This window comes from Onychostoma macrolepis, chromosome 10, assembly GCF_012432095.1.
Source record: "Onychostoma macrolepis isolate SWU-2019 chromosome 10, ASM1243209v1, whole genome shotgun sequence".
Classification (NCBI taxonomy): domain Eukaryota; kingdom Metazoa; phylum Chordata; class Actinopteri; order Cypriniformes; family Cyprinidae; genus Onychostoma; species Onychostoma macrolepis.
Genome location: NC_081164.1, coordinates 5,537,218 through 5,822,102, shown reverse-complemented (window position 1 = coordinate 5,822,102; position 284,885 = coordinate 5,537,218). Strand labels below are relative to the sequence as shown.

The 284,885-nt window shown below is 37.2% G+C and overlaps 11 protein-coding genes across 32 annotated transcripts in view; 6 read left to right on the top strand and 5 right to left on the bottom strand.

The window, feature by feature from the left end:
* exd3 (exonuclease 3'-5' domain containing 3) overlaps nucleotides 1–2,644 on the bottom strand; it is a 53,300-nt gene extending 50,656 nt beyond the window's left edge. For 2 of the 3 annotated variants that reach the window (XM_058789012.1, XM_058789013.1), the window contains exon 1: nucleotides 2,404–2,644. The gene's annotated coding sequence lies outside the window, so the exon portion shown is untranslated. The remainder of the gene's footprint in view (nucleotides 1–2,403) is intronic. The other variant, XM_058789011.1, reaches the window with a different exon arrangement.
* A 1,184-nt stretch (nucleotides 2,645–3,828) lies between these two features.
* cdc37l1 (cell division cycle 37-like 1) lies at nucleotides 3,829–15,292 on the top strand. Its single transcript, XM_058789017.1, has 8 exons — nucleotides 3,829–4,100; nucleotides 6,252–6,521; nucleotides 10,515–10,611; nucleotides 10,697–10,812; nucleotides 10,903–11,025; nucleotides 12,038–12,211; nucleotides 12,680–12,751; nucleotides 13,993–15,292. The coding sequence occupies exons 1-8, from the start codon at nucleotides 4,023–4,025 to the stop codon at nucleotides 14,104–14,106; spliced, it is 1,044 nt and encodes a 347-aa protein (XP_058645000.1). The 5' UTR covers nucleotides 3,829–4,022; the 3' UTR covers nucleotides 14,107–15,292.
* A 2,628-nt stretch (nucleotides 15,293–17,920) lies between these two features.
* Nucleotides 17,921–30,450, bottom strand: ak3 (adenylate kinase 3). The gene is made up of 5 exons (XM_058789018.1): nucleotides 30,107–30,450; nucleotides 27,157–27,276; nucleotides 26,901–27,073; nucleotides 22,266–22,384; nucleotides 17,921–18,985 (listed from the first exon to the last, which is right to left on the bottom strand). The coding sequence occupies exons 1-5, from the start codon at nucleotides 30,252–30,254 to the stop codon at nucleotides 18,868–18,870; spliced, it is 678 nt and encodes a 225-aa protein (XP_058645001.1). The 5' UTR covers nucleotides 30,255–30,450; the 3' UTR covers nucleotides 17,921–18,867.
* An 11,343-nt stretch (nucleotides 30,451–41,793) lies between these two features.
* On the top strand, nucleotides 41,794–75,990 carry ugcg (UDP-glucose ceramide glucosyltransferase). The gene is made up of 9 exons (XM_058789571.1): nucleotides 41,794–42,057; nucleotides 49,990–50,131; nucleotides 64,319–64,421; nucleotides 65,936–66,037; nucleotides 66,185–66,297; nucleotides 66,861–67,039; nucleotides 68,314–68,400; nucleotides 68,728–68,914; nucleotides 69,471–75,990. The coding sequence occupies exons 1-9, from the start codon at nucleotides 41,960–41,962 to the stop codon at nucleotides 69,639–69,641; spliced, it is 1,182 nt and encodes a 393-aa protein (XP_058645554.1). The 5' UTR covers nucleotides 41,794–41,959; the 3' UTR covers nucleotides 69,642–75,990.
* A 16,662-nt stretch (nucleotides 75,991–92,652) lies between these two features.
* ptbp3 (polypyrimidine tract binding protein 3) lies at nucleotides 92,653–161,698 on the bottom strand. Of its 10 annotated transcripts, XM_058790238.1 has the most exons (15): nucleotides 161,445–161,637; nucleotides 144,782–144,818; nucleotides 129,642–129,717; nucleotides 117,628–117,797; nucleotides 115,929–116,075; nucleotides 114,850–115,017; nucleotides 114,067–114,177; nucleotides 111,015–111,189; nucleotides 106,425–106,499; nucleotides 104,366–104,505; nucleotides 102,893–102,926; nucleotides 102,395–102,487; nucleotides 100,675–100,891; nucleotides 100,206–100,283; nucleotides 92,653–99,245 (listed from the first exon to the last, which is right to left on the bottom strand). In XM_058790238.1, the coding sequence occupies exons 3-15, from the start codon at nucleotides 129,664–129,666 to the stop codon at nucleotides 99,113–99,115; spliced, it is 1,566 nt and encodes a 521-aa protein (XP_058646221.1). In that variant the 5' UTR covers nucleotides 129,667–129,717; nucleotides 144,782–144,818; nucleotides 161,445–161,637; the 3' UTR covers nucleotides 92,653–99,112. The 10 variants fall into 10 exon arrangements, with proteins under 10 accessions (XP_058646221.1, XP_058646223.1, XP_058646219.1 ...); XM_058790240.1 differs by lacking the exons at nucleotides 144,782–144,818; nucleotides 161,445–161,637 and adding an exon at nucleotides 161,676–161,694; XM_058790236.1 differs by lacking the exon at nucleotides 144,782–144,818 and having other exon boundaries at nucleotides 161,441–161,637.
* Nucleotides 161,699–163,549: 1,851 nt separating this feature from the next.
* Nucleotides 163,550–171,895, top strand: LOC131547695 (hydroxysteroid dehydrogenase-like protein 2). Of its 3 annotated transcripts, none has more exons than XM_058788286.1 (11): nucleotides 163,552–163,735; nucleotides 164,733–164,962; nucleotides 167,212–167,310; nucleotides 167,393–167,507; nucleotides 167,621–167,724; nucleotides 167,849–167,947; nucleotides 169,249–169,443; nucleotides 169,649–169,720; nucleotides 169,817–169,951; nucleotides 171,173–171,301; nucleotides 171,397–171,895. In XM_058788286.1, exons 1-11 carry the CDS (start codon nucleotides 163,719–163,721, stop codon nucleotides 171,507–171,509), a joined length of 1,308 nt encoding a protein of 435 aa, XP_058644269.1. In that variant the 5' UTR covers nucleotides 163,552–163,718; the 3' UTR covers nucleotides 171,510–171,895. The 3 variants fall into 3 exon arrangements, with proteins under 3 accessions (XP_058644272.1, XP_058644269.1, XP_058644270.1); XM_058788287.1 differs by having other exon boundaries at nucleotides 163,555–163,735; nucleotides 164,733–164,896; XM_058788289.1 differs by lacking the exon at nucleotides 171,397–171,895 and having other exon boundaries at nucleotides 163,550–163,735; nucleotides 169,806–169,951.
* A 7,863-nt stretch (nucleotides 171,896–179,758) lies between these two features.
* hsdl2 (hydroxysteroid dehydrogenase like 2) lies at nucleotides 179,759–187,632 on the top strand. Its single transcript, XM_058789263.1, has 11 exons — nucleotides 179,759–179,951; nucleotides 180,728–180,891; nucleotides 182,880–182,978; nucleotides 183,065–183,179; nucleotides 183,332–183,435; nucleotides 183,560–183,658; nucleotides 185,453–185,647; nucleotides 185,854–185,925; nucleotides 186,038–186,184; nucleotides 187,155–187,283; nucleotides 187,382–187,632. Exons 1-11 carry the CDS (start codon nucleotides 179,935–179,937, stop codon nucleotides 187,492–187,494), a joined length of 1,254 nt encoding a protein of 417 aa, XP_058645246.1. The 5' UTR covers nucleotides 179,759–179,934; the 3' UTR covers nucleotides 187,495–187,632.
* Nucleotides 187,633–187,783: 151 nt separating this feature from the next.
* On the top strand, nucleotides 187,784–205,506 carry LOC131548164 (uncharacterized protein KIAA1958). 6 transcript variants are annotated; one of them, XM_058789261.1, is made up of 6 exons: nucleotides 187,784–188,503; nucleotides 191,109–192,141; nucleotides 196,062–196,109; nucleotides 196,872–196,994; nucleotides 197,125–197,442; nucleotides 198,442–200,819. In XM_058789261.1, exons 1-6 carry the CDS (start codon nucleotides 188,498–188,500, stop codon nucleotides 198,624–198,626), a joined length of 1,713 nt encoding a protein of 570 aa, XP_058645244.1. In that variant the 5' UTR covers nucleotides 187,784–188,497; the 3' UTR covers nucleotides 198,627–200,819. The 6 variants fall into 6 exon arrangements, with proteins under 6 accessions (XP_058645244.1, XP_058645243.1, XP_058645245.1 ...); XM_058789260.1 differs by lacking the exons at nucleotides 196,062–196,109; nucleotides 196,872–196,994; nucleotides 197,125–197,442; nucleotides 198,442–200,819 and adding exons at nucleotides 200,852–201,031; nucleotides 201,166–201,372; nucleotides 201,569–202,467; XM_058789262.1 differs by lacking the exon at nucleotides 196,062–196,109.
* A 309-nt stretch (nucleotides 205,507–205,815) lies between these two features.
* On the bottom strand, nucleotides 205,816–206,982 carry inip (ints3 and nabp interacting protein). Of its 2 annotated transcripts, none has more exons than XM_058789695.1 (4): nucleotides 206,804–206,982; nucleotides 206,432–206,528; nucleotides 206,153–206,243; nucleotides 205,816–206,075 (listed from the first exon to the last, which is right to left on the bottom strand). In XM_058789695.1, the coding sequence occupies exons 1-4, from the start codon at nucleotides 206,826–206,828 to the stop codon at nucleotides 205,980–205,982; spliced, it is 309 nt and encodes a 102-aa protein (XP_058645678.1). In that variant the 5' UTR covers nucleotides 206,829–206,982; the 3' UTR covers nucleotides 205,816–205,979. The 2 variants fall into 2 exon arrangements, with proteins under 2 accessions (XP_058645678.1, XP_058645677.1); XM_058789694.1 differs by having other exon boundaries at nucleotides 206,432–206,531; nucleotides 206,804–206,975.
* A 3,761-nt stretch (nucleotides 206,983–210,743) lies between these two features.
* Nucleotides 210,744–230,054, bottom strand: lin54 (lin-54 DREAM MuvB core complex component). Of its 3 annotated transcripts, none has more exons than XM_058789146.1 (14): nucleotides 229,807–230,054; nucleotides 226,181–226,895; nucleotides 225,170–225,287; nucleotides 224,931–225,064; nucleotides 224,637–224,792; nucleotides 224,284–224,485; nucleotides 221,614–221,684; nucleotides 220,534–220,731; nucleotides 220,359–220,450; nucleotides 216,089–216,160; nucleotides 215,235–215,337; nucleotides 214,808–214,945; nucleotides 214,500–214,702; nucleotides 210,744–211,323 (listed from the first exon to the last, which is right to left on the bottom strand). In XM_058789146.1, the coding sequence occupies exons 2-14, from the start codon at nucleotides 226,868–226,870 to the stop codon at nucleotides 211,125–211,127; spliced, it is 2,376 nt and encodes a 791-aa protein (XP_058645129.1). In that variant the 5' UTR covers nucleotides 226,871–226,895; nucleotides 229,807–230,054; the 3' UTR covers nucleotides 210,744–211,124. The 3 variants fall into 3 exon arrangements, with proteins under 3 accessions (XP_058645129.1, XP_058645128.1, XP_058645131.1); XM_058789145.1 differs by having other exon boundaries at nucleotides 229,829–230,054; XM_058789148.1 differs by lacking the exon at nucleotides 229,807–230,054 and adding an exon at nucleotides 228,423–228,885.
* Nucleotides 230,055–231,111: 1,057 nt separating this feature from the next.
* Nucleotides 231,112–240,218, top strand: cops4 (COP9 constitutive photomorphogenic homolog subunit 4 (Arabidopsis)). Its single transcript, XM_058789149.1, has 10 exons — nucleotides 231,112–231,269; nucleotides 231,919–231,998; nucleotides 232,133–232,284; nucleotides 232,362–232,465; nucleotides 232,579–232,732; nucleotides 233,383–233,533; nucleotides 236,223–236,393; nucleotides 236,481–236,596; nucleotides 239,728–239,812; nucleotides 239,897–240,218. Exons 1-10 carry the CDS (start codon nucleotides 231,196–231,198, stop codon nucleotides 240,028–240,030), a joined length of 1,221 nt encoding a protein of 406 aa, XP_058645132.1. The 5' UTR covers nucleotides 231,112–231,195; the 3' UTR covers nucleotides 240,031–240,218.
* The last annotated feature ends 44,667 nt before the right edge of the window (nucleotides 240,219–284,885 follow it).

Here is a 284,885-nt window from a genome sequence, read left to right as displayed (position 1 = left end):
CACTGACTGGACTGTGTGCCTCTCCTCTCTTCCTCCAGACTCTGGGACCCTGATTTCCAAATGAAATGCAAAATTTACTTTCATCAGAGAACATAACTTTGGACCACTCAGCAGCAGTCCAGTCCTTTTTGTCTTTAGTCCAGGCGAGACGCTTCTGACGCTGTCTGTTGTTCAAGGGTGCGGTTATCCCTATTGCTTGAACACTTTTTTCTACCACATCTTTTCCTTCCCTTCGGCTCTCTATTAATGTGCTTGGACACAGAGCTCTGTGAACAGCCAGCCTCTTTTGCAATGACCTTTTGTGTCTTGCCCTCCTTGTGCAACATGTCAATGGTTGTCTTTTGGACAACTGTCAAGTCAGCAGTCTTCCCCATGATTGTGTAGCCTACAGAACTAGACTGAGAGACCATTTAAAGGCCTTTGCAGGTGTTTTGAGTTAATTAGCTGATTAAAGTGTGGCACCAGGTGTCTTCAATATTGAACCTTTTCATAATATTCAAATTTTCTGAGATACTGAATTTGGGATTTTCCTTAGTTGTCAGTTATAATCATCAAAATTAAAAGAAATAAACATTTGAAATATATCAGTCTGTGTGTAATGAATGAATATAATATACAAGTTTCACTTTTTGAATGGAATTAGTGAAATAAATCAACTTTTTGATGATATTCTAATTATATGACCAGCACCTGTACATATACATACACACACACACATATACATATATATATATATATATATATATATGTGTGTGTGTGTGTGTGTGTGTGACATTTCAGAAATTATTCTAATATTCTGATTTGGTTCTAAACTGTTATCAACTATTATTGGTACTCAAATATAAATAATGTTTCTCATTATTACACATGCTGCTTAATATTTTTGTGGTAACAGTGATACATTCTTTGTTGAAAACAATGTTCAATTAAATTTATTTGAAATAGAAAATTTCCGTAATGTTATAAATGTCTTTACTGTCATTAAATATTGACTTACTGATCAATATAATATATAATGTATACTTACTTTAAAAAATAAATAAATAAAAATAAATTATATATATATATATATATATATATATATATACATATATATATATATATATATATATATATTATTATTATTATTATTTAATACACATTTTACTGAACCCCAAACCAGTTCCCGCCCCCAAAGCAAAAGCATTTTTTAACATTGATAATAATTATACAAAATGTTTCTTGAGCAGCAAATCAGCATATTAGAATGATTTCTGAAGGATCATGTGACACTGAAGACTGGAGTAATGATGCTGAAAATTCAGCTTTGATCACAGAAATAAGTTACATTTTAAAATATATTCAAATAGAAAATACTTATTTTAAACTGCAATCATTTTTCACAATATTACTGTTTTTAAAGCATTTTTGATCAAATAAATGCAGCCTTGGTGTGCAAAAATTGGTGTGCAATTATATATAAAAAAAAACTTTATTATTTTCCACCCATGAAAATGTCAAAATAGCATGCATATATATATATATATATATATATATATATACACACACACACACACACACATTTCTTTAGTATAATAAATATTCCTGTTTTCCCCCCTTTAATGATAAATGTTGTTTTACATTACTGTGAGGGGTTTTATCCAAATGAGCTTGTTTTTCGTGACAGGACACAGAACTCGTGCCTGTCTGTGGGTGTAACTTTAGCAGCGGGACGCTTCGCTCGTTTGATTAAGCTTTTGTTGTTCAGAGAGTGCGTGAAAGACGCAGACAATAGAGGCACGCGACCAGCTGCATCAGGACGCGCTCAGCTCCTGTTAAACTGATCAAACCGACTCACACCGCCGGGATTTACACTGATATCTCTTTACATAATGACCAAATGTATTGCTTGATGTACGGTATCAATGCCATTAAACGGCAGTTCCAACCAGTGATCTATATAACTCACATTTTCAATAAATACATATTTTGTATGAGGTTTTACTTTAGAGATTTAACTAGGAGCTATAGTGCAAAGCCCAGCCTTGGAAGGATAGGTTGAAAACTAAACTTAAATGACTGGGTAAGAATAAAATTACTAATTATATCTGAAGTAACGTTACTCTTTTACTTTCACGTGAACTTTAAAACGTCGCCCAAAAAGACGTAATATCTAAATGTTGAAACGAGCACAGTCAATATAATCTAAAAAGACATTTGTTCACGTTTTTCTTTCACGTTGCAACTCGGCAGCATCACAAAATATGAATATCAGCAGTGGCTAATGTCACCGTGCTAGCATAAAAACATGTGTGTGCTTTTCCACGAGACATCAGCAAGTTGACAACTTCTGGTGTTAAAAACAAAACGATTGTATTTTCATGTTTTGACTGAGTCAGTGTAAATTACGACTATTCGACTTACCTAATTAACGTTGCTGTCAGCCAACGAGGAAAATGTATGGATAAATCTTTCCATATATCCGAGCGGAACCATTAAATTCGGGGAATGTTTATTAAAGACATCTGACGCTGCGACACGCGAATATTCTCGCGAGTTCGCTGGAAATACTTTAAATTTAGTGCAGAGGCAACCCAGCTTTAGTGACAAAACGGCTGTCAGCATGCCATAATTATGCGACCTAAAATTAAATATGCGACAGTAATAGTTTTATTTTTAAAGGACACAACGAGTCTTAAATGACAAATCAGTATCAGAACGGAGTTGGGGCGCCATCTACTGACGAGTAAACGATATGAACACCCATTTCATAAAGCAGTCATATATATCAACACATTTCAAAAAATTATTTTCAAGAAACCACAGTCTGGTTTAGATGTAAAATTTGATTTCGTTATCCAAAAAAAAAAAAAGCATCTAAAACTAAATTTGTCAAGTAACACATTTAAAAATATATGCTACTGATTTTCTTTGAATGTACTGTAATCATAATAATCAAATGCTACATCCTTAAACTACAATGCAAAATTATATTTGATTTATGTGCAGTAGTAAATTCTAAAGTAGATTTTACATTTTAACTTTACTTAACTTTAGTTAATTTTCTTACCTTTATTTATTTATTAAATCCTGAAATGTTATAAAATATAATAATATTAAGTCTTAAAATGTTATAATAATATAATAATTATAATAATAATAAGAGTCTTCTTCTTTCTCTTCTTCTTATTAATGTATACAGATAGTGTGGTCTGTTATTAAAAAACTTTTTAAATATGTTTTTGCTGTGTAAAATCTAGTCTATAATTTAAATTGCACATGTATTATTTATCATGTATTATATGACTCATTAGTATAAATTATAATTTTTTTAAATTATGTTCAGCATTGTTAACATTTTCCCAATATTTTTACATAATGTCTCTTCAAAAGAGACCTGTTTCCAAATTTACATTATGAAGATTTGATGAAGACAGGGGTTTATGGATCTAAATGAACAGATTTATTTATTTTTTCATCAGCCTCTTGTTGAAGAGTGATACTTCATCTAGATATAATTCATGCATAGTTCTGTAGGACAAAAAAATAAATAAAAATAAAATAGTATTTATTTCTTAAACTAATTATTTAAAAATAAAGAATTAGTTTTATATATGTTTTTGTTATATTTTCGCAACCACATACAAAAACATAACAACAAAAAATATATATTTATTTGTTTGTTTGTTTTTGTTCCAAATGTTTATTGCTCCAAATATGTTCCAAAATGGCCACTGAATAAATCCGTGAACAAATATAATTTAATATAAAAATATGGCATTTGTAAATAAATAAATATTGTTCAATTTTAAATGATCTATCACGTGATTAGCGTCTAACATCACGTGACGAGCGAGTGAGTCAGAGCACGGAAGTTGTCATAAGGAGCTAAAAAGAGCTGCAGAGAGGGCTGTTGATGTTATAACCTGAAAATAACTCTCTCTTCTCGCTTACATACTCGAGAACTGCGAGTGTTTCTCGGACCGTGAGCGATATAAAGAGCAGGAGACGTCCGCGGTTTTAGGGCAGAGTTTAGCGGCGAGATGGAGTGGTTTGGACGCGGCGTGTTTCAACCTGAACCGGACCGAAAGGAAAACATGCCCCGCGCACACCCACACGAGGTACTCACAAAGTTCACTACTGCTTTATTCACATCCCAATGCCTTGTGCTTGCGCTTTAAATCAGTATGAGGTTGTGTTTAAACTTGAAACCGTGCGGAAATGTGCTGTAAAGGCGTCGTTAACTGGAGAACTTACTCAACCGCAGGATGAGTAAGAGAAAGCCTGCATCTTAAAGTGAACTGCCTACCTAGACAACATCTTTGGGCATCACAATCAAACGGCTCCACGGTGCCCAAAGTGCTGTTTAAGGTGGACAGACCGTCATCGAGGGGTATAATGTGGGTCTTTGATATGAGATCATGACCCTGTGTTTACTGTCTGATGTTGACAAGCTTGTTCTGACAACTGAGGATAATGAGTGCTTTATTATTAGATCCATGTTAATTCCACACTTATGTTTTTATCTGTGTGTGTAGTAACTGCATTGCTTCAGAGTAAGTCAGCAACTGCATACTCTCGAGATCAAAAAATCTCAATAAATCAAGCTATTTTTTTTTATACATTAGAATGTCCTGTTTAAGTAGATTTTTTTTCTGAGCAAAACTGTCAACAGTATATATACGTTGTTCTAATTTTTTTAGTACTGAAATGTAGGCTAATCCTGTCAGTCGTATTTAGGACAAGAATCATTAAAGATGTCATTAAAAGGATCACAGTGAACACCCCAAAAACTAATTAATTGTCTTTTAAATCTTTACCAATCTACGCGCCACTACGTGAGTTTTACCCATTTGACAGCAATTAGTTTTTAATATAATTTAGTATGATCGCTTTTTCTTTTATGTTTTAATAAGTGCAGGTCAGAAGAAGGATGTGGTTTAATTTTACATAAATACATCTATTACACTGAATGACGATGGAACATTAGTTCACACATATTTTGACATTTTATTTTCACAGTTATTTGAAACATTAAAGTGGATACTTTATTTACATTTAATATACTTTCTAAATATTAAAAAAATCACTTTTGTAGATGTATTGTGCTTCAATAACTGTGTGTGTATATATATAAATGGTATGTTTTAAACATGTATTTAATAAAAACAATAAAGTAACTCTAGCAGCACCATAATATTTTGTATGCTGTTAGATCCAGAAGGATTACTATGGTCTCATGAGACCAGATTATGGATTCCCAGAGGTCTATATTTTGTAAATATATGCCTTGAAAAAGGTTAAATGAGTGCTTTGGCTACAATTGGTAGTTTTGGAGTGGATAAAGACCATGCAATTCACTTCAGCACGTTGCATCATACTGTATGAGATGAGCTCAATTTTTCCTAGCTTTTGAGACACTTGCTCCTGCTTTTTTCCAAGCAAAGAAAATCATCGAAATCTTAAAGTGAAGGCCTGATTATTTCAAGGTCCTTGTCACAAGTCCATTGTTTTTTAATTTCTGTTACTTTTTTCTGTCTTTTCACACTTAAAACTTTGATTTGGCATACCTCTTGTACCATTGCCCTCTTTTGTGCTAAGAAATAAGTCCCAAGTGCTTTCTTTGTTGTCTGCATAAGTCTGAGTATGATTCAGTTATATAACACTCCTCCTTAAAAGTTTCTAGTTCAACATACTTACCTGTTCATCAAAAATAGCCTTTCACTTGCACCAGAAAATGTTTTTAGTAACTTTCAGGAAGGTGCACTTTTGCAACACAACATTTTATCACTTTGATAGGAATTTTATTTTACTGTATATTTTTGACATCCTTCTTTGGTAACTGATCGAGCCAGCTTACTAACATCACTACTTCTGTCAAGATTCTTATTGAAGACATACTACTGATACATAAAATGTATTATTTATTGTTATATGCCATTTAAATATAAATTTGATCCTGCAGTCTCTATTCAAATATATAAAAAGTCTCATATGCTCACTAAAGCTGCATTTATTTGATCACAATATTACCGTTTAATATATATAACAATTTAAAATAACTTTTCTATTTGAATATTTTAAAATGTAATTTTCATTTTTTTAAATTCCTTATATATTTATAAGCTGGATTTGTAATGTCACTGTCATTAAAGACTGAATCTGGTTACAAAACCAGAGCAATGTTCTTTATAAACACATGAATCTTCCCTGCAGCCTGTAATGATTTGTTTGAGGCTCTGTGACCGTTATCTCTCTCTGTCCCGTCACAGCCCAGTGCGGAGAGCATGGCGTCTCTGTGCCTGAGTCAGCAGCACTGTGTGAAGGCCTCGATCGCGTCGCAGTGGCAGCTGGCCGAGGCACAGGACCAGCTCTGCGGTTTGGAGCTTCACAGCTCCGAGTCAGTGGAGCAGGAGCACGCCCGAGCCTTGGCCTCCTCCACGGAGCTCTCACAGATCGAACAGGAGTGGAGACATAAAGAGACGATGCTGGGACGGAGCCCCACTCTGTGCCCGGAGGCCAGCCGAGATGTGTTTGACAAGGTATCTCATATCAGCACTCTAGAAAAGTCTTTGTGTTCATCTTATACTTATCAGAGCATTGTTGGATACAGACCACTGTGACTGTGATCTCAGCACTGAGCTCTGAGTCTAAATATAAAACACACAGCAGCATTTCCCCTTTAGAGGCCTGTGATGTTTTGGAACAGGGCTAACAGCTAATATATGAATAAAATGAATATCTTATGTTTGTTACTTTCTTTTGAACAGCTAAATATACACTACCATTCAAAAGTTTGGGGTCAGTAAGTATTACTTTTCATTCAGCGCACAAATATTAAATTGATCAGTAAATTGATCATGTCAGTAGAGACACTTACAGTGTTACTATGTATATGTATGTATGTGAAATAAATGCTGTTCTTTTGAGCTTTTTAATCTTCAAAGAATTCTGAAAAAAAGTATCATTGTTTACACACATCTGTTTTCAACATTGATGATAATAAAAACATTAATAATTGAGCGCCAATAATAATTAAGCATTAAATTAACTTTTTGAAGGATCATGTGGCACTGAAGACTGGGGTAATGATACTGAAAACTCAGCTTTGATCACAGGAATAAATTGCATTTTAAAATACAGGTGCTGGTCATATAATTAGAATATCATCAAAAAGTTGATTTATTTCACTAATTCCATTCAAAAAGTGAAACTTGTATATTATATTCATTCATTACACACAGACTGATATATTTAAAATTTAAATTTAATATTTCTTTTAATTTTGATGATTAGAGCTTACAGCTCATGAAAGTCAAAAATCAGTATCTCAAAATATTAGAATATTTACATTTGAGTTTGAATAAATGACCATCCCTACAGTATAAATTCTGGGTATCTCTTGTTCTTTGAAACCACAATAATGGGGAAGACTGCTGACTTGGCAATGATCCAGAAGATGAACATTGACACCCTCCACAAAGAGGGTAAGTCACAGAAGGTCATTACTGAAAGGTGTGGCTGTTTACAGAGTGCTGTATCAAAGCATATTAAATGCAAAGTTGACTGGAAGGAAGAATTTGGGTAGGAAAAGGTGCACAAGCAACAGGGATGACCGCAAGCTTGAGAATACAGTCAAGCAAAGCCGATTCAAACACTTGTGAGAGCTTCACAAGGAGAGAACTGAAGCTGGAGTCAGTGCATCAAGAGTCACCATGCTCAGACGTCTTCAGGAAAAGGGCTACCAAGCCACTTCTGAACCAGAGACAACGTCAGAAGCATCTTAACTGGGCTGTGGAGAAAAGAACTGGACTGTTGCTCAGTGGTCCAAAGTCCTCTTTTCAGATGAAAGTAAATTTTACATTTCATTTGGAAATCAAGGTCCCAGAGTCTGGAGGAAGAGTGGAGAGGCACAGAATCCATGTTGCTTGAAGTCCAGTGTGAAGTTTCCACAGTCAGTGATGATTTGGGCTGCCATGTCATCTGCTGGTGTTGGTCCACTGTGTTTTCTGAAGTCCACAGTCAACACAGCCATCTACCAGGAAGTTTTAGAGCACTTCATGCTTCCTTCTGTTGACAAGCTTTATGGAGATGCTGATTTCATTTTCCAGCACGCCTGACCTGAACCCCATAGAGAATCTATGGGGTATTGTGAAGAGGAAGATGAGCGACACCAGAACCAACAATGCAGATGAGCTGAAGGCCACTATCAGAGCAACCTGGGCTCTCATAACACCTGAGCAGCGCCACAGACTGATCGACTCCATTGCTGCAGTAATTCAGGCAAAAGGAGCCCCAACTAAGTACTGAGTGCTCATACTTTTCATTTTCATACTTTTCAGTTGGCCAAGATTTCAAAAAATCCTTTCTTTGTATTGGTCTTAAGTAATATTCTAATATTTTGAGATACTGATTTTTGACTTTCATGAGCTGTAAGCTCTAATCATCAAAATTAAAAGAAATAAACATTTGAAATATATCAGTCTGTGTGTAATGAATGAATATAATATACAAGTTTCCCTTTTTGAATGGAATTAGTGAAATAAATCAACTTTTTGATGATATTCTAATTATATGACCAGCACCTGTATATTCAAATAGAAAACTGTTGTTTTAAATTGTAGTAATATTTCACAATATTACTGGTTTTTTCTGTATTTTTGATCAAATAAATGCATTACAGAGACGTCTTTCAAAAACAGTAAAAAAAAAATACAAAAAAATCTAATAGACTTTTTATGTATAGACTTCCACTCAGATATTAGTTGAAAACTGAATGTTTTTAATAGTAAGGTTTTTTGCAAACCAAACACTTGCATTATGCTGACTATCCTGGCCATACTTTTCCCTATAATGAATGCGAATTAATAAGTCAGGATATTCTTCAAAAACAGCTTGAAATGACATTCCTGAACTGTTTATTCAACAAAAGTGTTAGTTCCTTCATTGTCAGTGAATAATAAGATTACACAAAATAAATATTGTATAACATAACTACATAAGTGCTGTTTTCAGCAATTTTGTGTGAATCTCATTAGTCAACCTAGTTTATATACTTCAGTACTTTAAGAATGACTGTTACGGTGTTGTTGTACCAGCAGTTATATAGACTCTTTTGTGGCCCATTTGTGAAATTACCACTATAAATCTGTTTTTATAATGAAAAACTTTTCTTTCTTTTTTTTTACATTTGAATAATTCTTTTTTTTTTTTTGTCCTGTTTCATTAATAGGTAGAAGCAGGATGAAATGTGGACTTCAAACCCACTTTCATTTTTAAAATTTAGATTATATGGTCTTTGAACTTTTGCTCTAGTTCATTTGATATAGTTTATATTAGTTACATATTTTTCTGCTTGCAGTGTCTTTGTACATATTTATGTTTCCCAACTAAACTAAAAGTGTGTTTGAGATATTGGAAAGAGGCTAAATATATTTAACAACAGTATTTTGGAGACAAATCTTAACACTAAATGGGACAGATCTGCATTGACATCTGTCAGTTAATACCAGACCACAGTTAGTGTTACAATGTGCACTTTTAAAGGGATAGTTCACTCAAAAATGAAAATTCTGTTATTAATTATTCACCCTCATGTCGTTCCAAACCCGTAAGAACTTTGTTCATCTTCAGAACACAAATTAAGATATTTTTGATGAATTCTGAGAGTTCTCTGACTCTCCATAGACAACAATGTAATTAACACGATCAAGGCTCAGAAACGTAGCAAGTAGATCATTAAAATAATTCATGTGACATCAGTGGTTCAACCGTAATTTTACAAAGCTACGAGAATACTTTTTGTGCACAGAAAACACAAATAACAACTTTATTCAACAATTCATCTCCTCCGCGTCACCCTATAGCGCCATTATGGAGAATATCACATACGTAAACAACGTATGCTGTTCTGTGTCAGCCGCAACGTACGCAGATACGCTGTTTATGTCGTTTATGCTTTGATCTGAACGTAAACAATGTATCCGCGTGCATACGTTGTTTACGTATGTGGTACTCTCCAAAATGGCACTATAGGGTGATGCAGAGGAGACGAATTGTTGAATAAAGTCGTTATTTTTATTTTCTTTGCGTGCAAAATGTATTCTCATAGCTTCGTAAAATTACGGTTAAACCCCTGATGTCACATGGACTATTTTAACGATGTCTTTGCTACGTTTCTGAGCCTTGATCGTGTTAGGATCCTTGCTGGGTTAGAAAGCTCTCGGATTTCATCAAAAATATCTTAATTTGTGTTCTGAAGATGAACGAAGGCTTACGGGTTGGGAGTGACATGAGGGTGAGTAACTAATGACAAAATATATAGGTGTAATTATATAGGGAATGTTGTTGTTGTTGTTGTTGTTGTTTATTATTATTATTATTATTATTGTTAATATTATTATTACTATTATTTTATTTTATTATTATATTGTTATTATTGAATGAATGTTATTGTCCTTGAACAAAATCTGAATTTAACACACACAAGTGTTCACGTGAAGATTGCTGATGCCCCTTTCCTCGTTGTTTCCTAGAGTATCATAAACCGTTCACGGTCTTGGCCTAACGAGTCCGATCACGATAAGAACTTAAGCTTCGTCCAGCGTAATGAAGAACTCTTGAAACATTTTGGTAAGCCATGGAGCTTGATTTGTGTGTTTATTAATGGAGATTGTTAATCTGAATAGAGGTTGTCATCTCTGTTCTGATTGGACAGGTATGTTGAGGAGGTGGGATGACAGTCAGCGCTTTCTAGCAGAGTACCACCATCTCATCTGTGAAGAAACGGCCAATTACCTGATCCTGTGGTGCTTCCGCCTACAGGCAGAGCAGGTGAGTGCATACAAGCTGCACTGTTTCTGCAGTATGTACTGCGTGACTTCATGACCTACTACTGATCCTGATTGTCTGGATCTTCTGCAGAAAGAGGCATTAATGGAGCAGGTGGCTCATCAGGCAGTCGTCATGCAGTTTATTCTGGAAATGGCCCGCAACACTCAGCAAGACCCACGAGGCTGTTTCCGTCAGTTCTTTCAGAAAGCCAAAGTAAGACTCTCATCTGCAGACATCACTTTCAACCTCTGCTGCGCTTTTCCCAGTGGTGTTTTGGATAATACATTACACATCTCTTACTGTACATGACTTATTTAGCCAGAGAGGTGCAACAATAAAGTCCTCAAGGTTATTCGCAAGAATACACTACTGGTTAAAGGTTTGGAATAATTAAGAGCTTTTTATGTTTTTGAAGGAATGCTCACCATTGCTGCATTTATTTGATCAAAAATACAATAAAAATAGTAATATTATGAAATATTACAATTCAAAATAACCGTTTTCTATTGTGATGTATTTTAAAATATAATTTATTCCTGTGATTAAAAGCTGAATTTTCAGCATCATTACTCCAGTCTTCAGTGTCACATGATCCTTCAGAAATCATTGCTGCTCATTTATTATCAGTTGTTATTGGTGCTCAGTTATTAATAATAGTTTCTTATTATAAATGTTGAAAACTGTTATTACTGCATAATATTTTTGGAAGCCATTTTAAAGATTCTTTGATAAATATTGAAATAGAAATATTTTGTAACATTATTAATGTGAATATAATGAAAATAAATGTATTATTTGTTTTTTGTTTTTTTAAGAAGAAAAACGTACCACTATTACTATTTTACTATTCAACTTTTGAATGTTAGTTTGTTGCAATTTCCACAGAAATATTAAGCAGCACAACTGTTTTCAACACTGATAACCATAAATGTTTCTTGAGCAGTAAATCAGCATATTAGAATGATTTCTGAAGGATCATGTGACTGAAGACTGGAGTAATGATGCTGAAAATTCAGCTTTGATCACAGTAATAAATTACATTTTAATGCATTATAGTCAGTCTTGAGTGAGTGTGAATGTTATGCAATAATGTCAGTGACCACTAGAGAGAGACAAAGCAGTATAGACACGGATGAACTTCATATTCACACATTCATCCAAACCTCATTCATATTTGCACTGAATGCATTTTGAATCTTGTTTGCTTTGCTTCTTTTTTTTTAAGGCAGGGCAGGAGGGATACTTGGACGTCTTCCACACAGAACTCAACGACTTTAAGCAGAGAGTTAAAGAGTATACCATGAAATCAAAAGGAGAAACCCCAAAGGATACCGTGCACCAAAACACACTGCCAGGCTGTCGCCTCGACCCCAAGGAGGTTTTGGAGTCTTTGCCACCGGTAGGAAAGATTATTGAATCTCTCAGTTTTATGTGCTTTAATCAAGTCATTTATTTTTCTTCCCTGACACAAAATATTCTGCATGAAGCAACCAAAGCAACATAATATATTTTAAAATGTAATTTATTCAGTGTCACATGATCCTTCAGAAATCATTCTAATATGCTGATTTTCTGCTCAAGAAACATTTCAGAAATTATTGTTAAAGCTTAAAACAGTTGTGCTGCCTCTTTTTTTTTTTTTTTTTTTTTTTTTTTTTTTTGGAAGCTGAAAAGCATTTTTATTCTTTAATTAAAAATTCGTTTATTTGAAATAGAATTTATATTATGACTATGAAAATGTCTTTACTGTCACTTTTGATCAATTTAACGTGTCCTTGCTGAATAAAAGTATACATTTATTTTCAACTGTTCAACACTAGTGTAGCTAGTAACAAAATCTAAAATGAGTCAAATGTTGAATTTGCAGGAGCTGAAAACATGCATCCAGATGCAGGATATGCAGATTCTTCAGAACGTGCTGAGCAGCATGAACCCGCAGGTAACGCTACAGCTTTATGCTGTAAAACATCACCATTCTCAATCAGGTTCTGGTTTGTCTTTTTTTATTATTATTATTATTATTAATTTTGAATAATAAATGGTTCTTGGTTCCCAACCCTTCAAATCAGGTGCAGTGTTACACCTTTAGGAAGCTTGTAACCAAAACATGATGGTGTGTTTCAGGGTCATTTAGGGGTTAAGCACATTTTTTTAGGTTCTTCAACACTTCCTCCTCCACTTTCACTTGTCACCACAGAGAGCACATGCTCTGAACCTGACACAGACAAGCTGAATGACAGCCAAAGGACACAAGAAGAATTGCATAACGGCTTTAATCTGCAACAGCATTGCATTCATCAGAATCCAGGCTGACCTATAATCCCTCTTCCTGCCCTGCAGATCTGCATGTGCAGATTATAATACAAATATGTAATTTATTCACTGTCATGTTGTTCTAAACCTGTATAACTCAAGAGCGCAAATTGAGATGTTTTGTAGAATGTTCATGCTGCTCCTTTCCATATTATGAAAGTAAATGGGGACCAGGGACTTTCAAGCTCCAAAGTGACACAAAGGCACCATAAATGTAGACCAAACAACTCCTTACAGTACCATTAAAAGCTTAAGGGTCAGAAAAATTTTATACTTATTTGCATTAAAGTCACTGCAAAATCACAAAATTATAATAATCAGAAATGTTTCTTGAGCAGCAAATCAGCATATTAAAAGGATTTCTGAAGGATCATGTGACACTGAAAATTCAGCTTTGCATCACAAAAATAAATTACATTTTAAAATATATAAAATTGAAGTGTTGTTAAATTATAACAACACTTCACAATGTTACTGTCTGCATTTTTGAGAACATTTTTTGATAACAGACTTCTTTCAAAAACATTTTAAAATCTAATATGATAGATTTGTATGAAAACCTAAAAATTATTTGCTAAAACTTGAAATGTGATTTCGGTCACCATTGACTTTCATTGTATGGAAAGGAGCAGCATAACAGTTCTTCAAAGTTTCTTATGTTTTGCATGCAAGAAAGAAACTCATACAGGTTTAGACCAACTCGAATGAGTAAATGGTAACAGAATTTACATTTTTGGATGAACTATAAGCATTTTTGATCATTATACTGTTCAATATACAGCTCACTTCCTGTTCCTCATACTGATCTCTCTTCTGCATGTGTCTTTTCTTGTTATTTATTAATATCCTCTTTCTCGCTCATAACAGGTGGCAGAATACCACGTGAAGCGTTGCTTGGAGGCAGGGCTTTGGACGAATATACCACGAGCCTCCAAAGAAGAAAGTTCAGAAACGGACGAGTGGAGAATGATGGAGACCTAGCAGTGGAAACTATCAGGCCCTGACCAAACGTTCAGTAGGAAAACAGCTTTGGGTTGCAGGACAAGAAGAACAAGGGCTGTGCTCAGAGACTTTTGTTTTATATCTGTGCCTGGATGCGTGCTGCACTTTATATTTGTTTAAAAGAGAAAGTATTTTAAAAGAGATAGGGAACTGTATTTTGAGGCACTTATATTTTTGTGCACATTTTGTTACATTTCTGTTGCTAACTTTTTCTTCCGTTTTAGCATTTTGAGAAAAGTTTAGGAAGGCGGTACGCTCAGGAGTGCAAAGGAAAACCTCATAGTTTAAATCAAGCTTTTTTCTCATGTTCTTTTTGTTCTCCGCCGTAGAATTGTAATCTACAATGTCCACTGAACATTCAAACTCCAGTTGCTATCTGGGAACTGTTTCATCATGTGTCATCTGTGCATGGACACGGCAGATAACAGTCGGCTTCCTGCAGATAGACAAACGACACTAAGGCGAAGCAGGACCTCCCACTTTGCTATCTTCACGATGGAAATGAGACCTTTGCAAAAAGTTCAAGTAGTACGACATGAAAACCAGCAATATAATATTGTTACCTTCAGTTATAATGAAAGAGATTCATGTTCACTATCAAAATGTAAACTGGATGCTAAAGACACTGGGGCTGTTGAGTTTGATATGTCAAATGTGACAAATTGGGATAGTTCACCCAAAAACAAAAATCGTCATTTCTCAATCTTATGTTGTTCCAAACCTGTCTGACTTGATGTTGAACACAAAAAAGTTTTATTCATACGTTGACGGTCAATGGCATCCAATCAGAGTTGTTTTGGACCCCATTGACTTTCTTTCATTATATGGTCAAAAATATTCTTGCATTTTCCATGTTTGGAACAACATGAGGGCGAGTAAATGATGACAGTTTTCATTTTTGGGTGAACTATCCCAACAAATAAGACCTTCAGAGATGCCATTTTGCCTCGCCATCAAACTGACTTGCATTGATTGCAGCAATTGTATTGAAACACCGCCGATGCTGTTTGCTTTTTGCATCCAGCTAGTTTGCATTTCTTGTGCTGCACAAAAAGCATATACAGCAAACCACGATTTGTGTAATAGTAAATGATGGCTGTGATGACATTGTGCAAGTCTTTACAATCAGATCAAAATACTCAATTAAATCTTTAGACCACCAGTATTGCTGACTGATTGAAATCTTTAATTTTGCCATTTATTTTTATTAAAATAATGTCTAAGCATTTTATAAATGTGTTGGCTAGCTCTCTGTGTGAGGGATTCACCTCGGACTACATGCAGGAAATAAACTGGCCTAAAACGTGCGGTTTTAGAAGGAGGGGCTTTTTTGGTTGAAAGCAGCGAGGATCAAATGTACGATATGTTCTTTTGCAGCACATCCACTCAACAAAAGGAACATAAGGCACCCGTCATAAAGTGTGTATATATACAGTGGGGAAAATAATTATTTGATCCCCTGCTGATTTTTTAAGTTTGCCCACTTAAATTTTTTTATGGTAGGTTTATTTTAACTGATAGAGACAAAAAATCCAGAAAAAAGCAGCGTACAAATGTTAAAAAAAAAGATTTACATTTTAGTAAGTCAAATAAGTATTTGATCCCCTACCAACCAGCAGGAATTTTGGCTCCCACAGATTGGTTATGTGCACGTGGAACACAGATTAGTCCAGTCACTTTAAGAAGATACTCCTAATTTCAGCTCGCTGTGTGTATAAAAGACACCTGTCCATAGAATCTGTATCTTCTATTCCAATCTCTCCACTACCATGGGCAAGACCAAAGAGCTGTCAAAGGACATCAGGGACAAGATTGTAGACCTGCACAAGGAAATCAGCATCTCCATAAAGCTTGTCATCAGATGGAAGCATACAGTGCTCCAAAAACTCCTGGTAGACGGCTGCATTGACTTTGGACTTGATAAAACACAATGGATCAACACCAGCAGACGTCACGGCTCCCCAAATCATCACTGACTTCAGAAACTTCACACTGGACTTCAAGCAGCTTGGATTCTGTGCCTCTCCAGTCTTCCTCCAGACTCCAGACCTTGATTTCCAAATGAAATGCAAAATTTACTTTCATCTGAAAAGAGGACTTTGGACCACTGAGCAACAGTCCAGTTCTTTTTCTCCACAGCCCAGTTAAGATGCTTCTGACGATGTTTCTGGTTCAGAAGTGGCTTGGTAGCCCTTTTCCTGAAGACGTCTGAGCGTGGTGACTCTTGATGCACTGACTCCAGCTTCAGTTCTCTCCTTGTGAAGCTCTCACAAGTGTTTGAATCAGCTTTGCTTGACTGTATTCTCAAGCTTGCGGTCATCCCTGTTGCTTGTGCACCTTTTCCTACCCAAATTCTTCCTTCCAGTCAACTTTGCATTTAATATGCTTTGATACAGCACTCTGTAAACAGCCACACCTTTCAGTAATGACCTTCTGTGACTTACCCTCTTTGTGGAGGGTGTCAATGATGGTCTTCTGGATCATTGTCATGTCAGCAGTCTTCCCTATTATTGTGTCTCATTTAATGAAACTCAAATGTAAATATTCTTATATTTTGAGATACTGGATACTTTCATGAGCTGCAAGCTCTAATCATCAAAATTAAAACATGTAATGAATCCAGAATATATGAAAGTTTCAAGTTACAAAAAAAGAACTTTTTCACAATATTCTAATTTTTTTAGGTGCACCTGTATGTATATGTGTGTGTGTGTGTGTGTGTGTGTGTGTGTATGTATGTATGTGTATATGTATGTATGTGTATGTATATGTATTAGGGGTGGCACGGTACACAGATGTCACGGTTCGGTACGTACCTCGGTTCGGGGGTCACAGTTCGATACGATTTCGGTACAACGGGGAAAAAAAAGAAATCTACTATGCTCTGTTTCTTTTCATTTATTTTGAACAGACAGTAGTGCAAATTACTATTTTTTTTTTATTTTTTCATCTAGATTTGAAAATACTAAATATTACGTTATATATATATATATATATATATATATATATATATATATATATATATATATAAAATCTGTTTTGTTTTCATTGTGAGTGTACACAAATCAAAGCAGACCTTTATAAGGTGATTATTAATAAGACAACAAGTGTTTAAAGTTGATTCTGCTGGTATAAGGAAACAGTTGCAGTGATCGCGGCGGAGCGCACACACACACACACATCTGTTCCAGCATTGCTAACTTGACAGCACAGTTGGTACTTTATCAAAATAAAATACAGTGAGCCAAACATCAGCGCGCGCCTCTGTGTCACCGTTGGATCGCAACTTAAGTACAAAGGCTATCATTTACATAATAAATAATAGTTTAGCAGTCAGATACGTTACATCGCAACTATGTAAATATTATGGCATATTTGGATTTGTGTCAAATGAGAGAGGTATGATACACGAGCACAAAGCTACATTTAGCAAACAGTTGAGTGCGCAAGCCTTTAAAGTATACTCCCTTGTCAGTCTATGTGAGAGACGCGTTCAGAATCAGCACATGGTCACTGTCTCGGGGCTTTGTTTTCAAGTGCGCATGTCATGGCATTCGCTGTTTTCTGCTGGCGGTTATCAAACAGCGCTGCATTACTGCGGGCGCCCCCTTCTGGATTGGGGGGTGATTTACCTGTATTCGTCGTAAGGCCTCATGCACCGATCCGAGATGTCCGTACCGTGACGGTTCGGTATGAATACATGTACCGTGCTACCCCTTATATGTATGTGTGTGTATATATATATATATACATACAACTGTTCGTATGATTCACTACCAAAAGAAAAATTAAAAAGATTTAAGCCTCACTGTTTATTGCAGTTGTTCCTGAAATGCCACACTTTGCAGTATACTTAATTTTTCCATTATTCAATAGCAGGTTTTCAATCACTACAAATTTAGTGATTCGCGAACTGTGCCATAAAATTAGATGAATAAACACTTTGCACTTCATTTGTGTTCTAGGGCTTCATAACCACACAATAGTGATTTATCAATACAAAAAGGACTTATAAAACAACTTCAACAATCAATTTTATAAATTGATCACATTATAGATTTTCTTTCCCTTTATTATTTAAACTTTTCTTAATTAAAAATACATTATTTTGTATATGCAAAAAATATTAACATTCATATGCTCTACAATAGAAAAATCACCACACAGTCATCCGACTCATAATTAGACAGTGCTTTTGCTAATTAAGGCCACAGTGGTTCGTACAAAAATGACAGAACATTCAAAAATCAGGTCTGAGTTGTAATTTTGCTCTGCATTCATTTGTGAAATGTTTAAATTAATACATCTCTAGTATGCACAAATTTTAATAATATTATTAAAATGTCATTATGGACAATAAACAGGAATGTTTTGGAGCTTCTGTGTCCACACTTTGCAGCCACTTCAATTAAAAGAAAAAAAAAATCTTATGGTTTGGCACTTCTTCGAAGCGGAAAGAATTATTAACTTTAAAGTCAACTATTAATCTTAGCATGCCTACGTCTAACTCTCTAAGCTGGGTTTATTTCCTTAAGATGACAGTGCTAGAATTCAGTAATAGACTAGTTTGACCATAAATATCTAGTTTGGCACTAACTTTCTCACAAAGGCATAAAACCAGATGAAGACACCAAAGGCTTGGACAAATACAGTAGACTGCTTAAGGTCACAGAGGCGCATTGTGCTCGAGTCCAACAGTGTACTTCAGCTGTGGTGAAAGTCCTCAAGGTTGTTGTGCAATCACGCTTTTCCCATAGCCTGCTGGTTTCCTGGGATTTTCCTGGTCAGGAAGGCATGAACGTGAGGCCATATCTTGTTGGTTTCAGTTCCTGAGAAGGTCTCCAACACTCCTTTACTCCTGTTCGAGTACAAAGAGAGAATATCATATGTAATGACCTAAATGCATCATTATTCACATTAAATGACACCATCAGTCCAGCTTAAAGAAATCATTCTACCTCATCATCCCAAATGAGTTTTTTCCTTTGACCGGACATTGGAGAACCAGTGACAATTGATGTAACACAAGATTAGACCCCTAGACAGGGGTTTATGAGTTGATGAAACGATAAGTTTTCAGTGTTTCAAGCCTCTCGGTTCACAGCTGCACCGCTGCAAACTCAAACATGTATTTTGGATTGCAACATGCGCTAGGTTCAGTTTATTTACACATTTGCATAATTTACAACATTTTTGTGGGCAGTAGTTTACAGCATTTCTGTAATATTCCACCTAAATAAAAGCTCCAGGAATTGATACGTTAAAAGTGTTTGGTTGTTTGAAATAATGTTTGAAAGAATTTAAGACATAAATACAAAGTTCTGGCATGAAACTCTAGATGGCGCAGTCCGATAGCTCTAACTCAGTATGACATAATGACATTATCATCACATATCACAGCTGATTGGTTCTCTCCTGTATCGGTAGCCAATGAGCTCGCTGTTCAACATTTAAATACTTAGCTGATGTTTGTGGTAGCAGTTTGCAGCGCACCCCAGAAACCCTCCACCTTCCCCAGCTCCACCTGTATAGATCTACTACGAGGTGATTCATGTATGCAAGGGGGTTTATTTCATATGTGTTATATGTGCAGCAGCAGCAGCATTTCTTACATGCTCACAGCAGCATGTTGTGGATATATTGGCAGTAGCAAGTCTCGGCACTTTCTCTGCCGCATAGCAGATCTATTCCGCCAAGATCAGACACATTAACATCGTCATGTACATTACCATGCAAATCACTCAGAGAGTTGTCATGACAGAAATATATTAGGATTGTAACTTGTAAATAAAATTTAAATTGTGTTATCAAATAGTTATTTTTTATGCTACAGTATAATTGTATTTTACAACAGTAATACAGAGTTAAACCTTAGTAATAGTAGTAGAAGTATGTTTTAACTTATGTTTTAACTAATTATACAATTATTATCATTATTACTATTTTATTCAGTTTGATTGAAAGTATCACAGCTAAAAAGAGGTCCAAGTCTAAAACATTATATATTTTATATATACAGGTGCATCTCAATAAATTAGAATGCCGTGGAAAAGTTAATTTATTTCAGTAATTCAACTCAAATTGTGAAACTTGTGTATTAAATAAATTCAGTGCACACAGACTGAAGTAGTTTAAGTATTTGGTTCTTTTAATTGAGATGATTTTGGCTCACATTTAACAAAAACCCACCAATTCACTATCTCAACAAATCAGAATACTTCATAAGACCAATAAAAAAAAAAACATTTTTCGTGAATTGTTGGCCTTCTGGAAAGTATGTTCATTTACTGTATATGTACTCAATACTTGGTAGGGGCTCCTTTTGCTTTAATTACTGCCTCAATTCGGCGTGGCATGGAGGTGATCAGTTTGTGGCACTGCTGAGGTGGTATGGAAGCCCAGGTTTCTTTGACAGTGGCATTCAGCTCATCTGCATTTTTTGGTCTCTTGTTTCTCATTTTCCTCTTGACAAGGTTCAGGTCTGGTGAGTTTGCTGGCCAGTCAAGCACACCAACACCATGGTCATTTAACCAACTTTTGGTGCTTTTGGCAGTGTGGGCAGGTGCCAAGTCCTGCTGGAAAATGAAATCAGCATCTTTAAAAAGCTGGTCAGCAGAAGGAAGCATGAAGTGCTCCAAAATTTATTGGTAAACGGGTGCAGTGACTTTGGTTTTCAAAAAACACAATGGACCAACACCAGCAGATGACATTGCACCCCAAATCATCACAGACTGTGGAAACTTAACACTGGACTTCAAGCAACTTGGGCTATGAGCTTCTCCACCCTTCCTCCAGACTCTAGGACCTTGGTTTCCAAATGAAATACAAAACTTGCTCTCATCTGAAAAGAGGACTTTGGACCACTGGGCAACAGTCCAGTTCTTCTTCTCCTTAGCCCAGGTAAGACATCTCTGACGTTGTCTGTGGTTCAGGAGTGGCTTAACAAGAGGAATACGACAATTGTAGCCAAATTCCTTGACACGTCTGTGTGTGGTGGCTCTTGATGCCTTGACCCCAGCCTCAGTCCATTCTTGAATCGATTTTGCTTGACAATCCTCATAAAGCTGCGGTTCTCTCGGTTGGTTGTGCATATTTTTCTTCCACACTTTTTCCTTCCACTCTACTTTCTGTTAACATGCTTGGATACAGCACTCTGTGAACAGCCAGCTTCTTTGGCAATGAATGTTTGTGGCTTACCCTCCTTGTGAAGGGTGTCAATGATTGTCTTCTGGACAGCTGTCAGATCAGCAGTCTTCCCCATGATTGTGTAGCCTAGTGAACCAAACTGAGAGACCATTTTGAAGGCTCAGGAAACCTTTGCAGGTGTTTTGAGTTGATTAGCTGATTGGCATGTCACCATATTCTAATTTGTTGAGATAGTGAATTGGTGGGTTTTTGTTAAATGTAAGCCAAAATCATCACAATTAAAAGAATCAAAGACTTAAACTACTTCAGTCTGTGTGCAATGAATTTATTTAATACACGAGTTTCACAATTTGAGTTGAATTACTGAAATAAATGAACTTTTCCACAACATTCTAATTTCTTGAGATGCACCTGTATATTCTCTGACATGTCGTTAAATTATTGAAATGTTAACTTAAAATCCCAAAATCTTCATAAATATTTTACGTCTAAGGGTTTCAGCTGATGTATTGCCATCAAACCTGATGCACATATTTAGATGCTCCATAATTTAATGTGCAAAAAAGCAAATGAGATTTGAGGAAGATTTTCTTAAAAAAAAATAATAATAATAATTTTGGTCTCTTCCTTGCATAATCGCTTTCATATGGCTAATAATATTGTGTAGAAGATGTCTGGACTACGTTTATGTTACTTCCGTGGCTCTTTTGTCCTTTTTAGAGCTCATCAGCCTCACTTTCATTGTATGGAAAAGAGCAGCATTAACATTATGCTAAATATCTTCTTTTTGCTTCCACATAAGAAAGAAATTCTTCCAGATCTAGAATCATACGAGTGTGAAAGGATGACAGAACATGGGTGAACTTTTCCTTTATTAATCCCTTAAACATTTTCATCTGTGTGTGTTATTGAATTCTTTCATTCAACATAAATCATGAAGAAAACACACGTGTGTAAAACAGCTCTAAAGTGCTGTGGTTCCTGTACAGTACCTGTAGTACTCTAGAACTGGTTGCGTCTGTCTCTCATAGTCCTTGAGTCTCCTGGACACAGTTTCAGGACTGTCATCGTCTCTCTGGACCAGCGGTTCTCCTGTGACATCATCAAGACCCTGCGCACAACACAGACCACATCACTGCAGGCCTCCACCACAAAGAGCCCACTTTCAAATGTGCCATAATCACCCAATTAAAGCTACTGTATCTCAAAAATTCATGCATTGAAAGTGTCAACAATCTTTGGCAGTCACTGATAAGTCCCAGAGCTGAACGGAGGTGACCTTCAGGCACACAGTTTTGTGTTGACATAAGCTTGAGCTGTATTTGAGCAACACTGACAAACACAGTTTCACACTGGGCTTGTGCTGTATTAGTTTAACACATGCTCAACTGCAGTCTTGAGCTTCATCGTTCAAAATGATTGCAAAGTGGACCAAAATGTAACAAGCAGGAAAGAGTTTTGTGTCACAAAAACCAAACTCACTGGCTTCGTGGCAGTAGACAAAACATCTTGAGTATAAACAGCTATTCTTTGTTCAGTTTTACTTTCTATTAAACTCTCTATTCTTAGAGAAGTTAAAGGGATAGTTCACCCAAAAATGAATATTAGCCAAAGATTTACTCACCCTCAGGTCATCCTAGGCATGTCTGACATTCCTCTTTCAGATGAACACATTCGGAGTTATATTCAACATTGTCCTGTCTGTTGCAATCTGTATAATTGCAGTGAATGGTGCCCCTGTTTCTGAATCCGAAAAAAAAGTATTCATCCATCGCAAAACTACTCCACACGGCTCCGGGGTGTTAATAAAGGACTTCTGAAGCGAAACGATGTGTTAGTATAAGAAAAATTTTGATTCTTAAAACTTTATAAACAGTTTAGTCCAGCTTCCGGTCTCTTGAGCAGGCGTGGTCCCGACAAGGCGGTTGAGAGTATGACGTAGGCGCCACGAAATGCGCAATGTAAGCTCCAGGGAGAAGCGCGTAGTCTCGCGAGAGTAAGCTCCTGGGAGAGAGTGACGAACACGGAAGCACAGAGGAGAAAGGAAAACAAGACACCTGTCACTAACTATTAAAACGAAGATTCAAGTGAAAAATGTCGGAGTATTTCGATATAAGGCAAGAGGAGACTGAGATTTTTGCGCGTTTCTCCCCGGAGCTTACGTTGGCATTTCGCTGCGCTTACGTCATACTCTCAACCGCCTTGTCAGGACCGCACCTGCTCAAGAGACCGGAAGCTGGACTAAACGGTTTATAAAGTTTTAAGAATCCACATTTTTCTTAAACTAACACATCGTTTCGCTTCAGAAGTCCTTTATTAACACCCCGGAGCCGTGTGGAGTAGTTTTGCGATGGATGGGTACTTTTTTTTCGGATTCAGAAACAGGGGCACCATTCACTGCAATTATACAGATTGCAACAGACAGGACAATGTTGAATATAACTCCGAATGTGTTCATCTGAAAGAGGAATGTCAGACACGCCTAGGATGACCTGAGGGTGAGTAAATCTTTGGCTAATTTTCATTTTTGGGTGAACTATCCCTTTAAACTATCTTTTAAAGTACAGCACAAACTACTTAAGCAACATTTTTCTGGCCTTGTGATTAATTTTTTTCTTTGACAGTGTTTGATAAATGGACAGGAACTCCATGACTTCCTCTGCCTGCTCCAGTTTTATTGCATGGACGAGAGCAAAGTTCCTTGAATAAATTCCTTTGTAAACAGAAGTGCTCATATCTGTCTTGAGCGCCAGGTTGTGAAATAGCATGACCTACTTTCACCACAGGAACTCTTTGGACTCCTTACAAGTTTAACACAGAGATTTTACCTAGGGTTCAATGCTTATTTTTTACTTTTTACAGCGCTAATGATTATTATTATTATTTTATACTTTTATTTTATTATACAGTATTTAAAGAAAGACTGTTTTAGTGTGTGTGTGTGTGTGTGTGTGTGTATATATATATATATATATATATATATATATATACAGGTGCTGGTCATATAATTAGAATATCATCAAAAAGTTGATTTATTTCACTAATTCCATTCAAAAAGTGAAACTTGTATATTATATTCATTCATTACACACAGACTGATATATTTCAAATGTTTATTTCTTTTAATTTTGATGATTAGAGCTTACAGCTCATGAAAGTCAAAAATCAGTATCTCAAAATATTAGAATATTTACATTTGAGTTTGAATAAATGACCATCCCTACAGTATAAATTCTGGGTATCTCTTGTTTTTTGAAACCACAATAATGGGGAAGACTGCTGACTTGGCAATGATCCAGAAGACGAACATTGACACCCTCCACAAAGAGGGTAAGTCACAGAAGGTCATTACTGAAAGGTGTGGCTGTTTACAGAGTGCTGTATCAAAGCATATTAAATGCAAAGCTGACTGGAAGGAAGAATTTGGGTAGGAAAAGGTGCACAAGCAACAGGGATGACTGCAAGCTTGAGAATACAGTCAAGCAAAGCCGATTCAAACACTTGTGAGAGCTTCACAAGGAGAGAACTGAAGCTGGAGTCAGTGCATCAAGAGTCACCACGCTCAGAGGTCTTCAGGAAAAGGGCTACCAAGCCACTTCTGAACCAGAGACAACGCCAGAAGCATCTTAACTGGGCTGTGGAGAAAAGAACTGGACTGTTGCTCAGTGGTCCAAAGTCCTCTTTTCAGATGAAAGTAAATTTTACATTTCATTTGGAAATCAAGGTCCCAGAGTCTGAAGGAAGAGTGGAGAGGCACAGAATCCATGTTGCTTGAAGTCCAGTGTGAAGTTTCCACAGTCAGTGATGATTTGGGCTGCCATGTCATCTGCTGGTGTTGGTCCACTGTGTTTTCTGAAGTCCACAGTCAACGCAGCCATCTACCAGGAAGTTTTAGAGCACTTCATGCTTCCTTCTGTTGACAAGCTTTATGGAGATGCTGATTTCATTTTCCAGCAGGACTTGGCACCTGCACACACTGCCAAAGGTACCAAAAGCTGGTTCAATGACCATAGTGTTACTGTGCTTGATTGGCCAGCAAACTCGCCTGACCTGAACCCCATAGAGAATCTGTGGGGTATTGTGAAGAGGAAGATGAGAGACACCAGACCCAACAATGCAGATGAGCTGAAGGCCACTATCAGAGCAACCTGGGCTCTCATAACACCTGAGCAGTGCCACAGACTGATCGACTCCATGCCACGCCGCATTGCTGCAGTAATTCAGGCAAAAGGAGCCCCAACTAAGTATTGAGTGCTGTACATGCTCATACTTTTCATTTGGCCAAGATTTCTAAAAATCCTTTCTTTGTATTGGTCTTAAGTAATATTCTAATATTTTGAGATACTGATTTTTGACTTTCATGAGCTGTAAGCTCTAATCATCAAAATTAAAAGAAATAAACATTTGAAATATATCAGTCTGTGTGTAATGAATGAATATAATATACAAGTTTCACTTTTTGAATGGAATTAGTGAAATAAATCAACTTTTTGATGATATTCTAATTATATGACCAGCACCTGTATATAGTAGCCTATATTTCTATATTATATATAAAGTACTTGAAAGTTTCAAAGTAGACCCATTAAAATCTGTATTTGCAAATACAAATACAATATAGACTTTCTATTGAAATAAAAGTCCAATTAAGTGTCCTTAAAGAGTGTTTCTTCACACACTAATAATGTCAAATTACTAGTGTGTAATGTTATAATTATTTTTTATTTAAAAAAATAATAATTAAAACATTAAAACAAATTATTTATTTTAAAGTACATTTTAGATCATTATGTTTTAATAATTTTTTGTTGTTCTTTAAAGAAGTGCGTTTATTTTGATGTGTTGACTAACATACTAAATCACATTTAAAGTACTTGATTATAATTTCAACTGTTGTGTGTTATTTGATATTATATGTAAAGTTAATCTATTTTAAGTGTATGAAAATGCAACTTGATAAAAGACATTAAAGTATATTTTAGTTTTCCATATGCTTGTCAGTACATTCAGCAGTTCACTTTAACCATATTTTAAAGACAAGTAATAATGAAATTAGATATAAAGATGTACTTAAGTTCATTTTAAGTTTGATTAACCTGCAATTAAGTGTCCAAAAACATTACACTCTTTACAAAAGAATATTTAAGTTCATACTTTTAAAGTATATTATTTGCATAACAAGTGCTCTTGATAAAAAAAAAAAAAAAAGTGTCCTTCTTTTTCACATTTTTTAGGCATTCTGGGTGAATTCACTCCATTTCAGCACAAAAACCAATTACTAATAACTAAACAATATCTACTTAAACAATCCAGTTTAACCAGGCCAAGGTTAACATTAGTCTTTTTAGTAAAAACACACAAAACGTACCTCTTTTACGAAACTCAACACTATTTACCTGATGCTTTTAACACTGCACTATTATTGCCAGCAGAAAATACGCATTTTGAATTTTAAGAAATATGTTTTCATGGAGAATGGATTTTTGCATTTTTGCACTGTGGCGTTTTCGTATGAACAGGAGTGTTCGACTCCCTGTTTCCATTGTTTAATTATCTACAGTTTCCTGAAGTGATGTTAAACGTGATTGAGGAAATGATATAGAATATAAAAGGATCAGAGGACTCACTGGTTTCTTAGGCGGGTTGAAGTCTATATTATAGACCCTGCCGCTGGGAAAGTGCACCCAGCGAGAGGTCAGGCGCTCTCGGATCGTCTGGAAAGGCACGTCCAGGTTTATAACAGAGTTCACATCACACACGCTGTCCAGGGCTTCGGCCTGAGCCACAGTACGAGGAAACCCTGTCGGGACGATATGAAGAGGACCACGATTAAACTGCACAATTCATCAGTAACATGGCTCAGGTGAGCGGGGTGAGAGTTACCGTCCAGAAGCCAGCTGGTCTGCTCCAGACCCCTCAGACTGGACAGGATGAGGCGGGAGATGACATCATCGGGAACCAGCTGACCCTGATCGATACACGACTTCATCAGGAGACCCAAATCTGCGCAGGTGCATATAAGAGATCATCAGTTGTTCAGTAATGTCAGAAGAAATACAGACACTGGTTCGAATATGAAGGCTGTCAGGTTTAACATCCGTGGCTAGAGAATCATATGACCTTTAGCTTAGCTATTAACTATTAAAACTCCAAAATGAAATGAAGAGTAACCACTACAGTGAGCTTGTAGTAACAGATATATGAACTTCAAGTGGCTCTACACATTGTAATAACTCATTAATAATCGTCCTGTGACCCATTGTAAGTGCTGGTAAGTGCTAAATATTTTATAATACCAAGATTTGGAGTCAGTAAATTTAATTTAATTTAATTTTTTAATTAATACTTTTATTCAGGTGTTGAATATTCAGCCTTGGCATCAAAAGAATATATTACATATTATATTGCATAAAATATAATTACATAAACAATTACATTATTAAGATATTACATTATTAAAATAAACCATGGTTATTTTAAATTACAATATTTTTTCACAGTATTACTGTTTTACTATATTTAAAAACATTAAAAAGTCTTACTACTCATTACTAGTGCTATCAAGCGATTAATCGCTATTAGTCGCATCCAAAATAAAAGTTTTTGCTTGCATATGTGTGCACTGTGTATATTTATTGTGTATATATAAAGGCACACACATGCATGTACATATTTAAGAAATATAAGTTGTTTATATTTTAAATATATTTATATATAATATACATTATATGAATATAAATATATAGATCTAAATATATGTAAATATTTTCAAAATATATACAGTACATGCATGTGTGTGTCTTTATATATACATAATAAATGTACACAGTACACACACACATATGTGACCCTGGACCACAAAACCAGTCTTAAGTCGCTGGGGTATATTTGTAGCAATTTGTAGGGTCAAAATGATTGATTTTTCTTTCATGCCAAAAATCATCAGGATATTAAGTACAGATCATGGTCCATGAAGATATTTTATAAATTTCTTACCGTAAATGTATCAAAACTTAATTTTTGATTAGTAATATGCATTGCTAAGAACTTCATTTGGACAAATTTAAAGGCGATTTTCTCAATATTTTGATTTTTTTGCACCCTCAGATTCCAGATTTTCAAATAGTTGTATCTCGACCAAATATTGTCTGATCCTAACAAACCATACATCAATGGAAAGCTTATTTATTCAGCTTTCATATCATGTATAAATCTCAATTTCGAAAAATGTACACTTAAGACTGGTTTTGTGGTCCAGGGTCACATATATTATGTAAACAAAAACTTTTATTAACTTTTGATTAATTGCGATTAATTGTTTGACAGCACTACTCATTACTAAAATGTTTATAGTAGTAGTTATGAGTATATAGGTTTTTCTACCATAACAATATTTCATTTATTTCACAGCTCACTTAAATAGTTCTGCAATTGACCATATCATGTTTTAAAGTACAGATAATTAATATGAGCTCATAAAATCTGCATGTAGCCTATACAAATTATTTTAAAAAATACTTTTGGATTAAGCAATTCTTGAAATATAAAATCACCTGCTGAAAATGTACTTAGTTCAATCAAAAATGAATATTCTGTCATCATTTACTCACCCTCTCTGTGGAACACAAGAAGATATTTCGAGAAATGTCTCAATGTTTTTTGTCCATACAATGGAAGTCAATGGTAAACAAAATTGTTTGTTCACCAGCATTCTTCAAAACATCTTTGTTTGTGTTGCACAGAAGTCATGCAGGTTTTGACGACATGAGGGCAACTAAACTCTAGACCTTTTTGGGGTGAACTGTCCCTTTAAGGTCTTACTATATCTGGCTAAATTCTTATGCAGCCTATATGGTTCATTTGTTTATGATGTATCTGGGTTAGTCTGACCGTGGTAGAACTGCACACACACCAGAAGACTGGTGATGCTACATACATCCCCCACTGCCACACAACTCCCAGACACACACACACACACACACACACTCACAGCATCTGGCATCCATTTGTGCTTACTTCTACAAGAACATAATTTACAGAGCTCAGATTAGGGAAGAAACCTGCACTAGTGTGCACAGTGCAACCTTGCAAACCTCTGAATTGTGGAGCAAATTTTTAATGCACTGCAGGCTTGGGCTTCAGTGTGATTTGCAGCCAGATCATTTGTAGTAAAGTCTAGACATGTTTAGTATGCAAGGCACATTCTTTGAAGAGAGACATCGCCTTTAAAAGCGAAAAGCTCTATTAAAGTACAAATATTTGAAAATACCAGACAGTCTACGCATAAAAAGAGTAATACCACAAACAGAAACCCATAGCTCGACTTTAATGGTTTCTCCAGACAGTGTTTACATCAACACCAGCACCAGAAGAAGAGAGTGCTCGGTGTCACACAAGGCGGGCGTGGAACTGTTTCATCGTTAACTCTTTCGTGCATTTCAGCGCAGATACAAAACAAAAATATGCGAAAAGCGGTGTCTGCAAACCTAGTGACCCTGTCTATAACTCTATCCAAACGCTGATATCTTTGAGCATCATTTGAAAAGCGCCATGTTTCGAAACTGCTGTCTAGATAGGTAGCGCACTACGTTTTGAGACACAACCTGAAGTTAAGACTCAGTTCTGCTGCTAAGTAACCTGTAATTATAGCCTTTATCCTGGTTTTAGGCATAAAACCGAAGCTGAAGTTTTGCAGCCATTTTTTTCCCGCTGCGTTTAACCCTTAAGTAAGTTGAACTGCGTTCGCAGCGAACGGAAAAAGCTTCGGTTATTTAATCGTTTATGTAAATAAAACCTGAGATAGTGCGAGAGGACAGAGCTGGAGCTGTCTTACCTGTCTTGGCCTCGATCTTGGCCCGCAGCATGTCTCCACTGGAGAGATGCTTCAGCGCGAAACTCTGCGCTATCCGGCCGGACACGGTCCCCTTCCCTGAGCCCGGGGCCCCCATGATCACCGCGCGGAACACAGTCTGCAGACCCATGCTCCTGTTATCTGAAAACCTTTAGTGGCTATTTGTGAATGTGGAGTCAAATAAATATCTCCTCTTCACTGCATCCCTCCGGCAGCTGCAGTCCTGTGAAGTCTAGGTTATGGGAATTGACTGTAGGGATGTGGAGCACTCTCGGGAGTCGAAACGACAAATACGCAACTCCAGTTTTATTCCCAGATTAAGCCCTTCCTTTTCTGATGCACGCGCCTCACATTACAGGAAGTGCTTTAAAGCTCAAGTGGGCGTGTGAGGACACTTACAGTAGTGCACACTACAATATTGATATCTCTTAGAGAGGTTTTCAACCTTTGAAGTTGAAAAACTAGATTTTCTGCTTAAAGTATAACTTTAATTGAAAACTTACATTATTATACAATGCTTGCAATAGTTAACTCTTACTTTTTTTCTTTAATACATTTTTAGAGCACTCAGGCCCTTAAATTTTAGAAAATAAATAATAGCCTAATTTAATATTTTATTTAAAAATGTATTTTTAAAATGTAGTAGCTAATTTATTAAATAATAATTTAATAAAATATGTATAGAGTTCATATTACCAGAGTTATTAGTGAAACTAAAACTATTAAACACATTGTATTTAATTGAATAAAAATGAAATGAAATAAAGCTGACATTTTTAGAAAATAATTTGATCGTTTATTCAAATTGATTATTAAATATGATGATTAGATAATACAATATAATCATATTACAATATAAAATAATATTAAATTAATATTAAAATATAAAATAATATTTTATAACAAAACATTTTATTTATTTGAATTAACATTAATTGAAATAAAGCTGAAATAAAATAAAATATGAAAAACATTGGAAAATTAGAAATGTTACCTTGGTAACTAACTGAACATTTTTTGAACAGTTGAAGCATTAAGATTGCTGGAAACTGGAAATAAATCAAAACTAAAACTGATACAAAAAATGAAACCTATATAGTAAGATTTAAAAAGAACAAAAACTAATAAAAATGACAAAAGCATATAACAAAATTACAAATAAAAAGTTAAAACTGCAAAAATGTAATATTTAATTGAATATATCAATAAAACTAATAGTATATAAATAGGCTAACAGTTTATATTGCATAAGTAAATGCTGAGAAATACAAATGAAGCCGTACTTAGGCCTAATGTGTATTGGATCTGCTTGTAAATACTGTTTTTTGGTATTATTACTTTATTGAAATTAATGGTAATGTGTGTAAGTGAACCTAATGTGAAAAACAGAACCGCACAGAATGCTGCTCAGTTATGTAATGTAGTTATGTAACATGTAAGTTGGTACAAACAGGTCTGTCTAATAGGCTTTGGAGATGGAAGCGTTATCTCAGCTCGATTAAATCATCACCAAATGTCATGGGCTGTTTAGTTTCTTCTGAGTGATCTGACTGATGTGTGTCTTTTCATGTGATTTGTGCAGATGTTCCCATCCCAATCACAGGGGAGCCCGTTCACATCCAACACTTGACTGAATCATCGCTTATCAGCTGACAAATGATCGACAGGAGGGGGTCTTTGATAAGATAAAGGAGATAAGAATGGAGTTTTGTTCTCTCCTGAAGATCTGTAGAACAATAGCTCCTTCAACATAATGAGACAAAGACAGTATTTGGAAACCCATGTAGATGTTAATGATCAGTGGTGTTTAAGGATGTAGGATAGGACAATGATGTGATTATGTTGTTTGTTAAGTGAACAGATGAAACTAGATATATATAAGTCGTGATTCACACTTCCAGTTTGAATTTAGAATTTGTATTTATTAAATAAATTATTGGTTATGCCTTCCTGTGTGGTTATGCTGTGGAAACGGCGCCCCTTTGTGACCAAAATAGCACAGTAAACAGCAAAAGTGGCTAATAGTGTAATCCTCTCTAAAATCATTTAAATATTATATATTACAGAATCTCTGTTGCGATTTGGTTTGCCTAAAATATTGTATATGATATTTTAGATCAATGTTTTATAATATAGCCTACTTTATAACAGCGTTTTATTGTTTTAGATATTTTTCCGAATATCCGCACGATTTCAAATGTGATGTTGACTTTATAACAGTTTAATAAAAAGCAAGTTAATATTGTGTTTTAGATACGTTTTGAATGAATCAAGTAAACGAATAATTCAATAAAGACACTTCTGAATGAATCAGCAGTTTGAACGAATAACTCGCTTATTAATTGACCTATTAATAACTTTTAATGATCTTTTATGGGACAATTTATACACTGCATTTAGGCAGTTTGTCCACAAGGCGGCTTCCTCTGATCTAATTTGAACTCAACATTGGAAAAGAAACATTATAATGTACCGTCAAGATGATGCCTTTAAGGCTAATGATTAACATAACTCATAAGGTCTGTCTTATAATAAAGCTTATGAACATCTGACTTGTACATCTAACATTTAACTGTTTAAAGTAAGCTGACATTAGGCTCTAATATTTTACACCAATAGGCCTGTTTTATAACACCATGAAACAAAGTTGTTGTTGCTTTTGTTGTTAGGCCTAATGTTTCTTTATGAAGTTTGACATGCTGAATACGAAAAGCACATTACTTTTTGTGTTTACCTTATACAAGCTAATCTGTTATCACTTATAAAAATTAGGCTGCATGGAACATGCATAACAACCGTTAACATAAACTTCAGAGATAAACATATAGAAGATTTTAGTTTCATGACAATGTTTCATAATTAATGATAGAAGTTCCAAAATTTACCTGACCTAAATATTTTCCAAAATATTGATGTGAAATAGTAGTAGCACCACAGAATTACAGAAGAACCATAAAAAATTTAGTGAATCAAATTTTTGTTGTATTGTGTAATATTATATATATATATATATATATATATATATATATATGTGTGTGTGTGTGTGTGTGTGTGTGTGACCCTGGACCACAATACCAGTATTAAGTGTAAATTTTTCAAAATTGAATTGTATACATCATCCGAAAGCTGAATAAATCATCTTTCCATTGATGTATGGTTTGTTAGGATCGGACAATATTTGGCTGAGATACAACTATTTGAAAATCTGGAATCTGAGGGTGCAAAAAAATCAAAATATTGAGAAAATCGCCTTTAAAGTTGTTCAAATGAAGTTCTTAGCAATGCATATTACTGATCAGAAATGAAGTTTTGATATATTTTCAGTAGGAAATTTACAAAATATCTTCATGGAACATGATCTTTACTTAATGTCCTAATGATTTTTGGCATAAAAGAAAAATCAATAATTTTGACCCATACAATGTATTTTTGGCTATTGCTACAAATATACCCCAACGACTTAAGACTGCTTTTGTGGTCCAGGGTCACATATGTGTGTGTGTGTGTGCGCGAGTTTTTGTGACAAATGAGGACATAAATTTGTATAATGACAAGGGTATGACAGGTATTACAAGGAAAAAGTGACTTTTCAGGACATTACCCTATGTCCCCACTTTTCAAAACGCTTATAAATCACACAGAACGGAGTGTATTGAAAATCTGAAATAGCAGAAAGTTTCCTGTAAGGGGTAGGTTTAGGTGTAGGGTTGGTGTAGGGCAATAGCACATACAGTTTGTACGGTATAAACCCATTACGCCTATGGGATGTCCCCACTTTTCACAAAAACAGACGTGTGTGTGTGCGCGCGTTTTTGTGACATATGAGGGCACAAATTTGTATAATGACATGGGTATGACACAGGTATTACAAGGGGAAGGTGTCTTATGAGGACATTGCCCCATGTCCCTATTTTTCAAAAGGCTTATAAATCATACAGAATGAGTTTTTTTGAGAAAGTAAAAATGTACAAAGTTTCCTGTAAGGGGTAGGTTTAGGTGTGTACAGTGTAAAAACCATTACGCCTATTGAATGTCCCCACAATTCACAAAACAAACGTGTGTGTGTGTTTGTGTTTGTGTGTGTAGCCTACTTGTTTAGGCTGCATTGTGGGGACCAACCTGCGGTCCCCACGAGGGAAACAAATATTTAAAATAGTAACAGTGCAAACAGGTTTTCTGTTTAGGGTTAGGGTTGGGTTAGCGGATAGAAAATATTGTTTGGTCAGTATAAAAGTAACAGAAGTCTATGGAAAATCCCCACAATTCACAGAAACAAACATGCGCGTGTGTGTGTGTGAGCCTACTTGTTTATGCTACATTGTGGGGACCAACCTGCGGCTTATAAACCATACAAAATGAGTCTTTTTGAAAATCTAAAAATGCACAGTTTTCTGTGAGGGGTAGGTTTAGGTGTAGGGTTGATGTAGCTATTGTAGGGCGATAAGAAAATATCGTTTGTACAGTAGCCTATAAAAGCATTATGCCTAGAGTCCCCATAAACCATAAAAACCAAACCAATGTGTGTGTGAGGAGAATATATACACTGCATCTCCACAGTTCATCCACAAGGTGGCCAACTCTAATCTAATTTGATCTGAGCGCTCAACCTGGAAAAGATTGACATTATTAGGCTATTTCCCGTCACCAGGATGATCGGTCATAAATCATAAGGCTAATGGTTAACGTAACTTCATAAGGCTAAACTTTAAGGCTGCTAAACAGAAGGCGGATGTTGTTCATCCCTCACAAGGCGTGTCTTATTATAAGGCTTATGAACATTATGAACATGGACGTAATAAGACTGATCACGTGCTTCAGAATCAACACTCGGTTGGAATTTACATAGCTATTGATCTACCAAAAATGATTCGAATTAGAAGACTCAAAATAATTTTGAATCTAACATTTAAAATCATTGCGGTGTATCGATCTTTTTATTATTATTATTCCAGATTTTTATTTTATTTTAATTGATAATAATTTAGGGATGACATCATCTTCAGACTGAAACTTGGCTGTGATGCCAATCAATTGTTCTGCTATTGTGCAGTTTCCGCCTTTTGTTTTTAACACTTGCCCAGCTCTTATGTCCTGGTAATGATGTAATCACAACCCTTATCCTTTACTAGTGTCCATGACAGCATGTTTCCACTGACTCAGCTTGATGAAACTGATTCATACTCAGCTCTTATTATCAACTCCGCACCTAATGCCGTGAGAAGGTGAGCAAGAAATACATGTGGATGTAGGCCTACATGACAGGTAGGAATGAAAAACATTCCTGGGAGGATTCAAACAGGTCTGATAGAATGTTTCGCAGAAAACCAACTTCCTCTTTGTTCTGTTCACGTGGAATTCAGAGAAAGATAATCAAGCCTCAGGTTTAGGTGACGAGCAAACATATTCAAGTACATTCCAGAGGTTTTCATTTCACCAATGAGATAAAGCTAGTCAGCAAAGATCCAGGAAGTTCTGTTCCTTAAAGAAAAGAGCAGTGGATTACTGAGCGCTAACTGTTTTGTGTTGCAATGGTGTTATTATCTATTGTTCGGTTTGTGTGTCACTTCATGATATTGTATTGATTTATTTCATTTTTGAAATCAATTTTTGTGGGGGATAGCAAAAAGCAGATGAAAACGATGCTGTGAGGGATAAACTTTCAGTCTTTACAATGGCATGGGCTTTATAAAAGTCCTAGATCTTATAATTTTACAACTCACAACTGTTTTCTGGTGTTTTTGTCTACTGAATATTTTCAGAAAGATTATTTTTTAGCTGAACAAATGGTATGCTGTTAAACAACATTACAATGAACACACTTTACTTCTGTCCCTCACAGCCTTATTCCTGTCAAAAATTAAACACGGTGCTAACCTGACTAAAGTCTGTTGGCCTAATTAGCCAAGCACCCCTACAAATTAATAAAAGAATGCATATTATACAAACGCTTCATGTTTAATGGTTTAGCACTTTTTTTTCACTTTTAAGAAAAAATTAGCAATTGGCTTGTAAAAGCGGTGTTTTGTTTTTTGCTTTTAATGAATCAGTTGAGTGAATAATTCAGCGACTCACTCATTTTCGCCACCTACTGGTGTAACCTGTTGTATAATGATGTGTAATTTATTATTTTTTTTAATTCAGTTTCATTACACAAAAGCATAAGGCAAACATAGGGCAATGTTGTATATCTATAATAAAGGTTAATTGTTCACTACTTAAATAAATCATCAGTTACAGCTTTAATTTTTTATTGTCATGAAACATTTCCAGAGAGAGCCAGAGTGATGCAGCAACTGTGACATATTTTTTGTGTCTTCACACTGTACTCATTCACTACAGCTAGTCTTGGTTCATAACGAACTATTTGTGAACTAGTCGTGTTTAGTAAAATGTCATTGCAACTACAAGTTGCCAATCTATTCTAGATGTTTTTTGTTGTTGTCTATTTTACTTCTAAAGCTCAGAGAAACTAAAAGCCCCATTATCTTATCCATAAACTGGTTGGTTCCCAAGCAAGCGTCCTACTTCCTAAAGCTCGTATATTATAAGTATTTTGTGTTTCTCTATTGCCTGCTTTTCTTTCAAAACCAAGAACAGAAACCGCCTCCAAACCTTTGCAAACATCTGTGAAATCGCCAAAGCCGCCCTACAAAGTCTCATCTTTTCTATGAACACGAAAGGCCCAGGAAGTGATGTGGGACAGCTCACATGTCCTCCTCCAGCACACCCAGCTGCTTCTCTCATGCGTCAAATACATGTACCATGACGGTCTACCAACAGTGCAGAGAATCATTCAGACCACAGGCTATCTGTTTACTGAATAGATCAATCAGAAGATTGTGAGAGCATAGCACATAACAGATGACTTTGCAATGCACGACTTCTGAGATGATAATTTGACAATTCAATTAATTCAGATTACAGAAATCATGATTATCAGCTATATTCATCATAATAGTTTCATAGCATATTTATTTTTTTATTCAGCTTACATAAAGCTATTTTTAACAGTTTTATTAAATTAAAGTTCCAAAAAGACTCTACATACAAATTACTTATATACTATAAATTATAATCTAAATTAGTCTCTAACTATACTGAAACTAATTTAGTGTACTGTTTATTGTACACTTTTCAAAATTAGAAGCAAACACTTTTGAATTACAAAAAAAATACACAGTAAATAATAGCCTAAATAAAACAAATACAATGCAAGAAAATATATATATATTATATTAAATCATTAAAAATATTTAAATATTAAAAAAATAATAATAATATATATATATATATATATATATATATACAGTATCTCACCCTATATATATACACCCCTCACATTTTTGTAAATATTTTATTATATCTTTTCATGTGACAACACTGAAGAAATGACACTTTGCTACAATGTAAAGTAGTGAGTGTACAGCTTGTATAACAGTGTAAATTTGCTGTCCCCTCAAAATAACTCAACACACAGCCATTAATGTCTAAACCGCTGGCCAAAAAAGTGAGTACACACCTAAGTGAAAATGTCTAAATTGGGCCCAATTAGCCATTTTCTCTCCCCGGTGTCATGTGACTTGTTAGTGTCACAAGGTCTCAGGTGTGAATGGGGAGCAGGTGTGTTAAATTTGGTGTTATCGCTCTCACTGTCTCATACTGGTCACTGGAAGTTCAACATGGCACCTCATGGCAAAGAACTCTCTGAGGATCTGAAAAAAAGAAGTGTTGCTCTACATAAAGATGGCGTAGGCTATAAGAAGATTGCCAAGACCCTGAAACTGAGCTGCAGCACGGTGGCCAAGACCATACAGAGGTTTAACAGGACAGGTTCCACTCAGAACAGGCCTCGCCATGGTCGACCAAAGAAGTTGAGTGCACGTGCTCAGCGTTATATCCAGAGGTTGTGTTTGGGAAATAGACGTATGAGTGCTGCCAGCATTGCTGCAGAGGTTGAAGGGTTGGGGGGTCAGCCTGTCAGTGTTCAGACCATACACCGCACACTGCATCAAATTGGTCTGCATGACTGTGGTCCCAGAAGGAAGCCTCTTCTAAAGATGATGCACAAGAAAGCCCGCAAACAGTTTGCTGAAGACAAGCAGACTTAGGACATGGATTACTGGAACAATGTCCTGTGGTCTGATGAGACCAAGATAAACTTATTTGGTTCAGATGGTGTCAAGCGTGTGTGGCGGCAAACAGGTGAGGAGTACAAAGACAAGTGTGTCTTGCCTACAGTCAAGCATGGTGGTGGGAGTGTCATGGTCATGGTTGAGTGTCACCCAACATGTACTGAAAAGTCAATCCAAAGAAGCTCGTGATTTCTATCACAGATCTACATGTGCTGGTCACGCGGTACATCTCTTTGGCCATTAATCTTGATTACTTGCCTCAGATTTGATGATCTCCTTCCTGCGTTGGAATTATCAATAAGTGTTCTTTTGTTTTAATGCTGTGGGCTGTTTTGTGAAAGAGGCTTGCTGCTTAGGCTTTCTTCAGACTACTTGGAGTTAGGAATCTGATTTATGACGTCCTGTTGCAGCCTTGGGGCCCCTCTGGAATTTCGGCTCCTCATGTTTCGATGTTCTGATCGAATCTTAAATTTGTCTGACTCGTTCTGATCCTACACTTGCCTACAGTCAAGCATGGTGGTGGGAGTGTCATGGTCTGGGGCTGCATGAGTGCTGCCGGCACTGGGGAGCTACAGTTCATTGAGGGAACCAGGAATGCCAACATGTACTGTGACATACTGAAGCAGAGCATGATCCCCTCCCTTCGGAGACTGGGCCGCAGGGCAGTATTCCAACATGATAACGACCCCAAACACACCTCCAAGACGACCACTGCCTTGCTAAAGAAGCTGAGGGTAATGGTGATGGACTGGCCAAGCATGTCTCCAGACCTAAACCCTATTGAGCATCTGTGGGGCATCCTCAAATGGAAGGTGGAGGAGCGCAAGGTCTCTAACATCCACCAGCTCCGTGATGTCGTCTTGGAGGAGTGGAAGAGGACTCCAGTGGCAACCTGTGAAGCTCTGGTGAACTCCCTGCCCAAGAGGGTTAAGGCAATGTTGGAAAATAACGGTTGCCACACAAAATATTGACACTTTGGGCCCAATTTGGACATTTTCACTTAGGGGTGTACTCACTTTTGTGATCAGCGGTTTAGACATTAATGGCTGTGTGTTGAGTTATTTTGAGGGGACAACAAATTTACACTGTTATACAAGCTGTACACTCACTACTTAACATTGTAGCAAAGTGTCATTTTTTCAGTGTTGTCACACAAAAAGTTATAATAAAATGTTTACAAAAATGTGAGGGGTGTACTCACTTTTGTGAGATACTGTAGGTTTGTTGCCTTTATATATTAGAAGGGGATTAAGGGTATCAAGATATTTGGGGCTCATCAGAAATATTAAAAAAATACTGATGTAGTTAACTTGCTGCCACATGAAAAGATATAATAAAATATTTACAAAAATGTGAGGGGTGTACTCGCTTCTGTGAGATACTGTATATGTCAGTGTACACTGTGTGTGATTCATATAAATGTAATTTTGTACAGTATTTTGTTGTATCAGCTCATTTGCCTTGGATGCTTTGCATGATGGGACATGCGGATATGTTTGCAAGTACAGATTCCTGGTTACAAGTCAAGCATTCACTGTAATTGATGAAGAATTTAGGAAAGTATCCAAGTCCCTGGGAATCTCCCTAAACTTCTTGGAATTAGGTTGAAATTCCGAAATAAATAATAACAATTCCTGTCAATCAGCCTGTTTACTGGTTACGTATTGTTAAAAGTTGTCCAAATGTATTCAAATACTAAAAAAATACATCAGAAGTATGAGAAATAAAGCCATAAGGTTGCAATTGCAGAAATGAACACGTGCATGATTTGTAAACAACATCAAAGCTGCAATAGTAATGTGTTTAGAAGACATTGACAGTGGCTGGTTTCCTGTTGTGTGGTCACTGCAGGCCTCTCAGCTGTAGAGGCCCATGATGGTCAGAGGCCCCGGGACACTGGCCCCATTGACCCGATCCATAATCCATCCTCACACGTAAATGCTGATATAAGCTCTCCAAAGTCCATACACAAGAGATCACAGAGATTTTTAAGAGCCGGTCAGAACAATGATTGACACACAAAGCACTAGTCGCTCCTCTGACAGGTTTAAGCTGACATATAGGGCGATTTAATGTGCGTTATTTTTGTTTAAAAAAAATAATAATTACAAAAAAAAATCACCATCAGCACATTTAATTTTCGCTGTATTGCATGAAAGTGCCTCAGTGCAGTTAATAATAACTTTTAATTAAAAAATTTAACAATTCAAAGTTCAAAACAGCTTATTTAAAATAAATAAATAAATAAAATGAAATAATAAAATAAAATAGCAAAACTTCAGATATCTCCATAGATTCTCCAGTTTAAGAATTGCAACTATTTGTTTTACACATTTTCTGAAAATGTATATTTAAATATGCAAATAAGGCATTATCTAATTAGTTATATTTTGCTTTAATTTCCAGAATAGAAATCTGAACATTGGACAAAGCCAGGTTCACAATTCTTGTTTCATTTTAGATTTCGTCTCTCCAGAAAATATTGTAAACAGGAAACCAAACTAAAAACAATAAAAAATACCATTAAAACAATAATAATGTTACTTTATGTAACATTATTGGTATTCTTGGTATACTAAAATAACTAAAACTGAATATACTGAATATATATAAAACCAGTCATAAGGTGCACAGGTATATTTGTAGCAATAGCCAACAATACATTGTATGGGTCAAAATTATAGATTTTTTTATGCCAAAAATCATTAGGATATTAAGAGATATTTAGTAAATTTCCTACTGTAAATATATAAAAACTTGATTAGTAATATGCAACTTTGATTAGTAATATGCATTGCTAAGGACTTTGTTTGGACAACTTTAATAGATATTTAGATTTCTTTGCCCCCCCAAATTGCAGATTTTCAAATAGTTGTATCTCAGCCAAATATTGTCCTATTGTCCTAACAAACCACATCGATGGAAAGCTTTCAGATTATGTATAAATCTCAGTTAAAAAAAAATTGACTCATGACTGGTTTTGTGGTCCAGGGCCACATATAGGCCTACATACATACATACATACATACACATACATTGTATGTATATGTATATATATATATTTATATATATTCACTATCTTTTTTGAAATAAAATGTCTAAAATCAGGTGAAATTACGTATGAACAAACCTCTCTGTAAATCCCTTCAGAATATCGATATGGAAAAAATGTAAAGTTTGGAGTAAGTGCAACTTACTGAAGTGGAGATTTCTGGCTCAGTGAAGGACAAAAAAAAAACATTTTTCCCTTTAAAAACATAGGCTAATTAAAATCTGCAGAAGCAAATAGATAAAGAGTAATAAAATAAAAAGTTAAAAGTGTATTTTGGATGTTTTCTTGGCAACAAACGACACGTTATGGAAATCCAGCTAAATGTTTTTTTTTTTTTTTTTTTTTTGGTATGTACAGTCGACTTAAAAAAAAATAATAATGTAAATACTGTAACTGTTCATTTGGCGCAATCCTGCAGACTCCACCCACCTCGACCGCAGCCCCACCCATGAACGCGTCACACTTCTGCTATGCGCTGATTCCCGCAGAGTCCCGCCTGCTCAGCGCAGTCATCTGAGAGCGTGTATGAGAGATTGTGTGTGTGTATGTATGTGTGAGTGTGTGTGAGAGAGAGAGAGAGAGAGAGAGAGAGAGAGCTCCAGCATTAGGGCCGAACACTGAGGTGTCATCGCATCCGGACACAGGACAGCCATGGCCCTGCTCGATCTAGCCCTGCAAGGCTTCTCCATCTTCGGCTTTCTCTTGTTCATCGTGCTCTGGCTCATGCACCTCGTGTCCATCATCTACGTGTAAGTGAATGCGGCATCATTGATTTGAGAGAGACCATCAAACGCTTCCCTTATTTTTAGCGACGCTGATCGCGGGCTTGCAGTGTAGGCAGATTCGTTGATTGTAACGGGAGCGTTGTAGTGTGTCGCGGCGCGGCGCGTCGCTGCGTTCAGTGCAGATGGATGTCTGGCTAACAGGGGTTTCCTCTTCGGCTCGTCGCGGTTTAACTGCTACCGCGTGAAAACATATTTACATCTATTAAAATGTTCATTTTGTTAGCACAGCTGGCGCGGGATACATTCATATTAGTAATATGTCAATCATACACACATTAGCCTCCGGCTAGTATATTAATGTCGTTTCTAATCGCTAGCGATGGTAGTTAGCATAGCTAACGTTACTGCGCACTGTTCGTGTTATTTTATTCGTTACTTTAAGAAGTCTAATGGGTTTTTAAATCACTCGGGTGGTTCATTTCTCAGGGGGCTTTTATTAATTGTCTGTGGTGGGAGTCAAAGCTACTTCAATTAGCTTCTTCAACAACCGGCTTTCAGGGTTTAAATGGAATATGTTTATATATTATAATGGGTTTGTTTGGGTAAGTCATGTTTACAAAGCCTGTCGTTCACAAACGCGTTTGTTTACCATTGATAGAACCTACAGTTTTCAATGAAGATAACGAATGCTGTTCATTATTTATAACGTATCATCTCCAGTGTATTACCTGGTATCGTATCTATTCTGTCAGGTTGGCATACATATTTTAGCATCTTTCAGTAATCGGTTAAAAAAAAAAAATATATATATATATATTATGTATATATATGTATGTATATATGTGTGTGTGTGTGTGTGTATATATGTAATATGTGTATTTTTGTATGCATATGTGTGTAAATATATGTAATATGTATATGTTTGTATGCATATTTATGTACATATATGTATGTATATGTATAAATGTGTGTGTGTATGTGTGTATATATATATATATATATGATAAATTCAGTCAAGTGTGTATTATCTCCTGACTGGTAGTGTATATCATATGATACTCAGGCTTTAATGAACTGAACTTTAACTAGGGAACTGCGGGTCGGGAGTTTCCTCCACCTGCAACAATGTGTCATGTGAGTTGTCTTGGTTTCTATCACGCTCTGATTCTACTGAAGAATACACTGAGTCAGACTGATCCTAGAGGCTCTTCTTGTTCGTGTCTGTCTTACAGGATTGTTTTTGGGCATTTGCAAACTCCCAAATGATGTGTTCGTATTCACCCGCTAATGCAAAAACGGCCAGGGTTCAGGACAAGGTCACTGCGGGTCATACGACTCATTCAAACGAGTCTCAAGACGTCAGCTTCCATTGTATACGCATTATCATGCGTTACAAAATACTTATGACATACTGTAATATTTTTATTTCCAATATACTCATGAGCTTTTGTGTTGCTGTTCATTTTTTGCCTTTGAACAAGCTCCAGGTTTTTAGATCTAGTTTTAAAACAAGTCGGTTCTTAGAACCCCAACCATCCTAGCAAGTTTTTAAGTCATCATGCACTCATAACTGAGCATGTGGTAATGAAGAGCCATTGCAGAAATTTGACTGAAAATCCACTTTTTATATAGATTCTGCTCTGAAAAGACGACCATGATGAGTTTTTTTTTATTCGTGTCCGTTATTTCTTATGCTTCATTATGGTCTGGCTTTGACTACACAATGGCACGCGGCTGGTCATGCTACTGGTGCTGTCCACCACCGTGAGTCATTCGTGAGGTCACTCACACCGATCTGTTGTGAAACAGGAATGAAAGCACTGCATTTCATGACCAAGATGTACCCTGTGGTCAACTGCTTTCTTTGTAACAGATAGTAGTTCACTACTATCTTGAGCGGCGTTATGTTGCCCCTCGAGCCCTGATGATATCTTTTTGTGAGTGGACAATGATCTGTTATTAGTGTTTTCCTTCATATGTTTAGAGTCAAAGGTATTTTAAAGGAGACCTATTATGCCCCTTTTTACAATATGTAATATAAGTCTCAGGTGTCCCCAGGATGTGTCTGGGTAGTTTCAGCTCAACATACCCCACAGATCATTTATTACATCATTTTTAAAATGCCTATTTTGAGTGGAAGCAGAAACACATTGTTTTCCCTGCCATCTTTTCCTGAGTAGGACTGTGCCTTTACAACTCGTACCTAATAGTGTTGTCAAAAGCACTGACCGCGATACCAGTCGGTACTGTAATTTTAAAAACGTCCATTTCCCGCTAACATTTGAGCGCTGATTAGGCCTGTGCAAATAATCAAATGCGATGATAATTCTAAAACTATTCAGAAAACTGACAAGCTATGCAATATCGCGCTCATTATTGGCGATATATCGCCTGCAATTATGAACGCGATATTGCGCAGCTTGTCAGTGATCTACAGCTCTGTGTAGTAAATGCCGCTCCACCTGAAAGCACATGTTGGAGATTTACCGCTAATCACGGAACCGGCTTTACTGACGAGATGCGCATGATCATCGCATTCGATTATTTGTACAGCCCTAGCGCTGATCCACTGATAAACGCAGCTTTCAAACGCTCCTGTGTGCTTCCATGTAAGAAGAGCATGAAATGATGATTATTGTAACCAATCACAGTATTATCTGTTGAGCGCGTGAACACTGTGGCCAATCAGCGGTGTTTAAGAATCCGCTCAACAGCGTTCAAATGTTAGCGGGAAATAGATGTTTTTAAAATCGTAGTACCAACTGGTATCGTGGTCGGTGCTTCTGACAACAATAGTACCTAAGATACTCTGCCTAAAAACATCTGTAGTTTTGATTATCATGTCTATCGTGCTAAAATCATGCGTTTTAAACTTTTGATGCACGGTTTTCTGAGCGCACACATCCGAAGCACGTGCACAGAAAGCGGCCGACACATGACATGTGAGTACTAAACTAAGTTCTCTTTCATGTCTTATTGCGCTTAAACCGTCAAATACACACAAGTTTGTTAAAAACACATGAGTTACAAAAACAGTCGGTTATGTCTGTGAAGATAAACAGCTGGGGAAAAAAATTGCATGTTTATGTTAGATCTGTGTGGCAGCAGCGTAATATACAGTAAATAAATCAATAAATCCACCGCTCTCTCATCTCCTCTGAGGCTGGGACTCTGAATGGTTTTCTGCGCTCATCAGTGCAGCCAAAGACAAAACAGTTAGCATGCTTTGCTTGAACTTTCACCATGGTGTTAGAAGAACTGCTACACCATTGTTGTTTGCGAAAACAATGACGGTGCAGTGGGTGGAAACTTGCAGATTAAGTGGCGGTAATATTATAATAAGATCCTCATTCTGCATCAAGGGGGGAGTGAAATCTGACGCGCTCGTTTTTTCACAAGCTTGCAGAGAAAGGCTTACCAAAAAATAAAAATAAATAAATTTTTCATGTTTTCTGGGTTGGTAGAAGCACCGGGGACCCAATTAAAGCACTTAAACACAGAAGAAAGTCAGATTTTGATGATATGTCACCTTTAATGGATTTGCTTTTAAAATCATGAGGAGCATATTTGCAACCCTTTTTTCACACCCGAAACATCCACAGAAAGTTAATTAAATGGAGTCTTTTATATGACGTTTTTTATATTGTTCATCTGGTTGGGTAATTCTTCAACGGCAGCGTCGGAGAGACGTTAAGGTGAAGAAATACAGGTTCGGTGTTGTAACAGAGTTTCTTAGAGTACACCTAGTTTCAGTGGTCAGGTGTGGAGATGGTGTGAAGCCTGTCCTGTGAGAACCTCGCCCGAGTCCTTCCTCACCTTCTTGTGTTTTCTGGTTCCTCAGCTCTGATGTTACTCCTGTGGTATGTGATGTTTGACTCAGTGTGATAGGATCTGTTTAGTAAAATTTCTTTATGTAATCCTTTCCTCTTTGCATAAAGTTGGGAAGTTGCGTATGTCTTCATGGCTTCATGTAGGATTGCCACAAAGGGAAAGTACTGGTAGTTCAGAGTTTTACCAAAGTTTTTTAACCTGATTTTCACTTATTGGTTCACAACAGCCAGATATGAGTCTTTTTTTTTTTTTTTTGAAGTAGAGGTACTACCGCATTAGAGAACGTTTGGATGAAATTTTGCAGGCAGAATGTCCATTGTCTGTTGTCAGTAGTGATGTATGAAGCACAGACAAATCTTTTACGAAATTGGCATGGGGAAATCTATTGCCCTAATGCAAATTACCCTATTATTGTGTGCTCCTATTAAAATAACTGGATTTTGTCCACAAAAATGAGTCAGAATACAGGAAATGTGCCTGCACCTTAAATCTCAGGAATTTGTTTTGTCATTGTATCGTTCACTATAAAAATAGTAGGTAAAAACGTCTTGATGATAAGATTTTTTTTTTTCCCTGCTTGTAGTTTAGATTTGTTCTTTCAAGTATTGCGCCATTTTCACTAACACGTGACCACAAAAAAAAAAAAAATCATATATATTTTTTTACATTTATTTTATGTATACAAAAATATATTAAACATGCATCTTTTTTTTTCTTCACAAAATCAGTCAAGGCTTGTACAGCTATAATGTCTTGAAATGTACATATAAATGTTGTGGCATAGATATTTCATAGTTTCATACAGTGACGCAAGATCATCAGGTGATCTTAAGATCCCTGCCTCTCCTCAAGCAGCACGAGTTTGTAAGTATCCTTCATATCTGTAGAACAAACAATGTAGGTCCATCTACTTATTTACCTAATACTTAGATTTGTTCAAATGTGAGTATGAGCAATAGTAATGGTTATATGACTTTGCAAACACTAATATTAAACCAAACTGAAGAAGTATAACGGATGCATACTGAGCACTAGCATATGGCATTTATTACGTGCCTCCCACGTACAAATCTCCCTTTTATATCTTGGAAATAATGCTTTGTTTATAAAGTTGTGTTTCCGCCTTGGGGCATCCGTGTGCCATGAGTAATCAAAGGGAAATGAATTTCCAATGGTTCATTAAAATGTAGTCATTGCTATTCTAGGAATTTGGTCTTTAGTGGAAGTTTTGAGCACTGGGTAATGACGTTGCTTCCCATTGCGCTAATGGTATGAGGCGGTGAGATGAGGCCATGTTGCCCCCCATATTTAATAGAGCGTGAGAGAGCCAGACACCTCCAGCAGGAGCGGCTCTCACATGAACTGATGAAGAGCTGCTCCCAGAGCTTTCAGAAATTCCTTCACTGACTCATGTGCGGAGCTGAGTAAACATTACACACGCGTGAATGAGAGGCCTTTCCTTTACTAACAGATATCACTTTGTAGCTATGTCATCAAAAAAGGGCTAGTCAGTTTTTGTATTATTGATGGTAAAAAAATGAAAATTACAGAGAGAGGAGTGTGGGATGTGATCAGGAAATGTGGGTAATTAACATTTAGGTAAGGTGGCCAATGTAATGCGTGTGTGAGTATATGATTGATACTGATTGTTGTTTAAGGGTTTGGTAACCGGTATGCAGAACAAATTTTATAATCATTGTTTTATTTCTTGTATTTTTAAAATATAACGATAACAATATTAATATAATAGAATATTAAAAAAACATTATGAAAATAATAATAATAGAAACAACAGCACCAATAATTAATTATAAAAGTAATTGATTAAAAATAATAAAAATAATAATAATATTGCCCTTATATTTATGCAAAATTGTGAATTTTCATCTTTGTTTTGAGCCATCTGTAACTTTTAAACCATTTTTCTACTTTTTACATTTGCATATGATTGTTACAGATTGTTGGCAGTCGCATGGTAAATTAAAAAATTGGTGGTAAATTACCCTGCACTTATTCACCATGATAAAATAATTAATAATGACTGTATGAATATCCGCACAAAACAAATGACTTAAATAATTATGTAATAATCATAAAATAATTATTTGGTTGTTTCCCATACATTGATTTATTTGTGGCAGCCCGCCACAATATCAAAACTGACCGCCACAAATAGATTTTTTCAAAAAGCTTTGACTTCATTGAATAAACGAGCACTACACGTTTCAAAATTGAAACCCGGTGCGGGTGTTTTTATATCACTGCATTTATAGCAGTTTAACTCTCATTTTTTCTTCTTTCTTAACGCTCAGTCTTTGCTTGAAATGTTGTTTGACGTTCACAAGAAAGTGGCAACAGTCATGTTTTGGCAGTCATGATAGACAAACCTATCTCTCAGAATCAAACACTCTCAGACAGCTAAATCTTTCTTCCAGCTTTTAATGGCTATTGCTGTCTTGGAAGCTTCTGTGCTTGTTCTGTAGAGTGCTGGCAAGTGTGTCAGGAAAGACTCCAGACCCTTCAGACAGGAACAGATAGGAAGTGCACAAGCGGAGTTCCTGAGAAGAGGAAGGTGCCGGAAGTGCTGATCAAATTGCTCCAATTTTTAAATGCCTCTATAAACACTGACGCGGTTAACTCTGCATTACATGAGCATTCTGCCATCAAAACAAGACCTGAACGTGAACAGTTCTCAGAAATAGTCTGAATATAAGAGGGTTTTTAAAGAGTTTTGTGACATCCAGGAAATGTTCTTTGATTTATGTCCTGAAACTGAGCCAAAGAGCTTCTCGTAACAAATATCTGAGTTCAGTGGACTTATAGGAACAATAAATATAATAAAAGACAGTCGCCTGACCCTATAGACTTTGAGCACCGTGAGACTTCCTTCTTTAATCAAAGTATGACAAGTGTGTGAAACTGACGAAAACCTTTAATACTGAAACTGCAGTTAACATGGGAAACTAAACCAGTTGGATTACCTGCCTTGTTGCAGTACATAGGTGACCTGTCAGCTGCCAGTCAGACTGCAAACAAACAGTTGATCACTGTTTGAAATAATACACCGTCCCACTGCATGCTTATGTGCTGCAGCCTTCATTTGGTTACTGCAGGTTGCTTGCAAATAGAGTAAGTAGGATTTGACTCTATGTCTGCCACATAGACCTTCCTGTTGTAGTTTTTAACTGCATCAGTGTTTCTCTCTGTAAATGATTTTAAAGATTAATTCTGATCATAATCGAACAGGATTTTTTTTAGAAGTATTTGCTACCGCCAAAATAGGCCATATTTTAGCTTCACAGGATCTCAAAAAACCTCCCTAAAATTCACCATCCTGCACAAAGCAAGCAACATAACATCCTGTTTGCATGAATATACACTCAGAGTTTTACCCTGTGCACACCTGATGGATTTTTGAAATGCTTTTATGAAAGTAACGCATTACAATATTGCGTCACTCTCTAAAAAAGTAACTAATTGCATTACTTAGTTACTTTTTCTTATTTGGGCTGGGCTCATTTTTCTCTCTTCAGCAATAAAAAAAAAAAAAAAAAGAAAGAGAAATGTTATGTTAATCTAAAGTCATTTTTGTTCATTCATATGCACTGTAAAAAATTTAAAGTTGAGAAAACTTAAGTTTAAGGCAACCAGCTTCAGCAGATTTTTCAACTCAATTTTGTAGGAGATTTTTGAGTTTTCTCAACTTTTTGTTGTATTAACTGAATACAACCAGTTGAGAAAACTCAAAAATCTGCTGAAGCTGGTTGCCTTAAACTTTTATGTTTTCTCAACTTTAGATTTTTTTACAGTGTGGTTTAATTGGATCATCGAAGGTCAGCAACAAAGACACTGATTAATAATAAAATGGGATAAAATGCAAAAAGGATATTTGTGTTATTTAACATTTAATTATTGCTGGTCAATAAATGGGAAAACAAAGTAACTTGCATTACTTATTTAAAAAAGAAAGTCAGAAATTTTCTTGTAAATTACAAAGTAATGTGTTACTTTGCTAGTTACTTGAAAAAGGTAATCTGATTATTTAACTGGCGTTACTTGTAATGTGTTACCCCAACATTGAAATGCATAATGTCATCTAAAAACATTTCTTCTCTCTCTTTTCAGCCGTCTGCATCTCAACAAGAAGACCACAGAAAAGGTGCCATACAGCAAACTGGCTGGTGTATCGCTGCTGAAGCCCCTCAAGGGTGTGGACCCCAATCTCATAAACAATCTGGAGACGTTTTTTGAGCTCGACTATCCCAAGGTATCATCCTCTAAACTCTTTGACCTTGCTGTTGCTCGCACTGCTATTTCAAGTTGATGACGGTCAAGTTGTTGTTATTATATGCATTTGCTATTATGTGTTGGAAAAACCCTTAAGTACAAAACCTCAGGGCTTAACTCACCCAGACCTGTATTTGCTACGGACAGAAATGATGCCTAAAATTGTGTGGCTTGAGGAGAGGTGTGCTATTATCTTCCATGCAATCAAATGAGTAGACAAATTAAAGTGTAGATTTAAAACAATAGACAATTATAGGTTAAATATTGCCATTAAGTCTCATACTTCAGTTGGCTTTTAAGAGATTGTGTCAAAACTTGATTTTCGTGACCACTCTTTTAATTTAGCTGGATGATATTGTACGTTATTGCTTATAGTTAGGCCAGTTCTGTTTTTTAGCCTTTACCAATTCGCATTTGTTCTTGCACACATCCTGTCAAAACCACTGATGTGTTCTTTCACCAGGTTTTTTTGGCATTTTGACCTTTTACGGACCGTTGCAATGGCTTTCTACCTCTTAAAAGAGAGAGCCTGAAGACTAAACATACTGTTGAATTAGATCAAATTTCTTTCATAAATTGGACTAAAATGCACTGCCCTACTTTTTAGGTTGCAAATATTTCATCAGTGTGGTGAAATACTGAGCTCCAATTCACAACTTGTTCATGTGCATACATTTTAGGTGGTAAATTTGTGACTTCCTGTGTCGCATCTAAGTAGTCGTGGGAGATGTGCGTTTAAATTCTCATTATGTTCATGGAAACAAAAATGTGGTTAGCCCACCAGGTGTTGGTGGGTCATTGCCTGCACCCTGTTGATGGAGATACTATAATCCTTGGGTAGGCGAGATGGCATTTATCTGTTACACACTGCTGCTGTTTTCCCGCATTGCTGTCATTTATGCGTCATGTGCGGCTCGGTTTATGTTCTCTGCAGTTCTTTTTTGCTTGTGGCTAGAGGCAGACAGCGTTGCTGGGATGTTTTAAAACACAGAGGCTGAATTATAGCAGGCCACCAACATAGATGATGATACAAAGATGAAACAGAAATTCCCAGAAGGACCGCTGCTTTGCTTTTATGTAAATAAAGTTTATGTTCTCGGTTTACAGGATATTCCGATAGGACATTCTTAAGACACTGACTGGAGAGTCTTTTCGGCTATTTGAATAGATGTTCAAATTTTCCTGGCAAATGTATGTATACGAAGCCATCCCAAATATTCGGGCCTGAGCATTTCGAAAACTGTACCTTGATGAGGTACATACAAAACACGTCCAGGTCACGTTTTACCCAATAATTATGCAAAAATAAGACCTTAAATTTTGCATAAAGAATCTAAAGCAGGATTTTAGCATTTTGCCATCATATTAGGATCATTTCCCCACAAGTTTTCATTTCTGTAATGACATTTTCATCATATGACACATTTTCAGTGTTCAAAATTGTGTAATGTTTTGGAAAGAAGTGTCTTATGCTCACCAAGGCTGCATTTATTTGATCAAAAATACAGTAAAAATGTTGAAATTTTATTACAATTTAAAACAGCTGTTTTTTATGTGAATATATTGTAAAATGTAATTTATTGCTGTGATCAAAGCTGCATTTTCAGCATCATTACTCCAGTCTTAGGTGTCACATGATCATTTTGGGGGGAAATAAGACCTGGATATGTTCTTCATGAGGTTCACCCATCAGGATTCGCTAAAGGTGGCAACTGTGTTCAACAGTAATGAAGAGGTTACCGTAGACGTGATGGAAACACACAGGGTGCGTCCCCTGATAATACATGCTTATCTTTGTTGCTGAGCACTGCCACCGTCTAATTACAGTGTTTCTATTTTGCATCGTGACTTGAGCACAAAGCTTTTGATCAAATCACTGATGCTTTTCTAATGAGGAGCTTTTCCAGGTGTGGCTGTTCTGCGAAATAACCCATTTACCATTGGATGATTGTGCTCTGTTGTAAGCCATCTGTCAGAGCTCCTAAATTAAAAATGAAATTGATCTGGCGTATAATATGCAATTCCATGACCTACCCTGAACAGAAAGTCCTGTCCCCTCAATCTCTTGTGATTTATATTGTAGTTGATTTCTAGTAATAATATTAGACTTGCACTGCATTTGTTTGTATGAACCTGAATCTAATCTAAAGGCAGTCCGAACTTTTTTAGTGGCCTTGGTTCTGGGAATGTTTTCTCATTCATTTTGTCAATGCATTAAAAAAATAGTAATAAAAATAAAGAAAATAAAAAATTCTAAACCAACTCTGAAATTAATCAAATCTTTACTGAGTATTTAAAAAGTACATTGCGAATTATGTAACTCTGGGTCAGTTTTTAACGTATTTTCATATTGGACCTTTAGTGTATTACAGTAAAAATGCTAGACACTTTTTTTTTTTTTTTTTTTTTTTAATCTTAAGCAGTACAAATTAAAAAACAGTACTATAAATACTACCATAAATCCTTGCACTTGGATTTTCTGGGTCAGTTTTGGGGCTTTTTAAAAAAAATTTATTAGGGTGGCTGAACGATTAATTGCATTTGCGATAATATTGCTGGGGTTTTTTTTCCAACCGCAGAGGCTGCGATTACTCGGTCACGTGACACGCAAGAGTAAAGAGGTGTATGACATCAAAGTATGGGCGAGAGAAAGCATAAGGAGACGTCTGCTCTCTTATAGCTCTCGCAGTACTTTGATACAGCGATCGGTCTAGCAGCACTGCTTCAAAACACATCTAAGCAGTCTTCAGAGGAAGCATCAAGTTGGCACAATTACAGTGTTGCCAAGTCTGCGGTTTTCCTCCAAAAACGTGATATTTAGTCTCTGAAATGCGAATCTTACCAGGGGAACCCCTCCAAAAAACGTGTATTTTACCCCCCTGAATGCGCTTTTTACCGGTGGACCCCCCTTGAAACGCGATTGGGCTAGTTTTGAGTAGCAATTGGGCAGGTTGTGTTGTGAAAACCTGGCAACCGTGGCACGCTACACACGGAAATGTTTGAAAGCATATATATGAACGTACTTCAAAACTGCACATGGAAGACTACTGAAGACTTTGACCTTAAGATAATATAGGCTATATAATAAGGTAATTATTTATTTATTTAAAGTGTGTCTAAAATTTACAGACAGTGTTTGTTTAAAAAGTGCAATCCACATGTTTATTACAGTGACTTTGAATTACCTAAATACTGAGTGTGGTAAAGCAACAGATTTGTTTTTATATTTCTGCAATCTACTTTAGTTTGTGTGACTTTCATATTAATGTTTACACCAGGCTTATTTGTCAGTGCTTTATGTTGTCATAATTATTACATGCTTACAAGGCTGGAAGTTCAACAAATCAGTCAATATACTACTGTGATTGTAGTTGTTAAATAAAAATTATTTTAATCTAATATTGTGTTGGTCAAACTATACAATGATTTATTGCTTGTCTTTGTTGAATAATACAGAACATAAAGAGCTTTCAAAAATAATTGCATATTAAATTGCAATCGCAATATTGGTAAAACAAATCGCAATTCGATTATTTTCAAAAATCGTTCAGCTAACATTTTTGCTATGTAACTGGCTAACTTAACTAGCTAAACACTCTCTAGCTTGCCTGTGCTAGTCTGCAAAAACTCACATGACCCTTCTCATTCTGCTCTCTCATTTCCATTTTAAATGCGACTTCTCTGATTGGTGGATTACACTTTGGGATTATGGGTAGTGTAGCACTTTACGGAAAATTGTGCAATTTAACTGTTAAAAAATACAAAACTAAAAACCCACTGCTTTTTTTTTTTTTTTTTTTTGCAGTCTGTCTCAAAGAAAACACCCCTGCATAATAACACATGAATATAAATCCAGGCATTACTTTTTCAGTCAGTCAACTTCTGCGTTATGTTTTAGATGAATAAACGCAGAAACGTTAAGTGATGATTCATTGTTTCCTGAGAAATACAGAATAACCTGTAGACTTTTGCAGTGAGTCACCAGCGAATGAAGGTTGAGGTTTCTGTAGTTCATTCCACTGATCAAAGTTTAATGCAGACTCTAGTCTTGATGGAGGTGGATAAACCTCCGCTGCTCTTCCTGTGGGAATCAAGGCGTGACGTGTGACAGGGTGCATTCAGACGTGCAGCTCTGCAGATGGGACATTCTGCTCTATTTTCCGTCACACAGCTGTTTGAGCAGCACAGATGTTGATTCGTCCTCCAGCTGCTGCTCCTTGTAGGGTTGGAGAAGTGGTTCCCCTCTTTAGGAGCGTTCTTTGTTAATTTTCAAGTGAATAACAGGAGGGGGAGGGTTATTGTATAAAGCCTCTGCTGTGAAGGAATCGGTTCTAATAATCTAGATCCAGAAAATCTCCCCTTTAAATCATGTCATCTTAACCAGTTTCCAAACCAATCAATTTCCTTGTCTGCACTGCACGTGAAACTACTGCTGACACCACACAATCACAACCAATCAGATGGTTTGCATTCAACTTTTAGTTCTAGTCCCCTTGATCTGATTGGACAACAAATTCCAGTAAATTATTCCTTATCTGTGTTACTGGAGTTCCAGACAGTCTGTATGTTTCATGCAATGCAATGATTGATTTAGCTTTGGCTAAAATAAGGGACAAAGTTCCTAAAATTGTCAAAGTAGAATTGGGTAGCATTATATTTTGGTACCATATCGATTATCAGACGATATTTTTTGATAATGCAATGTTGGATGTTTGTGCATGCTCATTTCCCCTGTTTTTCCATTTAGATGATGACAGAAAGAAATCTAACTCAACCTTAAAGTGAATCTTTATAAAAACTAATGATTAAAATTCTTCATATCTAGTGCTGTCAAGCGATTAATCGCATCCAAAATACAAGTTTTTGTTTACATAATATATATATATGTGTGTGTGTGTGTGTGTACTGTGTATATTTATTATGTATATATAAATACACACACACGCATGTATATATGAAAAATGTTATGCTTGTATATTAAATATTTAAATATATATATTTATATATGATATAATTTATATGAATATAAATATACATGTAAATATTTTCAAAATATATGCTGTTTGTGTGTGTATTTATATATACATAATAAATATACACGGTACACACACGCATATATTATGTAAACAAAAACTTTTATTTTGGATGCGATTAATCGCGATTAATCGTTTGACAGCACTATTCATATCCATATTTCACACTGTACATTGTAATGCGTTGCCCAAATTAATTTTGTATTCCTTTTAAACAATTTACTTTTAATTTTTATTGTTTTAATTCTAATTTATTAATACAAAAAATATTAAACATTAATTTATTACATTTTTAGAATAGCTGTACCCTGAAACAAATGATCAGTATCAAGGTTTACAATTAAAATTCATCTTGTAGGATGTTGGCCTTATAAATTTAAGCTTTTTGTATTTTTATTTATTATTTATTGAAGTAGATTTCAGGGTATCAATTTATTTGTAGAGTGAAATATCTCTTCTCGACTACACAAGCCAATTGTGCATCAACATTATTGGATGAGTTTTCTATGCTGAAATTTTTCCCAGTTCTTTAATTCAGGCCTAATAAGATCAAAACAAGAGTAAATGCATCTTTAATTTCTCTTCAGAGACATAAAGCCTTTGCCATATGCAAGAGGAAGTCTAATTTTCAGCCAGTTCTAGCTTTATTAAAAATGCTTCATGTCCAATTGAATCGTTCCAAGGCTCAAAAATTCAAGTGCATGGGGAATAAAAATGAAAAATAATGAATTGCCTTCAACAGATATGCCAACAGCAAGAGTCTCTTCTTTCACGGCATGTTTATTCCTGACTTAATTCCTGGGCATTTCAGGCGTTCCATGGAACTGCAATTTGCATATTTATTTTTTACTTCTGTGGATGACGGATTTGTCAAGACACCTACTTTGAGTTTTAGTCCACTGTCAGAACACATCAGCTTCTCTAGGGCAGTAGTTCCTCTTTTTCAGCATGCATTCATTGTTTTATGGTTCCTTTCTTGTATGTCAAGCACCGCCATCACTCAGTCTTGTCTGTACAGGCTTATAGCCAAAGGTATGAATTTTTTCACTAAAATAACTTTAAAAATCCCATCATCTGCCAAAACAGAATTCTAATGATTATTTTTTGTTCAGTTTATCGGTCTATTTAATCTCCATTTTTGGTGCAGTTTGCCATTTAAGGCACAGAGACAACGATAATTCAGTGCTTGAACGGCTATGGCTAAAGCTTGTAATATGAGGTTTTGTTGGTTAGGTGTTATTGCAATATTATGTTTATTAGCAACACCAGTTTCATCGGTTTGACTCCCAGGGATGCTTGCATTAATAAATCAAATAATCATTTTTTACAATGTAGTGAACATAGGTACACAAAGTTATAAATAAAGATTATTGGAGTGTTTGTGAAGAAATTACTTTCAAAAATTCATGGTAAGTTTAATGTTACTTGCCATTTGTATTTATTTGTTAAATTTACTGTCAATTTCTGAGTGAAAATTGTTACAACCCCATTTTTTTTCTCAGTATAATTGCAAATGCATAAAAATTAAAATGTCAACAAATAAAATGAAATGGATTACTCTTCCACAATTATTTGTTACAAGTATTTATTATCATAATTTTAAGCATTTTCTTATATCTTAGGCCCACTCAGAATCAGAATAAAACTGTAGATTTATTTATTCATTTAGTAATTTGGACATCAACCATTGACATATGTATATATATATACACACAGTTCACTCTTTTGTTCATTAAATATTTTGGCTGGTTATGACTGTTTATGCTTTCAGCTACCAATAGGAGTGTATTAAGGGCTTTTACACTGAACGTGAAATTTGGCACGGAATGTTCGACGCGATGATGCTTTTAAATCGAAACAATAGATCCCTAATGGGGCTATTCACACCAGGCGCGATAATTCGAGGCGCGAAAAAGTGAAGATGTTTTTTTTGCTGCTCCACGATGAAACGGTCCGTCCAATCAGATTTGAGCTTAGATCACGTGCCCAGAGCAGCTGCTGTTGCACAAAAGGGTGAGAATGGTGGCGCTGTTTCGAAAACCAGTGTAAATAAACACAGAAGAAGAGTATCCCGGTAGAGAGAAGAAAGTGGATGCTGAGTTCTTGTTATCGTTGGTATTTCAGAACAGATTTATTCTCACGTTATACAGAATAATATTTCTATTAATTCTCCACTGAATTATGTGATCTGGATCCAATTTATTCCACGTGCGCGAGTGTCAGATGTATTCTTGTAAGCATTATGGATAGTTTGTGTTTCTGATGAAGAACAAAAAGTTATTTATCTTAATTTAATGCTGTATATTGAGCAGCAAAAATGCAAAACCAATATACGAGATACATAGGCTACATGAGGGGAAAAAAGCATTTCTGGTTGGTGCCACCTAGCGTGCAGGAGTGAATTAGCAGAAAGTGATCAATCGTTTCGCGCTCGATGTGAAAGCACCGTTCGTCAGCGGTTTGCCTCGCTTTTTCGCATCGCGCTCAGTGTGAAACGGCCTTTACTCTGAGTTCAGATGAATACATACATTACGGCACAATTTGTTCAAGTTTTTGCCCAAGTTGTAAAGGCTGCATTGCAGTGACCGGTCCAAATCAACCTCCAAGTGAATCTGTGGTTTAGAGAGAAAAATTATTTGAATATTAGTAAATGTACCGATCAGCCCAGGCTCCCAGAAATGTTAAATGACGCACAAAACACAGTGGAATATGATCTGGATCTGGATGTCATGAGGGCCAGATGTTCAGCTGTTAAGAGCTGTTCAGATTTATCACATTTAAAATCTGTCTTCAGTGTTCACTTGCCAAAATCACACCCTCAACTAAGCCACCAACAATGCTAAATGTGCACCTTAAATTGTCATTTTTAACAGTTTTTGCGAGCCAATTTGTCCGGGTGTTTGGTTAATCTCTGATCAAATCATTTCCGGCTTTCATGTTTATGTGCTGATTAATACCAATTGCTTTTACTTGTTCTTAAATTAACAATCTAATGTTTATGAATGACATTCAGGAATCGAATGACATTCAGGAACAATATGGGTCACTGAAGGAAGAACATCAGATTTCACTTTTACCGTCACGCAGTGGTTTCATTTCGCATCGCAGTACTCAGAATTACTGTGTGTCATGGTGGTTTGTTTGTTTGGTCTCTGTGTTCTGTTGAAAGACGCACCTAACCTACAGAACATTGTTGTCTCATATGTCACTCACCGTTTGGCATCAGCTGAGCTTCAGCTTCCTTCGAGAGCCGGAAATAATAGTGTTTTTTTTTTTTGGCAATTAGGGTTCCTAGAATAGATGCCCGGACCTCTAAATTAGTAATGCTGGGAGGGACATCAGCTCTGGGGTTTTGAAAGTGAGAAACACGGATTATAACAGACAGTGGAGGTCAGGAAAATGGCTGTAGGTGACCCATGCCTTTTCTGGTGTTATTACTCCATTTACTTTAGAAACGTAGGTCTTCCGTCTTTTATTACCACTTTTGTTTTTGGTTGTAAGAGCTAACCAATAGCATATGAGAGTTATGTAATTGCAATGTAATCTGATGACCAAACTTTTGTCATGGCAATGTTGTGGCAACCAAAAACGACATTTGTCAGTTAGTAATTGTGACATTGTACAATGTTTTGGATTGATAGTTGGATGTGTCGTTTTAAATGTTTATCTTTGGGTGGACATGCATTAGGCTAGTTTAACCTCATTCTCATTTGCCCAAACTAATTTAAAAGCCATTTCAACAGATGTGAATGAGCAGACTGATTAATTATAATTAATTCAGTTCATTTATTTAGAAAAGTAACCCAAAGCATTAATAAAAACATTAATTAAATGATTACATAAAAAGATCAGTGAACACAATATGACCGAACTTTGGCGTGACAACTGCGACATGGCAAATATTATCGTTACACTTTAATTTAAGGTCGAATTCTTGCTATTAACAAACCTTTAACTCTGACTTTTTTCCTTAATAAACTCCTAATTTGCTGCTTATTAATAGTTTGTTGGGTAGGATTAGGGATGTAGAATATGATCCCACAGAATATGTGCTTTATAAGTACTAATTAACAGCCAATATGTTAATAATAGGCATGCTAATAAGCAACTAGTTAATAATGAGAATTGGTCTCTAAACTAAAGTGTTAGCATATTATCAAAGGCATAAAGCGATGTTTTTGTTGAAGTTGGGTTGGCGAGTGTATTACTTGCGCAGCGTATTCGCAATGTGCAAAATATGCTTTTAATGTGATTCAGACTTAAAAATGCATTAAAATAGATACTATTTCTTTCATGTTCCAGGACGTTGTATTGTATCTAAATCGAGTGTAATTGTTTCCTCACATAGATAAGTGTTTCATCATGTAATCTGGCTAAGTGCAGAACGAAAAATAACTGAGTTTATTGGGGCTTTTACACAACAGCGTTTTTATTTGTAGTTTTGTACAACTTTCCCACACTCTACTGGGTCTGCTTCATTTCTTCATTCTTCTTATATTGGATTTTATTCTGGAGGTCTGAATTACAGTCTTGCGCTACAGCGCCACACTGGTCAAACTGTGTTATTGCAGCCATTTTGTCACAAGATCGAACAACTATTCACCAACATAAATATTTGTTGTCAATAATGTCGACTATTCGTTTCTGCCATACTAACAAGTACAAACTGTAATGATTTTGAATGTGATGAGAGAGAGAGAGACTGAAACCCAAAAATATTTCTATAAAATATCCCCTGTGCGCAATGTAACACACATCTATTTTAAAAGTTCATTTTTTTAAATGTATAAATTAATAGAAATAAAATGTACATTTTAAGGGTGAATGACACATTAGAGTCCAAGAGAAAAAAAAAAAAAGTATTTAAAAAAAGAATCGTTAAAATGCATGTGCCAATTTTTTTTAACTATACAATTTTAAACAAACTTTTGTAGTGCTCACTGCTTGAAAATGTACTTGATAGTTATACCAATTCATTTTTATGTAAACCTTGAATGTATACGTGTTACAATTTAAACATTTTTAATCTCCAAAATATACTTGAAGGTATTTTCTACTGATTTTTGCAGTGATTTATTTGTAATAAATTATATACTAAGTAAATAATAATAAAAAATTTGACTAAACAAATTAAGGTTGTTTGAAATGCATTTGTTTTAATGGTATCTACAGTATTTAATTTATTAACATCCTTAAACACTGTTTTCGATGCACAAATGTAACAAGATCTAAGATGAATTTTGCACACTTGGATTTCCCCTTGCTTTCCATTTCACCTCTCTCTGACGCCAGTATTCATCTGTCATATTATTTCACAACCTCATGTTTATAGTCACTGATGCTCCCTCATTTGAGACGGACTGATCTTGGCACAGTTCATCAGAGACTCTCCTGATTTCTTGTGCTGGATGTAAATTGGAGGGGCTGCTCCCGGACGTGTCTATAAATGATTGAATGAGAGGTCTTTCAGCGCAGCACTATTACCCCGCTCGGGGTTACTGTCGCATACCCGCATCTCTGAGAGCAGAGAAAAGGCCCTTTGTCTTTGGGCTCCCATGTCCTGCACCATAGCCATGGCAACATGGTGGCTGTAGAGTATTATGAGGTGGCCGAAGGGGGACGGGTGTCTCTTGTCAGAGCGCAGGCCTGTTCTTTCTCACTTTGGCCCTGGTGCGACTCCAAGCCTCAAACTGAATTCCCTGAAAGCTTTTGTTCTGTGGCCTGCCACACTTTCTTTGCCGCTCAATTCAGTCGAGTGCTGGAAGTTCAGTGCTGTCAGCTCAGATCAATAGAAAATCCAGAGCAGTTTTGTGGATCCCATGAGTTTTTTTTTTAATGCTTTATAGGGGACTTATTCAGCTCCTTGATACAATTTTTTTTTTTTTCTTCTTCAGTTATATTTTTGGCAGATGCTGTTTGCAGCCCAGTGTCTGTTACTATTTTGGGTGTTTCATTAGTCTGTTCTTTTTAGATTATGAACTAAATAGTGAGCATATGGGAAAGTTGTGCCACTTTATGAATTTATTTGTCCTTTGGTTGAGGAGAAATTATGAAATGAGAAGGAAGCATTTGCATCTAATGGCTTAAAAGTATTGGTTATACCAACTTGCATATGAGTGTAAACTTTTCATTTCAAAATATATTTTTAGTTTAAAGTTCTTAAAGTCTTTTTTAATATATTAAATACTTTATATTTTAAATACATTTTATTTAATAAGTTACTTATTTTATTTTTAAGAGTCGCACCATATGACGTTTTTATGACAGCCTGAACAAACTTTGCCATGTCAATTTATCTGATATTTTTAGAGATTTGTATCAATATTTGACAGTCTCTCCCCGTGCACCACATGACTGATCTAGAGGTCAAAAATTTCTCAAATATTTTTCATATTTTAACTGCTTCGCTGCATGCTTTTCTTTATTTAAAAAAAAAAGAGAAAAAAAAAAGGTCAAACCACTTGTCAGTTTTTCATTTAATAAAAAATTGTTTTTAATGATCCTGTTTTTATTATTATAACGGCAAGATGGTTGTTGACTTCATGCCTCAAAAATATCTGAATGGATTAATTGAGAAATTAAAAAAATATTAATATTCATAAACACATGCATCATATAAAAGGTGTATTCAAGTTGTATGTGCAATTAGAAGCATTTGTATCATCTGGTGAATATGTGAACAATGTACAGTGTAAATGATTTGCACAAAAAATAAGTTTAATTATTATTATAATAAATATCATAATATTATGTTAGATATTATATATAATTATTATTATTATTATTATTTTTTTTTTTTTTTTGCTGCACATTAATTGCATTTTCTTAAATCCTGTTCTGACTGAACTGATACCTGGCATGAAGAAAAATGACTTTGACATGAAGAAAAAACTGTATTGAGCATAGTGTGTATATATTACCTAGTAATACATTACCTAATATCATCTAGAAGATTAAAGGGGCAACACACAATACCCCTTTTTTCCCATATTCTTCCCTACTAATTGCACCCCGACATGCATGGACATTTGTATGCTCGCGCTCAGGCGGACTCATTTTGACCAGGGTATGTTATTGCTACTTTCAGTCTGACAGATAATGGTCACCAAAATGCCTTGAAATGATACTTATCCAATATCAAACATGTAGTGACAGATAATACTCTTAATATGAAACTTTTATAGCGTACTACTTCACACAGTAGAAAGTTAATGACTAAGCTGTAACTAGTTAACCCAGAAACAGCTGCTGAATCTCAGTGCAAATAGTCACTCTTATTATTCATTTTATTTTCATTAACTTGTTTTTGCTTAATTTCTTTTTATTTTTTTCCCTCCACCATCTTACTATTTGTTAATGTATCTAATGTATTTAATGTACACAACCTTTCACAAATTTTGGATCAGTGAGGTGTTTTTTTTTTTTTTTTTTTAAGGAAATTAACACTTATTCAGCAAGGACACATTAAATTGATCAAAATCGTAAATGCATTATGAAATAAATGTTTTTCTCTAATACACATTGGCCACAATTAACGACACCCTTTTATTCAATACTTTTTGAAATCTCCATTTGCCAGTTTAACAGCTCTAAATGTTCTCCTATAATGCCTGATGAGGTTAGAAAACACCTGACAAGAGATCAGAGACCATTCCTTCATCCAGAATCACTCCAGACCCTTTAGATTCACAGCTCCATGTTGGTGGTGCTTCTCTTCAGTTCACTCATTTTCTACAGGGTTCAGGTCAGAGGACTGGAATGGCCAGCAGAAGCTTGGTTTTGTGCTCAGTGACCCATTTTTGTGTTGTTTTTGAGGTTTGTGTTTGGATTATTGTACGGTTGGAAGATCCAAACATGGCCCATTATAAGATTTCTAACAGAGTCAGTCACTTATTGATTTTTTATCTGTTGGTATTTGATAGAATCCATGATGCCATGTGACTAAACAAGATGTCCAGGACCTCCAGCAGAAATATAGGCCCACAACATCAAAAATACAGCAGTATATTTCATTGTACACATGGGGTACTTTTTATCCCTGTGTTCACCAAACCCTTCTGGAGTGTTTGCTGCTAAACAGCTAATTTTTTAGTTTCATCTGACCATAGAAGCCAGTCCCATCTGAAGTTCCAGTCGTGTCTGATAACTGAATATGCTGGAGATTGTTTTTGGATGAGCGAGGAGAAGTTTTCTTGAAACTCTCCCGAACAACATGTGCTGATGTAGGTGCTGTTTGACTTTTTTTTTTTTTTAAGGTTTTCTGACTCAGAGACTCAACTATTTTCTGCAATTCTCCAGCTGTGGTCCTTGGAGAGTCTTTAGCCACTCAAACTCTCCTTCTCACCGTGCATTAGGACGATATAGACACATGTCCTCTTCCAGGCAGTTTCCTGACATTTTATGTTGATTGAAAATTCTTAATTATTTCCCTGATGTTGGAAATGGGAATTTTCACTGCTCTAGCTCTTTTCTTAAAGCCACTTCACTAATTTGTGAAGCTCAATTATCTTTTGCTGCACATCAGAAATATATTCTTTGGTTTTTCTCATTGTGATGGATGATTAAGGGAATTTTGGCTTTGTTTTCCCTCCTATTTATATTTCTCTGAATCAGGAAGCCATGGCTGGATAATTTCATGTTCATAATCACCCTGGACTGCTCAAAATTGTGAATATGATGGGAATATACTTCAGAGATATTTTACTCATAAGAATTTATAGGGGTACCAATAATTGTGTCCCAACGTGTATTTGAGAAAAACATTTATTTCATAATGATATTTACCCCCATTTTAAATTCTTCTTATGCAATGAAAGGTTCGATTTTTGTGAATTAAAAAAAAAAAAAAAGATCAAAAGGATTAACAATGCAGATAAATTTTCACAGCAGCCTTTGATCATATTTACCAAGGGTGCCAATAATTCTGACCACTACTGTATATAACAGACTGATTTATCGGTAGCCATTATTTGACCAATTTGATCTGCTCACAGAAGTATAGAGCTTGTGTTGCGCTGTGGGTAACTGAATAGCATCTTAGAAACAGCCAGCGTTTATGAACTGTGTGCCTCTAGGTGTATTATTGTGCCATAATAACTTGAGTTGCTCAAAATTGTTTCTGCCTTTTTCCACAGTATGAAATTCTGCTGTGCGTCCAAGACCATGACGATCCAGCCATTGATGTTTGTAAAAAGCTGCTGGGCAAATATCCGAATGTTGACGCCAGGTTATTTATAGGTAAGTATTGGATGATAATCTCACTCTTTCCATGTGAAATGGAGCCAGTAATACAGAAAGCTCAGGCAGTGTGGTGCTGAGGTGCATCTCTCGTCCCTCGTGGATTCCGCTGTCTTTGTCAGTTTTGTTTCGTCGTGTGCAGGGAAATGGCAGGGTCTCTGAGGAGCCCCTTAAGTGAAACGCGGAGACCCGCATGTGCGCCACAACTCAGCTGTGTATACGCAAATGCAGCTCTTGGACTGGATATTGATGCTTGCTCATTAGGAACAGCTGGTGACTGGAGCGGGTGTATCTCTGGGGTCCTGTTATCCGGCTCGCTGCCTTCAGACAGTGTGTTTCGGCACAAACAGTCAGGGGAGACGGGCTGTCCTGGAGATGTCATCCGCTGCTTTGTATCAAGCTGAAGCCATGTTAGAAAACATGTAACGTCTGCGAGGTTGTGTTGCTTTAAACATCTCCAAGTCGCTTACCCCACCAGCCAACCAGACGGAGGAAGAGCGTGCTTTGTAAAATGCATTAGTGCTCTCAGAGGCCCTGTGCCATATGATCTTTAGGTGTTCAGTCCATAAATAAACATTTTCACGTGACCTTATTCACATCCATAAAAAGGATTTAAAGAGGATCCGCTTCATTGATGGACGCTAGACCTGTTACGGTTTATGTAATTGCTTGATCAATCTAATCTTGCATTTTTTTTAAATTGTATTATTATTATTATTATTATTATTATTATTATTATTATTATTTATTGTTATTATTATTATTAATAATAATAATAATGACTTCTGTCAATGTGAATTTTTAATTTACAGTCAAAGTTTTATTTGTAATTTGAAGTGGAACGGTATGAGTATAATTCACTTCAGATTCACATTTGCATATTTCATTTTTTGTTAATACGGTTTAATTGTTATTTTGTTAATTAAAAATATTAAAATAATTTTCGTTAATTGAAATTAGCAGAAATATTAGATTTAAAAAAAAATAAGATTAGAAATGTCGCCTTGGCAATTAACTGAAATATAATATGCTAGTACTGAAGTACTAAAACTGAATTGAAAAAAATTAAAGCTAAATTTAAATATAAAAAAAATAAAACTACTAAAAATGGCAAAATCACATAGCCGTAGCAAATTTTAAAAATCAAACTGAAAATGTCTAATCTATGTCAAAATCACTGATATGGCTTATGATCTCTAGATGAGAACATGGCAGAACTGATCTAGACCTGGGATGGGAATTGTGTTAAAAAATGCATAGGAATAATCATTATTTTATTACTATTGTGGGCTGGATATCAGTCCGTTTACATAGAATGTAGTGCCCGTTATAACAAAAGTGGACCAAAAGAGAAATATTTGAATGTGTTCTAATATACTTTAATATCCGGAAATATTGTTATTCATGTCTTTCTACCCTGGAAACACCTGTAACTGACAAAACAAAAACAATTATTTTACATTTACAGCCCTAATGTTAATTACTGACATTTTTTCCTCTTTATCTTGTTCTAGGAGGTAAGAAAGTTGGCATCAATCCAAAAATAAATAACCTCATGCCAGCTTATGAAGGGGCAAGGTACGAACTCGTCTGGATCTGTGACAGTGGCATTCGAGGTGAGTTTGCCCACATTATCATCTAAAACCAACCGCTTTAAAGTGTTTCAGTGAATACATATCTTTGTTATTCCCTTTTTTCTTGTAAAAAGAATAACATGTTTTCATGAGATTCACCTCTGAACAACTATGATCTAATATCAACAGTGAAGCCAGACACTCTCACTGATATGGCTAATCAGATGACGGAGAAGGTGGGACTGGTTCATGGTCTTCCTTACGTGGCAGACAGACAAGGATTTGCCGCCACACTGGAGCAGGTCAGGAGCCTTCATTAGTGACCTTCTGAATTCTTTGTCAGGACAGTGTTGGTCATCTGGATTTGGCTCAGGAAAGCTTTGGTTTTATTGCTTGTGAACACGTCATTGCTATTATGTGTTGGAAGAAGTGCTGTTCTGTCCTGTCACACTGCAGTAAAACAGATAAGTTGTGGGACTGTTGCTAGTAGAGACTTGAAATGGGACACCATATGTTGTCTCTGTTCCTCCGAACTTTAAAGCTCTTTTGCCAAATCAGTACGATATTAAAATTCATTAACTGCTGACAATATTGGTTTATTTATGACGTTTTTGAAAGCTCCAAGTAAAATCGAATCACTAATTGTCACTCAATAGAATAAATGTTACATTGTTGTGATGGATGAGCTATAGACGTTACAAAAACAGACTTAGAAGTTAATATATTAGCATGTTATATTGACAGCTCTGCTAATAATAATCATTGGCAGAAGTGTTTACACACGTAATGCGATTGTTAATGCATCAAATCCTCTGAGATTAATTATGTGAAGTATATAAACACTATCCTTTGTGAAACCCTGCAGGTTTATTTTGGTACGTCACATCCTCGTTCCTACATCTCGGCCAATGTCACGGGAATCAAGTGCGTCACGGGGATGTCGTGTCTCATGAGGAAGGACATCCTGGACCAAGCGGGCGGGCTGATTGCATTTGCCCAGTACATCGCTGAAGATTACTTCATGGCCAAGGCCATCGCAGACAGGTTTGCCAGACTCATTAAATATCCAAAACTCTGACTTACTTTCTTCTATGAAACTAAAGGAGATGTTTAGCAGAATGTTCACGCTGCTCTTTTCCATACAATGAAAGTGAAGGCTGTCAAGCTGCAACGATCAGTGTTTTTATATCACTGGTACACTATTATAGTTTTTGTTAATATTTTTTTATAGTTAATCATTTTTTTTTTTTTAGATTTTTGTTTTACACTTTAGGTTTAAAGCTTTAGTCATTTTATTAGTTATTTAATTTTATTTATGAGTTTTAGGGTATTTTCTTTATTTTAGCACTTCACCTAAACTAAACAACATTTAAAAATGTTGCTTTGACAACTAACTGAAATCATTTTATATATATATATGTGTGTGTGTGTGTGTTAGGGATAATCAACGGCTAGCTGTGCATTAAAGGATTTGAATGCACGACGTGGAGGCGAAGAACCAAGTGCATTCAAATAGTTTAATGCACAGCTAGCTGTTGATTATCCCGTTTATGCCATGGTCATTTGCCAGCATTCACATATTAAAGATGTTAATAATATTTGCGCTGCAATATTTGAGCGGAACGATAAAAATGACGGTTATTTTCGTCTGTATTACTATTCAACTGTAACTGTATGTTACTATGGTTACCAATGTTTATAGGAAGCGCATTAATATAGAACGTGATTAAACTGACCTGGAACTACCTGCAGTTAAACTAATTTAATCAACACCTGCCAGCCAATCAGAATCGAGTATTCAGATAGACCATGGCATATATATATATATATATATATATATATATATATACATACATACATACATACATACATACATAAAAATAATAATAATAATATAACTCTTCGTTTATATTCAAGGAATTTGAAGCCATACAATAGCTTTGTGTGGCTAACGGCAAAACAATTATGTTATAAGTCATCAAGGTTTTTAATGAATGTTTCAGTTTTGATCTTTTCCTTATCAGATCATTTGAAGTCCTAAAGTAGCATTTAGTATGTCGTTCATGTATTTGTATGCACAAATTTAATTTAATGTCTATTTATAGCTTGACAGTCTGGTTTCCCTATACATTTGTTGTGTGGAAAAGATCATCTCAAGGTCATATGGGTGTGGAGCAGCATGACGGTGAATAAATCATAACCAAATGTTTTGTTTTGAATGAAAATATTCCTTTAATGTGTGTTCAGAATCGTATCTCTCAGCCTTGGCTAAAATGTCCTTTATTTGCCAGTGCAATGATGTGGTGTTTCTCTTGCAGAGGATGGAAATTTTCCATGGCAACGCAAGTAGCCATGCAGAATTCTGGCTCGTACTCCATTGCACAATTCCAGTCTCGCATGATCAGGTACGCCGGTTGTTCAATCAGCTTTTCATGTTCGCTAGTGAAACCAATCTGTTTTCCTGATGGGGCCACCTCTGGTGCAGTGATGGGACTGGGTTATTTTTGTTGCTGTTCACAATTTTCTGATAGCGTTGCTGATGGATTCCTGCCTTTTAAATTGCATCATAGTACAGAGCATATCTTATATAATAGATTATGATATGTTTATCAGAATAAGTTATCCAACTGTAACACATGTTGTTTTTGTGGCTTTAGATGGTACCAGTTCCCATTTTGTGGTGCAAAAAAAAAAACTGCTGAGCTCATCTCATTGTTATCTGCTCTTGCTAGATGGGCCAAACTGAGAATCAACATGCTGCCGGCCACCATCATCGAGCCCATCTCGGAGTGCTTTGTGGCCAGTCTTATCATCGGCTGGGCCGCCCACCATGTATTTCGCTGGGACATCATGGTGTTTTTCCTGTGCCATTGCCTGGCCTGGTTCATTTCGGATTACATCCAGCTGAGAGGAGTACAGGTGAGACACGACACACAGCAAATTTTGGTCCAAAGGTCCAATTCTCGCTATTAACAAACCGTTAACTATGACTTTTGCCTCAATAAATTCCTAATTTGTTGCTTAAGTAGTTGTTAAGTTTAGGTATTAGGTTCAGAATATGTGCTTTATAAGTACTAATAAACAGCCAGTATGTTATTAATAGGCATGCTAATAAGCCACTAGTTAATAGTGAGAATTGGTCCCTATACTAAAGTTTTATTGCTCTGGCTCCTTTCTGGTGCAAAACATCCATTTTTGACAATCCATTCAATTCCCAATGGATAAAATCAAGCCTTGCTCAGTTGTTTCTGGGTTGAATTCCAATCCCAACCTCATTCTACTCAGAAATGTCACATTTCAGAAGAAACATTTCTTGTTTGACATCCAATCAACTCTCTGAGGAAATTCCATGAAGAGATGGTTTTCATTTTCAACTCTTTCAAGGAAAAGTTGACCGAAGTTGTTGTTCAATGCCTTTTTATCTTGAGCTGCAACATTTGTCAGTTCTTGTTGTAATTCTCCTTTTTTCTCAAAGGGCGGTCCTCCATCCTTCTCCAAGCTGGACTACGCGGTGGCCTGGTTCATCAGGGAGTCCATGACAATTCAGATTTTCTTGTCCGCTCTTTGGGACCCCACCATCAGCTGGAGGGCGGGACGCTACCGATTGCGTTGCGGAGGTACAGCAGAGGAAATCTTGGATGTTTAAATGGCACCGTGTGCCTGGGACTATGCACTGGTGTGAACATGGACACAGAACTGAGAAGATGTGGGCGCAGATGGACAAATGAACTGCAACTTTTTTTGTTTTGTTTTGGGTTTTATTCCAACTTCTGATAGTTTTTAACCTGTGACATTAGCAAATAGGTTATTTATGTCCTCGGTGCTTTTTTTGTTTTCCTGTGGTCTTGACAATTGAGACCTTGTTCTAGATGAGCCAAAAGTTATGAAGAAAAGAACTTGTGCGGAAACTATGTCTGTCGAGGAGGCGGCACTTCAGCGGGCATCAGTAACCCTGATAAAAACGTATCTAAATGTAATTTTTTTTTTTTTTTTTTTTTAAAGGTCCCTGCAACATGTTTAGTGGTGGTTGAACAACTCTGTATTTCGTGACATATCCATTTTATAATGAGTTTGGACGAACAGTACAGTTTTTAACGATAATAGTAGGGTGGAGAATGACTGAAGCCTTTTAAAATGGCGCTAGCGCATAAATGGATCACTTGCTTATCACAGTGTTGCTCTCAACATACAGCACTCTTGCCATATTTTATACATTTTTGGACTCTTGAATGCTCGAAACGGATCCACTCAGGTCCATTTTATGTTTACTGGACAGAGCAATATCTTCGGTAGAGGTTATACATGGGGAAATGTGGCATACTGTCAACGACTCTTGTACAGTCTTTGCATTCTCCCTGCAGTATTCGAGCACGAGGTTTACTCCTCAACATGATCTCTGTAGATTTAATCACATATCTTATGAAATTTAGTGCCATTTGAAGAGCAAGCGGTTTTATTGTTATAATTTTGGCATCTTTAACGGTTTTCTTCATGGTCTTTATCTTCCCGTGCTTCGTTCTCTGCAGTAGTTGCTCTCGTACAAGGATCAGGGTTTGCGAAAACACATTTCCTGGCTTGCTGCTGTTTGTTTGAGAAGCTGTCAGTATTTTCTTGACGTTTGACTGGATATAAGTGCATAAATTGTCCAAACATTTCATCTGATGCCATTTCAGTTAGCCCTTAAACCAAATTCTCTTGATGTAAAGAGTTTGAGAAGTTAGAGTGTACTCATTTTTTTTGAGTTGAAACAATTTGGCATGAGTGAGTGTGTGTTCAATTTTATATATAAACATTTGAGTTTACACTTTGATGCATTTCAAAATATGCCAATCGCGCTCTACTCATTCTCCATTAACATACTCTTACAGTCAAACAGAATTCACGAAACAATTGACATTCTTCTCCATCTTCCCCTTTTTTTTTCATGGTTGTATCTTGAGGAACTACTTGTTTCTGTTTCGTACTGCCAGCACTTTTTTTGTCAAACCGCTCTTTCTGCATTTTCCTCATTTCTTGACTTCTGCTGCTATGCGTTCGTATATCATGCCGCTGATCGTGAAGAACCCATGCCAGCACCGGCAGTATTGTTTAACAGATAATCTACTCATTCACCTGAACTGTTCAACCCTTGTTGTTATTTTAAAACCATATGTGATTCAGAAAAAAACCTGTTGGCTTGAGCCGTGTGCATGTGTCTTCATATTCCATCAGCTGCCATTTAGGAAGTACTAAACACTGTTTTAGTCCAATGCCAACCCTCCATTGTTAGTGTGTTTGTTCTGGTGTTGGTTTGTTATTTCTAATTTGAATACATCTGAATTTGTTCTACTGAACGCTTTGGGCTGACCATTGGAAATAAACTGTGTTTTGTGCATGAGGCCACGAAATGAATGCCATTTGTTCGTAACATGGCAGTTGAAGTATTAACAGTTGGGGATCAATCAATTAGCAATAATCATATACATATACATTATTAGTTTTACTCTATTCAGGCTGTGAAACGAAAGCAAGCTTCCAAACCCATTTCTGTGTCCAGCCGTGGTGTAATAAACATTTCAGATTTTGTTGACCGTTACACATTGATCATACCTCAGTGGGCCTCATTCATGAAATATGAACATTCGTATCATTCAAAAAAACATTCTTACGTAAACTAAATGGAATTCATTTGTGAAACCATTACATTTAATAATTGGTAAAAAAAATTGGAATTGGTTTTACAAATTAAAGCTAACAATTTCAGTTTTATTAATTATTCAGTTTGTTGTCAGTTTACGCAAACGAGGTTTAGCGAATTATCCCAATAATTCTTCAGTAAGTTGTTGCATTGAATCGAATAATTTTATGAAGTCTTGCATAATATAGATTGAATAATTAGTTAACACCATTCTTGCATAAACGATTGCATTGAATTTTGTGCTACAATTATATAATAATAATAATAATAATAGTTTCAGGATAAGTTACTTAAGAATGGTATTATGAATGACTAAGAAATTTATTCTGCTTTTGAATAAGGCCCGATGTGATGTAGTTCTGCACCATGGGTAAAACTGAATGTACCTTCGCATGAACATGTGACTAACGTTTATTTTTTGTTTGTTTGAAACACCACAGTAGAAACTTTAGGGAATGGGAAAGCTGGCATTTTCTGCAACTGTTCTTCAAGTTCCGCTCTTCGACTTTCAGCCGTATCTGCTTATGATATATATGTGAGATATTGTGTCAAAAAGAAACTTCACCTCATTTACGAAAAGTCTACGATGCACTGTAAATTTCCCGTTTAGACTTTTCCCCTCTTTGTGTGGCTGTGAGAGAATGCTTCTGACTGCGTGTTTGCAGAAATATTGCCTTTTTTGACAAGTCAATTCAGAAAGGATTGTCTTGTCTTGTAACGTTCTGTGGGGAACTGGACTTTTTTTTTTTTTCTTTCTTCGTGAGTGTACAGTTGTATGTTTGTCGGATTAACATGTTTTGTGCAAGACTGGTGACCTGTATGGTGCCGTGTGGAAGTGAGAAAATGTGTGTTTACTTAAAACAAGTAAGACAAAATGATTGAGAAATTCAGTCTGCATCAACTGGGCCGCATTTACGGGATCTGAAACAATACGGTAGTGAGCTGCCTAGACGGTTTAAAAATATTTTGAGACAAAGCCAGTTTGAGCTTAAGTGTCATATCCTGTGCTATTACTTTAGTTGCGACATTTCACGCTTTTAAATGTTCTTTCTTTACTACAGCCTTGGACTCAAAGCAACCGAGAGAAACTACTGCTACACGTTTACCATACGGTCATCAGTCAGAGTAGAAAAAAAGTCTAGTTGTGATCCACCGCTTTTATTTTATGTGCTGTAAAGTTGACAAAGTAAGAAAAAAAACATTTATTTTTATTTTTTAATATGTACAGTTTATTTATGAAGTTTGGTTGATATCCATTACATACACTGCTTCCTAAGGCTTAATTTATCATCAAGTTGTACATTTTTATTTGTTATTCCCTACAAGTTTTGTTCGTTTTTTCTGCAGTGTAAAGGTATGGCTGGACAGACTTCAGTTTTTGAACTTTTGTGTTATTTTGTAGATGTTGTGTACTGTACTCTTGATGCTGAATGCGTAATCCACAGCTGGAAACTGTGTCATTACAGATAAATTAAAGCTTTATCAAGCGATATAAGAAGTGCGTGTTTCCTCATCTCATTCTGTTGTGTGTGATCCTCATTGTTATGTTTAGAGTAGTTTTAGTAGTTCGTGGTTAGCTGCATTAGCAATACAATAGTTTCTTTCAAAGCGATGGGAGTCAGTTCCCTGCCCCTCTTTCTGACTTCCTGTGTGTTTGAGTTTCTGTGCCACCATTCATTCACCACATCACATGTCTGAAACTCTAAAATGCAAAATCATTCCCAGGATCTAGGCATGACTTTGTTACTTGCTATACCATTTGAAGTTTGAAGAAAACTCATTTTATGGACACTGATAAAACCCCTGACCTTAAAAATTAGGCATTTGTTGTTTAAGCTTCACTGCACTGTTGTTAAAGCCGGGCAGATTACTTACAAATTGTAGTCCATGATTACAGATCACATGATGAAAACTGTATTTAGTAACTAGGTTGCTCATTTTAGGTAATGTATTCTGACTACTTTTTAAATTACTTTTTTTAATCTAACGTATCATATTGATATAAAAAAAGAAAAATGCATTCTATTTTTTGATATCAACATCATAAAATGCATTAAACATTACATTAAATCCACAGTTACTGAGGGTCTCTGGATATGATGACGATAACGGTGTTTAGTAACTTGTATAAATATTTGTTCCGTACATGGTCTAATTGCTTGAGAGCTGCTAAATGGAATGACACACAGTCGGATTTTTCAAAAGGAAAATTTACAAGGGAAAAAAGAATAGGCTAATATGTAATCATGTACTCCATAAAAAAAGTAACTGTAATCTGATTATGAGCAATTTAAGATGTTGTATACTTTGAGTACTTGATTTTTGGAATCTGATTACGTAATCCAGATTACATGTTATAAGTTACTATACACTCTTAAAAATAAAGGTGCTTCACGATGCCACAGAAGAACCTTTTTTGTCTAAATGGTTCCATAAAGAACCTTTAACATCTGAAGAACCGTTCTGTTTCACAAAAGGTTCTTTGTGGCAAAAGAAGGTTCTTCAGATTATAAAAAGGTAAGAAAGAGATGGTTCTTTAAAGAACCTTTGACTGAATGGTTCTTTGAGGAACCGAAAATGGTTCTTCTATGGCATCGCTTTGAAGAACCTTTTAAGCACCTTTATTTTTAAGAGTGTACCCAGCTCTGACTGTTGCCACAGTGTTACACTGAAGGAAAGACTCGAGACCAGAATCAGAGAGACGCAGAGACCTCTGTTTTTGCAACTTTGGCTAGCAAGCAACCAGCTAGTAACCACCAAAAACAACATTAGCAATGTGCTAAAAACCATTCAGAACAGCTTTGCACTGATAAACATTAATAAAAAAATATTACTACTCAGAAGTTTGCAGTCAGTAAGATTCTGTTTTCAATGTTTTTGAAAAACATCTCATGTTCACCAAGGCTGTATTTATTTAATCAAAGATATACAGTTTAAAATAACACTTTTCTGTTTGAATATATTGTAAAATGTAACGTATTGATGTAAAAGCTGAATTTTCAGTATCATTGCTCATGTCTCAGAGTCACATGATCCTTCAGAAATCATTCTGCTCAAGAAACATTTATTATCAGTGGTAAAAACTATGGAATGCTTCTGCCACAGTATAAAAAAATAAAGGTAATTAAACATTTTTATCTTACAATTCTGACTTTTTTTCCTCTCACTGAGAGAAAAGTCAGAATTGTGAAGTGTTCACTCGCAATTGAGCGATATAAGCTCAATTCTGAGAACAAAAGTCAGAATTTTGAGATCTAAACTTGCAATTGAGAGATTTTTTTTCAAGATTATTTTTCAGTAGAACAGTATTTATTTGAAACCGAAATCTTTTTACAACAATTTCTTTAAGTCTTTACTGTCACTTTTGATCAATTTAATGCACCCTTGTAGAATAAGTATTAATTAATTTCTGTCAAAAACGTTGATCCCAAGCTTTTGAATGGTATGTATGAATCAGTTTCTGTTAGAAGGTATGATTCACATGTTCAGAATTGTGAATACACTTAAACTCAGTGCGTCCAAATATTGATTTGGACTCTACTGACTTTCATTGTATGGACAAAACAGTTCAAAATATCATCTTTTGTGTTCAGCAGAAGAAAAAATTATACAGGTTTGGGTAAGTGTGTGAGGGTAAGTAACTCTTATTTTTTTCAGAACAGTGCAATGGTGTGTTTTAATGGTAAAATGCTTGGTATTTTCTATTGCATTATTTGCTGTTGCCCCCATCACTTGATTTGATGTCATTGCTTTTGATCGATCTGATGTCAGCCCAGTAGTTTCGGTGTGTATTTGTGTAAATAATGGCGTTACGGTAGTGCAAATAAAGGCTGAGGGATGTGAGTGTGCTGGCGGTCAGTGCTCTGTGTTTGCTGGGCTGTGTGATTCACTACTAACACAAGCGTTACCAACCATCTGCTCTCTCAGTTCTCCGTCAGTGTTTCACTGACCCCGAAACACAAGCAATCCCTGCGATTCTAAATATTCCCGCATCCTGAGGCCAGGAGCTGCGGTTTATGTAGTGCATGTCTGACTGTTGTGTCTCTTTGTGTTATCTGCTGCATTATCAGCTCTGTGTTTCTGCTTGCAGGATGCCTGTCAGTGCTTATCTCATAGCAGCCCATTTTTAGGGGAACAGGGCATAGATGGAGATCAGGCGCCATGAGAAGAAAATGGCATCTTCCTGACAACTCACTGTTATTTCCTATTAGCATTACTAACATGTTTTTAACAAAGAGTCGCTTGAAAGTTGACTGTACAGAGTTGTGATTAAATACTGTGTTCTACTATGGCTATAAAAAGTTAAATAAAGATACAATTGAAGGTTTATAGAGAGTGGATTAATATTTATTTTGTGAAGTTTAATACTTTTAATACAAGTTTTCAAATGGATATTTATTTGCATATACAATACATAAATCAGTCTAATAAAACACTGGGTGGTCTGGACTAAAGAATGAGTTGTTTATCATCTATTTTTAGCAAACCTACTGAACTGGAAGTTCTGCAGTAAATGTTGAACTGATAAGCAATGTATTCAACTCATGCAACAAGTTTTTGTTGAATGGGATATCTTGTTATGACATGTTTCCTTATGGAGTCAATTTAATGCCGCATATATATGCAAAAGAAAATAAAGTTTTGCAAAAGAAAATAAGTTTTGCAAAGAAAAATAAAGAATTGCAAAAAAAAATGAAGTATTGCAAAAAGAAAATAAGTTTTGCAAATAAAAATAAAGAATTGAATTTCTTAATTTATGCCAGGAGTTATGTAAATGAACAACGAAGTCGAGATGGATATGAAGCTTGAGTCTTAGACCTTTTTAATGATGTATAGTTTGTGAAGTTAATTGCATTATTTTACATTAAAACTAGCAGTAACTCTGAACTAATGTAAACAAAGAGCGCTGTGCACAGGTTAAGAGATTTTAAACAAGCACTATTAATGCACATTTAGTTAACCAGATGAAACAATACACATTTTAATGCTATAAAAGTGTGCACACATTGAGAGAAATAAACAGCAGATGTTCATATTAACAACTTCTTTAACTTGAGCAAACGCTGCTAATACACATATACATTTGTTAATAAAACGAAAGCATGCATGTTTTAAAGCTAGTGAATAAAAGGAAACGATCCGCCCCATGCCTCTGCTCAGTGACGGTGCCTGGATCAGCTGTGATCTGCGTCTCGGGCCGATGACGTCACTTCCAGGGAGGCATGCCCAGGCCTGTTGGACACGCCCCGTCCCCTGACTCCACCCCATGTCAAAACAGCGCCACAAAGTGAGACGGGCAGAAACGTGAAGCGCAAAGGGAAAACGGTATCGCAAGCTCAAACTTGACTGAAACGCAAAATAAAAGCTGCATTGCAAATAAATTAGTAGATATGGCCATGGAAAATATGTATTGCAAAATCATTGCTTTTGCTCCGTTTTATTTATCTATTTTGCAATTCTTTATTTTTATTTGCAAAACTTATTTTCTTTTTGCAATACTTCATTTTCTTTTGCAATTCTTTATTTTTCTTTGCAAAACTTATTTTCTTTTGCAAAACTTTATTTTCTTTTGCATATATATGCGGCATTAAATTGACTCCATATTTCCTGAATTATGTTTGGTTAGGTTTGGTTAGCAGTGACTGAAATGCAGCTTTACACACAAATGCCAGTCTGTATGAAGAGGATATTGAGACTCCAGTAGCTTCAAACACCTGTTTGCTGCTCAGCAGAGGCTTTTTTACAGCTGGTATTACAATACAGTTCATTTGTTTGACAAAAACTTTTTTTAATAAATCTTTATCTGACCAAGATCTTCTGTGCTCTAAGTCACTCACAAATCTTTTGACAGTTCAATAATTTCTATTTGCTTTTCGAGAAATATTGTTTATTTTGATGCCTTTTGCAAGACATTGCATTGTTTCATACTTTTCATCTTCAGAAAGATCTTTCTTCCTCACCATATTTCATGAGAACTGTGACTTGCTTAATAATGTGGAACAACCTCTTTAAGTAGGTTTCCATTTACCTAAGAAAAACTGGCAAATTATTAAACAAACCTGTCTGAGATTGATACCAGTTAACTAAAAAGATGTGAAAAACAACACAAACAAAAATCTGACTCTTTATTGTACTGAAATCCTACTGATATATCACTTGCATAATAATTTGGAACGCAGTGTAGATGCAAGCAGCGATTATCAGGGTTCAAGCGCTTTCATTTAGGATGTATAGGCTTTTGGGCTTTTCTAAACGACCCTGTTATAGCTAACCAAAGGGTAAAATTATTATCTTTTTTTTGATAATTATTGATCTAGAGAGTCCAGAGAATCATGCTGCAGTGGTTTTATTGAGGTTGACCGAAAAAACTTTGGAGTAGTTCACAAAAGCAGGTTTTTTACATAATCGAAAATATTAACGAACGATTTGATTGACAGTAGTGGTTCTTGAGACAAGGTTGCTCAGTATAAGAAGACCTATCAAATTATATGAATATTGTGTGAATGTCTGAAACCACGTGATTACAGAGGTGTAAACCTCGTTAGCACCACCTAGTGGCCGGTCTCTTTCAAAAATTCGTACAGACCTTTAGGGCCATGAATTGAACACGCCTATTGAGTTTTGTTCCAATTAACCTCTGTTAACCTTGTCTAATTCCTTGCTCAAAGTTGATTGGCTGATAACATCTGTGTTTTTTGAGATACGTGAATGTCCTCATAGACACTTGTGGCACTTTAGATAAAGACATGGCATACCAATTTTCAAGTCAATCAGACCAATGAGTGCGTAGTTATAGCCATTTTTTAGTTTTTTTCCCTCTGTTCTAGCGCCACCAAGTGGCAAAACTCTGCGTTTTGGTGAGTTTGGTGAAAATATCTCTTTCCATTCAAACGTTGTAGGCATTTTAGTAAAAGTGGCTTTGCCCCTTACAAATGTTTTATCAACTTTTTATTGTTTTTTTTTAATTTATTTTACACACAACATCACAACATCCATTCAAAACAACAAAAAACAAAACAACAGACATATAATCAATACTTTAAAGAGTCCAGTCAAAAGGAAGAGAGAGACGGAGGGGAAAAAAGAAAAAACAAAACAAGTCATTCCTTTGTATAATCAAGTATGTTAAAGGAAAAGCACTGCCAAGCATCAATAGTAGAGGGCTTGGCCCCATTAATTCGCGCTGTTGTACATTCACAAGTCACTATTTTCAGGAGGCTATGGATCCAATATGGTTTTCCACTCATGTGCGGTGTAAACCAGTTCTGTGTTATTGTCTTCTTCGCAGCCGTAAAACCAGCAAACAACATTCTCTTTTGTATTAAGCTTATACAGAGACCAGAGACTTTGAAGTGAATAAGACGATGAGCCAAGTTTTTAGATGTTAAGCTAAGGTTAGACCACACTTTCTCCCAGTCGACAGATAAATTAAGGTCAGATAATTCCAGATTCCAAATAGATTGAATAGAAAGAGGTTTTGGAATGCAATCAATAATTTTATTATATATTAAGGAAACAGATGGCCAACCAGAAGATGGTGCAATCCAATCCTGCATAGGATAAGAGGAAATGGGAGATACCCAAGGAACTCCATACACTTTGAGAGCAGAACGTAATTGAAGAAAGACAAAATATGCAGATGCTGATAAACAAAATTTGGTTCTTAATGTTTGAAATGAACAGAGGCCCTGGTTATCATATATCACCGCACGTGTTTATGCCTAAAGAAGACCAAGAGGGTTGGACAAATGGACGATTTCCGCATACAAAATTAAAATTGTGCCATAAAGGTGTACTGTTACAAAATTTGAAGGGTCCTCCTATCAGACGTTCACCAAATTTATAATTATCACCTTTTTTTCCTGTGCCAGTAAATAAAATATCTTGGAGTCTATTTGGTTTAACCTTGTCAGCTTCAATCACTCTCCATGAAACTTTCGATTGAGGATCAATCCAATTATGAAGAACCTTAAGCTTGAACGACCAATAATATAATTCAAAATTTGGTACAGCCAGTCCTCCTGCGCCATTAGGATGTTGTAATGTCGTAAGTTTGATTCCAGATAAAATGAAAAATTATGAAGTTAATCTCCTTAAAGTAACCAGGAGGGGGAGAAAATGGTAGCATAGAGAAAAGAAAATTAAACCGAGGTAACAAATTCATCTTAACTGTGGAGATTCTTCCTTGAAGAGAGACTTTAAGATTCTTCCATCTTTGACCTTAACTAGAATACTATTAAAATTGTCTCTGGCAATCTTATGGATGTTTTTATGTATGGTAATGCACAAATAGATGAAAGATTCCTTAATAGGGATAAATGAAGGAATAGAAGAATTAACTTTAACATTGTTAATTGGCATTAAAGCAGATTTGCTCCGATTTATTTTGCTCTTTAATTATACTAGAGACTGAAACATTACAGTGGCCTAAATATAGAATAATATCATCAGCGTCCAATGAAATACTAAGATTTTGATCATGAATCTTAATCGATACTTCAGATTTCCTGATGGCTTGTGCTAAGGGTTCAAGAGATAAGCAAAACAATAAGGGGGAAAGCGGGCATGCCTGCCTCGTTCCCCGCTGTAAAGGGAACGGGGGGAAAATAATATTACCAGTCAAGACTGATGCTGCAGGTGAGTGGTATAATGTCTTAATCATAGAAATGAAATGTTCACCGAAGCCGAAACATTGCAGAACTGCCCGCATATAATTCCACTCTAGCCTGTCAAACGCTTTTTCTGCAACAAGTGAAAAAACCGCACAAGTTTCTCGGATGAGAGTCTGCAAAGTCAAGAATATGAAAGAGTCGACGCATATTGTCAGACGCATTGCACCCTTTTATAAAACCGGTTTGGTCCTCCTTGATCAAACTACGAATTACCTTCTCCATACGAGAAGCAAAAACTTTAGCATACATTTTTAGATCACATGGGATAAGTGATATCGGTCTGTAGCTGGAACAATCTAATGGATCTTTCCCTTTTTTAAGAAGTAATGATATCAATGATCTCTATGAAATACACCATGTTCAATTGCAAAATTAAATGAATTAAGCATAAGTGTCCCTACCAAATCCTAAATTTCTAAATATAATTCAGGGGGGAGGACCATCTAGACCTAGAATTTGCCCTTTTGAAGGCTTTTTAGAGAAACGTGGAGCTCCTCCAAACTTAATGGGGCCTCCAAAGATTCTTTATCCACCTGTGAGATCCGAGGCAATTCCAATTTATCTAAATACTGCTTACAAATTGGTTCATCAAAATATGTTTCGGCTTTATACAGATTTGTGTAAAAACCTTTAAATATGTTGTTAATCGCCGCAGGGTTCATGGTGACCTGACCATCCGATGATTTTATTGCGCTAATATATGCCTTAGACTCCCATTCTTTCAGCCTAAGGGCCAATAGGTGGCTAGGTCTCTCTGATTTGAAATAATATTTTTGCCTAGTCCTATGTAAGATCAATTCCGCTTTTGAGTGTGAAAGTAAATCATATTCTTCTTTTAAAGAGGACAGCTGTGTAGCCTGTTGCTCAGTAAAATGTTGTTTTTGTAGGTTTTGTAATGATTGAATTTTATTTTCTAATTGTGTAAACTGGTGAGTTTTCGCTTTGGCAAGAGTAGAAGAGAAAGATATACAGAATCCTCGTATAGTACACTTGGTTGTTTCCCACAGTATTTGAGGATCCACATTAGAGGGCATATTAATTTCAAGAAATTCCTTTATATATTCTTTTAGAGAAATAATGAAAGTCTGATTACTTAATAATGACGTGTTAAAGGATCTGGCTTTAATATTGGAAAGAGGCATATTGCACAACACAGCAGAATGATCAGGCAATAAAATTGGTAATATAGAGATGGAGGAATTAGACGAAATTAAAGACAGTGTTGGGAAGTAACTAGTTAGATGTAACGGAATTACGTAATTTAATTACAAAATAAAAGTAACTGTAATCAGTTACAGTCACTGAGAAAAAATATGTCATTAAATTACAGTTACTTATGAAAATGTTAAGGATTAACATTATAAAGTGTGAGACTTACTACTTCTGGTAGAAGCTAGATTCTAGGTGCAGCTAGATCATGAGCAATGGATACTGATCCATCCTTGAGTTTTAACGTTTTAACAAAACTTTCCTTGAATTGTCCCTCATTCAGAAAGCAAAGGAGAAAATGATTTGTGCAGACATGAACGTATTTAGGAGTATTCGTTGGCGCATTACCATCAAAATCAAAAAACGATTCCACTGCGTCTTCAGTGGCTCTGATGTCTGGAGAGAATTAGGACTCTTATATTCTTATTCCACATCTAACAACAAAACACCTGCATTGGTTACAAGACATTGTTGTGGCTACAGCTGCTCAAGTGCAGAGAAAATGACAGACTTCGTACAACTGGCTGAGGGTGGAAATATGCTAATATGGGACGGTATATCAGAGGTTGTGGGAGGGGCCTGAGGAATATGACATCATATTGGCTTGATAACTGTTTAGGTTTTTGGGGGATTAAAAAAGGATTTGTAGGGTGGTTGTGTCTACGCACTACTAAGACACATTTATATGCAAATGAAGATATTTTGCATCCAATGTCTCCTTTAAAATTAAAATTACAATTTTCATTCAAGTGATGAAGGATTTTGAAAGTATGACAGTAATAAGTTTTGAGCACTACTGTAAGGTTAACCCTGTCTGCTTTACATGTTTCAAAATGATTAACAGTTGAAAACATTGAAATTTCAAAAAGTAATAAAAAAGTAATCAAATTTATTAAAGTAATCTAACTGATTAAAGTAATTGAAAAGTTACACTACTTATTACATTTTAAGTAGGGTAACTTGTAATCTGTAACCTATTACATTTTGAAAGTAACCTTTCCAACACCGATTAAAGATGGGCTGAGAAATATGTAGTCTATCCTAGAGAAAGTCTTATGTCTATTAGAAAAAAAGTCCTTCAATTTAGTAAACTGAATTCTCCAAAGATCGATTAAGTTGAGCTCAGTGATAATTTTTTTATTATTATTTAGAAGATGGATTGGCTGTTGTATCAGATTGAGATTTATCCAAAGCAGGATTTACTACAGCATTAAAATCACCACCTACCACTAATGGGCAATCAGTCTGCTCAAGTAATGTTTCAGAAATATTTGTAAAGTCTCATTCGGACCATAAATAGAGACCAATGCTAACCTATTATTATGTATTTTGCAACGGATAAAAACAAATCTACCCTCCTCATCACTTCCGGTATGTTCAATTGTTAAATGTAACTTCCTGTTAACAAGGATAAGCACCCCCTTAGTTTTATTAAGAGCGCAGGAGAAGGCTGCCAATTTATAATATTTATTCTGGAAACGTGCCACGTCAGATTATTTTAAATGTGTCTTATGTATCAGTTCACAGGAAATCGATTTACGGTGAAAATATTCTAATACACAAGTACGTTTCACAGCAGAATTTAGGCCATTCACATTCAATGATAAAATATTTAGAGTATGCATTGAATATTCATAATCCCAAAACTGTATTCAGTAAATGAAGAAAAGCAAAAGCACTCCCATTCTGTAAGTAACATGTAAACGCTGGTGTGCATTCTGGATACCAAACCAGCTAGATGAAAAGTGTTGTGGGAGGTTACAAGTGTGCTGTGATACACTTGTTTTGAATGGAGTCATTGCACTGCTAAGGTGTCTCCCAGGGTGTTTTGGGTGGCTGCTAGATGGTTGCTTACTAGCCCGAAAGTGTCCCCACCCTAGTTTCGTTGATATTCTGTTCTCTAGATATGGCTTGATTCCTCCTACAGGTCTAAGGATTGTTTTCTGCCATTGTTGATACTGTGTATAAAGGCGTGTAGTGATTCAGTTGCACAACAACATTTTTCCAATGCATTTATCTTCTCTTAACAGTCAATGATAGGCTTATTCACTGCGGTGTGTTGTGTTTGGCCCTGTGAATAAACTCTTCAGATCACTGACAGAAGGTCAACAATTATAATGGTCAACCTCAATTATGCAGTAACCAAAGTCTTCTAGAAGATTTCTATAAATAACGCAAAGACAATTTAGTGAAAGTTCCAGTCCGGTCTTCACTGGGTCCAGAGAGCACCTAACTCAATAGCTAACTAGGATTAAAACAAACCTTATCAATGTTATCTTAAGGGCTTTGTCAGTTTTCCACATGTAATTGCTCTCTAAATAAATCTGAGGGTGTGTAATTGTTCACTAAAATGGTTGTTGCATAATTGACTGTGAGCTTCCAAACATACAGAACAACTCCCCTCTTAGCACTGGTTGATAAACACACCCCATCTTGACTGTCTGCTGCAAGAAAATAGCTGTTTTACATAAAATCACAGACTGTCTGTCAGTATGCTAGATAGAGGAGTCCAGGATTATCAGTTATTACAGTATAACACAGGCAGCGGCGTCTGCTCTGAGTCTCTGGGTAGGTGCCAGGGCACAGAGAGGCGCTGCTGAAGCTGAAGTGTCTGAGTACGGCTCTGCAGGCAGGACTGCCGCCTGCTCGACAGCTTCCTCTCCCTGTGAATGCTTCTCTTTGTTGGACTCGTCCCATCATCCAATCACCACACTCTTAAGATTAAGGGACATGATCCAGAAAACCCCAGCTGCTCTCTGGCTAAGAAACCTACTGTCAGACTCAAAACGGAAGAGGAGTTCAGGATCTGTCATCTGTCTATATGTCTGTCTGTCTGTCTGTCTGTCTGTCTGCTTATCTATCTATCTGTCTGCTTATCTGTCTGTCTATCTGTCTGTCTGTCTGCCTGCCTGTCTGCCTGTCTGTCTGTCTGTCTGTCCGTCTGTCCGTCTATCTATCTATCTATCTATGTGTGTCTTGTCTGTCTGCTTATCTATCTATCTATCTATCTATCTATCTATCTATCTGTCTGTCTATCTATCTATCTATCTATCTATCTATCTATCTATCTATCTGTCTATCTATCTATCTGTCTATCTATCTATCTATCTATCTATCTATCTATCTATCTATCTGTCCATCTAGTCTGTCTGCTTATCTATCTATCCATCCATCCATCCATCTATCTATCTCTGCTTATCTATCTGTCTGTCTATCTGCTTATCTATCTATCCATCCGTCCATCCATCTAGTCTGCCTTATTGTCTGTCTATCTATCTATCTATCTATCTATCTATCTATCTATCTATCTATCTATCTATCTATCTATCTATCTATCTATCTATCTATCCGTCCATCTAGTCTGTCTGCTTATCTATCTATCCATCCATCCATCCATCCATCTATCTATCTATCTCTGCTTATCTATCTGTCTGTCTATCTGCTTATCTATCTATCCATCCGTCCATCCATCTAGTCTGTCTTATTGTCTGTCTATCTATCTGTCTGTCTGTCTGTCTGTCTGTCTGTCTATCTGTCTGCTTATCTATCTATCTATCTATCTATCTATCTATCTATCTATCTATCTATCTATCTATCTATCTATCTATCTATCTATCTATCTATCTATCTATCTATCTATCTATCTATCTATCTATCTATCTGTCTGTCTATCTATCTATCTGTCTGTCTATCTGTCTGTCTGTCTGTCTGCTTATCTTATCTATCTATCCGTCCGTCCGTCCGTCTAGTCTGTCTGCTTATCTATCTATCCATCCATGCATCCATCTATCTATCTATCTATCTCTGCTTATCTATCTGTCTGTCTATCTGCTTATCTATATATCCATCCATCCATCTTGTCTGTCTGTCTGTCTGTCTGTCTGTCTGTCTATCTATCTATCTATCTATCTTAATTATTAAAATAACCCCCTTCAAAAGTTTGGGAACCCTTGGTTCTTAATACTGTGTGTGGTTACCTGGATGATCCACGACTTTTTTTGTGTTTTGTGATGGTTGTTCATGAGTCCCTTGTTTGTTCTTAACAGTTAAACTGAGCACTGTTCTTCAGAAAAATCCTCCAAGTCCTGCAGATTTTTCAAATTTTCAGAATCTTTTGCATATTTGAACTGAGGACAATTGAGGGACTCAAACAACTATTAACAAAGGTTCAAACATTCACTGATGCTCCCGAAGGAAACATGATGCATTAAGAGCCGGGGGGTGAAAACTTTTGACAAACAAACAAACAAAACAAAAAAAAAAAAACAGTCATAGATCATCCAGGTAACCACACACAGTATTAGGAAACCAAGGTTTCTCAAACTTTTGAAGGGGGTTATTTTAATAATTTCAGCTTCTTCTTTTTTTGTCTTGTGGAATATATGTAAACATCTTTTATGTAAAATATCTTACTCAGGACAGTACTAAATAAAAAATAACATTCATTTTGTATGATCTCTCTAATTTTGTTAAAATTATTCACAGATTCTGCAAGAGGTTCACAAACTTTCGCATGCCTCTATCTATCTATCTATCTATCTATCTATCTATCCGTCCGTCTGTCCATCCAGTCTGTCTTATTGTCTGTCTGTCATACAGAAAGAAAGAAAGATCTGTCTATTTGTCTGTCTGTTTGTCAGCAATTCAGAAATATTGTTGTCTTCAATTGTGTGTCAAAAGGATTATTGTGACCAAAGAATCACTTGTGTTCAATGACAGACATGTGTGTCAAAGCATAAACCCCCATCATCAACTGCTCTTGAGTCGGTGGGTTAAATTACTTTCCAGAAGGCTGGATCGGTTTTCACAGACCCTGAGTGCTCTGAAGCCCTCGTGCAGGGTAGGTCTCATTTCGAACCAGTTTCTCCTCACCCACACACCCTTGAAATACAGTGCAGCTAATTAACAACGGCATATCAGTGGCACGCTAGTGCAACATCACCACCGGCAGAAACACTCCACATTCGAGGGGTTATTGTGACTTACAGGGATAAGCATTGATCTTTAGCATTGATGTGTTAAAAAGCAATTCTGGAATGTTTCACTCTCCATTGACAGAGATAAAATGCAAATGCATATTAAACTTTATCTACTCCAAGGTTTTAAATGAAATACATCTGTTGCAATGCACAGACTTTCACACCTATCATGTGCGGATGTGACTATGCATGTGTGGATTCCACCAATGCGAAAATATGCAGCAAAGTACTTTGGAGTACTTGTGTAATGAAAATGAATGGGGTTTTGGGTCTTGGCCGCTGCTGTTACGAGTCTGTAGGGGATGACTTTCACATGATGTCTTAGAGCTTATGGAGGTCATGGGATGTATGGCACTAGTAGTTTTCCCCTGCCTATTACCAGAATAAAAATGTAAGGAATCTAGGGCTACGAGCTCACATGTCACCTTAGTTTCACTGCTATGAGGATTAACCCTGTTTTAGCAAAGTTACACAACACCTATGTTTGGAATAGCATGCTACCACATTATTCTCACCATTTCTGCAGCAAGTATACTTTGCAAAGTATGCAAATGTTTGTTATGGTTGGAACACACAGATGGACTCCTACATTGGCATGCTGTACACAATGCATTGTGCTAAACTTCACCTTCAGCGGTGATTTTTTTACTTCCTCCTTTTTAGATGGGATTCCTAATATTTAAGATTTAAAAACAAACAAACAAATATGAATTAAAAATATAAAATAACCAGTTAAGCCACATGGAACATACTGAGGCCAATGTAGCACACTATTGCTACTATTATTGTTACATGCATAATTACATTTTTTTTTTAAAAGGAAAAAACATGTATAGAGTGAAGTATTCAGGAAGTATGCCATGCTTGTATGGCAGTTTGAAAAAAGCCACTAGCTTGACAAATGTCATTTCACCTTTAAATATTTGCCAAAACTCTTTTTGGGTTAAACTGTCTGGTTACACTTTATTTTAAGGTGTCTGTGTTACAGTGTAATTATACATTTAAGTACCAAGTAATATTAATTAACTACATATGGTTAGGGCTAGGATTAGGGTTACTTGCATGTAATTATACATAATTAATTGTTATTATAATACTAAGTACATGTAAAATGTATCATAATGACACCTTAAAGTGTTACCAACTGTTTTTATTTTTACAGTTACTAAACGGACCTTACTGGAGATTTATTTTTAAAATAATTTAAACTTAGTTTTTAATTTAGTATAATTAATATTTTAATATATATTTACTGCTGCCAAAAGGTACTATAAGTACATTTATTATTTTTCAAAATTATAACAATTTATGTAATTTAATTTCTTATACGTATTTGTAAAATCTCTTAATTATAATTTTTTTATTAAAGTCTTACAATTTAATTTTCTTTTTAATTATTTCTTTTAATATTTTATTTAAGCACTTTTTAAGTCTTTTGTGCAATGTGCCATATATATATTTATATATAATATTTAATGATTTTTATTTTTAAAATGTACTTTTTATTTTTCAATTTAATTAATTCTGATTAAAATCTTTAATTTTCTTTGAATTTTTAATTAATTGAAAATTTAATTTGAATTTGTTAATTACTTTTTTCTGATAAAATGTAGTTCTTATTTTAAAATTTACTTTTTTATTTTGCTGATTTTGTGACTAATCTAGTTCAAGTTGGACAAAACAAGTCAGTGTTTGTAAACTAACTGTTAGTGTCTGAATTCCTTGTTGCATTGTTCTCATTTTTTCTCGTAAGTGTCATATTCTGTCTGCACATTGCCGTTAGTACGCTAGTGTCACTGAATGCCTGTTTGGATCTCAGTGTGGATAAGAGCAGGTGAGGCTTCAGACGGAGGCAGAGGTAATGTAATCTGGGTGTGGCGTCCATCTTTCACACACACACATAGAGGTATCTTTGTCTCATCTCATGACTGCCTCCATCGGGGGAGTGAGAAATCTGAGCTGGCATGTGTGTGAGTGTTGGACACTGGCAGTCCCACTGAGCCATCTGCTGTAGCAATGTGTCACTGTAATTAGGGCTGGATGGCTTGTGTCAGATAAGACTGCTCCTTTACAGCTCCGTCTCCTGCAGCTGCACACGCTATCAACTGAACAACGCATGACTGGCGGCCGAACACACACTTCTGGTCAGCCAGCTAAAGGATCTCACTGCAGGCAGAATCATCATTTCCACTCTTAATATGAATTATATATGTTGATGATTGACTTGGTGTGTGCACCATTCACCCACAAACTCCACACTGAAGGAATAGTTCACCCACAAATGACCTATTTTGTCACGATTTAACTCGGTGGACAGAAGTTTTATACATATTAATTTATTAATTAAACATTAAGTTTTGTTAAAATATTTTTAAATACACTACCAAGTCTCTAATGCTCACCAAGGCTGCATTTATTTAATATATATATATTTTTTTTTATTAACTAAATAATTAAACTTAGGTCTGTTCTGACTTGAAATATAGTGCACTAGAAACATGGACTGATTTTATGACGATGTGCCTGCAAAGTCTCATACCTGAACTGAACTTAATGACCTTGATGCTTTAAAGCACTCATGTGAGTCTTTCACATGCTCCTGGCTGCAGCCTGTGGCGACATACATTAGGATGCATCAGTACTCTATGGATCCAAAGCACTCATTCATCTTAATTTACAAGAAACACGATTCAACATCAGGGACGAAGGTCTGGCATGAGGGATCAGACATGCTATATTCCTGTAGTCAACATAAATCATGTTTGTTACTTTACAAACAGGGCTGTTAACAGCAAACATGCTGAACTTGCGAGACAGAGATGGAGGAGGCAATTCAGGGAAATGAATCTTAAATGGAAATCTTAAAGGAAATGAAAACGTATGCTATTATTGAAGCTCATTCGTGTAGTTTCCTCATCTTTCGGGAGTTTCTGATGTGGAAAATTACCATATCTGCAGTGTCAGCCATAATTTATACATTAATATGAAGCTTCTTTACATGAGTATATGAGAAAATCATATTTTACTCATGCACACTTGAGGTGTTCAGTGGATTTGGCCAAGTTTAAAACTAATGTGTAGCCTGCAGGCTACTATAGCATCCTAATAGCAAAAGAGCCTATTTTTTAAGCCATAATCCTTTTTTTTTTTTTTTTTTTTATCTCGAGGGAGGTCTGTTTCATCTTCATTGCAACTCTGCAGGTCGTTCTGGCATTTAAGTTGAAGCTGATATTTAATATTTTTTCAAGTAGTTTATTGAGGCTAATCTTGTGAGAAAACAATGCAATTAGTGTAACGCAGCATTTAACTGTATTTGCAGATAGCCAAGCAGATACACCAAATTGTTTTGTGCAAAATGCAAAGATGTGTTTTTAATTTAAATCATTTTATAAAAGTAATTTCATTCATCTTCCTTAATTGGCTGGAATTACATTTGTGTGTGATTTGCTGCCCTCTAGTGGTCTAATGAACCGCCTCATAACCTTACACGAATGGATAAAGATCCTGTAGTATGACACAGCATTGTTAAATTAAATTATAGAATTGTATTTAAGCATATAAGATATTTAAGTTGTATCCAACTGTAACGTTTTAAACGGTATGCTACATTGTTGTCATGATCGTTAATCTATTACATTATAGTAATATTAACATTAGGCTATAGTAGATTTTTAATTATTTTGAAATAACGTTTGACATTTGTGAAAATGTCTTTGGCTTGTCATTTGATTCAACTGCCAAAAGTAAAGTAAATTTGTCGCTGAATTAACTTGGCCTACTTAATTCCGGTTCATTTGCCACAGAATGAATTGGCACGAGTTGGTACTTTTGTTTAATTTATTTCTCTGCTCTTTTGAAAACTTGCACTGTATCCACAATCAACTCTGCCCCATTATGTGTGTTTGTTCACTCATTAATTTACATTCTCTGCGTTATAATGCCCTGTACAACATTAGCCTACTTCCTGATTGCAAAAGCTATTTTCCTATAAGGAAGTAAACAAGTCCTGAAAGGTTACATCAGGGTATAATACTGCACTGCTTTCTTACCAGGTTGCGTTCCAAATGACAGGTTTGCCAATTGTTTATCACGATACTAAAGCACTGTTATAAGCAGTTTTGCTAAATGCCTTAATGGGATAGTTCAGCAAAAAAAAAAAAAAAAAAAAATTCTGTCATTTACCCTCATGTCCTGTCAAACCTGTGTGACTTACTTTCTTCTGTGGAACACAAAATAAGTTTTAAAAAATGAAAGCCTGAAGTTGGAATTTCTGAGTGAACCATTTCTGTTTGTAGTACGTTCCTGTCCAGCGTTAAAGGGATAGTTAACCCAAAAATTCTAATTTACTTTTAATTTATTCACCTTGACATTTTTTTCCGTCCGTAGAACAGTTAAAAAAAAAAGGATTTTTAGCTGAAACCGTGGTCGCCGTCACTTTGAGTCAAAAAAGCATATCAGGAAACACGAAGTTAGTATCTGTGGCTCCTGATGTGGTCTTATAAAACAAAACGAACATTAGTGCAAGAAACTGAACATTATTTAGGCCTACAATATTACTGCCTGTAACCCACAGCCTCAGGAAATCGGGCAAGTCTGATTCTTTTCCATCAGCTGGTTCATTCAGACAGTTTGTTTCAGTGAACTGGTTCAAATAATGTATAATGTAAACCCTGCTGAAAAAAACAATAGAACCCTGCCCAAAAATGTTAAAAATTGTATTGGTTTTAATGGAAACTATAATGGTGTCTACTGGTATGTGATGGATTCTATTGGTGGGATGTTAAATCCTATTGGAAAAATGCCCAAAACACACTACAAAAAGGAATTTTGTAATGGTTTTACTGGGAAAAACTAATGGTATATAATGGTATTTCAATGGTTCATCGTAAAATCATATATGCCGGTATTTTGGCTTATTTTGAGCGACTGTCAGGCATCCGAAAGTGAATTTTGATTGAGCAACTTGTTGACCTGTGCCAACTCAATTCAGTCCGATTTAGTATTTTTATACTAAAGTGAGATTTTAGCTCACTAAAAAGAACGGGTTCAAAAGAATTATTCGTTTGTGAACTAGACATCACTCTGGACCGTTTCTCTGAGGCTCTGGATTACAGATGTTGTGTAAGTAAGCCTATATGGGCGAGACTTCCGGTTCATTAGCCACTATAGGGAAATAACGAGAAAAATAACAATCTGTAATAAATGTGCGGTAAAACCGCTTGCACTACAAACCAGTGTTCATAAGATAATACACTAAAATAATACGATGAGACACACCAATTTGCAATATCAAGCAACAAAACGAGCAGTTTTGTACAGCTAAAAATAGCTTGGAAGCAAATGAGACCGGAAGCTAGACCCACAAAATTTACAAATGGGAAGAATAAGGTTATATTTTCTTGCACAGACCAACTGTTTCGCTTCATAAGACTTCAATATATCGTCAGGAGACACGGGTATTAATTTTGTGTAGCCTGATGTTTTTTTTTTTTTTTTAACTTTCAAAATAATGGTAGGCATTGACTTGCATTTTATGAATCACCAACCAGAGTTTCAGCTAAACATCTTCTTTAATGTTCTACTCAAGAAAAAAAAAGTCACATACATCTTGGATGGCCTGAGGGTGGGTAAATTAACAACAATTCTTTCACTTTTTGGGTGAACTATTCCTTTAATCAGAGCAGGTTTAGACAGCAGCAGATAGCAGAGTGAGAGTTAGTAATAAGCAGAAGAGGTTAGAGGAGGAGGAAAGTTACAACCATTCCAGTACTCCTACAAACACAGACCGTTCTCTCTTCAGATACAGGCCCCGAAGAAGCACAACTGTGTTCGCTGAGCACTGAACATGGAAGGAAATCTGCTGAATTAAAGACAAATCTGGAAGGAAAGACATGAAGACGCAGAGGACATAGGAAAGTACAGATGTCATGACATTTATTCAAGGCATGCTACAATTAAAGTTGATTAGGAAAAAACGTCAGCAGGGTGGGTAATAAGAATAAGAATAATAACTCTAATAATGAGTATGCATAATAATAAGCCATTCATAAACAGAAAAAAAAAACGCTTTCTACAAAAAAATTCAAAAGAAAATCTTCACTCAATCATGCACTGCAAAAATTAGAAAATATGTTTCTTTAATAGTTTATCTTCTATTTGCATTTATTACATCAAACTCATAAACTGGATACGCTCATGTCTCTCCCCAATTCCCACAAGTCACATAAACGGCTTTACAAATGAAAGCTGGTACTGGTATGATATGATATCAAAATACAGAAGACAAATTGTGTTTTTATGTTAATTTCCATAAATATAAAAACCAGTTCATATTGGTGTGTGTGTATATCTTGTTCCCCGAAACCATTTTTTGGCCAGGTTAAAAAAAAATAAAATAAAATAAAATAATAAGGGAACACATATGTACAGCATTTGTTTCCTTTTGGTAGTGAAACATTCATAAAAACTATAAATTAGGTATTTCGTTGCGTCAAAGCATCCTGAGATCAACTCAGGCACTTCTGTATGTGCGCTGTGCTTGAGCGACACCTCAGTTTGCTAATTTAGTCTAGCCCCTCCCTTTAATGCAAATTAGACAGTCAATTAGCATAATTATAGCCCATAAATTTAGTCATGAGAAGAAAATAGAAAGCATTATGGCTGAAATTTAAAGTTTACATCTTAAGGGTCAATTGCATCATAATAAAGCAATAAAATATTTCAATCTGAACAGTGCTGCATCAGTTCTAATTCAATCAAATCCTTTGGTTTCAGTGGTTAGTTTGTTGTTATGGTCTCGTATGTTTTAGAATAAAGCTTTTTAATGGAATCGATGACGATATCAGCAAAAAGTGTAACCGCTTATCCATTTTACAGATCGTGGTGTCTATCCGGAGCAGTTCATGAAATACTCAAAGCATAAGGCGGTTCGAATGAATCCATAAGGGCCCCGTAACACATTCAGAATCGCAAATGAGTCTCGCTTGACGGGGGGGGAAGGATATGGCTTGACCTTTCTGAGGGAAACGAACAGAACAGACTGCGGGACACGTGAAAAACAGACTCGTAACATGATCGAGAGTGGAAAATACAAGAAGTTTGTTGGTTTCTGATATACAGCCAGGAAATAAGTTACAAATAAGCTAGATGAAAGGCACATAAACTTTGGTCCTGCATTATTTGTGACTTTTTCAGTAAAAAACCTGGAAAAAACCATACACGTGTGTAACTGTTCGAGTGAGCGCGGATATCGACGAGGAAATGTCTTACAACACAGCGGAACGTTGTTGCCTGAGTCAAGACGTGGTTGGAAAATGTTACGCTTCGAGAAACAAAAACAAATGACTTCTTGTGACTTCTGTGACACGTTTATGGAGTCTGGCTTTTCTCCTGTTGATAAATAAAAAGCATTGCAGCCGGAAGCAGATCGGCGTTCTGCTTGCGCGGCTGCGTAGATTTCGCCTTCCGAGCGCTTCTGACCGACCTGACCTCTAGCGATCGCTCCCGTTCCCGTTCACACACGTCGGTGGACATTACAGACCCAGAACTGCTGTTGTGAAGAGGCAGAGTGACAGACAACAATCTTAAACCAGTTTTCACACTCTTAATAAAGAAAATCAACAAACCCCAAAAAAAGAACAAAAAGTATCACAACAGAGCAAGAACGAAACAGGCCAAAACCCCTAAAATGAATCAATTATAAGATACAGTAAATAAGATACAACTCCAAAACACACAGGCGGAGGTCTCAGACATCAGCATCACTCCATAGCAAAATGGAAGGCAGACCTGAACACTTCGAGCGAATGCTGTGGGCTTCTGGGTCTCTGTGCACTCGTTCCGAGGCAAATTTAGACTGATCGTATGTATTAGGAGTTTCATAATCATGTTAGAATGACAGAACAGAGATGATATCAAGCAGATCACACTGTTTGATATAGTCCACACTGGCAGATATTGATTTCTGAGTGGTCCTTCCCATGAAAAACTCGCCGGCATCGCATTATGGTTTGTGGGAGGTCGCCTGAATGTTGCTATATGGTTACTGAGATGTTCGGAGTGGTTTTAACATGTTGCTATGCGGATGCTAGGGTGCTCTGGTGGTTGCTAGGTGGTTACTTACTGGCCCAAAGAAAAAAAGAGCCCAACTCCAAGTCTCAAGGTTAGTGGTCGACCCATACAGATTTTTTTGATGGCCGATATATCACCACACTATTTAGATAGTTAAAACACATGCATAACAATTGCTAAAATTTAATTTCGATTTATTTTACATAAAATTTACTGAATTTTATCATTTGAAAATTAATAAATATGAAAAAAATAAATCTGTAAAATAAATAGTTTTATTTAGATGATAATTTATGTAGTCAACAAATGCACATTTCAGAGGATCTCACAGCTGAATTCAATAAAATTAGCAGGGTTAGTAAAATTTACAACGACTTGTTTAAATTAAATGTGAATTTGCTGACACTTGATGAGGAAGTATTATAGTGTTTGCTTTTCTGTTACCAATAATAAGCAAACACTATAACACTGTTTAGTATGGTACTGTGTAATAATTTATTATTCAGAACTGTTGAACAGAGACGGTAAACTAATGAAGATGGAGAATGGGAGCTGTGTGCGTTTAAGCGCTGACATTCTCAGCGATGTCAGAATAAATGTCCCGTGCGCCATCAAAATAAAAGTTTTCTGAAATATCGGGTAAACGGTAATAAAAAAAGCCAAATATCGGTCGATATATCGGTCGACCACCACTCTAGAAACAACTTGGGTGGCTCCTTAAATGTAAGTCACTAGGATTTTTTATTTTTTTTGCCCGGCAAAAAAGTGTGATCACTTAGAAAAGAACAAAAACTTCACAGATGTGCTCAAAACAGCTCAAATTCATACTATTTAATCAGAACAATACGCAAGCTTACAGCAACCTCTGTCTTCGAGCGCAAAATATTTATATCAGAGATCGAGGAACATTTTTTTAGCCTAGAAAGGCTTTATGTAACAATGGTACACGGGTCTAGCATACATATATACACACACACACATCAGCGAGGGAGAATAGAGACCCACAGCATGCTCTGAAAATCGTTGAGTTCACCGTTCATTTTTCTAATGAGAGCATTCACAGCACCATACATCATAACTTACATCTCATATCATATTAAGACCACATGGTACTGAGTCCCCACAAAATGCACATCTATAAGAGCTACACAACAAAAAAATAAAAATAAAAATCAAGATCAAAAAAAAAAAAAAAATCAACCCTCTCACCAATCCCACAAAATAGTACATAAGATATTTTAGGTAAAATTTCTAAAACCTATTTGATTATGAACACATAATAAGGCACGTAATAAGAAATTAGGTAAATACACAGTAAATATGATTTTTTTTTTTTTTTCACCATGATTTCTTGAATGATTATAGTGGTACAAAAACCCGATGAGGTTTCAAATTTGATTTTTTTCTCTTCCATAAAAAAGAACAAATTACCAAAAATAAGTAACTTTTTTTTTTTCTCAAAAAATCTTGACAATCCTTAAGATATATAGACCTGAATAGTTTTGCTTTAAGACTGTAAACTTCAACAAAATTCAATTTCTTTTGAGAAGTGAAAGCGAAGTTTCGAATCGCTTCAGGTGAAATCAGTCAAAGACAAAAAAAGTCACTGTCCCTTGCCTTGCATGAACATGAAGATTTTTGATTTATTTCATTAATAGAGGATATAGTGCACAGGCACAGAAGCTGCTCCCTTTAGATGCTACTCAACAGGTCTACAGTGACCCTCCTTGGAATGTTAAGGCCAGATTTTCACTAAATGAGACAGTGCCTTGCTCGTACGCACAAGGGAGAGAGTCCCGATGAAACCGGTAATAATACAATAGTACTAACTAAACACATACATAAAGAATCAGCTTCTGTATGTGCACACCATTGCCATGTTCCAAAACCTAGTGAGCTGTCTACTTAGACAGCATTTTAAGGCATCACAGGCATGCTCCCGGCACAAAGGCTGTTTCGGCCTTCTAAGATGTCTAATTTTGGCCAAAATCTAAGGCAGCATTGCATGTATCCTTTGTGGATAAGGCAATCCCAGAATGCACTGGGAAGCTCATTCAAGATGGTGGGCGAATCAAGGCAAATGTTGATTATGAATAAACTTATAATTTCCTGAATACTGAAAAATATACAATTGATTGATTAAAAATGGATTATTTTGACTGAAAATTAACCAATTATATGAATCAACTGATTCAGGGGTTTGACATTAGCATGTAGCTAAGCTAATGCTGCAATACCTGAGTATAAGCATAAAGCACAAGTAAATATTGAGCATTTTCTATGTATTTTTACATTTACATAGTGTGTGATATTTGTCACGGTGCACTGCAACATCTCTAGACTGTCTATAGTAAATAAAGCTAAAGTTCCAAATTTGTCCATTTGTCCTGTTGTCGGAAGTAGCGCAAAAGCACAGATTACATCAGAAATAGTGCCGCATCTAACGTAGACAGTAATGGGTTCTTTTTTATTTTGTACTGCATTATCAACGTCGCAACATGCTAACATCTAACTGAACTAAAATCAATCGAGTCCTCCAATGCCAGGCTTCAAATGCTGCTCAAAACTCGTAATGTACCAATTTTTGAATGGAACCTATGGAGGAGATGCTAGTTTTGGTGTAAGCAATATTTTTATCTTGCTGCCAAAAAAATCGACAGGATTTTGATGGTCTCCGTCAATGATTATTGACTGTTGCAAGTATTTCCATGGTGTCAAGGTCTTTGTGTGATTGGCTTACAAGATTCATCTAAGTTGACTGCTTTTTCCCCAATGATACAGACTCAGAGTTTACCATCTCCACCTCTTGAAGAAAACCTCTGGTCTGGACTCTATTGGAGGCGAGTTTCCTGTGCAGATCAGTCACTTCAGATTAGTCACTTATGGGCTTTCATGGCAATTAGGATGCTGCCTTAGAAGGAAGCTGCCTATGCAGCAGCTCGCTAGGTTTCAGTAACTAGGTGGTGTCTCCATGTCATTCAGACTCGCTCTTTCCTTAAATATTTGGTTTGGTCAGATGCAGAGGCATTTAGTGTGGGACTGCAAGGCAAAAGAGAGTGCCGCCCTCTTTTTTTGCTGTGACTCAATGGGCTTCACTACAGTTTCTACAAAGCCCATGGCTGCAAACTCTCACACCTGTGGCCAGAGCCAAGGAGTGAAAGAACAAAGTAAAGAGCACAGAATCTTCTGCCCCTGTGTGGAAAGATGGAAAACAAGAAGAACGAAAGAAAAAGACTCAACTAAGAGCAAAAAGGGGAACAGAATGGAGGAAATGATCAATTTCCCATCGAGATCACGGGCTATACCATTCACATTGAGAATTTCACTTAGGAGGCGGAGCCTACTATCAGGCTGGGCGTTGCGGATTGGAGCGTTCCAGTAAGGTTGACAGCTGGCCTTGAGTTTTCTGGAATGATCGTGCATGTTTGAAAATGTTCGCCCCGGTTCAGAGGAACCCAATCGACTGGACAATGACATTGCGTGCCATTGAACGCAGATGTTCTCTGACAGCATTGCAGGTGCAGAGAGCCCACGAAAGGCCGGTCTGTCCGATATAAAATTTTCATAATACAAGAAAAAACGAATCACGCCATTCACTATCTATTCACAGATGCCTACCATCTGGCTATACATCTTTGCACAGTAAACAGATATGAGGATGCCAAACATTCCCCACGGTGCCTGTCTTCAATTCAAATCAATCAAAGTGCCAAGAAACAAAAGGTTTGTAAGCCGAAACAGCTGCGAATTTTAAATGCACTCATTCTTGAATCCATAGCACTCTTGTTTTAATGCTACTCTGAAGAAAAAGGACAAGCCCATTGGTCGAGGCCGTCGCTACAGATTTTTTTTTTTCCAGCAGCACCTTGATGACGACGTCAGCGACATTCAAACGGTGACCGTGCGTTCAACACATCCCACGGGAAATGGGGCGCTCTGTTGAAACAGCCAATGAGAATGAAGGTGTCGTTTTTTGGGGGAGGCACAGAGGAGACTCCGCCCTCACTTAGGTCTGGGGTATCAAGGCCATTGGGCTACAGGAGTGTCAGTCTCCAATGTAATCGGCAAGTGTGCGGTGAAGAAACTTCCTCAACATTGACTTTTTTGAGAATGTTCACCTCGTGTTAGTTTGCGTTTCACATCAACGAAGTCCTCGTCAATCGACTAAAGAGGGAGTCCTACTTCCTCCACACGGAGGTTCCCAGAAACGTCACATTGTCATGGATATCCCATGTGTCTCCAGCCCTGGTTTCGTGAGAGTAAAACACAACTCACTCTCAGACTGTCTAAAGGTTCTGCAGTAGTCTCTTATTTGCTTTTTTTTTCATTTTTTTTTTTTTTGGAAATCTCTAAAACTACCCCATGAATATCTGTAATGTTTTTTTTGTTTTGTTTTTTTTTAGAGTTTGTCAGTCAGTCTTATTCTCTGAACGAAACATTCAGACTGCTGAAGGTAGAAGGGCTGGTATGGGGAGGATGGGGAAAGGGTGTGTTTGTAGTGAAGGGGGTGCTAGATGGTGGATTTGGAGAAGGACACTCGCAGATGGTGGTTTTCTCCCAGGTCATGGTTGTGGAGGTCGATAAGAGCCTGGATGGCTTCTTCCACCGAACCCAGCTGGATCAGCGCCATCTTGCGGTCCTTCCTATTAATCATATATGGATAGTGAAAATCAGACACTGGGTGATCCTGAAATTTAGGACCAGTTGGTCCAATGAGATAAGGTCCAAGATAAAGAAAATATAAAAAAATCTTTTGAACACATTTGTGTTGGTTTCAAATGGTTTTTGAAAAACATTTACAGCATTTCCAACAAAATAGTTTCAGTGACTACTCTAAAATTGTCATGTGGGGCAACCATCAACTAAAAAGGTAAATCATATTTTCCTTACAAAAAATACAACTTAAAGGGATAGTTCACCCAAAAATGAAAATTCTTTCATCATTTACTCAAGTGAAGAATGTTCCAATCAGTTGCTGGTAGCCCTTGACTTCCATTTTTTCCATACTATGGAAATCAATGGCTAGCGTCAAAAGTTTGTCTCTACTTTTGTGTTCAACAGTAGAAAGAAACTTGGAACAAGTGGAAGATTAGTAAATGGTGACAAAGTTCTCATTTTTGGGTGAACTATCCCTTTAAACAATGTAAAAAAGGAATGTCCTTTTCTGCTCCTAGAGGGCCACCTAGCTATACGTGTTTTCCTAGCAAACTTAAAATCGCTGTTCACTTTTTAGCAGATCGTGTAGACCAGGGTTCCTCAAATCTTTCCCTGGAGAGCCAATCTGCTGCAGAGTTTAGCTCCAACCCTAATCAAACTCACCTACCTGTGATTTTCTAATGATCTTGAAGACTCTGATTAGCATGCTCAGGTGTGTTTGATTAGGGCTAGAGCTAAACTCTGCAGGAGTGGGCCAGATTTGAGGATGCCTGGTGTAGACAATGTTTATAACATTCCATTTGTGTGTTTTCACAAAACAACTCATCCTTATCGGCCATGTTGTCATGAAGAAAAGGTACAAGCAGACTCCTCCCCATGTGAATAAATACTTATTAAAATCAGAAAAATGAAGGCTGAGAACAAAAATAAATGTGAAGAGAACTCACTGGAAAAACTTGAAGGCCTTGACTGTGTATCCAGAACTGGCAAACAGGTCTTTCAGAAAATCATCCGTAGTGGAGGGACTGGGGGAGGAAAGAAACAAAAACACAGTGTTTACAAAAGGACAAAAAATAGCACCTTATCTGATGCCAACAATAATGCAAAACTTCTAGTGGAGTGAAACAACTGCTAATATGATAATATGCGTGGGGTGATATGAATAAAAATCATATATCATGGTATAAGTAATTTTACAAAACTGTAATATTATGCATCATGATGTTTCTTTTTCTGGAAATTCAAACAACAAATGACAACCCCCCCAAGTATTTGATAAAGTTTTAATTCCCTTCTTAATTTAGAAATTTGCACATTTTAAAAATGCGTATTTAAGTTAGTCCAGCAAAACTGGGTTGTTTTTTTGTAGCAATGGTTTGTAATGCTGCAATGTGTGGGTGTGTGCCAGTCACTCACGGGATATTTGAGAGGTGCAGGGTGGCGGAGGGAGGAAAGATGTTTTGGAAGTTCTTGGAGCCGGGCTTTTTGAAGCGGTGCAATGGGCTCCCACTGAAGTCTTTGGTCAGGCCCTGGTCCTCCTGACCCTCCCTGGGGAGCTGCACCGTCTGGTGCTTTGAGATGGTCACACGGATCACCTTACCATGCAGACGCTGACCGTTCAAATGGCTCATCGCTTAAAAAAAACAAACCCAGAGATAATGTGTTACAGATAAGCTTTAACCCTGAGACAAATCATATTACACTTACACTGAACAAACCTTTTTCTTACATTTGAACAACAAAAGCTCATGCATAAGAGTTTTTCCCCAACATTTTCACACACACACACACACACACACACACACACACACACACACACACACACAAGCAGAGATCGAAGTTCTGAGTAAATCATTTTTTGAAATGATTCTTACATAAAATATTGAGGAATTCATTGTTAGGTAAATTTGTTTAAATCAATATTCCTACATAAATTCCTGTGTAAATCATACATAAAGTCATTATTATGTAAATGTCTGAGAATAATTCACAAAACCTTTATGTAAATTTGTGTAAATCATTCAGAAATTGATTCATACATAAATGTACTGTATAAAACATTGCTAAAACCATTCTTAGGTTCATTTATAGGTTAATTTATGTGTAAATCAATAGCAAATTTCGGTGAAAATTGTGTATAAAACCATTTTAAAGTAAATTTGTGTAAATTATTCGCAAATTGATTCAAACAAATTACTGTATAAAACATTGATAAAAACAAAGTTCTTTTTCTTTTGTAAATCAATCGCAAAACTATTCTTACATAAATTTCTGTGTACTGTACATTGTTTGCAAAATCATTATTACGTTAATTTACGTGCAAGTCGGTGGCAAAACCATTCTTCCGTAAATTTCTGTGTATTGCGTTTCAAAACCTTTATGTAAATTTGAGTAAATCATTTGCAAAAATGATTCTCACATAAATTAATGTATAAAATGTTCTTATGTACATTTTTAAATCAATAAAATCATTTTGTAAATTTCTGTGCGCTGTACATTGTTCGCAATGGTTTCGTAAATTTCTATGTAAATCATTCTCAAAAACACAAAATAATGTGCAAAATCTAAATGTAGAATGTGATATGAAAGTTTATACAAGAATGTTTTCACAAGCAATTTACACAAATTCATTTTTTCATCCACTCCTAAAAAACTTCCGGCCAACAACCACCATGCACCTTTGCATTAAATAAATAATTAAATAAATAAATCCATGTTTTTTTGTTTACAGCTACGAGACATCAAAACTTCGTCATCATTGTCAAGCATTGCAATCTGCACTCAATCAATACTTAACCATATTTAAATGCAGGAGCGAATGCTCTTATCATAACCAAACCTTTGCAGTATCCTTTCATACATGAAAGATTCCTTTCATTTCTCCTTGCACCATTTCACAATCTATTATTAAATTGCATCAGAATATTCCTATGTATCTAAATTATGAGACATTTAGTAGAAGAAATGCAATTTTTATAAATATTTCATTCACGGTTCTGGATTCATCCACCAGCGATACAACCAGACTGATTTGTAGCTTTAATACAGACACAGAATATGCCGATAAAGACGACTGATCAAAGGATGAAGAGAATGTATCAAGATGAAAAGGATTTCAGTGTAATGCCTGGCGTACCGAGCTGGGCTTGCGTGGCGTCTGCCATCTGTATTAAGGCATTCTCTTTCTTGTTGAACAGGATCTTGACTCTGTGAACATCTCCGTACACTCCTGCCGGGATAAAAGAGAAATTTAGACTTTTTGTGCTCAAAACACAATTTACAGCAAATAATACGCTATCTGCGGATCTCAGTGTTTCATTATTGAAGGCAGAGGGCGACGGTAACTCCTTACATGCTCAGAGCGAGCAAACATTTTAAAGGATATCACTCACACTAAGGTCTGTGTCTCTGATGTTGACAGTTATTAAATTTGTAGGGACAATAACAATGGCACACACTGAGCGTGTGTATGGGAGAATTTGAACATTCATATGACGGGTCACAATCTGCAAATAATCTCCCGACTGTGTGTTTGTAAGGAAATGGTCTCGTCGCTCAGCTTCTATCCTCTACTGCCTTCATAAAAACTGCCGTCTGCACATCTAATCTGGAGGAGTAATAAATTCATCCTTACCGAATAAAATGAAGAGCCCGTGTGGTGATATGCTCTGCAAGAGATGGGACATTATCAGAGATCACTCAGTACTGAAATGTAACAAGCGCTGGAAAAAGATGAAATGAGTATGGGTAAAATGTATGAAGAAACATTAATAGATGTGGTGATTGGCTGTGAAACGTTGACACTGATCACTTCGATGTGAATGCTGTAGAATTAAATGAAGAAAGTGTCTTGTGACATCAATTGCTGAGACTGAATAAAGACGCATGAAAATATGCGTTTGGATTAGCTCATATAATAAAATAAAAGACTGGAGGGAATCATTTTAAAGGCACTGATATTTAAGGTCAGTGAGTTTTTACACTCCTATGCAATACTATAAGCAAAGTAATGGCTCAGATTAGTTCAGTAGATCTATACATACACATACATTTTTAACAACAAAAAAGCATTTTACAAATAAGTGTATATTTATACCATTATATATTTTATGTAAATGATAAATAGATATTCCACAAATATGGAAAGCAGCACAACTGTTTTCAACATTAATAATATTAATAAATATTTTTTGAGCAGCAAGTGAGCAAACAATATTAGAATGATTTCTGAAGTATGTGACACTGAAAACTGATGCTGAAAATTCAGCTTTGATCACAGGAATAAAATGCATTTTACAATTTATTCACAAGGAAAACGTTTATTTTAAATTGTAATAAAATTTCCCAATTTTTATTTTTAATTAAATAAATGCAGTCTTGGCGAGCAGAAGAGACATCCAAAAACGTATAATATAAAAATTTCTTTTTATTATATTATATATTAATTTCTGGATGACAGTATCTAGGATCTGCAGTCTAATTATCAGTATCAGCCATAAAAAAACAATATTGGCGTCAACATGTAAAATAATAATACTAATAATAATAAACACATAATAATAATAATAATAATTATTATTATTATTATTATAATTTAGGCAAGTTATAATACTATTAATTAGGAATTAGGGACTAAAACTTTAAAAACATTCTTGTAACTAGAAATATAATAAACCAAACAGAAAGGAAAAAAAAAAATTTCTGCATTTCATACACCTTATTCTCTTTTAGATTAACTTGATGTACTAAAATAACTAAAAATTGAAAATTAATTACAAATTACAGACAAAAATAAAAGAAATGACAAAAACAACAAAATTACTAAAACTTTAAAATGAAAAACAGAATATAGACAGACAGACACAGACACAGACAGACAGATAGATATTCAGACTGATTCAGTATTTGACAAACCACTATGGTCTTAAATGGTTTTTGAAGGGCATTTAAAGTATTATTGTAAACTCTTTCCTACAGCTGTAATCAATTTTATGCCAAATAAGAGACAGATTTGTGGTGAAAGGGCTCTCAGAGAAGGGTTAGTCACATGTTGACATCAGTTATGTTGCGGGACGGTGGCGTTGAGGGTGGGTGGGGGGGAACTCACTTCGGGGTTGAGGTTGGAGACGAGGAGCACAGAGTGGATGGCGGTGGGGGCCATGCCGTGGATGGTCATCCGTCCTGTCATTGCTGATGAAGGGATGGTGAGAGGTCCCAGAGCACCAGGCATCGCCTGCATAGACAGACCTGAGCGGAGCGGAGCCCGGCGGGAGGAGGGCAGATGGGGAAGGGAGACGGGAGAGGAGGGGTAAAGTGAGAGAGAGGAAGGGAACCTTCTAGAACAATCATCCGTTTTCACAACCTGTTGTCGCTCTTTCAGATAAACAACATAAGGTCTTCTTGTAATAGCTTATTAAATCAATGTGTTCAGGCATGCTGGGTAAATTTGGTCCAAATGAGTATTGAATTGGATGGTTGGGGTAGTAAGAGGTTTAAATAAAGCCAGCAGAGATCAGGGTCAGGAGTGTGAAAACAGAGCCAAGCTTGAGAATGAAACGGCATTCACAACATGCTTAATATGTGAAGGACAAATGATTTGAATTGAGGGAAAAATATTCAGTGGCAAGTAATGTAGGATGGGACTTTTGTACGTTGAGATCTGATATGTGACTCTGGACCACAAAACCAGTCAAAAGGGTCCATTTTTCAAAATTGGGATTTATACATCATCTGAAAGCTGAATAAATAAGCTTTTGTTAGGATATGACAATATTTGGCTGAGATACTATTTGAAAATCTGGAGTCTGAGGGTGCAAAAAAAAAATCTAAATATTGAGAAAATCGTCTTTAAAGTTGTCCAAATGAAGTTCTCAGCAATGCATATTACTAACCAAAAATGAAGTTTTGATATATTTACAGTAGGAAATTTACAAAATATCTTCATGGAACATGATCTTTACTTTACTTATAAAAGAAAAATCAACAATTTTGACCCATACAATGTATTTTTGGCTATTGCTACAAATATACCCCAGTGACTTAAGACTGGTTTTGTGGTCCAGGGTCACATATTAAAATACTGATATTTGTTATGATATTATTATTAATGGTACTTTTATTTGACTGAGGCCTTGATTATGTCATAATTTTTGTGACAGAAGTGGAGAAAATTATTTCATTTGGAACAACTTGAGGGTGAATACATGTTTCATTTTCAATATGTTAAATAATACACTGCTGTTTGAATGTCTGGGGTCTGTATGATTTACACAAATGAATCATTTTATTCAGCAAGGATGCATTAAATTAAAACATTTCTATTAAAAATTCTGTTCTTTTGAGAAATGTCAGTTTCCACAGAAATATTAAAACCACAACTGTTTTCAACATAATAATAATAATAATAATAAATGTTTCTTAAGCTGCAAATCAGCATATTAGAATGATTTCTGAAGGATCATGTGACACTGAAGACTGGAGTAATGATGATGAAAATTCAGCTTTGCATCGCAGAAATAAAGTACAATTTACAATATATTACAATAGAAAACAGTTACTTTAAAATTGTAATAATATTACTGTTTTACTGTATTTTTGATCAAACAAATGCCACCTTGGTGAGGAAAAGAGATTTCTTTCAAAGACATTTTAAAATCTTACAGACCCCAAACTTTTAAACAGCAGTGTATATATTATTTAACTCATATTAAAATGTTAAATTATTAAAATGTTCAATAAATCTTATATGAATAATATTAAATGTTGTCTTTAAGAAAACATGAATTAAGACTGAAGTAAAGCTGCACAGCGACTTTAGCTATTAAATTTTATTATATGAAAAATGTAATTAAAGAGCAATGTAACACACTTAAATTGGATGTATTGATCGCACAAATCAAAACAGAGTGCAAACCAATCGATAGCCAATTCCAAATGCAAAGCTTTCTAACGGTTTTCAAATGTGACGTCAATACTTCTGTTTGTGATAGTCCCTCTTGACTTTGCTCATTTTGCTGGTGTCAATCTGCAGATGCGTCTTGCAAGTGGCTCAGGTGATGACACCGTAATGCGTCCAATTATTCAGTCTGAAGACTGTCGTGAGCCGCACGACGCTGCCTCCATTACTCAGATGTGATGTGAGAGTGTGACTGTGTCTGAAAGCTTACCTGCCTGAGGGAAACCGATAGCAGGGGCGAAACCAGCCGCCCCGGGGTATGGAGAGGAAATTATCCCAGGAGCCCCTGCACACACACACACACACACACACACACAGGGTCAGCAATGGCAAACAACTGATTTATAAAATGAGAACACAAGCACATAACAGGATAGTGATAGCAGTGTGTGTGCATCTACACTGACATAAATGACACCTATTCTTGAAGCGAATTAAAATTCATTTTGATATTTCTTCGGGAGTGTAAAATTATACTTGTATCATTGTGATGCAACTGCTTTGATAACAATGAAGATAAAAGCCTTGTTACAAAGATTAAAAAACTAAAAACCTTATTATTAAATACTTTTACATAATATTTTATTATTATTTCATAGAATTTATTATTATTATTTTTTTTAAATATCGAGGAATATATTTGATGAATGACTGTGACCAACAGATTCATACGGGGGAAAACATTTAATTATAAACAAAAAATATAACATAAGATAAGATCTTCATGACTGTGTGTTAAGGTCATGGTAAAAGTCTCTTATAATTTCAGATAATTTAATACATAAGTTGGGCAAGCCTTCATTCAGATGAATAATAATAATATCCTTATCCTAATAATCATAATTACTAAAGATAAATATACAATATGTTTTCTCTCTCTCTCTCTCTATATATATATATGTGTGTGTATGTGTGTGTGTGTGTGTGTGTGTAGAGAATCTATATTAGAGAATCTAATTATTCTTCAATATTATAATATTATATATATTCTAATATATATATACACACAAACATTAAATCAGTGATACTATCTGATTATTTGATTATTATTGCTGTCAAATGATTAATCAAGATTTATTGCATCCAAAGTAAAAGTTTGTTTACATAATATGTGTGTGTACTGTGTATATTTATTATGTATATATAAAAATATATAAAATATAATATATAAAATATATATTTATATATGATATAATTTATATGAATATAATATATAAATGCAAATACATGTAAATATTTTCAAAATATATACTGTATGTGTGTGTATTTATATATACATAATAAATATACACAGTACACATACGTATTATGTAAACAAAAATTATTTTGGATGCGATTAATTGCGATTCATCGTTTGACAGCACTAATTATTATTATTATTTTAACAGATGTCATTTTTATGTGTCATATGTGACCCTGGACCACAAAAGCAGTCTTAAGTCGCTGGGGTATATTTGTAGCAATAGCCAAAAATACATTGTATGGGTCAAAATTATCAATTTTTCTTTTATGACAAAAATCATTAGGATATTAAGTAAAGATCATGTTCCATGAAGATATTCTGTAAATTTATTACCGTAAATGTATAAAAAAAAATTAAATTTTAATTAGCAATATGCATTGCTAAGAACTTCATTTGGACAACTTTAAAGGCGATTTTCTCAATATTTTGATTTTTTTTTTTGCACCCTCAGATTCCAGATTTTCAAATAGTTGTATCTCAGCCAAATATTGTCCTAACAAACCATACATCAAATGGAAAACTTATTTATTCAGCTTTCAGATGATGTATAAATCTCAATTTTGAAAGATTGACACTTAAGACTGGTTTTGTGGTCCAGGGTCACATATAAGACTGCGTCAAATACAACAGTATTTTTAAGCATGACGGATTGAGGATTCATTTCTGACATATATAATATTGTAAATATATTGTTCATTGTTATCCCTGCTATGAAATGCAAAACAAATATTAACAAATAAAATAAAATTTCTGATATTTTGACCATTTATGAGATGGCTAGTTTGTTAATGCATTTTGTCATGTGATGCAACTCACAAAAATGTAATAATATTTATGAATTAATCCGTTTTTACCCAATAATAGTGACAATAATAACAATTTATTCAAGGTGCAAGGGCAATACATTATTACTTTGTATTGCTTACACCATGACATTTTAGAGTCATGAAATTTAAACTTTAGTTTTTTTTAAATGGGTAGAAAATTAGTTCAAAACCATATAAAACCAAAATGAACACAAAGAATACATTAATTAGCTCTTGGCACAAAATATTTTCTGCTATTTTCTTTTTCTGCAGAATTGTCATTGACCCACTCAATAAATTTGCTTTATAAAAGCAAATATTAAGTCACTAACCCTGTGAGAGCCTTAAATAAATTATATTAGCAGTATAACAGCACAATCTATAAAAGAGGCACACATACATTTGTTCTGTACTCCCTATATCATCACAGTTTTATTATCATCCTATAATTTCGAGCTGACTATGGCTTGCTGAGACATGCACGTTCATGTAATTCACAATTTGCCCATGTAATATCTCGAATTCCCAGAAGGGACGGGCTTAAGTGTGACGCCATTGTTTAAAATGGATTTATTCAGCCTATTGAGATGTAAACCACCACAGAGCTCAGAACAAGCAGTGTACATACATTTCAAAACAGTCCTACCGACAACAATAAAACATTTTCATGAGGGGTGTTACGGAAGAAGATGGACAAAATGGCAGTGGTCTAATAAAAGCTGCCATTTGAACACCTTTTATTGCTTTAGCGGGCGTCTGGAGACGTCATCGAGCGCCCCTGAGATTCCTGCTTGCACCCAGAAACAATTCATCAGCTCTGATTTACAGACACACACACAACAATACACACCGGCCTTATCAGTATCCACACCGCCTCTCGCTCTAGACAGCGCGAGTGATTTACTGAGCCTGAGACAACAAGATGCGTGGATGGGCAGCCACAGTTATCTGCCGCCCCCTCTGACAATCACACACACACAATAAATCTACCCTGCAAATGCTGTCCAGCCCACAGAACTTTGTGTGCATGTGTGATAAGGCGTGCCCTTTGATAGTGTGCATGCAACCAGCCGATAGCATTATAATAAAACACATGCGGATCGCCCAGGTAAAGAGGAAGTGAGGAAAATATCTGTTACACTGATATTTTTAATGGAAAAGAAGTTTATTAGATAAACAGACAGCTTTGATTAAAAAACTAAATGTCAGTGTACACACACACACACACACAAATTAAGGGAATATTCCAAGTTAGAATATCAACAAAGTATAGGGTCATCACTTACTCACCAGTGGAGTGAATGGGTGCCGTCAGAATGAGAGTCCAAACAGCTGATAAAAACATCACAATAATCCACACCACTCCAGTCCATCAATTAATGTCTTATGTGTGTTTGGGAGAAACAAATCCATCATTAAAGCATTTTAACATAAAACTGTCACTTCTGGCTAAAATAGTAGTCCACAATCCATAAGAGAGGATGTTTTTTTTGTACTGAAAGAGTTATTGTCACCCACATCAAAATCCACCTGCATATTTGTTCAGAACTGTTTTGGACAATTTTCACTTATAAACAGTGCTTCATCTGAGCATATTTCTCTCCTGATTCAGATAAGACGACTTTCACTAGAGAAAGCATTATTATGGATAAAGGACTCATATTTTAGCCAGAAACAATAGCCTGAAGTAAAAAAAAAAAAAAAAGTCTTAATGATGGATTTATTTCTTACAAACACACATCTCTTCACTTCACAAGATGTTAATTGTTGGACTGGAGTGGAGTGGAGTGGATTACTTGTGATGTTTTTATCAGCTGTTTAGACTCTCATTCTGACGGCACCCATTCACTGCAGAGGATCTTTTGGTGAGTAAGTAATGTAATGCTACATTTCTCCAAATCTGATGAAGAAACAAACTCATCTACATCTTGAATGGCCTGAGAGGGAGTACATTTTCAAGAAATTTTCATTTTGGGTGAACTATTCCTTTAAGGTGTTTTTAACCCAGAATAAACCTGAAATGATCTGGTGACAAATCTGTAATCAAAGTGGAAATTTTTCCAAGTAAACAGTGCAAAATGTCTTCATACCAAAGATCAAAACTGACATTTAAGCAGCATCCTAAGTCTGACATTCTTTAGCTTGGGACAAGAACTTCCTCAGAGCTAAGGGAAAAGCACAGACTTAAAGCAGATGGTTGGTGTGTGTGTGTGTGTGTGTGTGTGTGTGTGTGTGTGTGAGTGAGTGAGTGAGTGAGTGTCTGTATCTAATACGCTACCAGCTTCGTGCTGACAACACAAAACTTCCTCCAGCATTCCATGTATAGAAGATTCTCCAATTAGTGTAACTTTTGACAAACAGACATTTGCTATTGAAAGTATTTTTAATTGTAAGTATTTTAAATTCAAATATCTTCACACCATATTTCATGTGTCATATTATGTGTGACGGTAATGATGTGTGATGGTAATAATATATTTCCATTTTTCAAGAAAATGTTGAGTGCTAATGACAGCAGTTTTGAGGAAAGTGACTATTGCTATTATTTATTCTTAAAATAAAAATATAATTATTAAAAAATATAATTGCAATATATGATGAAAAAAACTCAATGTTTTGAGTTAAACTAGAACAATATATACGTTTCTAGAACAATATATACGTTTCAAATCATCAACAGGACACATAGGTTCCCCTAATCAAACACTCACCCATATATTTCTGTATGTATGTGTATGTGTACGTGTCTTACCAAAAGCGGTCTGCATGGTGGGGTCCAGCGTGGGCTGCCCGTCCCCTGAGGGTAGGTCTAGACGTGTGAAGTCCCTGCTCTTGTCGTTGTTGTATTTCACATTCAGACTGGTCAGCTTGGAGAATTCAACACGCAGAGTGCAGCAGCCGTTGTAGATGTTCTGCCCATCCAAAGCCTGACACAGACATAAAACATTAATAATGCAAAAGTGTTTTGCACATTTTTCCTCTAGAATTCACATGTACTGATACAGTATATAATGAAAATATTTATTAAAATAAAAGTGTTTATAGAATGTTTTATAAAAAATAAAAAATGTTTAATAAAAAAATATTTATTTTATGTACTACTTTTTTTTTTTTTTTCATTAGATTCACCCAGCATTGCATGTCATCTATGCAGTCACGCAGACAGCCGAAGCGTGTTTGTCTTTCCGATCACAGGACATTGGACTGTTCCGGCACATTCTCATTGATTGCACCTGCTCTACTTCATCACATCAGGGATTAATGGAGCCTGAGCATCTCATCTCAGTTTTTCTATCTGTTAATCAATATCTTAAAGCAAGCGACAGCCAAACTCCTAAAACAGATCTAGAGCAAGCCGCACTCACAAGGTTTGTATCGCCACTGAGCCCTTTTAATGGCTCCTGAGAAACAGGGAGGTCAAAGTGCAAAGCCAAACGGAATGAAAAGCAACATGTGCAGTGAAAACGAATCAAACTCTCAACCTCAAAATATATTTGCAAGAAAAGAGATCATTTTCATTTAAAGTATTCTTTCCCTGTATTGGCACTCAGTATAAGCCATTACAGTGACAAAAATGGCTTTCTCTGGTCAGTTTAACCATAAGCTCCATCTCATTATGGTCATTTTGGATATATGAACCTTAGATAAGAAAACAAGATCTCCACTCAACATGACAGAGTTTGCCTCTTAATCCAGTGCGACATTTTCATTATTGAATTGTCTGTGTAGGCCTGAAGCAGGTTTGGCAGGGCGGAGGCGATGTGAAATAACTTCTCCCGTGGAGCCAGTTCATTTAACTAAACCCTGATGACAAATGCAAATCACATCTAATCCTGACAGTGGCCTGAGCAATGACAGAGAGGAATAAAGAGTTGTTCTGCAGAGGTCTGTGCTGTTGGCTTTAAGCAATCAGACGAACAAATTCTGACTGTTGGATGATAAATTGTCTTATATTTAATGCCGAATCTCTTTCGGGCTGATAAGCAACCATCCCTTTCCAACCGCCCTAGAAACTGTACAGTAACATTCTGGAAAATACTCAGAACACCATAGCAACTGCAATTCAACACCCTACCATTACAGCAGAAATACATAGACTACCCTTCACAAGTTTGAGGGTGGTTAGTGTGTTTGAAATAAGCCCCTTAAGCTCATCAAAGCTCAAAAAGACAGTAAAAACAGTCATATTTAAATACAATGTAAATATACTGTAAAATGTAATTTATTTCTGTAATCAAAGCTGAATTTTCAGTATCATTACTCAATAGTAGCATAATAGTAGCATATTAGAAATCATTCTAATATGCTGATTTGCTGCTCAAGAAACATTTCTGATTATTATCGATGCTGAAAACAGTTGTGCTGCTTCATATTTTTCTAGAACCTGTGATACACTTTTTTTTTTGATGAACAGTTTTGGGTAGATTACTTACAAGTTGTAGTCCGTTAATGATTCCAAATTACATGAGAAAAATTGTAGCTAGTAACGTAATCCGTTACATAACACATTTTATATAATCTGACTACTTTTTGATTACTTTTGACCTAACTCATTTATCACATTGATTTAAAAAGGATAAACTTGCATCATATTGATATAAAAAATACAAAAAGAAGGAAAATATATTCCATTTGCTGTATTACATATTATATTACGTCAAAGTTTCCCAAACTGGGGTGTGTAAAGCAACAGCAGAAGATCTGTGAATTTAATGAAAAGCTAATAATTAATTCAAAATTAAATCAAAATAAAACACTTGAAATATTATATAATACCAGTTTACCTCAATGTCATGTGACCATGTGACTAATATGCAATCATGTAATCAATAAAAAAGTAGTCTGATCACAAATATTTAAAATGTAATATAACCTAATTACAAGTACTTAATTTTTGGAACCTGATTACATGCAATCGGTTACTATCCAGCACTGTTGATAAATTTAAAGTTACAAAGAACATCATTTATTTAAAATAAAAATATTTTGTAACATTTTAAATGTCTTTACTGTCACTTTTGATCAATGTAATGCATCTTTGCTAAATAAAACTATCCATTAATTAATCTTTTTAACGCTACTGTATGTATTTTTCATATAATGTAAAAAAGTACTTTTCATTAGTTACATTACATTTCATTAGATATCATTTACATTTCTGTAATTGATAATCACTCCAGCCAAAGATGCTGAGAAAGTAAGGTGCACTTGTGAACAATTGTTCCTTTTTTACAGCAATTTTAAACAGGAGGAAGGGGGGCTTCATCACCCATTTCAAAAAAGACCCCTGTCCCCACCCCTCCTGTTACGCTAACAAATACTCTCTTTGTGCAAGGAGGCAATGCAACATGGCAGCCGCACAATAGATAACACCCTGAGACCAGAGGAGTAATTACTTGCTAGCTCTTTTCCCCCTGGTGAGCTGCATTGGCATTCATTAGATAACCTCAGCGGTGACATATTAATTACAGGGGTGGTTTGATTTGTGCGGTCTACTGGGAGCCAGTTTTCTTGCCGTCTTCCTGTTGCTTTGACAAATTTTCGGCTCCGCAACAAAAAATACCAGAGAGCGCCAAAAATGAGGTGATGGAAGACAGGTGTGAGCAGCCTCATGATTGATCGTGAAGCTTTGATTATACGGGATGGCCGAGCGATTAGGAAGCAGTGTTGACCACAGATAAACCATCTGTCTCCACAGACAGCCTGAGGAAATAAACTAGCGCATACTAAAGCTGCTTGCCAATCCAATTCATCCCACCAATGAGATAACAAGAGCATTTTGTGGGTTATATTTCAGTACTGACCACTTTGGCGTGATGTGCGTTCATTGGATCTGCATATTGTAGCAAGGCCTGGAACTGGTTGTTCTTGGTGAAGGTAATGATCTTCAGGACCGTTCCAAATTTTGAGAAGATCTAAAAGGAAGGAGAAGGCAAGAACATTAAAAACAGACATGTTAGAACGTCTAGTTTAAACCAGCCCAAGGTGATGGTTGTCTAGCTGGTCACCCAACCTGACCAAGGAGGCTTTGAGATGGTCAACCAGCTGATACGTGGCCACAATCCCAATGAAAACCAATAAACTAGACCAGTCTCCAGTGGAAACCAGCCTTTTATTCCGCATAAACCAGTAAACAACCTCAGGCTGGTTTAAGATCCACACGACTGGGCTACGAGAAACTTCTGAACACAAGCATTTTATGCCACTTGGACCTTGATGAAAGGTAGTTTTACAAGGTCACTAGGTGATAAAGAAGGAAGTGTACATGGTAAACAGTGAAAACAGTGCAAGCAAACAAATGAGGCAACAAGTATTTGAGACTAGAATGGAAATATTCTGCTTGATATATTGCAGAAAGCAAAAAATGACTTTTTTTTTTTTTTTTGTGCAAATGTAATTGAAAAAGCATGCTGATATTGTATTAAAAATATTCCCAAATATCAAAATGAAAGTTGGTATCATATAAAAATTGAATCAAAGGCTTCTGATTCAGAATTGAATCAGGAATCAGTGCCAATTTCCAGACCTATTGGAGATCAATGCGTCATATGAAAGAATCATAAGATTTCTGTATAGTGTAGTTTTACCTGGTGTAGCACTTCTAGAGACACTGGGTAGTAGAGATTCTCTACGATGATACGAAGCACGGGACTCTGTCCAGGCATCATTCCACCATCACTGGCTGTCGCAGTCCCAGAGAGAGTCATATTCCCAGAATGCACTGCATTGACAGCTTGCAGAGCAGCCTGAGCCCTCTACAATTGAGACACATAGGGTTAACATTCTCTAAACTCTTCTAAAACTTTACACTCACACCGAGTACACACAAATACACCTCAATCTTACTACTGCACTAGTGGGTATGCCTGATTCCCAAGGCACTAAAATGCACTATCAGCAAATGACTCTGTAATGAGACGTTTTACATACTGTAAAACTAATAGCTCTGGGTCAAGAAAAAGAATAAAGGAGGCACTAGATATGCAGAGATACCATTTGCACCAATTCATAAAAACAAAACAAGCTAAGTATAGGTTTAATGTTAGAGCCTGTCAGGAACATAGTGGGGCATTTCTACCTATAAACAAGGTCAGAAAGTGAGTTTTCTTTGCCAATTTATGACATAGCAAGATTGTTTCAGGCTGTCATAGCTAGATAACTAGAAGAAAAAAAAAAAAAAAAACTTACCTTTAAAATTTTTAAAAGTACAATTGCATGTATTGAAGGTGTAAGGAATCATTTACCTTCTACTTATGGTTGGTCAATATTGAAAACAGTATATTATATATATATATATAGTTTTATATATATACACACACATATAAAACTATATATATAAAAACTAAATGTACAACTAAATGTAATTTACAAAAAGCACATGCCTAGAGATGTGGTTATCATATTATATAACCAAGAATAAATACACACACACACACATTTTATATATATATATCCGATCATGCAGTTTCCTACTGAAATTAATTAATTTCGGCCATGAAATTTGGACAAGCCTTAATAACCGTCACAGCAACTTGAGGACTGTATTTAAACAAAATTATTTTTAAATTATATTTTTATATAATCTTGGATAACGTTATCTGTCATTAACCCTACTATGCCAGTGAAAGAGGTGTTTAATAGTGTTTGGAGTGACAGTAATTCTCACCCCCTGATTGGGCAGATTATCAGTCTTGAGCTCACGGTGGTTGGAATACTGGATGTAGACGGGCTGGTTGCGGACATGGGGTGTGGCTGTGGTGTAGTAGTTGACCATGGTGATTGCTGCTTCTTCAGAAGCCATTTCTATAAAAGCCTGTAATGCAAAGAGAGATATACTGTAAGTGCTCAGCCCGGTTAACAACAGCATTCAGATAATTGCACATATGTGGTATCAGTTAATCCAACTTTTGCTTAGTTTGTTTTAATGCAACACTCAAATTAAAGAAATATTATTGGGCTAAAAGAAATTGAGATAAAGAAGAATAAGTGCTGCTCTGCACTTATGGATGGACAATAGAACAAGCTTAATCTTGCCTGTGGCACAAACAATGCGGTTCAATGTTTAATGCTTCGAGTTAAAGTATTGTTCAAATCATTAACCCTAAGCATGAGCAATACAGTAGTGATAATAATTATTCTGACCTCATCAAGCAAGGTGCGAAAGATTTATAGATGCAGAATCTGACAATAAACTAAATCTTTTGAAGCCTCAATCAAATCAAGCAGCAAACAACATATTATGCAACAGGGGCATTAGAAATCTGTCTGCCTGTCTTTTCTTGTCTAAATATTCCAGTTTCCATTTGAATATGAAAAGACGCTCGAGTGGAAGCCGGAGACTGCTGTGTTTTTGCAGGGCTCCTGTTATTAGATGGACCTTGATGTGTTTGAAAGGATGCACACTTCAGTTTCTATCACTGGCCATCACTAATGAAGCGAAAACAGATCTGGACCCTTGTCCTCACCATCCCTCATAAAGGAAAAATACAGACAAAATGATTCTTTGATGATGGTGTTTCTTAGTATAGTGGGTTTTTTATAGGTCAGTCTCATGAAAAAAAAAAGAGATGATGTCAGGGTCATAATTCAGTTCAGTCCAAGGGGGGAAAAAACACTACATTTTGCATAAAGAGAATGATCCCTATTTTAAGACTAACCTTAATTATTTAATTATTCTTATAAATGCAAAATAAAAAAAAATTGCATTAAAAAATTATATCAATACCGTAATGCAAAAAAGGGTCACATTATCATTACCATAACACAAAATACCATCCTGTCCAGAAATCCATTTCTGTTTTTTAATGCATTTTCTAATGCATCCAATAATTTTTCTATAATTGAAAAGTTTTATACCATCAAAAATAAAAAGTAAAAGAAAATTTTATTTTAAATCATGTAAAAATAATTCCCATGATGTTTACATTTATAGATTAAATTATATATTATTATATAATTTTTTTACTGAGAACATGCTTAATTGCCTGAAATAAATCTTAATAAGCTTCATTTTTTATGTCCAAGACAATGCCTGAAGCAATGGTACTGTCACACCATTGTCCGCACTGAGGAAGTAGGCCTACATTTCCTAAATCATGTTAGTTACACTGTGATGAACCACACAGAGGTTTAAGACTGGGAATATGTATGCTGGTTTTCTCTGATCTTATTCATGCCGTTTAATCCGGAAATTCCACTGCTAAACCAACATGAAAGCAAAAGGTGAGGTTTGAGAATCTCAAAAGGCAAATTTCAAACCCATCAGTGTTTCTTAAATGCCTGAGGTTCCAGTGGTAATGCTGCAAAATGCATATAGAGCTGAAAGAAAGGGCAGAGATGTGTTTGCAGGTTAATGGAGCACCTACTTGGTTTTTCCCTTTAAGCATCAACAGGTTGGTGACTTTGCCGAAAGGGACTCCTAGTGAGATGACCTCTGCCTCGGACACTTCGATGGGAACTTTGCGGATGTGGAGGACACGGGAAGGGTCACAAGGAGATCGTTCTCCTTTATACGTTTTACTGTCAGTGCCATTAGCTGCCAAAAAGGAAATAGAAAGAGACAGATTATGATTTTTTAATTTTACCAGTTTTCCAAATGCCAAAACTGGCATTGATGTACATGGATATTACTAAAGCAAGACCCGTCAGACACCAAACACTATTATTATCGATTGACTGACACCAAAAAGGTCATGGTTACAAAATATTTTGCAACGTTTTGGCCTCACAAAGAGCCTTCAATGAAGGTCAAGAAATACCGGACAAACAGACATGGGCAGAAACACAAAACAGACAATACGACAGTGGTGGGCAGCATCTCTGACGCTTCCCCCTCGAAACAATACGACAAGCCTGTTACAGGATTAAGCAGGTCTCTGTAGCCTGTCAAGACTCCAAATGGCACCCATTGTGGGGCGTTTGGCACTTGGCTATGTCCAGGGGCACATCACAGGCTGGTGACAGGTTTAACAGAGACAGACCGTGGCGGAGTGCCTGCCTCAGCTTTCAACACTTGCAGCTTTCTTTCAAGCCCTTGCGCTTCTTGTGTTCGTCTGATTGCAGATAACAGCGTCAAAGCAATCTGTAACAGTCTCAGTGTCAGGTGCAAAATGGAAAGATGGTAGAATGTATTATATTTGTATTTTTTTTACCAAGACACATTACAACCTACAATGGGCAGACTTGTGCTCATTTGGCCTAAATTCCCATTATTAGCCAAACAGCTAGCCTAGTCCTGCCCCAAAAATCATACCATCGGACCAGACAATGACAGAAGTCTGCATTCGAATGTTTTCCTTCAAATAGTCTCTGAACATTAAACAGGGTTAGGAGAAAGCATCTTAGCACTGGAAAGTTGCACACTTCACCGTGAAGTAATTGTAGAAGCGAAACAAAAGAAGTGCAGAAATTGCTGCATTGTTAGACTCTCCTATTATGTATTTGTATAGTTATTGGTAGGTCATGCATGAGCAATGAACTTAAAAGCTTTATTACCGTAAAACAGGGAAAACTTATTCAGATACATGAAAATATGGGTCAAATGTTCCTCAGTTTGTATGCGTGCATGTTAGGAAGAAATGGTACCAATTTCTCCATGATGAATGCAGTAGTCCACGAGGACAAGTGAAAGTGAGATCTCTCTCTCATGCACTGACACACTCTCTCTTTCCAAAGTTAAGCCTGTCAACGAGAGGAGGCACAGAGAAACAGCAGTGCACAAAAGAAAGTGCTGCCATCAGCAGGACATACAGACACAGTTGAAAAAATGAACAGGCTAAATACAGTGATCCAGACCCTCCCCTTACAGTCTAGTGATCTAGCTCCTCACAGCCCAGCAAAGTGATCCAGACCCGCCTCTTACGCCCCATTCACACAGGACGTCGGCGTCAACGTCAACGCTTAACGGAGAGCGTGTCTGAAGCTTGGTGCTGACGCAACTGTCATGAATGGGATTGGCTAGCGTCTGTGCTAGGGCATTTGCATAAGGCGATCTGATTGGTTGACGCCTGCGTTGGCGCTTGAAAAGTTGAAAAGTTTTCAACTTCTGCCGTGAGCAACGCCAGTGAAGCGATGCGACGGACCCACAGTTCAGTTCGGCAACACTTGACGTCACTCCATTCAAAGAAAACGAGAAGCGTTGATGCCGACGCCCCGTGTGAATGGGGCGTTACAGCCTAGTGACCTGGCTCCTCACAGCCCAGCACAGTGATCCAATCCCTCCCTCAAAGCCCAGTGATCTAGACCCTCTTGTCACAGCACAGTAATCTAGACTTAGCCTCACAGCCTAACACAGTGATGATCCCATCCCTAACTCCCAGTCCAGAGATCTAGAAAAGGGGTGTAATATTCAGTTGCCGGAGGTCCACTGTCATGCAGAGTTTAACTCCAACCCTAATTAAACACACCTGAACCAGCTAATAAGGTTGTCAGGATTACTAGAATCTTTCAGGCAGGCATTTAGATTCACCACTAGCAGTGATCCCATCCCTCCCAGTTCAGAGATGTAGACGCTTCGCTCACAGCCCAGCACAGTGATCTAGACTCGTCATTAACAGTGATCCCATCCCTCCTTCCTAGTCCAGAGATCTTGCCCCTTCCCTCACAGCCAGGCCTGGATTAACACAGTGTAGTGCCCTAGGGTGAGCACATTTGATTTACAGGGGCATTTTTTGGTATTTTTTGCAATGCCATTTTTTTTCTCTTCATTTTATTAAAAGTATGTCATTGTGTCAAATTCAAAAGTCCATATTTATAAGCTTTTCCAAAATGTCTAATAATAAAAAAATAGAATAAGAACAGGTAGAATAATAAGAATAAGTTACCAATCAAAATAAATCAATATTAACAAAATCAGTTTCAACACAAAAGTGGCATGAAGGTAAATTTACAGACATTTACAGAGGCTCAGAGGTGGGATGGATGTTTTAAATTCATAATGTTGTGAGATTAATGTTTTAAATATAAAATTTTGAATATAGAACTATTGTTTGATTGAAATGATTTAAATAACTATGACACAAGTCACTGATTTTATCACTGAATCATTCATTTAATTGATTCGTTTGAACGGCTGATTCATTCAGGAACGAAGCAAGTGACTCCTTGCGTCCCAATGTGCATACTATCCACCCTATCTGCCCTAAATAGTATTGAAAATGACTACTATCACATATAATTTAGGATGGATAGTGTGCACATTGGGACGCAGGCACTGTCTTTATGAATGGATAATTGAATCACTGACTCACTAGATTTATTTAAAAACGCAGGTTCATTCATAAACGAAACAACGCTGTGTTTGAATGGAGATGCGCAGCGGCTCAGCTGTGACTGTTTGAAACTATTTTCCTTTACGAAATAGAGCAAAATCGGGAAATATTGTTAAATTCATACAATGTACATCACTTTATATAACTTATTGTTTGTTGAACTGTTGTATTAATTTGATATCACATTTACAAACTCCCCTATAATCTTTAAAAGCTGTCACTCACTTCAGTTCATCGCAATCTCACAAAGCTCCATAATAATCAATGAAGCTCTACACTGCACAACGAATCTCTTATTTACACCCTGTCTACACTTTGTTTGTTATAACGAGAGGATTTGTGAGCTTGCATAACTCAGGAATGAACAAAAGTATTTTGAGCAGTGAGTGGATTCTGATTAACATTGCATTCAAGGAATCAATGTCTGCGACACATTACTCACCGCTGCACAAACACGCAAGTAGAAATCTTTGAAGCTCCCCTGAGCGCAAACACAAATGCTGATCGGGTATGTTTTGATAGTTGCACGCAGTACTTTTCAGTCGCATTGTAGAGCCCTGGCTATGTGCCGTGATATTTTCTCATTTTTTAAATTTACATTTAGCACAACCGTTAAACTGATGCTGCCTATCCATTATGAATTGAATATTATAAATTGGCGGGCTCGACTCTGACTAGGGGAGGGCGCAATTACACTGTGGCCTGATCCAATCGCAGTTCTATATATGCGTGCATATATTTTATATTCTCTCTGTATTCATTGGATCATTAACTGTTCATTTTCTATGCATCTGCATCTCTTCCAGCAAAATAATATATACAAAACATGAAAAATATTTTAAAGGTCTAGTCATTTTCTTAATCACTTGGTGCCCCCTTATTGGCTGGTGCCCCAGGACACTCGCCCAATCCCGTCTATGGATAATCCGGCCCTGCTCACAGCCCAGCACAGTGATCCCATCCCTCTCCTCACAGCCCAACACAGACCCATCTCATACCTTATAATCAAGTCCCTTCTCTAACAGCCTGTACCTTCCCAGCCCTCACAAATCTTGAAGCTTCATCTGCTCTCAATAGCCTTATTCTTCTTTTCCCACCGCTACAGACTTACAGACTGCTTGTCATTTATAATGCAACTCTGACACTAAAAGGAGAAGTATGCATGTGACTAGACAACCAATAAGAGTCAAATCATTGTAGTGTGTGCTTTTGAGCTGTTAAAATGAATCATTGCCAAGGGGATCTAGTGAAATTCACCTCAGAAATGGGATTTTTAGCAAGGAACAAACCTTATCAAAGCAACAGGCTCCAAACAACAATGTGTAGTCCTATGGGGGTTAGGATAATGAGTGACGCCTTCTGGTGTCTGTCTGCAAACTGGTGTCAGCAAATGTTTAAGGTATTCAAAACCATGATAAGTTTCAGATTCTTCCACAACATAATATCAAGTTACTTAAAAATATATAGCAATTTGATAAAAAAAAAATATGAATGTTTGCATGTATACCATGTTTACTCATGTATACGCATACTTATTCCTGTACTGCCAGTTGTACAAGCAGATAAAATATAGTCCGTTCCAATTATGTCCTGCCTAGGCTGACGGCTACAAATCCAAACCCTTATTTAATACTAATGAGGTCTGTCTTAGTCCAGACCCTGCATCTAGATTCAGTTGAAAGCGACAGGGATAATGAAAAACAAGCATGCATCTGCAAGACATCTAATGTTAACACACAGAACATGGGTCTGATTAAATAGGCAACAAAACAAAACCTCCAGTGGAATAACGCAATGCAGGCTGAGGCAGTAGCCTACCACATGCAGAGAGCTAACAAACAGAAAAGAAACGAGATAATCCCTTTACAGAACAGGCAGATTGCATTCATGATATTTTCCCATACTGCAAAAAGGATGCGTGAACACAACGTGCTGAAAGAAAAAATTTTTTATTTTAGAATATAATACCTAAAAACTGCTGTTGAATAGCTCTTAGTCTGCAGTTTTCTTCCCTGGAGGCTCATTTGGAATATAAACTGTGCAAGTTTGAATAAGCTCAATTATGAAATTTTAGCACATCCTAAAGACGGCCCTCATTTGCACAATCTTGGATACATTTTGCTTTATTACAACGGAACCTTTACTGCATCTAGGGATTTGTTTATGATGCATGGATGAGACTCTTATGTGTCCTAGAGACAGGCATCTCGCCACATAGCAGCCACTAGAACAGAAAGATGATTGGTCCACTTTTCCAATGACCCTGTGTTACCATGGTGACCATACACATGACCTATCAAGGCATCTGGCTTCACCAAGGCGATTCATCTCATTGTGCCGTTAACAAATCTTATTGTGTGCTTAATGTGATTAGAGGAACCATCCCTGGATCGAATATGCCACAGGCTTTTCAAGAGGAAATGAGTAAAAAGGATCTTTGAAATTCACTGGCCATATGTAAGCTCAATGAACAGGATGGATTGTGAAAAAAGAGACACATTTCCTACATTAGTAAAGCATGCCAAAATTTTGGTAACACTTTAGTTTAAGGACCAATTCTCACTTTTAACTAGTTGCTTATTAGCATGCATATTACTAGCATATTGGCTGTTTATTAGTGTTTATAAAGCAATATTAATGCCTTATTCTGCATGACCAATCCCACACCTAAACTGAACCTTATACCTTAAAGCTGCAGTCCGTAAGTTTTGCCTCTTTGTCGCCATCTCTGTTTGAAAACCTGGAATCGCAGCTGCTTGCGGAATTATCTTGGTTGCATGGGTTGTGAGTCGGCTCGGCTCCAGCGCGGATGAATCTAATGTTTTGAGGTAAATGTGTGGCTGTCAGTCACCGCACCGGTGTGGATGTTTACTGTACTTCGCAATCACAGATTCTAGTCTGCGTCTTGGAGTACATGACCCAAATAAGAATTTTCACCGGATATTAGCATCTGAACAAGTAGGGTAAACGTACCTATTAAGCTTGTGTACCCATTAAGCACATTTTATAAGCTCAGATTATAAAAAGAAAAAATAATTTATTATTCTACTTGATGTCTTAACCAATTGATATGTTTGTTACTATATACCTCCTGTAATTTCAAGTCAATCAGATCATTGCACACTGAGATATGGGTCTCCATGTGTTCACACTGTCTAGCGGCCATTTTGAAAGCTGTCTAAAAACTTTCACCAAAAGAGGAGCCTCTTAAATGTGCATTTTTTAGATGTTTAAGCCTTTATTTTGGGTAAGTTTCACTACTTACTGTAAAATTAAGAGATTAAAACCTGGAACTTGGATGTGGGAAATAATTACATTAGATCCAAAAGATAGTTTTAGCAACATAGCACTACAGATGCTACAGAACACAGCCCTTATGACTAGCTGTATAAGATTGTGTGCTACGCTAATATATTACTTCACATGCATTACTTATAAATTGACAGTTTATTGCTGGTCTGTGGTTTTACAGTGCTGTAATTTTTAAAGATTTCATATTATTGTAAGGTGAGCTTAAAGGGTGCACTACTATGAAAATCACAGCTTCATTGTGACATTAATAAGAAAAAGTATAATTTCATAGATATTGTATAAAATACAAATTTCTTTAAAATACAAATCTTGTGTAATCCCAGGCTATCTGTAATCAGAAGCACATTTAAAACTGGAATATCATTTAATTTCATTCACATGTGTTTCATAAACACATAATCCTTTCTGGATCAATCATGGACCAATCCGCCATCAAAATGATACATTTAATTATTCTAGCTGCAGTGAGAAAAGGCTATAAATGATCCGTCTCCTGCAGGATCCTCACATGAGATAGCATACTAGCCGGGACAACTTCTTTATGTTTACAGATGTGACGTAATGACGCAGTGCCATGCTCGAATTTGCAGCAAAAACTACCCGTACCACTTGGTTTTGAACACTGGCTGGTTATGCACTTGCTCAAATATTGACTTTGGATCATTTTTAACCAAAAAAAGTTACGGACTAAACTAAACAATTTGAGACAAATTAGTAGTTAATTGGGAGAATTGGTCCCCAAAGTAAATTATGACCAAAATTTTAAATAAGTCTCCTATTATAATTGTTATTTTTATTATTTATTTATTTGATTGACTGATTCATTGATTGAAAGAAATTAATACTTTTTAGATAATTGAACCCTAATCATCATATTAGAATGATTTCTGAAAATTAACATAGAAAACTGTTTTTTTTTGTAATAATATTATTTATTATATTTAAAAAATATTTAGTCATTTAGCAGATGCTTTTATCCAAAGCGACTTACAAATGAGGACAATAGAGGCAATCAAAACCAAGAAAAGAGCAATAATACACGTAGCAAGTTTTTTTTAAATAATAATTAAAAAGAAAGTAGATAGAATAGAAAAAGAATATCGAACACTAGTGTTAGAGACTCTCTCTCTATTTTTTTTTAAAGAAAACAAGTAGTAAGAATAGAATTAGAATAGAGAGTGCAAGTGTTAGAGGATCAAGAGGTTTTTTAAATAAAAAAGAAAAGAAATAGATCAAATAGAATTAGAATAGAGAGTGCTAGAGTTACAGGGTCGAATGAAGATGGAAAAGGTGTGTTTTTAGTAATATTTAACAATATTACTGTTTCATTGGAATTTTATTAAATAGCTGCCTGGTGAGCAATCAATCCCAAATTTTTTGATGGTAGTGTACAGATGTATAGCTACAATATACTTCTCAAATTTCACAATAAATATAGGGCTTGATAACGATAATTAGTTTGAATTTTTTTTTGCCAATTTTTTAATTCACAAAACAGTACTAAGATGACCGTAAATGAGGGTGAATGTTGCAAGCAGGGCACATATGCTAACCACTAAGCCATGGTCTCGACCCAATGACATTTCAACTTCAAGCTTCATTGTACATTTCTTTTCACATTCTGTTATATGAGACTGGGCTGTTAAAATCGGTTCAAACTTAAAACTACTCAGAATTACCATTAATCCCATCTAGAGTTAGAATAAGGATAAATTTACATTTTAGTTTGCCTGAAGAGGTGTCATTACACTATACAAACAACTCCAAAAAAGTAGACAAACATTAAACTCTGTTTGCGCAACAAACAAAGCCAAAACAGCATGAGGAAGTTGTTCTGCAAACGGCAGGATTTCTCCAGCGCAGCATTATCCGTTTGCAGAAAGCATCCGTTTTCCATGATATTTGTCTACACATCACCCAAGAGACTAGAGAAGAATCTTTTCCTTGCTGTCACTGTTAATTCCGTGAATCCCACTACAGTAAAACTGTTGCTAGGACACCACAGAATTCATGGAATGCTGTTCGCAACCGAGCTCTCTGCGACTTCTCATCAACAATTCCCATATCTGACATTCCTGGAATGCCGTACTTCACCGCAAGCATTACCTTTGCGCCGTTCCACCTGCCTGTCGCATTGTCACAATCATTTCCATTGAAAAGTCAGAACGTTTATGATCCATCACGCACTCGAGTAAGAACGGAGTAGTGTTCAGTTTGATAAAGGCTGGTTACACACACACACACACACACACACACCCAAAGCCCAGTCAAACATGTCTGATCAGCTTTAACTCATGGTTATGGGCTGTACTGTCAACTTTGCCTGGAGCAAGAGGGAGTATGTCAGGTTTGACAGGGCAGAAATGCTCTTGTATTGTTCTGGCAGAGTGGTCCCAGTAGACAGCAATCAAGTGTGCATGTGTTTGCCAAGGTGGAACGACTCCGAGCCTTTGGGCTCTCATATGCTTGATGTCCCGGAACACAAGGTTTGCTTCACATGGGAAAAAGGATCCCGTCCTACATGCTTTTCAGATCGCAGGAGTTCATAAACTACAGCCGTAGGAAAAAGCAGTGACTGCAGGATCAGGGTTGGGGGGGGGAATAAACAACTCTACTAACTAGACTAACAAACTAAACTTTGTTTAGTAGAGTAATTAAAAAAAATCAAAACCTTAAAAAAACACCACAACTACTAAAGATGCAACAAAAATAGAAATAGTCGGCTAAGTTGACGAGTGCTGGTGTGAGGCGGTTATGAGATAAACGACTAGTTTAAACAAGTACAAAGACATTTTATCGCTCACACCAGCAACAAAAATATGTTCCAAGAACATTTTGCAAGTTATGAATACTTTTTTTTTTTTTACTTTGAACATTCAATACATCTAGTTTTTTTAATGTTTAAAAACTAAAAGACACTGTTTTGTTACTTTTGTAACATTGTAAAGTATGTTTCTTGCTGAATTTTACTCATAATATGTTATATGTGTATTCACACGTTTGACAAATTTTTCTTCAAATGTGACGTTAATGCATTTTCTTGGACTGAAATATATAGAAGAAAATATTTTTAAATGCTTTAAAAAAAATTTTAATATTTTAAAAATATATTTTCAAAAATATATTTACCTAAATATGTTTTGAACTATATTTTTAGCAAACATTTGTTTTGAATTTAAAAAAACAAAAACAAAAAAATATATATATAAAATATATATTTTTTTACTGTATGAATATGACTAGCTTTTAATTGAACAGCATAGTTTTAATCAAAAGTGTTCAGGTAAGAGTAAAGACACCTTCTAGTAAAATTATTACCATTTTATTAATGAAAACAATTATTTAAAACTATTTTCCTCAGCATTAAACAGCAGGGACTATACTGACCTTGATGTAAGCTAGCTAGATTGGGCTATCAGCACAAAGACTCATGGTCAGCTTTGTTATGGCTCCAGTTTTGCATAGCAACAACCACGTTGTACTGAGAAGGCCGTTTCGCGTCAAGAAACCCAAACAATGATACTGCTGACTCCATAACAGAGAAAAATATAAGGGTCAAATTCAATTCAATGTACAATTCAGTGCCAGAACAAACTGGGCTAAATGCTACATGCTAATGAAAGGGTATTTCAGATTAACGGTTGACAGGGTTTTTAATGGCTGACCTTACACAAGAAAACAGTGTAACCTAAGGTGGTTAGCTGATCTCCGAGCCTGGCAAAGCTGGTTAGGCAGGTCTGTTTTAACCAGATAAACTAGATAAGACCAGTAAACCACCTTAGGCTGGTAATAAAAATCACAAACATAAAACAATATTTAAAAAAAGAAAAAAAAGTTCATTATCCATTGACACGGCTGGCAGTAGATTTTGAAATTGACAAAGGAAAGTTCCAACACACTCTCATGGCAATTCATAACTACTTTACATTTTAGTGAATTTTTATGAACTAGTACGATCTCATTCATATGTTTGTACACGGCTTCATTCTTGTTTTTGTTTTGTTTTTTCTAAAAATCATACTTTAATAGTATGCATTTATACAAATGTGCCTAAGGCCAAATGATTGATAAAAAAATATTTATTTATTTATTTGTAATAAACAAATGTATTTGAAAAAGTATCAATTATTTTGATATATTTTAATATAATTATAAAATGTATAAAACATTACACAATGAATAGAAATCATATTTATACTAATTATATATTTCATCTAAAATAATGGCATTTAAACAGGCAAGACAAAACCTAGGTATTCAAAACACTCTATCTGGCTTTGGCGATTCAGCTTCAAAATCAAACAATAAACCAAAAAAAGATTGACTATACCATGACTACACCAAGGAAATGCAACGATTCATGGGAAATGTCAGAAACAGCAATACTTCATAGAGAAGTGCAAACCTTGATCTTCAAAACAATAATAGACTCTCTGTTCCTTTTTGTATTCGTTTCGGCACAACATGCATCCGCAAATCATACCAGCCATTCAACACTAGACCACATTTAAAGCCATCATTTTGCAATAATTTCACCAAATCACTAAAATGCCAAGCACGTCTAAAAGCGCTCACTGTGCAGCTTTCATGAGAAGCAGAAAATATCAAACTATATAAAGGCTGTCCGGAGGCTATCCCTGGTCATTCCACTTCAAACTCCCAAAATAATAGAGACACTGTTTCCCCTCCCAAAGCACAACAACATATTAAGGATTATTGTTTATCAGGGGGAGGATGAGTGAGCGGGAGAAAGACAAAGAAAATAAAAGACAGAGAGGGGTAAGAGAAGATGGGGAGCAGATGATGGGGTCATTTCACTCTGCCCTCCATTTTATCTCCATTCAGGCGCTCAAATAACAGCTAATACACTCGCCAACCATCTCACCACCGCACACTGATCACTGTTTGTTTTCAGTGCTGTTAAAAAGCAATAACAATTCCTTTTTATAATACATTTTGTGCCGTATGATTTTTAGAAGCCACTGTCCATAGCATTAACTGAATTTAACAGACTTAAGAAGATATTATGATTATTAATATAATTTTTTTTTTACATCAAAACAACTGTAGATGCAAATCCTTAAAATTCAGATGCCAAGTTTGAATAGGCCGATTTACACTTTACATAAAAGTTTGTGTCGACATAAAACAGTGTTACCTAAAACTTCGTTAACTTTGTACTTTTGTAAGATTTTTGAACGTATCAAAATATTCATATTCGTAACATACCTGGCTACACGAGGGATAATTTACAGTCTGTCAATATTGCAAAATAAACCATGCTAATCAGGACCCCAAGGCAAAACGGAGGTTTGTGTGATAACGTGCGACTGATTGTAGTGTACATTACCCAGCTTATTACTCACATAGAAAATAAATAAATGGACATGAAATATTGACTTGAGTTGAAATTATTTTACTATGCAAGTGATATGAGTGAAGTAGCACAGCCACTATGTAGGAAATCAATTGGCTGGAACGTCATTAGCTCTCATTATACCGTACAATGCTGTAACCAATCAGAATAAAGTATTATTTTGTCTCACTTGTGCACCCTTGGTTACATTAGCAGAAAAGAAAAGTCATTTCAGAGGCAGGGAAAGTTATAAAATTTTAATGAAAGATTATGAAAACACATTTGGCGTAAATTACGAACACTGACGTTTATTTCATGTGGTCTTTAAATTTGCGACTGAATGTAATACCTCGCAGGAATAACTCAACAAAAAGACCAAGTCAAATCATCTCTAAAAATGTCTAGACTGCTAATGGAAGTGATGTTGAGGAACAGACAGTACCTGTGGATGGAGTGGAACTGCTCATGGTAGTAAAGCAACACGAGGAGGCGGAAACAGGAGGCTCTCCAGATGCCCACTGAAACACACGAATATGAAATTTTCAGTCAAAATGACAAGTGGGACACCCTAAAAACCACTTATTATGCCAAATTTGGATGAAAATATTTTGCAGTATCCAATTCAAACCTGTAAAACCAACCATGATTAAGGGATGTTACAAAAAAAGGGAATACATTCAAATGTATTCCAAAACGGAATTCTTATTTCCTCGCCATACTCAGATGTCCACAATCCGTGAGTTAATGACACGGACCTCTGTGACGAGTACACAAAACCAATCGAAAGCCCCCGTGGCGCATTAAAGGACTGTTTTCAGAAGGGAAATTTCAGCAGCGCATCAATTCCTTGAGGACGATGTCTAACAAGCACACAAATGCATCCATTAGCTGTAAATTGTCAGCGAGGTGGGTGGATCAAGAGTACAATCTATTCAGCTATAAGATGGCTGGCACGTGATGCTGCCTTCAGATAGCCACACTCGAGAGGAAATGTCTCCATTTGTGTTGTATTTCCTGTGCGAGGCACTTGCAGCTCAGGGAATACTGTCGTAATTGTCTTCTTGTCGGTTTCTAATTTTAGAGCTTTTTTTTGTGACCGTGTTGGAGTTCTTGTGCTAGACGATAAAGAATGTGCAGAATTTAATCATTTTATGTTTGGTTTACTTGTTTGGGCAATTCAAAACTTGTATAAACTAGTATTGTTTTAATATTATTTATACACTAGTATTTATTATTGTTTTGAATTAGTTGTTTTTAGTTTTCATTTTAATGCTAGGTTATGTTTTTGTGATTTTTTTTTTTTAAGTTGTAGTGATTTTAGTACTTCAAATTAAACTTATTTTATTTCTGCTCCATCAGTTTACATCTAATATTTATATATTTTTTTTTCATTAATAAAAAATATATTTTTAATAGTTTTAGTCAATACGGAGGCCTGCATATGGCATACAGGAAAAAAAGGTCAATTGTGCGACTGACTATTTTGTTCGCTGTTTAAGTAAATCATGCACTTGATATAATAATTCATTCCCTCGTTTTAAGTAAATCATGTGAACAAAATCATTTGTTTTGCTTCCTGTCCGCATTCTCATAAACCTTTTGCAGAGACACTTTAATTGGGTTTAATTTTGAGTTGGGAATGAAATACAGAGACATTCTCAAAAGCCTTGCAGCTCTGCATGGAATCTATATTGGTTTATGAGAACGCGGACAGGAAGTAGAACAAATTATTATTTCTTGTGCATGATTTACCTAAAACAAGGGAACGAATTAGTAAATCGTACAAACAACTTAGTAAAAACGAGGGAACGAATTAGTAAATCATACAATTTAGTAAACCAACGGAACGAATTAGTAAATCGTACACACGATTGATTTTTTTTTTTCTTCCTGCATGTCACGTGCACAGCTCTGTAAGTTAACAATAACAGCACTAGTTAAACCAATGTAAGCAAATGATATCCCTCTATTAACTAATGCCAAACTGTACAGCTGTAAGCATCAAAGCTTTAGTGGTAAAACCAAAAGCACATAAGAAATTCAAAAAAAAAAAAAAACTGAAAAAAAAGAAAAAACAATATTATACAATAATTAGTTCTGGTCCTCAAATTCGATTGGCTGAGCAGCGTTCCAAGATTGAGCGGTGTGGAAGTGGAGTGATTTTTTTCCTTGAGCAAAGAGGGGTTTGTTGAAAGTTTGCAAAAGATTGTTGAAAGAATACTTGCAGGATCACTCATTATTGGTTTCGCTCCCCGGTGATTGGAATGAAAAATGGAAAACTTGAGAGTGCTGCTGGAATGGACTGATTACAAAACGCTTTGAGTGGAAATTTAAAACTGCTTTTGCGCTGCTCACTTAGTTCCTTTTTTTTTTCCCTTGATCATTTTAAATGATTCTTTATTTAATTTGTAATTGTTATTTGGAAATATTTTTATTGGCGGATTAAAAATATGTGAGCTAACGGGCTGATTTTTGCCTGAAAATGTACTCAATAATAATTTCTTGTATATATAACTCTTGTATAAAAGCAATACCACACTCACAAACTGGATTATTGTACTGAATATCTGCAGAGTTTGGCCATTCACACCCTTGTGATATTGCTTAACCATAAAGTTATGAAAACAAAAGGGTCATTTAAAGATCAATCATCACGGTTCACATGTCACGACCATGAGAATATTAGAATAAGACCGACCTCATTTACATACCAATGCTATCAGTATATTTTTGCCAGTAGTTTTCACATACAATAAATCAGCTAACAAAGGTCATTTACATTTAGAAGTCTTAAAAGATTAAGCAAAACCAGACTGTTTAATACTAAAGAACAGAGATGGAAGAAATGTCTCACAAAATAAAATTACAACTGATTTTGCTGCGAGAAGCCTTGACTAACATTATATTCAGAAAATAAACTGCTACAAAAGGTCAGAGGCATGGCCTGATCATTAGAGCATGTGCTTTGACATATTGTGTTTGTGGGAGACTTGTGTTCGAATCCAGGTTGGGTCATTTCCTGATCCGATTCGTCCCTCCACCCACCCATGTTTCCTGTCTCTCAGTCTAAATCAATAAAATGGCTAAAATCCCAAAAATGGAAACACAGCCCCTGTAACAAAAGAGACCCTGGACCACAAAACCAGTCATAAGTAGCACGGGTATATTTGTAGCAATAGCCAAAAATATTTATAACATTGTATGGGTCAAAATTATCGTTTTTTCTTTTATGCCAAAAATCATTAGGATATTAAGTAAAGATCATGTTACATGAAGATATTTTATAAATTTCTTACCGTAAATGTATAAAAACTTCATTTTTGATTAGTACTATGCATTGCTAAGAACTTCATTTGGACAACTTTTAAGGTGATTTTCTCAATATTTAGATTTTTTTGCACCCTCAGATTCCAGATTTTCAAATAGGCCTAGTTGTATCTCAGCCAAATATTGTGCTATCCTAACAAACCATACATCAATGGAAAGCTTATTCATTCAGCTTTCAGATGATGCATAAATCTAAATTTTAAAAAAAATAGACCCTTATGACTGGTTTTGTGGTCCAGGGTCACAAATGGTAAACAGGTATTTGCAGGCCAAACCCCTCATGCATATAGGTAGAGAAAAAAACCTATAAAGTGCAGCCAAGTAGACATTTGAGATCCACCGCCAATGTAAACGAGACGAGACCGTTTGTAGCTCTTATTAATAATGAGTTCATGCACAGGGTCATGCGTGATACACGCAGCAGGTCTGAATGCAGCACAGCGGCCGCTCGCTCTGTCGTTTGTGTTATTCAACTCAGCCAGGTGTTGTTGGAAGGGAGAGCTCGCTTCACAGGCGGAGCCACCTCCATGCCGTCTCCCTATTGGTGCGTTACTGTCACCTCAGCCTACCAGGAAAGAACACAAAGCTTATCTTTGCTTTTTTTAGACAAAATTCAAATGAGTCCAGGCAGAGTATGAATATGCAAAAAAAGGAACAAAAACGATAGAATCTCTTTACCCTTTACAGCTAAGCCCCTCTCTGATGCCTGTGACATTTTGTGAGCTGAGATGGGCTGAGGGTGATGAAACACGACACTGATGCTCAGAGCCTGCATCGTAATCGCCATTTCTCTGAACACGCCCTCTGAGGGCCAGGGCAGGTCACATGGCCCCGCCCTCGACAACTCCACCGTGCCATTTTCCCACTCCACCATCGTTATAGTTGAGTGTCTTTAATTAGTCGAGGGCAGAGAGAGAGACAGAGAGAGAGAGAGAGAGAGAGAGAGAGAGTCTGATTGCAATTATATCCTTTCACTGCCATTCTCTCATCAGCCTCAAATTCTGTATGAAAACCAGAGCGCTAATCATTATAGAAACAGACGTTTTTGACTTCAATAATGTCCTCTCGAAATAACGAGTGTTTGGATTTTCGAAATATTTGATCATCAGATATTTTTAGAGATATGGTCATCGCAGTATATACTTGACGTGATATAAATAGAGCTCCTTCGTACGTCAAGGAAGGATGCAAATATAGAAACTCAAAAGGATCTGTCCAGGTCACACTTCAGACTAAAATGAAATGAAAGACGTAATCAATTATATTTTGTATTAAGAAAATTAAGCCATATTCAGCCCCATTAAGATCTGTTGCATTATTTCTTCCACTATTTTTATGACAATTAGTCACATTTCCCTCCAGTAGTCATTACCGTAACGCAAAAAACTCATTACTTTAATGTCATCTATGTCAGCCAGCTAGATAATTTTGTCTTGATAACATATTTACATCAGAAGAATTCACATAGCAACAACATTCAATATGACAGAGGAAACCAAATATTTTTGCTTTTTACTACACTGTAAAGAATGACCGTAATTTTACGGTAAAGAACTGTGAAAATGCTACAGAAAAAAACTGTTAAATGGTTAATGGTAAGTTTCCCTAATATATACGGTGAAAAACTATAATAGACATTTCAGAAAATGTTACGGTGAAATACAGTTTTTGGAAGTAAAATTTACAGGGAAAAAATGTAAATTGACGTTCCCAGAATTCCCTGCTTTGCATGTCAAATTGCTTTTGAATTTGATGTTTTTTCTTTGAAATAACTATGTTTCTTAGTTTTTTCTTATCAGTTATGTTTATTAGGGTTGTATATTACATCTAATGTTGTTAAATTAATGCAAATTTCAGTTTAATGAGTCTCACCATGATGGTGTTTAGTGTTTGTGTGAATGACACTGTGCACCTTCTATATATGTTATTATTTAAAAGCTGCTTGTGATGGGCTTTGGTTCGTCACGTGACTTTCTCATCACCACCTGCATTTGGTGGTTATCAGTGTATTTCAAAAGGTACAAAACAGATTTCAGTACTTTAATAGGTTGGTATATTAACATTATATCAGTTAATGAAATTACGGTATTTAACTGTAAATTTAAGTTAAAACCGTAAAACCTAAAATTTTGCTACCGTATTTTTTTTTACAGTAGAATTCCAGCAACCACAGCTGCTGGTTTTTTACCGTAAATTTTACGGATATTTTTTTACAGTGTAGACATAGAAAATATACATCAATGTAGGGCATGCTAACTAAAACGATAACAACCATACATTTTTTATTATATGCTGAAATTCTGTGAATTACAAAAACCTCGTCCACACTAGACATAACAAATGTACAGTGCATTAGCAAATGTGAGATTCATGTGTAGGCTTATCTTAATTTGTGTACCGAAGATGACCAAAGGTCTTACAGATTTGTAACGACATGAGGGTGAGTAATTAATGACAGAATTTTCATTTTTGGGTGAACCATCAAGCTTATAATAACAGAACATTAGTATGTGTTGGTGTGGATGCTAAAATGTATTATTGTTATACACTGGCCTGATTCAGCAAGTGACCGTTCTGTCAACTGCCCCAAACACTCACACATGGGCACTGGGCCATCCTTAATGGTCAGCCCTGGTATTACAGTAATGAGAATCACAATTAGGAATAAACCTAACACTCTTGAATCATTACTGTAATGAGAATATGGAGCAATAATGAGCTTCATCGTCCTGAAAGTAATGTCATGAATAGGCTTCATTTGAAAGCTATTGCTATTTATTATTACTATTATTATTTTGAGGTAAAATGTGTCCTGGACATGTTTTCAAGAGATTCACACTGTCAACCATCACTGCAAGTTGTGTAGTTTGTTTTCCACCGGGTTTTATACTTCTCTTAATTAATTAATTTATGCATCTTTCTTGTTTATCTCTCCGAGCATTCACTAAACAAAAGCTTTGGGTGCTAATGCAAATGAAAATGTGCAGGTGTGACTGGTTTCCTTGATAGGGGAGATGTTATTTCCACAACAACAAACAAAAAGCCACTGCTGCTTAATGTTATTAATAAGAAGTGTTGCTGAAAAAATCTGGTGGGGAAATTAAAACTTTAAAATGATCTTTTTAAAATGGAGCGGAAAAGAAGACAAGGCTTTAAAGATAGTTAATAATGGTTTGATCATTTTATAGCCTGGCTGGGGGATATTCTGTAATTAACAGGGGCAGAGAAAATGAAATCAGGTTGTCAGGGTTGCAGAAGTTAATAATGTAAAAGCGCAATTTTCACCGTTCATTAATCTAGAGAGCACATCGCTGGAGGTTATCTGCAGGATTTTTTAAGTGTGGGCAAGCTATTGTTTTGACACGCAGCATCAGGGTATTGCTGAGAAAACAGGGTGTAGACTAAAAACAAACACAAGAGCTTTTCTTAAAGAAATAGTTCACCCGAGAATGAAAGCTGTGTCATTTACTCAGTCTCACTTTACTGAAACTTGGTGCATCATGTTTGCTTACAAGACAAGTGAGAACCAGTGCGCTGTATTTGAATATAAGCAAACTAGTGCTGCACAATATTGGAAAATACTGACATTGCAATATTTTGCTTTATATATAATTACTGAAAATCAAAATATTGCAATATCAGTTTCAATATTAATATTCATTTTTCTAGAATGATTTGGGTGATTTTATTAGGGAGCATACATGCATAAGAGATAAAAAAAATTATTGTAAAAGTATGTATGTGTCTTCTGTGGAACACAAAAGGAGATATTTTGAAAAATGCTCATGCTGCTCTTTTCCATACAATGAAACTGAATGAGGGGCTTGGGCTGTCAAGATCCGGTATACACTTTAGAGATGCATGGATACTGATATCCAGAATGATATCTGCCAATACCGATAGTTTGATTTTCTTAAGGAAACCATAAAATTGCTCTGGCAAAACCACTTTACCCACATGGCTACAGAGAACAAAGTATTAACTATCATGAAATACCATTTCAAAACATGTTAATACAGTGCATATAAAACCCAAAACTGAACGCGGCAATTGATCCTATGGGCACTGTGGGATGCTCGGTTGCTGTTTTTGATGTTGAAAGCAGCAAAGAGAATAACCATGGAAACAGGGGGTGTTTTCAAAGGGAGGTTTCGCCTTATGTAATATTCAGTACCAACGATGCCACCAAGGAGGATATTGGGATAAACTGCCCTCACAACCCAAAAAAAAAAAAACATGTAAAATTCACAATACAAACCTAGCATTTATAATGCAATTACCTAAACATCCACCTATAAACAATGGCATTTTACATGCATCTGTCTGTAACAGGCAGTAAATACAGGTGAAAGAAAAACTACCACTTCCCTGGAAAGGCACAAATATTATACAGCTGACAGCGAACAAATCAATATCCTCAAGTCTCAAGCCATCCGCTTCTACCGTGTTTCACCACAACATGTTGCTTTGCCAAATTGCCCTGTTACCACAAGCATTGCCAGACAATAACATTTTCCATCAGACCAAATTGAGGAATTGAAGAGTGAATTTGTGGCCGAGAGCTCTCTGTCGGAGCAGGGAACAGGCTGTTTGGATGCACGCCAGGCTCAAATGATCTTTAGTTTTATCAATCTCCTCATGCGACGGACTCAAAACAAGCTAAACTAGCGCCTGGCCTCCCAGCTTGGGCTTAACGGGAAACGCAGAACTGACGTTGTTCTCCTGCAGCGTGAGCAATTTTGAAATGAATATCAAAGACGTTAGACAGACAACAGACCATCTCCTTCCTGACGGAGATATTATGCAATGTGTGAATAATTCCTCAGCCACTTGATGTTTCTTTGATGGCCTTATTATTCAAGGTATTGGATTTGCCGATCATGCGTGCAGAGGCAGGCATCAAAATTTGCGCAATAATATCTCAGAGTTAAAGAATTTCGGGTGTTATTGACAGCAGGTAAATAACTGTGTGATTAAATAACTGAATGATGTGTCAAATATAAAAGTGTTTAAACCTGCAGGTTAGGATCATGCATCAAGCTCAGCCTGTATGAAAGGAGAGCAAGTGTACACTACAATCATTTTTGTTTTTGTCAATCTAAACATCGTGAAACAAGATAAAATTACATTAAGAAGGTTAAGACTTGTTTTCATAAAAGTTTGGGTTTACTTTTCACATGCACATTGTTTGCACGAGAATCTCCATGAATTTATGCTTTCAACCTAATTTAAAATCATTTGTCAGTAATCTAAGAAAATAAACATATATTGAATTTTAGATATACATATTTAAATAAACATTAATATCATATTCTAAATATACATATTTAACTTTTGAAAAACGGTTTACATTGAAGTGTAGATATACATATCTAAATATTTAAACATAAATATTGAACTCTACATATACATATTTAACTTAAAACAAATGTTTACGTTGAATTTTTTATATAAAAGGTAAATTTTGAATTCTAGATAAACATGCTTAACTTTTAAAAAAACATTGATTTTTTATATAAATATTTAAATGAACATAAATATTGATTTAACTTTAAAAATGTGTACACTGAATTTTAGATATATTTAAATATGCATTTATATTGAATTCTAGAAAAATAAATGTTCAAATATTATGTATGCAACACATTTTTACGCACATACATTTTTAAATATTTCAATAAACATTTCATTGTAGATATGAATTTTTAAATTTAAATGAAAGTTTTAAACAGGTTTGCTTAGAACTTTAATAGTCTTTTAAAGTATGTTTGGATAAAACCAGATCAAAATTCTGATTAAGAAATTGATTTTTTGGAGTGCAAGTATAAGACTTCAAAGGGACGAGGAGTGTGGAGTCAATTTTCTTTGAACAAACAGGGTTCTTCATCTGCCGTCATATCTAATCATTTACTCCAATTCACTTTCTCAGACTGTGATGGAGGAGAATTAATTCTCTGTGTCTGCTTTTTATCTTGGAGGGACCCCCGGTGTGCGTGTCAAGTGTGTGAACATGTGTTTAGACTCTTCTGCCTGAGTAACTGTTTTAACATCTTTCTCTCTACCACTTTTTATTGTGATCGTCTAATCAAGCATCTGTGACCAGAGCTTCCGAACAACTCATTTAAAAAGGAGTCAGTGATCCTTAATGACTTTTATTGATCTTTTTTTTTTTTTCTAAGCTTAAGTGTATAATTTCTGTTATTGTCAGCATCAACATACATAACTACAAAAATAATGAGTTTTTCCTGAAAACTCTCCCTGTCTTTCACTGCTCAGACAAACAGATGGTTTATACTGGTGCCACATTGTTACACTTTTCAGGGAAACTGACCTACATATGGCTCACTTATAACTGTCTCTGCATATTAAAAAGGGATAGAAGAAAGTATTTTAACGTGTATTAATTACACATTATTAAACAATTCAAAATCAAGTCAAAACAACCAGCATCATAATGATTTCTCACCATCCACACATGCAAGTACACGATGTTCAGATAGCAGTTCGTTAAATGCATCCTCATAAACACTTGTGCAGGAAAACATATTACAAAATAAATAACTGCGAAAACATCAATCTTATTATATTATTGCTTAGTAAACATACATTTTGATACAAGGTTGCCATACTGGAAACACATGGAACGGTAAACCAGGTGTCAACAAGGACTTTCATCAACAGATGGAGTCTATAGTGCAATGAAGCAGAAAAACGGTTCGTTTATTAAAAATCGTTAAATATCATCGGCAGCTTGAGATTTCAGTCAATCCTTGATGCATAACATGAAAACAAATTGAATGTTAAATAAACGTTTCAGGGTAAAATTCATATGGATGTATAAGAGAAAGTGTGTTTTTTAGTTGCTGTGGCCATTATTTAATTTTTCACTATTTTAATCACTTTTAAATTACAACATACATTTTTTAAAAAGGAAAAAATATTTCCAGTCTCTCGAGTAATAAGAAAAACTGCATGCCTAAAAATAGTCAAATATTTTTTAAATGGCGCACATGACAGTGTCATCAAAAGTATTTCATGTGAACATACACATTTACTTAATGTTTGCAAATATCTAAATAAGCATAGTTTACATTAGTATATTGTATTTCTGATATCATAGTCAATATTAGATAAAAATAAAGCATTCTCCAAAGCAAACTGCCAATGTATAACAACTTGTTTATGACATTTAGACATAATTCCACAACAAATACTATTCAAAGTCAGTCTAAATGTGAGAATTTGCCAGCAAAATAACAACAACAACAACACAAGCAAAACTGTACCTTAAACTCATCTCCAGCATGTCAGAGTATTCCTGTGTTCATAAGCGACGAGAGAGAGAATTAAAGAGACAGACAGACAGACAGAAAGAGAGAGGGAGAGAGAGAGAGAGAGAGAGAGTAAGGAGGAGGAGAGTGAGAGAAGTGCGTGTGGGATGAAGGGAAGAGTGAAACAGACGGAGCTCAAGAGAACAGTGAGGGTTCGAGAGACACAGACAGAAGGACAGAAGGGAAGATGAACCGAGGGAGGAGGAAGAGGAGGGTGTTTCATGGGCGTGTGTGTGAGAGAGAGAGGCAGGAATGCATGCACTATTGTAAAACGGGACGCTGTCTGTGTGCGTGGACAGAAAGGAGAAAAAGAAATGTGTGTGCGCACTTATTAACCGAAAGCAAACAAGTGAACGTCGTAAACTGTAACCTCATACCGCTGTTGAGAGGGTGCGAGCGTCATAACAGGAAAGAGACAGAAGAAAAGATGGAGAGCAACAGGTTGATGAGCAGTCTCCCTAGAAACAGCGGGGAACAGCTGTCCTGTGGCTTTGTGTTCACTCGCTGCAAACGAGCGACGCAACAGACTACAGCCCACGACCTGCCCGCCATTAAATCAACCACACTGTCTGCGTAGTTTCTCACCTCGCCTATCACGTGTTTACACGATAAACCATGTTTAATATGCTTCCTTCATTTGAGTGGGAACATTTTTGGGAGTTCTTAGTCGGTATTGTGTTACAAATAAAACCAAAGAAGTGTCCTTTAAAATTGCTTGCAGAATACATTAGGTTAAAGAAACAGCGTTTTCATCTTACAACTGCTCTTTCTGTAATTGTAAAAAATGGTCTATTGTGCATTTTTTTTTTTTAATGTCCCTGTTCATCTTTGTTTTGGTCTGAAATGTCACAATTTCTAAGTGTTAAAATGAACTGCATCCTAGTCTTAAGTACGGGAGACACCGCAAAAGATGCGAGACGCAAGCGCAACGGTCAGATGCATGTTTACATACAGCAGAAAAACAATTGAAAAGCAGCAGTGGAATTCAATATATTCTTTGTGAACGGCCTCAAAGAGTAGTATGCGCTGTTCTGAATTCAGCAACAGTGGTCTCATGAAAATGCATATAAATGGTACGCCAAATAAAAACGAAAACTCGTGGTATTGATACGCAAAAATGGACTTTGGCGTGTATATATATATATATATATATATATGTATGAGATCGAACGTGCTTGGCGTGCATATAAAACGCAGTTTTCGCGTGCATATGATGCGCATCTACCCCACAAACCTAATCGCGTTGCATATACACGCCAAAGTCAATTTTGCGTATCAGTACCACAAGTTTTCATTTTTATTTGGCGTATTTATACACACTTTCACGAGATCGGGTTGTGTTTGAAGAGGCCCCGGCGACTCATCCTGTTTACTATTTATTCACTTATTAAAAAGTCTTTTTGGAGATAAATTGATTCAATATTTTTCTTAATTTTCCCCATATAAATAAATGGGTAACTATGGTGGGATGTGTTTCCCACATAGTAAACCATGTCAACATTATTTGACAAATTGCAGATTATAACTTATTATTATTATTATTATTAATTAATTATTATAATTATTAAATACTTATATAATTATTATAATTAAAGCCTTCTAATTTGACATTATGAGCTTGAAGTGTATGAATTGGTTAGTTCGTGATTGCAGGGTTCAAATTGGAGGTGTGCGATGATCCAGTTAAAGGATAATTCACCCAACTTTTGGATTCCAGCATTCTTTTAAGTATCTTCTTTTGTGTTCAGCAGAACAAAGTAAGGTTTGGAACAACTTGGGTGAGTAATACATGACAGAATTTTCATTTTTGGGTTTAAGTTGCCGGTTAGGCATGAAATTACCATAATGTTCAAATAAATAATGTAACTGATTCATTCAGTGTTAGCTAGATTGTTTCCTAGTTCTAGTTTGGCATGTCACCACCCTGCTAAAAAAAAAACAATAGAAGCCCAGTAGAAACCATCACAGAAATTCCAATGGTTTCCATTGAAATACCATTATAAACCATTAGCTTTTTCCAGTAAAACCATTACAAAATTCCTTTTTGTTGTGTGTTTTGGGGATTTTTCCAATAGGATTTAACATACCATCAATAGAATCCATCACATACCAGTAGACACCATTAAATCCAATACAATTCCCATTATAACCATTAAATCAATCCATTAAATTTTTCTATTGTGTTTTGGGCAGGGTTCTATTGTTTTTTTCAGCAGGGCACTTGTGCACTTGCGTTATAGTAGTCAGCTTCACCGATTAAAATTGAAGTGTCCTAGCACTATAGTAATGGAAACGTTCTACTTTATTGCTTCACAACTCACAATCTTGCTGTATAGATAATTTTTTTTTCTTTTCAATTTAACAATGTTCTGCTTTGACACGCTGCATTGTGATCAAAATCATTAAACATAATTTAAACCCTGTAGTCAACTCTGTTAATTATAATGTCAGCAGTTTGTCGCATCGCTGTTGGTGTAGGTGTGAGATGAAGAACAGAGAGGGTTGTGTGCAAATGTGTGTGTGTGTGTGTGTGTGTGTTTTCCAGGTTCATTGTCTATGATATCTATTATTGAGATGGTCCCCCCTCGTCAGTAACCGGATACGACTGGACAAACACAGCTAACAGAACATTCCAATTAACTAGCGCTGTTGAAAGAGCCGCCGACTTACTCTGTGTGACACTAAATGCAAACAACAGATAATGTAGTACAAATGGAAAAGTAGATGAAAGGGAAGCAGGGCTGTATGAAAGGTAACACGTATAACATCACATACAGGTCCACAGTAAAGGAAAACTCTTACCACATTATATTTTTAAGGGGTCTGACAATGGCAGGCAAGGAGAATTTAACCTCAGGTAAAATTAACATCAAACCAGCAGTGATATTTTAACATGTCTGCATTTGCCACAACATGCTGGGTCTGACACATCTGGTGAAAATTGTCTGTGAGATTATTTTCAAGAAAAGCAGCCTGATCCAGAATTATAATTCAATAAATAATTTATTTCTCTCTGAAATGCAGCAAGACAGGATGAACTACACTTCCCAAAACAAGAAACCAAGTTGACACAGGAATTGCACGCTCTGTATTTCAAGGATGCAGGTGAGTTGAAGTTGTTTTGGTGGTTCATAGACACTCCTACACACCAAACCTGCCCAAATCTGCCTGCCAGTACTCTCAGGAGGGCAGTGAAAGACCACCAGTAGGGAGGAAGGGAGGGAGGGTTTGGGGTCTTCCGCTGTTCACTATCATACGCAGGATGAAATGTATTTAAAAAAAAAAAAGAGTCCTTGGATTCAAACTATGGTCTCTTTGTTAGGTTTTCTCTGTTGTGTGGATAGTTCAGGGACTGATATCCATCTAGTCTACATTCACACCTCAGATGCTGTCAGAACTGAGAGAAAACAGGAAAGTTAATCAACACTAGCTAATGAGTATTCACTTCCTGCTCGGCGTTCTGGATGTTTTTGGCATGTTTTGTGAGAAACTTGTCAAAAACGTTTATTTAACATGAAAACTAAAAGAATTAAATAAGAAATCGCATTTAAAGTCTACGAAAATATAGGATATTTTGCATTGCATCTTCTATTTTCATGACCCCATGACTTTCTTTCCTGTTTCATAGCGACAGGAAGGAGGGAGGAGCATGCTAATTCTAGACAGAATTTGATTGGATAATGATTTGTACACGCCTCTGTGTGCAAGATGAGTCATCAATATTTTTAGTCCTCCGAAAGAGGTGCATAAAAGGTTGTCCCCCCCCCCCCCATCCATAGATGAGAGCATAGAAAGTCCTTTTATCATTAAAAAGAGTTTTACAGGAAAAAATATTTTCATTCCCATAATGCAAGAAAAAAAAATCCATTCTCATTACTGCAATGAAAAAAATGCTATATTAAACTGTAACGTATTAATAAAGCAACGTAGTGTTTGTTGTATTCCTTTTGTTTTTACTTATTTAAATAAGAAACAAACAAAAAATGGCAAGAAGTAATAATCTAATGAGAATTTATTGAAAATAATAGGAATTACAATAAAAAAATTGGTGTAGAATCAATTTTCACTCAGAAATTGCTATTCAATTTCAGAATCATAAAGAAACACTAAGTTTTTAAGAGTTAAATATGCCATTTTAAAGTAGACAAACTGAAATAGTACTTTCCTGTAAAATGTACTCCAATAATCAAACATCATTTTTTACAGTGCATTTGCATGCATTGTGGTAATGAAAATCTGTGGGTGAAACGTGCCTTAAGTTAACTGTCATGAAAATAATGTCAGGTTTAATTTTCTTTATGCAAAATGCAAATGAGACCTGGTCCTGTTTTTGTGAGATTTACCAAAAACGAGGAAAACTCTCAGCTGTCAGGTTTGCACTCAGCTCTAACCCTGGTCTCGCTATCAAAAACAAAACAGAACGAATAACAGCAAGACAAAAAAGAAAGAGGAACTGCAAACTCATGTCACTGTGGGGAGGGCCAGACCGGTGTCCATTTCCCTTTAATATTGTAGGGAGGTAATAAAGAGGAGAGAACTGAAACCAGCCCAGCTGACAGTGAGGCCAGATAGGAGCGGCCATATGATCCCATCAAACCCAGCCTGCCTTTTACCTGAGCTGCAGTGTCTGTGGGGGAGAGTGCAGAAACCAGAACGCTGAGATGTTCTGTCAGCCTGGCTTTATAAACTGACCCTGACGCTGGTGCATGTCAACATGAATTCACTGCAACCAGATAACCAACACTCAGAAACACTTACAAAGATATATACCACAAAAATTGAGAGTCCAGTTTGTCTCAATCTGTGTTTTTTTTTTCAGACATGTTAAGAGACTTGGATGTTGTGTCGCCCTAAAGTTGAACTGAAAGCTGCATTTCCTCTAATACTGCTGAACTAACAATGATTAAAAAAAAAACATACTCACCCTTATGTTGTTCTAAACCTGTGTGGCTTTCTTTCTTCTGTGAAACACAAAAGAAGATATTTTGAAGAATGTATGGACAAAAACAATTGAAACAATGAAAGTCAATGGGGTCCAACATTCTACCCTACTGACTTTCATTGTATGAGGGGAAGGAACTTGAGGTCTTTTCCAAAATATCTTCTTTTGGGAACAACACAAGGGTAAAAATGACATTTCATTTTGTGTTGATTTATTCCATAGAGATTTTGGGGTTCCATAGACACATGAAACACAGGGAAGGGGAATGCTTTTGAAAAGTTGAACTTCTTTTAACGTGCGTGTCAAATGCGAGATGCTGCAAAAGATGCAAGATGTGAGTGCAATGGTTAACATGTCTGTCTAGCTTGGTTTCTGCCATTAAATAAATAAAAGGTAATGGTAACACTTTAGAATAGGGAACACTTATTCACTATTAACTATGACTTCTCCCTCAATAAATTCCTAATTTGCTGCTTATTAACAGTTAGTAAGGTAGTTGTTAAGTTTAGGTATGGGGTAGGATTAGGTCATGTAAAATAAGGCTTATTTACTACTAATAAATGGCTAATATTCTAGTTATATGCATGCTAATAAGCAACTAGTTACGAGACCCTAAATTTAAAATAAAGTGTTACCAAGGTAATTATGACTTTCTTTTTTTTTTTTTTTTTTTTCACAATTCCAAGTTTATATCACCACAAAATAAACAATAAAAAAGGTCATTGTGAATTTTATCTTACAATTATTATTTTTTCCCCTCACAATTCGAAATTAAACGATTCTCAAAGCTGCAATTACCTTTGGGGGTGGGCGATGTGACCAAAATCTTATATCACGATATGACTAATTTTATATCACGATAATGATATATATCACGATATAGTAATTTTTTTTCTTTTAAAAAGGTTGAGATATTAAAATCTTTGATACCATAGAATTTTCATAATCCTTGTCACCAATGTCAATATCAAACTAATACAAGCCTAAAAATAGACAAAAAAAAAAAAAAAAAAAAAAAACTCAAGCTCACTGAAAATAAATAAACAGTCAGTGATGAAATAAGTATAAGAAACTAATTGTAAGCAATAGGACAAAAAACTACAATAAGTAAGAAATGCTACATACATTGTGTAAATTAATTAGTCTTCACTGTGTTAATTATATCTATCTATCTATCTATCTATGATAGATATAATTAACACGTGTATAGAATCTATCTATCTATCTATCTATATCTATATATATCTATATATATATCTCTATCTATCTCTATCTATCTATCTATCTATCTATATATATATATATATATATATATATATATATATATATATATATATATATATATATATATATATATATATATATATATTTTTTTTTTTTTTTTTTATTATTATTTCTTCTTATTAAAGTTACAAAAGTGATTTAGTCAAGAGCAGTGAGAGATTTTCTAGCAATGTGCTATGATTAATATGAATGGCAGACATAACGAATATTGGACAGCTTCCCCTTTAAGACCAAAGTCTGGATCCAATATACTGTTACATAGGCTATGCGTTTTCTCTTTCAGCTGTTTCCTCTCTTTTAAGACCTAAATTGCTGTCTTTATGAGGATACAAGACGGGGATTCTGACGCATATAAGTGTGTTTATGTAATCGTTCAAATCGTTCAAAAGCGGCAAAAAAGGCGCGGTCCTCTCACATAGAAACGGAGACAGCGCATGCATATTGCTCTGTTGTTTGTGTTTCAACGGCTTAAAATCGCTTAAAAATGCGTGTCCATGCTACAAATGTAGTCCCTCGGTTAGGAACGAGCTCCTCCTTTTGTTCTGGTCGTTCTCCACCTGGTTCTGGCTCCGCTTCACGCCCCGTGGTGGCGTGTAAAGATCGCACTCATCCAAATGATTAAAAAATATTACCGTAAACAATGTATTTTGCGACACCACGAAATACACGATAGAACATAATATGAAACGATAGACTTTTTATTTCGTCCATCCGATATATATCGTCATATCGCACAGCCCTAATTACCTTTTAAAAAAATTTATCCCATGGTGGAAACAGGCTTCCATTGTCTAGCTTGCGTTTACATAGAAAAACGATGGAAAAGCAGTGCAGTGGAACGCAAATACTCATTCTGTGTGAACGGACTAAAGCACAGCATTGCAACATGCTAAAACAACTCCAAACGTCTTATTAACCACATAGCAACCCCTTGGAAACCAACCAGGGCTGCGTTTCCCAAAAGAATTGTAAGCATAAATTGATCGTAGCTCCATTGGTGGCAATGGGTCTACGATGTACCTAGGCTTACGATGCTTTTGGGAAATGCAACCCAGAACATGATACACTGTAAAACAAATTCTGAAGTTGTAAATAAAACAATTGGAGTATATTTTACAAGAAATTACTATTTCTGTCTTTGGATGTTAAAATTTCCCCTTTAATTCAATGATACTTGCTGTTTCTTTGTAACTACTTGTGAAATTTGCTTACTTCAGTGTAGCACTGTTGCGGAAAGTAGCTGTATGTAAACTTCCAACCAGAAAACAAAATCTAATATCTAAAACCCCCTAAAGTAAATTTTTGGCTCACTAAAAAATCATGAGGACGTAACCAAACATCTACAAACTAACCAGCTAGGTAAACATTTCACATGAACACCATTACGAGTCATACATGTTGAATCAAATCATTAAAAGTCAAAGAAAGCTTCCCTCGGAGTGCAGGAGAGAAACACGGGGCGAAGCAACGTGGGAGCCAGGTTCATCCGGGATACTGCATAGTTCTCATTCCTCACAGATGAGAAGTGAGGTGAGGAAGAAGGGGGAGATCTTTGGGTGAAACGCAGAAGTACAGTAGAACAATAGCCCTTCTCTGCCCATCTCCCAGCCCTGCTAGCCAAAACACAGGCCGCCAGCGGAGACCAGAATGCCAACAGAGCGCTAACAATGCTCAGCAGTCAAAATACTGAAGCCTCTACGGTAACAGAGCAACATGAGGGACAGACACACTCAACAGGTTATCCATGGTGTCCAAAGTATTAAACGCTACAAAATATATGTTGGCTTTTATGTGTACGACAGGGTATGTGTACAATTTGTTCAGCGTAAATTTCACCATTAGCACATGCAAACAGATTTTCCACATACTCTGTACACTCAACTTGCACATGAGCCTTCAATAATTTTGTAGTAATTAGTTTGTCCACAAGGTGGCAACACTGGCTGTTGTTTCGAAGTCGAACAACAAAGGAATCTGAACAACAACTACTGGAGACACAACAACAACAGACTTTCACGCCGACAAGTGCATGCAAGGTGGCTAAAGTTCTGTTTAGTCTTGTGCAGAATGTGCAAGTCAAAGTATACTCAACCACGGATGAGCGCGGATGGACAAGCTCAAACATGCGCAGTACCACCTAATTGGCTCATTCCGTCTCAACATTACCCTCACGCCTGCGCTGTTGTATGTGGACTGTCCGCTCAGTCACAAAAATTGAGCTGCACGCGGACACTTCTGATGGCAAAAGTTGCATCATAAGGACAGTGCGCGAAGCATTCACACCATGATTCACAGATATATTAGCATGCACACCAACAGAGGTTAACGTTTTGTTTATTATACGTGCACTGCAGTTTTGTCATCTGCCGCTTTAAATGCTCAAGCTCTTTAAAGTCAGGTTGATTCTGATTGGCTGTGAGTGTTTTCATAATTTCTCAGCTTGAAAAAAAATCGTTTTTTTCATTCTGTTGTCAGCTCGATAGCCTAATATGGGCAGTGTGCCGACATATAGGCTAACGCCGTTGTGTTACGGGCGTCCCGAGTTCGAATCCCACCCCCTCTCTCTCACCCACTTCACGTCCTGTCTACTCTACACTGTCCTATTCTAATTTTTTTTTTTTAATTAATAATAATAATTCTGTTTATTTTAAGCATGCGCTGTCGTCTGCCACTTTAAATGCTCAAGCTCTTTAAAGTCTGATTCGCTGTCAATATTTTTATTATTCATCAGCTAGAAAAAAAAAAAAAAAGACTTTCAAAGTGATTCCAAACATATATTTCCTCTGTGTCATTATCGTTATAGTTGTGATATGGAATTAGGGCAATAATTAAAACTTTATAGTCTTCATCCTTGGTGTCTATGACCCTTTACTCATACTTAGGGTTAGGGATTTCAGCACACATACACATTCTGTAGATTAGTGTTGTCAAAAGCACCGACCACGATACCAGTCAGTACCGAAATTTTAAAAACGTCCATTTCCTGCTAACATTTGAGCGCCAATAAGCTGTGATTAAGAATCCACTCAACAGCGCTCAAATGTTAGCGGGAAATGGACGTTTTTAAAATTTCAGTACCGATTGGTATCATGGTCCGTGCTTTTGACAACACTACTATAGATATGAATAATGCTTCAAAACAAAGCAAATTCATGATTATGATTTATGGACATTTATGATTTTCAACTGGCGGTTGATAAATTGTTAAAAAACAAAAAAAAAACAAAGGATCCAGACTCCAGAGTTGTATCTAGAGACCAGAATATCGTAGAGACATAGGGATGGGCTCTTTTGACTGAACACCCTAGCAACTGCAAAATAACAAACTTAATTCCATTCAGAACAGGGTAGTTACACTGGCAAAACCTTTGTATCAGGCCAGTGAGTTCTGCATGTCTACGAAACTCAAATGTTCTCCAGAAAATGTAAAAATCGACTTAGTTTTGATAAACTTACACAACTGGGCCAACAGAAGGCCTGCGAGCTCATAACTGCTGACAAGGAAGAATGGCATCTGCTGAAATAGCAAAAAACGCTGGCGAATTTACTCTACAGGATCAATGAGAAGTTTTTCATAATACCTTCAAGGTCTGACTTTGCAGGTATTACAAAATATACAAATACTGGTGGACTGATTTTGCAATATTAAACACTGTTTGTGGGAACTGATGATGGAGTATGAAGTGTAAAAGAAATAACAGGATTTTCTAGTCATATGACTGTAGCATTCTTCACAGAATTAACCCAACACAAAACGAAACAGTCACAAGAAAATGGGTGATGGAGGGGAGAGGTCTCTTGGTGCGATGGTAGCTGGGAGACAATAATATATTATTAAAACAAATATGGCATTGCATTTATAATGTATTTTTAAATAAATTAATAGATTTATTTTTAAAAATAACACCATTTACCTATATATGATGCTTGTTTATTTAAATCTGAATTTGAAATGGTTTGTTTTGTGTTCGGGTTATGAAGAAAAGAAAATAATTGCCATCTCACTGGTCTCTTCAGTCAAGTCGACACCCAATAATGTAATGTCAATTGCTCTGCTGTTTTGTCAGAGAAAATTCAATGGTGTCAGCAAAGTGTTTTTGGAAGGATATTTGAAAGACTTCCAGTGACAGCATCTCTGATTTAATAGCATGTACTCTTGGCGAGAGCAAAAGAAGGGGCAGTAGCTCTAGTGTGCTGCCAAAAATGGAGAAAAACTAGGCATTTGGGATTTTCCCACCATCATTTAAGGGAGCCCAGCGTTTGGAAAAAATGAGAACGCCATCCTCTGCTACTGAGTTTTTTCAACAGGCTGAGTCATGTTTTGACAATGCATGCTTTCTTTTTTCATACTGGATGCTTGTGAATAATGGGATATTGGCATAATAATAGAACACATGGGCATATGACATTTGATGTGAGTTTTACAAGCCTAAAACATCAGTGGAAAGCTCAGCGAATTGGGCGAACCTGTTTGAGGCTTCAGACATGATGCTCTGGTTAACCAAACGGCATCTGTTGTGCCTGAGTTTGGCAGACTGGTAGGGATTTGCGCTGGGGGAGACGGGGGTGTGTCTGGCGTGGTCAACCCCTCTAAATCTACTCCCTGTAATTTACTCTGGGCTGTGTTTGCCACATACTTCACTACTGATTCATTCCCAAGCATCTCTCCAGTTAGAAGAAACAACTTTTACTATATACGGAATAGCATACTACCAATCTATCACACTACACATACTGTAGTATTTCTGCAGTATGCAGTATGTATATTTTGTATGCATAGAATACTTGATGCACTACATTTGCTAAAATGCGCAGTATACAACAGATCAACCACAATGTTAAAAATCTATTCATTGACACAATATTTGATCAGGTTGCCAAGAGGTAAAAGAATAGTTCACCCCAAAATGAAAATTTGCTGAAAATGTAGTCACCATCAGGCCATCCAAGATGTAGATAAGTTGGGAACATATTTGGAGATATTCAGCATTATATGAATTGGTGCCATCATAATGAGAGTTCAAACAGTTAATACAGTAAAACATCACAGTAATCCACACCACTCCAGTCCATCAATTAACGTCTTGTAAAGTGAAAAGCTGCATGTTTAAAATGTCTTAATGATGGATTTGTTTCTTACAAACACATACCTTTTCGCTTTACAAGACATTAATTGATGGACTGGAGTGGCGTGGATTACTGCGATGATTACTGTGATGTTTTTAGAATTCTGACGACACCCATTCACTTCAATTCAATGAGTTTGAATTGTTTATCTTTTTAAATATTGCACACTAGTTTTAGAACACTGTTCAGTATTCAATTTGCTAGCACTATTTAGTATTTCTAAATTGTTCACAAATGCATTTTTTTTTAAATAAGTTGCTGTTATGAATTTAACATGAAAATTTATTCAAGAATGGTTTCACAAATGGCTGGCATAAAAATGTTTCATAAATGAGCCTTATAGCCTATAGCCAAAATGACACAGGCACGCAATGAGGGTTTCTCACCACCAGCGGAAAAACGCCATTCATCTCGTAACACAGCATAGATGGAAATAGAAGCTCTTCTCTCTCTGTGCTTTGAGAGTGGCTTTTAACTGTTGAACGAACTGTTAAATAAATGCACGTCGGTGGGAAACCTGTGTAATTTGGACTGCAGAGAAGCGTTAATGCCTTAAACCTCGACACTAGGTGACAATGCATTACTTTCATAAATGTTCCAACATTAACACTGAATGAGAACAGCTGATAGTTTTCAACGCTATTTATTCACCTCATAATATATTAAACAGCTCTGCTAACCCTCATAAAAGGCAACACACTCGTCCACATACATCAGCTGTTTAGATAATGTAAAGTGCTTCCTTTCACCTAAGTCAAATGCTGAAACGTAGTCACATGATTGTTGTTTAGTTTTCTTAAACAAAAAGGCGAAACACACTTAAATGGGAGGGACTATCATTGGGATACCACACCGGCCCACGGGAGGGAAGGAGGCTCTGTGAGGGTGAACATACGAGAGGAAGATGAATGGCAGGAAGCCGGGGGTTTTGCCAGACGTCAACAACGTCTCTTGCTGTAATCCTCAGGATGGATGGAAAGCATGAGGTTCCATTACAAGATGAACACCTCACCTGAGCAGAGACTGTAGGACAAACTTGGGAAAAATGAGCTGGATATGACTGTCTACCAGCACAAAATGGGAACACACTCAAAACGCGTTTTAAAGGTTTTGTTCAAATTTACCGATTCTTATGTGATTCCAAATGCTGTTAATCACAAATGAAGATGTTTTGAGGAATGTTCATGCTGCTCTTTTCCATACAAACAAAGCAGGGGCTGTCAAGCTGCAAAAAGGACAAAACATCACCACACTGTAAAAAAAAACAAGTTGAGCCAACTTAAAATTTTTAAGGCAACCAGCTTCAGCAGATTTTTGAGTTCTCAACTTGTCCTTTTAAGTTTATACAACAAAAAATTGAGAACCTCCCACAAAAATAAGTTGAGCAAACTCAATAATCTGCTGAAGCTGGTTGCCTTAAAAATTTTAAGTTGGCTCAACTTGTTTTTTTTTTTTTTACAGTGCATAGAAATACCATGAAAGTAATCCATGACTCATATTCCAGGTTTTCTGAAGCATATTTTACCGAAATCAAATGGAATCAAATGCATTTACTCGATGAGCAAGAACCAATGAGGTTTGTACAATAAATAAATGGTAAAGTAAAATAAAGATAAACTTTCTACGTCAAAATTTTTATTGCCATGTCAGCATCTAAGGCTATCTTCTTGATAAAAACTGAGTTGCAATAATACAAGAATTAGCCTACATGAACTCAAAATAAAAACCAAGCGAACAGAAAAATACAGCAGTTAAAATTATACTAGTTTTTTTTTTTTTTTTAGTTAATAATCTACTATCTTTTCTGGTAAAATTTCTGAGTGAGCACACTTCATAAAGTTTTTTACTTGCATTAAAACCAGGACAGTCCAATTAAATATATTTGTAAAAACAGACAGACAAATCATGGCAGGTTTGACATCACTGATACCAAAAGCAAATCGTTTTTTTTTTTTTCGTGCAACCGAACACATTGCTTTCTTTGAATATGCTTCAGAGAAAAAGAGATTTTAGAGCTACAGCGGAGGGCAAGATTTTAAATATCTTTCTTTCAAGATTTTTGTCTGCTCTGCACACAAAACTACCATTCAGAAGATACTGAATTTGCACGAGAGTCATATGGAGCTTGAAATCATAAGGTTTTGCAGTATGGAAAAAAACTTGCTTCAAAATATATTTTTTTTGTGTCCCATGGAAGAACGAACGTCATACAGGTTCAGGTGAATATAAGATGACAGAATTTTCACGTTCGACTACTATTTATTAAACAATTTACAGTATGTTAAACATATTCAAAAGCGCCTGTTCACTGATTTGTCAACATATAGAAGCACAGGAGCTGGTTTTGCATGCTGCCATTATTCATGGTAACAAAATAAGGAACTCTCTGACAAAAGCCATTGTTGCTTGTCTCCACATTATTTTTCTCCATCAATCATTATAATGTGCGAGTGCAATCTTCTATGTGAGACCAAAGACAACCTTTGAATGAGCAAACTCTGAAAAAGTAAGTAGCATTTCCCGCTGCGCATAAGCTGGACTGTATTGGGTCAAAGGGTCATGCTTGGTTGATGGCAGGGGAACAACCATTATACATCCACAATGTGATACATTTCTGAGCAAAACAGGACATTAAACAAAATAAAGCTTGATTTTATTCATCTGGAACTGACTGGATGGTGAAAAGTGGCTTTTGGCTTTGGCTTTTGTGAAAAGTGGACGTGCAATAAATGAAAACACGGAAGTAGTGTACAGTCTTCAGCAACCCTGATCAATTTGTCCATATCAACAACAACATTATGAGCTACATTCATACATTGAAGAAAATGTGATCGGTGTTTGCCGTGCAAAAACCAAAAGCAATAGTAACAGTGATGCTTGCCTTAGCAAACACTATTAAGTACGTCATTATGAAAACTTTAAAACAGTGGTTCTTTTTGTCTTTTGTGTCAAGCACAAAACTCACTTGGAGAAAACACTCATGAAAATCATTCCAAAGCTCTTTGCCAAGATCACAGAGGGTCTTATTAAATAGTTTCCTTAGCTAACAGAAAAGACATTCTACTTTTAGACTTTTAGAAACACAAACATGGACAAGCTCAAATGGATGAGATCAAGTGCCAACAATTAGCTGAACATTAGAAAGAACTGCTGGAAATGATGAAAACAGCTAATAAACATCATACATTCTCAGATCAAACAGTGCCGTTTAGAAAGGAAAGAAGCGGTGTAGTATGTGTGGAAATGAGGGTAGTGTCCATATGGCAGACATGTGAGTGGGCGAAACATGTCGCCTTCCTACTGAAATCCAGAAAAAAATGGTATATTTGAAATTCTGCACAGCTGAGGAACAATGGCACAGCATTTGAATCTGAACAGGCCGAAAATCCTTTAATTTATATACCTTTGAAAATGTAAACATATGTACTCTGGGAGGCAGTTATAAATAGCAGGATTCAAAACTTACATATATACATATATATATATATACATATATATATATATATATATATATATATATATATACACATATATATATACATATATATGTGTGTGTATATATATATAAAGCCCAAACTAACCATTACTGTCAAATTGTGTGAAGGTTGGTTATGTCTCAGTGCAAGACTAGAATGATGATAATTGGACAAAGAAGCTGGCAAACGTGACATTTAAGGCTAAACTCAATTTCAGTTGAGCCATGCCAGATGCATGTCTCCTGCGACATTGCAAAAGGGTCCAAGATAAAGAAATACAAAGATTTTTATATATTTATGTCGGTTTTAAAAATGTCATCTGGTGTAACCATCAAGTAAAAAGATATTTTCCTATCATCTTAAATACATGCGAGTCTACACATCTAATTCATTATTTTCAAAAAGATTTTTAAATGTATTTTAAACTCAATTTTTCAAGGTAAAAGTATTATTTATTTATTTTTTTACAAATATGTTGAATTATTGATTCATAAATATAAATCACATTTTGGCAAGTCGCACCACATGACATTTTACTAATCTAACAAGATATAAATGGTTATTTTATGGTTTTCTTCCCAGCATTTTTCTACATGCTGGTTGCGACACATGACTTTGATTTGGAAGTTTTCAAATTATTAATAAGCATTATTATTATTATAATAATAATATCAGGACAGTTTTATCACCCTGACATTTTGGACTTTATGTGCCCAAAAATATCAAAATAAATTTTACTTTAGAAATTATATTAAGAATTGCTTTTTTATATAAAATTATGGATTTGGACCAAACAAAATATGCACCATGTTATTGACCTAAAAGACTACACTAGATTTTTTTTTAAATTGTCAACATGTTGGTGTGTTGTGAGCCATTGCAATGTGGTTAGGGGTTTGTTTTCACCACTCGGCTAACCCAGGTGGTGTGAACACCGTTACCGCCTAATATAAGCGGCAAATATACATGCGCTGATTCGGCATGCGGTGTGTAACAAAGTTTAGTAAGTACCACTTAAAAGAGCACTCAAAACACAGGTCAGCTATGAGATGCGTTTACACTTAAGATAAATGTGCTATCACAAAGCTGCATCGTCATTTTCACATGCCGACAATAAAAATAGACCAGCAGCTTTCAGATCTTCATAAGGTCTCTGATCCCTGTGAGGCCAGCTATCACATGACAATGTTTTTCTCTGTTATGCTCTAGGCCTTAATAAAATAAGACAAGAGCCTTCTCCATTCTCGTCTCAGATCTAGCGGTACAGTCCAGCCTTGTAACCTTCTGTTCTCCCCTATATAACGCCAATTCTGTACATTTAATAAATCGCCTTGCAATAAAAGCACTGATCTAGGATCAGTTTGTGTCTTCCATGTCCAAAAGAGTTTGATTACATGGACAAGGAGAAGCCGATGGCTGATAAGCACTCATTTCCTGCCGTGCTTTGTATGTTCATGGGCTGTAGCCTGTGACTCACAGGTGTAGATGCCGTTTTGAATAGCCTGCTCTTATTTATCATTGAATTAAACTTTCCCATTTAAATCATCCCACACGGTGACAAACGATACTTCAAAATAAGAAAAGATCGGACTTATGATTTTTTTGCTTGGCCAAAATTATTATTATTTTTTTTAATAAATGGCCAACTTGCATTGAATGAGGGGTCTGATATCTAGTGACCGAGCAAATCTTGGTAACCAAACATTTAGTGGTACGCACTGACTTCCAAAATATGGAGGGAAAAAATACTATGGAAGTCAATGGCTACCATTAACTTTTGGTTACTAGCATTCTACAAAATATCTTCTTTTGTTCAACAGACGAAAATACTCAATACAGGATTGGAACAACTTTTCAGAGTGAGAGGATGGTCAGAAATCCCACCCACCTAAAAAAAAAAAAAAAAGTACATCTTCTCAACGCTTTGATGTATCTTCTGATTAATCAAATTAATTGGTCTGGCATTGCGCATGTTAACAAACTGTCCTATTTGCCGAACGCAAAGTCCAAACTTCACAAAATTTGGCATGAATACACAACTGGACAGTCTGAGGATGTATGCCAAGTTGGGTCAAATTCTAACTACAGGGGGTGCTACAACTGAAAAAAAATCCTTAGAACTCCACAGTTGTATGATCAATCAAGTCCATATGTCTTCTTTTGGCAAATGGTAATGAGCTATTCTATATCCATATTCAATTATCACTATGTTATATCACTACTAACAAACATGGTTTTCAACAGCCAATCAAATTTCATCAGCTTATAATGTAAAATCTGAATAGCCGACCATTACAAAATTTAGATATGCGCTACAATACATTTTTGTAAATAACTCTGAAACTTAGGCTGTTTGGCTGATTTCCATAAAAACACACTTAAAGTCTAATATTATATAGAAAAATACATGTATCACCATATCATCTACATGAGCCTTTTGAATTTTACTTGGAATTGATTGTTATTACCCAATACACTTAAAAATAAAGGTTCCTTATTGCCAGTGATGTTTCCATGAACAGCTTTTAACATCCATTTAACTTTCCATTGCAACAAAAGTTTCTTGTAGATTATCAAAATGTTCTTCACACTAAAAACATGGTTCTTTTAAGAACTGTTCATTGAAAGATTCAGTGAGGAACCAAAAATTGGTCTTCCAGTGAACAGTTCTTAAAAGACCCTTGTTTTTCTGGGTGTTTTTCTTAAAGAACATTTTAATAATCTAAAGAACCTTTGTTGCAATGGAAAGATTCCATGGGTGTTAAACGTTCCTCTTGGAACCATAAATGCTAATAAATAACCTTTATTTTTAAGTGTGTACAAAGGTTTGCCTTACTTAGAATAAAAAAAAAAAAAAAAAAAAGAGGCTCATGTCAAAATATCAAACATTTCAATGAGGCAAGACCTTGAATTAAACGTGAAACCCTTCATGCAATAGAGAGTATGATAGATATTCTTCTATATTTTCAGGCCTCGTTATGCAGGAAGTATGGGCATAAAGCTCATGATGTAACTCACCACAATCTAGCAGGGGAACTTCCACAATATCTCACACGGGTTTGAGGGAAGTCTCAGCTATCATGCTGCTAGTTATTCCTGCACCCCACACTTTGCCTAATTATCGCAGCTTAGACTTATCAGGAGGATACTGTCTGACAGGATGAAACATTTCCTCCTGAAGACAACATTAGTCTAAAAGTGAAATGTCTTAGTTGAATCACCCACATGAGGCAGCAAAGTGCCCATCACACGGTTTCCATTTTGGAGCTATTGTGATTAGGTTACAATGCATTATAATGAACTGTAGGAGCGATCATTTCTAATTCATGTGGGACAGAAGGCTGGAGTCTTTTTTTGTGCAACAGTGAAAAAAAATAGTGCATTGTTTGGAGGAGGCTCACAAAAACTGTAAAGATACGTATATTTCAGAACAAAATCCAATAAAAAGCTTATTTTTCATAAATAAAATGACTAAAGAAAAATATTGAAGAAAGCAGCCATTGTAATGTGAATAAAAAATAAAGATATATTATGTTAATTGTAAAGTATTCATAAACCCTAATAGTTTGTGTCGCACTGAATTTAAGTAGGTTTTAAAAGACTTTCTTAATCATAAAATATCTATATTTTGTTCATACAATATTATGCAGGATTTATATTACAGGAATGAGGATTGGTGGTAAAATGCACTTAATTGTCATGAAAATAATATGGCAATGCAAAATAATCTTAACGATCCTAAAATATGCATTCCAAGTTTTCTTGAGCCTAGAATATGAGGTACTTCAAAATTATTCAAACAAAAGCATAACCAAAACTTGTGCAATTCTGATTGAATTATATTTTACATACATACAGTATAGTGTATTGTGTATATATATATATATAAAGTGTTTTTTGTATTACAGGAATAGGGATGGTGGGGTTAAATGCACAAAAAATCGTAATGATCCTCCTAAAATAGGCATAATTTTCTTCATGCAAAATATAATTTCATATTTTTCATGATTTTAGTTGAAAAATGACTTAAAAATAACTTTTTGAGATTTGTGTTCTCTAAACAGATTAAAATGTTATTTTAATAAATTCTAATGAATGCTAAATTATATTTCCATGCTCAAAAACCACAAATATTGATTTGTTTTGAGCACAATAACTACACCTTTTTAAACTGAGGGCATTGGTTCCGCTGACGACTGGTCGGGCCAGTTTTCAGCCCACAGGGCAACATCTGTCAAGTACATTTCGAACATTACCGCAACAAGGTCGATGATTTAGGTTTAGAGGGCACTTGGAATGTGGATGCAGGTCAGACAGAAATCAGCTAATTTATTTCTAAATTACATCACTATATCACAAAGCCTTAGTTGGCCATGACACACAAACACAGGCCTCTACAGAAGCTCAGCTATAGCACTTAACCTAAATAACTGCTGCAACCAGTGTCGAAAGTAGAATTATAGCAACTACCTTCCTTTTTCCTCCTTACTTCTGTTTTAAAATTTGACTGGTTAGTCATATTACAGTATAGAGCTGCATGTCAAACAATTACCAAGCACTTCTTCGTATTAAGATTACAAACAACATTATTTGTAGTCAATATTCAATTGTTTAACGAAAACAAGCCCTCAAACAAATTAGGTTTGTCTAGCTGCGCTCTGTTCCATTGCATCACAGTTGGCTGATATCAGGACTCTGTTATAATTGAAGTAACACAAACCAAAGCCCTCAATACCAGGTGGACACCTTAAGCTTCCACATTTATTAAAAGCCAATGAGAGACGCCGAAGCAAAGTGAGAAATGGGCATTCAGTCTTTCAGAAGCAGATTGTAATCCCCACACTGGAGAGATGTGGGAGTTGTTTGATGGTGGAAATCCCCAGGGAGTGGGAAAATGCACAATTATCTAATGCTTTCACTTCTGCAGCACTGCAAAGGCACTTTATATGCATTACTAAGTATACTGTACTACAAAATTAACTGTGGGAAAGATAAGCATGCTAAAAAGACTGAAAGGTGTAGTGCTATTATAGGAAACTGCTGCTGTTCTGTGTGGACAATGTGAGAAGTTTTCACGAGCTTAGACATTGAGGCACTTCAGCATTAACCGAAACAATGCAATAACTTGCGTAATTCAAGGTGTGGAATAACCCTTTCGATAAAATCATGTTTTACTAGCGATTCCTGAACAAGTTTGTTGAGTCGGATCTTTTTGATGAATCATTTGAACCGGTTCACTATAATTGATTCTTTCAGGAATTGGTGAAAGAGTCAACAACTCACAGACCAAATTGCCACCTTTTACCTTTATGTAGTGCACTATTTGAGGTGTTCAAAACCATAGGGAACATTATCAAGTGCACTAAGGCATCTACAGCACTTTTGTCTTGCAAAGTATAATTCACTCATTCAATATTACTGGATTCGAGAAGGAAATAATGGGAGTGATTTCGGATATACAGCCCATGACTTTCATTTATTTGCAAGTTGAGATTCAATCACTGAGGATTTATGTAATGCATCAAACAGTTACTGTTCAGAAATATTACAAATAAAACGTACTGGAATATGTTTATGACCCGATGACAGTTTTATCAACATGCATATGAGCCTGTTTGAATAAATAAAACATGCAAAACTACACCCTGACGTAAACTGAGGCACGTATTGTAATTGCACATTATATTGTATTCTGAATTGCTTTATTAATAAAACCAAATAATAAGCAACAGTAAAAGCGTGAAACACGCCAGGGACCGCGTGACGTAGAGAATCACTGAACTGATTCTTTGAAACGAACCGTTCGAAAGAACCGATTCCGCGAAACGAGTCACTAAAAAGGACAACAATAAGTGAGTAAAATATAATCTGTGCAGCACGCAGTCCCCCGCATAGGAGTGTAGACAATGACAGCTAAGCACACTAAACAACAACACATTTATAAAAGACAAACGATTAATAAAACGCTCGCGCAGTCGATACTGTAAACGCGCGACTGCGTACAATGGGAGCGCGCTGTTTATCGCGACGCACTGGCTGTGCAAAAGTCGCCAAACGTAATATCGCGATATAAAGACGAATATCGCGTTATTCTTTTACAATCCTCACATAAAACCCACATCGGAGCGTCGGAGGATGAAAGCGCGAGCGCTTAGCGCCAGGAAACACTGTTTTCTAGACAGATTCGCTTCAGAAACGCCCCTTCACGGCTTTAAAATGGCAGCAGCACATGAGGAGCTCTTATTTCCTTAATTCTTACCACTTCACCAATCTATTTACCTCGAATTCGTGCCGCGTATACAGAAGAGCAAGATCTGAGCGCAAACGAGGAGTGGTTGTATAACAAAAGCTAGCAGCAAAACGAAGTTAAATTCTAAACAAACCCACTTCCTTGAATCTAACTTTGATCATGCTATATTCACAGTGCTATACGCCCATATTTTGCATCTCAACAACATTAACCGAAGATCAGTGTTAGCCCATAAGCGACGTGCATCATAATTTTAACACAAGCCCAAAAAATATGTAAAGTAAAAGACTGTCACTTGACAATATTTCTATTTGCATTTAAAAAGAAAAACAAGCAGCCTAAGGTTACATCTCTAGCAGTTTACACGTTTGCTCCCTCCCCCACTTTTCCTCCCATGCCATTTCTGACGTGCCATTATTATCATTACACACAATAATGCAAACACTTCAATACAAGAACAACTCAACAAGCGCGTAATAGGAAGATAAGACACTGGAAACTCACATACCCATCCATTGCACAGAGCAAAACAGAGGCGAGGTGAAATAACAATGCAAGCACGGGGAAATGAAGAAAGGGTGCTGCTGTTACTACAGTTCGACTCCCCAACACAAATTCACTCTCTCAGGCACAAAGACTCGCACACACTTCCTGCTCCTGACGCGAGCACACACACACACACACATACATGTACAGACGCTTCTCTGTACAAAATGGCCTCCCCTTTCAGCAGACACACCTTTGAAGAACCGCGTAATATTTTTGTTTGCTGGACGTTTTGTTGAAAGCACCAATATAGAGTTCGCTATGGCGCGCGATAACAATAAGTTGCGCGCGCCCGCTATTTTCAAGCCCAGCGCGTGTCGTGTTTTGGGATAATTTGTTGAAGCTATCAGCACTAGGAGCTCTGTGGAGGATCATTTTGTTCTTGGAATATATTTATTAATTATGGTAATGGGCCTTGGGGAAGAGCTTTAAGAGCTTGACTCTTGCAATAATAAACACGCAGTCGATACATTCAAGTGTCAAACACTTCCTGGAGTGAACTCCTTATTAACCATACGAACAAGCATTATGGTGCATTGCATTATTAATTATTAAATTATTATGTCCCCGTTTGTTTTTAAATAATGACTATTTTTACACGCTTATCGTATCAGGACAGCAGTGAAGATGTTATCTTCTTTGTACCTGAAGCGTGTAAGAACTTGTTTCACTTGTTGGACCGGCTGAGCTGCAGTCTTGTGCTTACATGATATGGAGTGTGTGTGTGTGTCACAAAACAGTGCTGTGTAAGTAGTCTACATGTAAACTATTCCAATGCATTGAGAATATGAATCAGCTGAAATTTTAATACAGTAGTTTATACCAGGTGAGATTTAAACTAGGGGTTCTGGGTCCCCCAGAGGGCCACAAAGGGATATAGCATATGGAGAAGTTAAAAGTGAAAAAACAGTGTAAAAAAATAATAATGAACTAAAATTAAACACATTTTTTTCAAACAAAATAAATACATTTGATTAAAATAAATAAATATATTATTCTAATAAATAGGCTAAATAAATAATTTATGAAATAAATGGATAAATAATTAAATATATTTACTTTAAATAAAAAAAACGATAAATGAATGAATAAATAAATTTGATAAATAATACATTTAACAGTACAACAATAAAGCAGTAAAAACTAAATATATTCCAAATACATTATTTTTTTTTACAAATTATTTATATTCATATTTAGGGGAGACTGAAAACCTATGTATATAGTTTCTGCTTGACTGAGAGAACATGGAGGTGTTTATATTGTGCTCTTGAAACAATCGCATGTTGTTATGGTAACAAAGTTAAGAAAACAAATATTAGGAACAATGGGTAGGCAACCCAGGGAAATTGAAAAAAATAAAAAAAGGAAAACAAGGAAATAAAAATGCAAAACCGGGTAAATCATTTATGACATTAAAGCGTACGCTTCTACCACAGCGCTCCCGCACACTAGAGGGCGCTACAGAATAACCTGGCTAAATGAATACAGAGAACGAGAAAGAGATTGTAGTTTTCATTTGTAGAAATACAAAACATGTATTATTAATAATCCATTTATTTATTTTAACCACTACATCATTTTATTTTAAGGGATTTTAATATACATACATTCATTTGTCTTTCTATTGAATTTTATTGCTACACGATTAGAACAATAGGCTGTGTTTTGTAATAAAGCAAAAGGGCTGAATTCGGCGCATTTTCCCTCTTTATTGTTTTTTTAATTATTATTTACCTGTTCTAAATGTTGTTTATTCTACATTATGAATAAAAAAATGTCTTAGTGTTGTTTGTGTTAATATGCATATAATCATAAAAAGTTGCATTTCCTAGCTAATTTATCGCTAACATCGTTGATCCTATTTGTTTACATGCAAAGTAAAGGGTAAATACGGTAAAACTATTTTATTACAATCTCATAATAACTTAAAAATAAGTAACGCATTTTATTATGCTATTTAGTGAAATAATGCATTACATGCATTACCGATTCCTTTCCATTCTCCAATGTTTTTGTTTTGATCTTTTATCGCATTTTTTAAAATGTTCCTCGCGCGTTCTCGACAGATGCAGAGATGATGGCGCAGTGTAATATGTTTCTAGAGTAAAGGGCGAATTCACAGCCATCGTTTTCGTCTGGAGGTCTTTGGCTTCGTGTTGAGTTTAATATTACACGCATAGCTTCTGTAGTTCATTCCGTTCCCGATCAGATCAGACACAGTACAGGAGCCGCAATGCTGCAGAACACAGGGTGCGTTTGTCTCATTCTTGCTGCTTAGCCCGTGTGTTTTGGTGTAAGTTAGTACTCTTTAATAAACCAGGTTGTTGACCAGTATTAAAATACTTGTTTTATATGTATGAGCTTATTTAAGCGCAATATTATGTTAGCTATCTTGAATGACCTACAAGGGCTGGACTGTGTTGTCAAACTTTGCATCCAACGTAGTTAATATAACTGTTAAAACTGACTTCAGCAGATTATAGAAACATATTTTGCTTTATTATGATATGTTAATAGTATTTTTATTAATTTGACCTTTACCCTAATTTCCTATGCGCAGCAGTCAAGGAATGCCAAAACAAAACAAAAACGTGTGCTTCATGACACAGGACAAAATGGACAAAAAAGTGCAATCAGTCAATCGATCGATCAATCAATCAAGCAATCAATCAATAAAAATAAGGTTATATGCAAAAGAGCCTCTGTGACCTTGTTGAACTCATATTAGGTGAAATACGGAAAAAGTGCCATACTTGACTACTTGACTTCATCCTAAACTTAAAAAAAAAAAATCTCTTTCTCTTTATTTATTCCTTCCCTTGCTAGCTTGTACTTATTTAATCAATGCCTGAGACTTGGTGTTACAAGCACTTCGTCTGTCTGATTGATTGCCTCTTCAAGATGAATCGCTTTATGTATTCCCCAATTGTAAGTCGCTTTGGATAAAAGCGTCTGCAAAATGACTAAATGTAAATGTAAATAAATGTTTTCATAGCACTGCTGACAAAAAGTAGGGACACAATTGTGCGACATAACTTAAAAAAAAAAAAAAAGCTGTTTCCAATACGAATGGCAGGTAAAATTGTAGAATTTGACTGAATCAGTCGCAATACTTTAGATAAGATAATAATATGATTATATCCATCTCTGATTAGTTATGTTATGTTTTGCCTATCAGTTATTGTTTGTGTATAGTGCATTGATTATGATAGGATTGGATTATTATATGATTATGCATTAATCTTAGGAAGCTGGCAGGATATACCATCTTCATTACCGGAGCGAGTCGAGGTATTGGCAAGGCCATTGCTCTCAAAGCTGCGCGGGACGGAGCCAATGTGGTCATCGCTGCCAAAACCGCTGATCCTCACCCCAAACTGCCGGGCACCATCTACACAGCTGCTGCAGAGAGTGAGCGCAGGACTCGGTTGCTCTTACTTACCTTTATAATTGGACACCACAGAGCAAAATTCAAAAGTAAAAATCCCATTCATTGTCTTTATAGAGAAAGTGATTTTTATGTATAGCTAATTAACCTAATAAACACAACTGAGTTTTGTTTAGTTTTAAACTAAATTCCAAGTTTATTTACATTACCCATAATTCTGAAGAGAGAGCCACCAGCAGTGAATGCATTGTTGATGATTTGGTCAAGTTCTCTTCCATGCAATGTATTTGTCGATATCATAACATGTAGCATTGATGTGAAAATTTATCTGTATAACCAGGCCTAAAGTGTGCCAGGAAAATATTCCTGATACTGTTACGCCACCCGTCTGGACTGTTGTCAGAAGGCCATGGATTCAAGTTGGTGATTGTGGCTTTGATTAACGGCCACTGGCCTGTTAATACCAACCAATCATTACTTGAATGGTGCACTGTTGTTGACCATGTGCATCATCACAACGCACAGTACCCATCTTCTAAAAGCTACTTCCATCATGATCATGTCACCATGTAACAAAGCAAAGCAATTCTGAAAGAAGTCTCTTACGCTCACCAAGGCTTATTTGATCAATATACAGTAAAAACAGCAAATTTTATATTTTAAAGAAAAAGTTGGTGAATATTTGCTTTAGGATAACCAAGATGTAGATGATTTAAATCCTCTGCAGTGAATGGGTGCCGTCAGAATGAGAGTCCAAACAGCTGATAAAAACATCACAATATAATCCACACCACTCCAGTCCAACAATTAACATCTTGTGAAGCCAAAACCTGCATGTTTGTAAGAAACAAATCCATCATTAAGGCTTTTCAAACCATTGCTTCTGGCTAAAATACGAGTCCTCTATCCATTAAATAGCTTTCTTCAGTGAAAAAGAAATCCTGTCTGAATCAGAAGAGAAATATGCACATATTAATCACTGTTTATAAGTGTTTAAAACTGTCCAAAAACAGCTCTAAACAAATGTTGATGGATTTTGATGAGAGACACAACATGGGATGGACGTTTTCACTGGAGGCAGCATTATTATGGATTATGGAGACTCATATTTTGGTCAAGTTAAAACAGCTTAATGATGGATTTGTTTCTTACAAACAAACAATTTTTCAGTTCACAAGACATTAACTAATGGACTGGAGTGGTGTGGATTATTTGTGGATTATTGTGATGTTTTTATGAGCTGTTTGGACTCTCATTCTGACGGCACCCATTCACTGCAGAGGATCCATTGGTACTAGGGGTGGGCGATATGACCAAAGTCTTATATCATGATATGACTCATTTTATATCACGATAACGATATATATCACGATATAGTAATTTTTTTCTTTTAAAAAGGTTTTTATGATATTAAAATCTTTGATACCATAGAATTTTCATAATCCTTGTCACCAATGTCAATATCAAACTAATACAAGCCTAAAAATAGACAAAAACAAACAAACAAACAAACAAAAACTCAAGCTCACTGAAAATAAATAAACAGTCAGTGATGAAATAAGTATAAGAAACTAATTGCAAGCAATAGGACAAAAAACTACAATAAATAAGAAACGCTACATACATTGTGTAAATTAATTAGTCTTCACTGTGATTAATATGAATGGCAGACAGAACGAATATTGGACAGCTTCCCCTTTAAGATCTAAGTCCGGATCCAATATACTGTTACATAGGCTATGCGTTTTCTCTTTCAGCTGTTTCCTCTCTTTTAAGACCTAAATCGCTGTCTTTATGAGGATACTTGCCAATACGGGGATTCTGAGGCATATAAGTGTGTTTATGTAATCGTTCAAAGCCAATAAAGCGCCAAAAAAAAAGAAAAGAAAAAGCGCGGTCCTCTCACACAGAAACAGAGACGGCGCTCACGTATTGCTCTGTTGTTTGTGTTTCAAAGGCTTAAAATAGGTTGTTTTAAAACTGCAGTGCTTAAAAACGCGTGCCCATGCTACAGATCTAGTCCATCGTTTAGGAACGAGCTCCTCCTTTTGTTCTGTTCGATCTCCACCTGGTTCTGTCTCCCCTTCACGCCCCGTGGTGGTGTGTAAAGATCTCAGTCATCCAAATGATTAAAAAGTATTACCGTAAACAATGTATTTTGCGACATCACGAAATAAACGATAGAACATAATATGAAACGATAGACTTTTTATTTAGTCCATCCGATATATATCGTCATATCGCACAGCCCTAATTGGTACACAAGTTATGTAATGCTAAATATTTCATAAATAATTTCATGTGATAAATCTATGACCAATTAACGTCTGTTTGATAGTTGAAGCTGCCGGAGGCAAACCACTGCCGTGCATCGTAGACGTCCGTGATGAGAAGCAGATCAATGATGCCGTGAAACAAGCTGTGGAGAAATTTGGAGGTGAATTACAGCATATGAAATGTTTCATATTCCTAGCACTCAGGTTGTAATTTGTCTTTAATCTTCTTGGTTCTGTTGACAGGGATCGACATATTGGTCAACAATGCCAGTGCTATCAATTTAACAGGAACTCTGGAAACTCCAATGAAGAAAGTCGACCTTATGCTTGGCATCAATCTCAGGGGAACGTACCTGACGTGAGTATTTATCACAATAAATTACAGAATTATTTTCTATGTTAATCGACAGCTTGTCAGCTTGCTTTGAACCCACAGTATTCTTCTAACTGTGGCCACTGTTTTCATTACAGGTCTAAACTGTGCATTCCACATCTTCTGAAGAGCAAGAACCCTCACATACTTAACCTCAGCCCACCTCTAAACCTCAATCCCATCTGGTTCAAAAACCACACGGGTGAGCGCAAGAGCAATCTTACATTCAGTGCTCTAGGCCTTTGGTTTCAGACTATCACTGAACATTTATTCAGCAATAGTGACAAATAATGACACTGATCTTGTTTTCTGCTGTGTCTGTGTAGCGTACACCATGGCAAAGTATGGCATGTCCATGTGTGTGCTTGGAATGGCCGAAGAGTTCAGGGGATCTATCGCCGTTAATGCCTTATGGCCCAAGACAGGTAATGGCTTTCCTGCATCAGTCATTAAATAATTCAATTTAGAGATCATTAATGCGTAAGTAGATATTGCCGAGTCTGTATTCTGTAATAAATATCTACAAAAATCCTACAAAGGAGTTGAATATTAAAGTGATAGTTCACCCAAAAATGAAAATTCTGTCGTCATTTACTCTCCTCATGTCGTTCCAAACCCATAAAACTTTCATTCATCTTTGAGACGGTACTGAAGATATTTTTAATGAAACCTTGGAGGTTTCTGTCCTTCTGATGAAAATCTATTCCAACAAAATGTTGATGCGTCAAAACTGTCCTAAAGACATTGTAAAAGTAATTTAGATGAATCAAGCGGTTTAATCCAAGTCGCAATTATTGAATGAATTTAGGCTTTTACTCACATTTAAACACAGATCAAGGCACATTTATAGAGCTCATATTTGTTTTCATGTGTCACTTAAGCATCTTTGAGCTTCTGAAGAACCAATGCGAGTTGTTCTCGCATGTCAAGTAGTCACATGTGATTGTGTTATTATGTTTTGTGTCTTTTTTTTAAAGCTTGAAAATTCCAGTAAGCTCTTATTTTAACTGCGTGCAAAAGAGTGACCAGAACACACTGGCATTCCTCTGAAAATCTACTTTTTTCACTAGAATAGTCCACTGAATATTAAACTATAGGACCGCTCTTATAATCAAATCGATACTAAAAGGATAAAATCATCCCCAGGGTTATTATCATTAACTTAATCTTAAACAAATTGGTTGCACTTCATTTTAAGGTGTCCTTTTTACAGTATAATTATACACTTAAGTACTGAGTAATATTAATTAAATAAATGTACTGTTTATATAGTTAGGGATAGGATTAGGGTTTGGTTTAGGGTTACTTGCATGAAATTATACATAATTAATTGCTTGAAACAAAATAAATGTTAACTGAAATAAATTAAACATAACATTGATCATTTTGTTTTAAACTAAACTAATACTAAAATTAACTGTAACTATAAGCTGAATGTAAATATATACCTTGAATGCATTGTCGCTTTCGTCTGCCAAATGCATAAATGTAAACGAGTGTATTTGTGGCGCTGTATGCAAATGAACAACAGGAAGCTGAAAGGATGTTCTTCTGTGAAGTCTCTTGTGAAAATGGCGCACACGTACCATTGTTTCACTTTTATTGATATTCAAAGCTTTAGAGCAGTATGTATTGTGAAACGTGCTGTGAAAAAGAAGTGGAATTGAATATTAATCAAAATCAACAATGATAACTGAATTAGTCTTGTTGCATCATCTACTTTCAGCCATCCAGACGACAATAATGGACGTGTTGGGTGGTTCTGGGATTGATAAACAGTGCAGGAAGGTGGAGATCATGGCTGATGCTGCCTACGCCATCTTTAAACAACCCACCAGCTTCACGGGACAGTTTGTCATTGATGAGGACATTCTCAAAAAGGAGGGCATTAAAGACTTTAATGTGTATGCTGTTGAGCCAGGTTGGTTATGCAATATTAATATTTCGTGTTAAAGTGATAAAGTAACGCATTTTTCTCTTCAATAATTATGAATAAAGGTAATATGGTTTGTATAAAAGTTATTTCAAAGTTATTTTTTAGACCCCGTATACAATAAGATGACATTTCTGACATACTAAACTATGAATGTCAACACAGCACATAAAACATATCATTATTTTTTTAGATCATCCATTGCTTCCTGACTTGTTCTTGGGTCAAAAGCCAGAGGGTCTAGCCAGGCAAATGGAGGAGCATGGTGAGTTATGAGGCATAACCAGCACATTTCCATTCATTTCCAAGCATACTTCAGCAGACGTCTCAGTTAGTGCCAATATTTTAAGTCTCTCTTCAGGTGCCACTCCAGCTTTCAAAAGTGCAGATTCTGCCGCCACGGGACCTGTTTCTGACTTGTTCAACACAATCAGAGGAATTCTCAGTCCAGATGTAGTGAAAAACACACAAGGAGTGTACAGATTCGATTTATCAGGTACTTATGATATCACATTTAAAATTCTATGGCTTTTAGCCAATGTATGTTAGCTAAAACACTCTTTAAAATTTCTCTTGTTTTGTTCTACTGAATAATAAACTATAGGGTATGGAAGCCCGTTTCTGCCACATAAGGAAAAAAAACATGCTTTGATAAATCATAATTATGACAAATCTGAATGATGCCACACAAAAGTCAAAATTATGAGGTCATATAATGAAGTCAAAATGATCAGAATCAGAATTAGCTTTATTGCCAGGTATGTTTACACATACGAGGAATTTGTTTTGGTGACAGAAGCTCCACGGTGCGACAGATTATGAGATTGTCATTGCTGACTTACAAGCGTATTGTGACTTTTTATCTCATAATTAGGGCAAAAAGTCAAAATTATGAGATAGTCGTTATGAGATAAAGTCAAAATTCTGAGATGTAAAGTCAAAATTCTGAGATGTAAAGTCATAATTATATGATGGAAAAATGAAAATTATGAGTAATTTCTGACTTTACAAGCTCATTATGACTAAAAGTCAAAATTATGAGATAAGTCATTGCTGACTTACAAGCCCCTTGACATATCTCATAATTATGACTTATGTTGAAAAATTGGAAATTGATATGCTAAGTCATTATGACTTCTTATGTCAATTTCAACTTTTCACCTGATAAATATGACTTAGTATTTTTCTTTTTACCATACTTATGATTTTTTTTGTCTCATTATGACTTGGTGTCATAATTTTGTCATAGTTTGACTTTTAATTTCATAAATAAGACTTAGTATGACTTTTAACTTTTTATTTAATTCTGATTTAATAGAAATATGCAACCAATATGCAATATGTAACAAATATACATTAAAATGTACAGTATTTCATATTGAAAATATCATGTTTTGTCCAATTAAAGGTTTTATAGAATAATTGTGTCCCACCCCCAAATATCACTTACTTCTGACTAGCAATATCAAATCATAAATCATGGCTGTGTCATAAACTACCGTTAATGTCCTGCAGACTTCAGTTCCAACCCTGCTCCGCCACACCTACCTGTAATTATCAGGTAACCCTGAACACCTGGATTAGCTGGTTCAGGCATGTTTGATTGGGTTTGGAGCTGCAATCTGCAGGACGGTAGCTCTCCAGGAGCAGGGTTGGAGACCCCTTTCTGAAAATTTTTAGTATTTTTAGTATTAATGTTTACTGGCTTGATTGACAGGTGATCATGCTGGAGTCTGGTACATTGATCTGAAGAATGATGCAGGAAGTGCTGGCAGCGGGGAACCACCTGTCAAAGCTGATGTCGTCATGACGTTGGACAGTTCAGATTTCATCAAGATGTTCGAAGGTAGAAAAAGTGGTATAATTGGATCATAGAGGGTGTTTTGAAACTGAATAATAAAAAATTGAAGCACTGATGAAAACCATGTTCTTTATCAATAGGGAAATTAAAGCCCACTATGGCGTTCATGTCTGGAAAGCTGAAGATTAAGGGTGACATGGGGCTTGCCATGAAATTGGACAAGATGATGGGCATGATAAAGCCTAAGCTGTGATATGATCACTCACTCTACCATCTCCTGCCTTACATGACATGATGTGCATGATCTCTTTTCTGAAACACTGCGTTAAACCATTAATCATTTGCATTAAACCATTCTCCTGATGCTAATTTTAATAGAGGATTTTCCTTCAGTTACATTTTCTTCAAAGCATGTTCTTTAATTGTATACTTTGGGTTATACTTAGTGCAACTGCCACTGGTTTTAAAAAACATGATTTTTAACCATCTCCACAGTATAATTAAAGAATGTATTCATTAACTTTATTGGCTTTGATTTTCTGCTGTGTCAGAACAAGCATTTGATGCTTACATAGTATGATGCTATATAGTAAAATGTATTTTTGCTTGACTTTTGCTAATAAAAACAGTTTCAAATTATGTACACGTTTTTTCATTTTCTTAAATATTTGGAAATAATACAAAGAACAAAAAAGTATTTTATTGCTTTAAACATGTTGAAATTATTCTATAGAGTCTTTGAGCACATTTTAGTTGTTCAGACGTCAGGTTAACGTTCCGATATAAACTTCTTTTTTGCCACGAGTACAGCTTATTATTGTAAATACAAATGAATATTTTGACAGAAATATTCAGTGCTGCCATGCATGGTTGTGTAATAAATGAAATATAAATTTCATACATGCACATTGCCAGAGTTAATTTTAAAATGTATTTCACTACAGATTACAAAATACATGCTTTAAAAAGTATTTTGTAACGTATTTGGTTAGATCACTCAAATTTAGTAAGTTAATGTAAATACTTTGGAATACTTAAGGCAAGGGGAATATTACTTGTAATGTCTTCTTTTTATGCTAACCACCTCTAAATAAAAAAAATTGGTGGCATGAATTCATTTAAAGCAATTACAAATGCATAAAAAATATTATGAGGTTAATGTTCTAAATATGACATTTTGAACATTGAAATACAAAATGATGGGGGGAAATAAATAGTTTTTAAATATGAAATTAAAACTGCCAGTAGGTGGCGGCAAATCAGTGTCTTAATGAATAAGTCATAGATTTGTTAGTTCAAAAGGACTGATTCATTAAGATCATCTCCTTGCTGGACTGAAGAAGAAGCTTGAAGCCTGCTACTCACTGTAGAAGAGCCCCGACAGCGGAAGAACGCCTCTCACCAGCACTTCCCTTGCGGCCATCCGGTGATTTCAAAAAGCATTTCCTAGACCAAATTTCCACAGCGACGTTGCAAATGTCATGCCGCGAGGTGGCTCATGCAGGCCCGGAGAGGGGGCCCGGAATGTGATTTTTACCGAGGGGGATCCCCCCCGGAGGGAACGTGATCACGGGGGGATATGTCAATATGCTGCTCAGGGGGCCCAGAACACATAGCGGCGCCCCTGTTTAGAGGTGTCACCCAAACTTCGGTACAGGACAATGACTCTCATGTTCTATGGGCCGAAGTGCATAATCTGCTTGCAAAAGGGGCCGTAGAGATGGTCCCTCAAGCGAACAGCGAGTCAGGCTTTTACATCCGTTACTCCCTTGTTCCCGAGAAAGATGGTGGGCTCAGGTCCATCCTTGATTTCAGACACCTGAACCATGCGCTGAGGAAACACCCATTCAGGATGTTGACTTTGAAACACAAATATGCCCCGGAAACTATTTTTATCGGTGGATCGGAAAAATGCTTACTTTCACATTCAGATAGCTCCTCGTCACAGATCGTTCTTGGGATTAACATTCGAGGAGGTGGTTTATCAAGTCATTCCCTTCTGACTTTTACGAAGTGTGTGGACGTGGCTATTTCCCCTCTGAAGTAGATGGGAATCCGCATTATGAATAACCTTGATGATTGGCTTGTGTTAGCCAGATCGGAGCAGGAACTTTTCGCTCACAGGTTGCTGTTACTCAGCCACCTGGAGCATCTTGGGCTGAACATTTAGCCAAGTGAGTAATCTTCCTGGGGACAGTTATTGATTTGGCCCAGATGCGGATCTGGATTACATCGGAACGCTCAATGATAATTTATCGGCTAGTGGAGTCATTCAGATTTGGGACTTCTTGTCTCCTCAGAGTCTTGCAAAGGAAGCTCTGCCTCATGTCAGCTGCCTCCTCTGTGATTCCGTTGGGCCTGCTTCATATGCAGTCCCTCCAATTTTGGCCTAAAACCCAGGTACCCTCCCATGCTTGACGCCTGACATCTTCGCCTCAAGGTGACCCACCACTGCATCAGAGCTGTGGCTCCTTGGAAGGCCCCTCGCCTGCTTCAGACGGGTGTCCCATTGGGACTGACCTCCAGAAGGAAAGTGGTCACGACTGATGCTTCCAACCATTGGACATGCTGTCCTGGGACAATTCTCCCAGGTGAATTTGAGACTACATCCCCAAGTGGTTTAAACGATTTGGTCTGTCTATGGGAGGGCAGAGGTGGACCTCTTTGCGTTTCACTGCCCAACATATTTCTTGAGGGAGCGAGACGCTCTGGCCCACAAATGGCCCAGAGTTTCGGGTGTATGCCTTCCCTCTGATTGCCCTGCTCCCTCAGGTCATCAGACAGGTCAGGGAAGCCAGGTGCTCTGTCCTCCTGGTGTTCTCATTCTGGAGGAATCAGACATGGTTCCCTGAGTTGATCCAGCTGCTATCGACAGCCCCTTGGCCAATTCCATTGAGGAACGACCTCCTCTCTCAAACAAGAGGCATGATCCGACATCCCCGGCCCGAGCTGTGGAGCCTTCATATCTGGCCCCTTGACGGGAGTCTTTACAGCTCCCCACGAGGGTGATTAATAACATTTTGGAGGCTACAGCCCCATCTACAAGAAGCCTCTACGCCCTTAAATGGTCAGTCTTTTCTGACTGGTGTGCAGCACAGAGCGAGGACCCATCCTCTTGTGACGTGTCATCTGTGCTAACCTTTTTGCAGGAGCTGCTGGATAATGGGCGCACCCCTTCCACACTCAAAGTATATGTGGCAGCCATGACTCATGGCTTTGCAGTTAGTCTGCAAAAACAACCTTGTCATTAAGTTCCTCAGGGGAGCTCGGATATTGAATCTGCCTCGTCCTTATATCACATGGGACTTATCTGTAGTCCTCCTTTTGAGCCACTCCAGTCGGCCGACTTATGGCCCCTGTCGCTTAAGACCATCCTTCCTCTAGCCTTAGCGTCGGTCAAGTGAGTGGGTGATTTACAAGCACTGTCAGTCAGAGCTTCATGCCTTAAGTTTGGGCCTAAAGACTGTAGAGTCCAAGACACGACTATATGCCTAAAGTGATCTCCACTCCATTCAGAGCACAAGTCTTCACCCTTCTAGCTCTTCCTAACCCAGAAGATGAGTTGGGTCTGAATTCACTCTGTCTGATTTGGGTTCTTAGAGTGTATGTAGAGTACTCTAGCCACTTATGGCATTCAGAGCAGCTCTTTGTTTGCTTTAGAGGCCGCTCTAAAGGGCTGCTAGTCATGAAGCAGAGACAGATCCTGTTGGATAGTTGACACTATAGCCCTGGCTTATGCCTCAATAGGCTTACAGTGTCCTATTGGAGCAAGGGCCCACTCTACGAGAGGAATGGCCTACTCCTGGGCTTGGTCCAGCAGAGTTCCTATTGGTGATATCTTTGTGGCTGCTAGCTGGTCTTCGCCATCTATTTTCACCAGGTTTTATAACTTGGCTGTCCCTGCCCTTCAGGCACGGGTTTTGTCTGCCTAATTTATGTAATCCCCTGTGTAAGTGGAGAAGTTCTTCTTATGTAGATCCCAGCCTGTGGCTAGGGTCTCATAATTGGCTCATGCTTTTTACGAGCCCTCATTTCGGGTGCTCCAGACTGGGCTCGAAGAGCGGCTTCGTTCTGCACTTGCTTATAGCACAGCGCTATTGGATGTGTTCCCTATAAGCATACAATGCAACTGGAAAGACCTTAAGAAAGGGAACACTCCAGTTATTAACATAACCTTAGTTTTCTGAGATAAGGAAAGGAGCGTTGCGTAGCATGCCGTGCTATAAGGCTGCACGTGAGTCAATGACTGTGGCCATAAAAGATTCTGACAAAATGACGCTCAGAGCCAACTTGTATAACAGATGGCCCCACAGTGGGCTGACGTGCCATTTGTTTGTGCAGCTACACGAACATGAACAAATCAAGCTTCTGTATTTAGAGTAAACAGGAGTTTCCCCATAAACCTACCCATAAGCCTTATCTCAGTGAACCAAGGTTAGGTTAATAACCAGAACATTATGAGTCAGAGAGAGAGAGATTTAGCATGTGTGAATTACCAGAGTACTGCAGAGTTTCTCAACAAACAACAGCATGTCTACTGTGAGGGACCGACCCAAAGCATAAGGGAGCATAGAAAAATAGGTTTTCAAGAAATGTATTATTTTAATCAATCAAATAAAAAGTTCATGTTTGAAAGGAAATAAACTAACTTTTCACAAATCAAATAACTAGGCCTATTAAAGAAATAATCAACACTAAACAAAGACTTGTGCTAACCAAACTGAACTCACGCCAAATGCCACAACAAAACCACATTTATACAATTGGACTAGTCCACATTACTCACAAAAGGAGGGAAACAAGAAACCACAAACTACAGAGTACAATAACAAACAAACTTCTTAAATACTTGAAACAAAGATTAAATATGAATCTTAAATAAAACCAAACAAAATACTATTAAAGAAAGAAGTAAACCAGCAGTCTTAAATTTAAACCATATTGGTTCTCCCCCTGCTTCATCTGTCTGTTGGTGCCGGCCGGCAGAACTAAAGAGAGGTGGAAGCAGCACGATGGTCCTTTAGATATCCGGGACCCAATGCCGAAAGCTCGAGAACCTCCACACTTTTCCACAGCGCCCACTGCACGGCAACCTCAACTCAAAGAAACGGTATTAACAAACAAATACACAGAACAGCAAACTAAATTGTGTGCACTCCAATTAGCTACCATGTACTGTGATTTAATAAAGTGTTGAGATGACAGATAAACAGAATTTGCGTCTTATCTGAAATACAAAATTAAGAATATGATTTAAAGGTTTTGTTATCAGCCGGATTTAACTCAATCAATATGGAAATAAAAATACACTGACATGTGTGGGTACGTGTATGTGTACGCCCGTAAGCACACATTACCATTCTCTAATGTGTGGCCACCTCGTGGGCCATCACATCTACTAATAGTGAGTATGTATGTTTAACATCTTCAAAAGCAGCGGTGTTTTTGAGAAATGTCATGTAGCTTTTCAGTTGCAAAACTATTTTACTGATAAAGTCATGGGTCAGAGCTGACAAGTTTCTATGCACACATTTGTTCCATGTGTGTACTGTACTGTATGTGCGTGCATTTGTAGGAGAGAAAATGCGCTTTTTATAGGTAATAAGTTTATTAGCATTGTTTATTTGCTTAGTGTATATTTGGGTTTTGGTTTTTCTTCTGTTTTCGGATTATAAATAAAAAAAATTTTATCATCTGGAATGAGCTGTGAACACTAGGGGCCCCTGAGACAATTTTCTATTGCTGGCAACAGGGTTGACAACCATTCCGTATAACACAGAATTGTCCCATATTTGCAGGCAAATGCTATATGACCACCTACCTGACAAATAACAAATGAATTATTCTTTTTCCAAATCATTGTTTGAATTGTGAACGTAGCCACTCCAGGAAGGCTCCTGCTTCAGCAAGTGGGACTTGTATTTTGATTTCGTTAGCCCAGGGCCCCGCAAAGGCTTAACACAGCACTGCATGTTGTTTATAGTGAATGAGACTATAATTTCTATAGTTTTTGTACTTACATTAGAACTGCCATGTGCTTTTATGACCACGTATACATACAGTGCAGTAGAAACTGAGGGTCAATTTGGAATAAAAAATAAAAAATCTAAGCTACATTTGTCATGCATATACTATGCGTATACATATACTCTTATATTTAATCAACTTGTCAAAAATAAAAGTTTACCCAACCTTGGTATAATTGAATATTCGTACCCTACATGTATACTATTCCAATGCATTGAGAATATGAATCAGCCAAAATTTGAATACAGTGGTTTATACCAGGGGTTTTATACTGAGATCCAGGGGCCCCAAGGGAGTGCTATTGGGTCTGTGGAGAAGTTAAAAGAGAAAAACAGTGTTAAAGAAAAAAACACTAAATTTGATTAAAACAAAATTAAATGAATACATTTGTTTAAAATAAATAAATAAATACATTTGATTTTAATTAATTATTGATTAAATATGTTACAATGGGCATCAGTGGAGTAAGGGTCCAAATGCAACTTTATTAGCCAGAGGGTTGAGGACAAACAGGCAGGTCAAACACCAGCAAACACGATAGCACAGGCAAAGCAAAAGTGTAATCCCAAAACAGGCAAGAGGTCAGGGCAGGCAGCAAACAATCAATAAACAGACAAAACAGTCCAAGTTAAATAAACACAGAAACAAGGGAAGACCACTCAGAAATCTTCACCATTGCAAAACAAGCCTTAGCCTTGAGTGAGCATGTGAGTGCAGCTTAAATAGCCCAAGTAATAGGCAACAGGTGTGAGTGTAATTAGTTCCTGGAAAGGGGATCATGGGAAATGGAGTCCTGGAAGGACTAGTCAGTGTGGCGATGGAGTCCTCTGATGGCCAGCAGGAGGAACAACAAGGACCAAATTCATAAAATAAATGGATGAATAAATAAATAACTTTACTTTAAATAAATAAATAAAAAGGATTAAGTAAATGACTAAATAAATGTGATTTAAATAAGTAAATAAATAAATAAATGATGTAAATAAATAAACAATACATTTAACAGACTGCAATATAGCAATAAAAAACAAATATATTTATGCAATAAAACATAAATATATAAATAATGCAATAAAACATGTATTATATATATTCCAAATATAATTAGAGATGTTTATAATATTATTAATTGGGTCTTTAAAGCATAGCTAAATTTTGGGATGAGTCTTTCACAGATTATCATATTTGGGGGTCTGTAGCATCTAAATCAGGGGTGCTCAACCCTGTTCCTGGAGATCCACCTTCCTGCAGAGTTCAGCTCCAACCCTGATCAAACACAACTGAACCAACTAATTAAGATCTGAAAGAGCACTTGATAATTACAGACAGGTGTGTTTGATCAGGGTTGGAACTGAACTCTGCAGGAAGATAGCTTTCCAGGAACAGGGTTGGGCACCCCTGATCTAAATGATCGAAAATCCATGGCTTATTGTATCTACTTGACTGAGAGACCTTGAAGTTGTTATGATCCTGATAATAATATAAATCAGACAAGACACAGGGTCTTCATTAAACACATTATAATCTTGAAACAATTGTGCATTGTGTAACTTGATTTAAAAAAATAAAAATAAAATAAAATAATAATACCATAATAATATCATGCATGCAATATATACAACCCAGGGGAATAAAAATACATAAGGAAGCAAAAAAGCAAAACCTGGTAAATAATAATTACATTTTATGTATAGGGTACATATTGCAACCATGTCTATTCGGATGAATACTGCTCGACCACAGCTCTCCAATAGACTAGATGGCGCTAAGGAATAAACTGGGAAATGGTATACAGAGAACGAGAAAGAGATCTAGGTGTAGTTTTCATTTGCAGAAATAGAAAAACATGTATTATTATTAAATCATTGGAATTATTGTTACTTATTAATATTAACCATTAATAATTGTTATCACTGAGGAATTTTCATATACATAAAACTAATATAATGGTCTTTTTTCATTATACAGTTCTGAAAAACTTGTGTTTTGTAATAATGTAAAAGCAAAAAGGCTCAAGCAGCACATTTTTCCTAATTTTTTTAATAACCTTTTCTAAATGTTGTTCATTAAATATTATAAATGAAAATTTGTTATAGTGTTGTGTATAATCATAATAAAGTTGCATTTCCTGCTTTATCCGTAACATTGTTTATTTATTTATTACTTACCTGAAAGGAAAAGTGTACATAAAAACACTTTATCACAAGCTTATAATGACTTATAATAAAACAACACTTTTATTTATTTTTTTGTTATACTATTAAGTGAAATCAATATTAGCCTACACCACCGGAGACCCTTTTAATGGCCAAATTCAGCAATTAATAAAGGATTTGTTTTTTTATTTATGTGACTTATTCCTTATTTGTGTTTTTTCTTTTCCATTCTCCATTGTTTTTGTTGTTTGCTGATTATTTGTTCTTTTAGCGCATATTTTTTAATGTTCCTTTAAAAACAGCAGCGCGTTCACGACTCCACCGGAAGTAGCGCGAATGATGGCTCGGTGGAATCTGTCACTGGAGTAAAGGGCGAATTCACAGCCATCGTTTTCGTCTGGAGGTCTTTGGCTTCGTGTTGAGTTTAATATTACACGCATAGCTTCTGTAGTTCATTCCGTTCCCGATCAGATCAGACACAGTACAGGAGCCGCAATGCTGCAGAACACAGGGTGAGTTTGTCTCATTCTTGCTGCTTAGTCCGTGTGTTTTGGTGTAAGTTAGTACTCTTTAATAAACCAGGTTGTTGTTTACTGGTATTAAAATACTTGTTTTATAAGTATGAACAAGTTCACGTGCAATATTAGCTGTGTTTTGAATGACCTAAGAAGGCTGGACTGTGTTGTCAAACAACGTAACTAATTTTAACTGCAATCTATTAAAACTGACTTGGCATTTCAGCAGATTATAGAACCATATTTCCTGTTACTATAGTATGTTTATAGTTTTATGTGTTATTTTTTTGAACTTTTTTAAATTTCACCTTTACCCCGATTTCCTGTGCGCAGGTATCAAATGAAGGAATGCCAACGCAAACAACCATGCGATTAACATTGTTATGCAGCGCTGCTTCATGACACACAGGACTTAATAATATATAAAAATATATATTTTAATTATCACACTCACACATAATGGTCAAATGGATGAAAATGAAAATAGGGCCATAAATGTTGCTGTCAAGAATTCCCCCCATGATGAAACAACTTTAGAAAAACAAAAATCTCAGATTAATTTCAGCCAATGCTGTTTTTAAAATAAATGGCAGGTAAAATTGTGGAATTTGACTTTGAAGCAGTTACATGATGTTAGATTTACTAGGAATATGATTATGTCCACAAATATTTCTATCTGTGATTAGTTATGTTTTGCCTAGCCATCTCTGTTTGTATATAGTGCATTGATTATGATAGGATTGGATTATTATATGATTATGCATTAATCTTAGGAAGCTGGCAGGATATACCATCTTCATTACCGGAGCGAGTCGAGGTATTGGCAAGGCCATTGCTCTCAAAGCTGCACGGGACGGAGCCAATGTGGTCATCGCTGCCAAAACCGCTGATCCTCACCCCAAACTGCCGGGCACCATCTACACAGCTGCTGCAGAGAGTGAGCGCAGGACTCGGTTGCTCTTACTTACCTTTATAATTGGACACTACAGAGATTCAGTAAAAACCCATTTATTTTCTCCATAGAGAAAATTATTTTTAATCTATAGCTAATTAACTTTTTTAAAAACTAAATTCCCAGTTTATTTCTACATTACCCATAATCTTGAAGAGTATAGTGAATGCATTGCAGATGACTCGGTCAAGTTGTCTTCCATGTAATGTATTAATTAGTGCTATCAATCGGTTTAAAAAATTAACTAAACCATGTGTTTATTAGTGCTGTCAATTGATTAAAAAATTAAAAAAAAATTTTTCTGAAATTAATCGCAATTAATCACACTTAAAATTAAAGTTTTTAAATATACTTTTATATTGCAATCAATATTCAAATTAATGTAGAAACAACTTAAAGACAGTATATTTTAAAAATTTGTTTAGTGTCATGTTTTTTATGACTGAAGGCGAGTATCACTGATACAAATTCTACTGATGTCTCTTGGAAATTGTTCTTTTTTTCCTAATATTTAACCATTCATTAGCCTATATGTAATGTCAATTATACTAACATTACAGTATCATTGAGAGCTATCATTTTAACATTTATTGACTTTAAAAAATATAAACTTCTAAAAACAACATTCACATAAACCCACTGTAATAAATGGCATATTGACGATGATACGTGGATCTGACACGCATGCTCGTAGTTTCATTCACGCTTTAATATGAAATGATACAGGCTACAGCGTGCGTCACCGTATGTGTGCATGCAATTGAAGAAAACTCTAGCTCCGCCCCTGCGTACATTAAACTAAAAATTAATTGCGTGCGTTTACACGCTAATTTTGACAGCACTAGTCTTTATTGTTGTTTATATAGATATCATTAGAGGCTGTAACATTGGCTTGAACATTTATTGGTATCAGCAGGTCTAACGATTGCCAAGAACATATTCCTGACACCATTACGCCATTCCATCCGTCAGCATTGTTGGCATAAGTCCATAGATTCATGATGTTGCTTATATTTCTGACACCATTCCACCACTGCCTGGGCTGTTAACAACTGTTAACTGCCACAAGGCCATGGATTCATGTTGGTGATTGTGGCTTTGATTAACAGCCATTGGCCTGTTAATACCAACCAATCATTACTTGAATGTCACAGCCTATTGCAGTACTGTTTTTGACCATGTGCATCACCTCTTGGACACAAAGTTCAGAATCTTCTAATAGCTACTTCCATCATGATCATGCATCATGTTACAAAGCAAAGATAGTCTCAGACTGGTTTTGTGAAAATCAGTTTACACAGTTCCAATAAAACACTTTTCACAGCATGTGAAAATATGCAGATATTACAGTACGTTTTAGAAAGAATGCTCACCAAGGCTGCATTTACTGATTACGGTAAAAACGGTAACTTTTATATTTTAAAGGAATAGTTCACGCAGAAATTAAAATTTGCCTTTGTTTCTTCATCAGAATGGATTTGGAGAAATGTAGCATTACATCTCTTGCTCAGCAATGCAGTGAATGGGTGCCGTCAGAATGAGAGTCCAAACAGCTGCTTAAAACATCACAATAATCAAAAGTAATCCACACCACTCCAGTCCATCAATTAACATCTTGTGAAGTAAAAAACTGCATGTTTGTAAGAAACAAATCCACCATTGCTTCCAACCACAACACAAGTCCTCTGTTCATAACATTGCTTACTCCAGTGAAAAAGTCATCTCACCTGAATCAGGAGAGAAATCTGCACAGATCAAGTATTGTTTACAAGTGAAAGCAGTTCAAAACAAATATGTTAGTGGATTTTGATGTGAGATACAATAGAGGATGTTTTTATGAGCTGTTTGGACTCTCATTTTGATGGCACCCATTCACTGCAGAGGATCCATTGGTGAGCAAGAAATGTAATGCTAAATATTTGCTAAATAATTTCATGTAATAAGTCTATGACCAATTAACGTCTGTTTGATAGTTGAAGCTGCTGGAGGGAAAGCACTGCCGTGCATCGTAGACGTCCGTGATGAGAAGCAGATCAATGAAGCTGTGGAACAAGCTGTGGAGAAATTTGGAGGTGAGTAACAGTATTTCATATATCTCTCATTTTGAGCACTCAGGTGTGTTTTAATTTGTCTTTAATCTTCTTGGTTCTGTTGACAGGGATCGACATATTGGTCAACAATGCCAGTGCTATCAATTTAACAGGAACTCTGGAAACTCCAATGAAGAAAGTCGACCTTATGCTTGGCATCAATCTCAGGGGAACGTACCTGACGTGAGTAAAAGTTATTCTTTAGAGTAACAGATCACAATAAATGACAGAAATATTTTCTGTGTTAATCAACAGCTTGTCACAGATGTTGTCAGTAGAGCTTAACTTTTGAATCCGCAATATTCTTCTAACTGTGGCCACTGTTTTCATTACAGGTCTAAACTGTGCATTCCACATCTTCTGAAGAGCAAGAACCCTCACATACTTAACCTCAGCCCACCTCTAAACCTCAATCCCATCTGGTTCAAAAACCACACGGGTGAGCGCAAGAGCAATCTTACATTCAGTGCTCTAGGCCTTTGGTTTCAGACTATCACTGAACATTTATTCAGCAATAGTGACAAATAATGACACTGATCTTGTTTTCTGCTGTGTCTGTGTAGCGTACACCATGGCAAAGTATGGCATGTCCATGTGTGTGCTTGGAATGGCCGAAGAGTTCAGGGGATCTATCGCCGTTAATGCCTTATGGCCCAAGACAGGTAATGGCTTTCCTGCATCAGTCATTAAATAATTCAATTTAGAGATCATTAATGCGTAAGTAGATATTGCAGAGTCTGTATTCTGTAATAAATATCTACAAAAATCCTACAAAGGAGTTGAATATTAAAGTGATAGTTCACCCAAAAATGAAAATTCTGTCGTCATTTACTCTCCTCATGTCGTTCCAAACCCATAAAACTTTCATATATCTTTGAGACGGTACTGAAGATATTTTTAATGAAACCTTGGAGGTTTCTATCCTAATCATTATTTAAATCATTATAATTATTCTTTCTGAGGTCTTTGATACGTGTTTTCCCTCTGTGATATTGCCTAAATATCACTCCACCATTGCAGAAATCTTGCAAGAGCATGCTGCTATTAAGACCAGAACCATCCCTTAGCTTTTCTTGAACATCTGAAAAAATACAAATCTGCTCTGAACTCAGCTCGTTCTGTTTTTGTCACTGCCATGATCAACAAAACGGGCAAAAGGCCAAAAGCGTTATTTAATTAAATTAACAAGCTAACCAAACCTCCATGTCATAACGTTCTAGCTTCAGATGAGCTTTGCTGTTCCTTTTGAATTATATTTTAGAAAAGACAGGTGCCGTTCACCAAGGCTATGAAGTTTAGTTTTAAAACTAATCTCTCTGGCCAGTCTCTTGCTTCTCTCTGACTAATCCATCTTCTGTTTTCTGAGTTAATCTTGAAATCCAGTTCTTCATCCTGCTGACTTGATCCTGCTCTTACTTCTCTTCTGAAACTCTGCCATTCTGTCATCTCTGCACCTATTTCTCACTTCATAAATACATCTCTTGTCTCTGCTTTTTCCCTCTGCCGCAGTTACCCCAGTCCTCAAGAAATTCAACCTCGACCCCTCAGTTATATCCAATTATCACACTATTTCAAATTTACCTTTCATTTCTAAATTATTGGAAAGCACTGTTGCCTCCCAGCTTCAGTCTTTCCTAGTTGCAAAAAATCCCGTTGATCCTTATCAATCTGGTTTTTGCCCACTTCATAGTACTAAAACTGCACTTTTAAAGGTAGTGAATGACCTACTGCTTTCTTGCGACTCTGGTTCTCTCTCTATACCTCTCCTACTTGACCTTAGCTTAGCACAGGCTCCCTTGATTTACTTATTTTCCACCTTTCGCATGTGGGTATTTTTGGTGTTGCTCACTTTTGGTCTCTGTGATAGACAATTTTATAATTCTGTGCAGGATTCTCGTTCTCCCACCGTACCACTGAAGCAAGGTGTCCCCCAGGGATTAGTTCTCGGGCCGTTATTATTCATAATTTACATTCTACTTCTGGGTCAGATTTTACATCGCATGTCATTTCTATGCCAATGAAATCCAAATATACACTACCTGTAGGCCTACTCTATCCATTCAAATTGATAAAATAATTGATAAAAAATTACTACTTATTAGCTTCTGAGCTAAATCCGCTTGACAGTGTTTCAGCAATGATGATTTGTGTCTTTATAGAGAACTGCTAAAATGTAAATATATACCTTGAATGTAGTGTAGCTTTGAATAAAAGCGTCTGCCAAATGCATAAATGTAAACGAGTGTATTTGTGGTGCTGTATGCAAATAAACAACAGGAAGCTGAAAGGATGTTCTTCTGTGAAGTCTCTCATTAAAATGCTGAACCTTTTATTGTTATTCAAAGCTTTATAACAATATGTATTGTGAAACATGCTGTGAAAATGAGGTGGAATTGAATATTAATAAAAATCAACAATGATAACTGAATTAGTCTTGTTGCATCATCTACTTTCAGGCATCCAGACGGCGGCCATGGACATGTTGGGTGGTTCTGGGATTGATAAACAGTGCAGGAAGGTGGAGATCGTGGCTGATGCTGCCTACGCCATCTTTAAACAACCCACCAGCTTCACGGGACAGTTTGTCATTGATGAGGACATTCTCAAAAAGGAGGGCATTAAGGACTTTGATGTGTATGCTGTTGAGCCAGGTTGGTTATGCAGTATTAATATTTCATGTTAAAGTGGTAAAGTAATACAGTAAAGTAATAATTTCCTATTTAATCAGGAATTTGATTTGTATAAGTTATTTCACAGTATTTTTAGACCCTGTTTACAATAACGTTACCTTTCTGATATATTACAGAAAACTGTGAATGTCAACACAGCACATAAAACATCTCTTCATTTTTTTTAGGTCATCCATTGCTTCCTGACTTTTTCTTGGATCAACAGCCAGAGGATCTAGCCAGGCAAATGGAGGAGCATGGTGAGTAATGAGGCAATAACAGCACATTTCATCTGTTTTTGTTCTGCATTGTCTTCCAAGCATACTTCAGCAGATGTCTCAGTTAGTGTCAATATTTTAACTCTCCCTTCAGGTGCCACTCCAGCTTTCAAAAGTAGAAAAACCAGTGCAGATTCTGCCACCACGGGACCTGTTTCTGACATGTTCAACATAATCAGAGGACTTCTCAGTTCAGATATAGTGAAAACCACACAAGGAGTGTACAGATTCGATTTATCAGGTACTTATGATATATTTAAAACATTTGAGTTAAAGTTTTATGGCTTTCAGTCAATGTATGCTAGCTGAAACACTGCAAAATTAATTTTTTGTTCCACTGAATAATAAGGGTATGGAAGCCTGTTTCTGCCACATAAGGGGAAAAAACACATGCTTTGATAAATCATAATTATGACAAATTAGATTTATGCCACAAAAAGTCATGAGGTCATATTATGAAGTCAATTTTGAGGTTATGAGATTATCACAAGTTTATAATGAATTTTAATCTCATGATTATGACAAAAAAATCCAAATTATGAGATAAAGTCATTGACATAAATCTGAATTATAATGCCAAAAAAATAAAATCAAAATTGAGGTGTTAAGTCATAATTATGAGAAGAAAAATCCAAATTATGAGTCATTCCTGACTGACAAGCTCATTATGAATTATGACTGTCAAGCCCCATGGCTTATCTCATAATTATGATTTATGCGTCATGACTTGGGTCAATTTCAACTTTCTACCTCATAAATATGCCATAATTATTACTTATCACATTGTTATGACTTGGTGTGTCATAGTTTTGTACTACTTTTGACTTTTAATTGTATAAATATGAATATAAATATAAATGTCATTTGACTTTTTATGTCATAATTATGTTTTTATTTAAGTATGATTTAATAGGGATATGTAACCGCACGTATACAAATACAAATTTACAGTATTTCATTTCTGAGAAAATCATGTCTTGGACTCACAGGTGTATTTCAAATTTGACCATTGAATATTTTATTATATATAATTTATATCTTGAAAATAATATGTAATAATAATTTTTATATTACATGTATATTTAAACATATACTGTATAGTACACTCATTTACAACACGCGATAACTTGGCCTATATAGAGTTCATTAAAAGTTTTGATATTTTCCATTTCCATTGGTGTTGTATTAATGTTTACTGGCTTGATTGACAGGTGATCATGCTGGAGTCTGGTACATTGATCTGAAGAATGATGCAGGAAGTGCTGGCAGCGGGGAACCACCTGTCAAAGCTGATGTCGTCATGACGTTGGACAGTTCAGATTTCATCAAGATGTTCGGAGGTAGAAAAAGTGTCGCTGATGTACTTTTACACACTACTGACATAATCATAGCAATAAAAACCTGAAGTACTGATGAAAACCATGTTCTTTATCAATAGGGAGATTAAAGCCCACTATGGCGTTCATGTCTGGAAAGCTGAAGATTAAGGGTGACATGGGGCTTGCCATCAAACTGGAGAAGATGATGGCTATGATGAAGTCTAAGCTGTGATATGATCACTCACTCTACCATCTCCTGCCTTACATGATGTACATGCTCTCTTTTCTAAATCATTGTTTGCATTAAACCATTTGCTCAACATTTGTTCAGCTGATACTAATTTCAATAAAGGATTTTCCTTATACTTTCTTCACTGCATGTTCTTAATAGTATAGTATTGCAACATCAATCTGAAAAGTCTCCTTCAAAATTTTAGCACGGTAGCCATAGTTTTCACCAACACACTATGTCATGATTATCCATTTAACCAAATTAATATAGGAGCTCATTCAAACAGCATAAAGCAGCTTTCACAATCTTCTTGTCATTTGTTTTGGTGACATGTTTTACTATAATAATAGTATTCTTTGAGGGATGGAGGTTTAACTCCTAAAATGTAGTTTTTTCCTTCTTGAAAATTATTTTAGAAAGCCTCTAGTAAGAAAAAAAAAAACATCATTTGTATAGTCTTTCTTGGCTTTGATCTTCTGCTTTAGTAAGAAGCTAAAATTTGTCTAAAATTGTATGATCCTATATAGTAAAATGCATTTTGCTTGACTTTTGCTAACAAAAACATACTTTTTTTCATTAAACATTTTTGCAACTAATATAAAAAGTATTTTAACACGTGCATTTTTTTTGCCACATAGACATTAGGTTAACATTCCGGTATAAACGTCTTTTTCGCCGCAAGTATAGCCTATAATTGTAAAAACAAACGCATGTTTTGACGGAAATAGTCCGTTCTGGCATGCATGGTTGTGTAATATATTAAATATTAATTGCATACATGCACATTGCCATATCACATATCTCGGACACGTACTTCCGGCGATAGCGGAAGTACCCGCTGCACGTCCATTAAAAGCAAAATTAATGGCTTTTGTATAAAATATTGTCAAATATAGAAGAACCGCGGACAAATGAAGAGTTTGCATTGACAAACGATGCTTGATATCGACCAAAGAGGCAGCGAGCACCGTACGTGAGCGGACATTGGAGTCGATTCTCCCGTATGAAGGTATATAATGCTTTTTTTGGGCTCTTTGTGTTGATGCAGATCATCAGACTCACAGCTCTGTGTCAAAACAGATGCAGCTGTCTGCAGGGACGACAGTGTTTTAACGTTATAAACGCGACTGTGATGCGCAGAATCGCGCTGTATGTCGGCAGCTCGCGCGGGTTTCGGACAGAGTCGTGTTGTTTTGAAGATAAGCAGACATCAGCCCTTTAACTGATGAGAACAGGACTAATGTAGTAAAACAATGGCTGTGGGCGGTGATCTTGTGTATTTGTTGATGATAGGGGTGTGTCTTCAGCTTATTCCACTAATAAAAAAGTATTAATAAAAGTACTTTGGAAATTCCATGTTTTGTTTTGTTTTTTTGAACTTGTGCCATGGCCATACCATGGTATATGCTTTGGAATGCCGTGTAAATATTGTGGTAAATTAATATGCTAATTATTCAGTACGGCTGTATATATCAAAATACCATCACTATACCAGAATGTCTGAGTACTTTGTTGTAAAAGACTAACCGATCTCACTGATACAAGTATTTTAACCTATTGGATGATGTTGATATTCATAAGTTAACTTTTGCTTTTTTATGTAAAAAGATAACGTTATTTGAATAATATTATTAGCCTAACAATTTAAGATTAAAGTAAAAATTGTACATCAAAATCGTAGAATCAAAAGTCACTCTTTTGATTGTCGACATGAAATGGAAATTCACCCAATCTGTTTTCTAAATGCATCTCAATTGTGAACAATTCATGCTTATTTAAAAAAAAAAAATTTTTTATTATAAAATATTATAATATCATTCCAATTAAATGAAAACTTCTCCAGTCATTTAGTCCACTTAAACTTTTGTCCTTTCTTATAATTGACTGCAAGAGATCTGCCTTCATCCAGGCAACAGTCATTGGAAGCATAACCCCTTTATGAAGTAGTTGTTTGATTATTGAAACTTGTTGTTTATTAAATCAAAATACTTTAAATTGGATGCTTAGAAATTTTAGGCTTCTTTACTTGCTTACTAAGGACACACTGGTGGTCTTATTTTGTTGGTCCTGTCCTGGCCAAAATTATTATTATTATTATTGTTATTATTATTATTTTAAATGTTACATAATGAAAAGAAAAAAAACTGAGTTGCAGCTGCCATTCAATGTTGAATTTAAGTTTATCCTATGCACAAAAAAAAAAAAAATAAGTTACAATAATGTTGAAATACTCAAGTGTTCACCAGTGAAAATGTTTGCCTTTTTTTTTCTTTTTTCTTTCTTTTTTAATGAAAAACAAAAAAATTTTTTAATGACAGCTAATATAATTCAATGTATATTGAAAAATGAATTAATTTTATCAAGCTAGCTATACCATAATGTTACAGTACTTTATTGTAAGGGACCACCCAATCACACTGATAAAGTATTGGATAATCTATTGGATAAAATACACCAGTGTTCACCTGTGAAAATGTTTTTATGTTGCTGTTTTTTTATTTAAAAAGATACTACATTTTCTTTGTGACAACTAATGACAATTATTACTAACTATTAGCTTAACAATTTAAGATAAAAGTGAAAATTAGAATTTAAAATTTAACATAAATACTAATAAAATAGAAATAAACTATTCTAACTGCATCTTGATGTTATTGTAAACATTATGGAAGTAAAATTGGTTTCAGCTGCCATTTCATGATGACTTTAAGTTTATTATAAGCAAAAAAAAAAATTATTGCAAAATTAATGATTAATCATTTTATCATACCATAATGTCACGGCACTTTATTGTAAATGAGTAGACTGATATCATAATCTATGGTTTATAAGTGTTTACCTGTGAAAATGCTTTTATTTCGCTTTTTTAATCATATTATCAGCCTAACAATTAAAAAAATTAAACTGAAAAATTGAATTGAAAAAAATATAACAAATACCTTATTTTTTACGTCACCGCTTTTCTTTAAAGTTGGCATGAAATGGAAATTCATCCCATCTGTTTTCTTAATGCATCTTAATGTTCTTTAAAAAAAATTGGTTGCAACTGTCGTTTCATGTTGACTAAGTACAGTTGAGGTCAAAATTTACATCCCCCTTTCAGAATCTGCAAAAAAGCGTGAAAAGATGGATCTCAAAATCATACAGTCATTGTTGGAAAAGGTTCAAATACACAAAAATGCTGGAAAGCCAAAGAATCTGTGGGACCTGAAGGATTTTTCTGAAGAACAGCAGGCAGTTTAACTGCTCAGGAAAAACAAGGGATTCGTGAACAACTATCACTAAACAAAAAAAACACAGCTGTGGATCATTCAGGTAACAACACAGTATTAAGAATCAAGGGGATGTAAACTTTTGAACGGGGTCATTTTTATACATTCAACTACTATTTTCTCTTGTGGACTATATGTAAACATCTTTTATGTGAAATATCTGATTCAGGTCAGTACTAAATAAACAACAACATGCATTTTGTATGATCCCTCTTATTTTGGTAAAATAATTAACATTTTGCAGATTCTGAAAGGGGGGTGTAAACTTTTGACTTCAACTGTATATCATACACGCACACACAAAAATTTTTATTGAAAAATGAATACATTTTGTCATCTCAGGAGAGGAGGCTCAACATGGAGGACTGCTTGCACACTTCCTCTGACAGCCTGGCTAAACTGGTGAAATGGGCCCACAGTCACGGAACAATCTGCACCTTGATCCCCAACCTCAAACACATGCTGAACGAGGGCTCTCACGGGACCCTCACGGCCCTGTGGGGCTGCAGCGCCGGACACGCCTACCACTGGCCCCTTAACACCACCTGCAAAAAGGCAAACAAAGAACGCAACCAAGAAAGCCGAAGCATCAACACGGACAGCATGATCCAGGCGGTCGCCGTCATGCAGAACACCTCAGAGCGCTTCCTCGGCAGTGCCGCCAAAAACAAGGGCGATTCTGCTCCGATCCACGACTCCTGCGACATCTCCAACTGCAGCGAACCGTCCGAGATGGACGACAACGGCGACGAGTACAACAGCCACCTGTACGACATCGTCTGCGAGTCCTCGGCTACCGACGAAGACGGCGACTCCGAGTTCAACCACGCCTCAAATATCACGCCCAGGAAACGATTGGGAAAAGAACCGGGAACCGAGGACAGCACTGACCTGGCGTTGAAGAAAATCAAACAAGAAAGAGGCGAAGACTATTACAGTGTGGCCAACCCTCAGATGCCCAGCAGCTCGGATGGGAACCGCTCTACTGGAGGCGTTACACAGTCGCCCAAACCCAACGTCCAGAACAGACCATCATCCAGGTCTTCGATGTCCCAGAAGCCTTCCTCTGTAGACGGGGACTCCATGGCGATGTCCTCGTCACCTCTGGACAGCTCCCCTTCTTCCATGATCAAACCCTTGCGGGCAGCTTTCCACACTACCCAGAACAAAATGCAGGTGAACTCGAACCCGGCTTGCAGTCAGAGTGTGGCGACCTTGCCCCACGCGGGAAGGATTGACGCTATGGGGGTGCTGCACAGGGACGAGTATCCCAGGACGTCTTTGTCTTACGGAGAGGCTTCCATGGGTGTGAACCCTGAGATGGATCTTCTAGCAGCGCAAGCACTTAATACTGAAGCTCGAGCGGACAACACAGGTAAAGAGCCTTATCTGGAGTTTGTGATGAGAAGTGGTTGAGTCACACTTAAAATTTCGGAATATCATTGCATTGGATAACACAATATCACACGCATGCGACATCAGCAAATAATTCCTGCGCAGGATTTTCTCAGAACCTCACTTTTTTTGAGCACCTTTTTGCGGTTACTTTTAACCAATTGGACATTTTTTGTTGTAGTAGCCTGGGGGCAGTTACATGATGTTCAGGCTCGTCCCATCTATTCATTTATTTAAAACAATTATTCATTAAAAATATTCATTGGCCTAATCTTTTATTATTTCTTCAAAAAAAAAAAAAAAAAAAAGATATTTGGAAAACTTTTCTCTACAAAATCATGATCCAGGACCAACAAAATTGTGTAATTGTAGTATTGTTTATTTATTTTTATTATACTATTTATTAATATTTCCTATTTATTTAGCTTTTTTATATAATTTTAGGTTTTCTTGTTTTAGTTTACAGTTTAGTAATTTAGTTTTGTCCTTTCTTTTTAATATTTCCATTTAGACTTAATTTAGTTTTATTTTAGTTTTAGTAATTTTAGTACTTAATAGTTGCCATGGCAACATTTCTAATTCTTGCTTTTTAAAGTTTAAGATTTTTATATTTATATTTTATTTTATTTCAGCTTTTTAAGATTAATAAAATAAAAGACACATTAATAAAATTTAAGACACAGAGTTTTTACTTTTTACTTGGTTACACCAGTCATTAAATATCTCAATTTGATATACTGTATATATATATTAGTGCTGGGCAACGATTAATCGCGATTAATCGCATCCAAAATAAAAGTTTTTGTGTACATAATATATGTGTGTGTATTGTGTGTATTTATTATGTATATATGAATACACACCCATGTATGTATATATTTAAGAAAAATGTGTTATGTTTATATATTAAATATATTTATATATCATATAAATTATATTAATAAATATATACATGTAAATACATGTAAATCTTTTCAAAATATATACTGTATGTGTGTCTTTATATACACATAATAAATATACACAGTACACACAGATATATTATATAAACAAAACTTTTATTTTGATGCGATTAATCGCGATTAATCGTTTCCCAGCACTAATATATATATATAGAGAGAGAGAGAGAGAGCACAAATATAAATATCTCTAACTCTACTCGAAAAAATCTGAATTAAAAAAAAATCTTATAAATCCAACATGAATACACAGAGTGCATTTCTAAGAACTTAATGTTCTGAACAAAATTATTTTTTCTTCTTCACTCTTTATTTGTCACTCACGAATCTTCTTTTTAATGTTTTGCTTGAAAGGCATGGTTGTGCATTATGTCTTTAAGATAGTGAGGCTTTGATTGATATTTTGTTATCTAATGCAATAATATATATATTACTTGTTGGAGTGGCTGTATAGTGTTTGAATTCATTTTATTCTTATTGTCTGTTGAGCCTTTGTTTGCTTGAAATGAACATAAAACCTTTTAATGATCTCAGAGTGAACATGAAGGTGCTATAAATAATAGTATAAATGAAATTCCAACGTTGCTCGATCTTTCAGAGCTGATGCCTCATGAAATGTACATTCTTTGAACATTGCTGAATGCAAATTGAATGCTTCTGCATAATTATTTAATCATGCGAGGCAGTTTTGTGCCTAAGAGCAATCACACACTGAATGCAAATCAAATCATTTTAACCGAAAACATCTTAAATAGCCTGAACAAAAAAAAAAATCCATACTTATGATGCACTTACAGTACACAGAAATGGCAAACAAACACAGAAGGTTAGTATATTCTGCATGTGTTTGTGTGAGCGGGTCGTGGGTGGAGTGCTGCCTCATATTGATCTTCTTAATTATATTTATGACGTCGTCTCAGTCAAGACCATAAATTAGATTTATTACACCGCAGAAGTGTAACCCAACACTACACAATGGACATGAAACAGACTGGGCGTTGCTTAAACCTCAGAAGTGATTCAAACCTGGCAAAAAAGAAGAATGCTGCACTCAAGCAATGATTTGAGCTGGGACTGAACATTTGCTTTTGCCTAAATGTTTTCTTTAAAAGGAATAGTTCACCCAAAACTGAAAATTTGCTGAAAATGTACTCAACCTCTGGCCATCATCCGATTTGGAGAAATGTAGCATTACATCACTTGCTCACCAATGGATCCTCTGCAGTGAATGGGTGCCGTCAGAATGAGAGTCCAAACAGCTGATAAAAACATCACAATAATCCACACCACTCCAGTCCATCAGTTAACATCTTGAGAAGTGAAGAGATGTGTGTTTGTAAGAAATAAATCCATTTTAACTTCAAACTATTCCTAAAATTCAAGTCCTTTATCCAAAATATTGTTTCCCCCAGTGGAAAAAACATTCTCGTCTGAATCAGGAAAAAAATATCCACAGATCAAACTCCATTTACAAACAAAAACAGATCTAAACAGTTATTAACAAATAAGTTGGTGGATTTTGATGTGAGACACAACATGGGATGGATGTTTTCACTGGAGGAAGCATTATTAATATGGACTCATATTTTGGCCAGAGCCCAAAAGTAATGGTTTGAAATTAAAATGCCTCAATGGTGGATTTGTTTCTTACAAACATGCAGCTTTTAACTTCACAAGATGTTAATTGTTGGACTGGAGTGGTGTGGATTACTTGTGCATTATATTGTGATGTTTTTATCAGCTGTTTGGACTCTCATTCTGACGGCACCCATTCACTGCAGAGGATCCATTGGTGAGCAAGAGATGTAATGCTACATTTCTACAAATGAAGAAACGGACTCATCTACATCTTGGATGTCCCGAGGGTGAGTTAAGTTTTAGCAAATGTCATTTTGGATGAACTATTCCTTCAACAAACAAAGAGAATGACTACGTTAAGGATAACACAGCTTTATGTAAATTCGGATGCAGCATGTTAATGCTGCTTATGGATTTTGCTTCGTATTCAGTGTAGTTAAATAAAATGAGTAAATGCATCACAATTCTTAAACATATTATCACAATTTTATTGCAAGCATCTATTTAAAGGTTTAAAATTGAACATTTGCATCAGGACTAGAAGGATAGTTTTCATTGGCCATAACTGGATGTATGGAAATCCAGATCCAGACTGACACAGACACATTAGAAACTGATTTAGGCCATTTTTTGCATGCATCCGTTTAATTTTTTTAGTACTCTTTAAAAAAAAAAAAAAAAAAAGAAATTCCTCATTTGAATTATTCTGGGGCCTCCAGCTGAGAGGCCTTACACCTTAAAACAGGTGAAACAAAGAAATCAAGTGCAGATGTGACTTTCTCATATTTGCAATGCAATTTCTTTTTTTCATTGTATTATCTCTGCTAACAGTTGCAACAAGAGAGGGCAAGGTTAAAAACAAAATATATATATAATATATATATATATATATATATATATATCTTTTACATTGTGGTTTAAGTTTTTTCTCCACTAATTCTAGATTTGTGCTTCATTTTGATTACTTTTTTATGTTAAAATTCTATTTTCTGGGAAGTGATTATCTCTTCGTGTCATTATGAATAAATTCACTGTCACACAGGCAGTTATTTAGTCTTGGTAAGCTAGTTAATGAGATGGCGTCCTCTCCCATTCTGCAATAAGGCATTAAGCTGTTTTCCCAAGAGACTCTGGGGATATTTGACATTTCAGTCAAGATGGAAATGGATGAGACTGTTATTGCTTTAACTCCAAATAAACCGAACGAAAATAACAGGTGAGTTGAGAGGAAAATGGATGTCAGTACATTAAATGTTGTTAGTGTCTATGATTGTGTTTTATCATAAGCATGCATTAAAATGCTTAAAAGATAATATTAATATCTCTTTATTGTGGACAAACTATAATTTTATTCTGTTTACAGGTTCACACGAGAAGATGGATTACGCTGTGATTTTGAAAGCCCTCCATGGTTAGTTTTTTTGTGCAAGAACTTGTTAAGCTCTAAAAATATTGCAGTTTTATATTAATTAGTAAATCTCACAAAACCTGACAATAACCTATCCAGCTTATATTTACCTAAAATTAAAAAGGAAATAAATTATTTTATTTTTTGCATTATGACATTTTATGCTATTTTTTGTATGTGTATATATATATATATATATATATATATATATATATATAAATAGATATTATTTAAATTTAAATTTTTGCTGATTTAAAAAAATTATATTAAAAAGTATACTATAAATAGTGTTATAGTAATCAGAAAAAGGTGTTAGAATTTGGCTGGAAAATGTGTTTATTTTTCATGAAATTAACATCAGAATGCAAACAATCTTAACTGTCACTAATGTTTTTGCCCGCAATTAAATTGACAGGTTTTGTGATATTCACCTTAACACTGCAGCTGTGCTGTGGTGCGCTAGTCGAATTTTTCCTCTGTATTTATTTTTTATAATGGATGAATTTGCATGAGGCAAATGAATTTGGAGGAAACTTTGCATCATGGCAAATAAAATAAAATTTCTCTGATGAAAATGGCTTTATCGTCTGTGGACTCGCCAGTTGTATGATCTGAAATACAGACCAGTCCTTTACTGTGATGTTGTGTGGGAAAAGCATTTGGTTTGAAGTATGTTGTGCATTTGGTTTCTGCCAGCTGATTGGTCTGGACGGAAGAGTTCATCCTCTATTAAAGCTCCTAAAACGCTCGTTTGATGTATTACAGAGCATCTGATTCCAGCAGCTGCACACAGTTCAGAAGAGCAGTTCTGCCCGTCAGATCTCAGTCCAAACAGTGAGAGGTATTTTGAAGAGAGAAAACACCTGGAAGAGTTTATAACAAGCATAGGTGAGCTAGCAGTCCGATACAAATCTATAAAAAACGTCCACAATATCAGTTTGTCGCAATTGTGATTGATGCGCTGTTAGTTATGTCAGCAGGGAAACTCTTTTTAATGTATGTCTCATGATTTATGCAGATACTATAACCCTACAAAACCTTCAGACGGTCATTGATCGAATCCTGGTTTTTCACGAGCGGACGCAGATGCCTCTGTCCAGTCCGGCTCGACTGGGAGAGCAGGAGCTGTTTCCAGGAAGCGGACTCTACCTGCCGCACTACAAACTGGCGTCCATGCTGCAGGAGTCCCGGCAGGACAGCATGAGACTCTTCCACCTGCTGTTTGAGCACTTCTTCAGCGAGGAGGATCTTAACGGGGCCGTCGCTTTTGGGAAGAGGGGAAAAGTCCCTGACGGGAAAAAGATCTTGGACAGAAGAAGAGTGGATGGGATTATGTGTAAGTATTTTAAATGGGACAGCCAGCTTTTACTGAACATCTCAGAATGATTTAGGGCTGTGCGTTTTTTTTTCTTTCTTCTTTTCTTTCCATTCTACTGATTTATTACTTTAAAAAAAAAAAAAAAAAATGAAATATTTAGTTTTTTTGTGCAATAGCACATTTAGTTATATTCATCAAATAACCCTATTATACTTTCCACAAAAATATTAATATCAATGACAATACTAAAAATATTAATATCAGTTTCATTATCAATAATAGTAAGAAATGAGCATCAAATCAGCATATTAGAGTGATTTCTGAAGGACACTGAAAACTAAAGTAATGATGATTGCATAAAATACACTTTAAAATGTATTCAAACAGAAAACAGTTGTTTTAAATTGTAATAATATTTCACAGTATTACTGATTTAACTGTATTTTTGCTGAAATAAATGCAGCCTTGGTGAGCAGAAGAGACTTTAAAAGCCTTCAGACTTTTGCTGATTTTCAGCTGATATTTCACTGATATCTTAATATTTATGCTCTGAATAGCTTAACATATTTTTTTTTTTTTTGTTATAGACCAAAAAATATTTAAACTATGCTGTTTTTCACTAAATGAAGGAAAAATAATTATATATTTAATTGCACTGATATTACAATGCATAACAGCAATGAATAGTACTGGTTACATATATATATTTTTATTGAAACATTGAGAAATACAATATTTTTGAGTGATGATACAAACGAATCATTGAGTCAGAGTTTGAATCAATTCATTGAAACTGACATTGAAACATTACTTTAAGATTATTTACATTTTAATAAGTGTATTCAATCATCTTACAGTTTATTTTGTGAATATTCTTTATATTTCAAAGTCCAATCGTGTGACTTGTTTGTCTCAAAGCCTTCACTCAGTGTTTTAAATTTCGTGTTGCTTTCCCTAAAATATTTTTAATTAAAATGTAATCTTCCTTTTTTTTTTCCCCTTCTTTTTTCTTTGCAGCATATGTTCTGCGTTGTTCTACTATAGACGGATGGACACCTGTGGAATCATCTAAACTGAAGAAAGCCTGTATTAATAAATGCAGGCTTCGAATCGGTCAGAAAAAGAAGCAAGAATCTTCTCAAGAGTCCTTTATTTTTTGTGACGAACAATCTTCAGGCAAAAATGACCCTTCCTATATATAGTTGCTGATCCCAAAAATTTCCATTCACAGACAAATGCTATTATTATAAATGAAATGAAAATGAAACACTGTTTTGGCCAGCAGATGAATGAAAGCTACCAGTCGGTGTCTTGGACATGAACGATTCAGTCTGGAATCGTTTAAAGTTGATTCAGTTTTGCTACAGCACTAAGAGATGAGCGATTCACGGTCAGACACATGAACTATTTCCATTCCATTCATTTCAAGAAAACCAACATTATCTATACTGTGATAGTTATTAACTATTGACTCGTTTAGTCAACACAAACCTGTTTATAACCATTTAAACCTTTAGAGTAGTCTAGTGCTTAATCACATTAGTCATGTAGCATTGTAACAATCAAAACAAGATATTTTGAGTTTTGTCAAACCATTTTGATGGTTTTTACTCATATCCAATATCTTTAAATATAAAAATGTGAATTATCACTATATCAAAACCACCTTAAACTTGTATTTTATTGTTTTATCTTCCTTTTTTCCTCTGCTGCTTCCATGAAATGATCTGTTTTATCAATCAGCATCACACTAAATTGACAATAGCGTCATTCCTTATGCATGACTGACAGAAAAATGGATATTTTAGATATTTATAAACATCCCACAAAGCTTTATTACTCCGATGTTTCGTATTACATTTGTAATTTTTACCTAAGTGATATCGTGTAGACCAATCCGCATTTAATAGCATATAAAATTCTGCCAGAAATGTGAAATTAGGTTACTCCGTATAAACAACCAGACAATTAACAACTTCTGTGTTCATTCATGACATTTCAGAATTTCTTACTGTGAGGTGTTGCAGTGAGTGTGTAGTGAAAACGTCACTCAAGGGCTCACACATTTACAATATTTAATGGAATTCTTTGGACGGCATTAGTAAAGCAGACTTTAAAACATTGGAGATCACTTTTTACAATCAAGTATTACATTTCTTATAAAAATAAAAAACAACAACTGGCATTTGGTAGGTATATCACGTTGTCCACAAGTGTTTAATGTAAAGAGAAAAAAAAAGACATTAGCATTTATTATGGTTATGAAAGATCAGTCTTTTCATAATGGTTAGGAAGTCTTCACCTGACCGCTTTTAAAAGTGTCTTGTTTTGTACCTACACACTGATGCTGAACTTGCCCTTATTTTAGCACTTCTACAAACCTGAGGTTTATTTTCAAGTGTGTAAATACTCCATCATCCTGGTGTGTCTTCTTAAGTGGTCTTATTTGTCATTTGATGCGTTACAATAAAATCAATGACCAAATGTTGTCCCTGATCTGTTTTTGCCTTTGCATCAATTGCTGTAATCACATATGGCATCTTATATTATAAGGTCTAGGAGTCTTTTAGTGACTGCTTCTTAATTCAGTGAATTGTTTTATTTTCATTTTGCTTTTATTAGTCTGCATCAATGATTTGGTGGCATTACTTTGAGGTGGTACGGTCTTTTCAAATTATGCTTTTTAATGTTATCACAAAACGAATGTATTTGAATAGGTCATGGTAGAAGTAGCAAAAATAAACCCACTAAAAGAAAAGGCATTTAAATAAGTATTATAAAGACGATCTAAATTTAACCCAGCCCAAACAAAGGCAAAGAAAACTAACAAAAGCAATGATAAATGATCACATTTGAAGATTTTACACGGCAGTCAATCAGAATAAACTTTAATGTAGCATATTTTGAGATTTTACACACATTGAAAACATATTTTGAATCCAGCTAAGTGAGATGCATGTAGAGCTGTGTGCTGTGATAAAAACAAAAGTAAAAAATATGCCAAAATAGCAAGAAGTGTGTACTATGACTTACTGCTACACAGTCAAGTAGCTAAAAAAAAAAACAATCATGATGTAACACGCTAAAAAAACAGTAAGATGCACATTAAACAAATACGATAGACATTGCAGATGGAATAGAAAATGTGCTGTGTAAACCACGGATACACTTGATTGCTGTAGATATACAGTATGTAGTTAATAGTGATTTATTTGGCTAATAAATCAACATATCTTGTAATTAATTCAATTAATTTTTTTAATCAGATGGCAGGCCTAAATGTTTACCACCAGCCATGTATTTCTTTGTTTTCTGTAAAGTATCTCTTTTTATCACATTTCAGATTAGCACACAAAAATTACATTTGGATATCTTTCCAGAGGTAGTAGGAACTCCTGAGGTAAAGCTCTGTTTCTATTTTAAACAGTTTCTCCAGCTGTGTATGAAATAGAGAGACTGAAAGCACTACTGCAGGCTGAGAGAAGCAAAAATGAGTTGATGGGTGAAACCATCAGCAGCCTGAAGCAAGACAAAGAGCTTCTGCAACAGGAACTCACCAAGAAGGCTGAGCTCATCTGTGACTTCCTTCAAGACCAGCTACGGCCAGGTGACTATTCCTTACAAACCCATCATATTCCATTCGTGGATAATTCCTAGTTTTTATGATATGAAGGGAAGCATGGAGAACAGAATGCAGGTTGCAATTTGGATAAGGATTGTCTTGTTTTCTCTGATTGGTAGATAAAAGAAGGACACTTTCATCAAGTCAAATGGAGGCAGGAAGCTCACATCAGATTATTACCTCCATTCCTGAAGAGGGCGCTGCGTTTGACTCACCAGCCCTCTTTGACTCTTTTGAGGAAGTGGAGTTGCATCCACTGGACAGGCAGAGGACCATCAAGATTTCATCAAAGAGAAGCAGAGATGGCGAGAACACACGTGTGCGAAGTAAGTAACGTAAGACTGGGATTTGGATCCAAAGTCTAGCTATCTTAGATGGGCTCAATAGATAAACTGGGATTTGCAAAATTTGAACTGTAACTCATTATTAATGAATAATAATGCTAGATTTTGATTTGCGTTCAAGTAAAATTTTGTCCCAGTCTGTAGATTTTCGCTAAAGAATTATGTTACTATTTTTCAGTGAAAAACGTCGTGGGCGTGATTGCACGATATATGGCGGCACTGCAAGAGTTTCGGCGTAGCGTATCAATGAAAGTGGCTTTTGATAGAGTTGGTGTTGATCGCAATACCATTTCGAGAACAGCAGCCATTGCAGAACTGAGCTTGGCAGCTCCTGAAGTTTTCCACGCTCTGCCTCCATGGGACGAGAAGGAGGAAACATTGGCTCACTATGCAGTCAGATGCCGACAGGCCATGGACGACAGCATCAAAGCCAAGATTAAAAGCATGAAAGCAAAGGGGGAGCTTCTACCAATCGTCAGCAAATAAAATATTTACCTTATCTGATTTACAGTGGACATGTGACCACTCTAAAAGAACACTTGTATTTCTCTTCACATTTCGGCCTTGATCTCTTTTGTCCTTAGCCATGATCCATCACAAAGTGAGCGATGTATGGCAGCACATTTGTTGGAAACTTTCAATCAGTTGTTGTGTTGTTCTTGGCCAATTTGGCTTTTTAATGAAATCAAATAATTGTTTTGTATGCCTTGTATCAGTATCATTTTTCCTGACCAGTATTTAACATTAGGTAAATAAGTAATACTGATATTAATAACTGTAAAATTGCATGCTCACTACCATCACAAACTACAGTGTATGTTTGTACTTTTTGACACGAAACCTTTTCCTCCCTGAATACCAGATTAGTATCATGTAATAAGATTGCCAAGGTGCAGACTGTGAAAATAAAGTGCGTAATGATGTTACACTACATTGTATGAACCAGTGGGTTCAATGACTGTTACTGTGAGTAATAAACAGAATATCACAATATCCAGATGCTTCTGTATTTTATTGGAAAATTATTGTGCCATTATTTTGACAATTAATAACTCAGTCGGCAATACAACCAATACGGAATCAGATTAGAACTCTTTACCTAAAGATTGGAAAATACCTCAACAGTGTCTGTTTATCCTTAGTTAGGATATACACCTCATATTTAATATGGCACAAATAAAAATGTGGCTGGAGAGATAGAGGTACAATCTGTTCAATGGATTTTGCCTTGAAAATCTTGCTGTACCTTCAAAACCTTGTCTTTCCAAAAAACTTCCAGTGAACAAAAAGCTCTTGATCGTACCTTAGACCAGTGGTTCCCAACCTCTGGAGTCCTGGAATACGGCCAACAGTACACATTTTGGACGTCTCTCTTATCTGACAGACCCATTTCAGGTCTTGGAGTCTCTATTAGTTGATTCACTTGAGTTTGTTTAGGGAAACATACAAAATGTGCAGAGTTGGGGGTACTTAAGGATTAGGGCTGGGGACCGTAGCTTTAAACCATTGTTGATCTGTATGTGTATCCTTTACTGAGAGACAGAAATGCATTTCCATTCATGTCAAACTAAATATGCAGTCTACCCTGACTGAGGTCCATTTTGTTTTCTAAGTTTTGTTCTGGACATATGAAAATATACCTTCTTCCCTTTCAGCAGACATGGATGAGAGAGCATACAGAGAACAGAATGAGAAGACCATTCGCAGCACCCAAACAGCCCTTCGCAACTTTCGGGACTTCCTGGTTTCTAAGTATCCAACCGAGACCAGAGAGATATACTGCATTCCCTGCCAAGAGTTGGACATCTACTTGGCCTCCTTCTTTGTGGATGCACGCCAAAGAGATGGCTCGGAGTATGAGCCCAACAGCCTGGCCAACTACCAGTGTGGCCTGGAGCGTTATCTGAAGGAGTATCACTACGCCTACAGCATTACAAGAGACCGGGAGTTCCAGAGATCCCAGGATGCCCTCAAGCAAAAGCAACTGGAGCTCAAGTTCAAAGGCAAAGGCAACAAACCCCACAAGTCAATGAAGCTGACTCTTGCTGATGAGTTGCTCCTAAGGAAACGGGGGCTTCTGAGTCGCTTCAACCCTGAGGGTCTGCTTAACCTGGTGTGGCTCAACAACACCAAGGCTTTTGGCCACTGTACAGGCTTCCATAGCTCCACACTCAAATGGGGTGATGTGCGCTTGCTTACCACAGAAACAGGACTAGAGTGTCTGGAGTGGTCTTACCAGGATTTTAGTGACCCTAATGCCAGAAACCGAAGGTCCACGACAGAGTGCCGCATCTACGCTACCCCGCATGCTCCTCAAACCTGCCCTGTGCAGGACTACAAGGAGTATGCTCAACGTAGACCTCAAGCAATGCTCTTTGAAGATGCCCCCTTTTATCTGTCCATCAAGCCTGTGGTCAACCTCGCCGCCCTGCACTGGTACAACTGCCAAGCTCTGGGAAAGAACAAATTAGCAAAGATGGTGAAGACCATGTGTGAGAAAGGCAACATTCCAGGGAGAAAGACCAATTTCAGCGTTTACCAGAGTTGCAGCACCTTGTCCGAGGCCCAGAGTAATCAGCTAGTCCTGATCTGCAATGACCTCAGGCAACAAGCCGTCCAGTCAGGGAGTTCCCATCCTGGCGGCACCAACTTTGTCATTGCTGGTTCTTTTGACTCTACTGACTCTGCTTAAAGCTGAAGTGTAATTTTTGAGCCACTGGTAGCACCAAACCTATCTGCTGTTTCCAAACAAGTTTCCCAAACACTTCTTCCGTCTTCCATTTTTCGGACAAGCAGGTAGTCCTGACCCAAACGCATGGCATTCGTTGAACAAGAAGTTGATGTTTTGGACAGCTTAAACCAATGAGTCAAATGTTGACAGATGCCTACACCAAGAGTTACCAACTTTCTGACATGAAGTGCCATTTTATTTTTTTCCATTTAAAATGAGCTGTTTTCTGATATCCTTATATTTGCCAAGTGACTTTTTGGAGGGCTCTTCAAGTCTCAAATGGACTTATATTTCCCCCCAGCCTGCTGCCTTTTGTGTCACTCAGGATAGTCGCTTGTGAAGGGCTTGGGACTATGCTTGTTCTTGTGGTGCCATCAGCCAATCAGTGTTATCAGCATGTCTCAATGTAATTTTGCAGTGGCTCCAGCGTTATAAGTCACATGGTATTCACAGCTCAAGTGATTGGATCAGAAAAAAATCTTTGTCCATGTTCAAAGATAGTGGATACTTCCAGAGGTCTTGTGCCAGCTGAGCAACTGCCATTTGGATAAATGGGAATGCTAATGGATAGCTCTTTCTATGTATGGCTTGAATAAACCAAGGAAAGGGCCAGAGTCACTGTGTTTACACTCCTCAGAAAGTCAGTCTACAAATGGCTGCATGGTACGGGAGGAAGTAGTTTATTATTAGAAAACATATGGCAGCTTTAAATTCAATTGTATGACTGACTTAGGTCATCTTGTTTCATGTATCAATGCTCTTTCAGACATGCATTAGCAAAGTCTTAATTGTTGTTTCTGTCAATGTGTATGAAACTACGATGTTGTCTTTTTGTCTTGATTATATTGTAACTACACTTGTCTTATGTGCAATGCAAAATGTTCTTTATCCAGTGCAGTATTAAGTCAACTTAAGGCATTTGGATGCTAATTTTGTGTTATAGTGTTTTTACTATGTATGGCAACAATTACGAGTTTGACGATGAAGCTAAAATGTCGATCCAGTTACTCTGTATATGTTGTAGACATATGAATGTAGTGGAACTAATCCTGCTATCCATCATATTTATTCCTGTTTTGGAAATGTTCTGTGTTAGTGTAGATGTTCTCTTCAACAGTAAGCACTTATCAGATACGTTTCATTGTTAGATACTGTATGCGTTAGATATATTACAGATATGTGCCTGTTCAACATATGTGCCTGATATTATATAATTTATTCTAGAACATACACAACAAGGATTATTTAAGGTTACAAAAACAAACAAAATTGTTAAAAAGTAAAGTTGAGAAACAAATATACTACCATAAATAAAGCAACCCTGTAATATGAATACAGTAAGATTTTTTTCTTTCGGGATTTTCTCTCACATGGCTCAGTTTTAGAACTAAGAAATTATTTGTGGACCACATAATTCTAATTCATAAACATTCTAATAATATTTTCAGCTGCTTTACCGCTCCACTGATTACTACATAGCAATTAGTTGCAAATATAAACTTTAATACAAGTAATTTTGCTGAATTATTGACTTTTGCCTTTGGAATCGTGAAAAAGATTTTGTCTTTTGTAAACTATTGTAATCATTAGATGGTACTGGACTTGGTTCTTGCCCAATAAAATAATGAAAATAACAGCAGAATTATATTAATATATCAATCACATATTTAAAAAAAATGACAACACAATAACGATTGTTTTTTCCATTTTATATAAAATCATGAAAAAATAATGACTAGCATATTACAATCTAAAAAAACCAGAAACATTTACAATAATGAAAAATCAAAGTCATCTAGCATAACCACATTTAAGTTTTTACAAAACAGTAAGTCAGTCTATGTAGCTGATTATTTATTTACTCTGGGTCGAGTCTTGGTAACACAGGCAGTATAAGGTTACCGAAGGAGGAATCCTGAGTGATGAAGAAGCCGGACGAGTGTGCATGTGCATGCTGAAACCAAACCAGAGAAAAATACTCATCTGATGGACATTATCAAGAATACATGAACACTGAAACTCCCAACGTACCTGTAAAGCTGCTTTCTGCTGTGCTGCAATGTGCTGCTGTTCAGCCTGATCCCTGAACTCTTTATTTACTGCTGGTCGAGAGAGAGGAATGCTGGGAAAGAAAAGAGAAAAATATGTTATACGGCACAGGTTATGACTTTTTATGAGCATGCAAATAAGTTGATAATTGCTAGGACAGATACTGACTTACCAGGATTTTTTTTTTTTAAAGAGAGAGCGAGAGAACATTGAAAAATACAAATGAAATATGTTAATACTGGCATGTTGTTAAAACAGTACCTGGCTCCTGGGTTATTCATAGACTGACTCTGTATAAGGCGTCTCTTCTCCTTATCCAGCTCGGCTAGAATAGCAACCCTGTTTTTGTTCTGAAATCCTACTGAGATTAAATTTGCACATATAATAGTCAATATAAAGCAACTAGTGAAAATGAAAACTCGCAAATCTAATAGAAACAGCTCGAGGGTGACACAACAACGACTGATTAAAGCTTCGTTCCGTAAAGTCTGATGGGAAACCGCACTGTGTATTTTGATATATTTAGGGATTAACTTTGAAAACGATTTAAACACTGTGTATCGCATTACATGAGCTTAATATCAGAAGTGACAGTCCAGCTGTTTCTGGCTTCTGACATGCTACAGTATTTACCTTGTACCGGTGGATTCGCGGCCATTTTACCTAAATATGAAACAGCAGTTACTACTTCTAAAATGTAATCTAAAACGGATGCATGGTATCCTATCCTCGGATAAATGAAGCAGCTCGCTCGTGTTCTTCGGCGAGCGCTTGTCGCGTGGCTCGGTGTGTTTTCTTACTAACAGCGCCGCCTGGAGAACTGGAGCGACTGAACTTCTGGGCCACAGGGTGAGTATTAAACGCTTTATTTGAAGATTTATGGGCCTACATTGTAAATATAAGAGAAGATATAGTCGAACTACGATTATATCAGACATTTCACAGCAAATGTTGATAGCTACTGTTACATAAAATCACGGGGAATTCAAAATATTACAACCTCTTCTTCTCTACAGCACAAGGCAAATCAATTTGAAATGTTTTGTTATTATTAACATTTAATTGAAATTACATTTATTTGAACTTATATTTTCAGGTTTTAGCAGCTTTTATCCCTGCTGAAAAACCCCCCAATAGAACCCTGCCCAAAACACAATAGAAAATGTAATGGTTATAATGGGAATTGTATTGGTTTTAATGGAAACTATAATGGTGTCTACTGGTATGTGATGGATTCTATTGGAGGGATGTTAAATCCTATTGGAAAAATGCCCAAAACACACTACAAAAAGGAATTTTGTAATGGTTTTATTGGGAAAAGCTAATGGTTTATAATGGTATTTCAATGGAAAGCATTAGAATTTCTGTGATGGTTTCTATTGGGCTTCCATTGTTTTTTTAGCAGGGATATTATTGTTAGGACATGCAAGTCTATGCAAAATCACTTAAAAGATCTTGATTTAAACGCTTACCTGACATACAAATGAAAATCAGACAGTGATATCAATAAAACAACGAAATAAGTGCTTATAATGAGGTGCAATTGAAGTTTCTTCATCGCTCTAATGAGTAGGACCAGACAAACTTTACAATGTAGTTCAGAGGGATTTTAATTCTGACTGATACGTGTTAATCACGTGGATAGACATGGTATGTGTTAAACAGAAAATAAAGGACAAACTAAAAAAAAAAAAAAAAACACTGAACAACGCAATGAACAAAGTCAACAAATCTCAAACACTAAAAACACGGAAACATTAGTGAAGAGTTTCATTTGTGAAAAAACATGGCAATTTTCAGAAAGGTACAAAGGAGCACTAATGTTCATTTACATTTATACAAGATAACATTGACTGGCTATATATGTACAAAGACATGAACTCATTGTTCATTATCTTCTTCTTCGACAAGTGTACAACCTGAAAATCATTTGCATCTGTCAGAAAACAAATGGAGGAAAGGGTCTGGAATACAAACAGCGTTTATCACCATAAAATATGAAAAAGATGATCTATAAACAACCAAAGCCGGGAAGATATTAAAGTTTTGGATGGCACAGGTGAGGAAGCCTGCATTCTCATGTCTTCTCTACAACAATAGCACAAAATACTGCAAGCTATGCATTATTTGGAAGATGCGTTTATGAAAATATTAAAAAGCAATGAAGCTATATCCAAAACATCTGATGAAAAAGAATAATGCATTAATGTGACTCGGGAGTCATCTAACAGATTGCTTGCAGTCATGCAGCGAAATAATCTTTACTATTAGTTATGAGGATATTTACATTAAAAAGCCCTGAGTATAGAGGTGGTTATTAAGGCATAATAAGGTGCATAAGCGTTTTAACCTTTAACCAGCTGTTTAATAGTGAAATATAAATGTGCTGTGAAATGTAGGGGAGATCAGAAACTGTCAAATAATCGCATGTCTTCATGACAGTGTGATGGTCTGTTTATTGATGAATAAAAGCTGCATTCAACAAGCATATTTTGAGTCTGGGAAAGATAAGATTAAGTTCCTTCATAGTTTTAGTAACTGCCTGATAACATAAATAAAACGGCATAAAATCAAACTAAAACTATTTTTGGCAGATTACATGCAGCAGGCTTAGCATTTTTCATCTACTGTTGATGTTTAATCGGTTTAAGAAAGCAGACTTCCACTGAGCACGGTGAAGGATCGTTTGAGCTGTTATGTGAAAAGGCACTATGAGCAAAATGAAGTCAAAAAGCAGCCTGTGCTCTTAAGTAATGCTTGAAAGTCTGTACTAAGCACCTGTGCCAACCAAATCATGACTTCAACTAAACCCGAAGACCACCTCGAGTTGATGATTTCTTTTTCTTATAGCACTTTTGGGTAATTTGATCTACCCACTGTTTTAATATGCCATACAACACAGTTTACTTGCCTTTGAGAAGAAAAAGCCATTAATATAGACCACATTTTGCCAGAAAATCACAAACAGCATGTTCGTCATATTTCACCCCAAAATCAAAAGGTAAAAAAAAAAAAGTTATAAATAATCCCACTTTTTAGGACCACAAAAATTAGCTTTAAATATTAAAAAAAAAAAACATTTGGTTCTAATTACTGTAAAATGATTTTACTAAAAGAAAACCAACCTGTAGTACAATTTTCTTTAAATGATCATAGATTGAGACTTTTTCTTTCAATTATGCATAATGATTCAATGTAAATCAATTTTGACACAATCAATTTTTATGCTACTAAAAAAGAAACCAAACTGTAATAATTAATTAGAACAGTAATGAGATTTTCTTTGCATTACACAATGCTTGCAAGGTTATTTTTATATACAGTTTATGAAAAACACTATATATAAACAAATCTTATTTTTGATAATACGCTACAAAAAACTAATTATTTTAAACAAAGTAATTATAATTACAGTAATAAGAATGAGTTATTTTTATATACATGTCTTCATATAATTCTATATAAACTCATTTTGATTCTTATTACTGTAAAATAATTTTACACTAAAAAAGTAAAAAGAACATTTACTGTAATGAAAAAGAAAAAAATTGAATTATCATGAAAAATCCTTAAGGGGGTAGTTCACCCAAAAATGATTATTTTTTTTGTAATTTAGTCACCCTTGTGTGTGTGTGTGTGTGTGTGTATGTATGTATGTGTGTATGTATGTGTATGTGTGTGTGTGTGTGTGTGTATACACACACACACATATGTATAAATATATATATACACAGCCATTAAAAAAGAAAAAAAAAAAAGAAGAAAAAAACCCCCCCTCAATTTCTTCTTTTATGTTCCAAAGAAATACGTCACACGGGTTTGGACCAACATGAAAACTAAAAAACTACAAAATTTACATATTTGGGTCAACTATCCATTTAATGAGTTCTAAAAGATTCAAAATTTTCTTTACGCAATATAAGTTAATAATTTTGGGATGTAATATGACCTGAACATGTTCTTGGTTTCATGAGATTCGCCCATCAAGTTTTAGGGACTACACATGTGTAGACTCATCAGACTCGGAGTATGGAAAGGTTTGGTTTAATTAGGCCCTGACAAAGCCAATCAACCAATAACTGCAAATAAAACCCAAAACAAACCAACCAGGAGGAAAAAAAAAAAAAAAAAATCATTGAGCAGGTTCTCAACTGATCTGTGGACTCAGATGAAGGAGCCCATCAAATAAGCTTTAAGACTCACTACTGGATTACAAATCGTATTTAGCTGCTTGTATTTTCAATATTAAAGATTCAACTCTAATCTTAGATTTCTGGAGTACAGGAAATCTGTACCGCCATGCTGTGCTTCAATCTTCGTCCCGTCCAGCGACTCTCAGACCGGCCCGGCTGAACGCTTGCGTGCTTGAGCATGAACGGAATGATGAAGACTGAACCCGATTCTGCTCAGGGAACAAAACTTGCTGCCAGCAATTAAATATAATGAAGCTACAGTACAGGCTACTTACTGTATACAAGTCATGATCAGACGGCTAATTATTACATGTGCAGGGAAGTTCCTTCCTCATCCCGACTATCCCGAGGTTATTAGTAAGGGCTTTCAGACGACAGTGAATGATGATATGAAAATCCAGTTTTAAAAAGACAAACACATATCATGATTATGCAGATTTAAAAGTGGAAAACATTGCCAAACAAAACAAAAACTACTTTAAAATAGTATCGATCGTTCTAAAATAAACCCCTTCCATTAAAGCAAACAGTGTTAAGTCCACCGCAGGGGGCTACAATGAAGTACTGTAGTCCTCCTACTGAATATAGTGTGTCCTCCACAACACATCTCACAGGCCAGTGGGAAGTTCTGGTTTGTGTCTTTTTATTAGAAGGCCCATGAATCCATATGAGGGCCGGTAAAAGTGCCCTCAGTGGAGCCCGAGTCTAGGTTCAGCAACACCCTGGGCCCCAAACGAGCGAGAGGGCTCTGAGTCACGGCTCTAGCAGTTGATGGGACAGTCCGTCTTAGCTTTGCCAGCAAAACTGATGATTCTCCTGAGGCAGCGACCAAACTCCTCCAGAATGAGGCGTTCTGCCACGGCCTGAGGCTGGTTGGCGAGTTCGGCCTGCTCGGCCTGCTCCAGCAGACAGTCACACGTCGCCTCGGCCACTTCCTTTGTTACGAATGTGTATGGCAACCTGGAAAGAGATTTACACTCGAATTATTACAACATCATTCTCCAACACTAAGGGTAAGGACAAACCAAACCGACGTTAAAGAACTAGTGCTGAGGAAGCGGACTGTGGCGTCGCTCGCATCACCTGCGTAAGGGCAAAAAAAAAGTTGCACTAGAACACTAAAACAATAACATAACCAATGATGTCTGGATTTTAAATGACATGTTATGTGAGACATTATTTTCAAAAATAATGCTTTGAAAAGGTTTCATAAAATGGTAAAGCGTACATTTCATTCTTTAAAGAAAAGAGTTAAGTCAAAATTACATGTTTTTATCTGCTCCATAAATAGTTCTAGATACCTTATCTGAATTGTTTAAGCGTATAATTTACATAAGCTTGTTTTTCAATCAACTGATCAAAATTTACAGGTCATGCAAATTCGTTCCATTTTTAGGCCAGACAGAAACTGCACACAAGCTGAATGTAATGCAAGTCTCTATAACTCTCTGACAGCAGGTGGCGCTTATTGAACAGCAGAATTAGAGCGGTTTCCTGTAACCTCTGTGGACAAATCACCACTACGATTAAGAACACTTTATTAGATATTATATGGAGTGAAGATGAAAACAAAACCACTTGAGAGCGTGTACGCACTTTGCGTCCATTGGATGCTCTCCAAAATGGCGCTACGCTGACACAGACAGACACAAAGGAGACGAATTGTTGAATAAATGTCGGGTTTTTTTTGCGTACAAAAAGTATTCTCGTCGCTTCATAAAATTCAGATTGAACCACTGATGGCAGATGGAGTATTTTGACGATGTTTTTCATACTTTTCTGGACCTTGACAGTGTTATTTACTTGGCAGTCAATGGGACAGTCACAAGCCTCCTCTACGGTTTTCATCCAAAATATCTTAAATTGTGTTCAGAGGACAAACCAAGCTTTACGGGTTTACAGGAACGACATGAGGGTAAGTGATTAATGACAAATTTAATTTTGGGGTGGAGAAAATGCTTTTAAAATCACTTTAAAAACGGCAAAGCACAGTGCCCTTAAAGCACACTAAATCCACACAAATCTCAAATACCGCTCCAGAGCGCTATTCAGGGTTCCCGCACCTTGGTTAACTTCAAATTTAAGGACCTTTCAAGGACTTTCCAGGTCCAATACCCTCAAATTCAAGGACTTAATGTGGGGACACATTTCAAGTGAGAGCAAAGGTTACACCGCGTTACCTTGTAAGATACATTGTTACAGTTTTCATGCGTCAAACACAACTATGCAAAAAAGCAATTTTTTTTTTTTTTGCATTTATTTTTGGCCATATGACAGAAATCTAATATTTGTCGTATTTCTGTTTTGCATAAAATTGAATAATATTTGGTACATACTATACTGTATTCTAAAATGATCTGATATTAACTTTTGCATGGATTTTATTGAAAAGAGCTTAGGCTCATGTAACCAGAAGTTTTAAGATATATGAATATGCTTGAATAAGTTTTTCTTGCCTCATGGCTTTACATTATCTTAACAAGCAAAGCAATTCAACATTACATTTGGATCTCTGGCAAGCCATTCTTTGTAATCTTCTTTGGTGAGCCAAATATCTTGAAACTTGCATTTTCCAGTCATCAAGTTTCAGCAGTTTCAGCCTATTTTTGCAATGTTTCACGGTGTGTCTGTGAAACGTTGAGGTAACATCTTGGTAGTTTCATGTGCGTGTGAACGTCATGGCAACGAAAACACAAAATACCTCACGTGGGAAACACTTAACGTAACGCATAAATGTGCAACGTAAATCAAGCAAGCTAGTATGCACAAAGTGTTGGCGAAATAACAGATTAGCGGACCGGAGGGAATAATATGGAATTTTCAAGGACCTGTATCCAATATTTGTTTATTTTCAAAAACTTTCCAGGGCCTTGAAAATTTTTAATCAGATTCACAAACTTTCAAGGATTTCAAGGACCCGTGGGAACGCTGGCTATTCCAGGCTTAGTGTATCCCATCATGCATCATGTTCTGGAAATAAATCGTGAGACTTTTTGCCGAGATCTCGTGAAAGGTTACGGAAACCTTTCCAATGTAAGTTAAATATTAATATAATAGGCCAGGGGTGCCCAATCCTGCTCCGGGCGATCGACTGTCCAGCAAAGTTCAGCTCCAGCTCGAATCAAACACACCTGCCTTTAATTTTCAAGCGATTCTGAAGACCTTAATTAGTTGCTTAGTGTGTTTGATTAGAGTTGGAGCTGAACTTTGCTGGACAGTCGATCACCAGGAGCAGGATTGGGCACCCCTGTAATAGGCCAATTAGATATTACATAATTGTTTAGAAAAACAGTGTTGCACATTTTATTGGTGCAGAGATGAGTAGTGGTGATATTTATTGTGTACAACATTAGCAGCAGCTTTTTATTACTTAACTAGAAGCATCAAAACTAAATTGTGTCATCCTTTATAGCAGACATTTAGTGAGTGAGTGAGTGAGTGAAGTGAAGTGACGTCTGGCCAAGTATGGTGATCCATACTCAGAATTTGTGCTCTGCATTTAACCCATTCAAGTGCATGCACACAGCTGTGAACACACACACACACACACAGCAGTAAACACACACCCGGAGCAGTGGGCAGCCATATTGCTGCGTCTCCCGGGGAGCAGTTGGGGGTTTGGTGCCTTGCTCAAGGGTCTCACCTCAGTCGTGGTATTGAGGGTGGAAGAGAGCGCTGGTTATTCACTCCCCCCACTGACGATTCCTGCCGGACCCTTCGGTTTACAAGTCCGACTCTCTATCCATTAGGCCATGACTGCCCCCTACTGTATATTGTTATGATATTTTATGTGGTTAGTAGGTAATCGCTGTTTTGTTTACCAAGAAGCTGCTAGGTGGTCGCTTGGCATATTGCTGGAATGCAAGCTGGAATTTATTCCTGTGATGCAAAGCTGAATTTTCAGCATCATTACTCCAGTCTTCAGTGTCACATGATCCTTCAGAAATCATTCTAAAATGCTGATTTGCTGCTCAATAAATTATCATATTCATTTTCTTTTTATTAACAGTTTGTTACTAGGAAGCTGGTAAGGTGTTCTGGTGATTCATGGATAATTGGTTGATACAGAGACAGCTGAACAGAGTGAATGACTTGGACAGGCATCATAATGAAGAGCTGATAAAGGTGGGACTTACTTTCCGCCCCCGCTGGTGATGGCCGGTGTGGTTCTGGTGAGCAGATCGGAGATCTGTGAGGACAGTTTGGTTTTGGCTGCGGTTTGCTGCTGAACTCGCACCTCTGCAGCGTCTGCCAGGTGCATCAGCGTCTTCCTTTCAGGACTCTCCTCGAAGTTCTTGCAGCCCATGCATTTGCAGATGGACGAACACATGATCTTTGCCTAACGCAAACAGACAACAGAATGATATCTGGTCCTAAACAAGGGAAAACCAACCATATCTTGTACATGACACTTCCACATTCTTTACAGTGTGCAAACACTCACCTCATAACACTCACAGTAGTTTTTCAGACAGCCAGATTTCTTACAGTTGCAGCCTTTGCTGTGTCTCCTGTCTGACTCTCCTTCTTTGCCTTTGCCAATCTTGGGCTTAAAAGCCACAGGGTTTCTGTCTAAACATGCCTGGGAGAAAATACATTACTTCAATTGATGCCTATAGATTTTCAAAGCATTACAGGAGAACTATCCTGTACAGCGAGATGAACAAGAGGGCATTACTATGCTATTGCTAGGTGGTTGTTAACTGGCAAATAGCCCACCTCTAAGTCTCTGATATTCTAAACTGTGCATCTGAACTAAAAAAATTATAATGGCATATTTGAAGCACTATGTCTTTAGTAAGATGGAAAATAACAACAAAGATAAAAAGAAAAAAACAACAGAGGTCTACAGCAAGGCAGTAATTCATTACCTTGATGGCCTTCAGTCTTTCACTCTCATGATCAAGGTTGTTGAAGCAATTAACACAGTTGCAGTTATTACAGAACTCCCCGTTGGCAAAGCAATCGCAATACCTGCAAGACGACAGATTAAACTCTTAGAGTAAACTGCAGCTGCCTCAAGAATTACACTACCGTTCAAAAGTTTGGGGTCTGTAAGATTATTTTTTTTAAATGTTTTTAAATAAAGTCTCTTTTGCTCACCAAGGCTGCATTTATTTAATCAGAAATACAGTAAAAACAATACTGTGAAATATTTACTCCAGTCTTCAAATGTCACATGTTCCTTCAGAAATCATTCTGATATGCTGATTTGATGCTCAAGAAACATTCATTATCAATGTTGAAAACGGTTGTGCTGCTTCGTATTTATCAGAGAACCTTGAAAATATAAAGTAAAAAAACCAGCACTTCATTGAAACATTATAAATGGTTTTGCCATTTATAACCAAAAACTTACTAACCCCTAACATTTAAATAGTAGCACATGTGATGCTTCAGGCAAAGCTTAAAAACAATAGGCACTGCCAATGTGTAAAGTGCTTGACAGGGGGTGCTTGTGAGCAATAAAATTTCAAGCTATACTGGCACCTCTGATAATCTGCTTCTTGTCTGCCAGCATTAACTGTTCTTTGCTGGTGAATTTGACAGTATGAGAACTGAACTGCAGATTGTTAAAAGGAAGGAAGTTGTTGCAATATTATACAACTGGATCTGGAAACTATGACAGCGCTTGCCAAATGTAGCAGCTGAAACAGATTATACCCTTTATATGGGCCATTTTCAATTTTCAGAGAATAGAAAACAAATGACGGGTGACACTTACAATTTCAGACACTGTGACCGTGTGCAGTTGCAGGGTTTTCTCGGCCTTGAAGTTGCTTCAGATGTTGATAAACTGTAATAAAACACAGGCAGAATGTAACCTAATGGTTAATTTTAGAGCCTGACTGATATATTGCTTTGCCGATTTTATCGGCTAATATGAGCCTGTCGCAGATATATCGGCATCGGTGAATATGCCGCAGATATGCCAGCAATATGAACTGTTTTTATTACAGAACATACATTATAAAACGGATAGTTCCGGTCACGGATTCTGATTGGTTGAGCCGCGTTCGAAGCTGTTGTAAATTACACTACAAACATATGCCTTTGTTACTTCACCACTTTGCGCCGTGCCTAACAACGCCCATTAGCTGTTATAAATTCACTGTAAACCACGGCTTCTTGGGGCTTATTGCTTAAGTATAACGCAGATAAAATGCTTTCAAATGGTGTAATTACTTAGTTTGTCCAGCAGAGTGCGCTACTGGCAACCTCACTCGGTCAATTAAGGTGTTGCGATACATGAGGCTTCCAAAAAGCATCTCTCTCAGCTTTTTGGCCGCGCCACGCATACGTGCCATAATTCCACAAATAGACGAGCATTCAAATCCAGGCGGCGGCTGGCTTGACTCGCCGATGACGGCTCACTTAACCCCATCCCTTAAAACTGCCATGTCATGCCATGCTTATCACATTGGTCACATCACATTTCAAGTCAAGTCTAGACCTAGTCCAAGTCAAGTCCTAAGAAATTTCCTAAGTAGTTTGTCAGTATAGACAGTAACGTAGCAGAATGAAAATTAGTATCTTCCTGCAGTCCAATAGACGGCAGTGCGGTGGTGGCTTGAGTCTGTTGAATGGTGATTTAACGTTACGTTGTCACCTAGCTGGTGAGATGCAATGCTATAAAGTAAATAAACAATGTCCCCATCTTTTACTCTCACAATGAGCTTATCATACTCATTTGCTACATTAGTATTGCCCTATGATTTCCATGATGCACAAAACGCAGATGGAACTGTGGAATCCAGTCATAAAATCTGATTTACTGTATAAATGCGGAATTTCACAGAATGTGTCATTTTTGATGAATAAATAAAAAACAGGTCAGTACACTTAAATAAAATCGTGATATAGACTAATATCTGTGAATAATTAACTGCAAAAAGACTTTAAATATGAGTCTTCCTGTTCCTTATTCGAGATATATATTATATATATATACAGTGGGTACAGAAAGTATTCAGACCCCCTTGAATTTTTCACTCTTTGTTATATTGCAGCCATTTGCTAAAATCATTTAAGTTCATTTTTTTCCTCAATGTACACACAGCACCCCATATTGACAGAAAAACACAGAATTGTTGACATTTTTGTAGACTTATTAAAAAAGAAAAACTGAAATATCACATGGTCCTAAGTATTCAGACCCTTTGCTGTGAGACTCATATATTTAACTCAGGTGCTGTCCATTTCTTCTGATCATCCTTGAGATGGTTCTACACCTTCATTTGAGTCCAGCTGTGTTTGATTATACTGATTGGACTTGATTAGGAAAGCCACACACCTGTCTATATAAGACCTTACAGCTCACAGTGCATGTCAGAGCAAATGAGAATCATGAGGTCAAAGGAACTGCCTGAAGAGCTCAGAGACAGAATTGTGGCAAGGCACAGATCTGGCCAAGGTTACAAAAACATTTCTGCTGCACTTAAGGTTCCTAAGAGCACAGTGGCCTCTATAATCCTTAAATGGAAGACGTTTGGGACGACCAGAACCCTTCCTAGAGCTGGCCGTCTGGCCAAACTGAGCTATCGGGGGAGAAGAGCCTTGGTGAGAGAGGTAAAGAAGAACCCAAAGATCACTGTGGCTGAGCTCCAGAGATGCAGTTGGGAGATGGGAGAAAGTTGTAGAAAGTCAACCATCACTGCAGCCCTCCACCAGTCGGGGCTTTATGGCAGAGTGGCCCGACGGAAACCTCTCCTCAGTGCAAGACACATGAAAGCCCGCATGGAGGACTCCAAGATGGTGAGAAATAAGATTCTCTGGTCTGATGAGACCAAGATAGAACTTTTTGGCCTTAATTCTAAGCGGTATGTGTGGAGAAAACCAGGCACTGCTCATCACCTGTCAATACAGTCCCAACAGTGAAGCATGGTGGTGGCAAGATGGAGGGAAAGATGAATGCAGCCAAGTACAGGGATATCCTGGACGAAAACCTTCTCCAGAGTGCTCAGGACCTCAGACTGGGCCGAAGGTTTACCTTCCAACAAGACAATGACCCTAAGCACACAGCTAAAATAACGAAGGAGTGGCTTCACAACAACTCCGTGACTGTTCTTGAATGGCCCAGCCAGAGCCCTGACTTAAACCCAATCGAGCATCTCTGGAGAGACCTAAAAATGGCTGTCCACCAACGTTTACCATCCAACCTGACAGAACTGGAGAGGATCTGCAAGGAGGAATGGCAGAGGATCCCCAAATCCAGGTGTGAAAAACTTGTTGCATCTTTCCCAAAAAGACTCATGGCTGTATTAGATCAAAAGGGTGCTTCTACTAAATACTGAGCAAAGGGTCTGGGCCCGGTTGCATAAAGCACCTTAAGTTTTTCCCTTAAGTATGACACTTAAGGCGTGATTTCCCCTTACCTAAGGGAATGTCTTAAGGGTGTTGCATACAATCACTTAAACCATTCCCTTAGTTAAAGGAAACCGTTGAGTATTTCACGACAGCGACCCAGGTTTTGCTGTTAAAAAAAAAAATCTACTGTTGCCATGGACACATTATTTGTTAATGCAGATAGCGATGCAAGTTTTCACAGAAACATAACATTTTCAGGGACTAATGTGAATAAATCTATATTTAAATGCAAAAAGACAAGATAGTCATTTTATTCGTATGCAAAACGAGGTGATGTGAACATTATGAAGCGCTAAATATTTTTGCAGAAATGTAAACACAAACACACGATTGCGAAAATATATTTTTCATGTGTGTTTTTCAAGTCATCTCCCAGGTAATATGTAGGAAAATGCAGGAGTAAAATATTAAAGAAAATAAATGTGTTCTCGCATGATGCATTCACGTTTGTAATTTGATAAATGTGAATAAATGCCTAAATTAAAATCTGTTATAAAGCGGCCGATTGTGGATTGAATCTGCTCGCTGTGTAACACTTAAGGTGACATTTTCCATACCTTACGGTATACTTAGGAAAATGACAGTTAAGGGGCTTTATGCAACACTTATGGGCTTTAAGGGACACTTAAGAGAAATTCTAAGGGTTTATGATGTTTCACCTAAAGAAACCCTTAAGTGTCATTTAAGGTATATTTTATGCAACGCCCTTAATTGTAAGGGAAACTTGAGGGCAATCTTAAGGGAAAATTACACTTAAGGTGCTTTATGCAACCGGGCCCAGAATACTTAGGACCATGTGATATTTCAGTTTTTCTTTTTTAATAAATCTGCAAAAATGTCAACAATTCTGTGTTTTTCTGTCAATATGGGGTGCTGTGTGTATATTAATGAGGAAAAAAAATGAACAAATGATTTTAGCAAATGGCTGCAATATAACAAAGAGTGAAAAATTTAAGGGGGTCTGAATACTTTCCGTACTCCACTGTATGTATATATATATATATATATATATATATATATATATATATATATGTGTATATATATATATATATATATATATATATATATATATATATATATATATTTTTTTTTTTTTTGTTCTATTTGTGTTTAAAGTTATTTACTATAAGTGAAGTATGTATATTCTGTATTCTATATACAGTACCAGTCAAACGTTTAGAGACACGAATGGGAAGGGGTCCAAACTTTTGACAGGTACTGTACTATAATATACACAAAGAATATCGGCCGATATATGTATATCGATATTAGATTTCTTTTTACTCCCTAATATCGGTATCATGCGGGCTCTAGTTAATTTGTATATCGAGGGGTGAGAACCAGAAGGGCGTAAGTGACATTTTTGGTGAAATGGAGATACATATATACATCACATGAAAGCTCTTAATGAGCGCTTTCTACTGGCAAAAGTACTATCATCCATGAGTGTACAATTTTTTTATTATGAACAATTGAAATCAGTACACAAAGTCAGATCAAACTATGGTAAAATTTTTGTTTTGGCTCTCCTGTAAAGTTGGTGAAATGTCACTTACGCCTTTCTGGTTCACACCCCTCGATATATACATACACACACGTTACAGTGTGGCACGTGGCGCTCGGCTCACCCGTTAAGTGAAAGCCTGGCTTGAGTCTGTATAGGGGTGGCTGTTGAGAAGGTGGAGCTGCTGGTCAAAGTCACAAACGTAGGCTGAGGGATCTATGGGAACAAGCAAGGTGAGACAATACCACAAAAACAATCAGCCAAACTCGTACATCCTGCTCCATCACTGACATACAGACCTGCGTAACGTATGGGGCCGGTAAGACAGCGTAGCCCATGTTTCCAGAGCCATGGGCGGGGGCGAGCACAGTGCCCGGTGGCAGATTGGTGAGGTTGGGCTGGATCTGTGGCAGATGTGTGGCTGGCATGATGAGACGCTGGGGGGTCTGACTGGTGGTCACCACCTGGGCTCCTGACGTCAAGGGTTTGGGTACTACCTGTGTACAAAAAGATGATCAAGCATGTGTGAAATTAGAGCTGCACAATTCTGGATAAATTGAGAATCACAATTTTTGTGTCTCAAATTGAGATGACATTTCTCCCACAATTCGGAACTAAACAAAATAATGAGTGACAAATATTTATTGCTCTATTTAAAAGTGTTTAATTAATCTGAATTACTTAAATATTTTAATATAAAATATATTATATTTAATACAACAATTTTTAAAATCAAAATTATGAAAAGGTGGTTTGAATGAATGGTTCAATGACTCACTCATAAATACTTCACTTGTGTCATTAGTGAATGAATGAGCGTTTTTTTTTTTTTTACAAATCTCTTGAATGAATGATTCAATGACAAATAAATTTTTAACGGTCACTTGTCGCCACCTAGTGGCGAAACGTTGCACTTGACAAACATTATTTGAAGGGCAAGTTACTTTCAAAAGATGACTTGCTCTATTTTGATCGCTACCATAGACATCAATATTTATATCCGAACTATAAACTTTCATCTCAGTATTAAATTTCAAAACAGAAATAATACCGTGTAGTTGAAAAGACTGTTTGTGAAGCCGTTTCTTAACTAAACGCGCTAAATGTCTGCTCTCTGTGTCAGCGGCAGCACAAACACAGATTTGAATGTTCTGTTATGACTTTTTCCAAAGGCTTAGTCACGAATTGTTTTCATTTAGAAATTAGATCGCATGGGTGTTTGAATCGAGATTGCGATCTTTTAACAATTAATCGTGCAGTTTCTGAAGAACTAGAGATTATCATCAAACCAAACAGCAAAAAGACCAAAAGCTCCACAACCATCGGTAACAATGATGCCATTGTTTAACTGTGTAGTGAGCAAGGTGTTGACTGTGTACCTGTTTGACGGTCTGTGCTGAGACGATGGGTACAGACATCCGTACTGCAGCGTTCATCATCACAGGCTTGGCTTTGTAACAACACAACAGTAGACACGTTAACTTATTGGATTTTCTTAAATCACTTAAGAGCCTATTCATTTTCAATCCTATCATTAAAGTCATTCTTAAAAATGGATCGCTGCAGTGCACCCATTATAAAAATAAAAGGCTGCATATTGATGGACCATCGCCTAAAACAGAAATGATATAACTAAACATTTTGAAAGACTGTCACAGGAATATGGTTGGAATATTTTTTTTATTTTAATTATTGAGAAATATATGATTTGCTATCAAAGAGTAATACATTTCTGTGGTAAGTTTAAGCAAACTATTATTTTGGCTGTTTGTTGCAAAGACCTTTAAAGGGGACCTATTATGCAAAAATCACTTTTATAAGATGTTTGAACAGTTGTGTAGCCGCAGTGTGTGAAAACAAGCAGCCTGTAATGGTAATAAATAATTTTTATTTTTTATTTTTTAAATCGGTAAAGTCCTATATGATTGTGCCAATTATTTTACGCCGGACTCACAAACGAGGGTCAGTTCAACGCTGGATTTTTACAAAAGTTGATTCTGAAAGAGGGACCAATACTAACGCTTTGTGTGCAAACATCAGTTCCAGACAAAGTAGGCACATCATATTTTTGTTCTCCAAATCGCCTTTCTGAAAGAGCTTCTCGGCACTCAGTAAGGCTAATGTTGCTAAAGCTACCATTGGCTCTGCCCGTTTTCACTGGTGCTGCTTTCACGTTCTACCAGAATCATCGTAAATAGGAAGTCAACCGCTTGGAGAGTTTCTGACATTTTCAGTACGTGCCGGTATGACAGAGCATGAGCTCTTGAAGCTCCGCCCTCTTCTGAAAGGGGGCTGGGAGCACCAGCTCATTTGCATTTAAAGGGACAAACTAGGGGTGGGCGATATGGAAAAAATATATCATGATTTTTTTCAGAAATATCACAATTCACGATTTATCATGATTCTTTGTCATGTTGATTTTACTATTTTGCAAGTTGTCTGAGCAGTATGGCCAAACTAATTTCCCTTTTTTAAAAACAAAGCCTTTCAAGGTTACAAAGTATAAAATAAAAAAGAATGGCAGATATTTTGGCCAAAATGAGCGAAGATAAAAATCTGTCATTATTTTATCTTTGCTATTAAAAAAATAAGAACAAAAGATACACTTTACAAATAAACCTAATACGAATAAAACAAACAGTACTTTATTTTTCAGGTACAGCAGGTGTATTTAGCGGTATTGAATTAACAAATATAAAAAAGTGAAACACTACATACGTATACACAATATACATCAATTGTACATTGATTCCAATGAAAGTAACTGTTTGGTTACTCAAAATATCTTTTGTGTTTAGCACAAGAAAGAAATGAATACAGGTTTGGGACAACATGTAAGTGAGTAAATAATGACAGAATTATAATTTTTGGGTGAACTATCCCTTTAGTACTGTCCCTTTAAGAGCTGCACGCATCTAATATACAGGCACACATTTGTTTTTCTCTCAATTTGTGTACTTTCACTTTAGACATAAGCAACTGTGTTTATATGTAAACCTTGTAGGTTTTTGACAGTATTAGCGCAATCAGATGTGATACATAACTTAGTTCAGTAATTAGGCGGTATTTGACAGGTTTCAAGTGTACGCAATGGAAAAGCGCATCAGAACAGCACGCATATGAAATGTTTAACCGGTAAGACTAAATAATGTACTTTTGTGATTTTTTGTGATTGTGAATGAATGCAGTGTCCTGTGAGTGCAACTTTACCGCCGAGTTATCACTGATGTGAATGTATGTGGCGTTATACAGTATATTGAGACGGAGGCATCAGAACTGCAGCTGATAGAATGTGCGCTGTAGCACGATACTGCAATATTTCTCAAAAAGCAGATCGTGGAGACATTTTTATCGCCCATGATCAAAAAAACGTCATATGTACCCTTAGGACAAACACAAAAATGGCGTGTTTTGGCTCATACCCTAAAAAAAAGGGGCAATTTTAACAAGCTATAAAAATATGATCTGTGGGGTATTTTGAGCTAAAACTTCACATACACACTTTGGGGACATCACAGACTTATTTACACCTTGTAAAAAGGGGCATAATAGGTCACCTCTAAGTTGTAGTTTACGTTTAATGGCTTTTATCAAATGAAATGGTGTAATGCTGGTGAAATGGCTCTCAGAGCAGCTCTGGAGATGAAGTACATGTGTTCATGTCCTCATAATGTGAGATGAGAGATGCTGAAAACATCACAAGCATCACAGGTGCTTGAGTACGTTTAGTTCGGAAACAGCATTACTCATTCACACAGAGACATCCAAAACATGAAGACTTGCAGATATTTTTCTTTCTATGCACCTGATTGTTTATATGTAGCCTAAATAAAGAGAATAAACCGATAAAGTGGATTTATTTTTTGCAATAAATATTGATTTATTGCCCAGACCAATTTGGCAATGGAATTGCATTTATTTACCCAATTATTTATTCCATAATAGAATTCTTAAACAGAAAAAAATCTTTGAGAGAAAGCGGATCCAGAAGTGGAAGGGTTAAAATCGTGTTCCCATCGCTCACATGGGTTGGACTGTGATATACTCACCTGGTTGGATTGAAGTGTTGGTGTTGGTGCTGCCGCTCGACTGTGCAGTGCTGCTGCCAGTGGTGGCTGTTACCAGACGCACATAATGGAAGCGGCTGCCCGGCACCTGGATCTGCTGCACATTGGGAGGTGTGGTGAGGGGGATGATGGTCTTAAACTGGGATGTTCCCACTCCTCCCACCGTCTGCACTGGCTTTACAGTCTGTACACATAAATAAGCATTAAAACATAATGCTGTTGTTGTACACAAAATTACACTAATGCAGGCTATTATTGCAGAATGTGGCATTTAAAATCTATATTTGACTGGACAGCAAACTGGTTTGGTTTGTGAGGGCTCTAGTTGGACGTACCTGTGCGGTGGACTGGCTGGTTCCTGCTTTAGCTGGAGAGGTGGTGGCAGACTGTTGAACAGTGAGGATCTGCTGGCCCAGAGCCACGTTGAGCGGCAGCGTCACAGACTTCTGAGGCGAGTTTGGAGACTGACTGGCCACCGAAACCACAGTCAGCTACAGACAGGAGAAACATGAGGAAGAGGGGGTGATGTCAGAAAACAGAGTGTAGCCATCACTGAGAAAAAAATTGGCATCACAAAGACAGGTGAATGTAATTGCAATGCCAGTTTTTACATTTGAAAGAGTTAAGACCTTGCTGGGAGACTTGAGAGGAGAGATGGCGACTTTGCTGTTACCAGATGTATTCTGTGACACAGTGCTGATGGTCTCACCAATGGTGATGGTGCGTGGGGGTGTCACTGGAGAACTCTGGGTAACAACTCGCCCTGTGGACAAAAAAAGGAATTCAAATTTAGATATCACAGCTTTGCTGTTAAAAGAAAAAGCACTCTTGCTCATGTTATATTTTATAAAGACAGACAGAAGAGTACCAGTCACTACAGGAGCCACTGAAGCTGGGCTGGACAGTCCTTTATTATTCAGGGCTTTTGTGATGATGAGCTTTGTAATCATCGGTCCAGCTGTAGATACTGGGGGCTTCTTTGAGATCTGTGAACAGAAATACGATACTTGAAAACTATTTCAGCTGCCTATGATAGACACTGGACAGGAAATAAGACAGTAAAAAAATTTTTTAAATAAAACAAAATTGTAAAAATTACTATAAATATTATATTATAAATAACTTATTTTAAACCTACAGTAACAAAAGACATTATAGAAAAACATTTACAAATATGTAATAACAACAACAAGTAATAGCTCACTTGAATTATAGTATAAAAATAACTAATTTCGAAATATAAATTTTTTAAATATTACTAAGAATATAGTATTTAAAAAAATACAGTAATAAAAACAGCCTTTTTCCTTTTTTGAAAATGACTATAAAAGATCATTAATATTAACAATAATTCATTTTAAAAACAGGCATTTACCTTACATGTAAAAAAAAAAAAACAATGTTGTTTTTTGCATAAAAAGAAAACAGACATGGCTTTAAATAATTATCATAAATAAACAAAAACCGCTCATTAAAATACAGTAAAAATAGCATTTTTCCTTTAAAAAAAAGAAGAAGACTATAAATAATAATAAATTTAAAAGATACAGTAAAAAAATACATTACTTTTTTTTTTTTTTTTTACAAATATTAAGCTTTTTCTATTCTTTCCATGCTTGTGTACAAAGTGTAAAAGTGACTAACAACTCAGCTGCAGCAATTACAGATTTTCATATAAGGTAACACTATAAGGTAAGACCTTGGCATTTCTTATTTATAATAAAAAAAAAAAAAAAAAATTATGAGAAACTGTAGCCAAAGTAAAGAAACTTGCAATTAAAGTGGCTCACTATGGTCTTAAAATAAAATGGTAATTTATGCTTAATTTCTGCAAATGTCTGCATGATCAGTGTTTTAATGAAAGGCTGTTAACACCCACCTGAAGTGCCTTGAGCTGCTGGGCCTGCAGTGTGGTGGAGCTCCCCATCAGCTGACTGGCTGAGCTCACCGCTATCATAGGCTTCCCTACTGTCGTCACCATTTTGATCTGCGTCGGCTGGGCCTTGGCGTCCCCTGTGCCCTGGGTAGTGGCGGGCTTGTTCCAAGTGTGAGGCAGAGCCAACATAATGGGCTGCCCTGTTTTACTGAGGCCGGCAACCAAGAGTTTTTGGCCCTCTGGCTTGAGCACAGCAGCGCCTGGACACTTGCCATCCACAGCGGGGGCGCTGGACACTTTGTTGATGATGAGCTGGTGGTTGGCCGGGACAGTAACGCTGGAAATTTTGGGGAGGTTCTGAGTCACCGCAGGACTGGTGGTTTTGACAGAGGTGGTGGTGGTCGAGGTGGTGCTGGATATGAGGCCGGAGGGAGCGAGGAGGAGCTGAGTTCCCAAGCTGGTGCTGCACTGAGCGTCAGTGGAGGTGGAGGTCATCTGCATAGATGTGGAGGCTGGACACAAGCTGACGATTTCAGGCACCTCTGTCTCCATAGGAACCTGCGGCGGCTCTGGTTCAGATTGGGGAGGAGCGGCGAGGTGCTCGGCGGGGAGCTCCTCTTCCATCGCGATGGCTTCTGTATCCATAATCTCATCAGGGAGGAGGCTGTTGAGCTCAGGTGAAACCACATCCATCGTGTGTGAAGTTACTGAAAACAAACTGGGGAATACATTTCTTAAATAACTAAAAACATAGAAACTTCCACAAACAAGAGATGAGAAATGTATTGCAAGTACACTACTGTTCAAAAATGTTTCAAACTAGCTCTTATTTTCACCAAGGCTATTAGAAATCACTCTAAAATGCTGATTTGTTGCTTAAGAAACATGTCTTCTTATGTTAATGTTGAAAAGTGGTGCTGCTTAATATTTTTGTTGAAACATTTTTTCAGGATTCTTGTTTTACATAGAAAAAAAAAAACAGCATTTATTTGAAATGTCAAATATAATAGAATCATAGAATAGAATCATATTTCTTTCAAAACATAACAGTAAAACTATGTAAAATTGATATTTCATATTATTTAACATTAAAATAAACATTAACTTTTAATATTTTTAATATTAACACGCACATGTAATAAACTACATAAAACTAATATATATAAAAACTAATATTTAATATGATTTAATATTAAACAAATGTAATATTATTTAACTAAATATCTTATTTTAATATTAATGAACACATAAAATGTTGCCTTTTACAAATAAACTATATAAAATTATTATATTTAATGTAAATTAACATTAAACAAATGTAATATTATTTAACCATATATCCTATTTTCAATATTAACACGCATGCATACAATATTGCCTTTTTACAAATAATAAACCATATAACATTATATATAAAATTACTATATTTATTATAATTTAAAAATAAACATAATAGTGTATGTTAATATTTTAACATATTTTAGCATTATGCTAATATTTTAGAGTTTTTTTCAAATATTTTCCATAAAATATTTCCATGCCTTTAGACTTGCAATAATTCTATTGACTTTTTCTGGGTAAAGAAAACAAGATAAATATACTCTGAAATTACAGGGCTTGTGGGAACCATATTTGCCTTTTCAACATGTCAACACAGCATTTATAAACACTGATATGTACTGTACTGAGAACAACTGTAACCAGTTGGGTTGTTTATATATCAGTTTGGATTGAAACTACTAGCCCAACCCATTACATCAAACATAGCTGCATAATAGTTATGTCACTTATTCCGCTACAATCAACTGGCGGGCCATTTAAATTTCCATTATTTACTAAACACTTTACTAACTGTGAGCGAGCGACAGGACCGCTCCCATTCATTCCAGTCACTCCCGCGTTCAGAGTAGAAGGCTGTTTATGCTCAGCTGCTATGCGGCTAACTAGCACAGGGGCTAACCAGCAGTTAACATGCAATTATATATTAAGCACAGCTGTCAAAGCTAACATGAACTAGCCAGGCTGTGCTTCAGAAAACTGACAATCTGCAAATACTGACAGCAGTTACGTGCGCTTAAGAAATTGTGCTTAACCATCCACACTCAAAAAAAAAACAAAAACAAAAAAACACTTTTATGCATGCGTTTAGTCACTCAAACATTTAACACTTTTACAGCCGTTTTAAAAACAACAGCAGGCCTCTCTGAATATGCCTGACAATAACAATCCGTGTTTAATCCTTTACCTCAACAGTTAATTCAGTGAAACCAAACAAGACCGTCTGTCAGTTTCACATCAGACGGAGTTTGTTGATATTCGACGCGCCTGCTTTCCTGTCTATTCTGTTGCCATGGAAATATCTCTATTTACAAGGCATACACATGGGTTATTGTAGCCAGGGATGTTTGTCTGCTGAACTGAGTCGTGTTAAAGAGAGTTATCCCGCTGCGAGTCTATTTCAGGCCGGGGTTAGATTTCGAAAGATCCGCCATTTTCATCTCGTCATCAGTTCAGACTCGAGAAACAGCGGCAGAAAAACTGCAGGATTTGTTGTTTTGTCACACAAAGGAGGAGCAGAAGAGAGACAAACGACGTTCACAATTATCATTTTGAGACTTCAAAATTTTAATCTGGCGATATTCGTTTCAAACCCGCGTAACTTTTTCTTCACTGAAACAAAAAGTGTTTATCAGAGTGACAGCCTCGGCTCTCATTCACTATCACTGCAGACTCTTTCCGTACAGATTAATGAACGATGACTGATTTTGTCAGCTCGATAACATCTTTCTGGTCTTCCAAAGACGAAAAATCAGCCATACAGGTTTTGAACAACAGAATAAAAACAATTTCTCTTCACCTTCGTGCACTAGTATTATTTTAGTTCAAATGAATTGGTGTCAATCACATCTATATCAGATAAAAATGTAATATTGCAAACTCATGCACATTAAAGAGTCTGTCCCTCAAACGAAAGCCACTTCATTCTTTTAATGTCAACGATATTTATATATAAAGCGAGTAACGTTAGTTTAGAAAACAGAAGTGCATCAACAATACTTAATATTTATAATTATTTCCATGCAGTACATACATCACAAAACATAAAATAAACATCCTGAGCGCAAAAAGTCAAACTTATAACAGTTTATAGACGAAATATTAATTGTCTAATTTAGAAAACAACAACAAAAAAGGACCACGTTACTCTGCCACACAATTATATCTTATTTTATATACCGTCATATAAAATAATTTTAATATATAAATTAAAATCTGACGTTTTACATGTAACTAATACTGCTGTGAACCAATGATTATGCAGAATAAAACTCTTAAGATGAGTATGACAGGCGCGGAGGGCCAGCAGCTCGCTGTCACTGACTGTCAGGTATAGCCTCGGGTGCTAACTAGTTAGCCACTAATAACTAACACTATTAAGCTTCGCCCGTGTTTGGTTTATGATGCAGAAGTTCCTCAGACATTAGCAGCGATCATTCGCGAGCACAGCTGGGCGTGTGACGCACTCTGGAGCGAGCTGACACTGACGCGCGCACACACACACACAAACACACACTGTTAGCAGCTCGGCTAACTAGCTGAGATCATATTGCCCCTCGCTGAACACACACCGGAGCTCAAAGCACTTCTTACGCTCGCTCGAGATGAGTGTCCAGACGCTCTTCTGAAATCCTCAAGGTTTTGCACTCGATCACGCACTCTTAAGTCCAACTCGGCACTGCATCGCGTCGATCATCCGCTCTCAGACGAAGACGATTGTTTAAAATACCGCGCCGAGCGCCATTTCACCTCTAACATCCCATAATCAAGCCACGCCTTCGCAGGAAACAACAAATGACGTCACGCCACAACTTCCGTGCCGGATCGTACGCAGAAAGATGAATGATTATTTATAATAAATAATAAAAATGTATAATTGCTTTGTTTAGTTTAATTCTAAATCAAAATTCAAAAAGCAATCAGTTACGATATGACACCATCAATTACACTATAGCTTTTTATACGCAAAGTAATAAAAATATACAGCAAACGAAGATACTGATCATATTTGAAAAAGAATGCAAATGACAAATAATCAGAAAGTGACTAACTTTACCTATATTTCACCTTATATATATATATATTTTTTTTTCATTTAATTTATATAAAATACTATTATATTATATTAAGTACATTAGTGTATATAAAATATAGTACCACAAGTTGCAGTAAAATGTAATCTGTTTATTTATAGGACCTTTTATAAACATTTTATCTAGCTCTAATATATTATATTGCATTATGTTATATATTATATTATAATTACTTTTGTGTACATGAGAAAAAATATAGTAGCACATGTTGTTGAAGTAAAAATTCCTATTTATAGGACCTTTTATAAATACACCTCATATAACTTACTGTATATATTATATTATATTATTAATTACATAAGAGTTTATTCAAATATAGTAGCACATGTTGTTGAAGTAAAAATTCAGACTGTTTAATTTTTTAGGATCTTTTATAAATACACTTCATATATTCTATTCTATTCTATTCTATTCTAGTAACCCATGTTGTTGCAAGAAAAACGCAGGCTGTTTATTTATAGGAGCTTTTATAAATACGCTCCGTTTAGCTGTAAAGCCGCAGGAAACAGATGCACATGTGTCTGCTACACTTTCCTTTCTCTGCAGACACTCTGCACTTTAGCACTGGTCTTTGTGTTTGGTACTATTTATAGTTGTGAAATTGGTTAGACTGTATGGCAGATCATTTAGAAATAGTTTCAGACAGAACATTACACAACAGAAGTCTAGGGGAAATCGGAAATATTCAGTAAAGAGCAGTTCTTTTGCGACGACTCAGGATTTATTTTTGTTTTATTATTATTATTATTATTTTACAATAATAAAGTTTTTGATTTTGTGTCATCCTTGGAATGAGTGAGAGTGGTGTTGATGGAGTGGCGGCCTCTGGCGGCTCGCGCTGTTGTTGTTGTTTGAACGCAGAGGAAAATGGCGTCCGGCGTGAGGCAGGAGCTCGCGCAGCTGATGAACTCTAGCGGGTCTCACAAAGATCTGGCTGGGAAGTATGTCATTTCAAGTCATTTACTCAAATTGTTACTTACTGTATGTGTGTTGCATGGATTAATTATTGCGTGGGTTTTTCTGTATGAAAGATGTGATGCTGCAGATGAGATGAGTACAGGCTAACATTACTTAGCTAGCGTGAGGATATGCAGTGCAGATGGTCTACCTGTCAGCATGCATAGATTATTTTATAGTATATGTTATAGTATCGCTATTATTAATGGTTAGTAGTTATTAGAATCATTAATAATTATTCGTATGATAATGCATTTATGAATTCAATGGTACATTTTGCAAGGGCTGGAGTAATGACAAGAAGTTAGCTTAAATAGCACTTATTTACTGAATTAAAGACGCCATGAAATCAACTTTTAGTTAATGTCTGTTTGCTTTGAGGTAATTTATATGCTAGTGTGCGCCTAAAGGTGGACAAAATGGTCTTTCACCAGACATACACGACATTTTATAGTCTTTTTTGGTTAAAAAAAAAAAAGACCAAATATATTGATGACTCATCTTGCATTTAGGGGCGAAGTGTTGTCCAATCAAATGTTCTAGAATTAACATGCCCCGCCCCCATAGTACTTGCTGCTTTTTTGCAAACAATTCTAATAATTCTTAATCTAATGAATGTGTTTTTGTGCACAGATATCGTCAAATACTAGAAAAGGCTCTTCAGTTTATTGATGCAGAACAACTTGAGGCACTGAAAGCATTTGTTGAAGCGAGTAAGTACACTAATATTCAATATGCTAGTGTGACGGTATTAATAGAATAAAATCAGCTTAATATGAGAACATACACATTCCTCACTTTACATTGTCTAAATTGACGAGCTTCGCTCTTTCTCACACGTGTGCAGTGGTCAATGAGAACGTTAGCCTGGTCATATCCAGACAGCTGTTGACAGACTTTTGCGCGCACCTTCCAAACCTACCAGACGGCACTGCGAAAGCCGTGTGTCACTTCACCCTGGAGAAGATCCAGCCCAGAGTCATCTCATTTGAAGAACAGGTATGTGTTAAAAAATATTCTCAGCTCATTGCTGGAATCATACGGATCATATGTGAGCCAATCTCATACGCTTCCAGGTGGCTTCGATCAGACAGCATCTAGCCACAATCTATGAGAAAGAGGAGGACTGGAGGAACGCCGCACAGGTTCTTGTGGGAATCCCGCTGGAGACGGGTCAGAAGTAAGATCGCTTTTCTCTTGGAACAAACTGAAGCTCCTTATTTGCATCTGCATGTCACTGATGATTAGTTTATGTTGTTCTTATTATCTTTTTTCTGATATCTGATTTTACAGACAGTACAATGTGGACTATAAATTGGACACTTACCTCAAAATCGCTCGACTGTATTTGGAGGATGACGACCCAGTTCAGGCTGAGGCCTACATCAACCGAGCATCTTTACTTCAGAATGAATCCACCAATGAACAGCTGCAGATTCACTACAAGGTGCACCATCAGTTGAACTATATAAAATGCACAGTATCCAGTAGGGCTGAGTGGTATTTCAAATATATTTGTGATGATTTTGGTGTAGTTTTGAAGAATCATTAGAATCATTAGGACAATTGCTTTATTTACCCAAAAAGCTTACTAATAAGCATTTATCAACTGTCTTGTAAGCTGTTAATTAATAAACATTTATTAATAAATAGCTTACAACACAGTTCTTCTATTTTAAAAAAATGCATTAATTTAAATGTAATTTAAAAAATGTATATATAGATATGATTTTATATTTTACAAAAATATTTTGCAGATGTTTTATATATGTAAACATCTAATAAATTAATATAAATAATATTATAATAATTGAAATATAAATATTAATTTATTAATAATATAATTCATTTTTTAATTACAACAATTAAAATATATCATAAAATTGCATGTACAATTTATATATTTCTTTGACTGGTGGTTCAAAACAACAGCAAAATAAAAACACATTTTCTTGTGGCCCAACTATTCCAATACAAAAGTAATTGTATCTAAATATTAAGGTCTGTTAGATTTCTAACTGGACAGTGTGTGATTTTGTAATATTTGGCTGCTTTGTGATTATTGTGAACTGTGATATATTCCATCATGTTTTGCAGGTATGTTACGCCAGAGTTCTGGACTATCGGAGGAAGTTTATTGAAGCAGCTCAGCGCTACAATGAGCTTTCTTACAAATCCATCGTCCATGAGACGGAGCGTCTGGAGGCCCTGAAGCATGCGCTTCACTGCACTATACTGGCCTCTGCAGGTACTCTTCATCTATTACATCACTAGGGATGGGTATTGTTTACATTTTACCGATACCGATACTGCTTATCGATACCGGTACTTATCGATACTGTTATTTATACTATTTGGTGCAAAAAGATATGATGTGAAAAGTTGTTGAAAATTAAGTTATTTTATTACTGCTGAACTTTAGCAACTGTATTAAAGTTCTTCAGTCAGGAGCAGGGAGTTATTTTTCTCTTTGTGTTTTATTTTATTAACATTAAATGAAAATTGTCGTCATTTACTCACTCTCAAGTTGTTTAAAACCTGAATGAGTTTCTTTCTTCTGTTGAACATAAAAGTTATTTTGAAGAATGTGGGAAACCAAACAGTTGCTGGTCCCCAGTGACTTCCATATTTTTTTTTTCCTACTATCAAAGTCAGTGGGGACCAGCAACTGTTTGGTTACCCACATTCTTCAAAATATCTTCTTTGGTGTTCAGCACAAGAATAAAAATTAATACAGGTTTGGTACAACATGACAGTGAGTAAATAATGACAGAATATAAATTTTTGGGTGAACTATCCCTTTAATGACAAACGGCAGCATGTTTAGTTCTGTCCCTTTAAGAGCACGCATCCGTTTCTCCCTCAGCTGTTTACTTTCACTTTAGACATAACTGTTTATATTAGGGGTGTAAATCGGATGGTTCGTCACGATACGATATTGATTCTCAGACCCAGCGATACGATATTTGCCGATACCTCAAAAAATTCTACGATACGATTACGATTCAATTCGATACAGGAGTATACTGATTGATATTTTGATATTATGTACCTATTTTAAACAACCATCTACATTTTTATTAACTCACAAATGCAACCAAAATATATAACATGAACATTTATCTGAAATTCAATTGGGACATTCTCAACAAAAAAAATAGGCTATACACTTTTTTTTTTTTTAATAAAGAAAATAAACAATTGGAAAAACAACTCTGGCTGCTATTATAGGCTCAGTGCCAAATTACAAACAATAGCAGAAAATAAATACAATAGAACAAAGACACAGTTCAAACAGTGCTTTTCAAGTGTTTCAGCTCAGTCTAAAATAAATTTTCAGGTACGCTACAGAAATGTAATAATCAAATGTAAAATAACTGCATAGTCTTCACTGTATAAATTAAATATAGATTAATCATTTTGATGTTACAAAGGTTATTAATCAGGAGCAGTGAGCACTTGTATTTTTCTTTGACAGCATTAGATTTATTATTAGTTCGCTCTCACTTTAAGAAAGCAAGCACAGATGGATGTATTCATTACATTCATGTGCACGGATATCACACGCACGTCGAGCAAACGTTGGCCACATCATTCAGTGAAAAATATCAAGCAGCAGCTTCTAATTCGCCATTAACATTGAAGTATACAGAGATAAAACAACGCAAGTATCGATAACAGTATCGTTTGTCCTGAAGCTTATCGGTAGTCTGTTATTGACCCAATTACGTACCGGTCCAAAAAAATGCCGGTTCTCGGTACCCATCCCTATACATCACTAACATTAACCTGCTGGAACCGTGGTTGAAGGGGTCATATGACGTTGTTAAAAAGAACATTTAATTTGTGTATTTGGTGTAATGCAATGTGTTTATGCGGTTTAAGGCTCCACATAAGGTTAACACATTATCTCCTCTATGCTCCGCCTTTCTGAAACGTGTCGATTTTTACAAAGCTCATCGTTCTGAGAAGCGAGGTGTGCTCTGATTGGCCAGCTATCCAGTGCGTTGTGATTGGCCGAATACCTCAAGCGTGTAACGGAAATGTTACACCTCTCACCGTATTGTGATGCCGTGTCCCAGCGTGACGAGACAGAAACAATAAAACCCATTATAAACGAGGCATTGTTGCATCCAGTGGGGACATAATTACTGATTATAATGACTTGTACTGTCTTTTTATGTGTCGCGTTGTGCAGTGTAAACATTACCATGTCTGCATTTGTGATCAGAGAAACGACAAACAACAAACACTACTCTACACAGCTCAAAACTCGCGTTTGAATAGTTGGTGCCAAATTCTTTAAATATATAATTCTTTAAATAATCGTCAGACTGTCCTTGCAAAGTTGGAATTGCCCCACTTTATAGAAACAGCCTTTGAGCAGCTGGCAGGCTACTCTCCCAGGTTCAGGAAATAGTCCTCCATAAAATACGCTGCACACACTCTTAATATTTGGGTTGAACTGTTCTGGAACAGTGTTGTAAACACAACTTAACCACTGATTTCTAGTTGTGTCCTCTTTTGGAAGCCCAAACAAAGTAGTTTCGCTTTCACAACGAAACACAGCGTCTCCACGACATGGCGCCGGCGGCAGCAACAATACTACAGCAAGAATAAAAATCCCGCCTTCTTTCTTTGCGTATACATTTGGGCAGTGTTTTGCAAATCTTCCCACACAGTGACGTAGACGTGGGGGCGTGTTTAAATGAGCCGTTTTAGGGGGCGTGGACAAGTCTTAACTTTTATAAAGAATATCTCTTTGGGTTTGAGACTTTAGTCTTTGCAACTACAGGAATCTTCTCTATGCACAAACAGCTTCTAACACTCCAAAGAGAAAGGAAAACTTGAAATCACTTCATATGACCCCTCTAACCAGTTTCAGCTTCATTTGAAGCTGGTCACATTATATAATCAGTACTTAATGTGTCTAAAAGGTCAACAGCGCTCTCGTATGTTGGCTACGCTCTTCAAGGATGAACGCTGTCAGCAACTCTCCGCCTACGGCATCCTGGAAAAAATGTACCTGGATCGAATCATTCGGGGAAACCAGCTGCAAGAGTTTGCTGCCATGTTGATGCCACATCAGAAAGCCACCACAGCCGACGGTATTACATGTTATGCTTTAGTACTGTTATATATTCATGTTCTTTGCTAGGAAAGGCTAATGACTAATACTTGTCGAATGCTTTCAGGTTCAAGCATCCTAGACCGAGCAGTCATTGAGCACAACCTGCTGTCTGCTAGCAAACTCTACAATAACATCACGTTTGAAGAGCTAGGAGCTCTTCTGGAGATTCCTCCTGCAAAGGTACAGCTGTGTTGACTGACTGTGTTAGGAAACGTCTATTGTAAATTAATGTTTTTGAAAGTCTTTTATGCTCTTCAAGGCTGCATTTATTTGATCAAAAATACAAGAAAAACAGTAATATTGTGAAATATTATTACAATTTAAAGCTACAGTCTGTAATTTTTTTTGGTTAAAAATGATCCGAAATGAATTTTTGAGCAAGTACATAACCAGCCAGTGTTCAAAAATACCGCCTTCCTTTATCCTGATTCACAACGGTAAGCTTTTAAATAATGTTTTCTAATTTGAGTGGTACGGGTAGATTTTCGCGGGAAATTCAAGCATGCCGCTGCGTCATTACGTCACGTCTGTAAACATAAAGAAGGCATCCCAGCTCGTAGGATATATCGCATGTGATGATGCTGCAAGTGGCGGATCATTTATAGTAAGTGACTGAAATGAGATTATATTCCAGTTTTAAATGTACATCTGATTACAGTTAGCCTACGTGAGATTACACAAGATTTATATTTTAAAGAGAACCAGTTCTAAGAAAGAATAATTCGTTTTTTTGGTTAAAAGAATTTCTTTATATGAAATTCAAATGGGATTAAACTACAGAAATTGAAATCAACATGTAACGCTAATACACACTACATACGTGTTGTTTTGCAATGCTGATGTTGTTAATATTAACAATTTGAGAACAAAGTATAACAATAATAATTTGCACGGTTTGATGTGATATGAGCTAACCGATCATTAGATTTAATCACCGCTGGTAGCGCGATTTTATTGCAATGCTTTTTTCCTCAGTTGGTCAGAACAAAAGTTTTAGACTTGTTTCTTATTTGTTCAGATGACAATATCCGGTGAAAATTCTTATTTGGGTCATACTTCCAAGACATAGAATCTGTTATTCTGAAGTACAGTGAATATTCACACCGGTGTGGTGACTGCCAGCCACACATCAACTTAAAACATTAGATTCATCTGTGGTGAGGAGCCTTGCTGACGCACAACCCTCGTAAAGAAAATAATTCCGCAAACAGCTGCAATTGCAGGTTTCAAACAGAGATGGCGACAAAGAGGCAAAATGTACTGCAGCTTTAAAGGTGCACTGAGCCATTTTTGAAAAACGCTTTTGACCGCAGTGTCGGACCGAGGTTGTTTCTTTCTGATAAGTGATCAACATTGATTTTGCATTGTTTCACACAACTCATATGTGTTGGCTTTTGTTTAAATATGCTTGTGTGTCATCTTCGCTTGTTTCCGCGATCGTCGTTATGCCAGGATTGTGTACGTATGTGTGGGCGGAGATATAAAAATAGGGGGGGAAGTCCTGTTGGGGTATGGGCGTGTTTTGGTGCTTTCAAATATCAATATCGTTTGGCAAAAATCACTTAGTGCACCTTTAAAATATGTTTTCTATTGTGATAAATTGTAAAATGTAATTTATTTCTGTGATCAAAGCTGAATTTTCAGCATTATTACTCCAGTCTTCAGTGTCACATGATCCTTTAAAAATCATTCTACAGTGCATCCGGAAATAATTCACAGTGCTTCACTTTTTCCATATTTTATTGTTACAGCCTTATTCCAAAATTGATTAAATTAATTATTTCCTCAAAATTCTACAAACAATACCTCGTAATGACAAGGTGAAAGAAGTTTGTTTTAAATCTTTGCAAATTTATTAAAAATAAAAATTTAAGAAAAATCACATGTACATGTAGGACTGGAGATGTATAAGTATTCACAGCCTTTGCCATGACACTCAAAATTGAGCTCAGGTGCATCCTGTTTCCACTGATCATCTTTGAGATGTTTCTACAACTTGATTGGAGTCCACCTGTGGTAAATTCAGTTGATTGGACATGATTTGGAAAGGCACACACCTGTCTATATAAGGTCCCACAGTGAACAGTGCATATAAGAGCACAAATCAAGCCATGAAGTCCAAGGAATTGTCTGTAGACCTCCAAGACAGGATTGTATCAAGGCTCAAATCTGGGGAAGGGTACAGAAAAATTTCTGCAGCATTGAAGGTTCACAGAATTATGTAGTCTCTGTTACCCTTAATGGAAGAAGTTTGAAACAACCAGCACTCTTCCAAGAGCTGGTCGCCCAGCCAAACTGAGCAATTGATGGAGAAGGGCTTTGGTTAGTGTGGTGACCAAGAACCTGATGGTCACTCTAGTTGAGCTCCATGATCATATATGCAGATCGGAGAAACTTACAGAAGGACAAACATCACTGCAACACTCCACCGATCTGGGCTTTATGTCGGTGTGGCCAGACTCAATCTTCTCCTCAGTGAAGACACAAAAACCCACTTGAAATTTGCAAAAAAGCACCTGAAGGACCCTCAGACTGTGAGAAACAAGATTCTCTGGTCTGATGAACCTCAATTCATCATGTTTGAAGGAAACCAGGCATTGCTCATCACTTGTAGAGTACCATCCAAAAAGTAAAGTGTGCTGGTAGCGGCCTCATGCTGTGGGGCTGTTTTTCAGCGGCAGGGACCGAGGGACTCATCAGATTAGAAGAAAAGCTCAATGCACCAAAATATTGAGAGAGCCTTAATGAAAACCCAGTCTAGAGCATTCAGAACCTCAGACTGGGCAGAAGCTTCACCTTCCAACAGGACAATGACCCTAAACACACAGCAAGAGTGGCTTATAGACTCTGTGAATGTCCTTGAGTGGCCCAGCCTCAGCCTGGGATTGAACCCAATCAAATATTTCTGGATAAACCTGAAAATGCCCCCATCCAACCTGACAGAGCTTGAGAGGTGAAGAGGCGAGGAGAAGAATGACAGATAATTGCCAAATGCTGATTATCAAAGCTTGTCGCATCATACCCCAAAAGATCTGAGGCTGTAATTGGTGCCTCAATAAAATATTGAGCAAAGGCTGTGAATACTTATGTACACTTATGTACATTTAAAAAAAAATTTTTTTTAATAAATTTGCAAAGATTTTGAACACTTTTCACGTTGTCACTATGGGGTATTTGTAGAATTTTGAGGAAAATAATGAATTTAATCCATTTTGGAATAAGGCTGTAACATGACAAAATGTGGAAAAAGTGAAGCGCTGTGATTACTCTCCGGATGCACTGTATATACACATATCTTTGTTTTCCTGCAGGCAGAAAAGATAGCGTCACAAATGATTACTGAAGGTCGCATGAATGGATTCATTGACCAGATAGATGGCATTGTCCATTTTGAAAGTAAGTTTGGTTTTGGGCCGAATAAGTTGTATAAAAACTGTGTAACCATGAATAAAATTGAATGAAATCTCTTTTTCCCATCAGCGCGAGAGCCATTGCCCACCTGGGACAAGCAGATTCAGTCACTGTGCTTTCAGGTGAACAACCTCCTGGAGAAGATCAGTCAGGCAGCACCGGAGTGGACGGCACAAGCCATCGAGGCCCAGATGACTCAATAAACTCTTCTGAACACTTTGCTTTCTCTTTTCTCATTGGTCAAAACGGAAAAGACTCCCATTGAACTTAATTCAACCCAGCACATATATATTAATGTTCTGTTAAACTTGACCTTTTGGCTTGTGAAGGTAACATTTTTCATAGTTATGGTCTGTGAGTATCCGATGCTGAATAAACGCCGTGAAAATTTCTTTGTGTCTCAAAAATGTTGTCTCTGTTTTGCTTCACTTCTTTACTGCTAGAAACATTTATTAATCAAAATTCCTCCCTTTTCAAGTTTGATTTCATGACAAAAGATATAATTTTATGGTGAAATAATACAAGCCTTGTGAATAGAGTAGTGATTCATTTCACTTGAAAGTCACTTCACATAGGCCTCAAGTATGCAAGAATAATCTGAAAAAAAAGAAAGAAATGAATACTGTTTAATGAAGCTATCCAGCCATCATGGAGTTGCATAACTAATGTCCAGCTAAATAAACCATACGTTTATTATTGATGCATTTGCATAGTGACTATTTCTTGTGGTTTTGTCTATTGATAACAAATTGCACAGATTCATTTTGGTGTTGATAGTGTTGCTGTAGAATTGCATAGAACATCACAGGTTTTCATCTTGTAATTACGGTGATTATGACATGGACCAAAGGCAGGTTGGGTCAGTTCATGCTGCTGTTGCCAAATTCTTACCCAACTTTCTGTATTCCTCAGTAGAAGTCGAGATTCATCAGACAGAACTATGTTCTCCAGTCTTCAACTGTCCAGGTCCAGTGAGCTTCAGCTTTCTGTTCATGTATGACCGAAGTGGAACCTGATGCAGTTTCCTGCTGTAGCTCATCCAAGGATGACTGAGATAATATTCTATTCAGCACAAATGTTGTTTTTGGTACCGTTTTGAGTAAAACTCTAGGTGCTGCTGCACATGAAAACTACTGTTGATGCACTGAGCAGCCATATTGGATTCTGAAATTGGGTTGTTGCAGTTCCTTCAAATTTCCCAGTTGCAAATATGACTTTCCTATCAGATGTCAAACAGACGTTTAGAAAATGTCTTTTAGATGTTTATGATTTAGAATGTATGTAAAACTGACATCTCATAGACAAACGATGTTTGTACACAGCAGATGCTTGCCAGATATCTGCAAGATGTGCGTGTGCTATCTGTACTAATAAATAACCAATATGTTAGTAATAGACACTAGTTAATAGTGAGAATCAACTAGTTAATAGTGAGAATTGGTCCCTCTGCTAAAGTGTTACCACTAGTTCTTATTTGGATAGATGTTTATTTATTACATACAAGTGTTTATTATTAGATACTAGTTCTTATTTATTATATACTTTTACTTATTCACTGGAAACTCATACTATTTAAATAGATACTAGTACACATTTACTACTTATTCCAAATGTTACTAGTAAGTTTTTTGTTTTTTTTGTTTATTTTTTTACTAGTAAGATTTTTAATTGAACTCTACAGTGGTCATTCTGACTAGTCAGAATCAGAATTAGCTTTATTCGCCAGGTGTGCGCAAACACACGAGGAATTTGTTGTGGTTTTAAGGTGCTCCTGGTACATACAGTGAGGAAAATAAGTATTTGAACACCCTGCTATTTTGCAAGTTCTCCCACTTAGAAATCATGGTGGGGTCTGAAATTGTCATCGTAGGTGCATGTCCACTGTGAGAGACATAATCTAAAAAAAAAAATCCAGAAATCACAATGTATGATTTTTTAACTAATTATTTGTATGATACAGCTGCAAATAAGTATTTGAACACCTGTCTATCAGCTAGAATTCTGACCCTCAAAGACCTGTTAGTCTGCCTTTAAAATGTCCACCTCCACTCCATTTATTATCCTAAATTAGATGCACCTGTTTGAGGTCGTTAGCTGCATAAAGACACCTGTCCATCCCATACAATCAGTAAGAATCCAACTACTAACATGGCCAAGACCAAAGAGCTGTCCAAAGACACTAGAGACAAAATTGTACACCTCCACAAGGCCGGAAAGGGCTACGGGGAAATTGCCAAGCAGCTTGGTGAAAAAAGGTCCACTGTTGGAGCAATCATTAGAAAATGGAAGAAGCTAAACATGACTGTCAATCTCCCTCGGACTGGGGCTCCATGCAAGATCTCACCTCGTGGGGTCTCAATGATCCTAAGAAAGGTGAGAAATCAGCCCAGAACTACACGGGAGGAGCTGGTCAATGACCTGAAAAGAGCTGGGACCACCGTTTCCAAGGTTACTGTTGGTAATACACTAAGACGTCATGGTTTGAAATCATGCATGGCACGGAAGGTTCCCTGCTTAAACCAGCACATGTCCAGGCCCGACTTAAGTTTGCCAATGACCATTTGGATGATCCAGAGGAGTCATGGGAGAAAGTCATGTGGTCAGATGAGACCAAAATAGAACTTTTGGTCATAATTCCACTAAACGTGTTTGGAGGAAGAAGAATGATGAGTACCATCCCAAGAACACCATCCCTACTGTGAAGCATGGGGTGGTAGCATCATGCTTTGGGGTGTTTTTCTGCACATGGGACAGGGCGACCGCACTGTATTAAGGAGAGGATGACCGGGGCCATGTATTGCGAGATTTTGGGGAACAACCTCCTTCCCTCAGTTAGAGCATTGAAGATGGGTCGAGGCTGGGTCTTCCAACATGACAATGACCGAAGCACACAGCCAGGATAACCAAGGAGTGGCTCTGTAAGAAGAATATCAAGGTTCTGGCGTGGCCTAGCCAGTCTCCAGACCTAAACCCAATAGAGAATCTTTGGAGGGAGCTCAAACTCCGTGTTTCTCAGCGACAGGCCAGAAACCTGACTGATCTAGAGAAGATCTGTGTGGAGGAGTGGGCCAAAATCCCTCCTGCAGTGTGTGCAAACCTGGTGAAAACTACAGGAAACGTTTGACCTCTGTAATTGCAAACAAAGGCTACTGTACCAAATATTAACATTGATTTTCTTAGGTGTTCAAATACTTATTTGCAGCTGTATCATACAAATAAATAGTTAAAAAATCATACATTGTGATTTCTGGATTTTTTTTTTTTAGATTATGTCTCTCACAGTGGACATGCACCTACGATGACAATTTCAAACCCCTCCATGATTTCTAAGTGGGAGAACTTGCAAAATAGCAGGGTGTTCAAATACTTATTTTCCTCACTGTACATACATACATACATACATAAATACACATGTGACATGAGAACAGAAAAAACATTTAAATAGTAAGACTTAACAATGGATAATAATCCTAATAATAATAAGTATGAATCTGGAACAGTAGATTTATGTACAGATTTGTGCATTATTTACTCTATATACAGCTGTATAGATAAACATATGTATGTGTATTTACATAATACTTGAGAGGGAGGCAATAATTAAAGATGGAGAATGAATTACAGAATGAATTACAGAACACAGGTAATGATCCACGTGTTAGCTATTTAAGCTGGAGATGTCATGGGGGAAAAAACTGTTTTTATGCCTAGATGTTCTAGTGCACAGAGATCTGTAGCGTCTGGCTGAAGGGAGAAGTGCAAACAAGTTGTGTCCGGGGTGAGAGGGGTCTTTGATGATGTTACCTGCCCGTTTCTTCACTCTGGAGTTGTACAAGTCCTGAAGGCTGGGCAGGTGTACACCAATGATCCTTTCTGCTGTCCTAACAGTCCGTTGAAGTCTTCTTAAATCTGATTTGCTGGCTGACCCAAACCAGACAGTTATGGAGGAGCACAGAACCGACTCAATAACAGCTGAATAAAACTGTTTCAGCAGCTCCTGTGGCAGGTTGAACTTTTTCAGCTGACGAAGGAAGTACAACCTCTGCTGGGCCTTTTTCACGATGGAGTCAATGTGATTGTCCCACTTCAGGTCCTGAGAGATGGTGGTGCCCAGGAACCTGAATGACTCCACTGCAGCCACAGTGCTGTTCATGATGGTGAGTGGGGGGAGAGGAGGGGGGTTTCTCCTGAAGTCCACTATCATCTCCACAGTTTTGAGCGTGTTCAGCTCCATGTTGTTGTGACTGCACCAGACAGCCAGCTGCTCAACCTCTTGTCTGTAAGCAGACTCGTCGCCGTCGTGGATGAGGCCGATGACTGTAGTGTCGTCTGCAAACTTCAGGAGTTTGACAGAGGGGTCTTTAGATGTGCAGTCGTTGGTGTAGAGGAAGAAGAGTAGTGGGGAGAGAACGCAGCCCTGAGGAGCTCCAGTGCTGATGGTGCGGGTGCTGGATGTGTGTTTTCCCAGCCTCACTAGCTGCTGCCTGTCTGTCAGGAAGCTGGTAATCCACTGACAGATGGAGGTGGGTACAGAGAGCTGAGTCAGTTTGTTCTGAAGGGTGTCTGGGATGATGGTGTTGAAAGCGGAGCTGAAGTCCACAAACAAGATCCTTGCATAAGTCCCTGGTTTGTCCAGATGTTGCAGGATGTAGTGCAGTCCCATATTAACTGCATCATCCACAGATCTGTTTGCTCGGTAAGCAAACTGTAGGGGGTCCAGCAAGGGTCCTGTAATGTCCTTCAGGTGGGCCAACACCAGTCTCTCAAATGACTTCATGACCACAGACGTTAAGGCAACAGGTCTGTAGTCATTAAGTCCTGTGATTTTTGGTTTCTTGGGTACAGGGATGATGGTGGAACATTTGAAGCAGGAGGGACTTCACACAGCTCTAGTGATCTGTTGAAGATCAATGTGAAGATGGATGATAGCTGGACAGCACAGGCTTTGAGGCAGGCTGGAGAGACACCGTCTGGGCCTTTGGCTTTCCTTATCTTCTGCTTTCTGAAGACTTTGCATACATCATCTTCACAGATCTTGAGTACAGGCTGAGAAACAGTAGGGGGGAGGGAGGGTGAGGGTGTGAATGGCTGTGCTGTGAGACGGTCGGAGCGGGTGTGGGGTGTCAGACCAGTCTTTTCAAACCTGCAGTAAAACTCGTTCAGGTCTTCAGCCAGTTGTTGATTGGCCTCAGTGCTGGGGGATGGGCTCTTGTAGCTGGTGATGGCTTTCAGGCCTTTCCACACTGATGTAGAGTCATTGCTTGAAAGCTGTTTTTTTAGCTTTCCAGAGTAGTTTAATTTTGCCACTCTTATCTCCCTATTCAGTGTGTATTTTGCCTGTTTGTACAAGGCTTTGTCCCCACTCCTGTAGGCGTCCTCTTTGGCCTGGCGAAGCTGTTTGAGTTTTTGTCACGGTTCTTAGATCCTATGCTTCCTCCTTGTCTCGTGCTCGTTGTTATGTGTGTGTGTGTTAGAGTGTGTGGGCGTGCCGACTCGCCGGCGCTGATTACACTCCAGCTGATTCAATCACCATCACCAGCTGCAGCTCATCACACCACCTATAAATACTCACCATGTTCTCATCTCCTTTGTCAGATCGTTGTTTGTGAGTCCCAGTTGTGTTTGATCCCGTCTTCGTTTCCAGTCTTTGCCGTCTCCGTTCCTGTTCCTGTTCGTGTTCTTGGATGTCTATCTGGATTCGTCACGTCACCTCTGCACTTCTCTTCACGGACTCATCTGACCATCAAAGTCCCTGCGCCACTACCCTGTATCTGTTTTTGGACTGTAATTATCATCATTTTCACCACACTAATAAACTGAGTTACTTGCAGATTGTTTCCGAGCATTTGTCATGACAGAACGATCTGACCACCTGATGGAAGCAGCGAGTAGCTCTGCCGGGTCGCTGGAGAACTTTGTGAACAGTAACAGACTTCGCATGGATTCCCAGGAGAGGAACCTCAGCGACACAGCACGCGCTGTTCAGGTTCTAGTGGCGCAGGTGTCCGAGCTCACCCAACAGCTTCAACATCTACGAGTTTCCACTGCGCCCCCCCACACCGCCGGTTCCCCCACCACCACCGGAGAACCCCTCCCAGTCGGAACCCCGCCTACCAGTCCCTGAGTCATACGCAGGTGAACCCAACTACTGTCGAGCATTTCTTACACGATGTTCCATGCATTTTTCTCTCCAACCCAGAACATTCAATACTGAGCGAGCCAAGGTCGCTTTCGTGTTGACGTTGCTGACTGGGAGAGCGGCACTCTGGGGAACAGCGGTGTGGGAGAATCAAGATCCTTGCTGTGCTTCGTTCCAGGATCTCTCCGCCGAAATGAGACGGGTTTTTGATCGGGCCGTGGCTGGTAGAGAGGCAGCTAGGATGTTGACCGATTTACGACAAGGAGAGAGATCCGTATCTGATTTTTCGATAGAGTTTCGGACCCTAACGGCGGAGAGCCAATGGAACGAGGAGGCGCAGTGGGACATGTTCCTGCATGGGCTGGCTGACCGTGTCCAGAAAGAGATCTACGCCATGGACCTTCCCACCTCGCTCAACGACCTGATCGCCCTGGCACTCAGGGTGGACGCGCGTTTGTCGCGCATGGATCGCCGCACACAGCCCAGTCGTGCCACCGGAGGGACGGAGGGCCAGCGGTTTGGAGGCGGGGACACGGTCAGCCCTGTCTACGATCACGAGCCTATGCAGGTGGGGCGAGCTCGGCTTTCCCGGGAGGAGAAGGAGAGGCGGAGGTCCCAGGGCCTCTGCATGTACTGTGGAGGAGCGGGTCATTTCGCCTATAACTGTCCGTTAAAAGGGCCCAGCCCGATAGTAAGTATGAGGCTACTATCGGGTGGGATCTCAGCCGAGAAGTCCTCATCTACATCTACTCTCCTTCCAGTAAGACTGAGATGGTCAACTCACTTTCACGACTGTCGAGCACTTCTGGATTCTGGGGCAGAAGGTAATTTCATGGATCGCACGTTCGCACTCAAACTCCAAGTTCCCCTCAGACCCCTCACACACAAGATCTCTGTACACGCCCTCAACGGCCAAGAACTTCCCACCATCTCATTCGTCACAGAGGACGTCACTCTCATCACATCAGGCAATCACACCGAGACCATTTCCTTTTACATACTGGACACCCCCCTTGCACCCATTGTCCCCCTGGCTTACTCGTCACAACCCTAAAGTGGACTGGAAATATAAGTCTGTGTTGGCATGGAGCAATTATTGTCATAAGTCTTGTCTAGTGTCTGCCTGTCCGTCTGTTTCTGTCCCTGTGTTTCAGGAGGAGGCAGTGGATTTATCTAACGTGCCAGCGAGTACCTGGACCTGAAGGAGGTGTTCAGTAAGTCTCGGGCTGCTTCTCTTCCTCCGCATCGTCCCTATGACTGTGCGATAGAGTTACTGCCAGGTACATCTCCGCCTAAAGGCAAGTTATATTCACTCGGTTCCAGAGAGGAGGCTATGGAGAAATATATTTCTGATTCTCTAGCAACCGGCTTCATCCGTCCTTCCTCTTCTCCAGCGGGGGCGGGGTTCTTTTTTGTGGGGAAGAAGGACGGGTCTCTGCGACCTTGTATTGACTACCGGGGGTTGAACAACATCACGGTAAAAAATACTTATCCTTTGCCGTTGATGTCTTCAGCTTTCGAGAGGTTGCAGGGAGCCTCTGTCTTCACAAAGTTGGATTTACGGAATGCTTATCATTTGGTTCGCATCAGGGAGGGGGATGAATGGAAGACCGCCTTTAACACTCCCAGGGGGCACTTTGAATACTTGGTTATGCCCTTCGGGCTTTCCAACTCTCCAGCGGTCTTCCAAGCACTTGTCAACGACGTGCTGCGAGACATGGTCGATCAGTTCATATATGTCTACCTGGATGACATATTGATTTTTTCTGCGTCTCTCCAGGAACACGTGCAGCATGTCCGACAAGTGCTCCAGAGGTTGCTAGAGAATGGGCTTTTTGTCAAGGCGGAGAAATGCGATTTTCATGCACAGTCTGTTCCTTTTTTAGGTTACATCGTGTCGGTTGAGGGAGTGCGTATGGATCCTGAGAAGATTAAGGCTGTGGTAGAATGGCCAAGCCCAGATTCCCGTAAGGCCCTACAGAGGTTTCTGGGATTCGCCAATTTCTACCGGCGTTTCATTCGCAACTTCAGCCAACTAGCCGCGCCTCTGACCGCCTTGACCTCTCCCAGAACGACGTTCAGGTGGTCAGACGCAGCCGAGGCTGCGTTTACCAAACTGAAAGGTTGCTTCGTTTCAGCCCCCATCCTTATTACCCCTGATCCTTCACGTCAGTTCATGGTGGAGGTCGATGCGTCAGAGGTGGGGGTAGGTGCAGTGCTATCCCAGCGTTCTCTCTCAGACGACAAGATGCACCCTTGCGCGTTTTTGTCTCATCGTCTATCCCCAGCAGAACGCAATTATGACATTGGTAACAGAGAGTTGTTGGCAGTTAAGTTAGCATTGGAGGAATGGCGCCACTGGTTAGAAGGGTCGGGGGTACCTTTTATCGTCTGGACCGATCATAAGAACTTAGAATATATTAGAACGGCTAAAAGATTAAACTCCAGGCAGGCTCGGTGGGCTCTTTTTTTCGGTCGTTTTGATTTTACTCTCTCGTACCGCCCGGGTTCCAAGAACATCAAACCCGATTCTTTATCGCGTATTTATGACCGTTCCGAACGCCCGTCTACTCCCGAGCGCATTTTACCTGAGACCCTATTTGTCTCTACGCTCACATGGGAGGTCGAATCGAAGGTCAAAGCGGCCTTAGAAGGGGTAACGCCTCCAGCCCGTTGCCCACCGAACCGTTTATTTGTGCCTGAGGGGTTACGGTCCAGCGTTATTCAGTGGGGACATTGTTCCAATGTGGCTTGTCATCCAGGAGTCAGTCGTACTAAATTTTTAGTCAAGCAACGATTCTGGTGGCCTCTCATGGCCCGTGACGTTCACAGGTTTGTCTTCCAATCGACCCCCAGATGGGTTACTCCAACCGCTGCCGGTTCCTTCGAGACCCTGGTCCCACATTGCGCTAGATTTTGTCACCGCCCTCCCACCCTCCCAGGGTCACACGGTAGTTTTGACCGTGGTGGACCGGTTCTCGAAGGCGGCCCATTTCATTCCCTTGCCCAAATTACCCTCAGCCAAGGAGACAGCATTGATTGTCGTTAACCACGTCTTTCGGTTACATGGCCTCCCGATGGACGTGGTTTCCGACAGAGGACCCCAATTTGTGTCCAGATTTTGGCGAGAGTTTTGTAAATTACTGGGGGCGACTGTTAGTCTGTCCTCTGGGTTCCACCCCCAGAGCAATGGTCAAACCAAGCGAGCCAACCAGGATTTAGAAAGAACGCTGCGGTGTGTGGTATCCAAGAATCCTTCCTCTTGGAGCCAACAACTGTCTATGGTGGAGTACGCCCACAATACGTTGCCAGTGTCATCCACGGGCCTATCTCCGTTTGAGTGTAGCGTAGGTTACCAGCCACCAATTTTTCCTAGTCTGGAATCCGAGGTCGCGGTCCCCTCCGCCCACGCCTTCGTCCAGAGGTGTCACCGCACTTGGACTAGAGCCCGTGAGACTCTACTCCAAGTGGGGTTACGCACCAAGGCCAGAGCCGACCGCCACCGGTCTAGGCCTCCCGTATACGTCGCTGGTCAAAAAGTGTGGCTTTCTACCAAGAACATTCCTCTCCGCTCTGTGTCTAATAAACTTGCACCCAAATTCATTGGCCCGTTCACTGTCACCAAGATCATTAGTCCGGTGGCAGTCCGCCTCAACCTTCCTCCGGTGTACAGGAGAATTCATCCCGTCTTTCATGTCTCTAAAATTAAGCCCGTTTTTCGTTCACGTATTAATCCGCCGGCCCCGGTTCCCCCCCCGCCGCGACTCGTAAACGGGGAACCCACTTATTCGGTCAATCGTATTCTGGACTCGAGACGGAGGGGACGCGGATTTCAGTACTTGGTGGATTGGGAAGGTTACGGTCCGGAGGAGAGAAGTTGGGTACCGGCTAGAGACATCCTGGACCACACCCTGATCGAGGATTACAATCGACAGGTACGGGAGCCTGGGAACGCCAGGAGGCGTTCCTAGGGGGAGGGGTACTGTCACGGTTCTTAGATCCTATGCTTCCTCCTTGTCTCGTGCTCGTTGTTATGTGTGTGTGTGTTAGAGTGTGTGGGCGTGCCGACTCGCCGGCGCTGATTACACTCCAGCTGATTCAATCACCATCACCAGCTGCAGCTCATCACACCACCTATAAATACTCACCATGTTCTCATCTCCTTTGTCAGATCGTTGTTTGTGAGTCCCAGTTGTGTTTGATCCCGTCTTCGTTTCCAGTCTTTGCCGTCTCCGTTCCTGTTCCTGTTCGTGTTCTTGGATGTCTATCTGGATTCGTCACGTCACCTCTGCACTTCTCTTCACGGACTCATCTGACCATCAAAGTCCCTGCGCCACTACCCTGTATCTGTTTTTGGACTGTAATTATCATCATTTTCACCACACTAATAAACTGAGTTACTTGCAGATTGTTTCCGAGCATTTGTCATGACAGTTTTGCACTGAACCAAGGTTTGTCATTGTTAAATGTTAAATAAGTCCTGGTGGGTACACACATGTCCTCACAGAAACTGATGTAGGACGTCACGGTGTCAGTAAGCTCGTCCAGATCAGTAGCTGCAGCCTCAAAAACACTCCAATCAGTAAGTTCGAAGCAGGCCTGTAAAACCTGCTCTGCTTCAGAAGTCCATCTCTTTACAGTTTTTACTACAGGCTTAGCAGATTTGAGTTTCTGCCTGTAGGCTGGTAGGAGATGAACCAGACAGTGATCAGAGAGTCCCAGCGCTGCACGGGGAACAGAGTGATATGCATCCTTTAAGACAGTGTAGCAGTGGTCCAGTATATTTCTGTCTCTGGTGGGGCATGTGATGTGCTGTCTATATTTAGGCAGTTCACGGGTGAGATTAGCTTTATTAAAATCACCGAGAATGATAATGAAAGAGTCCGGATAACGCTGCTCTGTGTGTGTGATTTGATCGGCCAGCAGTTCTAGCGCAGCGCTCACGCGCGCGTCAGGAGCAATGTACGCACTCACCAGAATAAACGAGGAAAACTCCCGCGGTGAATAAAAAGGCTTGCAGTTAATAAAGAGAGCTTCCAAATTTGGGCAGCACATCTTCTTTAAAACTGTCACGCCTGTACACCAGCCTTCGTTGATATAAAACATAATCCACCGCCTCTCGTTTTCCCGAGGACTCGGTGACGCGGTCTGCTCTGAACAGCTGGAAGCCCGTTAGATGAAGCGCTGTCCGGGATGGCTCCGTTCAGCCAGGTTTCCGTGAAGCAAAGCGCAGCGGAGTTTAAAAGTCCTTGTTTGTGCGGGTGAGGAGTTGTAGTTCGCCTGATTTATTTGCCAGGAGCGGAGATTCGCCAGATGAATGCTCGGCAGCGGAGTCCTAAACCCCGCTGTCGGAGTTTCACGAGCGCGCCGGCGCGCTTCCCTCGCCTGGGTCGCCTGGAGCGCTTGTATATGAACGCAGCTCCTCCGATTAAAATGTCCAGTAAAAGGTCTGAATGCTCAAATGTAGGCAGAAAGTTATTTGGTGTGCCGTTTCTGATGTCCAGGAGTTCGTTTCTAGTAAAGCTGATCGGGAAAAAGTTGCTTAAGACAGGACAAACAAACAAAAAAAGAACAAGTACCAAGCACCGACAAACCATGGCTGCCATCTGCGGCGCCATCTTGTTCCTGTCATAACATAAGTAAAAAAGTAAAACATAAGTAAAAAAAACAGCTGACTAGTATAATAAAATTTGTTACTAGCAAGAATGACAAAAGATAGGCCTACTAGAAATATAATTTCAACACTTTTACTTCCCCATTAAGTCCCGTGCAAAGCATGCTGGGAACTACTTTTGTAGAAAACAGTATAACCCCAAAAAGAGACCAATTCGTCAAATGAAGACCAGGAGTCAAATTTGAGTTCACTTAGTTCACAGATGTTTGATCACACCATGCCAGAAATATTATATCCAGCCTTGGATGCCTAATCCTGTCAGAAAATATCTGTTTCGTCAACTAGTCAGCAAAGTTGTCTTATACTCAAAACCCATTAAAGAGTTACTCCACCCCAAAATGAAAATTTTGTCATTAATCACTTACCCCAATGTCGTTCCAAACCCATAAAAGCTTTGTTTGTCTTCGGAACACAATTTAAGATATTTTGGATGAAAACCAGGAGGCTTGTGACTGTCCCATTGACTGCCAAGTAAATAATACCGTCAAGGCCCAGAAAAGTATGAAAAGCATCGTCAGAATACTCCATCTGCCATCAGTGACAGTCACAAGCCTCCCGGTTTTCATCCAAAATATCTTAAATTGTGTTCCGAAGACGAATGAAGCTTTTACGAGTTTGGAACGACATGGGGGTAAGTGATTTATGACAGAATTTTCATTTTGGGGTGGAGTAACCCTTTAACAGCAAATCTTGTCTGGTACCCAAAACTGTATTAACAGTCTTCTATCAGCCAAGAAGTTGACTGAGTAAAGCCAGAGAAGAGCAGAAGCATGAGACAAAATAATGACGAGGAGCAGAGTTTATTAAATAATCTCAATTGCTTCTGTTTCAATGCTCAGACTCTGTCTGACCAACACAAATCCAACAAGTGTTATTATACAACAAGCAGTAGCAATGGAAAATTACTGCTTCAAAACAACATCCCTTGACGTTAAAAACCTTGAAGTGGAGACTAATCAAAGAATGAATCAATTAAATAAGGTTATAAATGATTTAAACGATTATTATAAATGATTAATAATTAAATGTAATAATAAAATGATGAGTGAATGAAAGTAAAAAACACCACAAATGCATGGTTGCTTTGTTGAAGTAACACACACACACACACACACTTCCAAAGACTAGAAGGAACCAGTCTCAAGCTAACTTAGAAACACAGTGTTTGTGGATATATGTGCTGCGTTATTGACCTTTGAGACTTTTAGGCTTTTACAACTTAATTTCACCATAAACAAATGCTAAATTAGCTACAACATGAAAGTTGAGGAATTTGATTAATCAATGTTTAATTTAGCTTAATAAAAAAAAAGCATATTTTCTGTTATGTACTGCAACCCCCAAAAACAACAACAAAAAACAAAACAACAACAGAAAATATTATATAACCCACAATAATTTTTTCAAGAAGTAAAGCTATAGCCAGTATCCTGTAAGTGTTTTGTACATAAACACTCTGCTGTCAAGCAAAACTCTAAACTTTAAAAAATGCACTTTAAAAAAATGACACAGCCTTTTTACTTTTTCCATGTAGTAGAGGTAGATTGTAAGCTGTTTCCAAAAAATGCTCTGACGATATAGTACAAGAGTCTGAAGATTGATCTAGATTCTCTTGGTTTGCTTGATCAGATGCAGCCTGTGATGTTGATTGCAAGGTTCCATGTGGAACCCCCTCCAGCTGTTGCTGTGTTTCTGGAATGTCTAGCTGAGAACTATTAAGCTGTAAAAAAGATCTGACATCATGTATTTGTTTCTGTACTCTTGTCTTTGTGTTGTCTTCAGCCATTTTTTTCAATTCCTCTGTCATGTAGAGATCAGCCTTTTCTAGAAAATACTTATTATACTGATATGCAAGTGGTCGCTTGCAGTGCGATTGTCTTACAGATGTGATAGCCCAAAGTACACTTACTCCAAATACAACCACAATGGCGATCTCCTTAAAAAGAAAATGTATGGATTAATTGCAGGATAACAGGTAAAATTTTGTTCAATAACTACAACAACACTGTCTGTGATTCAAAATTTTATATTTTATTTAACTTAAAAATTAAAAGTGGGCCAGCAATATTTAAACACCTCACAAGAAAGCTAACTATGCATTGTATTATCTGTTATATATTAATAGTATACAGTAGTTAGAAATGAAAGTCTTATGTCAAAGGGTTTTCTACCCTTCACTATGACACAGTCCTTTTTTGAGGTGTAGCCATAATCACCAGTCTCATATTACATTAGCAAAACTATTTTTTTCATTTAGAGAAATAGTGTCCCTTTAATTAGAGACCATTGTTATGCTCTGAAAGTGTAAACCCACTGAGCACTGTACAATCAAGCTTAAACGTCCCACTTTACCTGAATTCATCCTAACAGCCTCAAAATTCTCATGTTTGATAGGGGGATGTGTAATTTATGTTGTCAAACAAAATGTCAAAGTATCATCAAGTTACAACAAACCTTATTTTACTCATAAAAAAGAGAACCAAAGGCAAGTAGTCTTCCGGGTTTTGATGCCATGGTTGCAGCACTGTGCTATTCCAACTAACTATTCGTCTGTATCAAGATTATCCTGAATGGACTTTTCGGACTATAAAGGTGAGAGTGAAATGGTCTCTCTCACTCCAAATGACACTTTCTCTGCCACCTTTTGACATTTTTCCCCCTCAAATGCTGAAACCACCATTTATAAAACGTGCATTTTTCTGTAACTGTCCAAAGCATTTGAATGTGAGGCACACGATTGGCTGTTGGCCGTTATGTATCAGGTTGTAACATTCTAACACCGCATTGTTTTACACAGTACACATTTGTACTTTTTACCCCTCTACATTTCATAAAAACATGTCCTTCCTATTATGAACTGAAGAAATTATGCGAGATGCGAGAGCTGTGTCCGATTTGTGAACGAGCAGATTCTTTTCAATTAACCTGTTAAATAGGTTAGCAAATCACACTGAATCATTTATTAGTGAACTGGACCTATTTGATTGCATCTGTTCTCCAGTCAACAATTCAAAATGAGCCAAGAACAGGAGGTCATTGAAGATTCAGTGCTTGAATGATGGGGCAAAAAGTTACTAATGTTGAATTTTAGGATTTATTATTGATGACTGTCAGTTGTTGGTAAACTAAATCTGCTGTAAAAAGGTAAGCTGTTTAAGGCCATTGTATGAATGTCCATATTTACGTATCATATATATCATTATGTATCATGTACCATCTGAACTGGGTAGGTTTTGGGTAAAAAAAATAAACATTAAAATAATGCATATTAATGCCCATGCATTTCCCCCGCCGTCTTAAGAGTTTCAATTGTTATAAAATGCTCTGGTTACTAACATAACCTTGGTTCCCTGAGATAACGAGAATAAGTGTTGCGTGAAAACACTATGGGGAAACTTGGTATAAACGGCCAGGGTCATTGGTATAAAAAACCCTGTCCACTCAGCAGGGGAGCAAGATGACTAGGTGGACAAGACCCATTCCTGAAGGGCAGGGATGTCCAGGTTATAAAACCTAGCAAAGATAGACGGTGAAGACCAGTCAGCTGGTGCACAAATATCTCTGATAAAGACTGGACCAAGCCCAGGAGGAGGCCATTCCTCTGGTGGAGCAGGCCCTCACTCCAATAGAACACTGTGAGCCAAGGGAAAGATCTATCCTCTGTCTCTACCGGAACAGAAGGCCATGGAGGAGTACATCGAAGAGGCACTTCAGCAAGGCTACATCTGCCCTTCTACGTCCCCTGCTGCTTCAAGCTTTTTCTTTGTGGCCAAGAAGGACAGAGGCTTGCGGCCTTGCATTAACTACCGGGCACTCAACAACATCACCGTCAAGTTTCGATACCCCCTTACTCTCGTCCCAGCAGCCCTGGAACATCTCCGCGGAGCCACCATCTTCATCAAGCTGGACCTCCGCAGCGCGTATAACCTCATCCGGATACGCGAGGGGGACGAGTGGAAGACGGCCTTTGTGACACCTACCGGCCATTATGAATATCTCGTTATGCCGTATGGCCTTGTCAACGTATTCCAGGACTTCATGCATGAGGTGCTCCGAGAGTATTTACACCGGTTTGTCTTGGTCTACATCGATGATATCCTCATTTACTCTCAATGGAACCCCGATCCAGACACCTCCTCCAATGCTTCCACGGCCGCTCCGCCGGGCTGCCCACCAGGACTCCAGTATATCTCCCGAGTACAGCGCACTCCCCTAATCCACTCCGTACACACATCACTGGGCACTGGCCACCCTGGGACCAACAGCACCCTCTTGCTGCTGAAGAAACGCTACTGGTGGCCCAACATGGCCAGGGATGTGAGAAGGTTCGTCCAGGTCTGTACGGATTGCGCCATTTCCAAGAGTCCTCGCCACTTACCAGCAGGCAAACTCCTCCCATTGCCCGTTCCCAATCGGCCATGGTCGCACCTGGGGGTAGATTTCATCACAGACCTGCCAGAGTTAGACGCCAATACATGCATACTGGTAATAGTGGACCGATTCTCAAAGTCTTGTCGACTCCTTCCCCTAAGAGGCCTGACCACGGCCATGGAAACAGCTGAATTATTATTCAACTCAGTCTTCAGATATTTCGGCATTCCAGAAGACATTGTGTTGGATCGAGGCCCACAATTTGTTTCCTGAGTCTGGCAGGGATTCTTCAAACTCCTGGGTGTGACCGTGAGTCTGTCGTCCGGATACCATCCCCAGACAAACGGGCAAACGGAGAGAAAAATCCAGGAGTTCGGTCGCTTCCTACGAACCTTCTGCCATGGGCACCAGGACTCTTGGAACCAGTTCATTGGCTGGGCCGAGTACGCCTAGAATTCCCTACGCCAGTTGTTCCCAACCTTTTTTTCATGGGCACCCCCTACGTACACATATGGTAATTTAAGCCCCCCCCCATATTATATTTATACACGCCCATATATATATATGCAATAATAATAATAAAAACATTTTGTCTCTTAGCAATGCACATTTGACATTGAGTTGACAGTAGTAGTTTGAGTTAGGATGCAGATGTAAATTTATGTTCATTATCAAAATCAGTAACATCTGTAAAAATTGCAACAACCTCCTTTTTTATATGATGAAATAAAATTTTTCTGACTGTTTGAGTTTTATTAAAATTAACCATTGTTCTTCCATACATTTACATAATGATAACCAGAGTTAAAACCACACATATAGCACCTCAATACTGTGGTAAAAATCCAACTATATGGTTTATAGGTAGCCTATATATATGTAAAACAGTAGTCTAAATACATTTATTATAAATGCACAAATGCTAGCCTATAGCTTAATCACAAATATAGTGTAATTCCATTCCATTACTCCTTTAATACATTTAATACACGTCTATGTTAATATAATAAATTTGATATAAATACCACATAACACATTTCTGCCACAATACCATGGTGCAGTTAGTGTTACTACAGTAAATCCCTCGTAAACGATGGCAATTTGTAGATTGAAAAGCCTTCTGACTGTATCGTTGCACACAGTGTTTTTCTGCTGTTTGTCAGCGCTGTTTTATCTGGATTTAAACTAGTTTATATCAGTTCAGTGTTAATTTTGGCAGGCATTTTTGATTTAGTCTTAGTCTTAGTCTTGAGACGAAAATGCTTAATAGTCTTAGTCACATTTTAGTCATTTGAGTATTTCATAGTTTTAGTCGACGAAAAGTCATTGTATTTTTGTCAACTTTTAGTCTTTACTTTTAGTCAAAGTGCAGTTAACAACATTTATTTTGGTAGCTATTTTATATGTAGTATTCAAACAAAAATAGGCATCAATTCTTCTCTCTTTAGACCAAATCAATTAAGCTTATGAGAAATTTGAATCAAGGATTGAATTTGGAAAAACTGGAATACATTTTCATTTTTTGGTAGAGATACAAATTAAACTCATTTTTCAGATACAGTAGCTTTACTTAAGTATACATTTATTTAACATATTTTGTTGGTTAACATTTATGACACGGATAATTAGGAATGCTGTCCCTTTAAGAAGGAAGGCATGCATGTAATACTGACACACATTCAGTTTTCATCCACCTGTTTACGCTCACTTAAGCCATAACTGACTGTATTTATGTGAGATACTCTGACTCTACACGATAGACACGGGACTGCTGTGTGTGTATTTGAGCGCTGAGAACTGAGAACTGATCGCGCGCTGTATGAGAACTGAAGAAGTGGAGCTTGCGCGCGAGAGAGAGCGCTTCTATCAGCGCGACTCCGCCTATCCCGCCGTCACTAACTTTAAATTAATCGACAACGAATTGTGACTCCGGGAAAACGGGACGCCTGGTCACCCTATCCTAACCCTTCGGGTGCTGAGGCTATTGTTTCAGATCGTTAGTTTGCGTTTTGATAGCCTATCCGTCCACTGCGGCTGCCATACTGAGACTAGATACGCCCCTCATCTGATTGTAATCCAATGACAGAGACGCACATTTTGAAAGACAAGACAGTTCATTTAGCATATAGGATGTATTTTGAATGTCCGGTAGTCCTCAAATAACATTTTAGTCCCGTCTCGTCTTGTTAATGAAGACGCGGCATAAATTTCGTCATAGTTTTTATCATCAGACATTAGCTCATCAAAGTCTAGTCTTAGTCACAGAAAAAAGGTTCGTTGACGAATATTTTTCGTCTTCGTCGACGAAATTAACACTGTATCATTTGACTGATATCGACTGATACTAGTTTATACCAGTCATTTGTGTTCTTCGCTGAATTCAAGCACTTCTCACTGGATCTCACAGCGCTGTTTAGTTGTTGCATGATTGGCGAGTAAACACATCTGCTCTAGTCAGCATGCTCTGCGTTGCGCTGCTGTTTGAACCGAGCGGATATGGTCCGTGTGGCGCGGTTCAAATGAGTAGCGCTGTTTTGTTCCGCTTTTCCCACATAAACATTACATTGAAAGTTTATCGAACTTGTTTTATAGAGGAAAATTATATCACTATAATTGTAGTTATCATTTTATCGCCCAGCCCTACCTCAAAGTATACCTGCTCCCGTGCCCCCGCTGTGAACTCTGGCACCCCCCAGGTTGGGAACCACTGCCCTACGCCAACCATCTACTGGACTCACTCCCTTCCAGTGCGTACTCAGCTACCAGCCACCCCTGTTCCCCTGGTCTGGGGAACCATCAGAAATACCATCAGTGGATTACTGGTTCCAAGAGAGCGAGAGGGTCTGGGACAATGCTCACCATCATCTGCAGCGAGCAGTGCGCAGGCGCAAGATGACAGTGGACCTTCAGAGATCAAGCTCCACATTACCAACCGGAACAGAAGGTCTGGCTGTCAATGAGGGACATCAGATTGTGCCTGCCTTGTAAAAAATTAAGTCCCAGATGTGTTGGCCCCTTCACCATCCTGAGACAGATAAACCCGGCCACCTTCCAATTACAACTCCCTCCACAATACAAGATCAATTCCACATTCCATGTCTCTCTGTTAAAACCTTACCACCCTCCTGTCTCTCCCTCCACAGAGCCTGGTCCAAGTGAGGAACCCCCTCTCCCGCTGATTCTGGAGGATTGCGCCATCTACGAGGTTAAGGAGATCCTGCATTCCCGGCATCGTGGTGGTCAACTGGAATACCTTGTAGACTGGGAGGGCTATGGCCCGGAGGAGACATCATGGGTCCCCAGGAATTACATTTTGGACCCAACCCTACTCGAGGAATTCCACTCTACCCATCCAGATTGGCCAGCTCCCAGGGGAAGAGGTAGACCACCATGCCGTCGGGGCCCTCGGCCCTCTGGAGCGGGCCGTGGAGAGGGGGGTTATGTCACAGATCGGTCAGGCTCCCACGCCAGCAAATCACAACGCACACCCTCACCTGAGTATTAATGGAATGCACCTGTACACAATCAGCACCTCATCACCACGCACCATATAAGCTCACACCTCACCACAGTCAGACGTCCGGTCTCGTTTATGGGAAGTGGACTCATTCCAAGCCTTTCCTACGAATTACCTGATACTAACCTGAATCTATACTTACCTCCAGTCTCGTCTCCATCGTTGTGTCCTCCTGTTTCCATCGTCCTGTCTTCCCCAACGATCTCCAGCGGATATACCAGTCTCCTCTCGAGGTGTGAGCATACCTCCATTCCACGAGTTCCTGGCAAGGCAATTATATCCTCCGTTACTGATTCATCTCAGAAGTGGTTGCCATTCCAAGTCTACATATACCATTGATTACTCTGCTGTTCAGTGAACCATCCCTGTTTTCACTTACTCTCTGTGTAAGCTCTGCTTCTGTAACAGTAGATGGTAAAACGCGTGGCATAGTCATTATTGACATGATTGACCTGGGCTGAAATACGCGTTTTGCCAAACTTTTTTTTTCTCCCTTTTCGAATTATTATTTTCAATAAAAATTAAGGAAATAATCAAAAAGTTAAAAATAAAGTATCGGGTAGGGTTAGGATAGGAGTAAGGTGGAATCCATTAAATAATTAAAATTAAAATTATAATTTACACTCAATACATTATTATTGCATAATGTTTTAAAATGTACTACAATACTGAGGTGCAGATAATTGCCACTATTTGCAATAATTAGTATAAATAGCAGAAAATCCTTCTGTTTTAACACAGTGTAAATAGAATCTATAGCTATTTGCACTTAGTGTATATAGCATCTATAGAAAATAAGCTATTTTCACTTAGTGTAAATAGGGTAACACTTTACAATACAGGTGACACTAATATGCATTAATTCATGCTTAACAAATGCACAGATAATCATGAGTTAATGTGTAACTCATGAAGAACTAAACCATTTATTAACAATTACTGAATCAGCAACAAATGAACATTCTATATGATTTATAGATTAAGTAATTAAATTGTTATTATTTAAATGTGTCATAAAGTATTAATTCCCTAATGACATATTATATTAACTAATAGTGTAAATTAATATGTTAATTACCACAGTGGGTTCAAGCATGCATTTCAATTTTCACTTGTCTGCTTTAATTAATCATTAGCTAATGATTTGCATGGGTATTCAACAGCAGGATTCGGAGTCGGCCTCCATTGCCGTGACAGGACAGGACGAGAGTTCAGGGACAGCCCTTCTGGCTGCGACAGGACAGGACGAGGAGTCGTAGACGGCCTCCATAGCCGTGACAGGACAGGACGAGAGTTCGCGAGTGGATACCACTGACACCTCTGGAGGTTTTACAGTGGTAATAGTCTTCTTGACTGTGACAAGACAGGCTGAGAGTACATTGCTGGGCGCCACCACCATAAAAGGAGCTGAAGCGAGCACCGCCGCTTCGTGAGGTTCTGCAGCATGTGCCGCCACCTCTGGAGAAGCTGCAGCGGGTGCCATCGCTTGGGGCAGTTCTGAAGGGGTGTACGCTGCCCAAATGCAACATAAAGCAATCCCCATCAGGGGAAGCGCTTCGGACAGGGGAGTTAGAGCAGGAACAGGAGGGTTGAAGTGAGCTGGTTTGGGAATACCAGCTGCCCGTGCAGACACCAGCGGTGCGTCCCTCACACTGGATGCCAGACTGGAATACTGAAGGACTGACCTTGAATATCTGGGTGCAGCAGATAGGAGGTGATGTGACTCTAGATGAACGGCTGTGACGTGACGCGACTCTGGAAGATCAACGGAGACGTGACGAGACTCTAGGAGATCAGCTGAGACGTGACGTGACTCTGGACGGTCAGCTGAGACGTGAAATGACTCTGGACGGTCAGCTGAGACGTGAAGTGACTCTGGACGGTCAGCTGAGACGTGAAATGACTCTGGACGGTCAGCTGAGACGTGAAGTGACTCTGGACGGTCAGCTGAGACGTGAAATGACTCTGGACGGTCAGCTGAGACGTGAAGTGACTCGTGAAGATCAGCTGCGACTTGGCTTGACTCGTGAAGATCAGCTGTGACTTGGCTTGACTCATGAAGATCAGCTGTGACTTGGCCTGACTCGTGAAGATCAACTGTGACTTGTCTTGACTCGTGAAGATCAACTTGCGACGTGAAGATCAGCTGTGACTTGGCTTGACTCGTGAAGATCAGCTGTGTCTTGGCTTGATTCGTGAAGATCAGCTGTAACTTGGCTTGACTCGTGAAGATCAGCTGCGACGTGAAGATCAGCTGTGACTTGGCTTGACTCGTGAAGATCAACTGTGACTTGGCTTGACTCGTGAAGATCAGCTGCGACGTGAAGATCAGCTGTGACTTGGCTTGACTCATGAAGATCAACTGTGACTTGTCTTGACTCGTGAAGATCAGCGGTAGCTTGACTGGATTCACAAAGATCAACTATAACTTGACTTAGCTTTTTAAGATCAACTGTGACTGGACTTGGCTTTTTCACATCAACTGTGACTTGATTTGTCTCATAACTGGCAGCAATGACATGACAGGGTGTTGTTGTGGCCGCCATTTTGTGAACGGGATCCGTTGTTGCCGCCATCTTGTGAGTGTGCTCTGGTGTGTCCGCCTTTACCTTCATAGACGCGGTGTTGCGTTCCTCTTCCGCCACACCCACAGTAAACAGAGAGTCAGCACACAGTAAAGCATAGTCCATAAAGTCCTTTAACGTACAATCAAACTTCAGACTTAAATGGGCTCATTTAATCCGAAGCGAAAAATGTCCTTTAATACGACCTCATCCAAGGGTACCCTATAATATAACTCACAGAATTGAGTGACGTAATCCTCAATAGATGAATTCCCTTGTCTCAGGTCGAGCAGCTGGTCGAAAGGGTCTATACCTGGCCAGGGTTCCGTAGAAAAGCCGCTGGATCCTCGTGTGGCCGAGTATTCTGTAACGAGGCCGATGAGCCAAGAGAAGTGCGGATCCATGTGCAATGCTTTTATTAATAAACGTGGTCGAAATACAGGCAAGGGTCAAACAGTAGCAAACAGGTATATCATAGGCACGGCAAAGAGTCATCCAAAACGGGCCTGGGTCGGTAGACAGCGAACAGTATCCAAAGGGGCTAGACAAGAGAGGTAAATCCAAAACGAAAGCAAAAGTCCAGGCAGGGGAAAACACAATCCGAAATAGGCAAGGCAAGGCAAGACTAGGAAAACTAACAGGGGCTCTGAAGAGTAGCTAATGCTAGGGGAGCGATAAGCGCATACAATACTCGGCAGGGAGGAAGAGGAAGTCCAGGGTTTATGTAAGGCATGTAATCAGTGTGTGCGTAGGATCAGGTGTGCGTGTGATTAGTGCAATCAGCTGTGTGTGTCGTCAGTGCAATGGGTGATGGGAAATGCATGTGGTGAGCGAGTGACCTCTGGTGGTGAGTGACGGAAGTTTGTAGACTGGATTCGTGATAGTGTGCCTTTAGTTGTTGAGGCAAATGACTAACTAACTAATTCAAAATCTATAACCACAATAACATATTACTTAACAATTAGTTAATAATTCTGTGCCTCAACAAGTAAAGTCATAGCATAATGATACCTTAGCAAATCATTAGCTAATGATTAATTAAAGCAGACAACTGGATGTTTAAAAGCATGGCTTCGACCCAATGTGGTAATTAACATTTGAATTTACTTCATTAGTTAATAAAATAAGTTATTAGGTAGTTAATATATTACGCATTTAACAATTTATTGATTACTTAATCTTTGAATCATATCGAATGTTCATTAGTTGCTGATGCAGTAATCAATAATAAATGGTTTAGTTCATCATGAGTTATACATTAACTCATGATTATCTGTGCATTAATTAAGCATTATTTAATGCATATTTGTGCACCGGTATTGTAAAGTGTTACCGTAAATAGCATCTCATTGCTACTTACACAGTGTAAATAGCCTCTTTAATGTTCTTATAATAAGCCCAATCCAGAACAACTCATTTTATTTTGGCCGTCTCTTCAGGCTGCATATGTCATCAAACCTGGTTTATTTCAGTTAACTGAGCATTACATTCGCAAGTCATAAGCATATTACAACAATTTATGCTTCACTAAGAATAATGGTCAAATATATAACTATAAAATATTATAAAATAAGATCATCTTTATGATGTATGCAGCCTACAAATGCGAGCCTTCTGTTTGAGAAACGGCCATGGTCTCTCCAAACCCCAAACTTAACTAACACTTCCTGCTGTTTACTCCTAATTTCCTAACCCCCACCCCCCTAGCCTCTATTTGTATTTACAATAGCTGTTGCCTATTTTAATAGAGTATCTGCACTTTTACTCAAGTACTTGATTTGTGTACTTTGTCCACCACTTGTTTACTTTCTCTTCAGATAAAAACACTTAAAGCGACCCCACATTGACTATTCTACCTGTCGTTCTTTACATAGTTAAAAGCCTGAAATGTGAAATGTAACCCCATATGAAGCACTTGTTATCCAGATTTGTTAATCTGAAAAAGTGTATATCTGGATCAACACGATTCAGTCCAATTTTGGTTTGAAAACAAAAGTAAGATTACCTGATTTTGGATAGCAAAATTTGCGATCTAGATAATAATTTTCTTGTTGATCCACCAGTTCACATTTACAACTCTGCGTGTTTGCTGCTTAAAAACATGGGTTGATTTTCACATTGGCCTTTGACAACAGCAGACGTACGGGCTGATTGAAAATGGAAAATCATTCTCTTCCAGCAGGTGGCGCTTTGGGAATGGCAGTACACAAAGCCCAAGAGACAGACTCCACAAAGCTGCGAAGCAGATGACTTTGAAACGTGCAGCGCTTATATTTATTCAATGAATAGCCTTTTTTAAGTTTAATCGAAATTCTTGTCTTTCAGTCCCCACATTTAAGACCTCCTGAAATCATAATTTAGACTTTCTTGTAACATTTAAGATTTTTAAGGCCCGTCAACTTTCCTAATTTTTGAAAATGCCATTGTTTTTTACCCACTGAAAGTTTCAGCTGTCTGTGCGCAGCGGGCCGCTCTCTGCTCTCATCGCTGCTCGCACGACTGCACCCAAACGGCTCTAGAGCTGACCTTGATCTGCTAGGTATAAATTTGACTTACTAGAAATTAGTGTTTGGTATTGATTTCATTATGTCAAAAGTCTTCACGGATTCGGACCGGAGTCCACTACCGTAAAGACTACAAAAGCTGCGCCAGTTGAAACAGAAGCTAGATATGTAGGTCCGGGTCCAGATGGGATGGCTTCTGGGTCCGGACCCGGACCGCGGTCTGCCTGTTAGTGACCTATGCTATATACGATTGAAAACAACATATACAAAAATATAATACCAGCTATAACGTATTTGGTTACTAAGGTAACCTCGGTTCCCTGAGTTTCGTAACAAGTACTGCATCTGCTAAGACTGCTATGACTGAAGCCTTTTTCAATAACGCAGTGTAACTGCACGGCCATTGGTTCGTGCAGTGAATAAAAAACGAACCAATGGCGACAAAGCCCTCCAGAGCCCACCAGAATGGGCAGGGCCATCTGGCTATATAAGGGACAATTCCGCCGTAGGATCCTTAGGTTACTTCGACTGATGCGACGTCTGAGTCGTGCAGCTACATAGCATGCCAAAGTACGCAGTACTCGTTCCGTATCTCAGGGAACTGAGGATACGTTAGTAACCGAGTACGTTCCCTATCGATACTTCACTCGTACTTCGTCTGCTAAGACACTATGGGGAACCAGTACAATCCCACCGCGCTATGCTAGAGGAGGCAATAGGGCCAAACTCACCGAGGTCGGCTCAGCCTTGAATAATCGTCCCAAGATAATTTGGTACAGCCTCGGAACTCAGTGAGGTCCAAAAGCGTACAGGAAGAAGGCAAACGCCTGAACACTGGTTTGTGATATGACAAGAGTGAGCCCATTCATGCAGACAGGATGAATTCATCCATTCAATGTCCAGATTATAGTAAATGTGGACGGCAAGGCCCAGCCAGCCGCCGCACAAATCTCTGCGATGGACACACTGTTAGACCAAGCCCAGGAAGAGGTGACTCCTCTAGTTGAGTGGGCTCTTACTCCCATGGGGCATTGTAGGACCAAAGAAGAGTATGTTAACACAATAGCATCAACTATCCATTTGTAGTATCTACTTCGTGACCGGACGAAAGCTGATCCGACTATCTGAACAGGGCAGAGCATTCAACACAAACTCTCAATGCCCTGACGGGGCAGAGTAAATACAACTCTTGGTCTTGCTCCGAAGGAGGAAGCACTGATAGAGTTATTATCTGCGCTCTGAACGGAGTAGAGAGCACTTTAGGTACGTAACCATGCCTTGGCTTCTGGACAACTTTAGAGTCGCTGGGCAATTCGAGGCACTTGGGGCTCACAGAGAGTGCCTGCAAATCTCCCATGCGCTTCACCAATGCTAACGCCAGTAGCAGAGCGGTTTTCAGCATCAGGGAACGAAGGCCAATAGACTGTAGCAGCCTAACGGGAGGGTTCCTTAGAGCCCTCAATACCACGGGAAGATCCCATGTAGGGACGGTGATGGGGCGAGGCGGGATGAGCCTCCTAGACCCCTTCAAAAAACGAACAACTGAGATGTTCCTGCCCACCGACTGGCCAGCTATAGGAGCATGAGAGGCTGCTATGGCTGCTACATAGACCTTGAGCGTGGAAGGGGAATGACCCTTATCCAGCAGCTCTTGCAGGAAGGACAATATCAGAGATATGTCGCAGGAAATAGGGCTGTACACCAGGTGGAGAAGACAGACCATTTAAGGGCATACACTGTAAAAGTGATAAGTTGACTTAAATTAAAAAAATTGAGGAAACCCGTTGCCTTAAAATTACAGTAAATGATAATTAAAAAAAAAAGTTAAGTGAATTGTCAAGAAAAGAATGGTCAGGCCTCAGCCCGTGTCGCAAGGGGTTGGATTGGTTCGATTGGTGGGCCGCTTTGTGGAGACCTGACACTCGCAATGAGCGGAAGAGGAAATTTGCTCTCTTTTTGAAAATGTTTGTGTTTTATTTTTTCCGCTATAACAGTGGTTGGTTGTGTGGGCGCGATTCAAAAGGGCCCAGTGTTCACAAAAGTATTTACAACAAACACACTACCTTCTGCACCCAGTACGGGGTGCTTGGAGGCACAACAGAGGCTGTTTGGGGGGTGGTCTGGCTGTAGCGAGACTTGGCCCCCTCCTCTTCCTGTCCTGCAGATCAGGATGACGCCTGGGGCGCCGGGTCCAGCACTCTCTTGGGTAACACTTTATTTTAAGGTGTCATAATACAGAGTAATTACTTAATTAAGTACTTAGTATTAGCCATTGTACTTACATTAAATAAAATGTACTTACCATGTAACTAAGTTATGGAACAGCCTGTAATTACAGTTTGTAATTATGTAGATGTAATAGGCAGCTACTGTTACACATACAGTAACAGGTAACAATAACAGGTCGAGTCTGTTGCACAGCTACTTGTACACTTAAGTACAATCTTAATACACTTTATTTTAAGTAGCTTATGCCTGTGTAATATTCTGTAATTTTAATGTAATTAGAAAGGTATCACATGTATTTAAGCTATGCACTGGTGGGTTAAATCAAACTAAGGTGCAGCTGGATAAGGTGTACAGTATAGATACACACGAAGTACACTTAAGTACAATCTTGATACACTTTATTTTAAGTAGCTTGTGTCTGTGTACTTACATTTATAATTACGTTGTATAAAGTCTGCAACATATGTAACAATCTTTTGGTTACATAAGTAGCTGTGTAACAGACTTGGCCTGTTACATATGTGTAACAGTAGCTGCCTATTCAGAGGTGGGTAGTAACGAGTTACATTTACTTTGTTACATTTACTTGAGTAAATTTTTTGGGTAACTACTACTTTTAGAGTATATTTAAAAGTGGTTACTTTTACTCTTACTCAAGTACATTTTTAGTGAAAAAACAGTACTTTTACTTCGTTACTGTGGGCGACGCTCCTCTCGTAACTTTATCTTAATGCAATTCAAGTTAAAAATCCTTCAATTTATTCCAAGCGCGCTGTCTAATTTTTTTCTGGGCAATGAGCGATGTCCATTCGTGCATTATTCATTCTTTTGAGTCGATTCTGTTCGAAGGCTTGATCAAACCAGTTGGCGGACCAGTGAATCGATTCGCGAATCAGTTTGAATGATTCGTTCAGTTCCCTGCCGCACACGCTGAGTCGTTGTAACATCAAGAGCGTTGAAGGCATGGCTTTGGATCAACAGTCACTTGAAAGCAAAGGCTATGGTTTGCTATGAAGATCTTTATTAGACGAACACCGCGTGTGCTGGTTCCACAGGTATAGATTCGATTACAGTACACGATACCACTATGACATTACAGTTTGTTGTACATGTACCTTACACATTAAATACATTGTATAATTTATTCATTAAATAAGCTGTCACAGAGTATGAAATAAACACCTGCCAAACCCGCGTTAGTTCCAGGAGGAATGCCTTGCCTAGACACAATTAATATTGATATTTTCAAAATATTTACGCTTGCAGAAATAAAGGCTACATTTGTTTACATTTTGTAGAACAGACGGAAGAAGTGCATTTGTTTCGATATGTTCAGATGTTCTGTAGCGGTTATGTGAGGAGTTTTCACTCTTCTCCGTGTCAGAGGTTATATACATTTATAATACGTAATTAAACTTTAAAATATAATTTAATTTAACTCAGTGATGCAAATCAGAATTTGTATCAGCTGTTACTCCAGTTTTCAGAGTCATATGATCTTCAGAAATCATTCAAATATATTGATTTATTACCAGTGTTGTTGAAAAAAACAACAACAACAACAAAAAAAAAAAAACAGCATATGCTGGTTAGGTATGTTTTGAAGCTGGGATGCTGGTTTATGCTGGTCATGTGCTGGTCTTGAGCTGGTCGGACCAGTTTAGGACCAGCACATGACCAGCTTAAACCAGCTAAAGACCAGCTTAAATCAGCTCAAACCAGCATCCCATGCTTCAAAACATACCATACCAGCATATGCTGGTTTTTTCAAGTTTTTGCAAGTTCTCCCACTTAGAAATCATGGAGGGGTCTGAAATTGTCATCATAGGTGCATGTCCACTGTGAGAGACATAATCTAAAAAAAAAAAAATCCAGAAATCACAATGTATGATTTTTTAACTATTTATTTGTATGATACAGCTGCAAATAAGTATTTGAACACCTGTCTATCAGCTAGAATTCTGACCCTCAAAGACCTGTTAGTCTGCCTTTAAAATGTCCACCTCCACTCCATTTATTATCCTAAATTAGATGCACCTGTTTGAGGTCGTTAGCTGCATAAAGACACCTGTCCACCCCATACAATCAGTAAGAATCCAACTACTAACATGGCCAAGACCAAAGAGCTGTCCAAAGACACTAGAGACAAAATTGTACACCTCCACAAGGCTGGAAAGGGCTACGGGGAAGTTGCCAAGCAGCTTGGTGAAAAAAGGTCCACTGTTGGAGCAATCATTAGAAAATGGAAGAAGCTAAACATGACTGTCAATCTCCCTCGGACTGGGGCTCCATGCAAGATCTCACCGTGGGGTCTCAATGATCCTAAGAAAGGTGAGAAATCAGCTCAGAACTACACGGGAGGAGCTGGTCAATGACCTGAAAAGAGCTGGGACCACCGCTTCCAAGGTTACTGTTGGTAATACACTAAGACGTCATGGTTTGAAATCATGCATGGCACGGAAGGTTCCCCTGCTTAAACCAGCACATGTCCAGGCCCGACTTAAGTTTGCCAATGACCATTTGGATGATCCAGAGGAGTCATGGGAGAAAGTCATGTGGTCAGATGAGACCAAAATAGAACCTTTTGGTCATAATTCCACTAAACGTGTTTGGAGGAAGAAGAATGATGAGTACCATCCCAAGAACACCATCCCTACTGTGAAGCATGGGGTGGTAGCATCATGCTTTGGGGTGTTTTTCTGCACATGGGACAGGGCGACTGCACTGTATTGAGGAGAGGATGACCGGGGCCATGTATTGCGAGATTTTGGGGAACAACCTCCTTCCCTCAGTTAGAGCATTGAAGATGGGTCGAGGCTGGGTCTTCCAACATGACAATGACCAAGCACACAGCCAGGATAACCAAGGAGTGGCTCTGTAAGAAGCATATCAAGGTTCTGGCGTGGCCTAGCCAGTCTCCAGACCTAAACCCAATAGAGAATCTTTGGAGGGAGCTCAAACTCCGTGTTTCTCAGCGACGGGCCAGAAACCTGACTGATCTAGAGAAGATCTGTGTGGAGGAGTGGGCCAAAATCCCTCCTGCAGTGTGTGCAAACCTGGTGAAAACTACAGGAAACGTTTGACCTCTGTAATTGCAAACAAAGGCTACTGTACCAAATATTAACATTGATTTTCTCAGGTGTTCAAATACTTATTTGCAGCTGTATCATACAAATAAATAGTTAAAATCATACACTGTGATTTCTGGATTTTTTTTATTAGATTATGTCTCTCACAGTGGACATGCACCTACGATGACAATTTCAGACCCCTCCATGATTTCTAAGTGGGAGAACTTGCAAAATAGCAGGGTGTTCAAATACTTATTTTCCTCACTGTATATATATGTATGTACAGTGTCACATGATCCTTCAGAAATCATTCTAATATGCTTATTATCGGTGTTGGAAACAATTGTGCTGCTTAATATTTTTTATAACCTGTGATAATTTTAGGATTCTTTGAAGAATAAAAGAACAGCATTTATTTAAAATATAAATATTTTGTAACAACATGCTACTAAAAGTTTGGGGTCAGTATTTTTTTTTTTGAAAGAATATTAATACATGTATTCAGCAAGGATTTTAAATTGATTAAAAAAGTGATAGTAAGGACATACTGTTAGGAAAGATTTCTATATTTTGAAAATCCCTGCCAGGATTCAATCAATCAATTCTGTATAAAGCATCACAGGTTCCAGAAAAATATTAAGCAGCACAATTTTTTCCAACACTGACAATAACCAAATATCAAATCTGCACATAAGAATGATCTCTGAAGGATCATGTGACAAGACGAGTAAAGGCTGATGAAAATTCAGCTTTGCATTACAGAAATAAATATAAAGAATATTAAAACAAAACCATTATTTTAAAATGTAATAATATTTCACAATATTACTGTTTTTGTCTGTATTTTTGATCAAATAAAATGGAGGCTTGGTGAGCATAAGAGACGTCTTAAAAATAAGAGACGTCATAAGAGACGTCTTAAAAAACATTAAAAATAGTAATGTGTCTAATAGTAATAAATCTAATGGTCATGTGATTTGGCACTGTCCTGTCTCCCTGTAGCACTCAGTGACATTACAGATGATGGCTTTCCTAAAGACAAAAGTAGAAAAACAATTATTTAATTTAATGCACAATATTTAAAAATAATTATATTATTGTTTAATACATCAGTACATGTTGGAATTAACATTAGACAAGCTTAATAAGTGATGACATTTTTTTTTTACCGTTACCTTTTGTAAACTACTGCAGTTAACTGTTACACTATACAACATTCAAGTTTACAGTATACATTTCTATAATGTGTTACGCACTGCATTTATCTGCTGACAAGATAGCTGAAGCCCTCATAATGCTTGCAATAAAACGGAAATAAGGCTTGGCCTTTTTCACTAAAAAAGAATCAAAACGCTAGGCGCAAATGTAAACAATGATGGAAACACAATGCTGCATCATACTTGAAGAGTTAACGTAAAGAAATACAAATAATCAAATCCTTACCTGAATGGAAATGTTCGCTGTATATCCTGGAGCTGCTAGTTGCTATTCTGCCTTCTTGCTTCACTGCTGCAATCCAGGCGCGTTTCTCGGAAATCTAACCCTTTAATTTCCGATTATTTATAAATGAATGTTAGTTCCAGCCCAGAGGGAGCACCCAACCACTGAGCAACAAGGATCTCAATTTAAATTTTGACAATTTAAACAGCAGGATTAAATAAATTATTGCAATCCTACTGTGTATCAAACGCCTGCCGCCATTGTTTTGAATGCGCTCGAACATTAACCGGAAACGTCCGAGGACCAAAGACGTCACTTCCTTAAACAGCCGAATAGCCGTTGAAATGGTGTGGCCCACCTAGTTTTATGTAGGCCCACCCACTTAAACATTTCTGGCTACGCTAGTGCTTCATAACCAGTATAACCAGGACAACATTCTACTGTGACAAGCCTAATGAAGACTGTTCAAAACAAAAAGTATTAAAGTAAGAAAACTAAAGTGAAAGTACTTACTCGTGACAAACTTTTTTTGACTCTGATTTCTGCAGCTTCAGCAGGGGTTTTTTTATTTGCAAAAGATTTGCTCATAAGGAGGCAAGTCGTAGTTAGTTGTGGTAATGCACGCATACCACTCCCCATCCATCAGTACTGCAATTATCCACAGGTTCGCTACAGAGAATGCTTTAATAAATGACATTAAAATAATAATGCACTTGTATATTTTTCCTGTTCCATTTCTGCCGAAAACACTCCTTATGTGCTTGTCAGTAATCATCACTAAAATGAAAAGTGAGATGGCAGGACATGTCATGTAAACTGTGCAGACATGAATATTTTCCGTAGGGTCACAAGGACATTTAAAATCCATTTTAAACACAAACTGAAAAATAATCCAAAACAAAAAAGCAACAAATGCACTTCCAGTTGGTTCAAAAAGATGCTTCAGGTAATCGGTGGTCAATTGAGGTGCCATTGTAAGTGGAAATGATCCTTCAATATCACAAAGACACAACAACTGAAAAAAAGCACTGCCTGAAAATGCAAGTATCAAGGAAGAGGTGAACTCTTTATATGATCCTGAAAGATGAAAGAAGTAAAGAATTGGTCACATGGTGAAGACACCTCCCCCTTCACAGCTGTTTTGGGAGTGAGTTGCTGAACAGTTTATCAGTGACTACATTCAGTTATTGCATCTGATACTTACCGTGTCATTGAAAAGCTCACTCAGAAGTTTATACAGATATTTTTCTCTCAATAATTTTATTGTGTAATATTAAATGTTATGTTTAAGTTAATTAACAAACAATTTTAAATAATATACTGTATGCGCTGCTTATAGACACAAGACAGGCAATGATTTATGCAACAGATGCTCTTAACAAAACAGATAAATATTAACGAATAAAAACTCACAGGGAAATGAAAACACCGATCTTTTAATGCAGACCTACAGTAATTAAATTATATGTTAAATTATACAAGTACAGTTATAATTTATTAAATTGTATATATTTTTGACACACCACTGAATTATAAGATAGTACTAGCTAGCTAGTGTTGCATTAGAACATATTTGCATAAGACTAAACAACAATGGAAAAAATTATATAATATACAATAATATAATATAAACAACTAATCAGTGAATGAATCATATACGAATCATATATGAAATGAGTATATACTGTAAATGATTTAAATGATTATTCTACACTATTATATGACTAAATGGAATAATTAAATTATTAATAAATGATTATGAATGAATTAATGAATGGATGAATAAATGAATGAATATGAAAGAAAGTAAAACACAACACAAATGTATGGTTGCTAACTGGAAGTAACATATACACACACACACACAAAGGTTGCTACCAAGAATGCTTAGATCTTTACAGTTTACTGAAGACAGATTTATCCACATTTCCAAAGACCATAAAAAATGAGTAGAAGGAACCAGCCTCAAGTTAACTTATAAATACAGTGTTCGTGGATACGTTCTGTGTTATTGACCTTTGAGACCCTACAGGCAATCATCTTCATCATGTCTCATACAGATATGAGAACACAAAGATAAGAACAAAATATCAAACTCTACACAATACGTTTCCTTTGATTGCATGATTGAATGAATTAATTACCAACAAAAAAAATTATATTTATTTTGGCATAAATTAATAAACACTGCTACTGCATTCCTGACATACAGTGCCCTCCACTAATATTGGCCCTTGGTAAATATGAGCAAAGACAGCTATGAAAATAAATCTGCATTGTTTATCCTTTTGATCTTTCATTAAAAAAATTCATAAAATTCTAACCTATCATTGAAGTAAAACAATTGAAAGTGGGGGGAAAATCTCATTGTGAAATAAATGCTTTCTTTATTAGTTCATGTTGGCCACAATTATTGGCACCCAACGTCCTTTTCCCAAGATAACAGCTCTAAATGTTCTCCTATAATGCCTGATGAGGTTAGAGAACACCTGACAAGAGATCAGAGACCATTCCTTCATACAGAATTACTCCAGATCCTTCAGATTCACAGCTCCATGTTGGTGTTTCTTCTCAGTTCACCACTCATTTTCGATAGGGTTCAGGTCAGGGAACTGAGACAGCCGTGGCAGAAGCTTAATTTTTTGCTCAGTTACCCATTTTTGTGTTGATTTTGATGTTTGTTTTGGATTGTCCTGATGGAAGATCCAAACACGGCCCATTATAAGATTTCTAACAGAGGCAGTTTAGATTTTTATTACCTTATTTTACAGAGGAATTTACCAATTAATTCTTTAAAAATCCTACAATGTGATTTTCTGGATTTTTTTTTTCTTCTCATTTTGTCTCTCATAGTTGAGGTATACCTATGATGAAAATTACAGGCCTCTCTCATCTTTTTAAGTGGGAGAACTTGCACAATTGGTGGCTGACTAAATACTTTTTTGTCCCACTGTACTTATTTAAATTGTGTTTCAGGTTTTCCCGCAAGTAATAAAAGTATGAAAAACAGTAAACAGTAAAGTTTCACCCAAATTTAATTTGTCTTTTAATTAATGAAATTTAAACACATTTTATTTTTTTGGTAAATAAAGGGGATTTACTACTAAATTTAAAATATGGAAGAAATGTTGTGTGATTATTTCTTTAAAAATAAATAGTAATTTTTTTCAACAGTAGTAATAGTGTCACATACATTCTACTAAATAATAGTAATATATTTCTGGCACAATGTCTTTAAGATAAACTTTTATTTTGACGGGTCGCTGTGAATACCTTTAAAATTTCTGTGTGTAGCTATATGATATGACGCTGGTTTTACTCAAATGAAACGGTAAAATGCTCGCGAAGTGACTCTCAGAGCAGTTCTGTAGATGTTGTTTATGTATTTATGTCCTTATTGAGACGGCCAGATGCTGAAATCACCGCGAGCGTAAGGCGCGCTTCAGTGTGTGTAGTTAAAAAAAAACGCGCGTCTCTGCCATTCATTCATTCATTCACACAGAGACTCGAAGAACATGGGGGATTCATATCTGAATCGACTTTTGCAGCTTAATATTTACAGATACTAGTCCATGTCGCGATTTGATTTAAGTGTAATGACCTACTTTTGATTAATTCATCCAAACTTTGACAAATTCCGTGACACTCCGTGCTAAACAGTAAATTCCGTTTTTAGAACTGGATTCCACGATTCCGTCCGTGTTTTCTGCATCGCGGAAATCATAGGGCCGTATGCGTCAAGGACCGGGTTGACCGGGTACTCGGTACCACCGGTACTTAAAAAAACCTGGTACCGTGACGTCTTCATTCAGTACAGGGTCTTTTGACAACACTAGTCAGGATAATTTAAAAGATCTACATACAACACAGTGCTTTTTTTATTTATTAATTTTTTTTTAAGAAATGTAAATGTAGTTTACCTAGTTAATCATTCTTTGATTAATTTGCACACTTGCTGTTCATTACTTTGACTGGTTTAGTCTGTCTATTTTTAGTCCTGTGTTTAGTTAATTTCTTAGTCAGTTCTTGTTGCATGTAACCTGGTTGTTAGTTCTGTGTTCCTACATTCCTATTTCTAATTCTGAGTTTGTGTAAATAAAACTATATTGCTGCATTTAGATCCAATCTATCATCTTAATTGCAACCTGGTTTTGACAAGTAGAGGTATATTCTCAGTTGTTTTTGCGGCATGCTCTGATGTAGATGTGTTTGATCCATCTAGCAGCTCTGGTTTTGCTCGATCAGATGCAGGCTGTAATTTTGCTTACAAGAATTTTGGAGGAATCTCCACAGGCTGCTGTTGTTCTGTTCATTTTGCAGTGTTAAAGGTGGTGTACAGATGTAACTGTGTTAAAGAAGATGTGCTGTCTCGATCTAGAAGCACTCTTCATTAACTGTAAGCCGTTCTATTCGCCGCGGGAGTTTTGCTCGTTCATTGTCGCGAGTGTTTACATTCCTCGGCAAGCGCACGTGAGCCTGGCTTTACAGAAACTCGCTGATCTGATCACAGAGACTGAGCGACAACACCCGGACTCTGTTTTAATCATTCTAGGGGACTTTAATAAAGCAAATCTCTCCCGTGAACTGCCAAAATACAGACAGCACATCACATGTCCCACCAGAGACAGTAATATACTGGATCACTGTTACACAGCAATAAAGGATGCATATCACTGTCCCACGAGCAGCTTTGGGGCTCTCTGACCACTGTTTAGTTCATCTCATACCAACCTACAGGAAACTGAAATCAGCTAAACCAGTATTAAGGACTGTAAAAAGATGGATTAATGAAGCAGAGATTTACAAGCCTGTTTCCAACTCACTGATTGGAGTGTTTTTGAAGCTGCTGCCACCAATCTGGACGAGCTCACAGAGACTGTAACATCATATATCAGTTTCTGTGAGGATATGCTCATTCATACCAGGTTTCATTTAACCTACAACAATGACAAACCATGGTTCACTGCAAAACTCAGACAGCTCCGTCAGGCCAAAGCAGATGCTCGCAGGAATGAGGAAAGATTCTTGTATAAACAGGCCAAATACACCCTGGAAAAGGAGATCGGAGTGGCAAAGAGGAATTATTCTGGAAAGCTAAGGAACCAATTATCTTCCAGTGATCCTGCTTCAGTGTGGAAAGGTCTGAAAGACATCACCAATAACAAGACACCATCCCCCAGCACTGTGGAGAATCAACAACTGAGAGATGATCTGAATGAGTTTTATTGCAGGTTTGAAAAAACACCATTCACACCTCCTGTGAACTCTCAGAGCAGTTCTGGAGTTGTTCATGTATTTATGTCCTCATTTAGTGAGACGGCAGACGTTAATATCACCGCAAGCGTCTCTCGCACTTCTGTATGAGTAGTGAACAAACCTGCGAGTCTTAACATTAACACAGAGACACACAGAAGTCATATTTAAATAGTAATTTTTCGGCTTAATATTTACAAATAGGAGTGGGAGTGTACTCACTTGTGTGTGCGCTTACGTTTGTGTGTGTGTGTGTGTGTGTGAACCGGGGCGGAACTCCGCTGTGCGCGATACAGAGAGCGCGACCATGTAACGTTGAGACAGAAATGACACGCCGTCGTGTAAATAAGATAAATAACATAAGGCTACTTAGTTTGTTTAATAAAAGAACAAGTTATAGACCTGTTCTATAGGAAAGGTAACATTGAATGACTTATTTTGTGGTCTGGCGCTATAGAGAAAATAAAATTAAAATAACTTGACTTTCAAGGGGGGCGGGGGGAAACATAATGGTAGGGGAAACACTGTAGCGGCTGTAAAACCCGCACTCCAGCTCGCTCGGAGGGACTTTCTCTATCGCTCCTTTTTCGAGCAGATTGCATACCTCTTGTCTCAGCACCAGGGCGTTTCAAGGCAATGTTAGAGACCGCACCACGCTGTTAAAACGGGGTGGTCTGCGTCTGAATTGAAGGGTATACCCACGCTTTATCACACCGAGTAGCCAGCGCGAGATCCCCGGCACCAACAGCAATAGGCTTCGCGGTCATTTCCTGGCACAGGCTTGACCCAAACGTAATTCGGATTCCTTGGCCACAGCGGATTAAACCGACACTTTCCCATTTTAGCCGACAAACTAGGCTAGCTACTATCTTGTTCTGTACCTCACTTGCCTAGTAACCATAGTAACGGGTGCGCACGCTTTCGCGCTTTCTGCTATGACGTGGAGCGTGAGGTGCACTCAACGTTACGCTGCATGAATTTTTAATTAGCCTAAATTAGTAACAGTTAATTTTGTTACGGTATGAACTTAATCCTAGGAAAGGCAAGAAAAAAAATAAAAATAAGACCTTTGTAATGAAATCCAAGACTTTGTATACCAAATTCAAGGCTATTAAGGCCTTAATTTGAGATTATCAAATTTAAGACTTTTTCAATGCGTTTAAGACCCCGCGGGTACCCTGCTGAAGGACATCACTGGACCCTTACTGGACCCCCTGCAGTTTGCCTACAGAGTAGACAGGTCTGTGGATGATGCAGTCAACATGGGGCTGCACTACATCCTGCAACATCTTGACAGACCAGAGACTTGTGTGAGGATCCTGTTTGTAGACTTCAGCTCCGCTTTTAACACCATCATCCCATCACTCCTCCAGCCCAAATTAACTCAGCTCTCCGTCCCTACCTCTGTCTGTCAGTGGATCAACAGCTTCCTGACAGACAGGCAGCAGCTAGTAAAGCTCGGAAAATTCTCATCCAGCACCCGTACGATCAGCACTGGCGCCCCCCAGGGTTGCGTCCTCTCCCCACTGCTCTTCTCCCTCTACACCAACGACTGCACATCTAAAGACCCCTCTGTCAAGCTCCTGAAGTTTGCAGACGACACCACACTGATCGGCCTCATTCAGGGCAGTGACGAGTCTGCTTACAGACAGGAGGTTAAGGAACTGGCTGTCTGGTGCAGTCTTAACAACCTGGAGCTCAACACGCTCAAAACAGTGGAGATGATCATGGACTTCAGGAGAAACCCCCCTCCTCTCCCCCCACTCACCGTCATGAACAGCACTGTGACTGCAGTGGAGTCATTCAGATTCCTGGGCACCACACTTTTTCAGGACCTGAAGTGGGACAATCACATTGAGGCTGGCAAAATCACTCTGGACCCTCACATCCAGCAAACTGAACTCTTTGAACTGTTGCCGTCTGGTCGACACTCTAAGCTCTGAGCACCAGAACGGCCAGCACAGGAACAGTTTCTTCCCTCAGGCAATCCATCTCACAAACACTTGACAATAAACGTGGAACACACAACACTATTATACATTATTTATAATATGGGGAAGTCGTGGCCTAATGGTTAGAGAGTCGGACTCCAAAGGTTGCAAGTTCGAGTCTCGGGCCGGCAGGGATTGTAGGTGGGGGTGTGAATGTCCAGCGCTCTCTCCACCCTCAATACCACGACTGAGGTGCCCTTGAGCAAGGCACCGAACCCCCAACTGCTCCCCGGGTGCCGCAGCATAAATGGCTGCCCACTGCTCCGGGTGTGTGTGTGTTCACTGCTGTGTGTGTGCATGTTGGATGGGTTAAATGCAGAGCACGAATTCCGAGTATGGGTCACCATACTTGGCCGTATGTCACCTCACTCACTCACTCACTTTATTTAAAACACATACTTATTTACATTTCAAATTTGCACATATCATACCTGTACATACATAATTGTCTATATTATATATTGTGTTTTTTGTACATTGTCTATTTTGTATATTTGTATATTATTCTTTTTTTCATCTGTGTCCTGTCCTATCGCTGTCATTCTGTTGCACTATGGAGCTTCTGTCACTATAACAAATTCCTCGTATGTGTAAAAATACCTGGCAATAAAGCTCATTCTCATTCTCACTCTCATTAATAGTTTGCAAGCACAATACACTCTGGCTGAGGACTAAGGTCTAAAAATGTTTTGACATTTCATGTTTGTTGCTGTCCTCTTGTCTTTGCTGTGTCTTCAGACATTTTTTTCCCAATGCTCTGTGATATAGAGGTCAGTCTCCTTCAGCAGAAACCTATTATAGCTACTGATATACAAGTGGTTGCATACAATGAGACAATAGGCTTGTTCGAGACGCATCAGCTCAGACTGATCAAAGTACAGTGAGAGCGACTAGAGAGCAGACGGGGGATCTGTTATGTTCAGTTTCATGTACTTTTTATATTCAGTTTTTCCAGGGGCGTAAATTTCATCTGACAGTAGGGGGGGACAATAAACGTAAAATTTCTCAAGAGCAATTTTTGAAGGGGACACAAATAATACAGCCAAAATTGTACTTGCAAGGATAGATATGTGTACATAGCATGGAGACCGTGTTTAAATATGAGTTCATGGTTCACCACGCGGTCATATTATAATTATTATTTTGCGTCATTCATAGTATTTTAGGTTTCGTCTCTTTCGCATTAATTCAACCGCATTAAATCCACTGATCTGCCACTTAACATCATAGTGAACGAAACCCAACACATAGGTCTACAATATTAGCCTAATATCAGTTCACACACAGGCTTATCGCCATGTTAGTTGTAGTGGGTGACAAGCTACGATATTAAGCTTGTCAAACTTATAATCGCTCATAGAAAATACATCGGATGTCATAATTTTTTTGTCATGACTAATTTATTAATGATCCAGCATCATCTGTATTAAAGATAAAGAATCATTTCACTCGATGTTTAAAGAGAATAAAATAGCCTTGACAGCCTATTTACACATAACTAACTTGCTCTCTCTCACCGGACTCGTGTGTGTGTGTGTGTGTGTGTGTATCAGTAAAGAAGGAAAGCAGGCAGTGGACCAAACCACTGTGAGGAAAGGGAGGGGGGAATCAAAACATTTCTGAACTTAAAACGTTTTTTTGCGTTTATTTTGTTTTACTAATCACACTATTATTTTAAGTATATGTCCATTATATTATTTTCAATACACAGAGTCACTTGTAATGATATTTTTAGGGGGGACAAGCCTCAGATAGGGGGGGGTCCTGTCCCCCCCGTCCCCCCCGGGATTTACGCCTATGAGTTTTTCCTGTGTTCCTTTGGTTGATTTTCCTGCTGTATTTTTTCTTTTGTTGTCATAGTTACTAATATGATGAGTTCTTGAGTTCAGCTGTGTTTTATTAATTTACCTTGTTTGTATCAGTATTGTTACGTTCTTCCTTTTCCTGTGTTTTGTCTGGTTACATTTGCGTTTAGGTGTGTTTAATCTGCCCTGTTTTGGATTAACTTGTGGATTGTTATTAAAGATTAGGCTACATTTAAACTTCATCATTGTCTCTTCAGTCTATCTGCACACACCTTGCTGACAGGATTTTTAAATTATTGACTCGAATGATTTGTTCAAAAACAGATTAATTTGCAGGAATGAAACACTGCAGTGTCGTTTTGAGACACAAATGTTCTACTCTGGGTTTGTTTGGAACTATTTTCATTGATGAAACAGAAAAACAGACAGTTTTGTGTGTAAAATGTAACTTACTCAATATAAACTTCTTGTTTGTTGACTGTATCAATACCACATTTGCGATTGCACTCACATGCAGGAAAATGGCACTCTTTCTTGTATGACTATCACTGTTTTCACATGCAGAGCATCCAGCCTTTGAGAAGTGAACCATAATCCATTTTGTTATTGGGCTCACTTCAATAACCTACAAATACATAAGTAAATTGTACTGTGTTCAGGGTATTAAATTTGTGTTGTGTCAGTTTTTCCATGCTCTTTGGTTGGTTCTGCCTGGTTTCAGTTTCTCCTTGTGATTCTCTGTATTTTTTTTCTCCATCTCGTTGGCAGTTTGGTCCTTCTGTATGCGTGCACATGGTTTGTTACGTTCATTGTCAAGTCTTGTTTATTATAAAATGTTGATGAGTTTTAGTTTTGTTTCCTCATTCCTCGTTCCTTGTTCTACCCCCTTGTTCCTTGATGTATGTCTTGGTGGTTTGTTTGGATCCTACACTCCCTCACCACTGAAACTCACCTGATTACATTTTAAAATTATTCAGTCGTCCATATTATATGTGATTATGAGCTTGGCTTATTTCAATGATTTATTAAACAACGGACCAAAATAAGAAGGAAAGAACTACTACATCTATGAAGTTATTAAATAATGGGTGTTACATATTCATGTAATATGAATCATACATTAGATATGTCCTGTCATCTTTGTTAGCAAGCAATAATGACTCGTGACGACTTGCATTAAAACAAAAGAACTGATTTACTGGAGTTTCAGTTTTTTACAGGGATGAATTCACTTCGGCAGCACACACACATACTCAGTCGTTCACTTTGTAGCATCTGCTTATGATCCTTGATGGTCGTTGGGACTTTATGTCTTAAGAGACCCTTTTAGCCCTTTGACATTTGCATATAATTCACAGACCTGGCGCCACATTCTAACTTTATATGGGTGCTAAAATGCCAATAGTTGTCCCCCCCACTGTCAAAAAGATGTTAAACAGATCGACCAGGCACCAACGGCCTGGCTGACCAGTGGACTACCTCCATGATTACAGTACATATAACACACACATAGAGACATTTTCTTTATTTAGACCATAATTAATCAGTTACAAATATATCTGGTATATGCATGTGTTGTTTGTATGTTTACTTATTATATTAGCCTAGTTACCACTCGTTATTCGTATTAGTAAGCTCCAAACACTCATATTCAGGTGTATGAATGTATCTCTGGTTTAATATCTTTTAGATGTCTCTTTCTTGGTATCAAAATGATCTGCTCTTTATTCCTCAAACAATGATGTACACTTTTTGATCGTGAAATGCATCATACTATTTTTACTGTACTGAGGGAAAAACTACACTGACTCCCCAGATCAGTCATAAAACATGCAAATGAGGTGTCAAGTGGGACAAAGAAACACTTTCCCGCTGAAACTATGTGCCTTGTTATTGGTCAAACTAACCAAAATGGGTGTTACAGGGAAACCAGATAAACCTTCTCCCACACCCAAAAGGCGAGGTCTTCTCTTTACTTTCGGTTCCCTGGAGACACTCATTTCACCTTGGAAATCTCGGGGCTCCCCTTCCGGGGGGAGTCCGAGCTTCTGGCAGTTTTAAGTTCAGTAACTTTGAAAATATAATTTTCCTTAGAGTCAATAGCCGATTAAAACTCTCCATACTGTGGACGAACAAATCATTTTATTGTACTATTAATGCTACAGTTATTTCCTGAAGATTAATATAATTGATCACATCCCATATGATTAATTATTTTAATATCACTTTGAGCTAATTTGCTACAACCTCATAGCACGCTCTCTATCTGAACAACATTATGGGCAATGTTTTCTTAAAGGGGAACAGGCCAATAAATGACTATATAAACTGTTTCTGTTCTTATTATTGAAAACAATGAATAAACATTTATATTAGTCATAAATGATTAGTATAATCTAATTTAAGTCACAAGATAACACACAATGCAATAAGAAATCAAACATGATTAGGTGATAATGGAAGTGAAACTTATCACCGTCACGTTACGGTGAGATCAACACACAAAGGTAGCAAAGATAGATGCAGATAGTCTTTAATAATCCACAATAGGGCAAACACAGGACGGACAGGCAGGATGCACACGTAGGGACCAAGTAGACCGGCCAGAGAAACGTGAATTGAACACAACTTGAATACATAGGGAAAAGAAGATAATTAACTAGACACACCTGAACCAAATGACCATCATCAGACATAGACGGAAAACTAGGTCACACAGAACACATGTGGGATGAAAACACAACAGAATGTCCAAGGGTGTGACAGTTTGCCCCCCTCCCAGAAGGCGCGACCTCGGGCCACAGAGATAAAGGGAGGGACGGAGGGGGACTTAGGAGGAGAACACAAGGAGTGGAGAAGGGATGGTGACAGTGGACAGTGAAGGGTTGGCAGGAAGGCAGATAGACAAGACAAGGAGGAGTTTCAGGCGGAGGACGGACACCCAGGAGGAGGACGACAAACAGAGTCCAGGGTGGAGCTGACAGAGGGAGGAGCCAGGACGGAGACAGAAGGAGCCAAGGCGGTCAGAAGAAACGAGGAGCAAGGGAGAGGATATGAGCGACTTGGAGCAGGAGGAGCTAGGCAGGACCCAGTCCGCAGCCATGATGGCGGCCTACGGTGGAGCCGACGGAAGGAGGTAGCCAGAGGAGTGGAGTCCCAAGGCGGCGGATGGTCAATGACTGACCAAGGTGGAGCCGGAGAGACGAGGGAGCCCGGCGGAGCTGGCGGACTGACGGGCCACGGCAGAGAGGAGGGAGCTAGGAGCCATGGTGGAGCCGCTGGTTCGAAGGGCCGAGGCGGAGTCCGGGACTCAGAGGCTGGAGGCAGAGACAGGGGATCCTCCAGCCACGACGCCGATGGAGACTGGCAGACTGGCAGCGAACCCACCGCACAGATGGTGGGCTGAGGGTGAGCATAGGGGCTGCCAGGAGACAGTGGTGGCGATGGTGAGGACTGGTACAGAGGTGGTAGGAGAGGGAGGCTGAGCGGGAATTCAGGATGATCCGGGGGCTTAGGGATAGTGTGTGCTGCCCACACACACCAAGAGGCCACTCCCAACACTGGGAGCGCCAGTGACAGGGGCACAACCTCCGTGGTCGTTCTCTCACAGTTAGATGGTTCAGGGAAGATAGACTTCTCTGGATAGGCAGATAGTTCAAACACGACCTCTGTGGTCGTGATGGGACAGACAGAAGATGATGGCGGGAGAAGAGAAGGCATGTCTGCATATAAATCTACGTTATAATCCACTGAGCTCGGCTCATCCTCAGCCATGGTGGAGGGGCGGAGCTTCCCTTCGCACTCTCTCGCTGTCCATGGCCATCTCCCTCATGGCAAGTGCTGTTGCTGGCACACACACCTGCTCAGATGCTCCAAGAGGCTCGGGCTCCGGAACGATCTCCAGCTCTGTCGCTCTCCTCGGCGATGGCTCGTTGATCGTGGCGGGCATGGGCTCTCCGTCCACGGTGGGCTTGGGCTTTTGCTCTGCGCAGCGGGATGATGGTGGGCTGGGCTATGGGTCCGGAGTGATTCTGGATCGGGGGTAGACGCTCTCCAGTGGTGTCTGGGAGGTCAACAGGCGTGAACTGTACACAACTTAAATACATAGGGAAAAGAAGATAATTAACTAGACACACCTGAACCAAATGACAATCATCAGACATAGATGGAAAACTAGGTCACACAGAACGTCCAAGGGTGTGACAATCACCATATTAAAAAAAACGTATTAAATACATGTACTAATAAAAGAAAATAACTTTTTTATGTATGTGTGTGTGTGTGTTTTGATATTTTTTCATTAATGATTATTATATTACTCTTCATGTGCCAACCAACACCAAATCCCTAAACTGAACCATCCCCATCTACTTTTTATTATTATTATTTTTTTAATTAATGTCAGACAGGTGGCTTTCAGATACAACCAGAGTCGAAGAGAGTTTATTTAGTGAACTTTGTAAGGTCCATGCAATTAGCCCAACAAAGGTATCCAATGGT

Excerpts from the sequence above, each read along its gene's own strand:
- cdc37l1 (XM_058789017.1), top strand. The coding sequence starts at position 4,023 with ATGGAGTGGTTTGGACGCGGCGTGTTTCAACCTGAACCGGACCGAAAG. Across the intron at positions 4,101-6,251 it reads CCCGCGCACACCCACACGAG|CCCAGTGCGGAGAGCATGGC; the intron begins GTACTCACAAAG and ends GTCCCGTCACAG. Across the intron at positions 12,212-12,679 it reads TTTTGGAGTCTTTGCCACCG|GAGCTGAAAACATGCATCCA; the intron begins GTAGGAAAGATT and ends TTGAATTTGCAG.
- ak3 (XM_058789018.1), bottom strand. The coding sequence starts at position 30,254 with ATGGGTCTGCAGACTGTGTTCCGCGCGGTGATCATGGGGGCCCCGGGC. Across the intron at positions 22,385-26,900 it reads TCAACCCGCCTAAGAAACCA|GGTCTTGATGATGTCACAGG; the intron begins GTGAGTCCTCTG and ends TGTTGTGCGCAG. Across the intron at positions 18,986-22,265 it reads CCAGTTCTAGAGTACTACAG|GAGTAAAGGAGTGTTGGAGA; the intron begins GTACTGTACAGG and ends GTACTCGAACAG.
- ugcg (XM_058789571.1), top strand. The coding sequence starts at position 41,960 with ATGGCCCTGCTCGATCTAGCCCTGCAAGGCTTCTCCATCTTCGGCTTT. Across the intron at positions 66,298-66,860 it reads TTGCCGCCACACTGGAGCAG|GTTTATTTTGGTACGTCACA; the intron begins GTCAGGAGCCTT and ends GAAACCCTGCAG. Across the intron at positions 67,040-68,313 it reads GCCAAGGCCATCGCAGACAG|AGGATGGAAATTTTCCATGG; the intron begins GTTTGCCAGACT and ends TTTCTCTTGCAG.
- ptbp3 (XM_058790234.1), bottom strand. The coding sequence starts at position 121,079 with ATGCGACTGAAAAGTACTGCGTGCAACTATCAAAACATACCCGATCAG. Across the intron at positions 111,190-114,066 it reads ACGCACATCACGCCAAAGTG|GCTTTGGATGGGCAGAACAT; the intron begins GTCAGTACTGAA and ends TGTCTGTGTCAG. Across the intron at positions 106,500-111,014 it reads CACCATGCAGACCGCTTTTG|GGGCTCCTGGGATAATTTCC; the intron begins GTAAGACACGTA and ends GTGTGTGTGCAG.
- LOC131547695 (XM_058788286.1), top strand. Across the intron at positions 169,952-171,172 it reads GTACAGATTCGATTTATCAG|GTGATCATGCTGGAGTCTGG; the intron begins GTACTTATGATA and ends CTTGATTGACAG. Across the intron at positions 171,302-171,396 it reads TTTCATCAAGATGTTCGAAG|GGAAATTAAAGCCCACTATG; the intron begins GTAGAAAAAGTG and ends CTTTATCAATAG.
- hsdl2 (XM_058789263.1), top strand. Across the intron at positions 183,180-183,331 it reads CTCAGGGGAACGTACCTGAC|GTCTAAACTGTGCATTCCAC; the intron begins GTGAGTAAAAGT and ends TTTTCATTACAG. Across the intron at positions 183,436-183,559 it reads CTGGTTCAAAAACCACACGG|CGTACACCATGGCAAAGTAT; the intron begins GTGAGCGCAAGA and ends GTGTCTGTGTAG.
- LOC131548164 (XM_058789257.1), top strand. Across the intron at positions 192,142-203,045 it reads AGCTCGAGCGGACAACACAG|CAGACATGGATGAGAGAGCA; the intron begins GTAAAGAGCCTT and ends CTTCCCTTTCAG.
- inip (XM_058789694.1), bottom strand. The coding sequence starts at position 206,828 with ATGGCCGCGAATCCACCGGTACAAG. Across the intron at positions 206,532-206,803 it reads CGCGAATCCACCGGTACAAG|TAGGATTTCAGAACAAAAAC; the intron begins GTAAATACTGTA and ends ATTTAATCTCAG. Across the intron at positions 206,244-206,431 it reads ATGAATAACCCAGGAGCCAG|CATTCCTCTCTCTCGACCAG; the intron begins GTACTGTTTTAA and ends TTTCTTTCCCAG.
- lin54 (XM_058789146.1), bottom strand. The coding sequence starts at position 226,870 with ATGGATGTGGTTTCACCTGAGCTCAACAGCCTCCTCCCTGATGAGATT. Across the intron at positions 220,451-220,533 it reads CGGCCCCATACGTTACGCAG|ATCCCTCAGCCTACGTTTGT; the intron begins GTCTGTATGTCA and ends TTGTTCCCATAG. Across the intron at positions 215,338-216,088 it reads CGGTCACAGTGTCTGAAATT|GTATTGCGATTGCTTTGCCA; the intron begins GTAAGTGTCACC and ends GTCGTCTTGCAG.
- cops4 (XM_058789149.1), top strand. The coding sequence starts at position 231,196 with ATGGCGTCCGGCGTGAGGCAGGAGCTCGCGCAGCTGATGAACTCTAGC. Across the intron at positions 233,534-236,222 it reads CACTATACTGGCCTCTGCAG|GTCAACAGCGCTCTCGTATG; the intron begins GTACTCTTCATC and ends TGTGTCTAAAAG. Across the intron at positions 236,597-239,727 it reads TGGAGATTCCTCCTGCAAAG|GCAGAAAAGATAGCGTCACA; the intron begins GTACAGCTGTGT and ends GTTTTCCTGCAG.